This window comes from Rousettus aegyptiacus, unplaced genomic scaffold (assembly GCF_014176215.1).
Source record: "Rousettus aegyptiacus isolate mRouAeg1 unplaced genomic scaffold, mRouAeg1.p scaffold_m13_p_3, whole genome shotgun sequence".
NCBI classification, from domain to species: Eukaryota; Metazoa; Chordata; class Mammalia; order Chiroptera; family Pteropodidae; genus Rousettus; species Rousettus aegyptiacus.
The window spans coordinates 18,904,415-19,192,772 of NW_023416306.1; the positions used below are offsets into that span (position 1 = coordinate 18,904,415).

At 36.7% G+C, this 288,358-nt stretch overlaps 2 protein-coding genes and 2 pseudogenes across 11 annotated transcripts; 1 reads left to right on the forward strand and 3 right to left on the reverse strand.

Annotated features, from left to right (window-relative positions):
* The first annotated feature begins 41,988 nt into the window (after positions 1-41,988).
* On the forward strand, positions 41,989-162,190 carry LPAR1 (lysophosphatidic acid receptor 1). 10 transcript variants are annotated; one of them, XM_016130026.2, is made up of 5 exons: positions 41,989-42,789; positions 65,781-65,924; positions 95,350-95,511; positions 117,269-118,016; positions 161,440-162,190. In XM_016130026.2, the coding sequence occupies exons 3-5, from the start codon at positions 95,467-95,469 to the stop codon at positions 161,739-161,741; spliced, it is 1,095 nt and encodes a 364-aa protein (XP_015985512.1). In that variant the 5' UTR covers positions 41,989-42,789; positions 65,781-65,924; positions 95,350-95,466; the 3' UTR covers positions 161,742-162,190. The 10 variants fall into 10 exon arrangements, with proteins under 10 accessions (XP_015985512.1, XP_015985514.1, XP_015985520.1 ...); XM_016130031.2 differs by lacking the exon at positions 41,989-42,789 and adding an exon at positions 43,576-43,627; XM_016130027.2 differs by lacking the exon at positions 41,989-42,789 and adding an exon at positions 43,651-43,807.
* LOC118600511 lies at positions 139,056-139,169 on the reverse strand (annotated as a pseudogene).
* Positions 162,191-200,139: 37,949 nt separating the features above from the next.
* On the reverse strand, positions 200,140-284,404 carry MUSK (muscle associated receptor tyrosine kinase). Its single transcript, XM_016129973.2, has 14 exons — positions 284,188-284,404; positions 273,618-273,744; positions 273,013-273,164; positions 268,339-268,466; positions 266,975-267,116; positions 241,470-241,594; positions 231,350-231,509; positions 220,339-220,345; positions 214,083-214,346; positions 210,837-211,012; positions 204,718-204,919; positions 204,036-204,227; positions 202,733-202,881; positions 200,140-201,568 (listed from the first exon to the last, which is right to left on the reverse strand). Exons 1-14 carry the CDS (start codon positions 284,264-284,266, stop codon positions 200,886-200,888), a joined length of 2,586 nt encoding a protein of 861 aa, XP_015985459.1. The 5' UTR covers positions 284,267-284,404; the 3' UTR covers positions 200,140-200,885.
* Positions 284,405-284,704: 300 nt separating this feature from the next.
* Positions 284,705-284,822, reverse strand: LOC118601307 (annotated as a pseudogene).
* Positions 284,823-288,358: the final 3,536 nt, after the last annotated feature.

Sequence of the window (288,358 nt, forward strand, 5' to 3'; positions counted from 1 at the left end):
CCTGGTGTTACAGAAGGGGACCTTTGAGTGGACATAGGCCCCGTTGCCCATTATAAATGCCTCTCTCCAAGCCAGCTTCAGCCGAGCCTCTTGGATCACAGGATTGCAGACTTTTAGCTCACAGTGCCCTGTATTGCCCCAAGATCATCCACATGAGCCTCAGCTGATGCAGTGCCGGCCACTATAATACAACTACCATTAAAACAACTCAGAAAGGTCTATCTCAGACTGCCAACAAAGTGCAGATTTGGGAGTATGTCAGAGACCTCTAATTCTTCCTTTTTGGCTGCCAAGGTGGGCACCATATTTCCCAGCATTTCCAGCAGCTGGGCATGGCTGTGTGAGTAAGTGTTGGCCAATAGGATGTTAGCAGGAATGGTGCACGCAACTTCTGGATCGACTTTGTTTAAGAAAGTCACGTTTATTCTACTTTATGCCTCTTCCCATGGGCCTGTCCAGGGAGCTCGCTTCAACCATGCTGACTTGGATCACACTCTAGAGCAAGAAGTCTCGAATTTTTGTTCTTAGGTCCTCTTCAAACTCTTAAAAATTATTGAGGATCCCAACTAGCTTTTGCTTCTATGGATAAATCTACCATATTTAGAAAGTGGAACTAAGAAAATTTTAGTATTTATTAAGTCATTTAAAAATCACTATAATAAGCCTATTACATATTAACATAAATAGTACATTTTTATGAAAACTAGCTCCAATAAAATCTTTAATTTATATATTAATTCATTTAAAATAATTATAATAAACCTCATACATGTTAATACAAGTAACATTTTAATTAAAAAGAACTATATTTTCAACCCCAAAAATTTAGTCAGAAGAGGGGAATTCCTTTACATTTTTGCAAGTCTCCTAATGAATGTTTGGCTTCATAGAAGACAGCTGGAATCTCACATATGCTTTTGCATTCAATTCATTGTGATATATTCTTTTGAAGTATGTGAGGAAAATCTAGCTTCACACAGATAAGTAGCTGGAAAAGGGAGGAGCAGTTTTAGTAGCCATTCAGAAATTTGTATTCTTCTTTGATACTACACTAAATTACAAGTGATAGTTTCTTAAAGGTTAGTTGCAATGTGAAATCTGAAACTATCAAATGCCTTTCATACTCAGTTATGTGAAAGAAAAAATATTGGTCTCTGCACTTTGAATGGATCTTTTACTCATTCACCATGTTATGACACTGGGTCACTGAATTATGTCGATAGTTTAAATGTTGACACATTTTATTATACAACATCAAAACAACCCAACTGTTTACGTTAACACCAGTCTCAGAGAAACAATTTAAGTCACTTAAAAAAACAGAAATGTCTTTGAGTATGGGGAAGCTGTCAAGTTCACGGTACAGGCACAAATTTTCCAAAATTGTAATTTGTGCTTGAAAGCTCAAATTTTATAATTGGCAACAAATTCTGTCAGTTGTTTTTCTGAAGTGACAGGTTTGCTTCTTTAATTTTTAAAAAGATGTCTGTCAAACACCCAAATCTAAATAAGAATGTTTATCTTTCAGCTAATCTTTCAAGTAAAAATCACGTTCCATGAAAAAAAAAAAAGTGGCTAATTCTGCTTGGAGCTCAGAATTACACGAGTATTTTTCTTTGAGACAAACATGTTACTTTTGGTTACCTTGGTATGCATCAAACTTAATGCATGCTGCCAAATTCATCACACAGAATGTTAAAGAGAATCAAGAGTTAATGAGATTACTACTTTTTACTGCTTTATGAAAGACAATTTAAAGCGAAACTGGATTTTCCCCTTGTGAATGTGAATGAGTGGCAATAAAAAAAAAACCAGTGACTCCCAGTCCACTAGGACATTTTGGTGCCGCCGCCTGACTTGTGCCAGCGGTTTTGCCTTCCCTTGTTTTTGTACCAACAGTTTCTATATCAGTGCAGTGGAAAAGTCTTGATATCTTAGTATTATTATGAAAAAAAGAGTTTTGACCTATGGACCTCCTGAAAGGGTCTCAGGGAGTCCAGTGCTGCAGTATTCAGGAAGGTGGAAGGCCTTCACATTCTTGGCAATTTCTCCATTGTCCACGGGAAGTTGCAGCAAGATGTTAAATGCAATGCTGCAACAGTGGCTACCCACGGAGCCTAAACTTATGATCTGCTGTTCCGGTATTCTTTATTCCTAGCTGAGCCAAATTGTTGGCATGCAAAAGTGAACTCCTTAGAGAACGTTTTTTGTTCTGTTTTGTTTTGTTTTGTTCTGTTTTGTTTTGTTGTGTTGTGTTTTGTTTTGTTGTGTTTTGTTGTGTTTTGTTTTGTTTTTCAGGGTCTAGGAGTATGGTATAGGAGCAGTAAGAAGCATGGACTGGTGGTTTGCTAAAGTCCCTGAGGCCACAAGTTTCCTGGGAAGCATAATTGACCCTGTTCCAATGTTTCTGAAAACCTGGATAAAAAGGGATGCCAAGGTTTACTTTGCCTTGGAACTCTTCCACCCAGAACTTTGTAGCTTCTGCAGCTCCATTTGGAAGTTACAAACCCATCCCTCTATCTGTTAATCCTACGAAATAACTCCTCCTTCATCTCACCTCTGCTCAAGGTATCACGGGAGCTACATGCAGGGTGGGCTTCCTGTATCCTTATAGTCAGCTCTGCAGCTACTGCTCCAGACGGCCAGCCGGTTCCTCCCCAGGCTTCTGCTGGCCTCACTTGTAGAACAGCGCTCATAATTGTGAGTGAAGCTTGTTTCAAAGTAAAGGACATACTAGGGAAATGAGAGAGGCTGTGTTCTGAGCCCCTTTGGGGTGTGAATTCTGATGGCATTCTGGGAATTCTGTTTGTGTTGTAGTTCTGATGGTGTCTTGGCTTTCCCTGTTGCTGGTGTAGGAGTCATCGTTCTTGAGTCTGATAAGTTGGTTATCATTCATCTTTCTGCATCTTTATCTTCCAAGAATTTGTTATTATTTTACTCTGAGTCAGCTCTTGGGTGGTGATGGTAGACCTCTTTGTTCTTGGCATCATGATGCCCTATTGGTAATGATTCATACCTTTACAAATTTATCATATTTAATCTCTAAAAGAGGACCCAGGGCCACTTTACGTAATTGTAAAGTTTGTTTGACAAAAGTGCGTGGCCCAGGGAGTAGATGGGGCCTGGCACCCACTCCTGCTCTGCTCACCAAACTATGCTTCCAGAATGGGAATCTTTTTTTATTGTCTCAGCAGAAAGAGTACCATTCTCTAGCTCATACAAAATTGCTTCTACAGAGGCTAGCAAGACCCACCTCGGCCCATCCTGGGTCCTTTAAATAATGTCTTGATGTCTTCCTTCATGGTCTGCCATTTTTTTTTCCTACTTAGAAGGGCTATCTTCAAGGCCTTTCAGATACAAATATAATTGTCTATTTCCTTTTTGTTCAAACTGTCTTTTACGCAGGGTCCTGGACAGGTGGATTTTTCTCCTTCTGTCAACTAAGTCACAAACAACTAAATTCTACCAACTAATCCTCTTCCTGTATCCATATGTAACACATGCCCTCCTTCCCCAGCAAAAAGAAGGCCTTCGTTCTGTGAGAATATAGGAAGGGGTATCCTATAAGGCAGAGACCAATATACGGTCAGCAATCACCAAGAGCCCACTGGGGAGATTACATAAGTGAGGACACAGTGTGGTTTTGTTCTCATCACACCCAGAAGGCCCTCCCTGGCTGCGACAATATCAGGCACAGTCGTAGCAATCTACTCCTGCTGTTGCCACAGTGCCTGTCAGGCAACCCTTTGTTCAGAGCTGCAGCATGACACCAGGATCTGATACAGATGTTTCTTTCCTCTTCCCTGCCTCTTCACATCAGAGGGTGCTATTGGCTCTCTGCACTTGCTGATCTTGAGGTGCCTCCAAATCCTTGGGTTCCTTTCATCATGGCCCACGTAACTAGTTCTCTTATTAAGGTTTTTAAAAATTGCATCTGAGAGTATGGTCAGTTTTCCTACCCCTAGCTGATACTCATGTCATCATGATATTACGGAACCTGGGGACAAGGAAAAAATCCTATAAGCTTGGAGGTAGAGGTGGATGGTTGGGGGAAGGTGATGGCCGAGAACGATTTGGGATTTTTCAACAGCAACAGAGGAAGTTAGAAATCAATAGAACAATTTCTTATAAATTCTGAATGAAAATTATTTTCAAACTAGAGTCAATTCCCAGTCAGAATATCAGTTAAGTATGGGACTGCAGATATTTTCAGACATTCAGGGTCTCTAGGAATTTACCAACCAAACAGCTTTTCTCGGGAAGCTACTGGAGGTGATGCTCCACCACAATGCGAGAGCAAACGAATAACAAGGAAGACTTGGGAAACAAGAGATCCGTGGGAGACAGAGGAGAAAGGGGATCTTCAAGGCGAGGGCTGAGGGGCACCCCAGGATGGCAGTCGTGTAGCAGGCATAGGGAGCAACTGAACCAGCGAGAACAGGTCAGCTAGCTCTACACCCAGGGCTCCCCAAAAGAGACATTAATTGAAAGGTGTTGAGACAACGGAGAAGAATTTTAAAATGCATTAGTGATAAATATATAGAAAACAAAACAAAAAATGACATACTTCCTGACTCAGCTATGGATAATGTAAACACTGACTTTTGGATCTAACTAAAGTTAATAAACACATTGAGAGTACAAGAGGGTAGGAGGTGTGTGATTGTGTGTGTGTGTGTGTGTGTGTGTGTGTGTGTGTGAGGTGTGCGTGTATGTATGTGGTAATGGTGGTGGTGATGGTGGCAGTCGGGAACAGATGAAGAGCAGCCTAGGCACAGGTGACAGCCAACTAATAATACCTGAAACTGGCGAATCAAGAAATATTACCAAAAGCATGGTATTGAGATATAGGAAAGTAAATACTTAAAAAATCAGCTGAACGATTTGAAAGTGCTTGTCTGTGGGTAGCAGGAAATGGGAGAGAACTATGGTGCAAAGGATTGTTTTTGTTTTTTTCATTTTTTGTGACTTTTTTTTTTTTTGGTAGCAAACCTTATATAAACTTTAAGTTATGTGCAAGTTTAACTTTGAATCGCCCATTAAAAAACCAAACTAAAACCTAAATAGGGGAGAAAAAGATGTGAGGATGATGGGATTTATGTGATTTTTTTTCTCTTTTCTCTAATTTACCTTATTAATACATAATCTTTCATGGGACAAAAACAACAACCACTAACAAATGGGTCTAAAACGAGAGAGCTGAGCAGAAAACATTGTTCCCCTGCTATCCCGGACTGGCACAAGGACTCTCTCTTGTCAGATGGCTGAACTGCAAATATAAATCCCATTTCCTTCCTGAACGTGATCGGAGCTCTCTGTGTTCCAATCTCTCCTCACCGCGTGACCTCCCTCGCTCCTGACAGTTGTAGCAGGTTGAACCGTGTCTCCAAAAAAAAGACATGCCCAAGTCTTAATCCTAGTTACTTGCGAATGTGACTTTATTTGGAAGTAGGGACTTTGCAGATATTATTAAGTTAAGATGAGGTCATCCTGGTTTTCAAGTGGGTCCTAAGTTCAATGACTGGTATCATAAGAGGAAAAAGAGGGAAATTTGGTACACATAGACACAGGAGAGACACAGGGAAGAAGGCCACGTGAAGACGGAGGTTGAGACTGGAGTCACGCAGCCACCAGCCAAGGAACACCAGGAGCCACCAGAAGTGGGAAGAGGCAGGAAGGATTTTCCCCTAGAGCTTTTACAGGGAGTATGGCTCTGTGAAAGAATGGATTTTTATTGTTTTAAGCCTCAAAATTTGTAGTAATTTGCATGGCAGCCTTAGGAAACTAATACAACATGCTAATGCTGATGGAGGAGAAGGAGCCAGTGTGTGTTTTTTATGCACTTTTGTTATTAAACATACATGTGCTGAGCACCTGCTAATCGTGAGGCCATGTGCTGGCCCTCATGCTGGAGATGAGAATATGGAGGTAGAGGCAGCTTGCAGAAGGCACTATGGGCCGTGAGAAAGCATTTGGGCTTCCTCTCCTGAACTAGAATAGGCACTGAAGTATTATAAAGATGAATTCGAAATTAGTATTAGAATTAGTATTATAAAGATGCTTTAGAAAAAGAACCTAGGAGCATGGGGTACTAGAGAGAATGAATTATAACAAGGTCTTGAGAAATGTCAGCTAGGATCAGGATTTTGAAATGGAGAGCAATGGCCCCTTCACTGAGGAGACTTGGGCACGAAAAGCCTGTGATGTTTGAAACAGAAAATTCAACAAGTCTGTTGTTTTCCTAATATAAATTACAAGAAATCTAAGCTTGAGAAACTCTTGGCTCATGGAATTATGGAAGAGAGCATGACACACCATGGTAGGGTGATGGATTTTAAAAGGTCAATGATGGTACACCTCATATTTTCTGAGTACTTCACGATGTACTATGCCAAATACTTTTTACTTATTTCAGTTCTCCAACAACTCTTTCAGGAGAGTACTGCTATTACCTCTATTTTAATCATGAAAATTCAAGGCTTAGATTTGGGCGAGACCGTGCAATTATTAAGTGGCACAGCCGAAACTCTAGCTCAAATGACTGTGCTCCCTAACCATGGCACACTATTGCATTCCTTTTGAAAGGTCTACTTAGACGTGTAGTAGCATGGGCCAGAAATTACGAGGGTTTGCATGAAAGCAGTGGTATTCAGTTTAGGTGGAGAGGGGCGGGGAACAGATTTGAGTGCCGATTCCAAAGACTAGACGACTAATCGAATGGGGAAAGGAAGCAGGGAGGGTATCCACAATTTTTTCTTTCTGCTTTTGAAATATCATGTTATGTTATTTAGAATTTCGTGTTTCAAGTATTAAGAGTTTTGCAGAATCAACTCAATACAATCTGCTTAAAGTAGTTCACTTATATCTTAAGGTACAAAAGACAAGGGCCAAATCCCATCTGAGCCACAGAATGTATGTAATTCCATGAAACCATATTCACCAGTGAATTATGTAGCAAAGATGTAGTAACCACCTACTAGCTTCCCTTCTGGATGGTTAAACTTCTATAGAATTTATTAATAGATTAACACATTTTACACAGTACAATTGTGCATCACCAATACCCTTAATTACAAAACAAGTCTGCTTTTTTTTTTTTTTCCCATTTAACTTCATCTTGTCAAATCCCTGGCACATATTTTATGCCGCATTTAATAACTTCCTATATTGGTTTCTTAGGGCTGCATAATGAAGTACCATTGACTAGGTGGCTTAAACAACAGAAATTTATTTTTTCACAGTTCTAGAGGCTGGAAATCCAAGCCCAAGGTATTGGCAGGTTTGGTTTCTTCTTAGGCCTCTCTCCTTGGCTTGGAGATGAACACCTTCCTGCTCTGTCCTTATACAGTCTTATGTGTGCCCAAATCTCCTGTTTTTATAAGGGACTCCAGTTCCATTGGATTACGGCCTGCCCTGAAGACCTCATTTTAACTTAATTTCCTCCTTAAAGACCCTATCTCTAAATATGATACATTCTGAGATACTGGAGGCTAGGACTTCAACATATGGATGGGGGGTGAGAGTGGGGGACAGCAATTTAGCCCATCACATGGCCCACAGTCACAAAGTTAAGAACCATAGTCACACTGTAGTAAGCCGTTTCTTACAACATGAGATGATGAGGTCCAGTCGCCTAAGCCATTTGTATAATCAGAGCAGAGCCAAAAGTGATTTCACCAGTGGACACTTAGGGAAGTTACCTCCCTCTTCCTTATTATGTGGCCTGTTTCCCAGTGCTAAATAGATTTTAGTCATGCCTTGGCTTTTTTGCCATGGGGATAGCTACATCTTGTATTTGAAAAGGATGAGAAAATGGGTGGGTGGAAGTTGAAACTATTTGTTTAGATACAAGTACATGGAGAGGCTGAATGAAGTGATGTGATTTCAAAAAGTCTATTGGAGCTGGCAGGAAACTTGGAAGGTCAGTGCTGGGCTTCAAGGCTATGCCCATTTTTCTTTGGTACGGCTCAGCCTATGAAAGATCACCACACATTCATCAATTTGACATCATGGAAGAAAATTACATCTAATTTTGTTTTTCCATATATATGATTTAAAGTCCATTTATGAGAGGAAAATACTGTGAAGTTTTACATGTGGTTCCTAAAAATGACAGAGTGATGGGGAAAATTTTTTGCTACATTTTGATTGATTAAAACACATATTTCCAACTAATTCTTTTTCTAATAAAACACAGTAAAACTTTCCATTGTTTAAAAAGTCTTCCTCCTCTCCTCAGTGGAAGTATTCTTCTCTCTTCAATGAGTGGCGGACTCTTCTTCCTCCTCCTCCCCTCCTCCTCCTCCCCTCCTCCTCCTCCTTCTCCTTCTTCTCCTTTTTCTCCTTCTTCTGCTGCTGCTTCTCCTGCTTCTCCTGCTGCTGCTGCTGCTGCTGCTGCTGCTGCTGCTGCTGCTGCTGCTGCTGCTGCTGCTGCTGCTGCTGCTGCTTCTTCTTCTTCTTCTTCTTCTTCTTCTTCTTCTTCTTCTTCTTCTTCTTCTTCTTCTTCTTCTTCCTTCTTCTTCCCCTTCCCCTTCCCCTCCTCCTTCCTTTTTTTTTTTAACCTCACTTATGGGCTCACACTAAAGTGCCTCAAATCTGTAACTACTGCCTAGAATTTTCTCCTGACCTTCAGGAAACTAGTGCCAGTTCTCTCTGGGTCTTGCCACTTGACTGCTCTATAGGACCCTTACACTCAGTATGTACAAAACTGCATTCCTTTGTGTTTCTCAGAAACTTGCTCATCCTTCATCCTCTACATGCCCTGTCTTGGTTCCTGAAACTTCATCGCTCAGTTCCTCAAAGAACTTAGAGTTACAGGTACTTTCTTCTCACGCCCCATCACCCACATCTAGGCCTAAATTTTACTAATTCTATGTCTTAAATACATCCCCTGGCTATGCTTTCCTCCTCATTATCTTAAATTGAGATCCCAACCATCTTCCACCAAACCTATTTCATTTGCTTCCCCAGGTGTCTCCCAGTCTCCCATCTTACCTCCTTTTCCTTTCATTGTCACCCTAAATCTATAGGTAAAATTTAACTTCCTTAGCCCAACATTCCAGGCACCCATCCTGAGCCCAGCCACTATTCAATATCCTATGCTGAAACCATCCTTTGCTACATATTTACAACTTGTGTTGCTTTCACGTAGTCCGATGTTCCCTGACTCAAGGTCAGGAGTTCATCCGCAGTTTGTCCTGGCAAACCTCACTTCTCTTGCAAGAGTCATATCCTTGGGATGCCTTCTTAGGTTCCGGCAGCCTGGACTGGGTGCTCTTTCCTGTGGGTCATGGCATATTGCACACATCCTTCATTTCAACGATCAGCTGACTTGGATCCATTTCCTTGTTGATCTTATACATTAGATTTCTAGTTCCTTATACCAAGGACAGTTTTATTCACTTTTGTACCTCTAGCCAGTGCATGCCACGTGGTAGTCCCTTTAAGTATGTTGAATGAATAAATGTGAAAATGCTTCAAAAAGTTTTAAATTTGATGGACGTATAAGGAATTTTTTTTAATTACACCTGTTACCCCTTAAATATCTATAATGAGCTATTGTTTTATTGTAAGAAGAGCACTGGAATCAGAGTTAGAAGCTTCAAATGCCAGTCTGTGTAGATCTGTAGTGACTTCCTTGACTGTAAAATACTTTCTAACCCAGTTATTTTGAGAATCAACTGTAGTAATATGGGCAAAACATATTTATAAAGTATAAACACCGTTCTGTGAAAACATGAGTTAACATCAACTATGCTCACAGCTTTCCGAAACAGAATATGCATATATTCAGTTTTTGAAAGATGTATAGATATACACATATTTGTATCATTGTATATATGTATATATATGTACACATATGATTTTTTTTGTACTTTATCTTGCTTGACTATTTAAAATAGCTCTCCCCTCTGTGTAATATTCCCGTGAGCAGTGAGACAGTGATTTCCTCATTTTCAAAAGAGAGTGGTGTTTTGTGTAAGATTAAGTTTCGATGACCTGCTCATCATATATTAATACAATTAAATATAGAATTACCTTTCAAAATTCTACCTATTCTCAAAAAAAAAAACACAGGGAAGAAACTGCATAGTATTTGGCTAGAGAGAATTGTTCCAAGCCAGAAAAAAATCAGCGGTTGAATGACTGGAGCATATATTTTTATTTTACTTGGAAGAACCAATAGATTTTACCAAAACCTTTTGGTATTTTGAGAGCATGTGAGAGTTAGCACTGTTTTTGGATATAAGAATGAAGAACAGCTCCTCTACCCTACCCCATAGATATTTTCTGTTTTTATACAAGGTATATAAAAAGTACTTAATCATAATTGGGGGGGGGCATACCTCCTATTTTGTTCAGAATAGTTCTAGTGTGTTCTTTTGGCTTGGTAGAATTAATAAAGTACCCTTTCATTTTCTAAACTATCCCTGTTTGGATGATAAATTGTATGTTATTCCCAACCCCAGTACATGTTGAATGACTAACAAGAGGAAATCAAGATAAATGTTTCAATGTAATATTAATTCTGCATAACATGTTTTAACGGGAAGCATAATTCAGCCATAGAAATAAAGATTCAGGTTTCCTACTCTAGAAGAAGTAAAACGATTCCTTTCCTGTCCCCAATTCTCTTCTCCTTTCTCTTCATTTTCCTCATTTTCTTTTTTAAAAAATTAACAAAGTGATCATGTCTGACAGACCGTGGAGCCATCAAGGTTAAGGAGAGGCTATTGTGATAGAAACAGAGACCCTGCAGATCACCAGATTTCAGTGTTATTTTCGTAGCATGTGTGATTTTAACTTGAACCTGGTGATACTCTTTATAACACTTATCTGTAGAATTAACATTTGCTCTCTTTGATCAGTAATGAGTTGCCTTAATCTGAGTTTCAAAACTGGGATTAACTTTACAGTTATGGGTTTATTCTGTTTGTCTTTTGACTTCTCCCTTTTAGAACACCTAGAGATCATGGGAAAACAAGTCCTTTAACGTGTATAAAATAAACACTTGTTGACCCCTCAAGAGACTTGCTGGGGATAAACACACATTTATAGAAGTTCTTTGAGCAGGATCTGTAGGACTCCCTTGGCACAAGCTCTAGGCAGGTAGAGCAGGGCTGTTGAAATCCTCCTCCAGACAGAAGTGTGACACAAGCACTCCAATTAACATTAGCAGAAGCCGGCCGTACAGGGGGCCTGCTGTGGACTGCAAAAAGCCCTCTAAAGCTACGGGCAATTGCTCCCAGGTATTTACTTAACACCCCTGAGCCAGGACAAAGGAAAGTTTATGGGATAGGATCCCGCTAAGGGAACAAATGCCTAAGGGAATGGAGGAAGTTAATTAAGGAGGAAAATCAGAATCCTGCTGGGATTTCATTTCCTTAAGTGCTCTACACAATCAAAGGCTGGTTTCCTTGGCTCTGATGACGTCATCTCATGCTCCTACTCTAGGTACCGCGCAGCCCCCCTCCCCTACTAAGATCAGTTCCTGGCACTTGAGAACACTAACTGGGGCAGCTAGCATAGTGGGGACTTTAACCTGAGACTTGGGACTGCAGAAATAGGGTACCACGACTAAGCATGAAGGGGGGTTGGGGGACTGTGATCCCACTTACATGTGGAATCTAAAATGTCAGCTCATGCAACCAGAGACTAGAACGGTGGTCGCCAGGGGTTAGGGGGTGGTGGTGGAAATGAGGGGAAGCCGGTCAAAGGGTACAAACTTCAGCAGTAAAGATGAAGCTTTGCAAACCTAATGCACGGCATGGTGATTGTAGTTAATAACACTGTATTCTATAGTTGAAATTTGCTGAGAGACTAGATTTAGGAGTTCTCCTCACACACACACAAAATGGTAACTATGAGGCGATGAACGTGTTAATTAGCGTGACTGTGGTGATCATTTTGTAATGCCTACGTATATCTAATCATCACATTGTGGTTTGTGCCCTTCATAGAGGAAGCAGTGGGACAAGGTCCTTGGACCTTGTCCTGCAGTCACACAGCGCTGAGGGCGGAGGAAGGCAGAGTTCAAGTGCGAGTTCCAGCTGGTAGGACTGGCCCAGACTCTTAATGGAGGCCTCCAGTGGGCGACTGCCTTCCAGCTCTGCCTGACATCCCAAATCATAAGAATGTTACTTTATACACAAAGTTAAATCAGGCTCTGGTGAATTGAGAGGTCTCCTGAGTTCCTGAATGAATAGCAGTATCCACTGGTCTTGTTTGGAACCTGTCTTTTAAGAGAAAGAGCTTAACATTCTGTGATTGCAGATTGCTTCAAGCCGTCGAGATCTCATTTTAGCATGGCCGAGTGTCACCTTACAAAGGATTTATTTGTCTTTGCTTGTTTTGATGGTGTGCCAAAGTGAACATTTGCTGGGATAATAGTTACTGAGGAAGGGGGATGTAGAGTGGTTACAACCTGGCAAGGGATACAGACAGACCCAAATTTTTGTTGCTTTGCCACTTTCTGGACCTTTTCCCATCAATAAAGTGGAACTAATGACAATTGAGAATTAAATGGGATTTCAACCTGCGTTTTTAAGTAGTAAGCCCTCATTGAATGAAATCAAATGGTTTATGAATGGATTAGTTAGGGAAAAAAGAATCACTGCTGGATGCTGGGGTCTGGATTTCTCTGTTCTCATCACTCTGACCTTCTCTAGAAAATCATCTTCTGGTCAGTCATTGACAGATTGTAGCTGATGATGTCCTCCTCTTCAAGCTCTTGTATAACAGACATAAATCTCACTAAAGCTCCTAAGACTGGTTATGACCCCTGAGGTGGAAAGGTATAGATGGGACTTCTGAGGTATAGGTTACATAAATTCCATCATTACAGTAAAAATACTATCTAATATTTTTCAAATATTCCAACATACTAGGGACCGTTCTGATGTTTTAAATGCATTTTCTCATTTAATCCAAGAATGACTCTACTGAACTGTGATATTAAATGTTAAGTAATGTTCTTCATTAATAAAATCAGGTATATAGAAATTACCAGGAGATTCTTTTAAACTGCAAGCCCTTTCCCCTGCTGTAGTGATTTCCCCCTTTGCTGAGGCATAATCAGCAAATGTAAATTGTATATATTTAAGGCACAAGCTAATTAACACATTCATCATCTCACATAGTTTTCAGTTTTTTCTTGTGGTGAGAATACTTAGGATCTAGGGTCTTAGCAAACTGCAGCTGTATAATACGGAAGCTTATCCCCTCTGACCAACATCTCCCCACTTCCCCCACTCCTCAGCCCTTGGCAACCACCATTCTAGTCTCTGCTTCTATGAGTTCTATTTTTTTTAGATTCCACATGTAAGTGAGATCATATAGTCCTTGTATTTCTGTGTCTGGTTTATTTCAATTAGTATACTATCTCCCAGGTTCATCCATGTTGTCGTGAATGGCAGGATTTCCTTTCCTTTTTTTTTTTTTTTTTTTTTTTTTTATATGGTTGGATAAAAGCCTAAATGGTCCCCTTCCCTCGGGACTTTCAAGACAGCACTCACTGAGGTTAGGCATGCTGCCTTTCCTTGGGCAACTTGGGAGTTGATTGGGCAGGAAGTAGCCTGGTACAAGCACAGCTTGATTGTCACTGCTTTTTACTGAGAATTGTGCCATACAGTTTCATCTTTCTTTTAGTGATCTTTACAGCTCTACTTTTTGCTTTGTCTACATCACTTCTTGCTTCTCCCTCACCCGGTAGTCTGGGCTCTTACATGCTCTGCTTTCTCTCCCATCCTCAATTAAAGTCTCTCAGATTCTTCTCTTATAAGCAGAGGTTTTCAAAATGTGATACAAGGACCATGTACATCAAAATTCCAAATGGGGCTTGCGAAAATGCAGATTCTTGGCCCCATCTCAGATCAATCAAAGGGAACTAACTCTGTGAAGGTGAGATACTGAGAATCTGCTTATTTTTGATAAGCAAATCTGCCGTTGCCTTTGGAAATTAACGGTTTGGTAACGAATGCAGAAAAATAGACTCAATCGTTATCTCTCCCACAGAACCTACATTTTTTAACAGAGATTGTCAGTTTATTCCAAAGGCTATTAAATTAAAAGAAGAAAAATATCTTTTTATAGCAGTGGCTCTTAGTCCTGAGTTTTATTAAAATCTCCTGGGGAGCTTTAAAAAAAAAAAAAAGAAAAACAAACAAACAAACAAAAAACAATTACATGCCTGGGCCACACTCCATCAGAATTTCTGGAGTGAGAAGCCAGACATCAGTAGGTTTGAAAGGTTCTCCAGATGATTCTAATGTATAGCCAGGGTGAGAACTACTGTTCCGCAGAATGGAAACAGATACGGGAAAGTAGAGCAAAGCTTCTCAAACTGAATATGCTTATGTGTCACCCGAGAGTTTTATTAAAGTGGAGATTCTGATTCTGAGGATCTGGATGTTTCCTGAGATTTGCAGTCCTAACAAGCTACCAGGTTCTCAGACTGCACTTTGAGTTAAGAAAGCATTGGAGACCTCGTTCACAAGCTTTGCTGCATGTTAGAATCAGCACGGGAACTTCACAATACTTTGATGCCCAGGCTACCCTCTAGACCAATTAAGTCAGAATTTCTGGGAATGGCGACCCAGCATGAGTAATTTTTTAAAGCTTCTCTGGTGATTCTGAAGTACAGCGAGGGCTGAGAAGCAGTGCAGGAGATGGTAGTAAATTCATCTGAATCCCAGAGAAGACAGGAAGATTTAACCATGTTGAAGCTCCAAAGAGCAGAATCGATGATGTCAAAATCTAGCAACACTGAATTTTTAAATCTTAATTTTTTTCTCTTGGTTGATGAGAAAATTATCCTTTCTTAGGATTGCCCCTCTGCACGCACCTTCCCTGTTGCACCCTCGTGGTCGGTACTTATGTACTTCTGGAATTTCCTGGTCCTGAGCATGACTAAGGTGAATTTCATACCCAGGTATTCTGTCGTATCATGTTCCTTTCTCAAACATGGGCTGTGCTGACCTTCTAAATAAGGCATGTAGTCCAAAAATTTTAAAAAAACATGTGAAGTCATAGGAAATCTTTTAAAAACAAATAGTTTGGTACTCATGGAAACAAGAAGCTAATGACATTGTCGAAGAAAGTTGCCTGGAAGGACTTCCCACAGCCTCAAATGGCTCTTGGTTATGAGTTGTTGGGAGCATCCCAACTGGCTAGAGGCACATCAGTGTGATGACATGTTAGATGGAGAATCTTAGAATTTCACTCCATGTTTAACTCCATAGGGACAGATATTTCACTTTTTTTCTCAGTGATCTAATATAGAATTTTGATTTGCAAACAATAAATTATAAAAATAAATTCATATTCCCTCTTTTTTGGTTTAACCTGTGGTTTTTCCCAGTGAGGACTGGGATAGGTCTCATCTTAGTTCTTTACGTGAACCCCATTACTTTTCTCCTGAGATTATTCCAGCGTAGGACATCACCAGGCAAGTCTTACCTAGTCATTTTCGTACATCCTGTAGGATGTGACACAGAAGATTTTTCTGCCTTCTTTTCCTCTTTCAGTCATCAGGGTTCTGTCTTGGGATAATATCTCACCACTATATTTATATTTAAGTTTTATAGTTGTTTTCTGCAGAGGGGAGGGATCATTCAATAGAGACTTAGTCTGTTGCAAACAAAAGAATCCCACCAATTATCTTTTAAAGAGATTTAAAAAATCCGAAAAGCTCTTTTACATTTCCTGCCACATTTGCTATTTCTCTGTGGTGTTTACCATGTTTACTTTTACTGCCCTTTACACTGTGTTGTTTTTTTGTATTTACTGACAAATTTATCTCATTAAATGCTTCAGGAATCATTATGTTCTCAGCCAGAACCACCAGCTAATGTGCTCTTGAACTTTAGATTCTTGGAAAATATGAAATAATAAATGCTATTTACTCTGCTAAATTTTGGGTTAATTTGTTACACAGCAATATATAACTAATCAAATATTTTAACATAGTTATAATCTTTATTCTAAAGTCTTTATCTGCTTATCCCATCATTTCTTTCATTCCTGAGTCTGTTTCTATTGTCTGGTTTTTCTCCTTGTCTTATAACAAAAATTTCAAACATGGAAAATAAAACGACAGGAATTTTCCTACTTCGTGACACATATAATAATAATTTTTAAAATTATGGTAAAATATTTGTAACATGAAATTTACCATTTTAACCATTTTATAATATACAGTTCAATAGCATTAAGTATAGTCACAAAAAATGGGGAGAACATATTTTTCACCCCAAAAGAGAACCCATACCCATTAAGTAGTCATTCCTGATTCCCTCTTTCTCTCACCCCCTGGCCATCATTAATTTTTTTTCCATTTCTATGGTTTGGCTTTTTCTGAATATTTTACATAAATGGAATCACGTAATATGTGATCTTTTCTGCCTGACTTCTTATATTTGGCATAGTGTTTTCAAGTTTTCATGTTGTAGCATGTATCAGTACTTTATTTCTTTTTATGGCTAAGTAATATTCCATTGTATGGACATATATTTAATTTGTTTATTCATTCATCAGTTAATGGATGTTTGGGTTGCTTCTACTTTTTGGCTATTACGAATAGTGTTGCTATGAACATTCATGTAGAAATTTTTGTTTGAACACATGTTTCCAATTCTTTTGTGTATATACCCAGGAGTGGAATTGCTGTTTCATACAGTCATTCTGTGTTTAACTTATTGAAAAACCACCAAACTTTTTCATAGTGTCTGTACCATTTTACATTCCCATCAGCAGTGTGGGAATTTCTCCATATCCTTGCCAGTCGTTGTCACTTTTCATATTTTTTATTGTGATTATTCTAGTGAATGTGAAGTGATAGTTCACTGCTGTTTTGGTTTGCATTTACCTAAGACTAAACTAATAACATCAAGCATGTATAATAATTTTTGTTGGATGCTGGACATGGTGATGATGACTTTGTTGAGCGTCTGGATTTTATTGCCTTTCTTTAATCAGTGTTGGATTTTATTCTGGAAATCAATTAATTTACTTCTAGAGCTTTCAATCCTTTCGAAGAATTTTTAAAGCTCTCAACCCTATTTCTAAAGTGCAGCCTTCTGTAGATTCTAATGAATGCCCTGAGTGTTCATTGAGGTTACTTTAATGGTTGGTCAGAAAAGAAATGTTTCTTAACATTTCTGGTAGTAGTTCAACTTACAGCTTCACATTAGTTTTCTTTCCTTAGCAATTGCTCTTGTATACTCTAACCAACTTTGAAGGTGATCCCCATGCAGATTTACGGAACGAGGTATCTATGTACCTTATTTTTTTCTGGTACTCCATATAAATTCTGGCCACTTTGGCCTCCCTGAACTCTGCTGTGTATATCTTCAGTTTATTAAGACTGCTGTGCTCTGCTTGGATTCTTCTTCTTTATGTCAATGTCTGGTAAGTGCCTTCATGCAGAAAGCTGGGGTAATCGCTGGACTCAGCTCATTTGTTTCCCTTCATTCAGGGGTCAAAATGCTGTACTGACAATTGTATTATGTCTAGAAATAGTTGTTTTATAAATTTTGTACGGTCTTCTAGTTGTTTACAGCTAAAACATTAGTTTGAGATTAGTTATTCCATCATGACCAGAAGCAGAAATATAAAAATATTTTTAGGCACTATCTCATAAGAGCTAGAAAGCTTCTTTCTCAAAGCTTCAGTTCATCTGCAAACCCAAAATGTCTTTCATTGGTCAGAGTTAGGTAATAAATTTTATTATTTCTCAGCCAATCTCTTTGATTATCGGATTATGTTAATTATAGATCAATCACTATAGCAAGGTAGATTGTAGTCCCTGATTTGCTTAGTCCAATTAAGACTCACCCTTGAAACTGAAAGGTGGAGTCAGGTCACCTAAAGTATGGTAGATTCCTGAGTAAAAATTGTGGATAATGTTAGGATGACAGAAAGGATGATTTGATTCTGGGGTAGTAATTAACAAATATTTACTACATTCATTTTATAAATGATGCGCGGAAAGACAGAGAGGTTAGTTGACCTGATCGACATCTCAGGTATAATTAGTGACTGAGTTAGGACTAAACTCTGATCCATTTGACTCCAAAGGCAATGGTAATGATGGACCAATATATTTAAATAGACCTTATAAATTATAAAATATTATTTTATACCTTCTCTTATTTTAATTTTTCCAGCAGTTCAGTGGGTTAAAAAAGGCAGACATTGGCTCCATTTACAGTTGAGGAAACTATCTCAGGGAAATAAAGTGGTTCAAGAATACATGGCTCATACAGAGAGTAGAACTCAAACCCTTGTGTTCTTTCCATGGAACACAATCGTTCCTTTAGTTATTTTTCCCAGGTTTTTTCCCCTCCTTTCTCTTACCTGTTAAAGAGAATAGATTTCAGAACTTCATTGTGAACCATTTGGTTTTCGTTTCTTAATTTTACAGCTGAGTTCCTTTCACTAGGAATTGTAAACCACATAACAAAGATAAAATAATGTGTTTGTTTTATTCCTTTTCTTGGTGAAAGGTCTTGGCGCATAGGATAAGTTAGCTTTGTTTGGCAACTTGAGATCATCAGAAATTGATTACTTGAATCATTTAAATCTCTTTATCATTTTAATCTTTCACGAAGAATTATAGATGGTCATAGGTCAAAGACTATAAGCAAAAAGGCTGCAATACATACTTTTTCTAAAAGTGAAAAAAAAAATTTAGAAGACTGTATCTTGGAAAGTATAAGGGCTCAGAGTCTGCGACCTGAATCAAATCCCACCTCAGTTATTAAGTCACTCAACTATTTCAAGGTTAGTTTTTTTCAGTTATATAATACGGGTGAAAATAAATACTTAGAAGGGTCATTCTAAGAATTAAATTAAATAATAAAGAAGGTTCCTAGTGTAGCAACATCACATAGTAGATGCTCATAGCAGCTATTATTATAGTAATAATATAGGGAACTCTGGTGCTCTGAGAGCAGTGTTCTAACATTTTTCTCTCTGTCAGATACTTTCTCTCGGGCTCATTAAAATGCACAGGGAAGAGAATCGGGGTCCAAAATCTTAGAAAAGCTTGTTAGGCTGAGGTGGTTACTTTCCTTTAGCCTGAAAACCATAGTAGCTTTGAACCCTTGTGGGTAGAGCAGTGGCTAAGCAGACCGGCACTGGTGCCAAAATGTGAATTACTCCCTGGTCATGTGACCTTGAACATCTAAACTTCATTTCAGCATTTATAAAATGAGGGTGGTGATAACAAATGTATATGCTCACAGAATTATTTAAAAACGAAAAAATATAATCTATGTAAAGTACTCAGTGACTAACAATTAGTAAGAACTCAAAAAGTGTCATTTGGCTAGTGGTAGCCCAAAGGGATGCCAAGTGGGAAACAGAAGAGCCACAAAAGGGTCTACCACACACATATCTCAGAAGGAAACGTCATTCATTTAGCAGCTTTTATAGTCCGGTTAGTGTCACATGTATGTCACCTCACTTAATCCTCACAGGGACACTGTGGGTCAGGTACTATTATCAAATCAATTTTATATAAATGTTCCATAACTTTTCCACAGTCACATGACTAGTCACAGTTAGAACCAGCCATCTTAAATGATTCAGTTTAACATAGTTATCTTGCCTTCTGAAACCTGTAAAATAATTTCAGTGGAAATGGCAACAAACTTACATAATCACAAATTAGGTATATGTATTATTACTGAATACCACATCACTAAGAGACTAAATGCAGCTGACAAAGAGAAATGGAGAAAGTAAATTTGGTATAATGAGAGCGATTATTGATAAGCTAGGAATCATATGCACTGTAAATGTCAACTTGGAAACAATCTAAAATTGTTTGACTGTTTGAGGATTGCATGCACTAAAATAGTTTTTAATATAAAGTTTATCCTTTTCCTCTCTGTACTTCTAAACTATATCTGGATTCTTGGGAATCTAGACTTAAGGAAATTTTTCAAGAACACTTAAGGAGACCACTGGTTCATAGAGCACATCCCAGAATTTCCCAAGAGTTCTTGCTGATCACACATGGTGGCCTCTACGAGCTTAATTTCTTCTCTTCCTTTGCATCAAGAGAAGGCCAATGGTATTTACCAGTTTTAAAAATCCATCCAGATATTTAGCTTGCCTTGGAATCAACTCCTGCCTCAACTAATCCAGCCAGGGAGAGAGATATGGCCTTGGCATTCAGGTTGCCTGCTTCCATATGCTCTACCAAGTTGGAAGGGGGATCCCTTGCCCTTAAACAGGCTCATTCGCTGAATAACTGCCGGTCTGACAGAATGACCTCAGAATTGGCCTGAAGCCAGCAGATTATCCTCCTAAGAGCAGGATTCAGCCCTCTATACCATCACTCTCTGAAAAGAGGCTGCACACATCCATCTGAGGGTCCCTGGAGAACCTTGAGGTTGGGATTTTTAATCTGATCTCACAAAAGTCCTTATTAACAAGGTCAACTTTGCCTTTTTACCTTCTTGGAAGCCTCAGAGAATGTGCTGTCAGCTCTCTTTTGAAAACTACCCTGCCCCTACAACCAAATTCATATTTTTCATTTCTATAGCATCTGCCCTTTGCCTGGATAGGTTTCCCCAGCCATTCTCTAATTAAATTAGATGTTTCGTTAGCTTCTCCATGCCCCTCCATAAATGCTTAAACCAATAGGTAACTAACTGCTCTCTCCAAATTTCCCTCTGAGATGAGTTTCACAGTCACACCATTTATGTCAGGGTAGACAACATTTTTATCAGTTATCCCTTTCTATAAGCCATCTCCAAATAGGGTTTTCCTGTTATTTACAGCACTGAACATTCTCTGTAGTTCTTTCCACTTCTTCCTTCTTCCTTGGACAAGGCTATTATCACAATATGCCAGGGTGTTAGTGCAAGGGGAAGTGTAGAGAAAGGCTTCAGTTTCCTCTCAGTGGGATATTATTGGTCATGTTCTTCAATAACTTTTTCTTGGATACCTAATTCATCTGAAGTTGGAAAATTTCTAGAGTTATCAGCCACCTCACCAAAGTCTCCTACCAGTAGGATTTTGATGTGTCCTGATTTTCCACTTAAGCAAAGAACAGTCTTTAATACTCTCCTGTGGTCAGCAACTAAGAGGATAGAGTTGGGGATGAGAATGTTGGGATCTTATTCCCTGCAGCAAAAGAGCTTTGCGGAGACATGTCGAGGGTATATTTAGGACTAGTTTCATTTTCTTGTATGACTTAGCAATTTTTTTCCCCCAGAAAATAGGATGCCTTTAGATTAAGAAGAGTGTGTGGCTTATATAACCAGCCCTAAAAATTTAATGACTCTAGTATTGAGATTGTGAGTGTGCACTGCTGAGGCGGTTTCTTTCAGTCAGTGACGGGTCCCTCTGGACATGGTTTGGATTACGATCTCTAGTGAGCAAGACGAGGAAGTGAGTAAGAGAAAAAGCTGATGAGGAGAGAAAAATAGTGACAGGTTCCAGATTTCCTTTGTTGTTCTTTTCTTCCCTTTCTTCAGCTCAGGGTGGGAGGGAAATAATAATATTAATTTTAAAATTATACAAGTGTTATTACCTTAGGGCAATAGAGAGGGAATCTTTAAAAATATGTAACAGTAACTTAAAGTAGGCACCTTTTGGGTAATTTCAGTCCATGGGAAGAACAGAGATAATTGTAAGATTTCTTTTCCTTCCTACCCAAAGTACTCTTTTATTGCCTTTTCCTGCCCCTGATAATTCCTTTAACCCACATTCTTTTAAGTGGTAAACTTCAAAGTAAAATTGTTCAAATACGAAAACAAAAATAGCGTATCAGTTTAGCTAAGGTCAAATTTGAGACAGTTACCTTTCTCACGTATTCTATGGGTTTTGAAAAATAGGAATATAAAATTATGGAGAAATAGGTGTCTTGGTGTCAGAATAAATTTAACAGACAAAAAAAGGTCACAACTTCTGGGATTTGCTGCCTAAGGAGAAGGAAGTCATCTGCTGTCTTCATCTCAGAGTCTGGCCAACTGCTTGGCTAAACTTATTTCTCGCTAAATCTCTGAGGGAAGGGGATCCCACAGTTTTGAAGCTTGATTCCTAACTGAAACATTGTCAGTTCAAAGCATTCAGCAGTTATGTTCGTGTGTGTGTGTGTGTGTGTGGGGGGGTGTGTGTGTGTGTGTGTGTGTGTGTGTGTGTGTGTGTGTGTGGTGGGGGGAACGCTATGGGAAGACCACCACAAATACCTTATTTTTTGGACTGGAGAGGAGGGAGATCATGTGGTTTCTAGGAACTAAAGTCCTCTGCTATTCCTATAAAAAGTTGACTTCATCGTGGGCAGAGGTGGATCTTTACAGATTTTATTTCCTTTAGGAAAATGCTCCTTTTCTGAATATGACTTAGACTACATTGTTATTAAAAAGTAGCATTCATTTTTATGAAGAGTGTGCATGTATGTTTTCACAGTTATCTACAGGCTATATATACATAATATAATACATATTTTAAATATTATTTTACATATGGTATATGTTATAGACATTATTATATATAGTATATATTATATATACACAGGTATAGGAATATAATTTGTTTAGTGAAAATCAGTTGTCAACTAGGCCATTGAGGGGTCAGGGAATTACTATGCTTATTTTGTTTCTCAAAAGATCTCTAATGAAGGCTGAAATTTCAAGAAGTCTTAGCATATAAAAAAGGGTCAGAACTTGGAAAATGGTATTGAAGGATAGGACATAACCTGGGAGATGTCAAAGATAGGAATGTAGGAACATTGATCAAAAAGAGTAGCAAGAAATTTAGCTCGAAAGAAATGAAAGTGTTATAAGAGAGGGTAGAGTAGCCTGGCGAGAATTAAAGTGGGAAATTCCGCAGATAGTGCTAGACTGTATGTGTGCAGTGAGCTATGTGATTTGCATAAATGAATAGGTTTGAAGCTTAGAATTTATAATAAAATCTGTATTTTAAAGCTAGAAAGAATTTTGGAAGGGAAAAGAGCATTTATCAAGCACTAACTGTGTGCCAAGCATAATGCTTTCCTACATGTGTTTCAGGGGAGGAACAGCCCTGAAGCTAGTCAGACATAGGTTCAAATCTTGGCTCTGCCACTTTTTGCTTTGTGACCCTGAGCAAATTAATGAATCTTTCTGAGCTCTGGTTTTCTCTTGTATAACATGGGTAGAGAAAGTCTTCCTTTGCAAGGGTAATGTGTGAATAAAAAAAAAGTTCTCTGAAGTGCATGGAATATTGTAACTACTCTGTGAATGTGAATTTTCTGCTATCCCTTTAACGGTTTAGAACATTGAGGTTTAGAGATCAGGTGCCATCTTTGATAACGAGATTTGGCCAAATTTAGGTTTCTTTTTCCCTGATCCGATCCCCTTCCCCATTATAGTGTGTCACCACCCAAGTTCGATTGGACGTTACTAAGCAATCTGGAGACATCAGTGATGCCAGGTCACTAGGCAGTTTGTAGGAAGGCAACTACACCTTTCTGTTTCTTAGAAAAGCACAAAAAGTAGCACTGCTGTGGAGACAGCAAGGCAGACGGCCAATCAACTGTCCCTGAAGGTACATAATTTAACCCAGTGGTTGAGTTAGAAAAGCATCGTGAGATATCATACAGTAGTAAATGGCAATTACTCAGCAGATCCGAGTGGAACAGTGTAAGCATTTATTAAGGAAAAAGTGTTTCTTGATGAGCCACGGGGATGATAAAGCTAAGCTTTTGGGTTATAGTGGATATAAGATGAAAGCTATGTTTCAGCTTTGAGATAATATTTCCTCTGTCATTTCCTGGCATAATTATCTGGACATTAACAAGACACATGACTACACTTTGAACTCACTGATTGGGATTCACAGGGAGCAGAAGCTCCAAAAAGTCTGTGAGGTCAGTACATGCTCTTACCTAAGCATTCTGAGGCTCCACTGCTGTCTGGATAGATTTAAAAGAGCTTTGGCCCAAACTCCTCTTTCCTCATTGGTTTTCTATGGCGAAATGTACAAGGATGATCATGTCTTCGTATTGTACAAGTCATGAGCCATGTGACTCACGGTTTTCTGAACTTAACTGGTAGCTCTTTCCAATGTGTAATATCCACCCTGCTCCTAGGAATACACCCAGGAGCAGATATGTAGATTTGTCGATGTGCCGACATGAGACATAGTGCCCTCCTGGGGCTGTGGTCCTGGTGGGCAGATGGAAAACAGACACCCGGAGGGGTGTGGTCTCAGACAGTAACTGGAAAGATTGATGTCATTTTACAGTCCATATTTCACAATAAGGCGCTAAGCCTAGCTCTCTATCCTCTCAGAACTGAACCATGTGCCCAAGCCTAAAAAAGGAAAACTAAAAGCAGAACATGAAGAATATGTTCCATTATAAGCTCAGGAGGGAGGTGAAAAGTTTAAGCAAATGAAAAACAGAATCATAGTCGATGATTGGATATCGTAGTTTGACATACAAATGCACGCAGCCATTAACCAACTGCCAACTGTCTTTTGGGGGCAAAAGAAAACACTACATAATATAAGATAGATATTTAGCTGTTTTTCCTTAGCATGGCAAAAATGCAGGCATTCAATCTTTTACCAAGTCTTATGTGCTATGGAGAAAGAGTTTCAATAGGGAGTGAAATAACAGACCCCTGCCACAGGGACACGAAGCTGGTATAATCAGAGGAGGGGAAAGACCTTGTTATTTAGGATAAACAAGAAGGGGAGAGCAACTTAATTGGTTCCTGATGTTCCGCATAACACAAGCCAGAGCTCTTAAAACTTAGTGGCTTATTTTTATTTGTGAACAGATTTGATTTTTTAAAAATGGGTTTTCCATCTGTGTTGGTGGAATTCCAGCCAAGGAACTTCGATCCTGACTGCTTTGATCTTGTGCTCACCTTTCAAAGCCGTAAAAAGGTCTTCTTTTTCCTTTATGTAAAAGTACTTCCAGCCAATATTTTATATGAAAGAGATGTTTATCAGACTTGGGATGGGCATATTGAAGCTATTCAGGAGTAGGCGTTTTCTTCCCCTGTCTCTTCTTTTTCTCATACACACTTTTTTTTTTTCCTTTCCTTCTGGCCTTGGTCCTTTAACTATATTTCCTGTTGGTGCATTTGTACAGCTGAAGGAGGTATAGATGGCATTAATAAAGTTATTATAAGAGTGAGAAGAATAAGAATTAAAGGGGGATTTCTGTGTAAGGGAGAAATGGGCATTAATTCAATTGCAAAACCTCTGACCGACGGCTCTGACTCTTTCAGAGAGCTGACAATTTCATTGCTGTTTGCCAGATCTTGATGTGAAGTCCAGACTTAGAGGCGGTATTTGGAAGATAATTCTCTGTGGGTGCTGCTGTTAGTTTCCCCCCCTTCCTATGTCTAAGAAAGCTATCTGTCTATAAATTATTTAAATTTGGCAATCAAATAGGTCTCTTTGTGCACGTTTGCAAATAAAATGGAATTTGTTATTTTAAAAACCAACCAGTGATGATAAAATAGATCTTTTTTTTTTTTCAAATGAATGAAGTTATCTAGTTCGTAGACACAAAGGCTAGTCATCTGAGACAATTTTAGAGCATTTTTAGAACATTTTTTTTCAGTCCGCTTTCTACATTTTTTAAATAAACTGAGATACACAACAGTTAACTTACATATAATTAGCATAGTTTCTTATGCAAGGTAAACATGGTTATAGAATTTGTGTTTCTCCCAACAGTTAAAGCGAAATACTCCTTGAGACACCATGCCTCCACTTTAAGGAAAATGGATTTTTGATCAACCTTAATTTGCAAAGTGTAACACAGTAAGGTGAATATTTGCACATCAAAAAGAATTTATTATTTGACCAAAAAATACTACATTTCTTTAAATTACAGACTCTAGTAATATCGTTTAAAGATGCGTTTATTAACCATAATTTATTTAATATGCAACTTTTCAGTAACATCAACTTCAATAAAAAACATTACAATCTAAACAGTTTTCTTTTAGCTTTTTGTTTTTAATAAAACAACAACCACAGACTTTGGCTGCATTACACACTTCTGCAGGTTTTGAAGAGATTTCTTTATATTCTACGAACACAGAACTCTAAAACCACATGGAAGATTTAAGCCTTTTTATATAAGGGCTATAGGATGGAAGCTTTCTTGAAAAATAATTAGTGAAATTGTGGTGAAGGGTAAAGGAGGCAGGACAATGTCAGCTTTTAAATAACCCTTTATCACACATTCTTGATGATGGAAAAGAAATGCTGGAGCAATAGGTCAGCTGTTTTAATGTTTCTTTCTGAATCAGAGAGGGAGGGGACTTTATGGATCCCAGCTGTGCTTACTTTTGGGTTTCCTGGCCCTTTACTCTTCTGTAGTTTGTAGTCTACGTGTTCATAACTCAAGGGAGATTTCAGTCCAGCAGCTCTTGCCCAAGTTAGTTTTCTTTTCTTTTCTTTCCTTTTCTTTCCTTTTCTTTCCTTTTCTTTTTTTCTTTCCTTTCCTTTCCTTTTCTTTTCTTTTCTTTTCTTTTCTTTTCTTTTCTTTTCTTTTCTTTTCTCTTCTTTCTTTCTCTCCCTCTGTCTCTTTCCCTCCCTCTCTCTCTCTCTCTTGTTTTTTTCTTTTTGAAATTTTATAAAGAGTATCAGACACTTGCAATACTCTGCATATTGTCATGATGCACCTAAATGACAGGCCAAGACAGGAGGAGAGAGAGATTGAGAAAGAAGGGATGGAGAAAGAATGGAAGAGAGGAAGAAAGGCTAGATAGAAACCAGAAAGTTAGCCTAGAGCATTCCATTAAGTTCCAAAGAAGGAAAAAAGGGAGTAAGGAAGGAACTGAAGAATCAAGAATTAAGAACTGAAGGTTTTATCTTTTTTACTACGTTTTAGTGTGCATCATAATCACTTGGAAAGATTGTAAAATAAAGAATCCCAACACATGCTGACAGTTTTTTTTTATTGGTTCAAGGCCTAGGGATCTTTATTTTAACAAGAAACACTAGTTATAATAAAGTCGAAGGACAAACAGGTCCTCACAGGTATTGGGCCTGTAAAAGTTGCCCGAAAATGGGCTCTATGCATATAATGAAGTCTCATAGCAGAAAGAAGAATGAACATTTCAGAGGCAACTAGAGGAACATGGTCAGGGAAATGCATAATGAGCAAAACAAAAGGGACGCTCATGAGAAGTGAGGAAAAAGAGAGTGAAAAGAGAAAGTGAATAGCTACAGAGATTCTTTTTAGCTTGTAACATCCAGATTTGCCATCGAGATGATGTAGAAGACAGGAAAAGGAGAAGAATCAGAGGATGACTAAGTTGCTATTAAAGCATTAATTAAATTAGCCAAAACCTGTGGCTAAATTCTTTGATCACTTGGCCAGTCATGTACGCCAACATTTCTCTTCGAAATACTTATTACACAATAGGGGAATCAAAAGAAAGTACTATCAGATATAAATGACTAATTGAATTCATTACTCTTATTCCCAGAAGTTCTACTGAGGTGCCTACCTTTTGTTAGAAAGGAAGATGTAACTTTAAAGTGGCTGAAAGAAAACTGGATACAGAAGAGGCCAGATCTAAAATTGTCAATAGAAAGATGGAAGCCTTTATTCCCAGCTTCAGAAAAGAAAACTTCTAAGTTCAAGTGCATGTTTTACGAGTTTAGAGTTCAGAATGGTATCTGGTTAGCCACTGATGATTATAAAATTTCTATGTATGAGGGACTTGGAGGCAGCAATGGGATTGGAAGGAAGCTCGAGGTTGGGTTTGCTTAGCACTTTACTTAAGTTTGAGGAAGTAACTGTTCATCTGAAAGAGTAAGGGTATTGGAGATTATTGGTGGCAGGATAAGGGTGCCTGAAGCCATCCCAGTCCCTTTTTTGATGAGCCAACAGTTTACTCCCTGAAGCAGACTCACATAAGGTCTCACTAAAATATCTATAAAACCACAAGAGAAAATGGAAACATGAGTCTTAAAGAGACTGACAAACTATTGCCTCCATCCTGGAAGGGACTCAGCTGACTGCAAAGACCTCGAAATAACTTATGTACTTTCTACCACCTGAAATGAAGCTAGGTAGGAAGTCTTCACCATTGCAGCCTCTTTGTTTCAACAGTAGACACTCACTGGTCTGTCAATCCACTCAGTGCCCTTGGGTCATCCACATGAAGGCACTTGGGAATGTCTGGTTCCCCTGCATGCCACACGTGGGTATGGGAAGCCATCTTCCCAGCTACCTCTCCCTGCCAATCTTGCAATTTATCTCTCACATATTGTTGAACATCGCATTGAACATGTATAGATAGGGCTTCCTTAGACCTTGGGAAGGGGCCTGCTAGCTCCAGGGTCCTCAGTTTCTCTGACACCTTTTCTGGAAGTTTCATATTGATCTCTATACCAAGAAGAGGAAAGTGAGATGCCTGGGATCTGACTTCATCCTATCTGTTCTTTCTCTCCAAACTCCTATAGAAAAAGAAAGGACGGACTTTCGTTCCTTCAGGAGTGGCAGGGCCTATGCTTACTGAGTTCTCTCTTCTTTATACTTATAGATAGGAATTCTATGAGCAGGATAGCAATTATGTTAAGTGTGAGCTGAAAGCATTTAGAATGTCCTTTTCTCTCTGGGCAAAGCCATTTGACAGTCAGAAGTTGAACATTGTGCGCTTTCTTTCTCTTGCATTCCTTGTGCTACCGATTTTAATTACCCTGGCCATCATCCAAATTAGATGGATGCTCGAAAAAAGGAAAACCAGATTAAAATATTTCAAAAAATATTATTTATATTACACAAATATTCTCCAGTTTCTTATTTCAAAAGTGTTGCTTGTTTTTATAGGCATTTCGAGTTATGTAATTCCTCACTGAATAAGGGGAGCAAAGTGCCATCTCAGGTCTTATACTCACTCACCTTCCTTTCTACATGGAATCCTCATCCTCGCCCCTTTACAACCCCTCATCTGCTTTCCTCAGATCTCTGTTCAAATGCCATCTTTACAAAAGGTCTTTCCTGATCATTCTATCTAAAGTAAATGCTCCCCTAAAAACTCTGCATTCACTTTAACCTCCTGCATTGCACTTATTGCTACCTGACGTATTATTTGCTTATTGGTTGATTTTTCTGTCTCCTCCCATTGGAATGGCAGCTCCTTGAAGAAGAGTACATTTAGTTAAATATTATATCCCTAAGTCCAAATGGGACTTTTCTTCATTTATTAAGCTGTTTTTTTTTTTTTAAGTCTCATTTTGGGATGACTTATGAATGAAATTACAAGTCACTTTTGAAGTAATTTTATGTAGTTATTTTGAAATCTTATAATATTGCCATTTGTTCTATAATATTGCTTTTGGAATATTTTCATCTATATTTATAAGTCAAATTGATTTGTACTTTCTTTTACTGTATTAAAATCTCCTTGCATTTTAAATAATTTTTGTTTAGTTAATGCAACATTGTTTTATACACCATGTTTTTTACTTCATTTAAAATTTCTCTTGAGTATTAGTTATTCTGATCTTAATAACGCCATCCATGCATTTTTAAACTAGCATATTCCTAGTATTTTCCCATTCTGCTTATTTTCAAAGTTCTACTTTCTTTTTGTTTTAGGTATGCTTCTTTGAAAGAGATCATTGTTATTTTATTCAAAGACTCAACCTTTAAAAACCTTCAAATGTTTTTCATCAGTACTTTTACCCACATGTATCCTCTGATTATTTAGAAACAATTCTCAGACATAATATTATTTTTTATTTAAATATTTAAATGTACATCTCAAAAAAAGAACTCTTTTAAAATATAACCACAATTCTATCATCACACCTAAAAATTAATAAGTTCCTTAATATCAAATATCTGGTCACAATTCGAATTTTTCACTTGTCTTATTTTTTTAAACATAATTTATTTGTTTGAATCAGGATCTAACTAATATCTATACATTGCAATTGATTGACATATCTGTTAAATTCCATTTAATCTGAAGTTCCACCTCTAGCTCTGTGTTTTTTCTTACTCCTCTACCCTTTCGTCAAACCCCTCACCTAAAACCGCCCCAACTTGAGTTGTCAAGAGAGGGCCTTTGGAGCTGACAATGAATGATATTCTTCTCTGGTACCCACCCTCACACTTATTTTACATTTCTCAGGTTTCATCAATATGCTGGATTGAGTCAGGTGCAACAGGTTACCAGCCATCCCTGTTGCTTTGGCTATGTCCATAACTTAGTGTGGTTTCACTAGACGACATGTATAATCAGTGAGAATCACTTGCTGTCATTTATGTAAACTCCCTGAAAGTCTTCGCCTTCCTGCTTTCTCTTGTTACGTGCTGGGGTTAAGGGAAAGGGTGCCGTCGATGGCTAGGGGCTTGTGTGGTCTCTTATTATACCATGTAAGTCCATCTCCACTTGTCAGTGTCTCTCTTTAGAAAATGTGCACTTGGAATCTGTGTTTTCAGCCACCAACCTTAGTTACCCATTTTTGTTAATGTGGAAAAGTTTTACTCAACACCCATTAGATACATAGGGAATTTGATATCTCGCATCTCTCCTCCACCTTTATCTTCTCTATTAAAAATATCTACTTCTTTGCTTTTTGCTTGGTATTAATAGTAATAGTTAACACTTAAGTGTTTTATGTGTCAGATATTTAGATTTTGTATAAATTACCTCATTTAATCCTCATGGCAATCCAATAAAGATATATTATTAGTAGCTCAATGTTATAGATGAGGACTCAGCACCTAGAATTGATACCTCTGGCATATTCTCTAAGGCTTAGAATAGCCATGACATTTGCCAGAATAATGGCAAGATCCTCTTCACATTAATGAGGTCTAAACAGAGAGCAGAGAATCTAGTTTTATCATTGTTCTCTTGGAGTAAGCTGGATTATTTGGGACTTAAACAACATATTGTGGGGTAGGGTGGTTAAGAACACAAACTCTGAAACATTTTTTCCCTGCGTTTAAATATACTTCCAACACTCACTGCTTATTTGATCTTAGCGAAGTCACTGGACTTCACTATTCCTTAGTTTCTTCATCTATAAAGTGGAAATAATAATAGTATTGACTTCACAGAGTTGATACGATGCTTTTGTGAATCAATATGTATAAAATCTTTAAAATAGTTTAAGAACTATGAAAGTAATGTAAGAGCCGTATAAGTATATAGTAAGAACTTTGTTAGTTAGCTATTATTTTGTTTTTCATAAATATTCATATATAAATATTCAATGAACAAAGTGAGAGAAGTGTTATTCAGTAGCAAGTTTCTTGAAGAAAACAACCAAAGCACAAAACCCATATTTTCTTTTTATGAATCCTGCCTAAATTATCCACATCTGAGTAAGAAAGTGGGAATGACATACTGATGGAAAAACAGGCTAATAAGCCTACCCTAGTTTCACATTCAAGGGGTGGAATAATTTATGGGAAAGCTCTTAAGGCTTCTAAATGCTGCAATCAAGTCACTGTATGGAGAAAGTTACAAAATCAAATTCCAAACAATGAAAACATCAGTTTCTTAATGGAACAGTTCCAACCATCTGGCATTCATATGTTGTTTGCAGGGGCGGTTATTGTACAGACATAATGACCCAATCCCACCTCTAGGCAAGAAGCTTCATGAAGGAAGTTTACCCTGGCCATTTGTAGCTGGTTAATATTACCACAAGAGTTTTATTCAAGAGAACACAAAAAGAAAGGAGCTTCAAATATATTTGTAGAGTGCAAGAGAGTGGGCAGATTTCAACATCTGAGAAATAAATTTTTTCTTCAAGGCAATTTTAAAAAAAGAAGTGCCCTCTTACATCAGCTGGATATAATTTTGATGATAATCAGTTATCTCTTCTAAACAGATTTAAATTAAATATTGGATAATTCTCTTATTATACCTTAAAAACTGATTTTGAATGCCATTCAGAACACAGGAAGTAATATTTCATTTTTTTGAGTGAACTGGCAATTTTTGTTAGCATATTATCTTTTCCCTTTACTATGGGACTTGACCTATAATCAAAGGTTCATTCATTCACTTAAAATTAATATATCCAACAAATATTTACTAAACCTTTACTGAGTGCTATATACAGACTTAGGCATACCTATTTAACAGAGTGTAAAAAGACAAGCTTTTAAGAAATGGGAACAGGTGTGTTATAAAAAGGGCATTTTGATCTAAAATGTTAACGGCATGAGAGAAAAGAAGATAATTGGATAGGATGAAAAAGAAGATGGAAGATGAGGAGATGTGCAAAAAAATTTAATTCAATGTAAATAAAATCTACATTGTCATTAAAAAGAAAAATTCTATGGATAAAAAGAAAAATTCTCCTAGGATTCAGAGGGAAAAGGCAAAGAGATAAAAATGACAAGAGAGTTATCGAATGGAGAACAGAGAACAACGAGCCAATATATGTCTAAAGCTCTTCCTAAAGGAAACAAACAAATAAAACAAAGGCAACAACTATTTAGTATAAGAAAACTTTTCTGAACCTATTTTATAAAGGTTTATAAACCTATTTATAAGCCTATTATATAAAGACTTAGTTTTGTAAATATGAAGAGATTTCTAAGTTACAATATATTTTTCTTTTTTTGAAGAGAACAGAAAATATTCAAAGCTATGCAAAGCCTGAAGTTTATACCATTCACAAAGCCTTGTTGAGAAATGTACATATTAGTCCAAGTGATTGAATTGTATACCTAGTCGAGAGCATTTAAAAGTTATTATTAAAAAAAGAAAAAAATAAATTAATTAAGCACTGAGCACTAGAAACTAAGGCGAATTATATAATAAACCCAAGAAAATCAGTAGGAAGAACTTGACTATAAACAAAACAATTGACGAGATACACAGCAGAAAATGAATTACATTGATAAATACATCCTAGATCTGTTTTTTGTAAAGAGTAAAAAAAAGACCTTAGTAAAGCAATTCATTAAAAAAATAAAATATTAATCTACAGTCATAGGATAAATAAAGGAGTACATATAACAATATTATAACAATTCTAGTTCAAACAATTTGAAAACCTGAATGAAATGACTATTACATGATAATTATTTAAAAGTAAATAGTAAGATGACTTAAATAGGTTGGTAACTGTAGAAGATACTTTTTACAGGTTGGGTTCTCTGGGAAGTAGATGCTGAGGCTGAGTTAAGAGAGCAAAGGATTTATTGGGGAGTAACATGTATCAAATGAAAAGGTGAAGAAGCAAGATAGGGCAGAGGAAGTCATCAGACCATTAGACAGACTCAATAAAGTAGTTGCTAGCCCCATGAGGATCTTGGGGGCAGAGATGGTCGATTAAAGAAGTTTCTCACTGGACAGAAATGGCTAGGCCCCAGTACCACCCTCTTGCTCAGTTGCTGGCTAGGATCCCCCATGAGGAGAGTGTGATCTTGGCTATCACTTTGCTCATTCATTGGCTAAAAGGATGCCCTGAAAAAATGTGGTCTTATCTTAAGCTACAAAGGCCCCTGAAAGTGCTAAAAGCCATTAGACTCTCTGCTAACCGCACTCTTTACAGCTGATCAGTGAGTTCTCTCTTGAAATAGATCCGATTGGCACATCTCCATCTCTGCCCTAGTCCACTCCTTGTGCCATGTAGATCCATTTCTCTAGACTTGTTGAGGTAGCAGCCTTCCAGGTATCTGGTGGGCCTCCAGTTCAAAATCTAGGAAAAGGGAAGTTCCTTCATCACCGCAGTCAGTCTCAAGGCCACAACTGGTACTCACCTTTTTCTTTCATTCCTCCCCCCGCCCCATTACATATTCCAAATTCCCCCCGCCCCCCACCCTCAGCTAATAGCTCCACCAGTCTTGGTAATTTATATCATGGTGTGACCCAAATTCATTCTTCAGGATTCTGTGTCCTTGGTAACTATACTCTTTAGGTGCTATATTTGTCCATTCACAGTCACAATTGGACAAGGGAGTACCAAGAGGCACCCACTTGGGCCATTTGAGTTCCACACATATTCCTCCATGCCCCCATTTAATAACAGTAGTCCTATCTCCTCCTATTCATTATTATGGCGAATTATCTCCAAAAGGATGGTAACCATATTTATTGTCTGTTGGTCTGTAGACACGAGGACCCCCAAACTTCCCTGGTAGCGATCACAGCTTGTAGTTTAATGGGACTTTTCCTGTAAGACCTTTGACCCTAGTAAGAGTGCAGAGCCTCTATATTGCAGATCCCAGAATTGTGTGGAGAGAAGCAGAAAGTTCCACAATTGGTCTTTGAGAGTGATGATAAGGTCATCTCTGCTTCCATGCTCTAATTTTATGGACCCATGTATTTTTCCTATTGGTGACAAAGCACCACATAAATATTTCTCTGATCCAATACATATACTGCATTGCAAAAGATAGTTCACCCTTGCAGGGTACTCTTCTAATGTGCTTCTAATGTGTCTTCAGCAGGACATTTCATCCCTTTGCAGGAAGCTTCTGGATAGGGCAGTATGTGATAAGACTGCGTGATTTATTATCACACCTTCTTTACTGTAAATTAAATGCCTTAGTTGGATGTTGTATGGGATTCCATACCTGTGGATTAGGCATTCCATAGTGATGCTAGTTCAGGCCCTGAGGGCATGAAAGGTAATACCATCCATATCCAGAACAGGTGTCTATTCCTGTGGAGGCACAAGCCCTTCTAGGATGGAAGACACCCAGTTTAGTAAACTTGCCACCAAATTGCCAATTGGTCTCCTCAAGAAATAGTCCATACCAGGGGCTCAGAGTTGGTCTGTGCTTATGTCCATACTTTTGGCTTTGAATTGTTTTCTGTTGCTTGGAGTTTGGACATTCAGAAAGAACATTTGGGGGATCAGCTTTGGTAAGTGGGAGTCTATACTATTCGGCCCATGCACAGGCTCCCTCTCTGCAGCGGTGGCCACTTCACTCATGTGTCCATCGTGCCGCTTACAGAGGCTGCCTCAGCTTTCCTGCTTGTGGAGATGAACAAGAATCCTCTCTCTTCCCTCTCTGTTACCAGTGGGAAGAATTATGGAAGGGGAAGGATCCTGTTCGTTCAAGTTCATCTTGGAATAGATTATGATACTCAAGGTAATTTACACTTGCCAAAACCTATATTTCATGGGTCAGATCCGTGCTCTCTAAGTCTAAATTTCTACAAGTCAGTGCAGATCTCTCTCTGGGAAAAAGTCCACTTTTTGTTATTGCTATTCATCTTTCAGAAACTTAAAGTCCCAGACATGGGTTTTAAGGATAACTTTTCACAGATATTTTCTTAGTAATTGGAGATAAGTTAACCTCATCAGCAAATTCTGTCAAGGCTCAATTCTCTGATCATACTGCATCTTCTTAGGGGTTTTAAAGTGTCCTGTGTTTATGTTTCAAACTTCTTATGGTCCATCTGTACTCTGCAAATTAGCAGTGACTTCTGTGAGGTCACCTCTTGTCTGCATAGTAATCCTCCCAAGGTTGTGGCCATAATATTCCAAATTCATTCCTATCTAGGATTTGTAACTTTTCCATGGTGCAGACAAGAGGCAGCCAAATGTTCTTAGCAATCATGGATGAGAACTTCACACTTATTGGGCGCTATGAGCAAGATTATGTCTCCCCAAAATCTGTATGTCAAAGTACTAATCCCCAGGCCCTATCCCCAGTGACTGTATTTGGAGATAGGGCCTTTAAAGAGGTAATTAAGGTAAAATGAGTATTGTTTTTCCTTCCGGTGTATACATGCTGCTCTATACCTGTAAATCCCCTTCTTTTAAGAGCTTACGCTTTCTATAAAGATTTTTGACTCTTCTGTTTGCGATTTTGCCACATAATTTCCTAAGCAATGAGCACAGAACATATGACTATTCCATAATGAGAGAGAAGAAAGCGGAAACACAGGGAGAAGAGAACGTGAAATAAAAATCTTAAAATATAGTCCTGTCATATAATTATTATATTCCACTAAGGACAGAAGAAACTATAAACTTTTGATGATAGAAATATGGTTTATGGTTATAAAGAATTGGGATACTAGCTGTGGGATATCACAGGCTTTATACATAGGAATAAAGTATTGACTTGTTTATTATAAAGTTAATTTTTCTTAGGACATGTTTATAGTATGTCTTGGTTTTACATGGGAGTACATTTTCTGCTCTTAGATATTGTAGTGTTCATATGTGTTTAATCACAATAGTAGCCCCCAAAGGATGTATGTGATGGCCGAACATTATTCCATAATAGTTTGTTTTAGAGATATTATTGTATGGATCCAAATAATTTCACTTGCACTTAAAATATATGATTTAGTTGTAAATTACAAACTATAAGTTGTACCCATCTTAAATGTTCACTTCAATGAGTGTGAACAATTACATACACCCATGTTACCACCACACAGACCAAGATATAGGACATTTTCCTCACCCCAGGAAATTTCCTCGCATGCCTTTATTGTTGGTTCTCACTCCTTAGGCAATCATTCTTTCTCAAACATCAAAGATTAATTTTGCCTGTTCTAGAATGCCATAGAAATGAAATCATATAGTATGCACTGTTTTGTGTCTGTCTTATTTTTTCAGCATGTTTTTGTGATTCATCCATACTGAGTATATCAGGAGTTTGTTCCTGATATTGCTGACTAGTCTTCTGCTTATGTCCATTTTTAAAAAAACTTTTAGAATTTACTGTGCCTCTGCTTCTGGCAGAGTATATGTTGGCAGAGAAATGGGGGGGGGGGGTGAGGGAGCATTCAGTTAAAAGTAATCAGTGCTTAATCAGGCAGAGTTTGTGCAAAGGGATTAACAGCTCTAGCTTGCTCATTTTTGACAAGTGCCCGCTCCCAAGGGAAGTACATCAGAATCTCTCTTTTTCTTAAATCAATCCACAGCTAGGTTACAGAGTGTCATTGAACCCCTGAGATTACAGTCAAAATGTGTATCTATATATGTATATATACACACACATATATATATTCACATACATATATGAATATATATTCATATATATACACATACATATACATATGTATTCATTTAAATTATGTATATAGTTTAACTGATAGACTCCCAAAATTTAGTGACTCAAAGACAAGGAATTTTCTTTTCATATAGAAATTGAAAGTGGATGTTCACATCAGTGGGGAGGCTCTCCTTCACATGGACACTTGGGAGTCAGGATTAATGGCTGCCTGTCATCTTTAACCCATGACTTCCAAGGCTGGTATATACACATTATCATCACAGTCAACCAGAAGAGGTGAAAAGTATGAGGAAACACACATGAGGGAATTTTGTAGGTAGTCCTAGAATTGGCAGAAGTCACTTATGCTCAGATTCTGCTGGAGAGAACTCAGTTTCGTGGCTTCAACTAGCTGCAAGAGAGGCTGGGAAATCTAGGTCGCTCGTGCCCAAGAAGGCAAGAATGGATACTGGAGTTAGAAACCTCTAATACAACTTATATGCTCTATCTTTAAAGCAGTTTCATAGCTTTAATTAGGTTCTGAAAGGGGTCTACATACAAAAATATTTCAGAGCCTTCTGTTAAGGGACTGATAATAGTGCTGCTTCTACCTTGCTTTAGAAAGTATAACAGGCTATCAAGTCAATACAACAGAAATGACATAAAATATACATGACTTAGGAAAACCTTCTGCCCCATTTTTGTCTGGATTGGCACAATACTGTTGATATTCCTTGGAATAGTCATTGCGGGTCTTGTGGCAGATATCACGTAACTGCTAGAACTCAAAAGAATCCAGCATATTAGAATCAACTATATATTTTTTGAAAGGAGCAGACTTTTATGGTTTGTGCTTTTTATATCTTGTATAAGAAATTTTTCTTTGCCCTGAAACAATGAAGGTATTTGAAAATCTGGAAGTTTTACTTTGCACATTTAGGTCTTTACATCGTTAAGAACTGATTTTTTGTTTACAGTGTGAAGTAGGGATCCCATGTTGTTTTCTTTAAATATAATATATACTATATTAATATAATAAGTATAATATATATATAGAGAGAGCACTAATTGTTTCAGTCTTATTTACTAAGTGAACATCTTTGATGCCCTAATTTACACTGACTCATCTGTCATTTATATATGGTTCGATTTCTGAACCTGCTATTCTCTTTCATTAGGTTATTTACTAATCACAGCATCAATACCACATTATTTTAATTGGTAAAGCTTTAGGATATTTTGGTATCTGGAGGGGAAATTTTCCCTTCTTATCCTTCAATGGAATTGTCTTTGTTATTGTTGGCTTCTTCCATTTCCACATGAATTTTAGAATTACTTTGTCAAGGTTTATGAAAACCCCTAATACAATTTGCAGTAGACTGCATTGTGTTTATGGAGACTTCTTATCCATGGACATGATGTATCTATCTATTTAGGCCTTTTTATGTATTTTGAGAAAGTTTTATAGTTTTCTTCTTGTAGATATTATACCTTACTATTAGTTTTTATCTGTTATAATAAAGATTTGTTTTATTAGTGAGACCTCTAAAAACTTAATATCTCTAATGGGCTGTGGCTTCCTTGCATATTGATCTTTTATTCAACAATGTTGTTAAACTCTCTTATTTGCTCTAATACTTTCATAGATTTGCTTGGATTTACTAGCAGGCAACCAAATCACCTATAAATCATAATTTTTCTTTTTTCTAACTGTATTATTCTAATTTCTGTGTGTGTGTGTGTGTGTGTGTGAGAGAGAGAGAGAGAGAGAGAGAGAGAGAGAGAGAGAGAGAGAGATTGATTGATTTTGGCAAGGGGCTTCAGTACAATGTTGAGTAGAAATGAAAAAGCTATCTTTGTTTTGTTCCCAACCCTTAAAGAAAAATGTTTAATGAATTGACTTTAGGATAATGCTTCTAGAATTAGGTTGTTCAGGAAATTCCTTTATTTTCTAATTTGCTAAGATTAAAAAAATATATATATATATAATGAGTGGCAAATTTATATTTTCTAATATTAAACCATTCTTACATTATGATATCAATCCAATGTACTTATTATGTATTTTTTAAAAGCACATTGCTGGCCTTGGTTTGATAATATTGTATGTACACAATTTTTAGCCCTTTTGAGATTGGCCTGTAATTTTCTTTAATAAGTTTCTGTCTGAATTTGGTATCAAGTTTTATTAGCTCATAAAATAATTGGGGTGCTTTCTTCTATTCTTTGAAACTTTGAATAGAGTTTATCTGTCTATGAAGATTTGATAAGTCCTTGCCACCCAACCATTGACTCCCTTTTAAAGTAGATTGAGAAATACAAATTCAGTTTATTTAGTGGTTATAAATATATTCATGTTTTAAATTTTTTGAATCAATAATTTCATAATTTACATCTTACTAAAAGGTATCTAATTTAGCTGTTTTAAATTTAATACACTATTCTTAGTATTAAAAATACTCTACTGAAATTATGAAATCTAAGTCTTGTTTCTTTTCTATTTTTCCCCCATTTTGTCTTACTAGAAAATTACCTATTTTATTATCATTTTATAGAACTAGCTTTTTGCTTTGTGACCCTTTCTATGATTTCTTTGTATCTAGGTCTACTTTTAGCTCTAAAATTATATATATTTATATACATAAAATGCACATATATTTTTGTTCTTCATTTTCTTTTTTCCTCCCTCCCTTTGTTTTAGAGTGAAGCCTTTTTATTTGGGTGAAGGGAGACTGCAGGATTTGCTTGTCCTTGATCTACCTCAGACATTACGCAGATTATTCATGCAGAAACATGCTGTCAGAAAAGGTGAGCACAGAGTCACTCTCTTTACGGGTTTCATTTCGTTGCAGTCTAGTCCTCATTCAAGGCTGCTGCACACAATCCCCACAACACCTATTCCTGGAGTCTCTTTACTCCACTTCTACCCTGAAGAGTATCATTGTTTTTTTTGTTTTTTTGTTTTTTTAACTAAACTGGGCAGCTTCTCTCACCTCTGCCACTGGCCTTTTAAAATAGTAAGGTTTCCTAAGAAGAACGTTTTCTTTCTAGCTAAGAGAGGCACAAATATTCCATATTGAAAAGGAAGACACCTATGCCTGGGGACATCTGAAAAACTTTCCTTAGCAGGCTGAATTCTCTCAGGGTATTGTTTCACAAGAATAATTCTTTGAATCAGTCTCTACATAATTAGACTGGAGGGAAAGTTTCCAACAGATCCTTTTGCTGATAGTTTTGATTACTCTCTAGAAGAAAATTTCAAAGGCTTTTTTGCCAGATGGAAGGGAGCATGGGGAAGAAGGGAGAACTGGCATGACCTGCAAACCTTTCTGAACGAACAGAGCCAAAAGTAGTGACAACCAATTTTTCAATCCTAAATGCTTCACAAATTATAGTCCTTGGATTACTAGGTAACGCCAATAATCTGACAAGGTCTACGTTATCCTTAAATTATTAATGCAAACTCATCTTGAAATATCCCTCATTAAAATTCTCTTCATTTTGCTGAAAATATTTTTTCTCACATATGACACCAGCCGTCTGAATATTTGGTGCTGCTGAAGTCATCTGAAGAAACAATGTAGAGAGACATTGCTTGGCAGAGGATAAGGGAGGACAGTAGGACAGATAGTATTAGAGTGACTATCCAAGAAAGGGAATAACTGAATGGCCAGAGGGTCACAGACAGATAAAAGCATAAAAGAAAGTATATCGAGGTATCCCTTCCTCATCTCTGTTGAAACAACATCCACTTTAGTGTTTTAAGAAGGCTGCTCAAATATCTTACTTTGATAAAGACAAATTGGAACCCAATAAAATAGACCGTACTTGTATTGTTATGCCATTTCACAGATGACAGAACTGGCTCATTTGGAACACAGTACTAGTTTTGATGGGTTAATCTATGTGCTGAACAGGATTTGATTTTAAAGTTACTGACCTAAAAGCTGGCTGTAGAGCACTTGCATCCAGACAGGTCTGCACTTGTCTGGAAGACAGGTCTGTCCAGGCTGACCTTGTTTGTTGTTCTCTATTCCATTTTAGGCCATGGTAGACCAAATAAAGAGGACATAAAATATTTTACAGCAAGTAACTTAGAACTCCTTAATACCCACCCATGTCTTATGTGGATAGAACTCCTTATTTGATGTTAGAAAAGACCACAGAGTAGTTAAGGCAGTTAATAATATTCAAAGCAGAAGCTGCCATATTTCTTAAGACAGTAAGAGATAAAATCAATATATTGAAAAATATCCAAGCTGTTAGGCAAAAAACTCATTTTCACTTTTCCTTTGATTTATGTGGAAGAACTAAACTTTGAAATAGTTAATTATTAGATTAAATAATTATTTAATAATATTGATATAATTGATATAATTTAAAATAAAAATTTTAAATATTCTTTTCACTAGATGTAGAAGTTTTGGTATTTAGAAACTTAACAGTAAATAAAAAGTGTGTAGTAAGGAGACACGAAAATCAGCTGAGAGATTTTTCTGAGTAGAGCTATTGTTGAAACAAAAGTCTCTTTCAGTATCTTCTTTTCTTACCAATGTGTAGTTTTTATTATACTTAGATTTTATAGTGTACCTTTTTCTTTGTCCCAATATAATATTTTTTAGAGTTTAAGATCAACTCTCATTATTTGTGAGATAAGAGTATTTATGTGCGTTTCTGCATGTTGTATATGAATATATTAGTAGTGAATATATTAAAATTTCTATTTTTTCACATTTTAAGTGGGTTATTGTAAAATACATCATAAATTGGTAGGAAAAGAGAGAAAGCAGAGTCATTTAAAGTTGATTTTTTTAAAAGGAAAATTGATAGATCGTTTTAAAAAGGAAACACCTTTAGATAGTAATTGACCAGGAGCCAGGGCGCAGCCTTGAGCATCCTGTGAAAACCACAAGGCGAACCAGTCAAGGGTTCTCAGCAGTCACTGGCAGGAGGTGGTCATGTTCCTCTCGAAGCATACTCCCCGGAAGCCTGGATTTTCCACCTCCTCCAAGATTTCCCGTCCCGCCCACTGTGGTTTATAGTGACCTTTCTAAGAAGACCAAGGTTACCGAGTGACCACCACCACTGCAGCCCTTCCTCGCTGTGCTGCATTTCTTTCTTAGATGTAGTCGTAGCAGTTCTGGCCAGTCCTCTGCCATACGGCTGTCGTGGCCTCCTAGATGACATTTCAGACAAGAGTTCACCAAGCCTTTTTATTCTCAAGCAGCTATTTTTGATGTGTGGCGGTTTTAGCAGTGGAACGAGAGGCAGAGAATTTGCCAACCCTCCGGAAATCCTGGGAAGCCAGAGGTGGGAGGTGGGTGGCACGGCTGGAGAGCCCCCGATTGACTGGACGTTGTGACGAGATCTGGTGGAATCTCTGTGGCTGCACTTTCTGGAGAACGATCCCAGGCCTGAGTCCCGCGCTGCTCCCGCCCACACCTCCAGGTGCGCATTCCCCGCCCTTAATTACTCTTCTAAACTTGATAGTTTGCACTTGCGACGTTTCACTGGGAAAGCGGAAGAGAAATTTACAATTATGGATATGGAGAACTAAGGGAGCACACACAGTCACACTTGCTTTGGTCTGCAGACCCAGTGAGTCGAAAACTCCTAAATAGGAACTTGTGCACCCTTCTAGAAGCGAAGTCAATTCTTCCTGCTTTGCAACCTCCACTTAAACGCAGCACTGAGAAAAACTTTGTGCCTTCTGGAAAGTTTAGAAACTGAACTACGAGAGGCCATATACTTCAGGGGTTTTGCGGGCCCCGCGATGTTTTCCAGAGCTTTTCAAGTGGGAAGAGAGGAGCCACAAAAAGAAAATGCAACGTGTGGGGAACCCACCCGAACCCCGTCGCCAGCTGTCGGACGCTTAGGTGAGCACTGGAGGGAGGGGGTGGAGATTCCGAGCAGGCAGCCGCGGGGCTCCCGCCTCGGGCGTGTCTGATCAGGGGCGGTGGGTGGGGGGGTGGGTGGGTAGGGTTGGTAAGATAATGAATGGGAGGCTTAGGCAGCCGGGGCGGGAAGTTCGGCAAATGAATGGGGGAGGGGAAGCGCAAAGGGTAGGAATTCTAGGGGTGTCACACCAGGTAAGAGAATGAGCAGGGGGGTGGGAGTCGGGGGATGCGGGAGTTGCTGACTTGTGCTACGTGGAGCAAGCAGGAAAAAAAGAAGGCGGAGGAAGAAGGAGGCTGGCGTCCGCGTTGCTACTTGGCCCTCCCTCGGCGCCCCCCGTCCTGACGCCCCTGCCGGCGCGCCAAAGCTGGAGCATTTGGGGCCGAGCCGCAGTTGACGCTCTCAGAGCCGAGTCCCGCTGTCTCCCTGCAGAGCGCTGCCTAGATCTTGGGCGGCCTGGGCCCCGCCGCCGCAGAGCCCTCCCCGGTCTCCTGGTCGCGCGCGGGATTCCGGCAGGGTGGGCACAGGGGGCAGCCCCGCTCGGGGCTCCGGCTAAGGGGCGGGCGAAGAGCCGGGGTCAGCCGACCGCCGGGCGGAGGCCGCAGAGGACTGACCGCCTAGCCAGAGGCCAGCCCCGGGGCGGCGGGAGCCGGGCTCGAGGCGGCTGCGGCGGGCAGGTAAAGGGGCGGGTAGGCGGGGCCGGGTGACGGCGCCCCCTGGGCGCGGAGTCTGTGGCCGCACTGTGGCCTCCGTAGCTAAGCGGCGCGTTGGGGTCGCACTGTCCCGCGCCAGACGGGCTTTGTGGCTGTGCGAGTGTGGGTGAGTGTGGGTGCGCGCGCGCGCGCTCGCTGCTGTCGGGTGTGGGTGGGTGTGCGTGCATGCGAGCCGGCCTGCAGGAGGCGAGGCTGCCCTGGCCTCCCTAACCAACCAGTTGACCGAGCCCCGGGAGGGAAGTTGCCGCAGCCGCCGGGGCCACCGGCCCTCCTCTCCCCCAGCCAGGTCAGTGCGTCCCGGGGCCCGCCCAAGTGACACGTAGGTGGCCTCGGGTTACCTGGGACTGGGTGGGAGCACGGAAAGGCTTGCCGGGGGCGCTCAAAATTCCCCCGAAGCCGCGTCGGGGTGGATGTGGACCGCTGGGGGTCCCTGGCCGCGCAGCGCGGAGCTCCGGCACCAGTTGCTTCTCACTGACGACTTAGTAGTTTCTCCCGGTCTCAGGACTTTAAACTTGTTTCTGTCCAGACGCTTAACAAACACGCTTAGCAAGTAACTGGAAAATCTAAGGCAAGGGAGGGACCAGGCTTTGAGTTGGTGGTTTTGAAATCAACGGGCTTGTTTGGTTTGTGTAGGATTAGTTTGTGTTGAATGGATTTAAAATTTATTCTCTCTCCCCCCCACTCCCCTGCCTTTTGGCTTTTGATGTGTAAGAATGACGGCATCCTGGACTTGTTGCCTTCGATCTGGGGCCCGAGATTGTTGCTCTTCGCTGCTACCTCTGCTCTTCTTTCTTTCATGTTTTGTTGTTGTTGTTGTTGTTGTTGTTGTTGAAATCTATGGAGTCTTCGTAAATGTGGGTTTCCCCCGAGTGCTCACTTGTCGAAGTTTCACTATGAATGCGTTGTTTCCCATTGAAATAGATACATATTTGCAAACGTAATGTTGAAAACATGTAACTGCAGTTATTAGAACAAAATCCTCTATTCCTTCAGGCTCTAACAGTGTTTTTCACCAATTTGCATAAGTGTCGTTCGCCAGGCTTAAGTATAACTGTGAAGTGAGAAGTCTGTGAATCAAACCCTGCAATTCTGGTTAAAGAGAGACTTTGCACTGGGAAACTGCTAAATTCTCGGCAGGAAATATTTTCCCTTGTCAAATAGAAGAGTAAGCCCCAAGGAAGAAGGGTGTGTACTGAAGTTCTGGCTGTTTGGAACGAACTAAATTGCATTACACACACACACACACACACACACACACACACACACACACACACACACACGCGTCCAGTTGTTTCAGCCCGTAATTCTCCAAATTGGGGTAGGAGTGAATATAACAATGCAAAGTTGTTAATAGCAACTAGCATAAATATGTTAAGGCTGCATTTTTCTTGATAACTTTTTACTTTGAAGATAAAGAAGCAGAGAGGCAGGAGAAAGTAATGTGTAGCTGGAAGGCACGGGCCGAGGGGCCATGCAGGAAGACTGGGTTGTCACAATCCGAGCCCGAACGCGCGCCGCGTCCCCTAGCGGTATGACCTTAGCCAGTCAGGTCAGCTCGTTAGTTTCCGTCTCTTCCTCATCTGGAAAATGGAGGGATTTGATGATCTTTGCAGTTCCTTCCACTCCCCAAGTAACTGGAAACTGGTGGGTGGGTATCCCATGTTAAAACAGTAGGAAGAGGTTTAAGGGAAGTGTGAAGGGTTAGTCCAGAAGGGAAGTGAGAGGACAAGAGGGCCAAGAAGGTGAAAAAACCAGCTGTAGGAGATGCCTGGAGGGGGAAGAGCCTTGAGCTGAGAGTCGATTTTTCTTTCTTTCTGCACCAGGGTATCAGTAATATTCCCCACACCCCCGGGGTCCATCTCCCATTACCTTTATTATTTAAAATGTGTAAACCTAATTAGCTGTAAAATTGAAGGAGTTAAGGCGTCCTCTACAGCTGCCCTGTGCTCCTTCCATATTTGCATCCTGTCTTTCGGAGTCAGCAGCTGCCCTGTGCTGTGGGCCCTCAGCCTGGATCTCAGCATCCCTGTGAGTGATTGGAGAAATAACAGAGGCGAGAAGTGGGAGCCCTTTTGACAACTTGCATTTTTAAAACTTCTCTTTTAATTTGAAGTTAAGTTTTTCCAAAGGGTAATTTGATTTAAAAAATTATACCATAATTTTCAAAGTTTTACAGACTCTGTTCTGTTAAGACCTACTGGAAAATTGAAAGAAAGTAAAACCCTTACTTGCTAAGTCTTTTTAATATATGATATTCAGTGTGATAGTAAATTTTAGGGCCATAAATCTTATTTCAAATAGCAAGGAAAGTTGCGATCTGGGCAGAATACATTCCATTTTCACTGGGAAGCTCCAAGTGTTCAGTAAATAAGACTTTTGAAATTTAGTTTGAGGTCAAGATTTTAACGTCTGTGCTGGATGTGCAACCTGTCTTTCTTTTCTCTATTTTTTCTGGTACCCATATACATACTTGAGGAACATGATTTATTTTAAAAGTGAAGTGTGTTATAAATAAAAACTTGAACATACGTTCTCTGTCTAAAGCCTGAAAGTCTGCATTGGCCCCGTTAACTCAGCATCGTACTTCTGTTTGGTCTCTTATTTTTGCACGTCGCGTTGCCCCACAAGTCTCTATCATGTAATTAGTTCACTCTTTAATGGAGAGCTATTATGGATGTCTTAGAGTTGAGAGAAAAGGAGGAAATTTTAATGCAATAAGCAATTCCTGAATTCCTTCTGCAGTGGCAGATATAAAGATGATGAAAAGGAGGCTCTGGAAAGAGAGCCAGTAAGGGGGGAAACACGCAGCTAACAGCAGAATGTAGCAGCTGGATTGGATAACTGAGCAGCAGCCTGGCATGAAGAACCTTGGCGTGCCGAGGAATGGAAAATTAAATTCTCATTTAGGGGAAGACTTCACAGAAGGGATAGAAGGATGAAAATGATGCGTCTCGTAAAAGGTGATTATTGGGGGCTGAACATGTGATTGGAGTCCGGAGTAATGAAGGCAGGTAGTAAATTATGGGGGGACTTGGATGTGCTCCATAGGGATGGGGCGGGGGAAAGTATTAGTTAATCCCAAGGTATAAGAAGACACTGCGTAACATTTTGGGTCATAGTAAGGGGCAAAATGATTGAGAGGTGACTGGACTTTTATACTGTTAAATTCCATTGTAACTCATGGCTAATGAGTTAGGGCATTGCTGCCAGTTAATCCAGATTATATAAAGTTGCAGAATAAGTGAACATGTGGTTTCTCTTCCCACATTTCCCCCAACTCGATGGTGCTCTTTGTCTTTTTCAGACATTTAACTTAGTAAAAATTAATGATGCTATTGTGTTATGTCTAGACCTTCTGAGGCCTTTTGAGCATGTGGGTTAAAATCACTCTCCAGGCACAGAGCTGAGCAAGAAAGCATTTCGTTTTGTTTTGTTTAGGGAAGGGCCTGCTGGGTAATGCTAATTTAAACATGACTCCAATGACCACCAGCATTCTTGACCATGTTTATGCTGTACATAGTATTTAACCACAGTGGTTGAATATTTATACAAGAGATACAAGAGAAAGAATTATTATTAGTTTGGAAGTGGAGTCAGTGCCCTGGTAAAGGTTAGGGGGCATGGCCGTAGAGATGGGGAGAGATCGGTATCCTGAGTACTGCACTGAGGGCTGACGCGACCCTGAAAATTCTTCACCTCCAGTAGAAGTAGCTTGCTCAATTCTGTAGACTAATACATCTTGAAGGATCTTCTTTCTGGTCATCTGCTCCTCCTGCTGTCTCCCCCATTTCACCCCAGTCTCTAGAGCTAAGGTGTCTAGCCAATTAATTATCCGTCAGACTCTGGTGGGATCCATTTGGGAGAGGCACTCAGCAGCTCCCGGTTTCCTCTCACCAGCAATACCTCTGTCACAGGTGGGACTGTGTAGCTTATCAGCTGCGTGTAGAGGGTGGAGCTGATTTGGGTAAGTGTTGTAATTGCACTTGAATCTGAAGATGCTGGGATACAAGGAGACATAATTCAAGGAGATTAGAGCAGCTGCTTTTTACTATCTTCTGAATAGAGTTTGAATGAATGATCCAGCAGTTTGTTTAATTTTCAGCAAGAGAACTTGAGTTTGGCATGTTTAATCAATTAATTAAATTAATTAAGTGTAAGGAGCCCAAGGTTAATATAGTTTATTTCTTAGAAGGATACATTTTTGTTTTTGATAGGGGGCGGGGGCGGATGGGGTAAAGGGAGGCGTGGTGGTGGTGGTGCTGGTGATTTTATCTAAATTCCCTGGCATTTGTATCAGGAGATTAGTGTGATTTCAAAGTAGCATTGTTGTTGTTAATTATTAATGAGTTATGGGGATGGGGTAAAGAAAATTGAATATTTCATATTCAGTAGGTATTTGTTGCAGCTACCATGTCCTGGGGAACAGTAGAAGACAAGGCATGTAAAGCCCCTTCTCTCAATGAGCTCACATTCCATTATATTATGTTGACAACAGAAGTTCTTTTGAAATCCCTTCAAATGCAGAGCGTGTTTGTTGAGCTCTTCTTCAACTTTAGGAATGTTTTCTTCAAACTCCTCTCAGCATTTCCAGGTCTCTTAGCTTTTTCTGCTTAAACAAGTGAAGAAGAAGGAGACTGCTTGGTAGTCTCATCTTTTTTTGTTTGTTTGTTTTTTAATTTGAAATGTTTTACACAGATTTATCTGTTGTCAGGTCTAGAGACAGACGTATCTACTGTCTTATCTCTAATGCCGGCTTGCTTCCATCTCATTTTGGATAGTTTTAATTTTGACACAACTTATGTTTGAATTTCTATAGTCATCGTATGACTTGCTTCCTGAAATAATTCAAATCTAGTGTTCATGGGAAGTCAGACTTACTTTGAAGTCACCCTATCACACACAGTGCTTTGCTTCATTAATGCATTTTACTTAATTTGCTTAAGTCACTCAGGGATGTGAACACAGTAGGAAGTGTTCTAACCAGAAGAAGGTAGCTGCATTCATTTATGAAAAAGTATGGTTTTCTAATGATTCAAAAATATAGATGTATGTAAAATAAATGCGATAATCACCCTCTGCTACTTCATCCTTACCCATCTAATGTAACCCCTTTGTCATTAATTTGTTACATAGCTTCCATACTTGTCCCTTTGCTTATAAAACCTACAAAAATGTTAGTGTTTATTTGTATTTATATGAGCGTGGGATATGTGTGTGTGTGTCTGTTTAAATACGTCCATATTTATATTTATCTTTGCGTGCATGTATGTCTGTGTGCATCTTTGTACGTGTCTGTGTGTGCACGCACTCCCTCCTGCCTCTGTTCTCTTTGGTTTCAGAGAGGCTGTTACTGAGGCCGCCACTGTGGGTCAGAGTTTCAAGTCCAAAGATCCTACATGGCTCTTCTTGAATCGGTGCAGCATGATATTACTCAATTAAGAGTTCTTGTCAGAGAGATATGAATGTCTGGCTGTTATGAACAGGGAACAAGAAAACTACTTCCAGCTGTGTGACTGCCAGGACAACAAATATCATTGCAGAGAATGTTATTTCCACAGGGACTCTGCTTCATCTGGATCTTGGGTGAAGGGAGGAGGGGCATTTTGGAGCACGTATTTGGCATCTGCAAACCTTTTGTTGCCAGGCCTTCCATGAATGCCTCTTTTCCACCTATCAACCATTTCTGGAGCAGAGAAGGTAGCTGGAGTTACTCATTATAGGCAGTTTTCATTGCGGGGATATTAAACAAGGATTCCCTTAGGAGTCAGCAGGCAGCAGAAGATAGGGTTGGGGAGTGTTCTTATTAAGGGCGTAGGTAATGCAGCTGAAACAGAGTTGCCTTTTGTTAAGGGGTTACTTTGCCATCTTGGATTATAGTTTGTTGGGAAAGGAATTATTGTCATGTCAAGAAAATGAGGTGTTCATTCTATACCCAGTATTTATTGTAGTTCTGCAAAACTTTCCTTACTTTCTTTGTAGACACAGAGACCTACATTTTCAAAGGCTGGGGCAGGATGACTGACTTTTTCAAACTCACTGGTGACTTTATACGACACTCTGTCAATACAGTTTGATGCGACTGAAATCTTTGAGCACTGCAGTGGTTTAGGCCTTATGCTTGACTAAGGACAATAAAATAATAGATTTAAAAAAGAAAAACCACCACCAAGAAAGTATGGTCCTTGCTCTCAAGCAACTCAGACATGGAGAGCCATGCATACAAATGCCTAAGATCAGGCAGACAGTGATGAATGTTGTAAACTGGGGTTTAAACAAGGTACCATCTGAATATCTGAGGGTAGAGAGAGTAACTCTGCTTTGGAGTAGAGGAAAGGTTGGCAGTAGGATTCCTTCCTCAATGGACACATTGTCCGAGAAGCTCATTCCATGCAGAAGAGTAATAATTAAGGAAGGCCCAAGTGCTGCACGTGAGGGACAGGTGACAGTCTGCGGCAGAGTGGTGGTCATGCTTTGAGTCAGTCTTGAAAGGCCAGTCGGAGGGTGCTGGAAGCTGTTGGGAGGGAAAAAAAAGGGCACGTCGATGTCATTAACAGGAGAAGGGACATGAGGGTAGGATTGTTGTAGCAAGGTATGTAGGCAGAGATTGTCAGCTGGTAGCTGGAAATTTGAGTTTGAAGTGTAGCTGAGAAGTCAGGGCTTGGCTGTACTCAGGGTTAATTGTCATATGTCAAAGTTATACAGTCATGTGCCACCTAACAATGGGGATATGTTCTGATAAATGCGTCATTAGGCAATTTCGTCATTGTGCGAACGTTGTAGGGTGCACTTACACGGGCCTACCTGCTACAGCCTACTACACAACTAGGCTATAAGGTAAAGCCTACCGCTCCTAGAATAGCATGTTACTGTACTGAATACTGTAGGCAGTTGTAACACAATGGCATTTGTGCTTCTAAACATAGAAAACATATAATAAAAAAAATAGGTATAAAAGGTAAAAAAATGGCACACCTGTATAGGGCACTTATAAATGGGGCTTGCAGGACTGGAAGCTGCTCTGGCCAAGTCAGTGAGTGAGTGGTGAGTGAACGTGAAAGAAATTAATGTACCCTGCTGCAGACTTTATAAATGCTGTACACTTAGGCTATACTAAATTTATAAAACAACGTTAGATTAAATCAAGCAGAAGAGTAAGCATGAGATGTATGAATGAGGCTGCTGCCAGCGTTAACACGCACACTGTTTTACAGCACACTTTTTTATGAGTAGAAAGTATACTCTAAAAAATATAGTGTAGTAAATACATGAACCCATAATATAGTCATTTTTTAGCACTGTCAAGTATTACATGCTGTACATAGTTGTATGTGCTATGCTTTTATATGACCGGCAGTGCAGAAGGATTGTTATCAGCATCACCATAAACATGAGAGTTAAAGCGTTGTGCTATGATGTTATGTCAGCTACGATGTCCCTAGGCAATAGGAATTTTTCAGCTTCATTATAACCTAATGGGACTGTCGTTATGTGTTCAGTCTGTTGTTGACTGAAATGTCATTTATGTGAGGCATGACTGTACTAGTGAAATTTATGTGATAAGCTGAAGAGTGGATAGAGTGGTATAGATGTGATTTTCTTAAAAAAATTATTTTTGTTACACCTCCCCAATAATTTGTCGATTATTGTTTATAATCGACAAATAAGTTGCAAGATATTTAAAATGTACAACATGATGATTTGATATATGTATACGCTGTGAAAGGATTCTGTCCATTGATAAACTTGGTGTTTTAACATGGACAAGATGCATTTTGCTTCTTTACATTACTTTTCTTTCTAGCAGGTGATTAAGATAGTTTTATAGGTTATCAAACATTCATCGAACATCCACTATGGCTTTTCTTGATGAGGTGGTTCTGAATGGTAAAAAGGACATGGAGTTTCAGCTTGATGTTTCCCCGGAGTGAATAAAAATCCCTAAAACAATCCATTCCAGCAAAGGCAAAACAAACAAACAAACAAACAAACAAAAACAAACAAATGAACAGAAAAAACTGAAAATAATTGGAAGACTGATGGTGATTTGGGGGCTGAGAGGAATTGCAATTGCAAATATAGTTTTAATTATTGCACGACTAATGGCAGTTAGTGTCCTAGTACTGTCATTTCTACTGTTAAAGACAAGCTGAAAAACTCAGAAAAATTTTGAAAACCCCAGTAGCTTAAAGATCAGATTTTGAGAAACTCCAACAGATTTGTTATAGATTTTATTAAATCTAGTCAAGTAAATTTAAGTTTTAATTGCCTAATTAAGGTAAAAATAGGATATAGTATAACTGCTCTTTGCCTGGTTAAAAAAATACCTTTGCCAATTAAAAATGTATTTACTCTTCTTGAGTGTAAGATAAAACAAAAATAAATCTGTTCTTAGTCTTTTTTCTTCCAGGCCATTACGATTCTTTAAAATTATGCTAATTTCCGTTTGATAGTAAAAGCAGTACGTGTTCATTTTAGAATTTAGAATTAGTACAGGAGACTCATCCATAGTTCTACCACTGAAGAATACTTCCTTATTTCATGAGGGGATAATGTCTTGCAATTGTAAAAATATTTGATTTTACTGAACATTTAATAGCATTCTGCTGTGTATCATAAACACACATGCCATTAAAATCTATTTCATTTTAAATTTCCAATGACTACTTAAGAGTCACAATATTCAATATTATCATATTAATCACTCCCTATCTCCGTCGTCTTCTTTCTGCCTCAGTAAAAGATTTTTGTTTCTCTGTCCATCTTTAGGTGCTGATGTTCCCAGAGTCCTATCCTTACTCTAAGCGATCTCCACGAACTTACCTACACCGTAGACTGGTCTCTAGGACTTTGCCATCAGCTTTCGCTTCTCCCTGGGGTTATCTATTCCCAAGTATCCATGTACTTGCTCTAAGCATTTTCATGTCTTCATTCAAGTGTCACCGTCTAGTGAGGCCTTCTCTAATTACTATATTTTGAATTGTGTCACCCTTTCCATTGCCCGATATTTTCTTCATCATATTTATTTTCTTTTGACTTCTTAGATTAGGGAAAGTATTAATTTTTTTTAAGTTCTTGTTTTATTTACTGCCGTTTACCCAATGCTTAGTATAATACCTTGCACACAGTAGAACTCCAATATAGTTACCATCTACTGAGCTTATTATAGTAAATAATATGTCTTGACCGCATGAGCTATATGATCTGGTGAAAGAGACAGCCTCTCATCAAGTAACTACAAGTGTGGCTGGAATTAGGGAGACAAGCAGGGTATCCTGGAAGAGTATAACAGGGAGACTAACTTTGGGAGGAGTGAGGAAGATTTCTCTGAGAAAATAGCATTTATACTGAGGCTTGAAAGATGAATTAGTTAGTGAAATTGGGGGTAAGAATGGAGGAGGAAGGTGACTTTGGTCTATTTTTCACTTCTTGAGTTGAAATTGGATCATTTGTTTTAAATGATGAAATTATGTAAGGGTAAAAGTTGACCAACTTAGTTGGCATTTTTGGTGTGTAGTAGTCCATTTTCAATAACTAAAATAATCATCAGTAAATACTCAGCAGGGGTGAGGAATTTTCATATAAAAGTAGCAATATTTTAAAAATGGAACTAGCTTAAATTCTGTTTTGCGCTAATATAAACCACTGTAAAAATTTAAAACAGTGCAGGGAAAGTAAACATTCTTGTTAATATCTGATTTCGTTGGGAATACTAGTGGTTCAGTATGATTTGGCTGAATATTGCCTTATTGTATACACATAAACTTTTGCATAAATTATTGGTTTTATTTATTAGGGTAACTAAGTGAGGTTTATACAGTTTCTGTTTCTTGTTGGTTAAGGATTTCTGTGTCCTGATGCTTAAAAAGAGTGTGATTTTCTCTAGGTGACAAGTATAGATACATTTATTTATTAATTCAGCTACTAGAATAATATTCATATCCTGTATGTCCTGATTCTGTACTTGAGCTGACATAGACTGATAATGATCCTTTAGTCTCTCTCTACAAGTGAGTTTTTTGTCAGTTTCTTTATAGCAATTTTTATGTGTTAACATAATATTAAATACATAAAGGTTCCTGTTAGGCCTTTACTATGTATTAATATAAAATAGCCCTCTATGCATTTGGGACTATAGTCTACTTTTTTCCTGTTTTTAATGTTGCCAGTCCTCTTTTTTTTTTTTTTTTCATTTTTCTTGTTTTGGTCGTTGTCCGAAATGGCTTCACTCATCCTTCTGATTTTAAACTTTTGGTGTCATTTTATTTAATATATTTTTGCCTGTAAACAACATTTAATTGATTTAACATACTTCTGATAGGGAAACTTATTTCTTTTACATTTATTGTCATAACTAGTAGGTTTGATCTTTATTCTTACCCTTGAGTTTTCTTTGTTACAAAAGGTACTATAGTCTTGTGTAGAAAAACACTGGATTGCTTTTCCCACCAGTATTTAGCCTTAAATAAATTACATGTCTCTAAGCCTGCAATTCTCTTTTGTAAAAACACGATACACACATACTCAAATCTTCCATTAATGCTTTAAAAATACTTGGCACACTGAATGTGTTAGCTGCCATTTTTATCATTATTGATAGGTTGAAACATATGATATTGTTGGTATTTGGGTACTTTTGACCCATAAAGATGGCATTTTCATATGGTTCAGTCTAATATTTTTTTTTTTCCTGGGCTTTTCTTTATTTCCTGTCTTTCTATGTATTGTTTGTTTCAGACATCCATAGTATTTTGAAATGGCCAAGTCTAGTTTTCAGTTTTATTAGTGATTGCCTTTATGTTTCAAATACATTTATAAACCTATGTTTTTCTGGTTCCCAAAGTCAAAGAATAAATAACTTTTGATCTCCTCTGCACAATAACAAATTTAATATGCCTTTATTTTTCTTGCCATCTTATCTCTTCCTAACTTTCATATATATAAAACATTTTTATATATTTCACCTCATAACTTAAATTTGAAGTATGAACTTTACATTTTGTATTCTGTTTTGTAATAAAATCTGCAGCGATATTTTGTGTGTATCTATAATCAATTTTGACCTCCATTAGCACTCGGGGCCATTTAGGCCTCTTACTTTGGCTGGCTTGACAGGTGCTTCCTGTGTAGTTGGGGGATGTCCTCATTTTTATCTGGTCAATTCTATCTTCTGCATTTCTAAGTTAGATTCAGGATTTTTCATACACTTATCAGAGCATCTGTCTTATTAGAGTTCTAAGGGCGTAATATGCATCTTTCAGATTCATGTGGTCCAAGAATGTGTTCTTACCCATCCTTCATGGGGTGTAGTTAATGGAAATAATGCCTCGATTTTGGATTTTCCCCCTCTCTCTTTCTAGTACTGTTGCCAGTTTTTGCCATTTTGTGTACCTTCTTAAGCATTTTAATGGGAAGTTGGAATAATTATATTGGAACATAAGTTCTGTGGCTTTCAAACTTTTTTAAACTATGACTCATAGTTAGAAATAGTTGAGCTTACATGAATAAAACTAGAGTTTCAGAGCACTTACTATTTTTTCCCCTTATTTTTTCTATTATACCCAATACATTTTTATTAAAAAGAAGTGCTGATCATAATTCAGAAGTTTTGAATGCTGACCTGGTCATGAACTATAGTTTGAAAAACATTGATCTACTCTGTTGCAATTTTATGTAGAATTAGGGTCATTTATTATTCAGTATGTCCTTGTTATGTACAGTACCAATTCCTGTGCCGTTATCTGGGAATAGAGTGGTAAATAAAGCAATCATCATTAGTGTAGGTGTGAAGCATGGACTGTAGTGGGAAGGAAGATAGTGACCAGATAATCGCCGAAGCACATACATACAAAATGTGATAAATGCTCCAAGAGAAGAGAATAGGGAGTTTCAGAAGAGATTAAATGGGGAACCTCATCTGACGTTGGGACCATTCAGGATTTCCTAGGGAAATGACATTCGTTTAGGTCTGCAGATTGAGAAGGGATTAACTCTGCAAAGGAACATGGTAGAGTGTGCATAGGATTGTAGAGTCTTGGGAGAGAATTGAGTAATGGGAGCAAGAGTACTGGAAGAGAATAAATGACAGATGGAAGATTGTCCTTTTTGTTTGATGATCTGGCATTTTTTGTGATACTTTAATGGGACTTCCTGTTTGTGGCTCTTTAAATTTTTCACTCGACAACAGTCCAATAGGAGTAAAAAGTATATTTTTGGGAGGTGACCGTAAGTATGTTTTGAAACAGTTTTTTAGTAAGCAATTTTGTGTATTGCTAGATAGTAATAGCAACCATTTATTGAAGATTTACTCTGCATTAGGAACCATACAAAACTCTGCATAGATAGATAGAAGTAGTTTTTGTTGGATTAATAAATATTCTTATATAATGTGGTTACTGATTTGGTAATTATGTATAATTTGTAAAATGTAGAATGCAGAAGTTTGGGTATGTGAAGACCAGATGATTGGGTATTTCATAGCTTTCTGGTGATTTCTTTAAATATAATGGTTTGTAATTATTGCCGTTAGGATTTTTTACTTTTTATTTACTTATTTTTGCTATGGTAGAGTTTTAGGATGCATTCTTTCTCTTACTCTTTTAAAGCTATGTATGTAAGAGTTTTAAAAAATATTTTAAGTTGGATATTCATAAAGTCATTTGAGGCTAAATGAGACATGAGACTAATGTTTGAGACTAATGAGGCCGTGATTCAAGTGCCAGTTTACCCCCTGCTGTCCGTAGGGCCTCTGACAGTACCCAACCTTCCCAGGCCTTCAGGTCTTTGTCCTAAAATAGAGGACATGGAATCAATTTGCACAAATCATTCTCTCCATTTATTATTCAATGACTCTATGTTAATTATTTTCGACTTTGCTCTGGCTGTTTAATCTTCAAAGAAATGATGATCCCATGCCATTGAACCAATTTAGTCTGATTAGCTTACACTAAACATGGGAGAACTCTAGCTATTGGCCTCCTCGTGTATATTGTAAGGTAAAGCTCAGGTGGCACAAACACCTTCATATGGTAAAACACCACTAATGCTTCTCCTGGAAACATGGCAGAGTGGGCAAAGATTAGGACTCTCCTGAGCACATACTTAAGACATGAACATTGTAGTTTGTAGTTTGCCCACAACTGACATTAACTTTTTTTTAACCTTTCACATTCAGCGAAGATGAAAAAATCATTATCTTAGGTTTATATGCTGGATGCTTGCTTTGGGGAAAATATGCAGTGTCTAAATTGTATATAATCCACATTTTCTAAAAACCCATTGAACAATGAGTGATGTTATTTCAAAGAGATTTAAAGGGCTGAGGAATTATATGGAGGATGACTTCAATTTCAATGGCTATTTCAAGTTTAAGGAATATTTGTTAGAAATGAGTTTTATGTGGAAGGGAGTAAAGGATACTTGGCAAATTCACTTTTCTTACAAGGGAATTAAATCATTTGATCTAATTCATTATTATTTTTTTTTTTTGTAATTTTAAAACACTTATAATTTGAGCACTTTATTCTACTTGTTCTTATTTCTGAGGAGAATATAGTTGAGGAAAAAAGATAAGACAAATGCTTTTGCTATTTGAGCTCTACCTAATTCTTCATTCATAGTAAATATTTATTCAGGAAGTCCAAGTAATTGGGGTATTTTACTTATTTTGCTTACTGTGTATTGGTGTCGACTTATCAAATTATATTCCTTTATTTGCTGTTGAATATCTTTCTTTTTGAAGCTAACACTGTTTGGAAACCTGGCCAGGACCTCAGGCTCCTGATCTGTGACAAGGCAGGGGCAGGTCTCAGTATTTGGGGTCATAGGCTGGTAATAGGCACAGGTGTTGTTCAAGGATAGTACTAGAAATAGGTCAGGTCAGAAGGGGTGGGGGTCATGGGATTAGGTCAGGTTCAAGCCAGACAAAGCCAGGAAGAGTTACAGAGTGTTCCGATGAGCTAAGGAAAGGCGTTCTGGAGAAGATGTGTGGATAAAACTTGAAAGCTCCCTAAAGGAATTTTATTTTCAGAGTTGGGAGCATCAGTTGAATTCCTCTGCTTGTTCAAGGGAACCTCAACACTCATGCAGGGCTTCGTCACCATGACCTTGGGAAACAGAGTCCCAGCAACTCTTCAAGCATTTGGCCACTTCAAAGTAGAGGACCAGGAATTACAAATTCTTATCTGATTGAAGTATGAAGGACCGTGTTGAAGACCTTCTCTGGGAGCAAGAACTAGTCTGGATTTCATGTCTATATTCTGTAAGAGATTTATTGTAAAACATATTTAACATTCCATTCATTTGGGGAAAAAAGTATTATCTCTGGCCAGTAGCTATTATGACTGAAGTTAGTGGACAGTCGGGCTTGTTCTAATACTGGGAGAATGCACAAAGTTATTCACATACTGAAGTCTCTTCCTTTTCCCTTCTTCATCCCATTTTGATGATAGAATAATGTAGCAGGTAAAAATTATTCAGTAAACACATTTTACAGTATTTAAAACTACTCAGGTCATTTAAAATATTTATGTAACAAACTGCTTATAATCTTAAAAATGTTTTCAAAATTATTTTTTAAAGCACGTTATGGCAGTATTTAAGTAAACAAACACTCATATTTGCAGTTCCCTGATGTAATATATTTCTCATTTAATTATATTAGTTTTTGGCCTCTTTTCTTTATGGTCTATTTTATGTACTACTTATGCTTAGAGGCAACAGATATGTTTTTGTTCTACTGACCATTTTCTATCTACTGTTATATGCGGCAGTATAATCTGAATTATTATATTTTTAACAAACTAATAGTAATCCATTAAGTTGTTAAACTGTTGTTCATCCAACCATTGTCCTGTTTTGGGGCATTTAGTTTTATTTCTTATTTATTTGCTATTTTAAAAAACACTGCACCCAGCAGCTTTTTGTGTAATTTTCTGAGACTAAGAGTAGGATTACTAATTTGAGAGTAATATCATTTGGTTTCTAAGTATATTTAAAAGGTTATTAAAAACTTTTTAAATTACAAAAGTAATATGTGTTCATTGTAGAAAACAAAGAAACATAAAGAAGAAAAGAAAGTAGCTATAATCTCCACCTGTAGCTCGCCATTGTCAGCATCATGGGGTATTTCCTTTTAATATTTCCTCCATACATTTTATATGATTGAAAACCTACTGGGTACCACAAGTATCCGGTTCTTTGTCTTGATAGCATGTCATAATTAGATGAGACCTCAGGACCTTAATTCCATTCAGTAGCTCTGCCTCCTTCCAGTGAGCACCTCTGGTGCGAGGCTTTTTCTGCATTGCAGATGATTTCTTTAGGGTAGATTTCCCAGTTACAGAATTTACGTCTCGAAGGTGAGGGATGATTTTTATGACCAGTGGTGAGAAGTGATTAAATCCATTTCCAAAACAGTGATAACACTTCATACTCTGAGCAGCAGAGTTTGGGAAAATGTAAAGATATAATTTTGTATGAATGATGTGTGGATTTTTGGAACTTGGAAAATGATTGGAATAACAGGAAGCTTTAGTAATAATGACACCGAGTGGAACTGACCCAGCCTCCCTAGTGGATGTGCTTCTCCCCACTGCAGTGATACCCTCCTCTCATCTATGGTTTTGTATTTTGACAGAGAATATCTTCTCAAGCCTTCCTTTGGTCCTCCTGTCCCCTTTGAGGGTGAAGATTTGAACATGCTACAAACTATTTGAGTTTTAACTATATTCACTGTGTTAACCGATTGCGGAAATTTCTGGTTAATGTAGTTCTGAAAAAGAACTACTAGAAAAGAGAACAAATACTCTAAAAATGGATAGCAAGGAAGTAAGAACTAAGTAGTATATATATATGTGTACTTGTTTAGTATGTATTTTCTTCCAGATGCTGGTATCGAGGTCAGAGACCACTTTTGCTCTTTGGGGGAAATTAAGTTAGCTTCCTTAAGAAGTCATTTACCATTCCATCCATAACTGGAAGTGATCACATGGGATACAGTTTTCCATCTGATGTTCAGTTAATGATCATTCATTAGATTTGAGATACAAAGGTAAGAGGAAGACCTTCTCTTCAAAAAACTCACAAATAGTAGAGATGCGATAAGTGCAATGCTGTAAGTTAGTTGTTTGTGTATTTCCCTACTGAAGATAAAGAAAAGGACTTTAGGAAGCACAGGAAGGAAGTGAAGATAAAGTGGGGGTGGGAGTTTAAGCAGAGGCCAACGCAGAGGATCCACCTCGGTGCCCTATCCATGTATTGGAAAAGGAAAACACATTTCACTGTTCTTACTAGTTGTTGACATGAAGAGAGGACACATTCAACTGTATGATCCAGAGGGTCTATGAGGATGACGACTAAACAAGGAGCACGACTGCTCATGGTACTGGGAGGTGGCAGGATTTTATCTGTGGTTCTTTAAACAGTAAATATGTTAATGTAATGAGCAGTGCCTTCAAGCACAGTCTTTGCAGTGAATATAACAATGGAGTTTTAAAAAAATGTCCAATATAGGTCAATGGCATAATGCCAAAGCTTATCTCAGTAAAACAATTCTGTAGGAGCCAAAACAAGACAGTTCAGACAAGTAGCTCTTTGCTGGTGTGGCTCTATCCAAGAGTGGACATTCCACATTCCTCGTGAGATGATGGGCTGGATTTCTTTCAGGATATTGCTTATGAATATTATTTCTTGCAAAAGAATATTTTGGTAAGTACTGAGTAGCAGTGAGTTCAGGGTTATACAACTCAACACGGTCCTTTTCTCATAGTTAAGTGGGGATCTGTATGCTTTAAGTGTCAGCCCCACTGACATGCAGGAGTAGCAGGGACGAGGATCAGCCATGACCACAGGTATTTGGGCTATGGGAGTACCCACAGGCATGTTCTGTGGTCTTTTTACTTCAAGGAGTTGAAGGGAGAAAAATGAAGTCTCTGACATTTCATGCCTTTGGCTAGAGTTTGCAAAACTGGCAGTCTGTGTGCTAAATGAATTTGGCCCCATATGGCTTAATACAAGCTTTTAAAAGGTGACACAGACAAGTAGGCATCACGATTGGTTCTAGTGTAAGCATAGTTTCAGTATCATGCGAATTTAAGATTGTTTTCGCTAGCTACTTTATTTATGCTACCCGGTTGGTCCCTATGGGTATTTGTGTTTGTGACACCTGCCAAATTATGGTCACAGTATAATATGAAGAATGTATGAGTTTCGGAGGCAGCATAGAACAAGTGGTGCTTAATGTGGATGGGGAGGAAGGTCAGAGGAGGTTTCATTGAGAGGTGATTCTGAGGCTGGGACTGAAAGGACAAAGTACGTATATACCAGGCATAGAGTTTGGACAAGCGAGGATATCCCAGAAAGAGCAAATTGCATGTGCAAAGACAATTGCGTGGATCAGCATTATGTGTTAGGGGAATTCTGAGTAGATTTAAAATGTGGGAATTTAATGAGCAAGTTAGGTCATAGCTGAAGTGGGAAGTAGCTGGAGGACTCAGTATCCTGTACTTGGGGAGGTTGGACTTAAGGCGGTGGGGAACCATGGCAAGGTTTAAAACAGCATTAGTATGCTAGATGGGTTTCCGGAAGATTATTCTTCACACAGCCATATGAAATGGTGTTCGGTGGAGATGACTGGAATATCCTAGGGGAGATAATGAAGACCCAAATTAAACCAGTGATAATGGGTTTGGAGAGAAAGAGGAGGCAGATGAGAAAGATATTTAGGAGGAAGAATTGACAACACTTAGTAATTTAGATATGGTAGGTGAGGGAGAGAGAGAAGGAATGGTGAATGGATGGTGATTCCATTGACTAAGATGGCAAAGCAAGAGAGTGAGGGCATTGGAAGTGTATGAGTTTGCTAGGTGGCTTACACAATGGAAATTCTCACAGCTGTGGATGTCGGAAGTCTAAGATCAGGGTGTCGGCTGGGTTGGTTTCTTCTGAGGCTTCTCTTCTTGGCTTTTTAGATGGTCATCTCCCTGTGTCTTCACATGATCTTTCCTCTGTCTGTGTGCATGTCTGTGTCCAAATTTCCTCTTCTCGAAGGATACAACTCATATTGAATTGGGGCCCACCTTAACGACCTCATTTGAACTTAATTAACTCTTTAAAGGCCATATGTCCAAAAAGATCAGACAGATATTGAGGTACTTGGGTTTAGGACTTCAACATGCGACTCTTTGGGGGACACAAATTAGCCCATAACTGGAAGAATGAGGAATGTACTTTGGTACCTGTTGAGTTTGAGATGCCTATGAATATGCAGAGAGGGGCCATGGCGGTTTTAAAATGCATTTAGGTATGTGAGAATGCAGCTCAGAAAAGAGCTCCAGATTTGGTAGCTAAAATCATGGACGCGGATGAAGTTGTCTTGGCCGGTGGTACCCAAACTTGGCTTATTTTAAGACTCTCTGGGAGAGCTTTTCAAATAAACTACGTGCAGAGGTACCACTTCAGACCATTTGTCCCAGAATTGGGGAGAGACACTAGGGCAGCCACCTGGTGATTCTAATGTGCATGTAAGTTTGAGAGAAGTGGTTAAGGGTGAGTGTGGTAGGTGAGCCAGAGAACATGTGTGAAATGATGTCCCAGATCATTCAAGTGATGGAAGGTAGGGGAGAAATAGAGGGGAAGGGCAGACCTCAAAGAGGCTTTTAAAGTTCCGATTTTCTCCATGATGGATATGCAAAGGCTTAGCAGAGACACCATGAGAAATGGAAGAGAGCAGAGAAAAATGGCAGCATTAAAGGCTCCTACTGTGGCTCTGCTGAGATTAGGATACACTGATCAGTAGTGACATCTTCATCTTGTCTTCGAGTTTTCTCCATGTGGCCTCTGGAGGCTGTGAATGGGAGCAGAACAGGAAGTTGGCATGTAATCAAAACTGGGGTATTGAAGAGCAGAAAGAAGTGTGGTTGGTAGCAGGATGGTGTGAGGGGAGTTTCTAGGGTGGAGCATGACATTTAGGCCGGAGCTGGTGAGCACTGAGGCTGGACAGGGCCGACGAACAGGGGAAATGCAGGAAGCTAGATGATTTGACATCCAAAGGCAGATGTAGTGTATGTGAGTGCGGACGTCTGCACGGATGTGCAGTTCCAGTTAGGGGATTTTCGCAGTGTCACAGGGCAGTTTTGGGTAATGAAGGGCTAAGCAGAGAGGTCACACTTTTGGATGTGTTGAAATTACCCTTGACAATAACTTGCTCGATGACTGAATTGTTTGGGGAAGGAAATGGAGGGTAGGGGAGTTTTATTAGATAACCATTAAGGTCCCTTCCAGCCTCATGATTTAACAAAATGTCAGTTTTTGAGTCACTGCTGCCTTTTTGTTGTTTCAGAATCAGAACGGAGCAATCTGGAAAGTAACCATTTGACAGTTCCATTTTTATTGATCCCCTTGTAATTGTAAATGTTTGACAGATTATGGCCTCTTTAAATACCTTTGGAATCCATTAGTGCATGTTTCATAGAGTTCATATAGGGTGAAAGTAGTATATTGGTCAGAAAATGCTTTTCTGTATATCACTGATCTGTCTCCATGGAACAGCTTGGCTTCTGAGGCCTACACTGGGCAATTATGACAGGAAGGAGAGGAGTTACTGCAGTTCTTTTTAAGGTAACATTAATTGGATTCATCTTTTACCACATGGTGAGGGTCATCGTTATTACATTTACCATTTTGGGTTTGGAGTTCAGCCTCTTTGTTGCGGATTTGTTGGTCTTGGGCATTTTTGGATTTAGTTTGTGGTAGGATGTTTTGTCTGCACTTTGCATCTGTATTTGGAACTAGAATGAAGTGTAGTTTTTAAAACTAGGACCCAAAACAACAGAAAGAATTGTATAGACACATTTTGTGTTCATTTCTTCTTGATATTGGAGGACATAAACTTGACCCTCATCCCAGTATCTTAAGAATGACTCTTGAATTTTTGTTGTTATTCTTGTTGCCGCCAGTACAGACATCAGCTACTTCGATTTTGTGTTTGCTTACTTGGGGAAGAACATTTTCTAAAAATTAGTATTAAATAAGAAAACCTAAAAGTTAAAATTGTGAATGAAACTCCAGAACTTTCACAAAGCTACAGTCTGAATCCAACTGATGTGTTCTGTACAGTCATAAGAATTCCCCTTATTACTTGGGGTTTCTCTTCCTTCTTTCTTTCCTCTCACTCCTTGCCTTCCTTGTACTCATCTCTTTTGGCAAGTTCCTCCAAATCATACCTTTTCTCAGCTTTTTATCACTTACCTCTATGGATCAAGTGCGAGTGGGTAATTGTTTTAGGCCATTTCCCCAAACCCAGTCCCATCTCATGGTCTGCCCCTCTCCTGCATCCCGGATGCTGTTCTTCTCTTTAGGGGTATGGATGGACTGGAATTAAAAGAAGGGATTACCAAGCCCTAGTTCTAATCCAGGTTTAACCATCAATTGAAATCGACCCAAATTGTACTGGTCATTTAACTTCTGCCTTTTTAGGCTGCCAGGAGATAGAGGTAGAGATAGAATGAATGAATAAATTTGTATGTGGTAAAGCAGTAACAGTCGGGCATCATAGGTTAGGTCATTGGTTCTTACCTTTTATTTTTCATCAGAATCACCAGAGAGTATTTTTAAAATGCAAACGCCTCAGTCCTCTCCCAGAGATTGATTCAGACAATCTGGGAAGGATCCAGGACTCTGTGTTAGTAACAGCTCTACTGGTGGACCACAGTGGATTTGGGGACTCTAATTTTTATAATTCTGAGTTTCATAATAATAGCATTTTCAAAGCTGGACCCATTTGAAATGGCCATTATCTCATGCTATAGATTTTATTTCATTATAGTATGTTCTCTAAACATCTGACCATTCAAGTGAGAGCATGTGAAATGTTAGTTTCACCATGTTCCGGGGTGGTCAGAACCACCAGGAAGGGTCTTGTATTGTGATTTAGGTGACACCCTTTAAGAATATTGTGGTCACAGTGGAGAATGGAAGGGAATTGTAAAGAATCCGTGAAATAGGAATTCTGAGAAAAAGGAAACAGGTGACCTGATCTTTATCTTCATCTGCCTAAAGGGTTTGAAGGATGAGATTCAACTTGGTTACAGAATAACAGCTGGTCCCACAGGTGGGCTTTTTAGTTAGGATGATTTGCTCTATGCCGAAGAGAACGTCTAGTGAACAGCCTGTCCAAGGACTTCATGGCTGGCCTTGAAAGGTAGAATGACTTCCTGTCATTGGAAATGTTCCAGCAGGTACTGAAGAATGTAGAAGAGATTAAAGCACTGGATAAGAGGTAGAACTACATGACCTCAGAAGTTTCCTTCCAACTGTGAGGTGCTATAAATTTTATGAACAGCACACTTAAAAGTTTTAGGGTGCTATGTAAGAATCAAGGCTAAAGTAAGACTAGGTGAAACATAGTTGGTCGATTGATTTTACAAATACACACACACACACACACACACACTCACACACTCTTACATACACACATGATAAATGCCAGGCTAGTTTTGGGTTGTCTTTGAAGTTTATTATTTGCAGGTGTAGAAACTCTTAGTTTTAGCTTGTAATGTTTCTAGAAGCAAAGTGCTCTCTTGAACTGTCTTTGATGATTTGATGTTTATACATCAGGTCTGCTGTGAATTTGGAAAGCACTGCAGAATCACTCCTTTAAAGATCAGAGGAAGGCTGGATAGAATAAATTAAAGTTTTCTCCGGATATTTTGTATTCTTGTTCTTTGGTGAGAGATCCGCCTTCAGAGATCTCATGGAAAGAGGGAGAGTCATGACATTTCATGTGAACTCAGCTCGGCAATGTGCGGTTTCCTATCATTAGCTAATAATATGTATTTAAAGTCACATGAAAGTATGTTGCCTACGGTCTGAATTTTTATTCCTGAATAAATTAGAGATTAAAATCTGTGGTTTCTAGTTCAAGGGTATTATACACAAACACCCAAATCATATATCTGATGTGGATTTTGATGTTATTAAGGAGAAGTGGCAGCAGCCAAGCATTATTAGCTTTGCCCCCTTTTTCTTGGTTGCATTGGTCTGTTCCCTGTATGTTGAAAGGCCATAGTAAATGTTGACTTTCCCCCTCTAAATGCCAGTGATTGTAAATTTTAATGTGTTTTAAGATACGTGGTTTTAACCCCTGTCTTATTTTCTCGGTTCTCTTGCTTCCACTGCCCTGGTTCCCAGGACTCAAAATTGAGGCCAGATGTGTGTCAACATTGAGAGAACCTGACTGGCCCCCTTGTTCTCTCCCTCCCCAGATATTAATGCAAGAAGAAGACAGCAGCACTGAGGACGGCCACTGTTAACATTCTCGTGTTACGTCTGCCCGTCATTCCCCTGCAGGTTCTTTATGAGATCTGCACATGTTTTTGTTCTGTGCTTTAAAGTTTTCACATGTAAAGGTAACACTTTCTTATAATGTTATAAGTCTCTAAAAAAAACATTATACATAAATATATGGACATGCTGCATGTTTGATTACACATTTGATTATTTTAAAATGGAGTTTTCTTGCACAAAGTTTTACCCAGAACTCTAAGACAAACTGACCTACCTATGTATTCGTATTCATATGTTAAAATTTTTTAAATTGTGAAATAACAAAGGAGATGTGTAAAATGTAAACAATATGAACAAAATAAGCAAAGAAAATTTATAAAATATAAAAATTATAAATCACAAAGCTTAGCATCCATAATAAAACCACTAGTGATGCTTTTAAATATCAGTTCTTTTTTTCTTTTATATTTATACATGTAATTTGGTCATTGATTAGAAACTATAGGTAAAAATCATCCAGATTTTTATAAATTAGAAATATTAGCTGTTAACATTTTTGGTATATGTTTCTTCAGATACTAAATACGTAGATATGGCTAGTATTTTTAATTTTTAGTAACTTCTCTTTTTGTAAAAGTGATATATATATATACAACTCAGGATCCCTGGAAAAGATAAAAAGCAGAAATCAAAAATTGATAGAAACCTTTCTACTTAAAAACAAATAGTCATTAAAAAACCCAATTGTTCCAAGTGCCTACACACGTCTGTAAACCCACACTTTTTAAAAAATAAAAATGACCGTAGGGTATATACTGCTTTGTGGGGTTTTTTTTTTTTTATACCTTAGGAATGTGTCAGACAGATTTGCATCAAAATATGCTCCATTAAATTTGTTTTTGGTGTAGATTTTTTTGTTTATTGATCTTGCTGTTTTTGGAGGACATCTACTACCAATTCTAGGGCATTTTTGTTTATTATTTCTTTGAATAACACTTTACTTCTGTTTTGCCAGTTCCTGGTTCTGAATCTCCATTTTAAGGTCTTCGAGACTTTTTTCACCATCATTCCTGCCTCTGAACCTCACTTTCAGATTTTCATCTCTGTGCATCTGTCCTCCATTCTGTGGAGTTTCTTTGTAGCAATGGTCCCGTTTACTAATTTTCTCATCAGTTGCGCTTAATCAGCCATGTAACTCCTTCTTGGAGTTTCTAATTTGAAATACTATGTTTTCTTTCATAGAAACTCTGAATCTTTTTCAAAGTTGTGTTGTCATTTTTAATGTATCATACTTTTAATATATCTTATTTTTAAACATGTTAAACATTTTTATTTTATAGTTTGCATCTGATAATTCCATCATCTCTATACTTTGTCAGTCTGATTCTGCTATTTCTTGTTTTTGATGGCTTTTGTATATGTTGCCTTGCTTCTTTGTGTGTTCTGTGATTTTTTTTTTTTTTTTTTTTTAATGTGAGCTCATATTTCTTCTCCTCTGGGAATTCTTAAGGTGCATCAGTTCAGGAAGAACTTGTATTTGCTTCTGCTGGATGCCTCAAGGGCACGATCAAATCATGTTCACATCAGTTTAAATATTAAGCTTTATGGGTGGCCATGCCAATTATATGAGGGCAAGTGTTTGGATACAAGTTCTCAGAGGTGACTCTTTCCCATCTAGATCCAAGTCTGAGAGAGTCACATTTCTTTACCCTCTTTATGTGTTGGGGGTTAGTGTTTTTCCCCTAGTTCACCTGTTGAGGGTGGGATGCCCCAGGTTTTTGCAGAGGGCTTTGATCTGCCTTTCACTTTCCTCTTGATTTCTGCCTATAAAAGTCAAAAACAAGAAGATACCTGGGATTGGGATATAACTGGTTGCTAGGTTCAGTGTTCTTTTATCTCGCTTGATTCCTTGACATATTTTGGCTTCTCAGGAGGTTCATTACTTTTTTGGCCAGGCTGGCTATGCATTTACAAAGGTTGTGTGTGTGTGTGTGTGTGCGCGCGCGCACACACACATGTGTGTACCTGTGTGTGTTTGCATGTGTATATGTTTACATGCACCCAGCAGTTTTAGATGTTTTTTTTTATTGGGAGGGTTTCAGGGTACTTTGTCCTCAGTATTCCTGGAAGGAAAGTCTACAGTGTAATTCTTTAATAGTGGGTCATATTTCATCTTTCGAAAAAAAATTTGTTTAAATAATCCCTTTCCTTGGAACCTTAAGGTTGCTTTCAATTTCTCTGTTATAAAAGATGGCCTTATAGACATCTTAGTATAACTCACTGATTATTTCTTCAGGATAAATATCTTAAAGCAAAATTTCTAGATCAAAGGGTGTGCTTGTTTGATTTTTGATAGATATTGCTAGAGACATCCTGAAGGACCAGGATGATTGTTCCATACTGAAACTCCTGAAAGTGCTATACTTAACTAACACCAAGTGTTATAAATTTCAACAAATCAATACACTGGGGGAAATGACATTTGAGTTTTAAAATTCAGATTTCTTTGATCATTCAAGAGGTTAAGCATAACTTTTTCTTATACTCATTAACCATATGTATGTCTCTTATAAATTTCCCATTTGTATTTGTCACTCATTCTATTAGGATGCTCATTTGTAGATTTATTTTTGTTTAAACTGTATATTTAATATATATAATTTGCTTTTTAAAACTAACAGTGTTGCTGGCATTTCTTATGATCTAAAACATTTTTCCAATGTGCATTTCATATATATATTTATATAAATAATTTATATAAAGAAGCTTTAAATGGTTAGGTAGTCATTTTTATCACTCTTTTCTTTTATAGTTTTGCTTTGGCATTATGCAAAAATAGCCACCCCTCACTCTAGGATAATGTAAATGCCCTATTATGTTTTCTTTTAGGTCTCTTGAGACTCCCCCCCCCAAAATAAAAAAACCTATTTGTTTACGTGATATGAAGATGTGTCTTTCATCTTATATCAATATGAATTTATTATTCGAGTTAGTTTGCCTGTGTACTTGTTTGGAGGTATGATTTGGGTAAAGCCAGATCATTTGAGAATTTTTTGTGTGTGTGTTTAGGCTATAACTTTTGAAAATGGAATTGGCATGGTATGGAATTGTGATGTAGATGTTTGTACAGGCAATGGCGAACTCTAAATTCATGATTAAGAAGCAGGCGAGTGTGTTAAGGACAATGGAGTGAGTTAAGGGATGTTGTTAAAGAAGAAAGTTAACCATCATAGGGTCATCCTCCCACCAATTTGTGTGTGTGTACATGTGTGTGTGTACGCATGTAATACACACGTGTGTATGTGTTTGTTTTCTTAGTGGCCATTGGGAATAATATATGTGATTTACCAGGAAGACTTTTGAATTGTCAGGGTTTGTAGTGATTTTGAAAGCCAGGAAGACTTTATATTACCAGCACTTTGTTTCTCATGTGGTACAGCCTTTTGTGTGCAGTGGATACTCAATAATACTTGTTGCATGAAGGAGTGAATAAAGGAGATTCCTAAAGTTTAGGAAATAGAGTTAAGTTGTATTTAAATTCTTTGTACTTTTTGGTAAACCATTTTTTAATTTCATTTGTTTTTACTTCTAGTGGCCATACAGCCACATTAGTTTTTCCTTTTGTTATTCAACAAGCCTTTATTGAGGACAGGCTATATGCCAGGTATCCTGAGCGTTAGGATAAAAAGATAATCATGGTGCTGCCTTTGTCCTCAAGGAGCTCAAAGTCCAGTAGTTGCCTTATAAGAGAATAGAGAGTTAGTGTGTTGAATGTTATCTATGTGCAAGGTGCAGATATGATGCTGTATAAGAGGGCACAACCAACTCCCTGCTGATGGTGGTGTGTGTGTGGGTGACTAAGAAGGAGATTTCTGAGACTCGATAATAAAGAACTGAAAGATAAAGGGGAATAGGCAGCAGAAGAGGGCATTATGTTCGATGAAAATCGGACATGAAAAGGCATGAAATGACATGTTTTCTAGGAACTCCAAGTAGGTTGGTTGGTAAATAATAGAAGAGTTGCTCATGCGTGAGACGGAGGCCAGGTCATGGGAAGTATTTTGGAGTGTGCAAAGAAATCTGAAGTTTGCCTCCTCCCTTCCAATTCTTAAAAATTGAAAGGCTTTTCACAGTTTTGGCAGTTAGATCATTATGGGCAGTTAAATTGGAAAGGGACAGAGAAGTGAAATTAGATTAGAAATAGAGACCCTTGCAATTGCCCTGGGGAGATGACTTGAAGTGACAGTGGGGACTGGAGGAGAGAGAATGGATTTGAATCTGTTGGAAAGTGTGTAGTCAACAAGATTTAGTGACGTTCTTAGTGTAGGAAAATAAGAAGTTAGATTTTGCATAAATTTGAATTTGAGCTTGTTAAATGATATACAAGTTAATTGGAGTGTGAGAGAATGTTCTGGAATAGGGATACATATTTAAGAATCACCAGCCTGCAAATGTTTATGAGATCCATTAGATAAGATGACCTGGGGAGAGTGAGCAGAAGTAGAATAGGAAAGGGCTAAGCAAAGAATTCAGGGGTGTGCCAGCATTTCTAGATCCTCAAAGGAGGAGGATCCCACAAAGATGTCTGAGAAAGAACCATCAAAAAGTTGGATAAGAATCAAGGGAGCATGGTGTCATGAGTAGGGCAAGTTTAGAAAGACAGTGATTAACAATGTAAAATGCCACTAAAGGGTCAAGTAAAAAAATAAGGACAGATAAAGATCTTTATTTAGAGGAAAATGATCTTTTCTCAAATTTTTGAATAACGAGGGCAGAAACCATGTGCATCATATAAGGATGGTAAAGCAGTGAGCACGGACTGTTCCTTCAATATTCTTGGCCTTGAAAAGAGAAAAAGTTGGGGGGTGGTGACTAGGAAAGGGAGAAGAAGTAGTAGTTGGGGTCAAGGTCGTACTTTTTTGTTTTCTTTTTTAAATAGAATTTATAGCATGCTTTTATCCTTACCACTGGGAACTGAGGGGAGAACAAAGCTGAAGGTACAGAAGAGAGAATGATTAATTGAATGAAGCAAGCTTGAGTTCAAAACTAGACATGACCAGTTGAGGACTAAGATGGGAGAAATGTCTTGCAAAGTCATCATTGGCCCAAAGTGGTGACTGTTACTATCGCTGTTACTATCAATTTCACAATTGTTTATGGCATAAAGAACTGTGGCAGCTGTCTACTGGGTATTATGATAGAGCCTCGATTATGTCCTCATGTAACAATTAGTTGGGTGTTGTCCCCGAAGTCTGAATTGTTGGGATAAACTATATAGAAATAATGAATATGACTTTGACATTACGAACAGTACAAGAATGTTACATATCGGGTTGGAACAATGGTCAAAGACTATGTAAATAAATTTAGTACCTTTTGGGTTATTACTGTTTAGGCTAGTTCTGATTTCCCTTATATTCTTGTTTCTGTAAGTAGTAAGAACCTGAAGAGCAATCAAAAGTTCTGGGGCATAGTTACTGGGGTATGGGGCTCCAGCATCTCGTCTTCACTTCTATGAAGGCTGGTGTCATTTTCATGCTCTAACTGTGTGGGATGGTGCTCCTGGGAAGGAAGGAAAGTCCTGACCCTATTGTGTTACTTTGGCATCTGGGTGACTCTGCGCATTCATTCTGTGATTGCTGCCACCACTTTTTATTCCTTGCACCCCAAATAATAGTTCACTCTACTCCATCTCCCAAACAGAAGGAAATTTTCCTTTCATATAGAAAAAAATCTTTAAGGCATCGCCAGAGATATCTACATGCTTATGAAAATAGCCTTTCTCTTTTAATGTGTGGTCCCTTCTGTTAAGCAAATGACATTAGTTATCCCACAGGATAGGCTCTAGGGTGATTTGAGTTCCACCCTGCTGTTCTCACTCTTGCCAGCTTTTATCTGAACAGGTACTTGAAATGTAGGTGTGTAGCTGTTCTTTCTTTTCTACCTTGGAGTGTTCTGGCTTGCCTGCTAACTCTAGGGATTAGGGCAGCGGTAGCCTTCTTTCTCTGTTTAAGGATGAATCACTATGGTTTAAGTACTTTCCTATTGATTCCATAGAACTTAGGGATTTCCATTCTAAATGGCCTCCTGGATTCCCAGAGTTCCTGGTCTGGGTATGCAAATTAGGCTTCCTGTAACCAACACTTCCATATATTAAAAAGAAGTCACATACCACTAGTGCTTTAGACTTCGGGTGGACACAGCTTTCTAGAGCCTGACTCTTATGTTTCTCTTTTACTGACAATTTTAATTGCTTTGTTCTATTAGCCTTGGCAGGAAAAATCCTAAGTGTATTTATGGGTTTAGATCCTCTTGTTTATTCAACTTTGATTAGGGATAAGAGAAGGCCTAGCTATCCAGCTCTCAGAAGGCAAAGGATATTGCTTTACATTCATCCTCACTGTTTCATTGTGCCATTGTTAGTTTACATTGTGTGATACTGTCCTCCATTTTTAAAGATAAGTTCTTTCTGAAATACATTCTCACTTGCTTTTGGTTTTGTGTAATTAATTTTGACACACAATATTGTCTGGTAAGATCAAATACATTTATTTTGCATTAAGATAACTACAACACACATATGTATTATGGTGATTTACTTTTTAGTGGATAACTTGAGGTGGCTTAGAAGTATAAAAATTGATTTCTCAAGGGAATTTTACAAGGAAGTAAATAGATGAATATGTAATTAGAATTCTGTCCCTTTTTAAGGAATATTATTTAGGTCAGCCCAATATTTCCATATGTTTGATTCTAATGTATTAAAAATGAACAAAAAGTTATTTATTAGCTTATTATGACTGTCTTAATGTATGCATTGTCCTAGTTAGACTTTCATTCTCACTTCAAAATGGCAGAATTCTCTGCATTTTACAAAAGAGGATAATACTACTTCACTTTTAATTGAAAAGTAACAAAGCTTTTTCCACTTCGCATTTTTTGTGAACAGTGTGCCAGCCCTGTCCAATAGAAGTTTTTGCAATGAAGGGAATGTTTTATTTTTGCATTGTCTACATATGGCACATGGCTGTCATATGGGACAGTGCAGGCCTAGACCTTGTAGTTAAAACCACCCCCCATTTACTGACTGCTATCTCCTAACTGATTTCAGGCTATTCCTTTGGGCAGGCATGCTCCACACTAGACACACAGCTGGGCAAGTAGTGCAGCGTTTGCTAGAGTCCAGCCCTGCCTCTCCCAGTAACCAGGTGTCCTTCTGCATGAGCACCTGACACTGTCAGCAAGGACCATCCCTCTGAATACCTCTGAGGTTGTATACCTTGGCTGCTGAAAAGGTAAAACCTTTCCCCACTCCCCAAAGAAGTCTCCCCTGTCAAAGTGGGGCCCATTCTTTCCCACGTTACAAGTCAATACTGAGAAACTTGGCTAGTGACAAGGAAATTCTTTGTGTTAGAATTCTTCCTGTACCCAGATCTTTTAAAACTGAACTTCTGTTCTCCCTTATTCAGGGGGCCATGAATCAGCCAGTGGATTATTTATTGTGCTTACTGATTTATGTAAAAAACTTCTTTGCACAGAACTTTTGAAAGTGATGGGAGGCAGGGAGAATAGTGGGTCACTGTCTGGTTGTTTCAGAAAGCAGAGCCGCACAGTACAGGGCTGCTCCCTGATGCTCTCATTGGTCCCCACTCTTTATTCTGGAAAATGAGGCAGAGTGGTAGAAGTTTGAACTTTCTGACTGACTTCTAGCTGTTTCAGCAAGCAAAGCATTCGCTGGACACCGCTTTTAATTGTTTCATCTTTGCTGCATTTAGTAGACGTTATTCTCAGGTTCTTAACACATGGTTGGCCGTTATTCTTGGTTTCAGAGCCTTTTTTGGATTTTCATCTTTTTGTTTGTCTTTGTGTGTATTTAACTGGAAATTGGGTGGGGACAGATCAAGGAATTTGGGGCTGATGTCATCTTTATTCAGAAGTCAGTCTATGACCATTTGCAAGATTTACTGATTTAACTACAGCTTGGATTCTAATGAAGTGTCTCTGGATTTAAACCGACTGATCTCAAAGATTTTAGGCTTTCACGTTTCTTTCAGACTTTTGTGTTTTTAGAGAAGATTGATACAGCCTCATGGAGAATGATGTAGTTAAATGAATTATCTTTTGACAAATTTCATTTCCAAGTGATATAAAGCCTATCTGTGTCCATGTCCTTCTACCTTCTTTAAAATTTATAATTGAATAATTTAAAATCTTTGTATGAATAAGGTCTTGCCTTTCCAGTAGAAACATGGTACGATCTTACTCTCATGAACAGGAAATGAATTTAAGAAGCCTCAGACCTACAGCCACTCCCTTTCTTGCTATAGACATTGTCAAAACTAAAGCTGTTGGCTTTGGCAGACTCCCTCCATGGTTCAGATGGGCAGCATTAAACAGCTTTGTTCCACAGATCAATTCATTTAATGATGTGGGGGGTACGTTTTGCAGCTCTCTTATTCTTGTGGACACACACTGGGATGGAATCCTGTTAAAAAATAACATGTTCTTCGTAACTTCACTATGTTTTTTAACATCCAAGATTTATAAACTAACGCCTGCCCTCTCACTTTTTCTTCACTGGTCCATGGAGGTTCAGTTAGTCTTTTTTTTTTTTTTTTTAAATTGAGATATAATTGACATCTAACTTTACATTAGTTTTAGGTGTACAACATTATTTGATATTTGCACATATTGCGAAATGATTACTAAGTCTGGTTAACACCCATCACCACAAATAGTCACATTTTTTTTTTTCTTGTAATGAGAACAGTCTAGCAAGTGGTTCTCAAAGTGTGGTCCCCAGACCAGCAGCACTTGGATCACTTGAGAACAAGTACACGTTCTCAGGCCCATCCCAGACCTACTGAAACAGGAACTCAGTGGGGCAGGGCCCAGCCATCTGTGTTCGTACAAGCCCTCCAGTGAATTCTGGATGCCGCATGCTACATATTGAGAACCACTGGTCTGATGCAGTAGTTAACACATCTGGCTTTCAACCTGGTCTCACTTGGGGCACTTGTTAAAATACAGGTCCTTGGTTCCCACTCATAAAGAGTCTGATTGAATAGTCTGATTCAGTAGGGCGCAGGAGTCAGTGGCCCTGCTGTTATCTGATCGATGTTATCTGTGGATTTGTCACATATGGCTCTTATTACGTTGAGGTGCGTTCCTTCTGTTTCTAATTTGTTGATAGTTTTTATCGTGAAAAAATGTTGAATTTTGTCAAATGCTTTTTCTGCATCTATTGAGAAGATAATATGATTTTTATCCTCTGTTAATGTGGTGTATCATGCTTATGATTTGCATATGTTGAACCTTCCTTGCACCCCAGAGATAAATCCCCCTTGATCATGGTATGTGATCTTTTTAATGTGCTGTTGAATTTGGTGTGCTAGAATTTTGTTGAGAATTTTCGTGTCTGTATCGATGAGGGATATGGGCCTGTAGTTAGTTTTCTTTTCTCACAGCGTCCTTATCTGCCTTTGGTATCAGGGTAATGCTGACCTTGTCAAATGACTGTGGGGGTCTTCCCTACTCCAGTTTTTTTTTTTTTTGAAGAGTTTGAAAAAGATCGGCATTAATTCTTTAAATGTTTGGTAGAATTCACCAGTGAAACTATCTGGACCCAGTCTTTTTTTATATTCGGAGGTTTTTGATTACTTTTTCAATCTTGTTATTTGTTCAAATTTTCTGTATCTTCCTGATTCAGCCTTGGTAGGTTGTATGTTTAGTAATTTATTCCTTTCTTCTAGGTTATTCAGTTTGTTGGCATATAATTGACCGTAGCTGTGACTCATGCATGGTCTTTTATAACTTTCTATAACCTGGTTGAAACTTGTTTGGAAATGGATGGGGTCCATTTCTAATTAAATGATGGAATATCTGCCCTTGTCTTGGAAACAAGCTTCTCGTTTGGAGAACCTTTCCCAGCTTTGGGTCGGTATCTCCTTATGTCTTCCTCCATGTGATAGATACATTACGACCGTCAGTGGTCTGGCTTTGAAAGAGTTAATGTTTCCCATTACCAGGCACTGACATAGGCAGAAGGGGAAATCTAGTTCATTTTGTTTCAAAATACACCATACCTCAAATAAGTACAAACAGCTGCAATGCAGGATTGGAGCCAAGAGAAATCAGTGGTGCTATGAACTCCAACTGAGAGGAGTTCGCGTAACATGGGTCTGAGATCAGGCTCCAAAAAACGAAACCATGAGGCCCCACACCGGAGAAGGGCCCTTGCTTGTCACCCCAGGCACCTCCACAGCCACCACCCCAAGAACCTGGGGTGGTTCCCTAGAGAGGTGGCCTTTTCCTTTTTCCTTCAGTGTCACTCCTCTGCGGTGCATTGAGCACACCACATTCGGTTTCTTGGAGCCCGGAACTACAGTAGCGTAAAACGGAGAATTCTTGGAATATAACGGATTTATAGATATCCTGCCTGCTTATTTTATCTCCATGACTTGGCTTAAAACAGCAATCACACTAAGCCCAGCCCTACAACACACTCCTTCCCTTTCAGGCCTCAGGAAATTCTTGGTAGAAACTGCATCCGCACAGTCTTGTGTAGCTGTTTCTTCTCCCTGATTTTTAAGGTAATACCAGTTTACCCAAACTTTTTTTCCTCTTCTGGTTCCTTTTGTACCAGAATTGCCTTTCTAATGGTATAATGTCTTATCCTCTCTTTGGCGGGGCCATGCAATCTCTCTTCATACTAGTTAGAAGTTTTCTCTGTGGCAGTCTTCAGTCTCCTCGTTTGGATTCCCACCTGGGCTTTTCTGGACAGGTAGGACAGCGTCTTTCAGGCTAATGGTTAGATGGTTAGAAGTCTTTCAAGTGGTGCCTCACAGCTGTTTTTAGGTCTCCAGATGGTTTTTAGTTCGTGCCTCGGGCATGGAGGCTTTGTGGCCACTTCGTGGTTTTATTCTTTCTTCACAGTTTATAAAGAGGCTTCTTTTCCTTTCCATTTTCTGCTGCTTTTGTGATAAACTGCTTCAACAATAATTTTAAAAGATATCCACTGTTACATTTAAAATATTTTTGTAACAGGAAAGCAGGAATTAGAATACATTTCACGCAAGTTAGGGAGGGGCCCCTTTTTGTTTTCATAGTTAACAAATCATTGTGAACTGAGAACAGTCATTTAATTCCCTTTGCTTCACAGTCCTAATTTCATGAACAGAGGTGATAATGTTTGAATGTTACTCATAGAATGTTACATGAATGAGTGAGGCCAGCCTTCTCTTACTGACCTCTCGAGTTAGCAAAAGCACATTTGTGAAGTCTCAGGAAACTGTGGTACTTACATATCCGCAGCCCATCTGGGAATAATTGCTCCCTTAGCACAACACTAGTTTTCTTTAGATTTTTCTCTTACTTACTGTTTTAAAGAAGTCTGTTTTAAAGAGATATTGCCATGAGGGACTTCACGGAGGAGAAGTGGTGTACATTGGGAGCCGGAAAGGAAATGAAGTTAAGTGCCTCATTATTTTTCCCTTGGCAAAGTAGATACTAGGATTGTATTCAACAGGTATTCTTTTTCCCCCCTCTAAACTCTGGGCAGGATGTATCAGTCTAGACTTAGGATGTTCACTGAATTTCTTTTTTTTTTTAAGCTAACTTAGCTCCAGTTTAATTAGAGATTGATGAAGGAAGCCACGTTTCCTATTTGACTCTTGAATTTTGAAAATAAACAAAACTTTCATAATTTTGCATAGCACGTTGTGGGCCAAACAACATATGGAAGAGATTGTTGTCACTGTAGGCAGGAGAAATTTCATAACCCACTGTCTTCAAAGGACATTTTCACATTTTCCTTATATCCTGGAAAGAGAAGCAACAGATGACCGGGGCTTCTGCCTTTTTGTAAATGTATCTAATACTATAATTTGAAAATACAGCAAACTTGGTGGTACGACGCTTCCTGCACTGTTTACTGTGGTGTAGGCCTCTCTCTTTTCAAAAGATCTATTTGACTTTTGGCAAATGCCTCTTATACTTTGCGATTTGTCCGGACGTCTTTTCTGTCTTCTCTGAAATCAGGCACATGTGTGTCTGGGATAGTCATGTAATTTGTAACAGCAACTTCTAAATAGATTAAAACATTTTTTAAAATTAAATTTATTCTTGGTCATGTCTGTTTTTACAGTTAGTGGTGACACATGAATACATTTTCCTAATTAAACACACTTTATTTTATTTTAGGTGACGGGTCTTCTCTTGCCCAAGCTCCCTCTCTCTCCCACCCCCTGAACTTACTGAACAGTTACAAGTACTATACGAGTGTACGGACCTTTCATCTAACCAAGTTGATTAAGAATGAATTGCTGACATGATGCCCTAACACCCTCAAATAACTTTGTTTCCTACAAACAAGGATGTTTTTCCACATTAGTCACAAAGCCACCACCAAAATTAGAAAGTTACCATTTTTGTCTTACTATCAGCTAATTTTCAAATCCCATTCAAGTTTTCCTTAATTGTCTCAATAATATTCTTTATAGCAAAGGATCCAGTCCAGTGTCTTGCATTGTATCTGTCATGTCCCTTGTCTCCTTAATTAAATTATGAAAGAATTTCTCATTTTTCTTTTTCTTTTATGACCTTGATGTTTTGAAGACTATAGGACAGTTATTTTGTAGAATGTCCCTCATTTTGGGTTTGACTGATGTTTGCTTTTGATTAAACTCAGATTTTGAAACTTTGGCAGGACTATCACAGAAGTGATGCTGTGTTCTTCTCTATATATCCTATCAGGTGGTGCACAATGTTGATGTGTCCCAATTTCCAGGGATGTTTACTTTGATCACTTGCTAAAGGTGGTGTCTTCCAGACTTCTCCATTGTAAAGTTACTGTTTTTCTTTTATAATTAATAAGTATCATGTAGGGAAGTATTTGAGTCTATGTAAATATATTTTCTTGTCAAACTTTTATTAGTTTATTTACATTAAAATGAACTCATGGATTCCTGTTTTATTCAAGGGTTATACATCTGTTTGTCATTTATTTTTATTCTCAAAAATTTCCATTTAGGCTGAGGAGGGGTATACTCTTCAAGTTAATTTTCTTGCCCTTTGAAAAATGTCTCCTTAATTCTTTCAATGCTGTCTTGCTTTGTAGTATAAGATGTTCAGAGTCATCATGTACTTCTTTTGCTCCAGCTCTGGAATTAGACATTTCTTCAAATAGCCTGGTTTTCCTAGTGGAGAATGGTATTTAGAGACCAAGATCTAAGTGCTAGGGTACTTGTAGTTATGGGAGTATCACCACTCCCAGGCTTCTCATTGTGTGAGTGTGTGTGCATTCTCTCACATTCTCTCTCTCTCTCTCGTTTTTATTTCTATAGCTATTGAAAACTGTGAGTCCATACCTCTTTCTCTCTACTGGATGCCCCCTCACTTTTCAGGCTCTGACAAGTGTTCTGGACTACCTTCCCAAGGGGACATCCTCCTTACCTCATTAAATCTCTAACACTCTGCATTGGGCTGTCCTTGTATTGCTACAAACCTGTGATTACACACACACACACACACACACACACACACACACACACACACCCATACACACACCCATACACATATACATACATATATACATACATACATATGTACATATGTATGTCTCTCTCTATATATAAAATAATTAATGGTCATATTGTCTTATAAGCCAGTATTTTCCATTCAAGGACAATGTTCTTTAAATATTGTATTTAAATAAATCTATAATATAGTGTTTTTCTTTATTATGAGATTTATACTTTGTTTTAATTTCTTTTTATTGAAGATATACCTAAACTGCACATATTTAAGGTATACAATTTTATTTCTTTTGAATAAACATTTGAAATCATCACCACAATCAAGATAGCAAACACATCGATCAGATTTTTTCCTGTCTTTTGAAGTTCTTCCCTTTTGTTGCTGTGGCCTCCTCTTCTATTCTTGAGCTGCCACTGATCTGCTTTTGGTTACAGAAGATTAGTTTGTATTCTCCATAGTTTCATATAAATGAGATCATACAGTAAATGCTTTTTTTTTTTTTTAATCTGGCTTCTTTCACTCAGTGTAGTTAATTTGAGACCGATAAATGCTTTGTGCATATGAATAGTTCATTTCTTTTTATTGCTAAGTAGTATTCCATTATATGGTATATAACAATTCGTTTATTCATTTGTGAGTTGATATTTGAGCTGTTTCCAGTTTTTGGCTTTTAGAGATAAAGCTACTATAAACATTTGTGCCCAAGTCTGTGTGTTGACGTATCTTCTTTTCTCTTGGGTAAATATCTAGGAGTGAATTGGCTGAGTTGGATGGTAAGTGTATGTTTAACTTTTAAATAAACTGACAAATTATTTTCTAAACCAGTTCTGTCTTCCTGTCCTCACCAATATGTGGGATAGTCAGTATTTTAAGCTATTTTAATTGATATATAGTGGTATTTCTTTGTGACTTTAATTCATTTTCTTAAGTGCTCTTCTGTGCTTATTTGCCATTTGTGTATTCTCTTTGGTGAAGTGCCCAAATCTTTTGCCTATTTTTAAAACAGGTTTGGTTTCTTACTGAATTTTGACATTAAAGAAATATACTTTGGATACAAGTCCATATTAGATATGTTTTCAAAGTGTTTTTATCCCAGTTTGTGGCTTGTTTTTTCATTTATTTAACAGTGTTTTTGAAGAGCAAAAGAAATTTTGATGAAGTCCAGTTTTTCAATTTGTTCTTCAGTGGATTATACTTTTAATATCTAAGAAAACTTTGCCTAACTCTAGTTCATGAAGATTTTCTTCTGTGTTTTTGTCTAGAAATTTTGTATTTCTAGGTTTTACATTTAGGTCTGTGAGCCATTTAAGTTAATTTTTGTATGCGGTGTGAGATATGTTTTTTTTTTTTTTTTTTTTTTTGCACATCTATATCCAATAGTTCCAGCACAATTTGTTGAAAAGGCTATTCTTTCTCCACTACATGGCGTATTTACCTTTGTCAAAAACTAGTTGTTTTAAATGTAGGTCTACTTCTGAATTTTCTGTTATGTACCATTAATCTATTTGTCTTTCTTTATGCCCACCCTATACTCTTTATCATTTATCATCCTTTTGATGCCTATGGGGTCAGTAGTGACCACCCCTCTCTTTGATTTTTGTTGTCAGTAATTTGGGCCTCTTCTTTTTTTCTAACCACTCTGGCTATAGGGTTGGCAATTGTATAGATGTTTCTTAAAGAAACAGCTTTTGGGTTTATTTTCTACTTTCTATTTCATTGTGATCTATTTCCTTTATATCTGCTTACTTTGGATTTAATTAGATCATATTTTTCTAGTTTCTGATGGTGAAAGATGTGATCACTTATTTGAGACTTCTTTTCTAATATAAATATTTATTGCTATAATTTTCCTCTCAGGAACTGCTTCAATGGCATCCCACAAATATTGTTGTTTTGTTTTCATCTTCATTCATTTCAAAATACTCAAAATATTCATTTAATTTAAAATACTTTCTCATTTCCTCCTTCAGTTAACTTCTCGACCCATAAGGCATTTAGAGATATGTTAATTTTCCAGCATTTGGTGATCTTCCAGAGATCTTTTTGTTATTGATTTTTAATTTAATTCAGTTTTGTCAGAGACTATACTTTGTATGACTTGAATCCTTTTGAATTTATTGGAACTTGTTTTATAGCGAGAACATGCTCTATTTTTGTACAAGTTCCTTTTGCACTTGAGAAGAATGTTTTCTGCTGGTGATGCCTTGAGTGTTCTCAAAATGTCAGTTAGATTAAATTGGTTGATTGTGTTGTTCAAGTCCTTTATACACTTAACTAATTTTCTGTTCTATCAATTAATGACAGAGGTCTCTGGTTGTAATTGTGGATTTGTCTATTGTTCCTGTCATGAGTTTTTACTTTGTTTATTTTGAAGTTCCCTTTTTAGATGCCTAAGCTTTTAGGATTGTTATATCATTTTGCTGAATTAACACTTTTACCATGAAATGACCTTCTTTATCCCTGGTAATATATTTTGCTCTAAAATATACCCTGTCAGATACTAATATAGGCATTCTAGCTTTACCTTGTTTAACGTTGGCTTGGCATATCTCTTTGCATCCTTTTACTTTTAAGCTATTTGTGTCTTCATTTTTAATGTATGGCTATTGTAAGTGAGCATATATAGTTGGGTCTTGCTTTTTAAAAATATCCAATCTGACAACCTCTGCTTTTTATTTGGGTTGTTTAGACCACTTGTATTTAACATGTGTGTTTTGATATGCTTATATTTAAGTCTGTTATCTTGCTGTTTATTTGTCCCATCTATTCCTTATTTCTCTTCCTTTTTTGTGTTTTGTACATTTTATGATTTTATTTTATATCCTTCTGGAATATTAGCTATAATTTTTTTTTTTTGTTTTTAGTGGTTGATTCAGCACCTACAGTAGGCTTTAATTTATTGTAGGTTATTTTTAAGTGATATTATACCTCTATGTATAGCATGCCTTACGACAGTATACTTACATTTTCTCCTTTTTTTTTTGACTTTTACCTTTGTAACAAACCCCATCATTATTTGTGTCAATTCTTTTTAACAGTTTTATTGAGATATAGTCACATATAATTCAGCCATTTAAGGAGTACGATTCAGTGCTTTTTAAAAAATATATTCAGAGTTATACAACTATCACCACAATTAATTTTAGAAAATTTTCATCTTTCACATAGGAAATCATGTAACTTATTACCAGCCATTCCCCCTTCGTCCTCCCCCTAATCCCTGGCAAAAGCTAATCTACTTTTTTGTCTCATAGATTTACATATCCTAGACATCTTATATAAATGGAATCATACAATAATATTTGGCCTTTTGTGACTGCTTCTTTCACTTAAAGTAATGTTTTCCAGGTTCACGCATGCTTGTAGCATTTATCATTATTCCTTTTTATTGACCAATCATATTCCATTGTTTGGAAATACCACATTTAATTTTTATCCATTTATCAGTTCATGGACATTTGGATTGTTTCCAGTTTTTGACTTTTTTCGATAATGCTTCTATGAACATTCTTGTACGAGTTTTTGCGTAGACATGTAATTTTATTTTTCTTGGGTATATATACTTAAGAGTGGAATCAATGGGTCATATGGAAATTTTCTTTAGTATTTTGAGGGACTACAAGGCTGCCTTTCACAGTGACCGTACTATTTTACATACCACAGCAATGTTTAAGGGTTCCAGTTGCTTCATATCTTCACCGACACTGTTGTTATCTATCTTTTTGATTATAGCCATTCTAGTGGGTGTGAAATGGAATCTCATTGTGGATTTGGTTTTTGTTTCCCTAATCACCAACGATGTGCAATATTTTTTATATGTGTATTATTGGTCATTTGTATAATTTTATTTGCAGAATGTCTATTCAGATATTTTCTCACTCTAAAATTGGTTTATTTGTGTCCACTATTTAATTGTAAAAATTATTTTATAATCTGTATGCAAGTTTCTTATCAGATATGTGATTTACAGATATTTTCTTCCATTCTGAGTTGTTGATTATAAATTAAAGAGACATATAAGAAAACCGTTTTTTGTAATTACCTATTTAATTACTATTTTTGGTGTTCTCCATTTCTTTGTGAATATTTATATTTTCGCCTGATACTATTTTTTTTGTGACTGATGGACTTTTTATTATTTCTTGCATTTCAAGGTCTGTTTATTTCAGTTTTTTTCAAAAGCTGATTTATTTCAGCTTTTTTATGTTAAAATATTTTTTCGTTTTACTTTCATTTTCAAAAAACATTTTCTGTGGGTGTAGAATTTTAGTTTGATAGGGCACTTTTTTGCCCCCATTATATTAAAGATGTTTATCTCTGTCTTTTTTCTTGCATTGTTTCTTACGAAAATCTGCTGTCATCCATATCCTTGTTCCTCTCTGTGCCACAATTTTTAAAATTTAAATCTTGCAACTTTAAAGATTTTTTTTTGTTATTGTTTTGATAAATTTGATTATGATGTGCCTTTGTGCATTTTTCTTTGTTTCTTGTGCTCATGGTTCATTAGGCTTGTTAATCTTTATAGTATTTATTAAATTTTGAATTTTTTGTTTTTTATATTTCAAATATTTTTTTCTGTCCTCTTTCCATTGGGGATTCCAATTATATGTATAATAGTCCATTTGAAATTTTCCCACATTTCACTGATGTTCTTTTAATTTTTCTTATTTTTTTTTTCTATCAATGTTTTGTTTGGGGTAGTTTCTATTTCTGTTACTTCACTCATCTTTTCTTCTGCAATGTCAAATTTTTCTCTTAATCCCATTCAGTGTGTTTCTTATTTTATACATTATATTTTTCTTCTCTAGAAATTTGATTTGGATCTTTTAAAATATCTTTATGTCTCTACTTTTTAAACATTTAGAATATAACTTAATAACTATTTTAATGTACTTGTCTGTTAATTCTAACATCCATCAGTTTAGTTTCAATTGAGTGATTTTTTTTCTTGTCCTCATTATGGGTTGTATTTTCCTGCTTCTTTGCTTGGCTGGTAATTTTTGACTGGATACCAGGCTGTGACTTTTACCTTGTTGGATACTGGATATTTTTGCGTTCCTATAAATATTCTCAAGCTTTGATTTGAGTCACAGTTAATTACTTGGAAACAATTTAATCTTTTGAGGTCTTGCTTATAAAATTTGTTCGGTTGGATCGTCTTAGTGTTTAGTCTAGGGCTGATTATTTCCCGCTACTGAAGTAAGATGCTTCTGAGTGCTCTTCCCAGTGTCCTGTAGATTATGAGGTTTTCCACTTTTGCTGGTGGGAAACGAAACTATTCAAATGGATATTACTCCATCCTCTTGAAAGTTTCCTCATGTGCCATCTCTGATCAGTTTTCTGTTGAAAACCCAAGGGAAGTACTGCAGATCTCTGGGTTTTCTGTATTTCCAGTTCCCCTCTGTGATATTCTGAACTCTTAAGTGCCTTGAACTTCTTGGGATCTCAGATTTGCTTCTTCCACTCACTAAGTTCTCCAGGATCCACTGGAATTTCTCCTGTACTGAAGCCTGGAGGCTCTTGAGGCAGGAAGTAGGGCAATCGTAAGGCTGCCATGTTGTTTTCCCATTTCTTGGGGATCATTGTTCTTTGTTGCCTGATATCCAATATTTTGTATATTTTAATCTTTTTTTTTTTTTTTTTTTGGGTTGTTTGAGATAGGCAGTTATATCTGGTCCCTGTTACTCCGTTTTAGTCCCGTACATTCTCTTTTCTGTAGAAAAATTGAGAAGGCCGTAGCACTTCAGGGCATAATGCATGTATGTATATTGTCTTTCTGGGTCTGTATGTTCTCCCCAATGGCGAAGATATGTAAATACATAATTTCAAAACAATTTAAGTTTTATTGGCTATATAAACTTGAGTTGCATGTAAACATAGTTTTAATAACTCAGTTGGCAAGTATTTTATTATTGGATGTTTAGATTGCTTCTAAAATTTCCAGTTACATATGATATTGCTTTAAGCATTCTTGTAGCAAAATCTTTGCCTTTAATATTAATTCTTTACACAGTATAAATTCCTAGTTGTGGAATGACATGCCCTCTGATTCAGCATATATTTTAGGATCTTGGTGCAAAACACACACACACACACACACACACACACACACACACACACAAAATTCCAGAAAGATATAACAGTTGCATCTGTACCAGAAATGAGTTTGAGTCCCTATTTTCCTACATTGTGGCAGATACATCTGAAAATTTTCTTTCAAGCATAATTATTTTATGTCGGGATACATTTTTAAATCACTGTTCTTCAATTCAAACATTCATAATTGATTTTGACTTATACTTTCAAAGGTATTTGCAGTTTAAGCTACTCAAAACTATAAATAGTAGACAATGCCTTTGTCAGCAGAACCCTTTGCTCTTACAACCTTTTTCTGTGCCGAATCTCTTTTCTTATTGCAGCTGTAGACTTCTATATTCTGGCCAGGTATTTTGACACTTTGCCCCACTCTCATTTGCTCTCTCCTCTCTTTCCCTTCACGTCCACCAATACAAATATATATATTCATATTTCTTCTATTCCGGGCCATTTTGGAATTACTTCTGATTTTAGAAACACGGACTTGCTCTCAGAAGGAAATATTTCCCATTACTCCTCCATTGACTTTGGAAAAGCCTAGCTTGGCCTGAGGCTTGGTTATAAGGGTTGTAATTTTCCTTATTCTTAACTTGTGGATTTTAAATGCTAGGCTTGGCTCAGAGGCTTCCTCCTCAAACATTTCTCTCTAAAAAGGTATCCACCCTATGCTTCAGGTACTTCTTTCCCTAGGCAGATCTCTTAATTTCCACTTCTCTGGGTCCCTATGTAAAAGGTAGAGGGTCATGGCTGTAGATGCTCAGATAATTCAAAAAGAGTTTAGACATTGTGGGCGCTGGGCAATAGAAACAGGGCAATAATAAATCTGTCTCTTTCCTAAAGGATAATTCCTCTAATTGTCCTACCTCTTTTTATTTGACTTTTCTTCCTTAATTCCTGTCCCTTCTTTCCTTGTTCTCTCCCTTCACGATTGAGCACACTCACCTGAGTACATTTTTCTCTAATTCAGAAACCTGTAATTCTAGCTCATTCCTGACCCACTATTCATAAACTATAGATTTTCCTCATTTTCTTTCCAATATAACACAAAGTAGCTTAAGCTTGAGACTGTAAAGAGTATTGCTAATATATTGTTTGCCCTAGTAGTGACAACCGTTCTGAGATTTTGCTGCATATTGTGTTTTACGATTTCTAGTTATTTCGACAAGTTTTAGAGTATCATCTTTCCTCATCAGGAACATATTCAAAAGTGAAAACTGCCTGTCAATACAGTCTTTTGAAATCAGGACAATGAGCTTATTTAAATAATTTTTGGCCAGTTTCTTCCATCTGTAGAATACTGGACTCTGAACTGATAAAATACACGTAAAATAGTGGGATTGTGGTGCTTGAGTTTCTCCGTCTGCAGCCAGCCAGTGTGACCAGGATGGGCTAGCTGAATTCCTTCCTTTGAATGTATCAGCTCAGTGCCACATGGAGAGAATGATAGACTTTGAGAACAAATGTAGAATAAAAGGTCTGATTGAAAAAGCTGGAGAAGTAAATGGAAAAAAACCGATCCTATGTGTGGAAAAGGAGAGATATAAGAACATGAAATATATTGTCTTCTGTGAGTATATTAAAGCAAGATCTTGGGACTGATAACCTTGAAGAAGAGAGCGAAGTTTTTTGCCGCCACAGGTAGAGATAGTATTTAAAAACAAAAACATGAGGAAATTGTTTGGTTTCCCCTGAAGTGCTTTTCTGATTTCTTTGTTTCAACTGCATCTGAAAGTGATCACAGCTTTTTTCATCCCAGCTGGACCATTTGTCTCACTGGTCTTATGGGAGGCAGTGCCGAGGATAGGAAGCTCAGATAAAAAATGTAGCTTGGCCATTTATTTGTCAGCCTTTTTCCTCCTTTATTTTTATTATTATTATTATTTTTTTAGTTTTGTTTTTAAGCCTGAAATATTAATTTAATAACTTTAGAAATAAAACTGCATTGTCTCTTTCAAAAGTTGAAGACTTTTTTCCTTACGATTTCTTTGAGCTTTTATTGTAGTTCATTACAATTTATATATGTATTTCAATCAGATAGCTACTTAAAATAACTGTATTTTTTGGTCACCATTATTATGACAGGTATTCTGTGTTTACCTGGATTGACAGATTGCTTGTGCTGAGGGTCTCCTGGGCATGTTATTGTGATGTGTTGAAATACATCCTGATTATTTTATATTTAAGAATGCCTTGTTCTTGCTGCTGCAAATAAGCGCTAGCTTGGCCAAATGTATAATTACCGAGTCATTCCTTATTTCTGACAAAATCTTCCAAGTTGCTCCTTTGTCATATCTGTTGTGGCCAGAGTGATGGCTGTGTCTAGCTCAGTTTTTTCCCTTTTTGATTTGATTTTTCCCCACTTAATTTTTTATGGGAATTATTTTAACTCTTAAAGTTGAATAACAAACCCAGTTGTAGATCATGCACTTTCTATTTTTTCCGGGAATGTGGTGAGGTCTTTTTTAAATTATGGTGTCATACATTATACCATAAAATTAACTGTCTAAACCATCTTCAAGTTTAGTAATGTTACGTATACTCACATTGTTGTGAAGTGGATTTCCAAGGCTCTTTTCATCTTGTAAAACTGAAACTTTATACCCACTGAAAAACAACCCCCCATTATCACCTGCCCCCAGCCCCTGGAAACCACCATTCTACTTTCTGTCTCCGTGAATTTGACTATTCTAGGTACCACACGAATGGAATCATAACATTTGTTTTTCTGTGGCTGGCTTATTTTACTTAGTATAAAGTCCTCATGGTTCATCCATGTTGTAATGTGTCAGAATTTCCTTCCTTTTAATGCTGAATAATATTGCATTGTATATATATTCCACAGATTATTCATCTATTCATCATCCATGGACACTTGGGTTGCTTCTACCTTTTGGCTGTTGTGAATAGTGCTGTTATGAACATGGGTGTGGAGATATCTCTTTGAGACTCTACTTTTAATTCTTTTGGGTATGTATCTGGAAGTTTTCTGGATTATATGATAATTCTATTTTTAATTATTTGAGGAACCATCATCCTGTTTTCTATAGCAGCTGAACCATATTATATTCCCACTAGCAGTAAATAAAGGATCCAATTTCTCCACATCCTTGAACACTTCTTTTCTGTTTTCTTGTTTGTTTGTTTGTCTATTTTTTGAGTTACCAGCCATTCTAATGCTTGGAGATATTAACTATCTTGTCGTGTGCTTTTTGGCCATTTGTATATCTTCTTTGTAGAAATGTCTATTGAAGTCTTTTGACCATTTTTTAAATCGAGTTGTTTATTTTTGTTGTTATTGTTGAGTTGTAGGAGTATTTAAAATATATTCTGGATATCAACTTTTTTCAGATACATAATCTGCAAATATTTTCTCCTATACCATGGGTTGGTTGCCTGTTCACTCTTGATTGTGTCCTTTGATACACAAATGTTTTTAATTTTGTTTTAGTACATTTTATCTATTTTTTTTCATTATCTGTGCTGTGGTGAGTTCTTTAAACCTGTAAATTTAACATCTTTTAAGAAAAGTTTACTTTTATAGTTAAAGAACTTCTGTTCCATTGTTCTTCTCAAGTATACCGATTATTCTTATATTGAGTTTCTATTGTCTGTAGGGCCATAATTTCTAATCATTTTAGTGACTTCTGTTGTTATAAGCATGTGTGATTTTTATCAAGCCAGTCTTCTATGGCATCAGTTTGGTTTTCTGCAGTGGAACTTCTGCCTGTTGTAACTTTAAATTTTTGTTTCAGCAGTGATATTATTTAAAAATTTTTTCCTGTTTTGCTTTTATTTCTTTATCAACGTTATGTTTGTTACTTAAGGTGTCAAATAGCTGTATGAGGGTTGATAAGAAAAGGAGTCTCTGCCTCCTCTGTACCATTTTATCTTCACCATAGCTATCATTTTCTGTTGTTTTAGCTGTTTAATTTGGTATTTGCATTGCATTTCTAAGATTTTTATCTGTAGTTTTTTGATATATCAGTTTTAAATATTTGGAGACTTTTCATGTGGAAGATGTGTCATACATATACTGTCATTTTCTTTACTTTATTGTCCTAATATAGTTAGTTCATGATTTAGATTAGGCCTTTACAGTGTTAATGTTATTATGATCTTATTAATGATGTTCAGAGTTGAGCCATCTAGAAGTCTATGAATCCTTTTCCTCTTCTGCAGATTCTTTATTCTCCTTTAAATTAATCATTCTTTTTATGTTTGGTTAATTTTTTATGTGCTTATTACTCATTCAATCCCAGATACTCTTGTCAGTTCTAGAAATCTGCACTTAATATATCCAAAGGACAGTTATTCATTCTGTCAAGGCTACTTTGTGAGTCTTCTTACCTGTCATTCATAGGTCTCCTTTCACAATTATGCCAGGAATTTCCTTTGTTTTTGTCCTGTATTATATTCCTAGCCCTGTATCACATGCCTTCCTTTTTCTTAGTTTCCTCCCTGTTTTGCTGAAGAACATCCTCCAATAGAATCGAGGTCGTAAATCACTTTTCTTGTTGCTCCATTGTCTTCTAGTTTCCAGGTGCGGTTTAGAAGTCCAGAGACTGATTCCTGATCCTTTGTTTCTGAGCTCCTCCACACACACACTTTCTGATAGTTTATAAGATTTTTTTTGCTCTCTAGTGTGGGGGGGTGGGGGGAAACCACCAAAAACAACAATGTGCTTAATGTGAGTAGATTAAAATCATTGAGGTAGGCTGGTAGTAACTTAGTGGGCCCTTATAGTTAACAAACTTAAGACTTACCCATCTTAGAAAATGTTTCGAGTTAGTTATTTCATTTCCCCTCCTTTCATTTCCTTTGTTCTTTTTTTCTGGAATTGCTTTTATTTGGCCATTAGATCTCCTGGACTAGTCCCCTAACCTTTTCACTTTGTTTTTCGTTCCACATTTTGGATATTTACTTTCGGAACTTCACTTTCCAATCCTTCTACTGAATTTCAAATGATCAATTTTGAAGCATTTTGTTTTTGTTTCAGTGGGTCAATGTCATCTTCCTGATGTTACTATTTTTAAGTCTTTTCATCTGTTCAAATTCCAGAGAGAAGAATCTTCCAGTCTTAGGCCTTAGATGATATAAGGTTGGCTTCAGATGCTGTTTATCTCTGGCAGGGAGAATAGATATTAAGGAAGCTAAGCTATAAGTTTGGCCTTGCTACATCTTGTCATTTTTTTGAACCCGTCTGGGTTTGGGAGTCAGAGTTTTTTCCCCTTGGTTTCTGCCAGACTGTAGAGCTCTCTGCAGCAAGATACACAAATTTCAGATCTGAATTTTTTTCCTATTTGATTTAAATGGTCCTGTATATGTGAAACACCTTTCTAAAATTTTGAGGATGGATTTATCCTTTCCTAGTTTCATCACTGATCGCTTCTTCTTTCCTTATTTAAATATTTTTTCTTGATCAGTTCTGTTTTTGGTATCGAAGCTTTAAAATATTTTTCCATGTAGCTCCTTCAAGCTATGGTTTAATCTTCTGCTTCACTAATACCATTTTCTGCTTTATTTTTCATTCTCTTTTCTGCTTAATCTACTGCCTTCATTTAAGTTAATAATTCAGATTTTTTTTTCTTGTTTTTCTTTTTGGTTAATGCAGGTTCATTACTCACCTCATATATATTTTTTTAAGTTGTCCTTTATGTAATACACCTATTTCTTAAGTAAATATTTGCTCTGATTGTACAGTCTTTCCTTCTCTTGAACCATAGTAGTTTTCATTTGCTTGGTGTGTGTATTTGGACTTTTCTCTGTGCTTATCCTTAGGAAAGTCTGTGCATATTCAGTATTGGGTATCGCCCTGTGTTTTTTCAAGAGACTGAAATGAGTCACTCTTTGACTCAAATCCAGCTGAAGTAAAAAGGTTAGATTTATAGTAGATTAATTTGTAAATTAGAAATTCATCTTCCTGTGAGGCCTAGGGAAGGAGCCAGCATTAGCTGCATAAGTAATCAAAATGAAGTTTGCCTCAGAACCAGAGATTTTCTTTCAAGTATTTGGTGTGGCACTCGGTAATTAGCAAGGTTATTGTCACTTGGCATGGCTGTCCATATCAGAAGCCAGCTGGTAGTGTTTTATTCCCCACATGTTTTCTGGGGCAATCATCATGGCCACATGCAAATTAGAAGTAAATACAGTCAGAGATTACTTGCTTAGTTGGAGCCAGGAATCCCATTTAAGGAGCGAATGTATTTTCAATGTATTCCAACTCCCCATGGCTCAGATTCCTCAAGCCTGTCCTGCTGAACTAGGAGTATCATTATGAGTCCATTGGGGTATCGTTTGCTGATTTTCTGGCCATGCAGTTGCAACTTCACATTAAGGTGATGTTGTGTCTTAGCCCTTCTGTCAGCCTCCCTTGTCGATTTTTTCTAGTGTGTATTTTTAGAGGTTTAAGCAATAGTTGGGACTTATCTGTGGCTTCTAGGGCTGATTCAGGATATTTCCAGTTTTTACACTTAATTGGTTATTTCTCTTGTAATCTGGCACAGAAGAATGAGCTTATATAGTTTTCTTATTTGCAAATTGTATTTTATATATATGTTTTTGAACCGTAGAGAGGGATATTGAGGTAATTCATATTCAGTGACAATAGGGGAATGAACGAATGGTCAAGTAAATAAATGACAAAGCTCATTTTTTGCAAGTGAGAGGCCTTAGAGGTGGCTTTGTGGTTTTGCAAAGAATGATATAGATTAGAAGAGATACCTAGAATGTAAATGGAGACAACTAGAGAAGAAGAGAATGGGCAACAGTAATAACCTAAGGATAACTGGAGTCAGTGGGGCCAACCCATACTGCTTTGTGGTTTCCTGTAGTTGGAGCAGTTTTGGAGCTTAAGCAAAGGAAATGGAATGTTAAGTTGATAACAGATGGGAAGAACTGCAGGACAGTTATCCAGGTACTTGGAAGAGTTCAAGAGCGATATATTTTTTTAAAAATTCTGTGCAAATCTGTAGTTGACAGTCTGGGAATCTGGGAAAGCAAGAGATGGTATATCACAATGAGCCAGCTTACTTAGTTAGAGACTGAACAGCAGTATGACTTAGAATATTGTCTTTTTTGTCATTGTATCTAGTTCCCCCATGATTTTTCCAGTTTTGTAAATAAATTGGGAAGTAAGTAGATTTCATAAATGTAATTGTAAGACATCACTCCCAGGAGAGAGCTGATTTGTATGTACCCTTTGAGGTAGTATTGCTTAGTCTTTTATATTTTCAGAGTCAAGTAACCATACACCATTTTATAAAGAGCTCTTGTATTGTTCAACAAAAGCCTCTAAACTCTATATGTCTTAAATGGTTTAGGGGAAGACAGTTAATTTTCTGACTTATTTTCTTTCTGAAGATACCAGACTAACAATCTATACTACCTATTATTGCATCTCAAGGATATTTAACATAAAACTAGGGACACGTCATTAAATTTTTATGTAGATGAGAGCACAGGCTTCTCTGTTTCAGGGTTTGGAGAAAATAGTTACCCTGCAGGACATCTGACTTTCATCCTGCTTTCTTCAGGACTTTCTGAAATTTTTTAAAAAGAGACCCCAGGCACTTTCTGTCTCTTCTTAATTTTTGTTCCTTTCGAGGGTTAGTCTATGGAAAGAGCCTGGGCCCTGGCATGGGCCCTGGTCAGGTCTCAGCTCCCTCATTTCTGGTCGTTGTGACTCTGGTTACATTGCACAACCTTCCAGAGTCTTAGGTTTCTAATCTTTGAAATGAGTTAACAATATCCGCCTCACACTGTATGTGAAATGGCCGCGCTAGTCCTCAGCGTCTAGTAGGCTTTCATTAAACCCCAGTCTCCCCCCTTTCCCCCTTTTCTTGTCCGTAATGATGCCATGTGGTATATTTGTCACATCACTTTCTATATCCTTTTCCTTACTCCAGGATGGGTGCCCAGGATTCACCTTTTGGGCCGCTCTCTGTACTCTGAATATTGAAAGTGTATTAAGGTTATAGTGCTTAATGACTTAGCTGGGCAGGAATGATATTGGACCTGAGCACACAGTCTGAGTCTTTAAGAATGGACTCTCACTTGCCCGCTTGTTTTGTTTTTTGGTTATCAAGCTATTTATATATTCATCTGTTTATCCTACATATGATAGAGCAAGATCATGTGAATTATAATAAATACATGAGAAGGAAAGAGGAAAAGTAAAGAAGTAGGAGTGGGCACAAAATGATGCCGGGAATAAGTTCAGTACAAAACAGCACCCCACGTATAATTTTCTCAGAGTCGACTCTGCATTCTAGCAGCCATCATGAAAGAGAAGGCACTGCGATAAACATGTTCCTTTCTCCTGGGCTGTTCATTTAAATTCACAGTGCGATGAACAACAAGTCTTCCCTCCAACCCACCCCCAAAACTGAGACTACGGAGTGTTGTCTCAGGGCACCTATGGACTCTGTGTTGAATGTCGTACCAGAACAGCTCCACGGCTTTGTTTCTTTTTTTGTTAATAACAGAGGGAAGCAAATAGGAACATGCCACCATTCTAAACAATTAGAACCTAAAGCCGCTGAAACTATAGTATGAAGGATAATACACAAAGTTCATAGAAGGTACTTCCAAACCTAGATTACTTTTTAGGAAATGGTCCTTCTGAGGGTATGGGACTTACTCAGCATCATTCAGCTAACGTAGAGCAGTACCAGAAGATTTGGGGTCGAAGGACTGAGATAAAGTGTCCAACTTCACTGTTAACTCTTGCTCAAGACTTTGGATCTTACGATCCTGCTCCATTACTTTCACTATTGTTAATAGTACCATTTTCTCATAGTTCAAAAACATTCAGGTATCATCTTGAATTCTGGTGAACCTAGAAAGTATATTTACAGACAAAAGCTTTCTGAAGGCAGGGGTGCCTAAATACTCAATAAATACCTTTCGAATAAAAAAATTTGTTAGTCGACATGAAAACAATCTATAAATGAAAAATTTTCTTAAAATGCAAGAATTTTCTTAAATTCTTAAAATGAAAAAAAAAAGTTTCCTCTGCACTAAATTGCAACATGGAAACCAATCACTTCATTCTTTTGACAGAAATTGGGCCATGTTTTACTGCAGGGAATGTAGTGCTTTTTTAGTTTTCTTAATAAACATGGTAATAATGGAAGTGGGCACAAAATGATGCCGGGAATAAGTTCTTATCTAGCATGCCCTCCTTGAGGATGTGAAAGGATTTTGAAGTGCATGCTTCCTTCTACATGTGGAGGTCTGACTTCTGAAGCCCCCACCACCCATCTGAGTACTTGACTCATTCCTATGACTGATTCCTATAACTTTGGGGTGTCTTGCCTTCTCTTTAGTCTTAAAAGTTGTGTCTGAGTTCCCTGAGGAAATATAAATATGGGACACGTTTACTTTCTTATGTTTCGTGTTAGACTGGGAGTTGGTTGTTTTAGTGCTAGTTCTGCCATTAACAAAATATATGACTCTGGTGTCTTCTCCACCCCTCAGTGTATTGCTCTGCCGATGGGCAGGGTTGAACTGGGTGGTCTCAAAGACACGTGACGGTATTATTCTCTCTGCCCTTTGTATATAATAAACTCTCAGCTCTCAATTGTGGGTCGCTCAACTTCCTTTATTGTTTAATGACAGAATGGCGTCTCCCCCGGCCCATTCTCCCCATCTTCACAACTTGACACTACCTCCCCAAAACTTGTAGCTAGCATGTGGAGTTGGATTCAGACTTAGGAAAATACATTGACTTCACATGACTTGGGGGACTAGTGCAGAAATCCTGGTGTTGAGATGTGAGATGCTCCTTCCTGGCTTCCTGTTTTCATTAAGCAAGTAGTCGGCATTGTATAAGGGATTTTTGCTTCTTCAGGCCCATGGTACTTCACTCGCATGTGGTGGTGGTAGGCTAATGTGGGTTGTCCTGACCTTTTCCAGGTGCACAGTTTCTCGTAGCATGACTGCGATCTGATCAGCAACCACAAGAATTTGACTCCTGTGTGTCTGGCGCTGTAGTGCTGGGGCCCGATCACTGCCCGCAACTACTGAGCTGCCATGGCCGCTGCCTCCACTTCCACCCCTGTAATTTCACAGCCCCAGGTAAGTGATTACAGCTGGCATAGGTTTAAGCTAATCACAGTTTTGCAGAATATTTAAATTGAGCTTCAAAAAGTGTGTTTGGCTCGCGATCATGTGTATCCTTCTAATTATCATTTGGTGAGTATTCAGAAAATAGTGCTTTTGTGAGGCCAGTGCTGTTTAGTTCAAAAAGCAGCTGGAACAATGAGCAAGTGATTTTAGTGAACTGGCTTCCGTTCACGGGGGCTTTGGTTTTCAGTGCTTAAGATGTTTGGCTATTACTCTAGGCATCAAATTGCAAATCGAGACAGTCAGATGTGAATTTACTGCTTTTCCTCTCTTGTCTTTTTAGGGTTTATGGACATATATCTAATGAGAACAGATCTAATCTTACAGGTTTTCTGAATGCTGTCTCATTGTCCTCTGATAATTTTTAGTATTTTGCCTTGACTTAGTCTAGCAACTCCAAAAAAAAAAAAAAAGGCAATTCTAGGAACTTCTGGACGACAGCAATATGAGCTATATTTTCTGAACACTAATACAGCAGGAACATTGCTCAGATTATTTTACAACCTGATCTATTCATGTAGTAACTGGACTCTCAGTTTCAGCCAGCAGTGTGGCACACTGGGGAAGGAGACTTTGGAGTCATTAGGCCTGATTTCACATTCCGATCGCTGGATAAGGAGCCTGAGTCATGCTAACCTCACTTAGCTTCAATTTCTTCTGTAATCATACTTCACGGGATGGTTCTGTGGATTAAACGACAGAATATACATTTTCTATTTGTTCTTCTTTCATCTTCTCCTAAAGTGTGCCCTCCCATCTCATTCATGACAATCATTTTTAGGCCGAGGTTAAAGAAGAAAGTATATCTTTAAGAAAGAACCATATTCGTCGAAATTTGAATCTTGATACAAAATGTTGTTTCACACTTTTTTTCCTGTATTATTTTGCAAGCTACTAAATGTAGTTTGTATTTCAAATAGGGGAGTATATATATCTGAGGGAGGGAAAGGAAAGAGAGGGAGAAGGGGCCATTTTTACTTTATTTACTATAGACACCTTTTTTATTTTTTCCTCTAAAAGACCTTGGTATTTTACCATATGGATAAAGTCCTTGCTGTTCTTTAACACTTTAAAGCTTTTAGTATTCGTTTCTATGATGTGTGTGTTACTGCCATTATGTGTGTTTCTCTTTCTGGTAAATGAGACATCGACTCCACAGTGTTTCATTTACTTTAGGTATTTAGTGTCCATTCCCCTCAATAGCGTTTTTGGTGCCTTGGTGAATGGCTGAAAAGATTCAGTGCCTTGTTGCCTGAGGTCACCATTTCAGAGACCACTGCAGCTGTTCCTGTGCGTTGCCTATTCTTAGCCGTTGGTGAAGTTAGGCCCTCGCGCAGGTCTTCTGGGCGGGGCGTTTCGGCATCCCAGCGCTGCTGCTGTCATTGGTCAGCATTTCCAGCAGCATCGTATTATCTACACACCTTCCCTCTTACACAAGCTGCTATCCGCTGGTGGGCAAAATACAAATATTTTTAAACGACTTATTTAATTAAAATGTTTAACACCGCCCAAGGTAGAAACAGGTCATAGTTAATATAAACACTTGGGGAAATGTGTATACTCTGACGAATTCTCTGTGGGAATGAAAATTGGTACAGTCATTCTGGAGGGTAATTTGACAGTACCTGTTGAAATTTGCAAATACCCCGTTCCTACCTTGGTCTCGACATTAGAAAAACACTCACACACGAGTCCAAGGAGATGTGCATGTAGATATTCATTAAAGCCTCAGTCGAAGGCCAAAAAATACAAGATTTTCTGAATATACAACAGTGGAAAGACTTAATACATTCAGGAATGTTGATATGATTTAAATATCATGCAGCAATAAAAAAATCATAAATATATATATCTCAACACAGCTATATCTCTCCAGGATATCTGATGGAGGGAAAAGAAAGCAAGATGCAGAGTAATACTTGTAGGAAGATGTCATTAAAACTGTTAAACAAGACCATATGCTTTTAGGGATTAACATATGGTACATGAATGTAAAAGCACAGTGAAAAGTCTAGAACATACATCATCAGAGGGAGTGATATTGCCCCTAAGAGGGCAAAAATTGGACCTTAGGCGATGGGCAGTCCCTCTGAAGATTAAATTTACCTGAAGAAATCTTATTCTTTGATAATTAATTTCTCTCATTAGGGAGAATTTAAATTTAATGAAAACGTTCTCCTCAAAAGTCACCAATGGGGAACAGAAGTCAAGAAACCCTGGTCTAGAAGGATGCACAAGGCTCTCCATTTGTGCTGCGTGGGTTCAAACCCTGGCTCCAGCATTTACTAACTGAGCACATGAGAGTGGGATGGGGGGTGGGGGTTGGGGAGAGGTTTCCTCTTTTAGTGCCTGTATTTCCTCATCTGCAAAGGAGCATAAGAATAATAAAGCCAACTTCATAGTGTTGTTTTAATAATGAAATTAGATTATATATGTAAAACTTAGAGCAGTATCTGGCACATACCGCTCAATACATCTAGGTCAGTATTGTTCAGCAAGCACTGTGGCAGGCCTGGGAATATAGGAATAAATAAGATAAGCAAGGCTTTTGTCCTACCAGAGTTTAGAAATTTAGTGGGAAATATACAGAAAAATAAAAAACTTCAATGCTGTGTTACAAATGCTGTGATACAGGAAGTAGATAAGAGGGTATGGGTGGGTACTCTAGGAGTTAAGTGAAGCACCTAGGAAAGACTTCGAGGATTGGAGAAGGCTTCTTAAAGGAAGATCGCCTGCTTGGAAGCTTATGAATGAGTATGAGTTATTCTGGTAAAGAAGAGTAGATAGGCTCTGTGAATGTCAAATGTCCCAAGGTGAGAGAGAGCACAGCATTTGGATGTTAGTTCAGGATAGCTGCAGTATAGCAGGGCACAGGGTTGTAAGAAATAATGTGCTAGAGCCAGCTCTGCCGGCTTACAATATCTGATTGTTAAATTTTCAGGAATTTAGCGAGCCCATTGACTTCATGCTTGTAGCTTGAAATCAGGCGGGGTGGAGTATTTACATCATGGAAATTGGCAAGCTCATCCCTGCACTCCTAAGAGCTTATTGTTGACTATTTATCAGCATACTTCTGGTTATAGAAGAGGCAGATGGGTTAGGTTACCAGGTGGAGAAGATTTTGCAGGGCCTTGCAAGCCCTGTTAAGGAATGTAACATTAATCTCAAAAGAAGGCTGTATAGTTTTCAAGTCTTAGACCTGGGTTCAAACCCTGACTTTTGACAATTATGTTGAACAAATTCATTCATCTCAACCAGGGTAGCAAGCCCCATTATTCTTACTGTATGTTAGGAACAGTCGTGGCCACTGATAGTGCTGGGGAAACTCAAGCCCACTAGGAAGGAGTCAGCTGTAAACGGGAGTGTTAGGTCGCAGGGGAGAGGCAGCGTTACTCTGCTGGAGTCACTTGGTTCCCAGGATCCTCTGGTCAATCATGGGCCTCCTGATTTTGTGTCGGTTCTTCACATGTAATTTGTGCAGTCAACTTTAGCCCAAGACTGACTTGCCCTTGCCTGTATTGATTTCTTCTCTCCTATTATCAAGTTTTCCGCAGGTTCAGAGAAGGTAAAAGTAATTTAAATACAGCATCTCCTCAGGCAAGGCATAATAAGCAGCCCCCTGATCAGCTTAGCCTGGTATTGTCTGGCACGTCAACTTGCATTCTTTTAGAGTGAATTCAGGGGCTTGTGAAGAGATAAACCCATATTCAAGTGTGAAAGGCCTGACAATCTTTTTTCTACTGCGAAAATCCTTTTCTAGACAAAAACAAGAATTTTTTTTTTTTTAAAGCTTTTGGCTTTGTTTGTTACTCTATTTACTTGGTAACAAAGAGCACTTTTCTTAAAAAAAGGCTGCCTAATACTAGATATAAACTAATTAATATGAACAAATAGCCTGTGATTGTTTCAAACAATAATAGGGAAGAAAGCTTTCATTGTCACTCCTGCTGAGATTGCTGTTTAGTTAGTGAAAGATATGCCCCGTGCTTTGAAGTGGGGCAAGTTTGTATTCCCTGCTTTACTCCTGCCTAGACTGTAAGATGAATTTTTGTTTTCTCATGCCGAGAGAGCACCTTGTTCTTGGCTAAGCAGGATGAATATTGAGACAAAACTGGACTAGCAGCCACAGGAAGACTCTGTGTTTGTAGCTGATTTATAGTCCTGCTAGTCCAGACACTGATAAAGAGCTTCCTTACCCAAAGGAAGCTCCAGGGATGTGTTTGCAGATGGGAACATGCTCATAATTTGGTTAAATTAACATGCTCATGCCCTGTGGATGTGGTGGGGGATGGAGGTGGGATAGAAAACCCAAAAGCATGCCACTCTTAATGACTATTTTCTGTTTCTAGAACTCTGTTTAGCATTACTTTAATTGTGGTTCATCTAGTTACTGTGGGTAGAGTATGGATTAAAAGTTTTATTTTCCTTTTGAATGGAAAGGTCAATAGTTCAATACATGAATGAGTGGGTTGGCCTCTTTCAAATCCAGGACGGGTATTAGAGACCAGAATGATGGTTTGAAAACTTCAAAGGTATTCAGATCTCACACCTGTGATTCCAGTAAGGAAGGATTCTTTTCCATCAGTATTTTACAAGGTATTTTATTGTTTGTCATTTACTAAATGGCTATCTTGGTTTTAATCCAAGGAAACAAAGACATTTTGATTTCTCTAAGTTCCTACGAGATTTCCTGTGGCTTTCATTAATGATGTAAATTTGAGTATATTCTCAATGTCTTAAACAACAGATTTGTTCCTTTAGTTCTTAATTCAGTTTCTGATGTAACATAAGTAGATCTCTACTTACTGTTTGTTAGAAGAAAGGTGTTTTTGAACATTATTGCCAATAGGTCATCTTAACAAAGTCCATCATATTTCCTAAATCTATGTTTTAGGGGTTTTATTTCTGATATTAGAGACTGATACTTATGGATTAAAGTAATTGAATGCCATATTAAATGGGTTACATATTTTGAGATCGAAAGGCTTTTTTCTAAGAACCTTGAATTATGGCAGTTTTCAAACAGTAACAAAAATAAAAAGAATAATATAATAAATCCCAGTATAGCCATCACCTAGATTCAACAATTATTGACATTTTGCTATACTTAATTTTTCTTCCATTTAGGGTAAGTAAAATATTTTAAATCAGATTCTTGACATTGTGTCATCTCATTTCAACCTTTATACATCAATGTGTGTCTCTAAAAAATAATTCACTTACATAACCATTCAATACCATTATTACACTTAACAAAATTTTAAAAACTCAAATCATCTTATATTCACTTATATTAAGATTTCTCCAATTTTTTTCCTATAATGTGTTTTTGTACTTGGGTGTTAAGTGTTATCTTTTAAAAATATTGGTTAGGTTAGTTTACCGTTTTGCTTAAAACTATGCAAGATTTTTTTAAGGTTTAAATAGTTTACTCCCCTTCATTCTCTAAGTGAGGAAATAGATTGAAATATTAATGATAATATTTCACCACGGAAGAATAAAAAAATGAGACATACACTGACGCCTCCAAAGTAAGGGAATGGTTGCAATTATTATCAATCTCTAAGGGCTCACAGATATCTTGATAGTACTTTCTTTTAGACTAAAATGTGAACAATTAATTGAAGTATGATGTATATTTCCAGTTCTACACAATGAAGACATAGTGTGGTCTGATTTTACCTCATGGAATTAAGAAAAGAGAATGCATGGTCTTAGATCTAGGTGAGTTTGTGTTCAAATCCAGGTTCAAATACCATAGGAAGGGGATCTTTTAATACTGGTATCTCTTTCAGCTTAATTTTTTTCAATCTCTAAAATTTAAATAATCCACAGTGTACTCACCAGTTTAAATGGCAAAATATCTGGTAAATGCTTTGTATAGTATCAGCCCCTTAATAAATACCTGACATGTGTTAGTTCCTTCCTTTTTCGCCATAATTATTCTGGGAGTTCTTTACAGGGAGAAAGTGGTTACCTCTACATATGGTCTGTGTATATATGTTGCTTATGGAGTCGGCCAGAAGATCCATCAAAGAAAGCCAACTTAGATAAACACTCGACAGAAAACTTCAGTGTATTGCCAGGAATAAATGCATGTGGAGATAAACATTGAGATTGCTGACTTACTCCATCTTGAACCATGTTTCCATTAGAAGTTAAATTTGTTCTCATATTGCAATTTAAATTCATTTATGCTGCCTTCTGTGTTTATAAAGTCAGATAAAGTTTGAGAGGATATCATATTTTGAAATCTGAGGGCACATTTTGAGTTTTCTATTCATAAGACAAAATTATACCAAGATACCTTGGGTGAACCACAATGAGATCTTTCACATTTGTTTTTTTTTCTTTCCAATTCATCTTCTCTAATTGGTTTAGTCTTTAATGATTAATGGAGCTACCTGTTTATCCTTCAAAGGGATGTGGCTTTCTCCCTCTTACTGCCCATTATAGCGCTGTTTGTTTTCCTTTCCCGGCTCCTAGCTTCTCTGGCTATTTTTCTTTGAACTTCTGTTCCAGTTTTTCCATGAATAAACACTAAGGTGGGACAATGCCCTGCTGTTTTTACTAGCCGAGAAGATCATAATCATAGGGTCCAGGGGATTTACGTCTTTTGAGAACTGTACCTTGCTGCAATAAGACTGTCATTTAAAAACATCACCCTTCATTTGCTGTGTGATGAGACTGCATTTTGTAATTGCATAGCATCACTTTAAGAACTGCCCTTAGGTTAAACTTATCCCATTTCAAAAAATGATTATCCTGGACAGGCTCCGGCTGGGAGAGAAGTGACAATGGTTGATACCTGCTCTTCAGCACCAGATGGAATGTTTAGACAAGGGCCGTGGGGGCAGATTAGTTCTCCGAAGGCTAGGTTGTGTCCACATAGGAAACCTTCAAACCCGTAGAGAATTTTAATGAGTTTATTTGTGCCAAACTGACGACAGTTGCCAGGAAGCTAACTCTCAATGGATTGAGAAAATGCTCCAGAGAATGGCAGTTTGCAGCTTATACATTAAAATCAAAGGAGATGTAAGGAGGATTACGCGAAATTCATTGGTGGTGGATTAAGGGAGGGGAAGGGCGAAGTGGGGAAGTCTCTGGGATTGGAAAACAGGTAAAATGGAGGGACACATACTGTCACACTTCTTTCACGTTGGTGGTTATTAGAGAGTTGATAATTAACATTTACAGCACATGGAGATGGTATGTGTGGGACAAGATAACCGTGAGGAGTTCTGTGGTCTGTGCTCTGGTGCAGTGGGTTGTGCCCTGAGGAATCAGGGAAAAAAGGGGATTGCTCTGACATTCCAAGGGTAAGTTATCTTAGATGCACAAAGACAATAGATAGGTTCACAAGGTAAAGATTGACCTTTGTCGAGGAAACTTCAGGATGTGACTACCCGCCACTGACTTGCTTTTAGTTAGGAATTTTTATGTTCAGACCATCCTATGCAGTTAATTTTGGTCTCTGAGTTTGTAGGACCTGTCATGTAGGCTGCCCCTGAGCTTGTCAGGTTTAGTACATGGCCCTTTTTTTGGTCCACAGTTGTCGATAAAGCAACTTTCAAAGATTCAGACAAATTTTGGGAGCAAGAACTCTAGTCCCACAGGAAGAGGGATTAGGGTATGATTGTTGGTGAATTAGGAAGCTACTTGATATCAAAATATTTGCAGTTAAATGAATGTCCACCAGCCAGTTTAGGGAGTTTGGAACCTTAGTTCAGGCATGGAAGGAAGAGACGTTCATTGGATTTAAGTTTGGTTGGACTCTGAGGGCTTTGCATATCTGGAACTCTGTGTAGCATTAACTTAATTGTGGCTGATCAGGTTACTGAAGTAACCTGGCAAAAGCAATGGAGTGGGAAGATGGGGGCGGGAGGACCCAGAAAGAATCCCAGCCATAAGCCCTGTGGTCAGGGCTCACCTCTGAAATGATGTATTATTATGTGCGGATGGCCAGTGAGAACTCAGGACTCAGCAGTCATGGTCAGGCATAGATCTCACTTCTGTGAGACATGTTAATATGGAGCCTCAGCTGTGGATCAGTCCACTGTCTTATTCAAGATGAGCTTGGGAAAATAGGGCAACAATGAATCTGCAGATGGAAATTCAACTCTGTGACAGTGGAGAAAGAAAAGATACAAGAAATAGGTGACAAATGAGAGGGGGTCTGTGAGGATTATAGTCTTAGTTATACCATGATGTTTAATTCAGAGTGTGTATCAGGAGTATACATTTATTTGTATGAGAATTTTTTGCATGAGTTTTTCCTTAATATTATTAAAAATAAGTTGCTTTCAATATTTAAAAAATTAAATGCTACCTCTTTTTGCTTGTATATTTTATTGCTTTCCTCTAGGCTAGTTATGGAAAAACAAAGCATAGACAAGCTGTTTGTAAGACTAAAGAGTACAATAAGTATAGGTAGTAACAAACAAAAAAGATAAATGGGTATGCATACTAGTTTTTAAAAAATTGAACACCAAAAATGAATACAATGTTATATGCCAATTACATTTCAATAACAAACAACCGTTAGATGAGAAAACTACCCAACAAAGCTATACATAAGTGCATTAAAATCATCGATACTTTAGAATAACTAATAATAAAATAGGTGTAAGAACTCTTTGAAATTATTTATAAAACTTTATTAATAGACATTAAAATAGACACTGTGTCAATGGATACCGTGTTGATGGATTGTAAGATTATTGGTTCAATGTCATTTCTCTGCAAATTCATCTATAGGTTGAATGTAGTCACAATAAAAATTCCCCCCCAAAAATGAAACCTCATAAGCTGATTCTAGCATTTATATAAAAATGCAAAAGGTCAAAAATAGCCAGTATAATCTTGAAGAAGAACTAAGCAGGAAAAACTGCCGTTTTAGGGATCAATAATGTATTATAAAGTCATAATAAATAAGACAGTACAATATTTTTGTAGGGATACATGATCCATTGGAAGAAAGAGAGCCTGGGCTCCAACTTCACACACATGTCATTGTAAAAAAAAAAAAAAAGAATTGGATCAAAATAATAAGGAAACATATTCTGCTATTAGCCTATGAAAAAAATGGGCTAATGGAAAAGTAATGTTTTTATTTTTTTGATAGGATGGCTTAATTTTATTTTGATCTATGAGTTCAAGAAGGCTACATTTTAAAGATGATGTTTGGTTTATTGAAGTCATATTAGTAAACTACATGAGTGGAATTTAAAAACCCAGGTATTGTCAGTTCCAAGGCCTAAGCTTTCAGCCAGTGTAAATCTACGATGTTATCTTCTATACCTTTTTGTCGTCTCTCAAGAAATAGAAATCTTAAGCGACGCCTCTCCGCGTATTTCAGTTTTTATCCATTAATCGTTCTTTGGGCCCGGCGAAGCCTAGCACCGCTGCTTGCTGCTGCGCTTCTGCATTCCTTCTGCCTCCTTCCTCTTGTGGACAACTTCTGTTTTCTGCAACTCTGAAAAATTAGGTGTTTTTTAAAAAAATATGTCAAGTGTACAGAAAAGTAGAGAGTGCTATAATAGTATCTCTATTATCTAGCTTTGTAAAATTTTAACATTTTGATATAATTGCTTCTACATCTTTCGGGCTTTAATAAATTAAACAAATGAACAGTTATAAAGTTAGAGTCCCCTGTACTTCCCAGTTTTATTAATCTCACTCTTAGCTCAGATCATAAATTAATACTTACCATTCCCCTACATGTGTTTGTGGATATATACATAAAGTATGAAGAGTATAAACAATAAATAGTGTGTTTCTGCAAGTTTTTAACATCCCTACATAATGTTTATATTTGTAAACATTGCATACAAGTACTGTGTGCATACTTGTGCAAATTGCTATATTCACCAGCATACATAAAACTTTACTTTGTTCATTTTAACTGCTTTATAGTATGCCTTTCTGTTTATATTGTTATTTATTCATCCTCCAATTGACAAAATACTTCTCATATTCTGACATTATAAGAGTGGCAATGAAAATTGTTACACATGTCTCCTTTGGCACACAAGTGAGATTTTCTGGGGTCGGAATCTTTCAATCATGTGTATGAACATGTCCAACTTTAGTGGTTTTTGCTAAACTGTTTTTCAAAGTAGTTGTACTAAATTTTATTCTCGTTAGCCCTGTATGGCAGTCCTCACCAATTCTTGATATTTTTAGCCTTGTTAATTTTTACCAACCTGATGGAAAGAGGAATTGGATCTGACTGCAGTTTATAGTTAACTTTCTCGAATTCCCTGGATAATTTTTTCTTGTGATTATTGGTCATTAAGCTTTCTTCTTTGAATTGCCCATTCCCATCTTCCCCTATTTTACTATTGGATTGTTTGGCTTTTTCTTTTTGATTTGTAGGCAGTCTTTACATTTCACTGTAAACTAAGCCTTTTTTATGCACATTGCCAAACCTTCTGCTAGTCTTCAGCTTTTCTTTTCACTGATTTATAAAGCCTTTTGTAGCACAGAACTCTTGAATTTTTTGTTCGTCAAATTGTGACAGTGTTTTGGTTTTGTTTAGAATAATCCCCATATTGAGTTATAAATTCTTTATTTTCATTTTACATTTATCTTTACATCACCTGAAATTGATTTCTGTGTATAATGTGGCATAGATATTCAATTTTTTTTTCATATAAATAAACAGTTATGCCATTTTCCCTGTTGATGGGTAAGAGCATGTTTCATATCAAGTTACCATGTCAGTGTATGTTTCTGGCTCTATTTTATTTCATTGGCTACTCATGTATTTCTGAGCCAGTTTGACAATGTCTTTACTGCTATCACTTTAAAATTACATGTGCTTTTCCATAGGGCACCTAGTTCTTTGTCATCCAAGTTATCTTGGATACTCTGATCTTTTAGTGGTTTCATATCAATGTCCAGGGAGCTTGTCAAGCTTCATGAACTTGGGATTTTCATTTTATCTCATCGAATTCATGTTTCTGGAAAATTCACATCTTAACTTCTTTCTCTGCCCCTGAAATATTTTCTGTCTTCATTTATTTAGGTTTTCTTTTAAGATTTTTGGAATATTTAGACTTATTCCTAGATATGTTAGAGCTTTTGTTATTGTAAATGTGTTGCTCTTGAAGTAATTAAAAAAATTTTTTTTCTTATGTTTCTCTAAGAATACAGTTGATTAATGTGGCTTGATATTTAATCCAGCAAATTTGCTAAATTCTCTTAATACAGTTGGTTAGTTGGTTTATAGAGTATCTTGTATTTTATATGTAACTGATTATATCATTTGTGAAAAACAGTAAGTTTTTTTTTTCTTTTCTGATGCTTCCCTTTTTGTTTTGTTGTTCTTACTGTTTTGGCCATGATCACCAGTCTGTGCTAAAAGCTATTGGTGATCGAGTCAACTTTGTTTTGTTTGTTTTAAACGGGAGCACTTACATCAAATATGACAATTGCCGTACACTTTTTCTCAAGTTAAGGAAGTTCTCTCCTAATCCTAGATTGCCAGAAATCTAGAAAGGATATTAAAATTTACCAAATGCATTTTCATGTCTATTGAGATGAACATTGGACTTTTTCTTTCCTTGAGTCTGTACATGTGGTGAATTATAGTACCAGATTTTTAAATGTTTGCATTCATCTTTATATTCTGGAATAATCACTATTTAGTCATTATTATATATATATGTGTGTGCGTGCGCGCACACACACACACACTATTTATATATACTATTTATATGATGTAATATATAATTATATGTTTTATAATTCTGTAATATAAATATGAAATATTTTATTTAGGAACTTTTCATTTATGTTCTTAAATAATATTGGCTAATAATTTATTTTACTCTTATAACAATGTTGTGCTGGCTTCATATAAAGATAACTAAATAAACTTTGAAAATGTAAAATCAAAACAGTAATACTTTAGGTAGGTTTCAAAACAAATGGAAATAAAGTGATAAACCACAGTAACACTTAAGATGGGAACAGAGGCATCAGAATAAAAGCTTAACAAGGAAAAAGGAAGACCTTTAGATTTCAAGTAGGTATACATGTTAAAATATTAAGAATAAGCATTAAAGAATAGCAGTGTAACTCCAGAACCATTTGAAGTGGAAAAGGGAGAACACAAAAACTCAATTAGTTCAGTTTTGTCTTAAATCTGATGGGTATATAAATATTCCTGGATCTGATCCTGGTGTGGGCTGTTCTGCCATTTCTCACACATGGGTTCCCTCCTGTGTATTATTCTTTTGGATGCTAAGTTCATCTTCACTGATGCTGATCCGAGAGAATCCTCCGTGGCTGCACTGAGGTCTGCCCCTCCAGAGATGCTTGCTGGTGCCAGGCACATGGAGGGGGAGGGTGATGGGTATATCACAAGCTCAGGACCATGGTCTGTGTTAATTTCTCCTATTGTAGGTTCTCAGACTTGACAGATAGTCTAACTTCAAATCCCAACCATGTGTGATCTATATGTGTAGTCTATATGTGGGATCATGATTTCTGAAGGGAGTCTTTTTATTTATTTCCCAAGCTGAAAGAAACTCCCTTGTTTTCCTCAGTGCAACTGCAGGTTTTTTGTTTTTTTGTTTTTTTTTTTTTGTTTTTTTCTGGTCTATTCTTTTGCTGATATGGATATCTTCAAGACTCTAAACTTAATGATTGAATCTCAGTTCTAACTCATTGCTTCGGTCAAGGCCAAAGGCTCATCCTTTCCCAGTAATAGTTAATGCCCTCTATCCATAATCTGGGAATCTGCTGCCCGGGCATCCTATAACCTTGGTTTATAGTTGCCTTTTAGCTCAGCAGTGTATCTAAAAGACTACGTATATTTCTTCAGCATGTCTTAGTGTTTGTAGTGAATTTTTCCATTTCTTCCTTTTAGGACCAACTCAGAATTCTCTCTCTCTAGAAATTTGACAAGGAGGATGTTGCCCATTTTATCTCAGCCTGTTACAAGGGGGTGTAAAAAATAAACAGTGTTTTCATTGATTTATAATTCGTTATCTATAGTTACTTTTTATACATATGTACATCATATCCTTATACATTGTTAGTTTATAAGAAGTAGCATTTTATGTACTTTTTCTGATAAATCTTAAAAATCTAGTGGTTGCATATTCTTCAACTATTTTAAGGATTCTAGCTCTAAAATATTTTTTGTTTGTATCAGCATTGTTTTGTGGCCTGTTTCTAGTTCTAATGGCAGATTTTCCACTTTTTTTTCTATTGTTTCTAATTTGAGGCTATAAAAAGTATGGGAACTATTTTTCTTGTTAATAGAGACTTAATGACCTTTAATTCCATACTGTCTCTTTTGTAACCTTTTGTGGGTGAGGAGCTGTGTGGAAGGTCTGATTACTTTAGATTTAAGAACTAGAATTGAAGAAGCCTTAGAGGTAATTCATATCTTCCTTTCCAAATGAGAAAATTGACACTCAGAGAATTTATGAGACTTATCGAAGACCAAAGTAGCTGGTGAGCGTCAGAATCAGGAGGAAGGCCTCACCCGCTTCATTGTTGTGTTTTAACAGAAGTGGGAAACCGAGTCAGCTTGATTTATGTCTTGTTACTGGTCCCTTATCCATCACCCATTAAAATCTCTCTTTTAAAATGACAGTAGAACACATATTTACATTCTTCTCAAAGTACCTACTTAATCACATAGGTTTAATTACCAGCGTGTAAGCTGCGCCAAGTGTTCCCTTTTATACTTGGCTAATGAATATGCAATAATCTTTCTGGAGATTAAAAAACACATGGGATGGACTGCGAGCGGATACAGCAGGCACTCAGATGTACCATTTTGGCACCCCTCGAAGGCCGAGTGTTGTGTAGTACAGTGCCATGCCCATACCTGGCATTCCATGAATGTCTGTGAATGTGCAAACGAATAAATGAAGTGCACGGTGAAGATGAACACCATATGTGTGCCTCTTTAGAGTTTAGGCTTGGCAGATTTGTTATGACTTCTTTTGAGATCACATGATAGGGTGAGGTAAATTTCTGAGATTTGAAACATCTGTTCTGTAGAGCAGCCAACGAGACCTCCTCCCTCTGCTCCATCCTCCTGAGATGTAATTGATAAATGTGAAAAGGGCATGAATGTGGATTTCTCTTTTTAGCTTAGAGGACAGTTTATTTGGGGGTTAATCCTATTTTATTTATGTCTTTGTTTCTTAGGCGGAACAGATGAGTTGTAACTTAATTACAGAGAAATTTCTAATTATAGTGATTTAGATTTTAGAATAATAAACTTAAAAATAATTATTGAGTTTTGTCCAATCATATATTTGTTTTTCCCTAAATTTCTTACAATAAATATTAATTTTCTAAAGAAGTAAAGAAAATCATCTATAGTCTTACTTATATACGTTTCACAAAATTGTCATTCTATATATTATCTTTCCCCCCTATATTCACTCTTTTTCTCCAGTAATATGAAAAGTAGTCGTCCTACTTTAGTAGTTTAATTACGCAGTTTGGTGGTTTTCGAATCATCATATTTAAACTAAGTTTTGAAAATTATTATAATTTAAATAGTATGCTTTGATTTTTTTACCTGAGTAATAAATAATAAAATTGACAGATATTTACACACTCTGTTCCCTTGTTCTTAAAGTCTTATTGATACGGTGATTTTAATCCAGATTGTTGTTAAATTATCATTTTTATAATTATACTTCCGCAAATTATTTTTGATAGTCGTTTTAAGTTTTATAACCATGCGAAGGGCAATTCCTTAGACTCTCATCATGTGGGTTTTTGGTGCCTGCTGCCGGTGTTTGTTTTTCTTTTTCACTTTTCTCATGGCTTACTTGCCTTTGTGTTTTCTTTAGGAAGGAAATGTAGGTGATGTGCTCTCTGAGCTCCCGTATCTCTGGGACTGTTCTTTATTGTTGCCCACATGAGAACATCAGTATACAGTACTCAGCTGTCGAATTTATGGCTCTCAGATATTTTCTCCATAAAATGGAGATTTCGATCGCCTGTCTTCTGTCCTTTGGAATTCTGCAGCAGAGGCTTCGTGACATTCTGTTCTCTCTCCCTAGATATTTGATTTGTTTACTTTTTGTTTGTTTATTTTTGGGGTGCTTTTTAGAATTTTTAACTTTACCCTTGAGATTCTAAAATCTAACCAAGTTATATACAAATTTTAGTTGCTTTTAATTAACTCTTTCATAATTTATACAAACTTAAATGGTAATCTGATGTCTTTCTTCTTAAGCAGTAACTTTTCTTATGTTTCAAGCTATATTACTTCCAGCTTTGACCTAGTCTTTCTTGGATTCCTAGTGTACCCAGATTTTTTCCTCTATGTGCTTCCTTTTATTCTTGTCATCTCTGACCTTCTCTGAGTGGTGGGCGGATTTATTAAGTATGTCTTCTAGTTGCCATTTCAGTTTCCTGGAATTTTTATACTTTATTTCATTGACTGAATTGCTGTTTTTTAATTTAGAATTTATTTTCATCTCTTTGGTGGGCACAGGCTTTCCGAAGATGTTTATTCCTTAATCTCTGGAACCAGTGATTATGCTTGCTGCCTTACATGGCAAAAGGGACTTTTCAGATGTGATTAAGGATTTTGAGATGGGGAGATTATACTAGGTTATCTGGGTGGGCTCAATGTAATCAAAAGGGTCTTTAAATGTGGAAGAGGGAGGAAGAAGCGTCAGCATTAGAATGATGCAATATGAGAAGGACTTGACTAGCCATTGCTGGCTTTGAAGAGGGAGGAAGCATGAGCCAAGGAATGTGGACAGTCTCTAGAAGCTGGAAAAGATGAGAAAACCTTCTTCTAGAGCCCCTGGAAAGAGACACGGCTCTGCCAACCCTTTGTCATTTTAGCCCAGTGAGGTTTTAACCTAATGAGACTCATTTTGGACTTCTGACCTCTAGGACTATTAGATAATAAATGTGCTTTTTTTTTTTTTTTTTTCTGTTTGCTATGTCATGACAGCTATGACTACCTTAGTGACTTATAGTGCAATCATAGTTCAGGTGGATTCTCCCAGAGCTTGATGTGGGTTTCTGCCTAAATCCATCGGGTCCTGAAAAAATAAGAAAGCCTGTTCATACTGCCCTTCTAACTACTTCTGGAGGTTCTGCCAGGGTCTCCTTCACTTATTCTCCAGATCTGCTGCTTTTTGCAGGTAATAGGAGAGATTTAAATCTTCTTTCAATTGAGTCGTGTTGTACTAAATCTAGCTGAAACTCCTCTTTTTCTCAGCTGTATTCCACCCTTACTATTTTCAATTTCTGGTATATTTTCTACTGCTTTAATATTTAGCTGGCACTTTTTATAAAATATAGAATTCTTACCCAGAATTCCTAGTATAGAATTTTAAATCTGAAACAGACCTTATGTATATTTAGTTTTACAAAACTGATTTTACAAAACTGATGCTCAAAAAAGTCATATGTAATGTCGTTAAATGTGGCATAGTTTTTATGATACCACTGCTCAATTTTTGAGAGCTAAGAGATTAAGAGATGGCATAGGAATAGGGTACGTGCCTTTTGCCGAGTAAACGTATGGGATACCATTAAACAAAATCTATTAATTTTATTCATCTTGGTGTATTATGACTTAAAAAGACAACTTATATTTTATTTTGTCTTCCTTAACCGTATAGTTTTTGTTTGTTTGTTTTTTACAGTAGAGCAAAGAAACTGCACATGTCACCGCGTGGCATTGTTGGCAGTTGGTGTTCAGGAGTTGGAGTTTTGTGAAATACTACATGCTTCGTGTTTGATTTAAAAACTTCTTTTGTCCAAAGAAAGTAAATGGTTAGAAAGGCTAAAGGAAAGAACAGAGTTTTGCATTTACCTTTATAATTTTTTTTCGTATATCCTTTGCAGAAAAGAAACTTGTAAAGTGTAAACATTTTTGGAATTATCTTTAATTTGTTAATGCAGTCAATATGTATTTAGCATCTAAAACGTCTATCACTCAGATGTTACATAGCAATAAACAAGAAAGCTAGAATCTCTGCTGTCAGTGTTTATAGCCTAGTATGGGGAGTTGCCAATAGCTAATTAACCAATTATTATACAGTGGAGTAGGAGTTGTTATAGGAATAATGCCGAGAACTGTAGTAGGAAACACCGTGCCCAGATGTGGGAAGGTCTAGGGAAAATGACTAGAAAGAATAACATTTAAACTGATGCATGAAGGGGTATAGGCGAAACTGGGGAAGGTCATTCTAGGTCAGTGGTCTTCAAAGTGTAGTCCCTGGACCAGCACCATCAGCATCACCTGGGGCCCCACCTCAGATCTACTAATTCAGAAATTCTGAGAACATGTTCAGAAATTTGTGTTTTACAAACCCTTTGGGTGATTCTGATGCAGAAAACCACTGTTCTCACTGATGCCGAGAACCAGATGTGTGAGAGAACACAGCATGTTGCATATAACTGAAGCAGAGAGTTCGAAGTCATTAATAGCTTGAGTTGAGGCTGGAAAGGCAAGGAAGGCCTGATAAGGTAGTCAGAGAGTTTTGATTTTTATTTTACATTCTCCAGTAAGCCACTGAAGCATTTCCAGTAGGGGAGCAGCGCAGCACAGCCAACTTTGTCTTTTAGGAAGATCGCTGGAGAAGAGACTGGCTCTGGGTAGCAAGAACACTTAGGAAGCCAGTGTAGTAATATGCTGGTGGACGTGAGAATGGAGTGGTAGACAGGCCAAGCAGGAAGGAGAATCTACAGGATTTGGTTATTGATTAAAGGGTAAGGATGAGGGGAGAAGCAGGCATTTCCAGGTTTAGCTCTCAGGCCACTGGGGAGATAGTGCTTCTCCAGTCTCTGGAATAGAGAGCACAGTTCGTTAGGGATCATGAGGGAAGAGTATGTGTTTGAGTTTGGTTTTGAACATGGAGATGGAACTGCTAATGGGGTATCTCAGAGATAACAGTAGACAATTTGATATTTGCCTAGAGCTCGGGAAAGAAGTATGGGTTAAATAGATACGGGAGTATTTGGGATACATAAGATACTCAAGATTTTGGAGAACATATTAGAAAGCTCAATGAAAGTGTGTTGAATGAGAACATAAAAAGTATAGAAACACTAATATTGTTCATAATATGGGGAACCCTCAAAAATGACTGAGAAAGACCAGCAAGAGAGGGATCAAGACCCAGGAGAGTGTGCTGTCATGAAAGCCAAAGATATATTTCTAAGGAGAGCCTCTCAGTCATGTATTCAATGCTCTGAGGGGGTCAGTAAGGTGAGGGCTGAGTAGTTTCACTGGAATAGCCACGAGATTGGTGCGACTTTGGGAACTTACATGGACTTGAAGAATTTGACTAGAGTGGATTTGATGGAGGGGCAGGGTAGAGGCCATCCTATAGTTAGTTGAGAAATTAGTGTAAGAGAGACGCTAGAGAGCAATTGGCCACGAAGGAGAAAAATAATCCAAGCTGGAAGATGAAGAAGAGGTCGTGTAGGATTTCCTTTTTTTTCCTTTTTCTTTTCCTCCCTCTCCACTTCTCCCTCTCTCCTTGTCTCCCTCCCTTTCTTTCTTTTTCAAGGTGGTAGAGACAGAACTCGAATGTGGATAGGAAAGATTCAGAGGAGAAGAGAGAAGGAGTGGAGGGGCCAGAACTGAAGACATAAGGAGGAGAAAGGAAGCAGTTTATAGAACAACTTTCTTGAAATAGTAGGAATGGATGGGATTCATAACACTTGGATGGCAAAGGATACAACTTTTCCATTGAAATAGAAGAGGAAGAAAGGAAGGATACTTGAATAAGTAATTTTGTCTTTGATGGGAGAAGGGTAAAGGAGTTCTAATCTGATGATTTCTCTTCCCTTTTTGGCCTCTGCTGATGGAGATAGAGAAGATGGGGCTCAAAAGAGAACAATATATCTTGAGATAATCATGCTAAGCGAAATAAGCCAGAAAGAAGAAGTTGAAAACCACATGATACCACTTATAGGTGGAATATAAACCTAAAAGCAACAAACGAATTGGACAGAGACTCAGGGGCATGGACAATAAACTAGTGGTTATCAGAGGATAGTGGGGAGGTAGATGGGATTAAAGGGGTCAAATATGTGGTGACAGAAAGAAATGTAACTATGGATGGTGAACACACAATACAATATGTATATATACACACACGTGTGTGTGTGTGTGTGTGTGTGTGTGTGTGTGTATGCCCCTTACAGTTGAATTCTACACCTAAAACTTACTGGATTTCATTAACCAATGTCACCATAAATTAAAATAAAATAAAATAATAAATAAATAGATAGATAGATACATAAATAAATAAGAGAACAATAGACAAGTTTAAAATAGTCACTGTGGAGAAGATATAAAATAATAATTAGGGGAAAAATCAGATTTTTTGTGACATTAAATCTCTCTTAAGTTTACATCATGAATTTATACCAGAATTAAGCTGCCAGATATATTAACTTTCTCTGACTCTTCTCAGAAGTTTTGGTGTAAGTATGGAAGTAGCAACCAATTGCATTTATCCAAGACTGGTGTTATTCTAAGAAAATGTTGCAGAAATACAATGGGGCAAGTAAATTTAAAGATAAAGGTCTCTGCTTCCTTATCTGAAAATTTTTTCATAACTCGTTTAGTGACGAAACTTGCTCTGAATGAATTGATGTGAGGCTGTTCATAATCTTACCAAATTTAGTGTGTACCTCTTTGCTTTAGTAATTACTGTGTATGATTAAGGAGTGCTGTCCCAAATTTTGATAGGGATGTTACATCATATATTGTTTATGTACTGTATAACTCGTCTTAAAACCAGAAAAAAATTGAATTCTAAAGGACATCTGACCTCAAAGTCTTCAAGAAGATGATGTGTTCCCGTGTTAGCAATAAAGTTGTGAGAATAATAAACTATGGAATCTAAATGGGATAAGGAAAAGGGAAGACAGAGAGGGCAATTCATTGGGAAAAATAGGGTACTTAAGGAAATAGAGGGCTTCAGAGAACTGATGTATCGAGGATGTAATGAGAAATTTGGAAAAATGGAAATTGTGCTATTTAGAAGATAGAAATTATTTCCAAAGGGCAACAGTGCTGAGTGGTTACAGAGTCCAGGGTGTGACCATGGAAGTGGATAGCTGTGTTGTAATAAAATAGAAAGTCATCAGAGATGAGGTCAAGATACTGAAAGGCAAGAAAATTAGCTGAATTACCCAGAGCAGCGGCAAGATTTGGGGTGGAATGGAACACTACAAGCCAGAATCTCAGCTTTCAAATGAATGCAGCTCTATGGAAAGTACATAAAATACCAGTAGGTAAGGCAAGGGCTTCACTCCTCCCCTGGATGATGATCTCTTTAAGAAACAGACAATAGACTGCATAGTAAGTGTAATGATAGAAGCATAATCTAAAAGCTAGAATGTCTAAATGAGGAAAGAGACTCTAGATATCTGGACCAGTAAAAGACTAACCATTTAATAAGCGTTTCACACTGTTTTGGAACTTTCAGTGTTTGGTAAACATTTATGCACAACTTGTAGATATTCAGCAGAATATTTGGTCAAAAATAGTAGTTAACTAGGTTATATACCTGAAATTAATATAATATTAGAATGTTAACTGTAATCGAAAAATAAAAAAAAAATTTAAAAATAGCGGCTAGAACTCACATTTGCTAAATAAACCACAGTGCAAAATAAAAAGGAAAAGGTAGGATGTGAGTTGTCTTCAAGAAATTATTTTGTAATTCTAGGAGTCACAGACAAACTTCGGCCTTCAGGAAAGTGATTTATTCTGTTCGATGTGTAATTTTCTAGTTTCTCTGTGTTACTTTTATTTTCCAATGTTGTTTTAATAGTTTAATGACAACCTGTATTATTCCGTGGTAAACTTCCTCAATCCTTTTGGGATTCAAATGAAGTATAAATAATTAATTAGCAAATTTATTCTAGTTGAAAGATAGGAAAACATAATAATATTTATCACTCTACATTTTAAAAGATATACTTTAAGTATACTTCGCTTTTTGTAGAGCAGGGTCAAAGTGTCAACCCCTCTTTGGAGGTTACATTAGGTAATACATTTCTTAAGTCCTCTAAAAAGAAAAAAAGTTCTCAAACATCATAGATTGGTTGACGAATGCTATTCTGGGGATAGGAGTTGTGGGGATAGACAGAGCTGACCGCAGGAATGTAGAGCGGTGAATGCTGGCTTTGGGCAAAGACGCTGTGATGCATAGTGACTTCTTTGAAATGTTGGTACTGATGGTCCTTGTGGGGACTTGCATTAAAAATGTCTGTCACAGATCAAACATTCTATGTGAGAACAGAAATGCAGAATAATAGGGCAATAATACCCTATCTATAAACCAGCTATGTTTACAGAGCCCCTAAATAACAGGTCAAAGTAGATTTCACTATGGTAAATATTCCAATTGCAATGCTCTGCATAATTCTCATCCGTCTCATGTATTTTAAGCAAGATTTCTGGGCCATGTGGCTTTTCTAGTAGACTTCAATGATGTGCAACCACCAAGCACAGACCTTGTCATTTATTTAACTCCAACTGTCTTTAATCTTGAGGACAGTAATACAATGAGAAACCTTGGGGTTTCAACATAATCATAGAACAGTATACAGGATCTTTGCTTTTTTTTTTTCTTGCCACATTCACCACGAAGTCTTATGTGATCTATACATCTTTAAAATTGGAACTGTGGTTTCTTTTTCTTTCTTTTTTTTCATCTTTCTTCCTTTCTTTTAGTTCACAGCCATGAATGAACCACAGTGCTTCTACAACGAGTCCATCGCCTTCTTTTATAACCGGAGTGGAAAGTATCTTGCGACAGAATGGAACACAGTCAGCAAACTGGTGATGGGACTGGGAATCACCGTGTGCATCTTCATCATGTTGGCCAACCTCCTGGTCATGGTGGCAATCTACGTCAACCGCCGCTTCCATTTTCCTATTTATTACTTAATGGCTAATCTGGCCGCTGCAGACTTCTTTGCTGGGTTGGCCTACTTCTACCTAATGTTCAACACAGGACCTAATACTCGGAGACTGACTGTTAGCACGTGGCTCCTTCGTCAGGGCCTCATAGATACCAGCCTGACGGCATCTGTGGCGAATTTACTGGCTATTGCAATTGAGAGGCACATTACGGTTTTCCGCATGCAGCTCCACACACGGATGAGCAACCGGAGGGTGGTGGTGGTGATCGTGGTCATCTGGACTATGGCCATTGTTATGGGTGCTATCCCCAGCGTGGGCTGGAATTGCATCTGTGATATTGAAAATTGTTCCAACATGGCACCCCTCTACAGTGACTCTTATTTAGTCTTCTGGGCCATTTTCAACTTGGTGACCTTTGTCGTCATGGTGGTTCTCTATGCTCACATTTTTGGTTATGTTCGCCAGAGGACTATGAGAATGTCTCGACATAGTTCTGGACCCCGGCGGAATCGTGATACCATGATGAGTCTTCTGAAGACTGTGGTCATTGTGCTTGGTAAGTATTTTTTTGGCTGTAAATTTATAGATTCTCAATGTCTTAATATAAACTGCATTAGTTTATGAGCAAAGTAAACAACAATATGAATATTCACCAGGTATATATGCAGGAATTATAAGGGGATGAGATACTTTATATCAAATCCCTATGGCTAGGTCAGCAGACCAGTCTTTCTACAATTACAGAGCCGACATTAGGGAAATGCATGTCTCAGTGGTTTGGTATACATGGTGATGTGAAAGATGTCATTGATATTTAACTGTTGAATATTGAAAATTCCAGCATTTGACAGGTTTTCTTACATCCAATTGTGGAACTTTTGCCTTCCGGTCTCTTTATTACAGATTTTCAGGTAGTGTTTTTATATGTAGTTATTTTTATGAGTCTATTTCTTATTATCTTTCACATTGTGATTGTTACTACATACATGTAGGTGAGTATATCAAGGATTTGTATAGATTTATTGCACAAAAGGGATTTGAGTTAATGGCATTCTGTGACAGTCATCTTTATGAAAATTTGTTTTTTTCTGTTCATTTTCTGTTCGCAATAATAGAAGATATTCGTATTTTAAGGTGAAGAGCAAGATTTTATTCCTTTATGTATACTTAAATAACTTTTGCCTTTAAATAACTATCCTGGATGAAAAATTTGTGATAGTGATCAAGAGGAACATATTTATATTTTTTTATATATGTAAAAATAAATGTACCCACGAAAAGGTCACACACAGAACATTTATTTCTTTTGGAGCTCAGAGTGCCTCTTCTAAAAGTTTACCCAGTGAGAATTTGTTTAAATAATTACCCCCATTGAATTAAATTTTCTCCATAGACTATATTCAAGATAATATTTTTATTTAAAATATTTCAAATCTTTAAGAAAAATCTGTCAACATTCCAGTTTTCCCCATGGAAATTCAGTGGAAAGTTCCTCTAATGCTCTTTGCTCCAATTTGTAAAGTAATGTTGAATGACTGTAACCTGGGATTGTGTAGCTCCCCTGAAACCCTGGGAGTTACATTAATTTAGTCATTGGAAAGAGAGAAAGACATAATTATCACTAAATCAGCATTCCAGTTGAGGTAGTGGTCCCATCTATTTTGATTAGAACAAATGCATCATGGAGATCGTATCTGGGTATCCTGATTGTGACCTATAAAGATGAGGGCGCAACCTCGGAGTTGACGACACAACTAAAGCCCTGCCTGATACCAACCGGCACACTTAGATAACGTTCCCACCGGGGGCCTCGTCCCCTCTGATGTGAGAGTATTCTATTCTAGCCAACAAAACTTGATGGTACACAAGTGGTTTCCCTATATGTTTAATTATCAGCAAAGACCTTGGGGTACCTGTGCCACAAGCACATGTTTTCCATGATGTGAATGAAACACGTCTCAGTTTCCCATGGATGCTACTTTTGTATGCAGTTAAACAACGTAATATATTTCACTTCTGTATTGACTCAAATATTTGTTTCTTTACTGATGATCTGAACCTTGGTCGAAACTTTCCAGATGGGGACCCTTTTTCTATTGTATCTCAAGTGCTGCTTATAGTCCATAGACGACCAGCAGAAAGTGACTATTGAACTTGGAGTTTGAACCTGCCAAGTTCTTGCTTTAATTTTGACTTTTTTATAATGCCTAACATATATTGGCGTGCAGTATGCTTATTGACTCATGTAGAATTAACTTTTGGGGCTCATTGGGTTGCTTTGCAGGTTAAATTAGAATTATTTTGAGGGTTTATGGGGCAACAATTTCAATGGCTAGCTGCCCTAAATGCCCCTTCTACCAGCCTACCCACCCAAATTTGAAAATAACAGAAATAATGTTGCTCTCTGAGATTTCAACTAGTAGACTCTACAAAGATTGACTATAGGTAACAGGTAACCTCTGGAATAAATAGTATTATTTCTATAGGTATGTGATGGAAGAAGTTTAAAACATGGAAAACTGCTGTCAGGATGATAGGTGAAGAAATTTGGTGAGGCAAGATATGTATGTGATAGGTTTATAGGAAGAAGAAATTAAATAAATGCACAGTAGCATTGTTGAAAAAAGCAGCAAGAATGGGAGAGTGGGTGAGGCGAGGGGGTGGGTGGTTAGAAGGTGTAGAGTAGGGAATTCACAGACCTAAACAGATGCTGATCATGGTGATGCCTAATACCATTCATACATTGCACTCTGTTGCTTGAATTCTGTGTTGCTTGATTGCATGGAAGGGATGGGTTCGTTTTGTAGGAACAAGAATTATCATCTACTTGAAGCTCTTCTCATTGTAAATTAGTTTATAAACAATTGTTTTGTTTTTGTTTTTGTTCTTTTTGGCATGTTTGTTTTTTCATATTTGTCTTCTTTGCCACATTATCAGCTTTGTGATGACAGGCAGGGATTATAATAACGTGTTTTCTCATTTCATCCACATTACCTTCCAATCAAAATACAACAGCTTGGAAAGTGACTTATCACGTGGATACTCAATAAATAATGTTTATCTTTCATTTATTCTGGGGGTGATTACAGTTTGATTCACTGTAGAGAAAACCTTCAGTTTCCATTTCACCACATCAAAATGACCTCTGGATTTTAAAGCTGTTCAGTCCTCATGATCAAAAAAAGGATTTGTGGGTCAACAAGGCAAATTCCTAGGAGTCAACATAAAATAAAGGCGCCTTTGAGATTTATGATGTCAATACCAGTAGTAGTTTTTAGGTACAAGATTGTGTATAAGCTGCTTTTGAGTGAGTACTGGATTTTAATATTTTTATTTGTCAAACACTTACGTACCATTAATTGTTTGCCCGGTACTATTATTCTGTGTTAGAAATTAGTATTTGTAAATAGCAACCCTACGGAGTATAGGTGCCATTATCTATTTGTTATCCTCCTCTTCCAGAGGTGAACACCAAGGTGCAGAGAGGTTAGGTAACTTGTACAGGGTCACACAGCTAGTGAAGTACAGGAGCTGGAGTTCATTCAGGCACTCTGTGTTTTTCACTGCCATGCTATCCTGTCTGTCCATAATCAAAAAACGATCATCAGCATATGTTGTGTTTTGGTTAAACCGCGCTATGCTATTAAGTTGACCCTATTTGTTTCTGTCGATAACTACCTAGCTGCCTGTGCTTTGTTTCCTGCCTAGAAGAAAGCTTTAAGGGAGCATTCCTCTTTTGTTTCCAATGATGACTCTCTTGACTCTCATTTTATCAGCCCTTTTCACTGTTCGCTGTCGGAGCGCCAGTAACTGACTGCTTCTGATTGAGTGAGGGAATGTTTGCTTCCAGGTATAGTTGTTAACTTGTGGTTTTATTATCTCAGCATGAAGTCATGTAGTCCTTCCCCAAACGTGAATTCTCCTTACTTGACCTTTTTCCAAGAATTGCTTTTGAGTCTCATTTTACGGTAGAATCAGAGTGACAGTCAAGACATTCTTCCTTATTTGACCACAGTCTGTCTTGAGATAAGTCCTTGCCTTACCTGTTCTAGTCCTTTTATGACACTTCTGTTGGGGATAATTTGGAAAAAGAAAAACCAGGATGTGGCAAGAGGAAATAATGGTTATGGTAAGGAGATTTTGCCTCCGAGCCCTGGGATAGAGTGAGGGACAGAAAATGTAAATCAAGGTGGAACTTTTCCTTTCGGGGAAGAGAAACATTCTTTTTCTTGTTTGATCTGTTCTGGCTGGAAATGACAACCACTGAAACTAAATAATCCCTTCTTACCTATGTTCTCTGTGCCAAGGTTAATACTTGGTACTACTTTCCATGTACTATTTATAACTTTACACCAAGGAAAGTTCTATTTCCCCCATTTTACATGGAAGGAACTGAGTTAAGATAGGCTAAGTAACTTGTCCCAGGTCACTTCTGGAAGCAGCAGGTCTGGAATTCAGCTGCAGGATTGTCGTAGACCATGACCTTCCATCATAGGACACTGATGAGGCATACTGTACAAGAGACTGTCACTGGGGGTGATAACTGCAGTGGTGGGGCCAGGTGGGTTTAAGTCCATTGTTTTCTTGTTCACTCTGATGAAGAATAATTTGGCCAGCATCGTGTTAGCAGATCTTTATACTTCTCTATTTAATTAATCAAACCTGTCATTGAGCGCTAATCGTGTGCCAAGGAATAAAAAGATGAGTAAGGTAAACTCCATTATTTTACAGAGCTTATAGTGTAGTAGAGGAGACTAAGGGCTGCAAAAACAGTCGGGTCCAGGCGCTAATAGAGGTAATGGGCTGAGTGATCCAGGGTGGAGGGAAGGGAGGACCTCCCAGGGGAGGCAGTATTGAACTAAATCTTGGTGAATGTGGAGATGCTTGCCATCCCGTTGGATGGTGGTGTGGAGAAGCTAAGAGATAGCAGGAGCAGTGGTCCTCCCCTTTGAGGAACTGAAAATAGTCAAGTGTGATTAGCAGATAGTGGGGCATTCAGACTGGAGAGGTCAGAGCCTTCATAACATACTAAGGAGTTTGGGCTTCTGCCTATGGGCTTCTGCCTATGGGCTTCTGCTGAAGGATTCCCCAAGGTAAAGAACACCAATTCCTTATAGGGGTGACCATATGGTTTGTTATCCAAACTGAGACACTTTTGTTAGAGGAAATGGAGACCGAGTGGTTGGGACACTGGGATAAGAGGCATTAACCAAGACTGGTCTGGTCAACCTCAGGATGTATGTCACCTTCCTCTAGGCTCTGCTTTCTGCTGGTTTGTTTATGAATACTCTTGCTACATTTTCTTTTGGCTTTTTAAATGTAGAGCTCAACCAACATTGGACTTGTTCCACTGTGTAAAGATGGTAAAGAACTTTCTTTCTCTTTTGAAGTGAGGATTGGTCCAGATTTAGAATTTTAGAGCTGCAAGGGAACTTAAAAATCACACCATCCAACTCACTCATCTTTCAAAGAGACTGAAGTTCTCAAGTTAACTTAGAAATTTAGACCCAAACCAAGATCCAGGTTTGCTGACCTGCAGTAAGGTGCTATTCTCACTGCCTGTGCTGTCACCTTGTTCAGTCCTAGCCACACTTCATCATTTTCTTCCTTGTGAACATAGACGTGTGTTTATGCGGCTCGCCAGGATTAGGTGCAAACACTGGGTATAAAGGTACCTGGCACCCATGGACAGAGTGCCTTTGAATTTAGCCTCATTATAACCAACTGGTTATAATGGTAATCTGTAATGAAGCTTTGATAGAAGTCACCGGAAACTGAATTACTTGCACATTATGTAATATTTTTAAAAAATGAATTTATTTAAATTAGTTTTAAGTATACAGTACATTGGTTAGACATCTATAATGTTCATAAAATGACCCTTCCCCCCAATTACTCCCTCTCTCCCCTGGCCCTCCACTTAGCCATCATATTAAGGCTAACTACATTCCCTCTTCCATGTTCCCCGTGCCCAACTATCAACTTCTAATTTGTACTTCTTCAACTCTTTACCCCATTCTCCCAGCCTTTCAACCTCCCTCCCCTCTGTCCATCAGCAAATGCACATTATGTAGCTTTTAAACATTTTAGCATCCTGATAGCTTTCCTAATACCAGCATTATAATAGTTTGTTATTTATCTTGGGCTTTTTATTAAGTTTCTGTTTTACCCAGTGTGCGTATGTTTTCCCACTGATATTCATCGAGGCAGGATGGCTCTGGGATCTCCTCCTGACTCTGCCATTAACTGGGTGGTTCTGCGCAAGTTACTTTCTCTATGCATTAATTTTTCTACACCTTCATCTGTAAGATGAAGTTGGCCAATTCAGTTTCCAAGATTAGAGTTCTGTTTATTACTTTACATAAAATGATAAGAGCATAACCACAGTGGGTCAGCCATGTAGAGTTTTCTAGTGGAAAACATAAATGGAATTGGAATAAAAACCAGGGACTGTGAGTTCTCTCCACATCAGCTTCTTCAATAGTGTTAGATGTACTATTCCCCATTAAAGAGAGTGGCACATACCTTTATAGAAGATAGTCTCAAAGAAATGATTTTATTTTATTTTTTTGCTTTACTCTCCAGTAGAGAGTCACATGACAGGAAGGGAAGGTTTCCCAGTTGGTCCTGTTGCTAGGGGTAAGGAGTAGACACAAGAGTCTCTCATTCCCTGGCCACAGGTGACCCACAGCACATCCTGTTGCTCTGAAGAGGAACCAAAGCTCCCCCGAGTCTCCTCAGGTCCCTGTGGCATCTCACTGAAAGCCTCTTTGAGGAAGAACTCAAGAGAATATTCATGAGAGCCTCGATTGTTTGTCCAGCGCCAGCTTGCCACCCCGGGTGTGGTCAGGAGCGACACTCTGCAGAAGCCTCACAGTGTTCCCCAGACCCCAAATCCTGGGCCCTGGTCAAGAGAGAAAACAAGTTTCAAATACCTGCTCTTTATACCCTTTTGTTGTCCAACTCCATTCAAATATTTTTACTCAGAAGAAACTTTTAAACAGAAACAAAAAACAAAAACACCACATTAACCTAACAGAGTTCCTTTTGAGGTGTGGACAGAGCAGCCAGACTATGAAGCTTTCTGATTTTAGGTCTGATTCAGACCTTGTCTACCTGAGAGATTCTGGTCAGTCTCACAGTAAACGTTGCACAGTCATTAAAGGTCGTAATTGCTGCAAATGTTCCTTGAACGAATTGTGGTGACCACTGGGAATGACTGTTGCTAAGGACTCGAGAGCTTAGATTTAGGATAAAATAGGCTGTAGTTTAGAAATCATATCCTAGCTCCTCACCTAATTAGTTTCATAACCACGAGTAAATGACTTAGCCTCTCCATCGAACCTCAGTTTCAGAAATAATAAGGACAGTAGGACCTTTCTCATTAAGTGATTGTGAGCATTAGTTGAGCTGATGCCTGTAAGGCACACTTAGCACAGCATCTGGCTACTATAAAACACTAAATGGTAGCAAGTATTATCATTAACTGTTAGGTCTTGTCTGCATGAACATTCCCTCCCCACTTTTTTCTTTCTCTTTCTGACACACCCACGTTTACCCACACACCAGCATGCATACAACAGTGAATTTGATGGTTGAGATGTTGCTTCATTTCTATGGCATGGTATAGAAGTACTATTGTGTTTTAGCACCTATTAGCTCTAATACCAGGCTGTAAATTTTATTCTGAGTGACTTTTGCTTTTCCAAAGATACATCTGTGCCGCAGCATTGCTGACATCTTACTCATTGAGTCTCACTCAGCCCTAGGTATGGAAATTCCTATTAGCACCACAAGAAATGGCATTTTTGGCCTGGTAACTCTCTGAGGACAGTTAAATGGTATTGACCATTAAAATGAATTTTGAAATTCAACAGGCTATTTTGTCAGTATCTGTTAGAAAGGGTCGTCCGTTCCTTCAGATGCACTTGCAAGGCTTAGGGCCCAGCCGTCATTTAGGGCACCATTCTGATTCCTTCTGATCCACAGTAAAGGACCGTGTCGGGCATAAATGGAAGAAATGGCAAATGGATGGGGTCACGAGACCTTACTGCTGTTCTCTAGCTGGTCCCAGCTTTACAGTGTGACCACCTGTGGTTCCTTTATTTTGGGCCTCATCTCTGTCCACCTAGGAGGAAAAAGATATTTAACAGCTTCTCTCTTACTGCTACATCACGAACCTCTTTGGAGTCTCATTATGAGCATGACGACACAACAGGGCTTTATCTTACTTCCCAGCACCTAGAACAGGGCTCTGCACTTAGCAAACTATAGATATTTTTTGAATGAATAGATAACACATACCTTTTATTCTGGGTGGAGTTTTACAGGTTCCCTAATGACAATAGAAATATACCTGTGTAGCCTGAAATTTAATGTGACTTACTAGTGAGTGCCATTCAACAGAATTTTTGTTATAAGGTAGTTATAAGGCAGTTCCACTGAAGGTGACAGTGGAATTCCGCCTTAGATATGTAAAAGTTTGTCATGTGGACCCAGACAAAGAAATTATTTCTATTAGATACTCTTTGCACTATGAATTGAATTCAGTATTCAGTCACTTCCTTATATGGCAATTAACATGTCACTTAAATCCTCTTAGGCCTGTGAATCTCATGTAACTTGCTGGAGGTGGGAGGGGAGGCTTGCATTTGAAGGCAATATCATGCTTATAATATTTTCACCGGCATTTTGCACTGGCGTAATATGTTCATTTTTTTTTTTTGAATTGACCATAGTTAGCAGATTCATGTCATCAAATCCGTTATAAAGTAAATAAATTTGAATGGTTACTGACCTATAAGGAAAGTGATGAATTTCTACATGTGCAAATTAACATGCTGTGGAAAGTAAGAAGGGCCCTATAGTGACATGCCTTTCATTTAAATATCATTGCTAGGAAGCATTGACACACCTACGCTTACTATAAACACACACATGTGAATCGCCAAATTTAGCAAATAAAAATAATTGCATGGGACATCTTTAAACTAACAAAAGCATTCGTCTTTTTTTTTTTAATCTGAAAATCAAATTTAACTGGGCATCGTGTATTTTATCTGGCAACCCCAACACACAGCATTGGAGGGCAGTTAAGCATTTTAGATGACAGTCAACTCTCTAGACGTAGATTTTTCTTTTTGTCTTATAGTTCCACTTATTTAATATCTCTGGTTTTTATTTTGAATTGTCTGGAAAGAAATAAAGAGGCATTATCTGTTTTTATAGAATCTTATGTTTGTTTCTCAGGGATTATGTATGCTTATAAACAGGTAATGTTGCATACCTCCAGTTCAAAACCGAATTACCTCCTTTTACATATTCTTTGTCATGCTCTTTGAAAACATTTTAATGACATTTTTTTTTCTGTGTAAACAAAGGATTTTTTCCTTGTATTTCTGTGTGTGTGTGTGTGTGTGTGTGTGTGTGTGTGTGTGTGTGTGTTTCCTTTAAGGTCTAAACTACAGCGTATGCCTCTGAGAAGCTACTTTTTTTTTTTTTTGAGGTGTTTTAGTGAAGATGATAGTGTCTAGACTGAGTGTGGTCATGGCTTTACTTAAACCCTGGCAGGTCTCCTCCGCCAATAGAGGAGTTATTATAATGATCCAAAGCAAATACGAAGTCCTAGCAGGGTGACACAGCAACAACAGGGTCTTTTTGAAGACGTGGGGCATAATCTGGCATCAGGAGACTGGAAATTCATGGCTTCCCTTATTTATCCTGCCCCGATTGACTTTTGTTGACACACAGAGCGCTGCATTTTAAGTAGAGTTTTCCATGAGTTCATTCTAAACAGGTACTTCTGCACTTCAGAAAGCCTCTCTTCATGTGGCAGGCATGAATTCATTTGCTTGAGCCGTTTTCCTTTCTTTGGGGAGATAGAAGGCAGCCCTTAGGAGCCCAGCCTTACGGGACCTGTACAGGAGACTGATGAAGTGAAAAGTTGACAAGCTTTTGCTGGAGCCAGCAAATGATTCACCGTGTCATGCTGGAGGGATTTGCTTTACTAACCTTGCTGAGCATGTGGTGCCTGGGATGCTTCTTCGTATATTGCTCCAGCCCCAAAGGAAAAGCCAAGCTATAAACCGAGGAGCTGGAATCAGTGGGTTTCTGAACGAAAACAAGAGAGGCTGTACTTGGACAGCCTACAAAGTTCATATATAGTAATCAAATAAACAACAGTTGTAGGGATTAGAGCACTAGCTCTATTTAATTTGGCAAATTATATGTCTTGGAGAGGAAAAGAGTGAAGATGTTTTCCTTAAAAAACACTTCTAAGGCACGAGACACATACAGCGTATTTACAATTACCAATACTTAAGAACAACTTATTTGGAATGGAAGAGAATGCTATAGAAACCAAATATGAATACTATGTTTAACAGTAGTATAGATTATTACATTGCTGTGCTAATAAGATATAATTCTATAATGAAATTTCTTAATGTTTTTAGTTTAATCTGAATAGATTCTTGCCACTTTTAAAGCAAGAAATCTGTCACTAAAACATACATAAATTTAAAAGGCATTAACAGCAGAAACAGAAAAAATTAGGAAAAATTAGAAAATTGATCTGATTATATACTTAACATGATAAATGGTTTACTGCCATTATATGCTTAGTGTGTTGTCCTTCAGCATTTATTGACTTAAAACATTTATTTGTTTATGTTTAATTTATTTATTTTTTATGGTGACATTGGTTAACAGAATCCAGTAAGTTTCAGCTGTATATTTTTTAAAACTTTAATAGCAACATTGCATGTAGCTTTATTACTATGTAGCTTATTTTGGTTATGGGATATTTTGACCTATTGTTTTGATTAGACTTTAAGGACATTATTGCACTGTTTTTATAGAGTTAAGTCATAATTAAAGAAACATTCAATATTTGTTGAGAAGGTATTTTCTGGAGTGTACTATTATTCTACTTTAATTCCTTCGACAACTTAAAACATTTCTAGGCTGCTACATTTTTTTTTTCAGATTTAATTTAACTAAAATTTTCATGAGAATCAAATGTTTTTGTATAGATTATAAAATAAAGATTTAATTTATTGATTAGTTTTTTTTGAACATATCAGTTGTAACGAAGTGTTTACCATTGTTTTTATTTTTTTCTCTCACATTTTTCTTGGCCTTATTCTGCAGGTAAGTTTTATCAAAAATATTTGATTTGGGAGCCTTTTAATATGTAATAAGTTTTACTGTGTACAGTTTGACCACTGATTCTATTTTTAATTAATTTTATCTACCAATTTTAACTTTTCCTGGGAGGATATTTATGGTTACATGAGTTTCTAAAAATAGAAAGAAGATAATAATGTTAACATTTGAGCGCTTATTAGTCCTCGGGACTCATTAAGTCCTACTACTCTGCCACAAATGTATATAAAATTGTAAGTAAGAATCTTAATCTCTCTGAATTTGTTTCATCATCCACCAAATACAGATAACGCAGTTTTGTGAAGATCGTATATGATGATCGTGAATGCTTTTTATAGAAAGTATCATGTAAATGTAAGCTATGAATGTTTTTGCAGCTGCTGCTTATAGAGTAATAACCAAACAAAGGGAGAAAGGTTGGAATGCTAAGCAAGAAATGTGACATGGTATGGTCGAAAAGGCATTAACTGTAAACTTTAACTTTCGATTTGCCACGTACTGGTTGGAGTGACTTTGGGCAACCCACTTAACCTTTATGACAGTTTCCTCATCTGTACCTAAAAGGGCTTCACTACTTCAGTGTTTCTCCAGGTGTGGTCCAAGAACCACCTGCATCTAAATCACCTGGGATGCTCAATACACAGGCTGATCACTGGGCCCCAGCCCAGACCCATTGAAGCAGAATCTTTGTGTTGGCATCCAGGCATCTGTACTTCAGCTACACATAACCTTGAGAATGACAGAGATAGGTGTCTCTGGCATCGTTTTAAATTATATGCCGTTTAACCTGTCCTTGCTCATTTTTAATGTCTATTTTTCACCTTTTTCGAAATGGACATATTGGTACTCCCCACACATGTGTTTGTACACCTACTTTGCAAGGGAGAAGGTGAGGAGAGAAGGGGAGGGGAAGATGAGGTTAGAGAGAAAACGCAATGCACCTCATCCAAATGATGGAGTGTTATATAATCACTGGGCATTTAGTGTCTGTCTGTCTGTCTCTTTGCTATTACAAGTAACATTGAGATAAATAGTATCTAATATGAATCTTTACTTTCTTCACGGAGAGTTTATGAATCGATTTACTCATTGTTTAATATTCACCAGAAAGTTTTTACCAATTTACACTCTTACCACAAGGGAATGAGAATGTTTTGTTACATTCATGCCAATAGTGGATAGCTTTTTTTCCTCTTAATAATGCCATGTTGTAACCATTTTTATTATATTTATTCATGAAGATAGACATTATCAAACCTAGAAAAGCTGTGGAAAATGTTCTGGAATTTAGATAATTAAGAATAAACAAAACCAGAAGTGCATTTAGTGCCGTTTAAATATATGTTCTACTTTGAAGTACTTTATTTCATGGAAAGATCTAATGTGTGTTTATTTCTTTAGAACCCTAAAGGCCTAACAGCTGAACCGTATAGCACAGAATTTAGCATTGTTACTTGCCTCTGAAGTGCCAACTGCCTGGATGCTAATCCTGGCCTTACTGCACACCTGCAGAGTCAGCTTGGGCAGAATGTATTCAGTTGCTCCAAGCTTCCGTTTCCTTGTCTGTATGTCGAGAGACAAGGAAGAAACAGTAAAACCTCCAAAGATTAAGATACTAGATACCAGGCATGTAAGTACATGGTGGACACTGTTACAAAATACATAACTTGATGTTTTCATCGAATGACTGTATTGCTATGTTGAAACTAAAGTCCCTGGATTAGTCCTCATCATGTTAGATCTTCATTGCATTGTGAGAAGAAGGGCAGGCCAGAAGGATCAGGACCCACCAAGTTTCCCAAACTCAGTGGGACAGATTTTCCTGGGACTGGATGGTGCTTCCATGTCGGGGATCCTGAAAGACTCTAGAAACAGATACACAGAACTCACTTTTGAGATCCCCCACTTTCCTATCTTCCTTAGACAACTAAAATTCCCATAATTTCTCAGTGCAGTTATTCACTCATTTTTTTTCACAGTGCCTTTAGGCCAAAAGAAATAGCTAACAGTTTCATTTATTCAACAGTTGAATATATAGGTCCTAATATATTAGTAGGCATTTCATAAAACAAAACCATAACTACTTCTTAATAGCAGTTATTAAGGAAAGAGTTCGCCTGTTGGGCACTGCACAACTCCTCAAAATTTGGACTCAAATTAGACACTATCTTCATTTCCTGTTCCATATTGAGTTGTGTGCAATACTTTTATCATGGACGTAGTGTGAAGACATGACGTCATCAAAAGGAATGTAATGCCATCTAATGTTGAAACTGTGAACTACCTCATAGAGTCTGACGTGTTTAGTGTCACTGTTTCCCCTAAATTTAAAAGATCTGTTGAATTGTATACCTGTAACTTACTGGATTTCGTTAACCAGTGTCACCATAATAAAAATAAATTTAAACAAACAAACAAACAAACAAATAAAAGATCTAGTGACTTTGAATTCACTTTGAAACCTAAGGTGCTTCAGGGCCCAGTTTGGGGACCAGGGGGCCCTTCTGTATTTCTGATTTCTGGCTTTACTTCAATTTGTTTTGTTTTGTTCTGGCCAGTTGACCCTTCTTGTTTGCTGGTTCCTGTTTTTATTTATTTCTTGGTTCTAGCTGTCTAGTTTCCTTCCCCTTTGCCCAGGGCCATTCTCATTTTCATCTCCATCAAGCAGCAGCAGTGTCTGTCTCTGCTCCTGGGCCTTCGAAGACCTAGCTGCAGCCCCCAAGGCCCTGAGATGCTTTGGTAGCTGGCCGTACAATGTACAGGACTTCTTCAGTTCACAGCCCCGGAGGCCCTGAGATGCTTTGGTAGCTGGCTGTACATTGTACAGGACTTCTTCAGTTCACAGGTCCATGGAGCATCCTTTCCACCATAGATGGCCTAAAGGGTATGCCAGTGATGTGCCTTATCTTTAGGCGTGGCAGTCTCCCTGGGGTGTGGATGAGCATGACTTCCACACCAGACCTCCTAACTCACAAGGGGCACTCTTTGCCTTATAGCAACAAAGACTTGTTCAGACCACATCTCATTGCTGCTGTCCTTGGCCTGTCAACCCAGAAAATATATCCGAAGCAGCTGAGTGGTTAATTGTGGGCTCTGGACTAGACTGTGTGCTTTTATATTTTAGGTTTACCACTTATTGCTTAATTTCCTGAAACTTCAGATTCCTCATCTGCAAAATGGAGATAATAATAGGTCTTACTTTGCATGAGAATCAGATGAGAAAATAAAGTGAAATAAAATAAAATATGGCGCCCCTTAGCACAATGCATGTCATTAATAAACGTTATTAAAGCACTTAATAAATGTTAACTGTTACTATTTTTGTTTATTCTGACAGCAACTATGAAATTTACTTTCAAACATTTTAATTTTTATTAGGAATAAAGTAACAGACTACTTATTTTTAAATTTAGTATGTCTGTCAGTTTATATAAGAAAACATCAAACAAAAAAATGAAAAAGCACCTAGCTTTCCTGCAACATTTGGTTTTATGGTATTTCCATAGACACGTATGATCTCTTAAAATTTGCATTACATTATAGTTGTATATTGTATCGGTATGACAGTGTAGATATTTTCCCCATTTTAGAGATGATAAAACTGAGGCTCAAGATTATGTGGATTGTTGAAGATAACTTAGTATTTGCTGGAGCCCACACCATAACACAGGATCTGTAATTTCAGTATACTGCTTCCTACTTGCTGTGTTGCTACCTTTTAATAGTTCTAAAGTTAAAATTAAAGAGGAAGATGGGAAGGAAGGTAGTTAGAAAAAAAAGATAATTGGTATTCTCTTTGCTCCTTATTTGCTCTGTTGCTGCCCTTAGTATTTCAAAAGTTAAAAATGGAAGAAGGAAGAAAGGAAAGGAAAGATGATTGCTAGTCTCTAATGTTTTGTAAGTAATAAAATTTGCTAATTTTGCCTGCATCTAGTACATTTAAGTGTCACAATAGTTCTAATTAGTATGTAGAAATCATAACACTTTGAAAAAAAATTGCCAATCCTTTGTTAAAAATAATTTCAAAAGAAAATTCTTGGTGGCCTTTTAACTATGTGTCAAAAACATTGTATTAATCACTCAAAAATTATAATACAAGAATTTTTAAGTTCAATTTCTAAACAACAGAAAAAATGCCTCACTAAACAGATAACTTTCTCTTCCTCCTATTCTCCTGTTCCCCAAATGTTCCCATGTCTAACCCTTTCACTCATACCAGGGCCATTGCTGCCTGACCACTTTCTGGGCACAGCGGCATGGAAATACATCATCAGGGTATAATTGTGCACACAGCAGAGAGCACATGCTATTATGGAACCGAGTCTCAGCCAGATAGCCTGGCCTTGGATTATGTTTGACTTCAGTGTTGAAATGGAAATGAAACCTTGGCTCTTCTTTCAGATCTGTAGGAAGTTTGCTGGTCCCATGCTTTGGTGGTTTTCATGCCCAAATGGGAAGTGATGGGAGAACAAATGGCCTTGTAGCTTCGGAATCGAAGGCATTGGCTTGAGTGTGCTGAGTCACTGTAACAGTCTAAGATTGTTATCTTGGTTCTCTGTTAGCTGACTAGAAAATTGTGAAAGTCCCAGGCCAGCCAGGGTGATCATTTCCTGGCCTACAGGAGGCAAGTTTCTTTGGGCAAGCAAGTTGCTGAATCCTCGCAAGGACACCGTGGGGTGGTCCTCCAGTCCAGCATCATGGACATGGTGGCAGTCGCTTTAATTTAATAAATCTGAAACATTTGATGTGGGAGAGCTTTGCTAATTATGATGTAAGCTGTTATGAGACTGATGTCAGCCATACCTCAGTAAAGTGGTTTGAAAAATAAACATTAAGGCTAAATACAGGAAAAAAGAGAATGTAAATGATAGAAACTCCTAAAAAAGGAGTCTGAACTTTCCATTCCATTTTTTTTCTGATTGGCTAATATTATAAGGCAATTCCTATGCGATTTTACTGTCTTTAGATATTGTATTCATTTTTTTATGCTGCATAATAGATTACCATAAACTTAGTGGTAAAATATCCACTAAGTTTATGGTAAAATATCCACTAAGTTTATGGTACTATCACAGTTTCTGTAGGTCAGAATTCCAGTCACTCTTTAGAGGGTCCTCTGTTCAGGACCTCACCATGCTGAATGAAATCAGTGTGGTGAGTGGGCTGCATTCCCATGTGGAGGCTAGACTAGAGAAGAATCTGCTGCTAAGATCCTTCAGGTGGTTAGCAGAATTTATTTCCTTGCGGTAGGATTCATGGCACCTTGATTCTTCAAAGTCAGCAGTGGAAAGAGAGTCTAGTCTCTGGCCTCTAGATTCTTTTTAAAAGAACTCACTTGATTAAGTCTGACTGAACCAGGATAATCTTTCTGAACAGTTTAAAGTCAGTTTAATTACATCTTCAGAATCCCTTCATCTTTACCATTTAACAGAACCTAATCAAGGGAATACCCTATAACCATTGCCATATTCTATTTGTGAGAAGCAAGTTACAGGTTCTTCTTACACACAAGGGACTATACAAGGATGCAAGTCATTGTGGTCACCTTAGGGCATGTCCATTAGATGTACCATGTGTTTTGAGTACAGTTGTAAAAAAAAAAAAAAAAAAAGTAGCTTTTGAAAAGCACCATTTTAGAATGAATTGATGATATAAAATGGCACGCTAAAGGATGAAGTATTATTTATTTAAATCTGCATTTCTTTAATGTTGTTGCAGAAATATTTGTCTTAAAGAATGTATCGCTTAACACTTTTTCTTGAGTTTTTCTCTCCCTTTGGCTGCTGAGACATTACTCTTTCCTACAATTCTCCTGTCTCTTGACTTATTCCTTCACTTGCACTTTCTTCCATCCACTCTGTTTTTTGAAATGTCACATCTCTAACCCAACAGTCCCTTTGGTTAGGATAGCTAGAAGGCTTACACCCCAAACACTTACTTCCCGAGCACAGTGGCATGGAAACAATCATCAGGATGTAATTGTGATCCTGTAGATAAGCCAGCAGCCCTGTTGGGACCGTCAGGTTGTAATCTGAGTGTCTACTGAATGGCTTGTGGCTGACAGACCTTAGACTGTTTGGATCTCACTGTTAAAATAAGAATGAAAATTTATTTTCTCCTTTTCGGTCCATAGGAGACATGCTGGTTCCTTTCACATTGGGTGGTTTTTATGTCCAAATAGCAATATTAGATAAGTAATTTTATAGACATGTATGGAGTATATGCCCGTGTTTGTTTATTCTTCACCTTGTATTAAAAAAAAAAAAAAAAGGATTTAAGGGGGAAAAAGGGGAAAGGGAGAAATTGAGAAAGTGAAATGGAGTCAGGCAAAGATATATTTTCTAGCAGTTAATGTGGACGTAAATACAGTTAGATTCATGATTTGGTGGCCAAAAGGTACCATCAGGAGAAACAGCGCCTCTCAGTACTAGCCCAAAGAACCATTTCTTCTATGGGTCTTCCTCTGCGATGGTCACATCAGCCAAGGTGTGGTGTATTGAAAAACTCACGACATTCAGCACATGGACGATTATGTCCCCTAAGGTCATTTAACATTCCTCCATGAAGGCTGGAGGCCCGCTGCCATAGTGCAGTTCAGGGAGAGCATTTCCGTGGGCCTTGCCTTTCTAACATATTGGTTGACTCAGTCTAGAATGAAGTTTTGCATAGTATTTTAGTATTTTTAAAACTTACTGCCCTGCCTCCCCAAAAGTTAAATTTTAAAAATCTTATTTTCCATCCCTTGGATTATGTTTCAAAAAGTTAATTTTATCTTCCAACTACAAAAAGTTGTTATAGTATTAAAAATGAATATACACAGAACTAAGAATTCTGCTATATCGTCTCCCAATAGCCTTTAAGAATCTTTTTTTTTAACTTAGAAGAATGAATTCTGCAGTCTGCCATGCATTTTATAGTTCTTTTTTCCAGGTCCTTCTTTTCAGATTATATTTTCAGATAACATCTGAATACTGTTATTTTAAAATTTCTGGTTTAGTATAGAATGTTTGAAGTTAGTATTTTTGTTTATTTGGCGAGGTGGAAGGTGGGGGTGGTAATTAGCATTCTCTAGAGAAGACCTGAGGAGCTTAAAATGACATCTACCTCATTAGGAGACTGTTCCATCTCAGCTGCAAAGAAAGGAAAAGGAGAACCCCGTGGACAAGCAGAGGGTCCCCTCATTATAATAATGGTTGTCCTGCAGAGCAAGGTTTCTAGGCCTCATGGCTCTGAGTCACAAGGTTGCGTGTGATATTTATCAACTGTTCACTGATTTATTCCTGGTTATCAAAGTAAATCACATCTAATGTGAATGTTTTATAATATTCAGAAACATTTAAATAAGAATACAAGTCATCTGTATTTGACCACCATAAATCTGATATATTTTTATCCATTGCTTTTTTTATTGTCCCTATGGCAGTATGGCCTTATGGCTCAGAACGAAGGCTCTGGATGCATTCTGTTCTGGATTCAGATCCCAGCATTACCATTTATTATCTGTATTGCCCAAAACAGCTTCTTGAGCTCTCCGAACCTTAATTTCCTCATTTGTAAAATAGAAGTAGTAGGAGTGCCTATCTTATATGGTTATTGCAAGACAGGAATTACATGATAAAGTATATCTGATGACCTTTGCACGGTGTAAGCCATATAGCAAAGCCTCAATAGAAGCTATACATGTGTGTATACATGCATATGAGTATATATAGTCATGTTATAAAATTGAGATTATACTCAATAGTACCTCCTTTATCCTTAACATTGAAAATCTGCCTAATATTTTACCACAGGATTATATCATTTTATATTTATATATTTGCTTTATTTGGGTCATTGTTGTTGTTTAAAAATGGTTACAAATGGATAATGTGATAATTAATTAAATTATTATATCAACAAACACCCAAAAGTAAGCAAGGAGAGGTAAAAGAAGGCAAACTTATTCAATTTCTCTTCTTAGGGACATCAGTTAATGTTCCATTATTAATAATAATAAGTATAGAAAAATAAGTTAAAATATACATCTAAAGACTTTATTCATATCCTTTTATGTCTTTGTACTTCTTGGAATTCTGAGGGAAAAAAATGTGTCCAGAGATAAATGTGTATTTGGTTGTGTGTATACGTGTGCATTTATAAATACGTATGAGATGTTCACAGTCTCAATTTCACAGGAGGAATTAGAAATTTTGTTGTATATTTTATTTTTCAAATGCTCTACACTGCTTATTAGTCATGATCATAAAAGAGCAACAAAGATTAATTTATTTAAATGAAAGAAGATAAAGAAAAACTAAAAATCCTAAACACAGTAGATGAGGAGTACCGTTATACGGAGTTTAAAAACAATTCAAAGTATTCTGAGGACAATGTGTCTTAAACATAGGACCTAACAGTGTATGCACATCGTGTAGTTTGCGCAGAGACCACCCCTGGTCATTCCAATCACTGAATTCAGACTTTTATTTTTGACTTGTGAGATCTGTTTCCCTCAAGTTCCTTTGCAAGCCAGGTGATTAAAAATAAGAACAGACTCCATTTTTGAGGATGGGATTAGCACTTAAATTAGTCTGAAAAGGTAGAACATTCATTTTTAAGGAGAAGGAGAAGTGAAACACAGAAGCAGTATCTCAGTGGGAAAAAAAAAAAACACTACTCTTCTGAGTCTATAATGAGGATAATGAGGAAAAGAAGTGGGAAGAGAGAGAGGGAAGTCTGTATTAGGTATCTTCCTTTTAAGTATGAGAGTTCTGCCTCCTTGGGCCTGTCTGGAAAAGAAGAAAACCATGAGTTATTCTCTCAGCCAGCATTGTTCTAGATGTTTGGTAGAAACACATTAAAGACATTTGTATACTCAATGATAAGACAGTTAAAAGTTAGACAACTACATAAGAAGACGAAGAGACTTAGGTATGATTAGAATTGAGCTCGGGCTGGGAGTTTGTAAGTTCGTGAGTGTAGAGTTTGCTTTCCCCTGGGCAGAGGTCCCATTTGAGATGATGGCATCCTTTGTGGGCAAGAACCAAAGGGAAAAAAGCAATGGGGAACTCCTCCTTTTTGTCCATCTCAACAATAAAGGGCAGTGATACTTGTCAAGCTTGGACATGTCTCTTTAATACAATCTAATAACAACCAGCCTCCTATGGAGGAATAAAGCAGGTACTCAGCTGAACTTCTTAGCCATTCTCTCTACTTTCTGCACCTCACTCTCCTTCTGTGTTCTGCGAAATAGTCACTTTGGCCTTTGCAATCAATTCAAATGGATCCCCGCTGCCTAAGGACAGCTGACATTTCTTACTCTGATATTCTCATCCTTTCAAAATCATATTACAACCTGTTCTTCAGACTTATTTCACATAATTCCCCTTCACTTACTTCGTTCCATCCAAAAGGGGCCCATTATGCACCTATCTGCTGGTCTAGTCTAGTTATTATATACCTAAAGCTAAATATGGATTTACTTATTTAAAATGTGTGTGTGTGTGTGTGTGTGTCATGTTTCATTGCTACATTTGCAAAACTTGGACTTAGAGACTTAGAATCAAGTGTGTGTATGTGTGTGTGCATGTGCGTGTGTATGGCAACTTGGTGCTGATTTTCATTTCTTTTACAAACATTTCTGATTTGGCTCTAAGAGCAACTTATGATAGTGGTAAACACTACCTTTGCAAACCTGCAGTTAAAGTAATGGCTGCTCTGAAAGTCTATATTTTCCAAGTGGCATGGTCTGGTGGAAAAATGCTTTGAGTCAGATAGTTCAAGACTTTAAAATAAAGACAGACATCTATTATATGCCAGATGAATTTCTAGGTTCGAGAATACAGTGGAATATGTAGATTTGAACAGACTTCATTTTGAATGGTAGCTTGACAAATCAATTGAATTCAACTTTAGGCTCCTCATCTGGGAAATTGGACAACTGATCCTACGTAATACACTGTGTTGAAGAGTAAATGCAAAACGTCTACCATGGATCCTTGTCCAGTGCCTATTAACCTCCTTGCCTTGTTCCTGTGCAGACCTTCCCGAGGATAACTCAGTCCAGTTGAGGTCCGTCCTTTCACTCAGAGGGGCAATCCCAAGAGAGGCAAGATTAGCGTCCTATGCACTGAAGGGTGAGGAAGGAAGGACACAGTGTCCTGGTAACATTTAGAGTGGATGCTCTAGTCCTTTTCTCTGAACAGCTTCTGAATAATGAAAAAAAACTGATGTTGACATATTGTCTTCAGCAAGAGACATAAGCCTTGTATTTTAATAGTTGATTCAGATTTAGACTCAGACAGTTTCTATAGTTGATAAAATCCTGAATATTTATTTCATTATTTATTTTTATTTTTTATTTTTTTTTAGGCGAGGCAATCCTTGGTCGACCTCACAGATTGCAAGGATCTTGTCAGTTTACAATTCTTTATTTTTTTATTGTTTACGCCTACAGCACCTTCCCAGGTGGTCTCCCATCCAAGTACTAAGTAGGCCTGACCCTGCTTAGCTTCTGAGATCAGATGGGATCAGGCTTGTGCAGGGTGGCATGGCCATAGACAAAAGCCTGAATAAACACTAGCTCCATTAGGAAAATTTCAGTGCTCTCAGAATGCTGAATGTCTGAAATTGGGTTTTGTATAAAAGAAGTTCATTCAGTCTCTCATCTTCTTTCATATTTCATCTTCTTTCTTTGCTTTTAGAAGTAAAAACAGTTAAATAAGAACTCTGCATTCAGAAAAGCATCTTTGACCTCTATTCTATTTTTTTTTTTTTTTTTTTTGCAAACCGTCATTAAAAGACAAGAGTTTTCCTTTTTCGAAGTGTTATATTTTATCTCTGGTTCTGGGATTAGACATTTGCATCTATAAAGAAGTCAGAATTGCCTTTGAGGGAGGGAGATTCTTGGCACTTAACCGGGTTTCCCAGTTCCAAGGTTCTGTGGCATGTTCTGGTCACCTTCATGTGGGAGAGGTCACGGAGAAGGGGCCTCGCCTTATGGGTGGTCAGAAGTGGTGTGTGTGTGGAAAGACGTTGTGTTTTTCTTTCCGTTTTCTATTCAGAATTTAAAAGCTGTGATTTAACAGTTTTGTTTCTGCATTGCTTTTGTGCTTTGCTTTTTCCATCCATAACCCTCACCGACCCAAACTGCTTCTCATCTGTCCACTTCCTATCTCACTCTGGGTTTTCTGCCTCTGAGGTTTTCTTTAGACCAGGATAGTGTCTCCCCAGCCTTTTCTGCTCTCTCGTTGTCCCTTATACAAGGACCTAGACCTTTTGTATATTATCAAGGGTTTAATTTCAAATCCCAACTGAGAAACAGAAGGTAATGGGAATATGGGGAAGGTACAAAAAGAGATCAGGATCATACAAATCTTTACCACTCTGGTGTCTGCTCTGTAGTCCTCCTGTCCCTTCTAAAATGCAAACCAGAAGTCCCTTTGAACTTTTCCTGTGCATGGAGCACTCCCATTCTCCTGAAGGGACACTGGGCCCACCCGCCCTTTCCTTCAACAAGATTCTTCCCAGTACCCTAGGTTTCCCAGCACCCTGAGGAGCTATCTCTGAATTTACGAGGCACTCTGGGAAGTTGTACCCATGCGGCAGAGTTTCTAGTCCACAGAGGAAAAGGCATTCTTTTTCATTGTCCAGCTAACCTCATTACCTAATGAGTCTCTCTCCGAAAGGCTAGAATGTTCTATTCAATGTGTTTACTAAATATGTAGCCACTTAGATTGTATTCTACTTTATAGTTCCCTTTGGATTTCTTTCAAAGGTATTATGTGATAAGACATTGATTTATATAGGTATATCCTATTTTAAAACTTTAATAATTAAAAGTAAATTACCATAATTAAGATATTTCGATGGTAAAAATAGCCATCTAAATAGTTTATCAATATTTTATTAAGTTAATAAATCATTGTTAAATTATTTAAAATATCTTGAAATATTTTAAAATAATAAAAATATTCTAAAATAGCTTACTAAATTTTTCAAATTAATAATACTTTAATTCCTACTTTAAGTGGAAAATATTCTTAAAATATGCTTAAGAGAAAAACGAAAATGAGAAAAACACATCACTTACTTTCCAAGAACAAATAAACAAGGAGCAATTGATAGGAAGCTGAATTAATTGCATTGGACAAGAGCTTAGCCTTTATTGTAGTGTAATTTTCTTATGAACCCATTTTAGCTCTTTTATGAGACCAGAAAAGATGTGTGTGTGTGTGTGTGTGTGTGTGTGTGTGTGTGTGTGTGTGTGTAAGAAAATGGTAAGTCTTTTTTTGGTATGAAAACATTAGAACAACTGAATTGACATAAATCAGAAATCTCGTATATTCCTGGAATAGTTTTCAGAGCACAGTTTTCAGAGCACTTTTAGAGACATTTGAATCATAAGGAATAACATAGGATGGGGAGGAAGAATGCAGATCCATAATAATTTCTAGAATAATCAAATTTAAGCACCGTAAATGGACCAGGTTGTCTTACAGCCACTTCTATTTTAAAGATGTGAAAACCGAGGCCTAGTAGGTTTTGGTGATCTACAGCCCCAGTTACTGTCAGATCACGCTCTAGTTTAGATCCATCCCGGAGTAAGGTAGCTCCTACTCTAGCACTTTTCCCTAAATTACTTTATGCTTTTCTGTACATTTAGCCATCTAATATGCAGAATTCCCAAGTAAATATTTGGGGCTTTTAGGATTGCATCTTGATTTATTTACAGTGTTTTTGAGTATATCTCTTTGCGTTGTTTTCTCATTGGTTGTTCTGTGTTTTACAGTACACCTTTGTTGATTTATTACACTCCATTGATACCGGCATTTTACCACTTCGAAGTGTGGAAGCCTTACTTCCATTTAGGTCTCTTTACTTTCCCCACTTTTAAATCTCATTGTCTTGACTATCAGAAGGTGTTATGGTATCTGTTTCAATTATGTAATGTGTTCTATAAAAGTCATGAGAAAGATCATCTATTGTCAGTAGCCATATTTCTGTTTCTTTTGTTGCTCTTCCTTTTCTGATGCTCCAAGATTCTTTCTTTTATAATTTCCTTTCTGTTTGAAAAGCTTTTTAGTCAGTCATTAAAGTTAACTCTGCTAACAGCAAATTCTGTTAGTTTTCCTACATTTGAGGATATCTTTATTTTCTCTTAATTCCTGGATGATCGTTTTGCTGGATATGGAATTCGAAGATGACAGCCCTTTTTTTTCAGCACTTGGAAAATGTGCCACTTTCTTCTCCATGATTTTGGATGGGAACTTTGCTTTTATGTGAATGTCTCTTATTGGTAATGGGTAACTTCTTTCTGGATGTTGTCAAGATATTTCGTCTTTTTTGCTTCAGTTCTCAAAACTTAATTACGAAATGTCTTGCTGTGGATTTCTTTGGGTTTATCCTTTTTGAGTTATACAGTTTTTTGAATCTGTAGGTATATATACATATATATATATACACACACACATACATACACACACACATATATACATACACACATACATACACACATACATACATACATACATATAATTTGCCAGCTTTGGGAATTTGAAACAATTATTTCTTCTAACATTTTTTAAAACTTACTCTCTTTGTTTTCTTATTCTGGTACTCTGATGATATGTGATGAATGTTGGTCCTTTTGTTACTGTCTCACTGTCTCCGATGCTCTGTTTTTTCTTTTTTTTAAGTCTATTTCTCTCTGTTGTTCAGAATGAATAGATTCTATTGATTTATCTTCAGGCTCATTAATATCTGTCCTGTTGATATTGAACTCGCTATTTCTTTTTGCATATTTTTATAATTTTCACTTGATTATTTTTCATAACTTCTTTGCTGCTATGTTTCTGATTTTCATTTGTTCTAAAGAATTTGCAGTTGTATGTTAAAGCATTTTTATGGTTGTTGCTTTAAAATCATCATAAGTAATTCTAACATGATCCACCTTAGTGTTAGCATCAGTTCATTCTTTTTACTCAAATAGTAATTGTCTAGTTTTTGATATAATGGGTGAATTTTCATTGTATCCTAGACATTTTGGCCATTATATTAGGAGACTCAGGGTCTTATTTAAATGTTTCCTTTTAGCAGGTAGTTGTCCCATTTAAGTTTAGCACACAGATTCTATTCTAATTTTGTAGGCTGTGCTTCCAATAACACAGTTTCAGGGACTTTGTAGTGTTATTTTGGTCTGCCTGGTTTATCTGGGGCTGCTAGGGATCCCACTGGTCCCTGCTAGTGCTGCCTGAGGGGATGGATTAGTTTCCCTGGTACAGCTCTCTAGTGCCTTTGGTGAGGATGGGGGCAGGAATTCATTGGCCTGTGAGACCAGATAGGCTTTCTGGCACTCGTGCCATGATCCTCATTTCCTCCCACTTCCACCAGACTGCAGAGAAGGAGAACACTTCCCAGTGAGGCCATTTTTGAGTGTGTCAGGATCTCTTTTGTTGGTGCTGCCAGTTCCCTGTTACCTCTCACGGGAGGAAGGGAGTCTTAGGCCCGATGAGTAAGGAGAATGCTTTCCCTAGCCACTTACTGTCAGTGGAGTTCCCATCCATTCCCCTTGCCAGTGGAGCTGGCTAGCTTGATGTGTTGGTGGGACTCCCATTTGATCTGAGGAGGGAGTGAGCCTACCTGAGCTGCCTTCTATTGCAAGATTTGGAGTCTGGAAAATCTAGGCTTAGCTGCCTTCTTCTCTTAGGTTGTAGATTGCAGGACCAGTCAGTCCTGGGGTTTCTAACCAGTTCACCTTCCTCTTTCTGCATTTCAGAGTTCTCTTTGGTTTCCTCTTGTATCTTTTCTAGGGTTTGTATTTGTTCTTAGCTGGGAGGAGCAGGAGAAAGCAGTCTATATACTATCTTGTATGAGCCAGAAGTCTTGTTCAGGAGCTTTTAGGAGAGGAGAGTGAAAACCCTTAAAACTACCCATAATTGAAAAAATGAATTTGGTCAGTGGCTTTTTTTTTTTTTTAAACCAGAACACAATCTACCCTCTCTCTCTTCCCCCTCTTCTTCCTCTACCTTTATAAACATGCTGTCAGCATAGGCTTCTATGAATGGAAGTCCTATCCTTGAGAATGCAGAAGAGTTAAATTAAAGCCTCAGATTCGGTTTGCCACTTTTGTGGGAAAGTGAGTCAAGAAATACTCTATCCTTACGCCACTACTTCTCTCTCTACCTTCCTCCTAATTGCCTCCTGTCAACCTCACCAAGCTTAACTTCCAAAGACTGGGGAATGGGCTTTTAAAGACAATCAAATCTTGAACATAAAATTCAAAAGGGGAAGGAAAACTTAAGTGTAAATACTATATGGCTTTATTTACTCATCATCTCTTTCAGATACAGTTGAGCAGATGCAGGCTTTTACTCTAAAGAGCAGTTTATAGGGTCAGACTGAAGAAAAGAGTTTAAAAATTTTTTTTAAATGATAATTGGGTTTAATTAACTTGTCACTAATTGTTCTGTAACTGAAGATGCCCCAGTCCTTGGCACACATGAACAGAAATCTTAAAAAAAAAAAAAAAAAAAGGTACAGAGGAGTTACTGGTGAAGGTTTCAGATGAGGGTTCAAATAACCAAATACTCCTTTCGCTTTTAAGGGAAATGACAACAACAACAAAAATTAAAGGAAATATAAAGAAGTTGTAAATAGAACCACTGTAGTCTGAATGTGTTCCACCCAAATTCATATGCTGAAACTTAACCTCTGAGGTGATAGTATTAGGAGGTGTGACCTTGGGAGAGGTACTTAGATCATGAAGATGAAGCTCTCGTGAATGGCATTAGTGTCCTTATAAAAGAGACTAGAGTTCCCTAGCTCCTTCTGTCGTGAAAAGATACAACCAGAAGTTGTCAATCTGCACCCCAGAAGATGTCCTTCACTAAAACCTTATCATACCAGCACCCCGATCTTGGACTTCCAGTCTCTAGAACTATGAAACATAAATTGTTGTTTATAAGCCACCCATTCTGTGATATTTTGTTATAGCAACCCAAAAAGAACTATGACAATAACTGGAAACATTTACAAATGAAATTCTCAAATTCTAAGAAAAATCCAAAGATTAAGAAGTGAACAAATTTCCTCATTTGTTGGGTGTTAAAAATGTAAGTTTATACTAGTGATCTCAACAGGGTCGGGAGGCATGGGGTGAGTCATGAAAACTATAACATTAAAAGTCAAAAAACTTGATTCTGCCTTAGATAAATTTATGTGTAAATGGAAATGCTATAAAATGTTCTCAGGAAAATACTTGTAGCATAGAATAAAATCACGATTTTCTAGGGCTGGCAGGGGCGGGGGGCATCTATCTTAAATCATTTTAGGTGTGAATTATTTGTCACTTTAAATTTTTATTTTTTTACTGGAGTAGTGAGAAAATGGCCCACCGAGGAAATCCATTTCCTTCTCCCTGGAACATGTGAATATATCACCTTACATGGCAATAGGGACTTTGCAGATGTGATAAGTCAAGGACCTTGAGATGGGGAGATTTTGCTGAATTGTTGGCTTTAGAGGTGGAGGAAGGATCCATGGGCCAAGGAACACAGATGGCCTCTAAAAGTTGGAAAAATCATGGAAACGAGTTCTCCCCTAGAGCATCCAGAATGAAATACAGCTTTGTCAACTCTTCTGACTCTTAGAATTATAATAAATTTGTTATATTTTGAGCCACTAAATTTGTGACAATCTGTTTTGACAGCAATAGAAAACTAATACAAATACCTAGGTTATTTTTAAGGATGTTGCTGTTCACGTCATTTTCCTTTCTATATAAAAGTGTTATCTAGACCACTGATTCCCCTTGCCCCAACCCCCGAGGACATTTGGCAATGTCTGGAGACATTTTTGATTTTCATGATTAGGAGTACTACTGGCACCTGGCAGGTAAAGGGCAGGGATGCTGTTAAGCATCTAGGATGGAAATGCCATCCCACCCTCCCCCGCCCCACCTCCCACCACAAGAAAGCATCATCCTATCTAAAATGTCTTAGTGCCCAGGTTGAGAAATCCTAAACTAGGTTGATTTACATTTTTATTTTAATTTGTTTCAAGATAGTTTTTGGTTTTCTGTTTGATTTCCTATTTGATCCATTGCCTGTTTAGAAGCATGTTGTTTAATGTCCACAAATTTGTATTTTTCCATTTTTGCCCCTATAATTAATTGATTTCTGGTTTCATTCTATTGTGGTCAGAAAACATGCTTGATATATTTTCAATCTTGAATTTATCGAGGCTTGTTTCATGGCCTTCTTTGTGATCCGTCCTGGAAAATGTTTCATGTGCACATGAGAAAAAGTGTTAAACCAGCAGTTTGGGGATGAAATATCTGTAAATGTCTGTCAAGCCAAACTGGTCTTCACTGCTGTTATGTCCTTATTAATTTTCTGTCTGGATGATCTATCCATTGACATAAGTAGTATAGTAAAGTCTCCAACTATTATAGTATACTGTTAATTTCTGCCTTTATGTTCATTAACATTTGTTTTACATGTTTAAGTGGTCCTATGTTGGATGTGTAGATATTTACAATTGTTATATCCTCCTCTTGGATATGACCTTTAAAGTTATGTAATATCCTTCTTTGTCTCCTTTTACATTCTGTTTTGAAGTCTGCTTTGTCCAATATCAGAGTACTGCTACCCCAGCTTTCTTTTTATTCCTATTTTCATGGAATATCATTCTTTATCCCTTTGCTTTCAGTCCATGTGTGTCTTTTGATCTGAAGTGACTCTCTTGTAAGCAGCATATTGATGAGTTGTTTTTTAACCATATGGTTTCACTTATTTGTGGAATCTAAAAACAAAACAAAACAAAACAGACTCATAGAAACAGTGACCAGAGGGATGATTACCAGTGGAGAGGAGAGTGGGGGATGGGTGAAAAGGGGAAGAGGAATGTAGTAAATAGCATTGTGATACATTTGCACGGTGACAGATGATCACTAGAATCAGGGACGATCACATTGTAAGGTATAAAAATGTCGAATCACTATATTGTATATCTGAAACTAATACAACCAATGTAAGATTACATACTATACTTAAATTAAAAATGATTTTTAAGAAGTGCCAAATTGCATTAATTCTCCAACATCATAGTTCTGCAATTCTGCAGCTACTAGGCAAAGTCAAACAGACGGTTTTTCTTTTTTAATTCCTGAAAGCACAAGTAGAACTGGAAAAAAAGAATTTGGTCCAGAAATTTTGGTGTAGATTGCCTAGAAATGTAAGCAAAATGTTGTTTTAGGACATTTTTTCTCCTCTGAGGATAGAGCTATGGTTTTCATTGGACTCTCAAAGGGGTAAAATTCACAAAAATGATTAAGAACTCCCAGATTTTTTAACTTCTGAAATATATATCTGAAGGCCAGTGAGAATAGGACTTGCCTAAGACTATGAGTTTAAGTAAGATTTCTTGAATCCTATGTTTCCTCATGAAATGTTTTCTTCTTCCAAAAATGCCATGATTTAGAATTTTATGTAACCCCTATGAAATAATCCCAAAGTGATAAAAATTCAACATCAGTGGTGTAGAGATGATATCATTGACAAGAATAGTGTGGATATCTTCTTAGTTAAAAAACAAAAAACCGAAGAGCTCATTTTAGTCCATATCCAGTTCTTTTTCTTTCTGCTTGTCCTCAGTGTTCTCCCCATCTTTCCAGAATTAATTCTCTGGTATTCTTTTTTGTTCTCCCTTGTGTCTTCTTATCCTCAAAGAAAGTGTGGTGGGAATGTTCTTATTTGAGGAACACAGGTAAAAAAAAAAAAGAAAGAAAAGCTAAGTGATATTCCCTTATCAGATAAACCAATGGCACACATGCACAGCTTTCTCCCTGTACGATCTGTTTATAGTTTTTCTAAGTACCAAAGCATGTTGTATTTTTTATTAAAGACATTTATTATAATTGACTCATTTGAATTAAAGTTGAAAGAGCTACAGTGAGGCCTGTCGTCTACCTTGTTTTTGCTTCTGATCACAGTACTTTTTTGAACCAGGTATCTATTTCAGAGGACACACATTATTCCCTTTTCTGTACCCATTTCCCTCATTATTTATTTTATTTTATTTTTATTATTTCTGTGCCCCCACCTCCCTCCCCTTTGGCAACCATCGGATTATGTTCTATTTCTATGGGTCTGTTTCTGTTTTGTTTTGGTTTCTTTAGATTCCACATATGAGTTAAATCATGCGGTATTTATCTTTCACTGTCTGACTTACTTCACTTAGTGTAATACTCTCTAGGTCCTCTGTTGATCTATAGGAGCTTTGTCAATATGCTAAGAGGGTTGGGAGATGGGAAGGCAGGATGCAGAAAAACAAATTTCCTACCTAAACATATTCATATATGTTACTGATCCTCACCCCCAACTTTTAAGCTATAAGTATATTGTATATTCGTTAAATGTTCATGCGCTACTTGATTTTTTCAGAAGTCTTCGATCTAGCAACCTCACTGTTATTATCCTATTATCATAATAGTTCTGTCTTATTGGAAGTTTTCAGTTGTATACTATTCCATCTTATACTATCCATGTTATTATACTATTCTTGGTGATTCTTCACCTTTTTTTTTTTTTTTTAAGCTACTTAGGTATAGATTACTTTCCACATTGGACCATGGAAAACAATGGGGAATAAAAGAAATCGAATACTAAAGAACAAACTACAGAATTAGTTGTCACTTAGTAATTAGACTAAGGAACTAAATTTCACATTCTGAGATGCCTTGTAAATGTTTCAAGTGTGGGTTGCCCCTGATAAATTCAACGAGGCATTATAAAAGATAATGTAAAGATGCATTTAAAAGATATAATTGTACCTTAAAACTTAACATAGTTAAAATAAAAAGACCACAGAAGACTGGAAGAAATAGCACATGTCTGAAAAATAAAAGTTTATTAAGTTTAGTATTTTTGAAAAATGAGAGCCCTAGAAAGTATCAGCAGAGCTTAAAATGTTAAGTAGTATTAAGACTAAATTACAAATTAGACTTGAAACTCTTCATTCACATCATATCCCTGGATTAAATTGAGAAATTCCATTTCTCTCTCCACTCTAAACTGGAAGCAGACATTGAGCTTGGAGCTGAAGGTAGGCAAATGAATCCACACAGCTTGTATCTTCCTTAACAAACAGTTTTCTGTCTGTAAGCTTGATCTGATTAAGACCTTTGATTAAGAACTCTGCACGAAACGGGCAGTTGCATAAATGTGGCAAGAGAAGCAATAGAAATGTCCAGCACAATCCTAAAGTTCCCTTCCCATTCCTTACAAAGAATATGTGGAGCCACTCTTAACTTTGTTTGGTTCTGTGTTGTTGCTCCTCTGTTTCTTAGGAAAATTATTTTTTCGTTTTATCTCTCTGTGTGTGTGTGTGTGTGTGTGTGTGTGTGTGTGTGTGTGTGTGTTTTCCTCTTTAGCCAAAACTAGGCTGTGATGGAATTTTCTCAGCACTGGCTCTTTCCCAGCGGCCCGTTTTCAAGAGGGTGGGGCCCAGGCCCAGTCCCACAGAGGTGGCTGGAATGCATCCAGTGCCGATCACCCCCACTCGATCACCCCACCGTGGTGCTTACGCTACCTGATGAGTCCCCGCCGTCCCCACCTAAGCTGTAACCTGTGAAAACCAGAAATGCAAGGCCTGCGTCCACTCCCTGAAGAAGTTTCCTGGCTGCCTTATCTGTTGTCCTCAGACATCTCAGCTGGGTCAGTCCCTGTCATTAAAAACAAGTCAGTCTCATCCAGTTTCTTCACTCTGGAGATCTGGTCTCTGCCTTAGGTCCTGGCCGGGGCAACTCAGTCTTGATTGTGGGGCACACCCTGCCAAGTGGCCAGGCCTCGCATCTGTGCTAGAGAAACTTCCAGCAAGCTGCCCAGAAACTCCACCGACTCTGCCCGGGCTGTGGGCAGCTGCCCCTGCACCGCAGCTCCGAGCATGCTCACAGTACAGCATCACCACTCCGCTGTGGCCCGGCTCTCCAAAGCCAGAAGGCTTTCATCCTTTTTCAGAATGCCAGAGCAGCATGTAACAGGCCGAAGTAGTCCGTCACTCTTTAAAAAGCATTTCCCCACCGCCTGAAGCATAGTAAAATCAAGGATTATTTAAACTTTTATTAATTTCTCTGTTACCTCAAATCTTTTTTAAAGATGAGATAGGGTCTAAAAGTAAGAAACTAAAAGAAAACGCTGTTTTTTACTCAAAGCAGAAAGGAGGCGGACCCTGAAATTGGAGAGCTCATCGAGAAATGCTGGTGGATACCTTCAGGAGTTTCTCACGCTGAAGGATGGCCTGGCCTGGTGGGCACTCTGAGGCGAGGGCAATGGCAAGAAGTACAGCATCCCAGTTTGCCATCTCTCTGTTGGGAGACCCCATAACAGTTCACCCCAAATATCCACATTTCTTTTTAGATTTATTCCTTGGGCTTTTCCTGAAGGAGGACAGAGGCAAAAACATAGGGAGCCTATGAGGTGACCCTATGCTCATTCAGTCCTTACAATAGTGCTAAAAATAGATTATATCCCCATTTGACAGAAAAGAAGATCGAGGCTCAACAAAATTGAATAACTTGTCCAATGTCAGTCAACTAGAATGGGAAAGAAACAGTATGTGTCCTACCTCAGGTCTATCTCTTTTCTCCTATAAAATATGAATATGTAGCCTTAAAGTCCTCCAGATCATAAAGCCTGGATGATTAAAACAAGTGTTATCTTCCAGGAACCTCGGTCGGTCTTTCTCCCCACCAGCTAGCCTTTTGAGTGGTCATGAGAGTAATACCTGAATATTGTCATATATGTCTTCATTTTTTTTAAGTGAAACATGCTCTTTATTTAAAAACTGAAAATTAAAACAATGTTTACATTAAAATTTAAAGTCTACACACCTAGTCCCGTCCTGGTAACACCCGGTGTATGTCCTTCTAGATTTTTTGTAATGCATGTAAAATATATACACATGTAAGTACCTATAGCGATTTTATAACCAATGGGGAATTATGCCTGCTGTAACTTTACAGAGTTAATGTAATTTGCTTATCTTCCCATGTGGGTAAATATAGTAATGTCAGTCTGTGTGATGGCTGCTTTACTACTCCACTTCTTTATAATATTGATGGACGTTTAAATATACAGTTTTCCACCATTACAAATACTGCTTTATCGAACATTCTGTGTTTATAATTTTATTTGCTGCTTTAAGGATTTCTGAATGATACATTTCTAAAGGTGGAATTGTTAAAAGAGGACTTTTAAATTTAGATGTCGTCAAATTGCTTCCAAAAAGATTGTCAAACGACTCTTCTAGCAGCAGTATATGGGTGTGTCCATTGATTTATTACTCATTCTTTCATTAATAGGATTTGAAATCTTCCCCGATCTGCTAGCTATTCTTTTTAAGATACGGATATCATATCTAGTACGGACAAACTTTAGTTCTAAAGCCAGAAGGGCTTGCCAACATTTCATTCCTGGATCAAAATTCTGAACTATCCAGCCACAGACATTGCTAGACACCCAGAGGCCTCCCCAGCACACAGCCTGCACCACTAAGCATGCTGCTTGGTTTTGAGCAGGCCAGACGCTCGCTTCCTACCAATAGATGGGAAGAAGACATTGAAGGTGATTGGTGCTAGTCTTGATGAGTCTCTTCTCAATCTCCATCTCTCTCCCTCTCCCTCTCCCTCTCCCCCTCCCTCTTGCCCTCTCCCTCTCTCTTTCCCTCTCCCTCCCTCCCCCCTCCCTTTCACCTTTCTCCTCTTCCCCTCTTGTTGAAGTATAATTGACAAATAACAAACTGCACATATTTAAGGTGTACAATTCACATATAATTGGCGATAATCAGTTTCCGATGTAGCATTCTAAAAATATTCTCTCTGTATATGAGCATATATGTATGTGGGGGTTATATACGTACACATACGGTATAGACCTTAACTTTCTTCTTAACCAACTTGATTGTTAATGAAAGCTTCGCAAAACATAGTAGTTCATACCTGTGGCCACTTTTCTCTTAATCCCTTCACAGCAAACTGCCTAAAAGTGTTGTGTATACTTGCAGAATCCAATTTCTCTCCTGTTTACTCTTGAATCTACCCAGTGAGGCTTCCGTTCCCAAGACCCAGTGAACTGTCATCAGTGACCTCCTTGTCCTTTATTTCAGTTGCTTACAGGTTTCCTTGATTCCTCTCTCTCCCCAGCATCCAGTCTAGTAGCAAATCATATCAGCTTTACTATCCACATATATCTGTGATCACCACCTTCCCATCTTCAAGGCCACCATTATCTCTTCTCTGGATTACTTTATGAGCCCCTTACTTCTCCTTACAGCCGCACTTGCTCTCCCACAGTCCCCAAATACTTTGCTTTCTAAAAGATATTGTACTTGTTTATTGTGTTAGTTGTCTTTCATACCCCTCTGGAACTTGAACTCATAAGGGGAGAGATTTTCTCCTGTTTGATTCACTGTGGTATCTCCAAGACCCAGAATAGCACCTGGCATATAGTGCACACTCATGTATTTAGACAGAAAAAAAAAAAAAGTTAGTAGACTATAAGGACAATAATTCAGCTCCTGACAGTTGCTAAGAATTTGTCATTTTTGCTTTTAAAAGCTGTGTATGCCTGATTATTATGATAATGATACAACTAGTTAAATATTACATTATCTAATAAAAATGAGTGCAACAAGAAAATAATTTGGGGAGAAATCTAAGGTGTGAATGTTTTGTTAAATATTCAATGAAGGCAAGTTACCAAAAAAAAAAAAAAAAAGCTTTAAATTTGCTGTAAGAACAACTGTAAATTTGGAGAACACCACACACACACACACACACACACACACACACACACGTGAGCAAGGTATTTGTACTCACATTGCATTACGAGAATTTTAAGTTTCAACTCTACCTTCTGGGAGCTAGTTTGGAAGTCCTGTGTGTGGCTTTGCTTGGAAGATCTTGCAGAAGTCCAGTTAGCAGACCCATATTCAAATGTAAATAAAGCCTTAGCTCGGTATTAAAGGATTGGCAAATGAAAACAAATTGGTATTTTAAATTCAAATAAAGTATTTGGGGTATCATTTTTCTAATTTCACTTTCTAAATATTTTTAAAGTTAATTGATTATTAGCTCTAGTTAGGGCTTATTATAGTACATCTGCATTTGTTTCTGTTTGTAGCTCTTTTTACTTGACAGTATATCTTGGAGATCATTTTGTATCGGTAAGGATAGAATATCTTAATAACTTTAAAAAGTTGAATAGGATTTCGCTTTATGAATCCAATGTAATTTACTTCTGTACTTATGGTTATGTAGATTATTTACAATTTTTAAAAATAAAATACCATAAAGAAAAATATGCTGGCTGTGTTTGAATATATCTATAGGATAAATCCCCAGAAATGATATTATTGCAGTTTATTTCAATGGCTTTAGAGCTGATTGACTTTGTTCAGGATTTATGTGTTAGAATTTGATTTGTAATATTTGGTCTTAGTTTTGTTAGTTTTGAGCAACTAATATTTTAATCTGAACTTATAGTTAAAAGTTGAAATTCATGTAGAAAAATATGTTTGTGATTTTGAATCTGGAACTCTTTAGCCTAAATACCTACTTCCCAATTGAATAATTGTTTTTATGACTTTATTTAAAAACTTTTTTATAGAAGTTTTTAATCACACAGCTATCATATTATAGCAGAACAGGCTCTACCTCTCTCCTGCTCTGCCAAGAATCTATGCTTCATAAATATCAATCCAGAACATCTGGCAACTGTGGGAGGAATCGCCTCAAAAAGAATGTCATATTTACAATTTCTGCCATTCTCCTTTTCATCTTTCAGCCCTTTAAAATAGATATAATTTTTATAAACATTTTAAGTTGCAGGAGTATTTCACAAATTTTTCTGAATTTGCTTTTGGATTAAATTAAATTTTTTTTCTCAATTATTTCTAGTAAGAAAATATAAATGAAATTTCCATTATGTTTCTTTGTCCTTGAAGTTCGCCTCCTGAGTAATATGTATCTTGTTGCTCCAGGCCGGTCGTTCATGAACTGCAAAGAATGAAATCCACAGGGTTCTGTCATCGGTTACGTTCTGTGAGCATTTTCAGCTGGACTGAGTGCTCATTTAAGTTTATATCATTGTGGGATAGTCTTAATTTATAGTGGAAAAATTAAATATGTTGCAAAACCCCTTATAAATTCCCTGTTTATATTGAATTTTTGCTAGGGAAAAATTCTGGGGGTGGGAGATTTTATTTATCCTTTTAAAGGGATAAATATTATTCAAATCACCTTGGTAACAGCTGGACCACAGTCATGCAATAAGTTTAGTATCACTTTCTGAATTAGTTGGTGTTGGTATGAAGTTGACAACATTGATTTTCTGTGAGATTTAATTAAGAGTTATCATTTTTAAAATAAGGAGGAAAATTTGCATTTTAGAAAAGTTGTAATCTATCACTAGGTTTAGGAAGCAAACAGATTTGACTGTTCTGAGAATGGTGAATTATTTTCTATGTGAATAATATATAAATAGCATTATCCTTTTGGTTTGGATCTTATAGTCTACTGCATGTGAAAGAAAAATCTCATTGTCTTTTTTTTAAGACACTAAAATGCAGTGACTTCTGAATGTGTGGGTGAGTATGATAAATATGTTTATATACATATATGTTATATATACATTTATATAGCGTATATACATGTGTATATGTGTGCATATATATGTATACAGATTTATTTTTCATAAGTTTAAAATACATCTTTTTGAAAATGGTAAGGGCTTATAAGAAAATGCTCTAGTACACATTTCAAGTAGCCCTGTTTTTTAGTTCACTCAAAGACAGAACTGGGTAGAAATCATAAAATATGTTTAGGGAGGAAGAGTAGAGGCAGTGACCCATCTTAACATGGCTTAATATGTTTTGATTTTGTTGAAAGTAAATTTCAAGCATTTCCTGTTTTGTATGCTCACAGAGACCTCAGGGGTCATATACTACCACAGGAGAACATTAGCCACTATTGAAATATGTGTGTGCGCGCGTGCGTGTGTGTGTGTGTGTGTGTGTGTAAGGACATGTGTTTGAAAGGACATACAACTCAGTGCATCTTTAGTTTGCTAGCTGTCTCTTGATTTCTTAGAATTTGGAGCTAATGAGATGGCCATGCTACGTCTATATTATTTGAGCATTATTACAACTTCACTTTCTCTGTTCATAGATAAGAACTTTTCAGAGGAACGCTCCTCTCCTTGTGTGACTGTCTAATATAACATTTTGTCTACTCATTAGAGGATATCTGTGGATGTTTTAGGGATAGGAAGAAGCTGGCTTTGGTGGCAGTTCACTGTCCTGTCTTCTCTGGGAGTCTCCTCTTCAAGAAAGTCTCCTGCAAAATGGGCAGACGTTCTCAGAAACATGGCACCCCACCCATGCATTTGTATGAAATGTAGCATCTTATGTGGAAATAGAGGTGTCATGTAGGCAACACAAACAGCTTTAAGTAAATGATAACTAATATCCTTACAGATTTACGAGGATATTATGTTGATTAAATTAGGATACATTGCTATATAAAAACACCAATCAGAATAAAAATGGTTTCCTAAAAAGAAAAAATCTGATTACCTAATCCTTTTACCCATCACTAGTATACAATCTGTGTTAATTTATATGTAATCAGAAAAAAGACACAAATTTAGAATTAAAAAAGCAACATTTAAAAAGTGCAAAATCAGATACTAAAATGTCTCTGGACTACAGAAGTATAAGTGACTTTTTAAATTTACTGTTTACATTTTTTATATTTTCCAAACTTTCTATAGGAAAAACGGCATAATAATTCAAGGACTTAGTTTTGTACCATAATTTAGATATCAATCACTGAAAATAACTGATAGATACCGTTGCAGGAGGAAAAATTAAATTAATGAGAATTATTCTTTTCATTCTCTCATAAATTATCAATGTTCCTTTTAAATAAACTATTACAAATTACTAGAACATAAATATATGAAAACAGTGCATCAATTTGAGTCCCTACAAAAAATACAGGAATGACATTGGGGAAAAAATCTATGAATATTCAAACTTAATATTATATGTAGCTACTGATTATGCTGATAAATTATTAGAACTGTACTTTATGTTTTAAAAAATGATAAGAGATTATATGCTGGTTTGTAGGCTATATTCTGTCTCCCCACTCTGATAACTAGAGCGTGGATATGAGACTTAAACATAGTCAAATGCTCCTGCATGAAACTTTGAATCTTGAGGTATTAACACAAAGATCTATTGGGTCAATTAGTGATTTTTTCTAGGCAGCTACTGATTAAGGCAATATTATGGGTCTGAAACTTACATACACCCAGGAATGTTAAAAAGAGAATATAATGAATGTACCACTGTGCTTTGGAGATCTGTGTATTGCTAATGCCCTTCTCTAAAAGATAAATGTTGCTGTCGGGAGTGGGTAATAGAAATACTAGAGTACATCACACAATGAATGAAATCATGAAACTTTAAATGTATGAAACATTTACTATGACCATGAAATAGTGGAAGTGTTGGGTACTAAACTAAATGAGGTAAAATTCGTACTTTAAGATATAAATAATTTATTATGGCACTGTCTCAGTTGCATTAATTTTATACTCTCAATGTTCTAGAAAATACTTTATTATTAGGTTACTCTTTTAGAGTAACCATTTCAGCGACCCCTTAACTGCTTAACTAGGAATAAGCTTTTTATCCGTAGTTTATTATCTAACATCGCCTCTTTTAAGATATATAATTTAGGATTTCCTAGGTAGTCAAGTCTTATATGTGTGGTTTAATAGCAAAAATCACAATATAACTACAGAAATGAACTAAAATTAGGTTAGATTCTTGGACACCAAGATGTAGCCTTGAAGGAATACACAATTTACAAAAGTAGTTTATGTATTTGAAAGCTTATTTTCCCCCTTTGATCTCTACTCCAAGACTCTAAGATAGGGAAGACTGTTTCTGCGATTTCATTTAAGAAACAAAAACAGTGAGGCCCAAGGAGTGATTAACTTGGACACAGCTGTGGTGTAGAATTGATTTACCTTAACTTGTTTTAGATCTGTGGGATGTCTGATTTTTTTTTTTCTTTTTTCTTTTTTGTAAAAACACAAATTTGCCAGCCAGACTGGAAATGCTTTCTGTTTTTTTCATCAGAAATCTTGGGCTCTCTCCCTAGAGGTCTTCTCTGTCAAAGTCACTTTTTCTCTTTAACTTTGATTCTTATGTTCCATATGTAAGCAAAATATAACTAGTTAGGAAAAAAAAGTCACTCTAGAAAAAAAGACTCTAATTGTGAGAACAGATGGTAAGCATTGTTCAGCTGATGGGGTTGTGTAGATGTGAGGGAAGGTGTGGTAATATGATCTGGTTCTGCAGCTGTGACCTGTTTTTCCAAAACAGCCTCCTTCCTCCCTGCTTTTTGCATCTACATTCCAGCACCTCTCCTTCCATCTTTGTGGGCATTGGGGCTCTCACAGATGGATTTGACAGATGTATAAGAAAGGAATGAAGCTTGCTCTAGAAAGAGCAACTTCTGCTACTTATTGCAACCCACGGATATTTTTTGAGTGTCCTCCCCAGATGACCTGTAATGTTGGCAAATCATGCAGAATGTAACCACTCTTGTTTAGCACAGTAAGACAGTCTCCCAAGATTCAAATTGCCGTCAGCCCATCATGATATCTCTAAGACATCTCCATCTGAAGTCTTGTGGGCACCTCAAGCTAAAGATATATGAAATCGAGGTCATCATCTCTGTTCTCACCTCCCCTCAGAAAACACCAGGCTACCCGCTCTCCTGTTTTCTCCTTCAGTGAAATATAGCACCTTCCTTCCTTCACCCAAATAGAAAATCCAGGAGTCATTGTAGACTCTTTTTTTTTGTTTATCTATTTCATGCAATTCATCTAAATACTTTCCTAATTCTTCAGTACTTCTCTTTCCTCATTATCACTGCCCCAGATGAGGCTCTCATTATTTCTCCTCTGGAATTTGGAAACATCTGATGTTTTCGCCTTTATTTTTATCCAGATCATTTTGTTCTACCACAGTTACAGTGTTGTATATTAAATGAGATCAACCAACGAGGCCAATGAAACTAAAATCTCAGGAGGGGAGGGGTAGATGAAAATCATCATTTCTTTTAAGCTGTGCAAACTATTGTAGTATGTGACAAGGATTGAGAATCAATGCTGGACTAGAAAAATTTCAAATGTCTTAGCCAGACCGTCTACAAGGTTTTCATGACCATGGACATCGTGTCTGCTGCCATATCTGCTTCTGAATTTACCATAAGTAACTATAAACTACTTGTGCTTTCCTTACTTTCATGCTGTTGCATTCTGTTCCTTGTTTTTTTTGCCTTGGGTCACGGGGATTCATTCATTGGAAATGTTTTGGAGATAACAAGCTACCTAAAGCATTGTCACTACAGAGTACCATATTATTTTATTCATCATCTTGGTAGGTATTGAGTTCACCAATGAGAACCTCTAAAGTGATTGGGGCTTCCGTGCCTCCCTGTGTTTCTTCTCTTTTTCTTATTGTTATCCTCCTCACATCCAACTGCAAGTCCTAGGAATCTCATCATTAGGATGATATCATCTCAGAGCTTTTTGAAATTCCAGGTCTTTGAGGTTCAAAATGCGCTCCTGTGTTCATCCCTGGAGGAAATCTGCCCTGGTAACTGTGCTACTGTCTGCACAGATTACACTGCCCACCACCCACACTAGGCAGTGTGGTCACGTAGGTGTGCAGTGTGTAGAGGGCTTTTACATGTTGTATCTCAGTTTGAGCCTTACCATACCCTATGGAGTAGGCAGGGCGTTATTACTTTTTCCATTTTGCAAACGTGATGATGGAGGTTCTTTTTACTATTATCAATATGACTTATAGGTATAGGTATGCACTTGAGTCTGTATAGATTGTGTTGATGGGGTCCGCTATGTACATCTTAAATTCTATGGTTAGCTATTTACCACTGAAGGGGCTTAGGTGTAGTTTTTCTTTTTTGGAGCTTGTTGGTTAATCCATAACTTGAACAAACTAATTTCATAATATTCGCTCACTGTTGTGTAGAAGCCTAATTACCTTGGAATTTTCCAGGCCCCATTTTCTACTTATGTAGTCCATCATCTTTTGGTCATTTTGGTCCATGGCACTACTATTAGAGAGAAGGGAAGGAAGAAGGGAAAACTGTATGATTGGTTTTAGATATTAATTTTTGAGGCCTGTATTGTGAGTTCCTTAAATTATTCCATCAAGCCTTGAAGATCCAAATGCAGTTTTGAGACTGTGTGGTATAGCCTGATCATAGTACTAAAAACAGTTCTTTTGGTGAAGAAAGGAAGAAGGCTTTGAGTTCCTCAATGAAGTGTCCTCGTACAGTAGCCGTGGTGTTCCTACTTCCTGTCTCTAATGTCATAAGGCCCCTTGCATTTTTTGGTCTTTTAAAAGTTAGGCTCATTGGACTAGCTTCTGAGCCTCTGACTTTTACTGAAAAAATTTTGTTCTTTTTTCAATTTAAAAATTGGAAGAAATTATAAACAACAAATGACTTTTTTTTTTTTCTGTCACTTTTGAATAGTCATGCAGCTTGTACAAGTCCATGAGAATAAGAATGCTCCCTTCTGCTGCCTGGAAGGGGCAAAAGATCATTTTATTTAAAATAAATCTGTTGAGATGCATGTTGCTGGTATCTAATCAAGTTCTGAATTTGGGTTCAATTAGAGCTTTGATAAAAGGAAAGGGAAAGGAAACTTGGAAGAATGCTCTGCCATTCATGAAGGGCCTGCATGTTTTTAGTTTCCAAGCAAATGGAATAATGGGACCATGCATTTTCCATCCAAGCATTTTCCACCCTGAGAATAATTCCCTTCCTGGCTTCTCAATGAATAATGTATTATTTCTGAAACTCAAGAGACATTCCTTTGATTTTCCTTTATGTTTAGCTTTCTGAGTGATTTTCAAGCAAGGAAATTCAAGGACATGGAATAAGAGCTTTATTAACATTTTTACTTGAAGTTCAAATAGCTTCTTGACTATTATCTCTTGATATTTGAAATGTTTTTTTTTCCTCTATAAAAAAAATCTAAGGTATTGTGTTTATTAGAAAATGAAGCACCTTGGATAGTCTTCAAAGTGAACAGCAGTTTAAAACCAATACACATTTGTGTTTCAGAACAAGGAGCTTTATGGGGGTATTTTTCTCCTTTCTTTATTTTTATTTTCCTGCTGAAAAGGTTCAAAAAAAGAAAAAGAAAAAAGAAAGAAAGAAGGAAGGAAAGAAAGAAAGCTCACATTCAAAACTGGGCTGTTTGGAGACTGAATCTTGTTTGTTTACATTTTGCGAAACTCATTCCGAGGCTAGCTAGTCCAGATCCACCACCTTAGTCCAAGCCTGTGTCTTCCTAGGCTAGTGTCAGTTAATCTAAAGATTCAAATGCTCTTCTGGGATCATGTCTATTCACTGTCCGCTTATTGTATAGCCTAATTATACGTACGAGGTGAGATGTAATGGGACATGATGGTGCCCACCAGTTCTATTGGCTCATGCTCTCTTAGCCAGAAATCCCATATCATCCTGTGGTAACATGGTGGTAGCTTTTAATGTTATTTCACAACATTCATTTACTCTGGGAGACAAGCGAGTGATTTTAGGAACTAAATAAACTAGATTAAAAATATATTTCCATTCCTTTTATAGTTACAGCATAATCTTAGTAGTTGGGGAAGAAGAACAAAATTCATCTAAATTAGTAAAACATCTAAAGCATCAACTTTGGTTTAAAATATTTAATTATTTCAAGAAGTGGGAGTATAACACAGTATTTTCTGGCACATGGACTCTGGAGCCAAGCCTCTAAGAGCAGAAACTCTGGCGTTTACCTCCTGTCTGCCACTTTCCAGTAACATGGCCTTGGGCAAGTTATTTAACTTTTCTGGGCCTCAGAGTTTCTTCAACTGCATGATGGGATAATAGTTTCTATCTCATATAGCTATTAAATGAGTTAATATTTGTAAAGCAAAAAGAAAAAGACCATTTAAAGAATGTTGAATAAAAACAAAAGTAAACATACATCTTATTGTTGGGAATTGCTATTTCCAAAGAGGCCCATGCTATTGAGCAGATAATAATATTATTGTTATTACTGTTAAGATATACTGAGTGATTGATTTTTTTCTTGGCACTTATTTAATCCTTTTTAACAAACCTAATGAGGTAAATATAATCATTTCTGTTTTTCAGATGAGAAAACTGAGGCACAAAAGTAATTTGCCAAAGTTCACCCATTTTATTAAACGATAGAGCAAGGATTTGAGCCCAGTCAACCTGAATCCAGAAATGGTGCCTCCACTAAACATTAAAGGGCCTTTGTTACAGTGATTATCTTTTTTGCCTGAAAACGATCTTATGCTATTAAAAACTCTATCTTTATTACCATCAAGCTATGTACCCTGAATGCAGTTTTTCATATCTCAATTGCTTAGTATACTCTGTTTTGCTCAAAGTAATCGTCATTAGTGTCTCATAAGTGCTCAATTTTAGTAGGATCTGAATTGAGATTTTATTAATTATTTTATCATCATTAAAACTGTCTCTGATTATTTCAGAAAATGAACATTTTGTTTCAAATGGTGATCTGGTGGCTTCGAATCTCAGTATTTTTATTTTGAACTGAAATCATTTCACTTTATGGTTACTTGCTTCATGCTTCATAATTATATATATTTTTTTGTTCTTTAAATCCTCCTCACCCCTATCCCTGGCCTTGTAGGTGCCTTTATCATCTGCTGGACCCCTGGACTGGTCTTACTACTTCTGGACGTGTGCTGTCCACAGTGCGATGTTCTGGCCTATGAGAAATTCTTCCTTCTGCTCGCTGAGTTCAACTCTGCCATGAATCCCATCATCTACTCCTACCGGGACAAGGAGATGAGCGCCACCTTCAGACAGATCCTCTGCTGCCAGCGCAGTGAGAACACCAGCGGCCCCACCGAAGGCTCAGACCGTTCAGCTTCTTCCCTCAACCACACCATCTTGGCGGGAGTTCACAGCAATGACCACTCCGTGGTTTAGAAAGCAAAAGAAGATGAGAAACGGGCCGTCATCTTATTGAGGGATGAAGCGCCCCCCGGCTACCCAAATGCTAGGGCGAGGTGTGGGGTGCGAGAGACAGAGGACAAGCAGACTCATGTACTTCAACACTAACCGATGGCAGTATTTGTTCCTAAACCCAGCAAGACTTGATACATGTTGAAAATTAGCTTATGTGACAGCCCTCGTCTGGATCCCCATTCCTTTTGAAAGTAGAACGTGGCGATCTTGTAACAGAATTCGTAAACAGACTCTGGAGTGTCCATTTAGATAAACTACACTAACCAGACTTCAAAAGATTTTGTGTGGTTTGGTGCAAGTCAGAATAAATTCTGACTAATTGAATCCACAACATCATTTACATACAGGCTTCCCTTTTTTTCTTTTTAAAGGATACATTTCATTTAATAAACACGTTTATGCCTATCAGCGTGCTTGTGATGGGTAAGAGTATAGACTGTTTTTAAACCACCATAACTTCATTTTTTTCCTTATGTAGGAAAACTGTAAATTAGAATTATTTTTTTAGAAAGCATGCATGTAACGTATGTATGCAATATGCCTTACTTAAAAAGATAAAAGGGTATTAATTTTAAATCTTCTAGGAAATAGAGGAACCTAGATGTCAAAGCTGGTATTTGTTTAGGTTATGAAACAAGTAATACTCTAATTACAATATTTTCTTTTTATTAAAGTGTTATGTAAAACAAAAAGGGGATGTAAGTTTATTACCAAAATAATATGTACTCTAAAAAATTCATAGAAGATGAAGCACAGTAATATTGTTCCCACATATTTATAATACCCAAGTACATTCTAATTATCAGTACATCAGACGGATTTTTAATAGCCTATGCTTTCTGTATTATAAAATAATACATAGTCATTGTAGAAAACTTGAAAAATGCAGATATGTATGAAACAAAAAATAATTACTGATATCACAACTCAGAAGTAACTGCCGTTAACAGCTTTTCCCCCTGTTTATGCCTATATGTATTTTATATACCTTTTTTTATAATTGGGAGAATACTGTAAAAATTTCATAACCAGTTATTTTTTCCCACTGCAGAATTGCCACATTTTCCTATGGCATTAAAAATTTTACAAAAACATAATTTTAATGGCTATACAATATTCCATTTAATGGATTCAACTCAGTTTATTTAACCATTTCTGTATTGTTGACTACTTAAGTCATTTCTAATTTTCACTATTATAAACAATGTTGCAAAAATTTTGTGTATATAAAACTTTTGTCCATATAATTGATTATTTACTTAGGACATGTTCCCATGAAGGATTTTTTTTTTTTTAATGTGAAATGTCTTTTTATGCTTGTACCTTTTATAAAAATGGATTTCCTGTTTTGCACCTCATGGATGGCAATTGTGAGGAAAGCCAGTGAAATTACTTTTTTACAAAGGAAATGCAATGGTTAGTTTAGAGTACTTTTTTATATAACAAGATGAACTACAAATAGTCAACTGTCATAAATAACCAAGACACCCTAATTAATATCTAGCAATTCCAAATTTTGTTTGAGGGACCAATTATTCAGCTCTTGGTAGCCACAACTGTAATGTAGAACTCAAGAAAATGCAGAGATCAAACATGCTAAGTAAATAAAAAGTCTTCATATTTAATAGTTAGGGACATTTCTATAGCAAATTGGTTGAGTGTCAGTATCTGACTGGATACTGTGATTCCCTTAGAATCACCCCAGGTAGACTGCTGGCATATCAGGTGATATCTGTTTCATTCATTGTCTAGGTAAACCAGTTATCGTACCAGTTTGTTGTAATAAGTATAACCAGTAAAGTCACGGTCAGGAAGCAGGTATGGGAAAGTCAGGAGTATGTTTAAGAGAAAGATGTCCAGAAGAAGAATGGTTGTTTAGGAACGAGGAAGTCAATACATGGTCACCATTTGAGCAGAGGGCAGACTTCTGAAGTGCCCAAAGTAAAAAGAATATGGAGAACCAGTTGACAAAAAGATGCTTGCACATACTTTATACAAAATACAGAACGTTTTATATTGGAAGTAAAAGAAATGAACTTGGACTTTTACTCATGCGCATGTATTCTGAAGGAGATATGGACTATTTGAAATTAAAAACATACTAATTGGACCTTAATAAATCATTTTCAATCAGTGGTAAAGTGTGGTTCTGGTCAGCGCTATTTCTCTTGTTCGTCTTCCGGTTTATGTAGCATGGTGCCTTTCTTGTGACCTCCTTTATTTCCCTGTCACAGGGTCATCTGGACTCACGTGAAACCACCACCATATGCTTCCCCAGCTCAGAGCTGTCCTTTTCAACCTGAGTAATAAGTCTTGTGTCCAAGAGATGGTGGTTTGATGTTGCATGAAAGGGGACATAGCATCTTAGGACGATACTTTAAATTACTTCAACAGTATAACTTTTAGAGTAAGTTTCTTTTGGAAAAACTCTGATTTTTAAAACCTTTATGATGGCTTATAAAAAACTGAGTTTATAAAATCACAGTGGTCTTTATGCTAATAGATTTAATAATTACCAAGATAAAAATGATAGGTTTCTTCCAGTTATATGCCAATTATACTCTTTTCAATATATTGCCAAGATGTTGGAAAAAACATAAAATGTTTATTCAAATGAATGTCTCAGTGAATATTTAAAAGAGAATTTTGTATCTTTAGGTGGATGTAAGATTTTTAGAAATCAAATGTCTTAGAATTCTTCTTCACAAATTAGCTGCCACTCACATATAGCGGTCCCTCCTTATCCACTGTTTCCCCATGGCCAATCATAGTCTGAAAATATTAAATGAAAAATTCCAGAAACAATTCACAAGTTTTAAATTGCGTATTGTTCTAAATAGTGTGATGAAATCTTATGTGACCTGCTCTGTTCCACCAGGGATGTGAATCACTCCTTTGTTCTGGAGCTTCCACACCAAATATGCTCTGTTCCTGGCCCGTTTGTCACTTGGTAGCCATCTTGGGTATTGGATGGACTGTTGCGGTATCGCAGTGCTTGCATTCACATCACCTTTACTTTGCTTAGTAATGGTCCCAAAGCACAAGAGTAGTGATGCTGGCAGTTTGGATATGCTAAAGAGAAACTGTGAAGTACTTTCTTTAAGTGAAAAGGTGAAAGCTTTTGACTTAATAAGGAAAGAAAAAGTCATATGCTAGGTTGCTAGGATCTATGGTAAGAACGAATCTTCTGTGAAATAAGGTATTTTGAGAGAGACCATATTCACATAACTTTTACAGTATGTTGTTATAACTGTTCTGTTTTATTAGTTGATATTCATCTCTTACTCTGCCTAACTTATAAATTAAACTTTATCATAGATATGTATAGGAAAAAACATAGTGTATATAGTGTTTAGTACTATCCATGCTTTTAGGCATCCAGTCGAGGTCTTGGAATATATCCCCCCCAGGATAAGAGGGGACTACTGTATTACCTGTTTTTGTTTAGTAAGACAGTGTTTTTTTAGATTCAACTAACATTATATAATTAGTGAGCTTTATCAGTTTTTTTCATTCTCTTTCCCAAGTAACTATTGTTTTAGGTTCCACTCTTCATCTTTCTAATTTATCCCATTAGTCAATCAACTTCTGAAATGTAATCATGCAATATTATTTCTAGCCCTTCTTCTTAAACCCAGAGTGTGACTCATGCTAGATAAAAACTGTAGAAACAATTACCAGCTCCCTTTATTATACCAAGGTAAGGAGAACATTTTCAAGTCAAAACCTTTGGGAACAAATTGCTTATTTTTTAACACCAAGTGAGCATCACCAGATCCCAAACCCTCGGTAGGGTGGGGGCTTCATTTGTGTGCTGGCATGGGCTTGGATATAGGCACCATCTGACTGAAGAAATGTGTAGAACTAGGAGCCAGAATGGGTCATCAGATTTAAAAAGCAAGAACCATTGATTCTGTAACATTCACCTGTCCTTGTATAGTCTATGCATAGAACTCTAATTCTTCTCTTAAATGTATAATGCTCATACAGATTATTTGCTAATAATCCATTCAATGATGTGGCATGTAAAGACCATTTTAAAATCTAAAGCAGAAGTTTACAAACTGAGACCCATTGGCCAAATCTACCCATTTTTTATAACCTATGAGCTAAGGATGGGTTTAACATTTTTAAGTTGGGAAAGAATATTTTGTGATATATGAAAATTATATGAAATTGAAATTTTAGTGTCCATTAATAGTTTTATTGGAACACAGCCACACTAGGTTATGTATTGTTTATGACTGTTTTTGTACTGCAACAGCAGAATTGAATTGTTGCAACAGTCTGTCCCCCAAATCTAAAATATTTACTATCTGACCCTTTACACAAAGAGTATGTCAACCCTTGATTTAGAGAACTCCATTTCAATCATGCTATCCTCATTTGATTACATGTTTATTGCAAGAGGAAGGAGAAATTTGGCACACTATGAACTCTTGAGCTCTAGACTGCAGAGAAAGTGATCACAATTACATTTTTCATAATAAACAATTTTTATTTTTAAACAAACTTACAGAAAAGTTTGCTGAATTTACAGAACATTTTTCCTGAACCATTTGTAAGTTGCCAAAGTGATGCCTCATCCTTGAATACTGTGTAATTCTTACAAACAAGGACGTACATTGTCTTTTGCCACCTCAATGCAATTATCAAAATCATGAAATTAACATTAATACATAAACTACCACTTAATTCACTGATCTCATTTAAGTTTAAGAGACAAACATTTCTCATGAACATAGATGCACAAATCCTCAACAAAATATTAGCAAATCGAATTTAACCATGTGTGAAAACAGTTATATTCCACAATCAAGTAGAATTTATCTCAGATACATAAGGCTTGTTAAATATTTTTTTAAAAAATACGATATCCATTATGTCAATAAGCAAAAAATAAACTCCCCACACGATCATATCAATAGATGCAGAAAAAGCATTTGACAGAATCCAGAATCCATTCATGGTAAATAATTCCAAGTAAACTAAAAATAGAGGGAATTTTTTCAACTTAAAGAATATCTACAGAAAAAAAGCTACAACTAACATTACACTTAATGGTGAGAAACTCGCCAAAGTTTTCCCACTAAGGGTACAAGACAAGATGTCCCCTTTCACCACCCCTTGTTAACAACATCCTGGAAGTGCTGGCTAATGCACTAAGACAAGAAAAGGAAATAAAAAGTGTACAGATTAGGAAGGAAGAAAGAAAACTGCAGGTGGCACAATTGTGTAGAAAATCTGAAAAATCAACAACAACAAAAAATAAACTAATAAGTGATTGTAGCAAGGTTGTAATATGCACGATAGTCTTTTCAAAAACTGGTGCTGAAACAACTGGATATCAACCTGCAAAAACGTGAATCTAGACACATACCTTACAGAGATCACAAGAATTAACTCCAAATGGATCAAATATCTAAATGTAAATGCAAAAATATAAAGCTGCTAGAAGTTAACATAGAAAATCTAGATGACCTTGGGTTTGGCAATGACTTTTGAGCTACAGCACCAAGGGCGTGATCAGTAAAAGAAATTATTGATAAACTAGATTTTATCAAAATTTAAAACAACTGCTCTGTGAAAGACATTTAGAGCGAATGAGAAGACAAATCACAGACTGGGAGAAAATATTTGCAAAAGACATATCTGATAAAGAACTGTTATTCAAAATATACAAAGAACTCTTAAAACTCAACAATAAATAAATAATGCGATAAAAAAAAAATGGGCAAAAAACCTGAACTGGTGTCTCACCAAAGAAGATATATAGATGGCAAATAAACACATGAAAAGATATTCAAGATCATATACCCATAAGAAATTACAAATTAAGAGAACAATGAGGTACCACTACACACCTATTAGAATGGCAAAAATTCTAATGTTTTGTGGAACAATATGGAACAATAGGAACTCATTCATTGCTGGTGGCAGTACAAAACATATAGCAGTTTTGGAAGACAGCATGGTGGTTTTTTACAAAACCTATAAACATACTCTTACCATACGATAAAGCCATTGTGCTCCTTGGTATTTTACTCAGACATTTAAAACTTATGTCCACACAAAAACCCACACACGGTTGTTTATTGCAGGGATAACACTTTTTAATTTTTAGGAAGCGCCTGTTGTTTGGATGGTTGTTGGAGGCAGCAACTTGGATCTTTCTGAAATCTGAAGAAAATATTTTACAGTCAAAATCTTAGCTTCATCTTCAGAGCATGTTTTCCTGACAGTGCCCTCAATTTGTTCTTTGCCCAAATTCATTTTTTACTTAGGATCATTTGCCATTTTTAGACATTGACAACTTTCAAACCAAACAATTCCTGGATCCTTTATATTTAACAGTCTTTTCTTGAGCTCATGTCTCTCCTGTTGCATTTTACTATAAATGGCAAAAAGAAGAGAGGCAAAACCTCCAATAGTATACCTGGAAATATCCTCAGTTAAACCACCCAATTCAATAGGTACATTTTCTACTTTCCATGTTACAGTAGGTGTCAGTGTTACTAAATTTTCTGCCACTCTTTTAAAAAAGATCTGCTTTCTTGCAGTTTCCAACACCATTTTTATCACTTTTTTTTTTTTTAATTTTCACCAAAGCAGAAGACTTAAAGGCCACATTTATGACTCTAGCTTTGGAAATTTCTCATTGTCACTTCTTTGGTGTTATTAAAATATATTATTGAATAATTTCTCCCTCTAGGGCCCCCAAAGTTCAATGCCATGCTCGTTCTGTTTTTACCTTTTCTTACTAGATGCTTTTGTCTAGTTCCATCATTTAAAAAACATATCTAAGCTGACAACTCTTAAGTTTTTATCTGCTGCAGAGGCCCTTGACTCCCTACACTAAAGGTTCCTTACGACGGAGGAAAAGTAAAACCCCTAATTCATTTCTCAGGTTTCTGTTAATCACAACTGAATGCATTTCTATTTAAATATTGAGTATATCATATTATATATCTCTACTTATGTTTTCTATTTAGGATCATACCTTACCCTTTTAAAACTTTTAAATATTTTTGTAGTTCCTAGTGAGACACTTATTAAGCATATGTTGTGTTTAACATTATGCCACATATTTGAGCAAGAATGGCAAACAAGAAAGATATGGTACCTATTCTCACAAAGCTCATTGTCTGGAAAGGAGGACGTCCATTGGAAAAGACATTATTACCAGTGAAATGAATATTATAGGGGACTTAACCTTGTCTGAGAAGGGAGAATGAGACAGCAAACACTAGAGTAATGGAAATAATGAGGTAGTCAGATGTTTGCACTATCTATGTTGAATGAGTATAGATTTAGGAGAAAATATTATTTATCCAAATATAGTAAATCCCACCAGTAATATAATCAGGGAAGTCCAACAGATTTAATTACATTAAATACAGGATCACATTGTTTAAAGGTCAATGAAATGAGCAAAGCAAACTGCAAGATTTGCTGGGATTTCCTGGGGTTGGCTGTGTAGGCCCAATCTCTTCCCTACTGTAGTTTGGAGCCTCCTGGTGGCAGTTGCCCTGCTGGAGCTTAATATTGATGGGGAAAAATCCAGACCCTATCCTTTCCATTCATTCTCCTTGAACTGGACCATAACATCTTACATCTCTCATTAGTTAATGAGCTAAATAAAATGTGTGCCATGTATTCGCTTAATTTTTGTGTAAGAGTTATGATTTTATCTCTTTAAAACATAACTACTTGGTACTATCATCCCCTCCAAAAAGCTTGCCATATTGCACAAATGCTGAGACCTTGTGGGTGGCAAGAGGCTGAGGGTCTGTGACTGGAAGGTAGAATACTCAGGAATTCATGGCCCGAGGACATGGCAGGAACCACAGATAACAATGGTGCATGTTGCACACACACCAAAGCAAAGCAGGACCTGCTGCACCTGGGCAGAAGCCAGTGTCCATTCCTTAGACACCAGATGGGACAAGCCTGAAATCCTTGGGAGTCTCAGAGATAGCCCATACCTCTTCTTTCCAACACCATGATATCCATGAGTTTCTTCCTGTACCCAGATGACTCAAGCAAGAAGGAGAAAATGGGAAGAGAACAGTTTCCCAGAGAAAATTGAGTTAAGCATCAATAAAATAAGTTTTAAAATAATTTTCAGAGTTACCTTGCATGAGTGAACATTTTTTTTTCTACTACTGACTAAAAAATAAAACCTCAGAAGTTTGAATTCAGTTATAAAGAAATAAAGTTACTTTTTTTTTTTTTTTTTTATCTCCTAGGCATAATTATCAGTTTTAACCGCATCAAGCAAAAATTGGATCATGGCTTATGTATTGCATCGTAATCTTTTTCTCCCTGTATTTTGGACCACTTTCACGCATTTGCATACACGTGTATCTCAACTTTTAAGTTGCTGCATGGTATTCTATTGTGTGTATGTATTGTAATTAAAATATTTAATTACAATATTTAATTACAATATTTAAAATATTTAAATATTGGTGAATATTTAAAGTTTTGTACTTTTTCCTTCATAAAAATACTGGATTCAGAATCTTTTATATCTTTGTGCACTTGCCTGATTACTTTCCTAAAATAAATTTCTAGAACTAAAATTGCTGATATAACAATTGAATATGTCTATTCAGTTTTTGATACTACTTACAGGATATCCTTGAAGATTTCTAGTTACTACAGAGCTCATTTCCCAGTGCCTTTTCCAATGCTGGTCCTGAGCAATCTTTCAATTCTGAGCCAAGTTGGTTTTAACTGTTTCTCACTTTTATTTTGATTTGTTTATTGGTGAGATTGAGGTTTTTTTCATAAATTTACTATTTTTCTTTGAATATCATTTTTCTACTTTTATGAGTTATTGGTCATTTTAATTTGTAATTTTTTTGTTATACTAAGTCTTTATCTGTTCTCTATAAAGTGAATATTTTTCTAAGTTTTGAGTGTGTCTGTGGTTACATAAGTTTTTAATTTTCCCTTAATAAATTCTGTATTATTTTCTTTTATGGTCTCTGATTTTTGTGACAAGATTAGAAATCCTTTGTCCTCTTCCATTTTATAAATGTATTTGACTATCTTTTATTCCATTTATTTTGTGCTTCTGTTATTTTTAGTGGTTAAGTGTTCAATCGCACTGCAATTTATTTAAGGGTATGGTAAGAAGTGGAGATGCACCTTTATTTTTTTCAAGAAGCAAGCCAATTTTTCTAACACCAGTTATAGAATTGTTCATAGATATATATATATATATATATATATATACATGTGTTATAAATGTATGTGCATATAGGGAAAGAAAAATGATAAGAAAGAGAAAAGGTAGTCTATTGATTTCAAGTCTTTTAGTTTAATAATTTATATATTATAATTTGATATTTTAATAATTTAATATTTATATTAATTATTACAATGTTAAATGTTTTAATAAATGACACGGAAACTAACCCATACCATTCCTTTATGTCAACATTTTTATAGGTATTCTTATACATTTGTTCAATTTAAAATTTAGAATTAATGTGTCAAATCCTCAAAAAGAACCTGTAAAGTATATGAGTTCTTTCCTAGATACACAGATCTGTTTTTTTTTCTAATAATGTTTGTGACTGGTATATTTAATTTAATATCTCATAATTAATTTTATTCCTCTTTCGATATCAAATTAAGATAGTTTTACCATAGTCTCCCATTGTGATTTTGGCCAAATTCAATGCTTATGGCTTAGACAGACATTATTGAACATTTTTAAATTCACTTTATAAGATAAATTTTTTTATCTGTTTGAATTTAGACTTCTACAAACATTATTTTTAAGCCTGCTGTTTTCATTTTTATTCATTTTCCAACTCTATTTTGTTTGGGACATGTAGCTTATAAACAGCAAATGCTTGGTCTTATTTACTATACATTCCATGAGGCTTTGTGTAATAGGATTACCTAGCTGATTCTCTTTAATCTACTGTATTATGCTTTACATATACTTATTTTCCTTTGTTATAATTTGCCATCTTGAAATTACTTTTCTAGTTTTTCTGAAGTTATATATTTAAAAATGTTTTTCAACATTTTAACCTCTATCAATCCAAAGGACATGTAAGCATTTTCCTTTTTCAAATTCAGAAATTTGCCAGTTTTACTTCCTTCCTAACCTTTTCTCAAAAATTCCTCATGTATTAAAAAAATCTGCATATTTATTTTCAGATCCTTTTTTTTTTTTTTCATAATGCAATTTCTCCTGGAAGGATCTTTACAAACATGTGCCAACAAGTCCTTAGATAACTCTACTTTGCTGGTTATCTAGCTCGTTAGTTTTTTTAACACCACATCTTCCTCTTTCTTTACCTCTTTATGCTGAATCATTTTTATTTTGGGCTTTCACGAATGACTTTTTATTCCAGAAAGCATACTTTGTGACTGCTTGTATAAGTGAAAAAATGTTTCGTTTTTCCTCTCACGTGAACATTTTCTTGGCCAAGTTTATAGTTCTTGGGTAATAATCTTTTTCTTAAGAAATTTTAGAACATTGCTTGATTGTCTCTAGCAGTGAGTGCTGCAGGAATGATAAACGATGTCAGTTTGGTCCATTATCATAGCATAGGAATTCATCTTTGTTTTGGAATTCAGGAGTCTCTATCTTAGTATCTATTTTCTTCTAAATGTCTCTTGAAGACTTGAGAAGAACTAATATTCCCTAATGGTTGAGTGAAAAATTCTGTGTGTTTTCATTAGCTAGAACATCTTCATTATGATTTAAAATCTTTACTTTGTTGTCGTTTTCTGCTTTCCTGTCAACAATTGAGAAAGACAAGTTGAGACCTACTTTGATGGTGCATTTGTCATTTTTTCCTTGGAAAGTCCATGAATTTCTACCTCATGTATTCTGAGGCCATTTTATTTGGAGTAATCATGTTTAAAAAGATCTTCTATCATTATATAGTAGTTCTTGTTATCTTTGATAATGCTTTATACCTTAAATGTTTTAAAATGTAATAGTAACATAATCGAATGCTACTTTACCAAGTCTCCTCAGGACTTAGTGAGTCTTTTTGATGTAAACCTCAATCAGCTCAGAGAATTTGTCTTTTATTATTTCTTTTATGTGTCCTTTAGTCTTCTTTCTTCTTTCCTCCCTTCCTCCCTCTCTCTCTCTCCCCACCCCCCCCCCCCGCCTCTCTTTCTTTCTTCTTTTTGCTGTCATTATTCCTTTTGCAATACTTATTGAGACTACTTTCAGATGGAAAATAAGTCACTTGTCCAAAGTCACCCAGAATAAAGAAGCACAGACTGGATTTGAACCCAAGTCTTGCTGAACACAACATTCCTGCTCCTAGCCACTGGGGCACCTGGCCTGCCCTGCTGGGGAAACCTTAGACTGCAGTCCACGTGGTAGCAAGAGCATGGAGTGAAACTGCCAGGGCGGGAGATGAGGGCTTCTTTCCTGCTGCCCCAAAAAGTCCTGGCAGAAGCATGGGAAGGGAGGTTGGACTGACTTGAGATGTTCCTAGTTTCCTTCTAAAAGACCTGATTTTATAGATATTGGATCATCCTCATCTATCATTCGCATCAGTAACCATTTCTCTTCTCGTTTACACCAATCTCTTTTTATGCTCTAAGTTCTGTGGTAATTCCCACTAGAATGAAAGTTCCATGGGAGCAGGGATTAATTTGCTTCTTGGATCCCCGGTGTCTGGATATGAGCCTGAAGGAAGGACAGAGGAAGTACTTAAATAACATTTATTGAATAGACGCATGAATTCCTGGTGTTCTTGCTCTAATCTGTTTTCAGCAAACTAGTATTCATTCTACTATTTCTGGCCTCTATTATTTATTTTTTAATTACATAAATCATCTCTTCCTCACATAGAAACTCATTCCTGTTCTCTACTCCTTTTCCCATAGTATCCTACATTAGTTTTATGTGTCCCTATAGTCTATTAAATTCCACTGAAAATACACAATGTGATATTTACAAAAGTTGTTTCCTGTTTTGTTTTAACTTCTTCTCTGAGAGGAACTGCTTAGGCACTAAGCTAGTGATCCTCTTTACTGTAATAAAGGATAAACTTGATCAGTATTGGAGCTGATCTGAGTTCTTTCAGCAATTGAATGTGTCACTTTTTGGTGTCGTTAGTATGGCTCAAGCCGACCAGCTACTGAATGGAGGAGTCTGAGAATGAGCTGTTCTCCTGATGTGGTTAATGGATGGAGATTCTAGAATTCATGCAGTGTTGATTTACAATCAGGGATTAGTAATAGTGTTAAACTTCTCTGCTACCTTGAAGACTCCTGAAGGCTCACTACTGGTGAAGAATAGAGTTAAGAAGAAAAAGAAGTCAACATTTAAAGCTTTGGGGGCACAGGATTTCTTTTTCTTTTTTAATTTTCTTTCTTTCTTTTTCTTTTCTTTTTTTTTTTTTTTAGGTGAGGCAACCCTTGGTTGACCTCACAGATTACAAGAAACTTGTCAGTTTACAATCCCTTTTTAAAAAGTTTTTGTACGCCTACACCCTCTGGTCTTCCTAGGTGGTCTCCCACCCAAGTAGTAACCAGGCCTGACCCTGCTTAGTACGGGATCGGGCTTGTTCAGGGTGGCATAGCCGTAGAGAAGGATTTCTTAATGAAATCGAGAACTTATTGCTGGGGATAGAGTTCACAGGCACAACTCCATTTTCTAAAGGCAGAGAACCCGAAAGAGAGATGGCAGTGGGACTCTCCCAGGCAGCCACCTTCTGACCCCAATTTGCATTTCTCCTTCTTCACTGAGAGGCTCTGTCCGCACAGATATTCTTTCATTCTTCTGGTCACAGACCCCAGGGTGGGGTGGAGTCTCATTCTCTTCTTTAGGTTGAAGGGAAGAGGGCCAGCAAGTGGTAGTCTGCAACCAGGAGGACTGTTACCAGGGCTATAATGTCAGTGCTGAAAACTGGGGACAGAGCTTCCGGATTAAATATTGAGTCGACTGTGTTTACTTTTCAGAAATTTGCCTGTTAGAGACATTCAGTTTAGTAAGAGCTGAGAGCGGCTGTGGCCATCCACCTGGAAGACATCCAGAAGCACATTATAAGGGCAATTCAGATGCGCCAGAAGAAAAGACAGAAAAGGCTAGACCAAATAAAAATAGCTTCTGGGGTTCCTACTTAACATAAGAAGTTTCTTGTGTGCTTATGTATGCATGTGTGTATGTTGGGGGGCTGGGTGAGGGGGAGGCTGTAATTTTGCCCAGAGGGGAAGGGAGACATAGTTAAAACTACTAATCTCTGTAGATCATTCCAGCATCCCACCTTCCCCAAGAAAAAGCTCTTTTCCCACCATGGCGGTTCCCCACTCACTGCTCCCAGAGGAGCACTTTCGTCTGCCTCACCAGCTCCTGGAAATAGTGAAAGGGCACAGAAAGCCCTGATTAGAGGTGGGGGCGTGAACTGAGAAAAAAAAATGCTCAGGGGGAGAGATATGAAGATGATCTCCGTAGTAAGTGATGGCAAGATAAGGGTTTTGAATTGGGTACCGCTCACTGTTTTGTGTTTGTATCTGAGTCGCATGTTTAAGATTGAAAAAAAAATTAATTACTATTAATAATTATGATTTTAAAATTGTTATTGTGATTCTCTGAATGTGGTATCACCCAAGAACCAGGTCCACTTGTATCCAAGATTCATAATGGTCACAGCTTCCATCCTTGCTGACATTTTTCCATTGCTACTTATCTCTAACCACGTCCAGAATTCTGGCTCTTTCCTGAAAGGTCTCTCCAAACCTCAGCTCACGAACATCTGACTCTGACCTCTCTGTTTCTTCCTAGGAAGAACCTGACCCTTCACTCCCCATTTCATCCACTTGGGCCATCTCCAAACTCCTCTTGACAAATCCAGTCCCTGGTCCTCTCTTCTGACATTCTACTCTCAGTGCTCCTGTCCAAACAGTTCTGACATTTTTGCAGAGCAAGAGGTACATCCCTGTTCTAGTGTTTTGTAAAGCTTTATATTCCCTTGCATTAGTCCTCAAACAGAATCTTTTCTAAATAGCATTCCTGCCATGAGATTATTTCTATATGAATCACATACTAATTTCGTTCATATTACAAACTGGTTAGGTTGTTCCAGTAACAGATTATTTTTACTCTGTTATTTAGCACAGATTTCTGTTAGCACACGGAGTATAGTTACTGCATACCACCATGCGTATTTGTGATAGCCTATAAAACAAATTGATTTTGATAAAGATATCCTTTCTTGCTCACTCTCCCTAACCCACCATACAATCTGCTTTACAGTTCAGGCAATGCTGGGGATATTTGGACCAATATAGAGCATTTTTTAAAAGACATCTTCAATTTAACACTAATGAGGAGATGTTTATAGATACCCAGAAAAAAAATCACTTCTTTCCTGAAAAAACAAAACATCAGAGGTATGGCCAAACAGAGCAGGTGAGTTCATTGGAATTACTGAAGCTGTTCATTAAGACAAACAGTTTTGACTGTTGACATCAAGTGTGTGAAGGGTTACTATGAACAGAATTGGGACCAGCTGCTTTTATTCACGCTTGTTAGAAGCCGGAACAGGCAGTAGATAGAGCACGGGGCTATAGCTTTAGCTATAGCTGTAGCTTTGCGGATGAGGTGCGAAAATCCATCCTCTGAAAATGAAATGAAAATGAGCCTTCTATGCATGTAAACACTTAACAACAACAAACGTGGAGTAGTTTCGCTGATGAAACATTTCAAAGCCTTCTGCAAAAGAGCAAGGTCAAAAGAGCAAGGTATGGCCCATGTTTAATCTAGAAAACCTGTCATGAATGTATAACTAGCATATAATTGAAGTAAACAGCAATCGTCTCAATTGTACTGTGTTGGGAGGACCGTAGTCTGTGTGGAGTCTAGAAACCCAGAGCCAACGGGTGAGTCACGTGTCGCCAACCCAGTTTGGAGAAGGGGCAATGTGGCCCAAAAGAGTAGTGGAGCCCTGGGGACTTGTCTCTGCGGCGAGATGCCAGGGCTTTGTTCTGGCTCAGCGCTCACTGAGAAACCTCCCTTTTCCATTTTTCAGTTTTCATGTGTAGGTACCATTTTATGTGAAACATTTATTATCTTCATCATAATGTTATATACTTTCACATTGAAACTTTTTAAAATATAGAAACATTTCCAAAAAAATCACTCTTAATCTCACTTAGCTAAGAAGCATTTTTTTTTGCTTGTATTTTATTCCAGTCTGTTTTCTAGGATTATGTCTTATAATAACGGTATGCAAGCAATTTTTTTTTCTTTTAACATTCCATCAGAGGAACGTCTCATACAGCTAAATCATAGTCATAATCATCCTTTTTAATATCTCTGCACGAGTATCACAAGGCTTGCCTGTATATACAGCACAAAAGAATTGAGTACACAATTTCTGTGCTGACGCGCGAAAAGTATTACAATAGAGGCTGTCCATGCTGGCATGACCCTCACCTGTGCCTGAGGCTGCATGCCTCCTTGAACAAATGTAGTGGTACCTTTTCACGAGTGTAAGAATTGGGCATCCAAGTTGCCTATCTCTTGGTTTAGTGATGAGTTTGGATCGTGGGCCAGGTGACTTCCAGCTTTCTGCTCTCACTGAGAGATCTCTGACCTACCATCACCCTTGCAAGGCATAGGCTTTTGGAAATAATGGATCTCAATGCCCAACACTTTACCTTGTGGCAAACAAAAGCTCAGGCAAAAATACTGAGAAAATAAAAGTATTTTTACTTGAAAAGTATTTCAAGTTATTCCACACTTCAAGAGAGCTAGGCTCCACCAAGTAACCAAGGATAAAGTTAGTTTATCCATGGCAGAAGAACGCGTTTCTTTCCATGATCGTCACCTATAAATAAAGGTTTGCATGTATGCGTAGCCATCGACCTTGTAAAAGTCAAAGGTAACATTGTTTTTATTAGAGAATTATTAACTTAAAGGAAAGAACTCGAGGCTTCATTTATTTGGGTGCAATAGTGCAAAGCAGAGTGTTCTTGCCTTTTTAAAAAACCATATCAAAATGAAAAGAGGAATTTTTTCCTTCTGGCTAAAGTCTGTGATGTGCTTAATAGTAATGGCAACAGGGCAACATGCCAGCTTGCTTTCTCATTTGTCTTGGAGATAAACCGCATAAAAGCAGGCAAAGATGCTATGGGAAGATGGAGAATGGACAAACAAACCACCTTGGCTGTATCAGTTAGTCTATTGCTATAATATACTGCCTATCAGGAGCATGTAATTAACATTAATCTCACATGTCCGTGGGGCTTCCAAGGGTCAGCTGATGAAAACTGGACTCGGTTATGGCAGCTCACAGAGAAGTTCTGCTCCATGAGTTTCTCATGCTTTTGACAGGTTCAGGCATGTTCTTATAGCGATGTCAGAAGTTTGTTTAAAGGGACTCGGAACTGGAGCTGTAATCTCTGCTTCTGTGATATTGGTCACATCAAGGCACAAAGCCAACCTTGAAGCTAAAGCATGGAGAAAGGTATTTGTGTGTGAGGAATCATGGCAAAGAATATAAATGGAGAGGATGGCAAAGGATTGTGGCCACTAAGGCAAGCTCTCACGCTTGGGGGGAAGGGAAGGCTTCTGGTGAAACGAACAAATGAACTGATCCTGGGGGGATGGGAGAGAATAAGCTTGAGGGTTTGGAATGACATTCCAACAGAAGGAAGGGAGGGTATGAAGGCAAGTGTGTGTGGAACAGCATGATGTGTTTGGGGAAGAAAGAAATAATTAGTTGAGATGCAAGGAATGTGGGAAGGTGATTGAAGATGAAGGTCTAGTGAGTGATAGGATGAGGCCAGACCATGAAGGGCCTTGTGTACAAAATAAAGAAGCTAAAACAAGTTTAGAGCCATGAAAAGCCATTTAAGAGTCTCAGATTTGCCTTTGGTAGAGGTTGTTGTGAGAGAAGTATGTAGGAAAAATTGACAGAAGGGTGTCAGAGAGATCATTAGGACAAGTAGAGAGGCTACTGAAGGAGATGTCATTAGATCTTGAATAAAGGCAGTGGAGGTGGGATGATGATGAGGGAAAGGACATCGACAAGGTAGAATTCCCAAATCTTAACCATCTATTTGGGGTTATGAAAAAGAGCCTTGTTTCTTAAACTTTGCTACTCAAAGAGGCATCCACAGACTTGTAGCATCAACATCATATGAAGAGTTCATTTTCTGATTTGGACAGTGTGAGAGGCATAGCGGTAAACTTTTAGTTCCGTTTGGGGCCTGTCATGTTTAGGTCTCCATGGTCTGTTGCAGGGGAGATGTCCAGTCCCTAGTTCTGGGTCTCAGGATAAAGGTCTGAAACTTGAATCTGTGGATTTGAATGAGACTACATGGGGAAAGTGATTTAAACTCAAATAACTAAAGTGCCAAATAATGGAGTATGGAAGTCAGATTCTAGATGTGAGGAGAGAGTTAAACAAGAAGAATCATCTGACAGGTAGGAGGAAAAGCAGAAAGGTAATATTATGAAAGCCTAAGGAGGAACGGTGGTCAGCAGGGTCCAAAGCCACAGAGAGGTTAAGTGAGATTTTAATAAACAGGTCTACTGGAGCTGGGGACTAGCAGGTTAAAGGTGCCCTTGGTGAGGCTTACTTTAGATGAATGATGGGTTAAGTGGCTCAGCCAAGATCACACATAATATTCTAACGGTTATTTGGGATCCAGAGCAGAGTTTTGACTTCATGTCAATTTTCATTTGGCACCTCTCAGTCCTAATTTATTTCTAAAGATAAAAGAATATATTGACTTCTAGCCACCAGAGGCTTTGTGGGAGGAAGGAGGGTCAAGATGCATAAACGAGTGGTTTATCAAAAAGTATCTGGTAGGTTCATTAGGTGAAAGCTCTTGGACATCCTTATAGTCCCTAGATGAGCAATTGCCTTTGGGCTCCTGGGTGTGCAAAGCTGAAGATTCCCTTCTTCCAGATCCCTGGTGACTACAGCAATCTGCAAGACGCTCCCTCTCATCATCCCTCTAATTTCCTTGCAGCCTCATAGACATCAAAGGACTCAGAAGCCCATTGTTTTTACTCCGCACAACTAGTGCTTTTGACTAGTAGATCCAGGAAGAAGAGAATACACAATGCTGGTCCTTAAATTTTCCGCTCTCGCATTGCAAAAGTTCTTTCCTTTTCCATGTGGTCAATAAATCTTACAACTAATAAAATGTGAAATCACTGTAACTTAAAGATCCAGGAAAAATCCTCTTCTCTTCCAGTTAAAATACTGACACACAAAAATAAACTATCCCTCCACCATTGTGGTTTCAAGTATTTTTCCAGGAAAAATAGGCGAGGGAAAAGAATGTAAAGAATCTTAACTGGTATGCATTCTTGGGAGGCTAAGCAGGACTTCATAACTTCCTATTTCTGGGGACTGTGTTGCCTGAAAGACAGATTAGAACTCTACTCCCTACTCTCTCGGCCGCTCCCACTCACATTTATCTTGTTGTTTTATTTTCCACCGCCCTCCGTTCAGTTTCTTAGAGTACTGAAATGTCATATTACTGAAAACAATTTTGAAGTTGATTTTCTAATATTTTTCTATTTGTGTCATCTATTACATGGAAATAATTATTTTGTTCCGCCCCCCCCTCCCCCCCGCCAAGAGAAACCCATATTTTTCCTTTTTACTGACTTATTGCATTGGTTGAAACTACTAGAATAAATTTAGGTCAGGATAATGAACATGTTTTATTCTTTATTATTTAGGTGTGCCTTCTCTGAGTCACTATTTAGGTATGGAAAATATTCGAGATATGTCTGTAAATATACTTTATTCTTGTTTAGGGTTATTTTCTTCTTTTTTCGTTTTTCCCTAGAAGTATATATTGAATGTTATCAAATACTTTTTGGCATATGGTTTTAAAATTGCATTTGTTGATATATCTAGTTACTAGGTTTATGCAAATCAAACCACTCATATTCATGGAATAATTTCTACTTTTTCAATGGTTTCAATAGTTTCAGTTTCTATAACAGAATATGGTGACGGCGGCATAACATAGCAGTTAAATGAGGCGTTATGAAAGCAGACTGCCTAAATTTAAGTCACAGTTCCACTGCTGGTCAGTTGTGTGAACTTGGGCAAGTTTCTTAACTTCTCTATTCTTCCATTTCCTTATCTGTATAGAAGAGCTATTATTAGCCCCTACCATATCGGGCTGTTGCAAGAATACAATAGATTGTGTAAGTCACACACTGGTAATGGCTAGGGTGACTGGTGGGGGTGGGTGGTGACAGCTAAAGAGTACAGATTTGGGGGGTGGGGGGTGGAGGTAATGAAAATGTTCCAAAATTAACTGCGGTAATGGATGCACACCTCTGTGAATATACAAAAAGCTGTTGAATTACATCTCTTAAATGGATTAACTGTATTGTGTGTTGGTGCCCAGGACATGCCAGCTAACAATATCAGTATTGATAACACCATTCAGCGCTGTAATTGAGAGTTTGGGGTCTTTAAGAGGATTGCCTCGCCAGGCTCAACCGATTTCTGGTTGTGCCACCTCAGGCAAGTTACTTAACCTTTTATGCCTGTCAGGTTCCCTCAGTACAAAGACTAAATGTATCAATACGTTTAAAGCACTAGAAACAGTGTCTGTCAAAAGGTACGTTCCCAGTAAAAGTTACTTTTTATTAAAAATGTTTGTTAGCTAGTATTTTACTTAGGATTTAAAAATCTTTATTCTAAATTATGTTGGTTCATTTTTTTTTTGAAAAAACACAAACTTCTCTCACAAAAAAAAGAAGCTATGTATAGTACTATGTTATTATATACCCATTTAAGAAATTATAAGCAAGAAAAAAGATATAAAACAAACCCACAAATCCATGGTTCTGAGAGAGTTATTGTTACCACTCAGCAATATACCCTTTTCATGCTCATTCTCTCTCTCCCTAGATAAAATACGTGTGTATATGCATTTTGTTATATATTATAAATTAAATATGTTTATTACACATAATATATCTATTAATGCATACGACAGTTTACAGGGATAATTCACAAAATGAGATTATACTCCTCATATTATTTTATTACCTAATTTTAAAATTCAGTGATTTATTATGAACATCTTTTCATATTATTAAATATTTTCAAATTAATAGGTGCATGACAGTCCATATAAGGTACCATAATTTACTTAAGCAATTTTAAACTGATAATTTTAGGATGTTCAATTTATAGTGAACTAACATGCTGTAATGTATAGTATATTAATACTCAGACTATTAAAAATTAGTTTAATTGCTTAAAATTAATATATCTATATTTTGTTCTACTCTATAGTTTGGTTCTTTATATGTAAATTATCTGAGGATCATTTTGTTTCTTGTGAATTGGTCTAATACACCTCCTTGCATTACACATACTAGAAAGCTAAAACCTGAAGTTCTTACTCAGGTTTGTGCAAATAGTGTTTCTGATGTAATTTAGGTGTTGTGAATCAAATGTATTTGTGTGAGACTTGACTTTACAAGTGAGTTGCATGGGGAGAAAGGGGGTATATATGACACTCGTTTCAATGATACAGAAACTGGCAAAGGCAATATCCTTTCAGAGCCCACAACTGTAGAAGCAACTTAGCAATTCGGCACCCATTCTCTTAGCCCAGACCTGCTATGTGGCTTTGGGAGTCATTCCTAGAATTATAGCCTGTGGTCTATTCTTTTTTCAGTCTTCTTAATGATTCTGTAAGCCATTTAGTACCATGTAATAAATTTCTTTCTGCTTAAACTAGTTAAGAGTAGACACTGGGTTTTTGCATTTGAATGTGATAGATATATAATGGCTCTAACTTTAATTTTTCTCAAATATAATTCATTAACTAATCCATTCTCTTCCCACTGATTTGAAATCTAATCTTTATCATATATCAAATACTTACATATATTTTTGGTCTGTTCTTCCTGCCCTCTCCCCCTACCAGTTTCCCTCCTTTATTGATCTCTGGTTATAGCAGGGTTCTGGGAGACGCAGAGCAGGGACGAGTCACATGCATCTCTGCCCCACATTGTTATTTTTATTTAACTGAAAACATTTTTTGTTTATTCTACTGCCAATACCACACTTTTTTGATTACTTTATGGTAATTTTTAATATGTGTTTGGATAACTGTCCCCTATTAGCTCAATGCTTTATAAACCTCATGGACTTTTCTTCCAGATGAATATTTTTGTCAAGTTCTAAGTACAGCTTCATTGAATTTTAATTAAATTCAGGAGATAACTTAAATCTTATAATAGTAAATAGTCCCATCTCAAAATGTGTGTCTCAGTTGAAGCAGTCTTTATTTGTACGCATATAACTTAGTTTTTTGTTGTTGCTGCTGTTTGTATCGATCTTAGAGATTTATTTTCATGCAAGTTCCCAGATATTTTATATTCTTTGTGGTGGAGAGTGCAATAATTTGTATTGTGTATTTTAATCAGTTTTATCTAGGACATGTTAATTTGTGCATATTTATTTTTAACTATTGACCTCCCTAAAATCTTGCATAAATTCTTATAATTTTCAGTTACTCACAGGCTATCAGAGTAGTCAGTCTGATTTGTAAAATGACTGTGTTTCCTCCTTTCTAATACACCTCATCTTGTTAGAATGAATTTAGTGTAGTGGATTAGGAATCCTTTTGATGGATCATCTTTGGACATCAGTGGGATCATGAGAAGAGGAAATCCTTATGGGCTGGACAGTTTCCTTGAGACTCAAGACTTATCTGGTGTGCTCCACCCCTCCTAGGCTATGATGCAGCACACACTCACCCACCACTGTGTCCAGTCCTTCCAAGATTCCCTCGCTTAGCATGATCTTACTATCCCATATTTAGCCACGAATGATCTCATCATTTTCCCAATGGAAGATAACACACATTTTTGTATCAATAAGAACACTTGTTCGCTGAGTTCCGCATCTGTTCCCGATATCCATTCCTCCTGTGGCAAAGCCATAGCGTGCAAAAGCTGTTTGTCCGAATGCCAGCCATTAGAATGTAAAAGAGAAGTTGTAAAGATTTGAAAGAATGTAAATATCCAGAGTTAATAAGAATGGAGAAAAACAGGACCCTGTCGTATGGGTAAATGAATCTCTATGAACTTTCTGAAGAGCAACTTGGCAATATACTTCGAGATTTTTCTAATGTGCCTGTGCAATGTTAATTAAAATTCTTTGGTTGCAAGTAAATGGAAGCAACTTGAATCGACTTAAAGAAAAGGGGCTGGGAGATTTATTACAAGGGTACAGAAGTATCACAGGCAATTAAAGGGCAGAGTTGCAATTGGGACTTAAAACAGTGTCAGAACAAGGACGTGAGAGGTAAGAACTCAGAGTCTCATGTCTCCTTGATCTGTGCATCTGTTTCTTGTTTCGATATTTGTTATTCGTGTTTGTTCTTGCTATGGAGTTTGGTCCTCAGAGGTACTATGCATGGCTTCTGACCTAGAGTCCTCCAACTTCTGTGTCCTTGAACTTGAATGTGCCTCTTTGTGGTATTTAGGCTTCCCTATATGGCCATTTGGTATTCTGAATGAGTGCTTAATTTTTTACTTCCGTCTGTCCTCAGCTTTTGCTCAACATTTATAGTTTGTCATTCTACCTTCTCTCAGTTTGTCTGACATTGTTTTCAAGCTTTGTTCCAACAAGCTTAGTAATAAGCTATATCTAACTTTTTGTCTATTTCAATGTAGAGACAAGTGAGATTTCTTCAAACTCCTCCCTCTCTCTCCTCCATTACTCTGGTTCTTTTTGGTCTCTTTTTGTTGTCTTTGAAATGTTAGGATGCTGGGATTCTATCTGTCGTATAATGTTAATGGTTCTGGAAAAACAATTCTTGAAGCTACCTTCAGAGAGAGTTTAGAGACTTCTCTGGCTTTATCTTTCAAGTTGGATGTTTCCTGAACGGCTTGCCCCATTAATCAGAAAGCCTTTCTTCTATGTTTGATTCTTATTTACAAATATTTAACAGCCCCTTGGCAGCAGGAGGTAGGGTTTAGAGCTGCGTACTTGTAGCCTTTCCAGGGTAATGCTGCTGTTTTTCTAAAAATGGAAAAATTCATAAATTAACATCCAAACTATTTATGGTTTTACTCATTGTATCTTTGTGTGGGCTGATGTCTCAAATGTTAACACATGTGAAGGAAGATATTTGTAAGAAACAAAAGGGGATACTTAATACAGCAATAAGAATTTATTTTATACATCTAGGAGCAAGTGGACATCACAATTTGAAGTCATTCATTCTTGATAGGCTTTCCAAAGGACTATTAGTTGTTAGCCTTTGTTCGTTCACTAAGAGGGCATTTAGAAAAATAAACCATCCCTCTCTTTTAAAATTGGCTCTAATTACCAGGCTTCTTTTTTTAACCAAACAAGTCAAGCTTTAATAATGTCAATTATTTTGGTTCATAGCTAACTTGCCATTTGCAGTTAACAGACATTTCGTATGGAAAATTAATTGCTTTATTCTTTCAACTAGCGTTCTTCTCCATAGCCTGAACATTTTTATTTTTTAATTTTTGGTTTTGGAGAACTATTCAGTGCACATTCTCTCCTAATCTTCTCATAATGTGTGTCAGCTGCTGGTTCCTATCCAAATGTGGAATTCATTTAACAAAGCACTGCCAGGGCCTTTTCTGTGGGATTCCCCCCTCCTTCCCATTTCTGGAGACTTCTATTCCTCCTGAATGCCACTGTCTGGGAAAGATTATCTTGGCAAAGAAAGGGGCATTGGGAAATAAGAGAGGGCAGCTCTTCGTTGCCAAGCAGAAGTGGTGCCTCACTTACTTCAGAGAAATGTGAGTGGGAGAAGCGGGAAACTCAGAGAGTCCCGTAGTTTTTAAGAAGTGTAAGTGATCTCATTCTTTTTCTTAAATGACTTCAATCCAGTAAACCAAGAGGGGCGCCTGGGAGCTTGGCGTTCGAGCTCATCAGTCTTCATTTTACATAGCCATGGAAACCCTGATATGGGATCCAACGATAGCAATATATGCTTTGGGGCACAGAGATGATACTACAGAGCACTCAAAAACGAGTCATTTGCTGTATTCGTCCAATTTATGAGGCTTCATTACTATTGCACATCACATGGCTGTCCTAACCAACAGGGTGGTCTTCAGATGGTATACAATGGAAACCAACCTAGTGTTTAAAATATTGAGATACTTCAGGGATCCTTTGGATCTTCCCTAGATCCTTTAACAAAAGTATTATTCATCTGCAGGAGAGGGCATCCAGGCTTCCTATCGATAGCGACCTTCCTCATCTGTGAGTGCCTGGGTCATATCACCTGGTAACTATTTTGATGATCACTCCTAATAACCAATCTTCTTACCAGTGATTCAAGTGGAGAGAACAATAAATATGCACACAAAGATACAAGGGAGACTATTTCAATAGTGATGGGTGCTATGAGGTGGAATCAAGGTAATGAGATAATTGCCAAGGAGGTGTTTGCTGGGTGGAGAGGCCCGGGGATGCCTCCCTGAGGGGCAGTGTTGGCTGAAACTTGAATGGGTGGTTCTTCCCAGTTTCTGTAAGACTTGACAGCTGCCTGCTGGAGCTCTGCTTGTATAGAACTCGATGTGTTCAGAAGCCTAGCTCAGGCATAATGGCAGAAGTGGAAGGGAGGAAACACATTTTTCCAGGTTCTGCCTGTATCACATTTGCTAGCATCATTGGCTAAAGGAAGTCACGTGGACAAACCCAGCGACAAATAGGGAGGGTACCACAGCATTAAATAGTAAGGGATGTGGATAAAGGGGTGAAAAAATGGGATCATTAATGCAATCAAATTGACTTTACTCTTTTAATGAAAATATTAAAAATTTAACAACTTTATTGTTTTTTTCTCCTTTTCTATAGCAACTTGTTCTTATAGTTCTGGATGTCATGATTCCATCCATATTGAGATATAGCTATTTTAGAAAATAGTCTCTAGTTTTTGTTGGGGGTTAAATGCTGGTGCTACCCATCACTCTGCATGGTCATGGGCCTGGGAAAGGAGTGAATGGCTGAGAGGAGCAGCCGTTCCATTGGCAGAAAAAGATTTCTCTGTTTTTTTTCTCCTTCCACTCTCTATACCTGCCTCTGCATAGCCAAGAGCCCCTCAAAGAGTTAGCCAAGAAGGATGGCTTCTACCTTCACTGAACTATTCTCCTATTTCCTGTGCTCTGTTACTTGTCACCATATCCCCATCTGCTTTCTATCATCCAGAAATTTATCAAATCTGTAGTACACTGAAGCCCCAGATGGTGAGACAAACCCATGTGTTTCATCTTCTATCTGGAACTGTAAACTCATTTAAACGTTTAAAACCCCCATGATAAACCCCTCACAAATTAAGATTACCAAACATTAAATCTTCAAATTAAGGAGTATTAGTAAATTTATTTATAGTAACATTGTTCATTTTATATAGCTTATAGCAGCTTTTCATTCAGTATTTCCTTTGTAAAAAAAAAAAAAGGGGGGGATATTAATTTTTAAAGGATTCCTTTCAAAGGGCACACATCCATAAAATCCACTCCTGGTTGCCTTTAATGCTACTTATTCCGGGAGCAAATTGCCCATAGCAATTACAGTTTTAAGCTAACTTTAACTAAACAGTTTTTCCCTTAAAATTGTTGGAATAGCTCTTAGATACTTCTTTACCCTATCTTGGAAAGAGACATTTAGACACAAATGAGGATTGTTTTGAAATCTCTCTGCTGAAGAAAAAAAAAAAAACACTCAAATAAAGTAGACTTCTCTGTCACCCCTACCCCCGACCTGCCCCCAGCAGAGACATTTCCTGGAGACAAACTTTTCTCAAGCCAAGGAATCTGCCCAAGAGATTCCAGGCTCACAAGTGCTTCAGGCAAGTTGCCCACTCTGCACCTCTGGTCAGCAGCCAGGGGTTGTCCAACAGCACAAAGCACTGGCTTAGTTGACCCCGTCTTTGAGGTTTAAGAATTAGGGAGGGTGAACAGAGTTTTCATCCCTTTGCTTTGAAGTTTCAGTAGAAGGCTTCTCCCTTTGGCTTGGCTTGGAGAAATAAAATCTTGACTCCCTATATGTAATGTCATTGAGAATGGTTCTAAACACGTTCACAATAGCATGCCCTCTTTTCGGAACACTGGAAAACTTATCTCTGGCTGGAATTTTGTGTGACCACTGACTCATGAAAGGCATATAATTATAATTCCTAAATCTTTAGCAGAAAACGTCTTGGCTTGTTTTGGAATAAGAAAGAAAAGAACATACATTAAACCAATTAGGCTTTTATATGCACATTGTACTTGCAACATTGTTATGATTATACCGTAAATATCTCTCAACATTTGAACTATTTCCAATTAAATTATTTATTCATTCGTTCATTTATTTATTTATTTTTGGTCTACAATAGGTCTGAAGTAGAAACTTTGGGATGGGGCCAAATGACTTGGACCATGGTCTCTGGTTGTACCCCCCAGTATGTAACCAGTCAGGCATGCCTTGATGGGCATCAGTCTAGGAGGAACAAAGCTTATCTTTGTATCTGTAGTGAGCAGCCAGGATCCAAGAACACAGCATAAAATCCTGGACCTTCTTTTCTTGCTTTCATGAGGTCAGGTACTCCTTTTGCCACTTGCCCAGATCCCATCCTGAAGAAGGACAGAGGATGGGTAAATCCATCTGAAAGCTGTCAAATTTTATATGAGGTGACTTGAGTTCTTAAGGAACTGTTTACATAAAGTTATTGGGCCAAGTTTACTGGGGTAAATGAAACAGTAGTTTTCCTTTCTATGCAGCAGATGGGAACACTTGGGAAAGCAATAAAGAAGCTATGTTTTCTATATTTTCAATCTGCCCTGTGCTGTGAGTAAATCTGTGACTCTGATAATATGTGTATTCCATTTCTCCAGCTTGGGATACCATGCATTCATATTTCTTCCTTTTTCAGTTATTAACGCGAACACCCACTAATTCACTCTCTTGAGTTCTTTCTTCTTATGTCCTCAATTTTCCATGGACCCCAACCAAAGGGGAACAGCTCTGCCTAACATTTTGAAGGAGGCAGGGAACTGGCAGGCTCAATCAGCCTGCTGGTTTTGCTTCCACCACTGCTGCTGTTGGAAATCTGTCCCATTTGGCCTCTGGTACAGTGTGATGTTTCTGCTAGTCCAAATCTACCCTTGTGCTTTGGCAAGTGTCTAGACTAGCAAAACCAGCACAGGAATTCCTAGGATAGTCTAGATTAGTCCCTGGGCCCCTCATGGGTTATCACTTGTTTCTGCTATTCGAAATTTGTCCCCAGAATATAGGCACTCATACAATGATTCTTTGGTAGTGTTATTTAAAATGATGCAAAGTGCGTGCCAATTCAAATTTCCTATGTGATTGTTTGTTGACATATTACTTTGTATTTTCTTTTTGTTCCTGGAAAACTTATTTGAGATACTATTTGAAATTATCTTGTTTATATATTCCTTTTCATGATTTTTTTTAATTCTCCACTAGAATGGAAACCACCACAGCCAAGAGCCTGTCCGTCTTGTTTCCCCACCACCTATAACAGTGCCTCGCATTTACTAGTTAATCAGTGACTTGTGGTTAAATAAATGCATAAAAGATTAATGAATGGTTTGGAGGAAAAAAATAACAAAAAATATTTGTTATTAGGTGTGATAGTCAAAATATTTACTGACACGGCTCAGGCACTGACAGCAGAAAGATCATCATCCATAGGGCCTGAGTGCCCCCTTTTACCAGGTGATGACACTTTAGTTAGTAGATATAGGAAAATAGTCTCTATTTAGCCTTTTGAGGATATTGCCAAAAACAATGGTTTCTACCTCTGCTGAATCATTCTTTTATTTCCTATGTTTTGTCAGCACGATTCCCTCTACTTTCTGTCTTCCAAAAATGTATCAAAATCTGTAGTCCGCTGAGACCCCAGGTGATCAGGCGAACACAAGCAATCTCTTCCGTGTTGAACTCGAAGCCTATCTAAACAGTTAAAATTCCACAATAAGTATAGTTAAGGTAATTATTAATTTGTTAGGGTTTAAGTCTGCCATTTTATTAGTTGCTTTCTGTTCTGTTTTTTATTATTCTGTTTACTTTTTCCTGCCTTCCTGTGGGTTACTTTAACATTCTTTAGAATTCTGTTTTAGAATTCTATTCAATACTTTTTAAGTATACCTCTTTGTATAGTTTTGTTATGTTTGCTTTCTTTCTGCGTGTGTGTGTATACACACACCCACACAAACACACACACACAATCACACACACATATATTTATGGTCTATTGATGTCAAAATTTTACAAGTTCAAATGAAATATAGAAACGGCTTCCCTTTTCATCTCTTTAGCCTCCCCTATGTATAATATAATTGCCTTAATTCTTCTACACACATTTAGAACCCAGCAAAAATGAAAGTCCTAGCTCCTGACCCAACTTAGACTTTTCTGATACCACTTGTGAAGGAGTCCAAGCACCTCTTTATAAACAGGGGAAGGTGGAAGTCTAGGCCTCCATCTGGCCTTTGCTGGCCTGGGTTGGGGGTGAGGTCAATTTTTTCTGTGTCGCTGGGCTGGAGTAGAGCAATTACTGTCTAAACGTTTTCTGTCTTGCTAAGCTGCCTTTTTCTTTGTCTTTTGGCTAAAGAGAGTGGGCTTTCGTTAGAGATTTGGGGAGGTATAGGTCCAGTGGTGTTTCTGGGTTGCCAGCTTCTTCAGCTCCAAGTCTGAGATATTAGAAGCAAAAGGAAAATGCAGGAAACTCACCACTGTGTCATTCTTTGAATCTGTCTTCCTCGCTGACCCCCTTTCTTCTCTCCACGTTTCATAATCTCCTTATATTGCTTTTATATACGATGTTCAGGGGTTTTGGCTATATTTAGTAGGAAGAATATGGAAAAGTATATCTACTGCATCTTCGTGGAAGTAGACATCTGATGAGTAGATTCATATAATCTTATTACCTATTAAAATAATTAAATGAAAATTAAAATAATTAAATAAAAAATAAAAAAATTAAAATGCAATTGAAATAGTAAAAAGTGGATTGGATCCTTTAGATAAGAAATGTAATATATTAGAATATAAGATTAAGACATTTATTATATCTCAGGGAAAAATGATAAGAAGTTAATACAATGAAAGTAACATGAAGAGCAGTCTAGCTTCAAAAGATTAGAACTGAACAAATGAAGGGCATTTCAGTGGTAAAGCAACAGCACATACCTGATAATTCACAAAAAGACAAAAAAAAAGTTGATAAAAATGTGTGGAAAAAAATCTACAGTGTCTCCAGGAATAAAAATAAATCAAATTAAAGCTAGGAGATAAAGTTTTCCCATTATTAAACTGGCTAAAAATTAAAATTTGATGGCATTCTAAGCTAACCAGAGTATGAGAAACAAGTACTTTTATAAATTGCTATTGGTTGTATCAATTGTTGCAAGAGTTCTAGAGGGTAATTTTGCAACATGCATTAAAAGTCCTAAAAATGTCTATTGAAGTCTGGCCCAATAACTTCAGTTCTATTACTATATTCTTGCACATATCTTTTTACTGTTTCCTCAGGCTATAGTAATACAGATGGCAGCTTTCTATATAATAGCAAAAATTAGACACAATTATATTAATGAAACCCTTGGTAGTATTTATAATGTATCAGGCATTTTCTTAAACATTGTCCACATATTACCCCATTTAATACTTCCAACAACCTATAAACTAGGATTTATTATTATCATTTTATAAATGAGAAAAATTGAGGCACAGAGGGATTATTAAGTAAATTGCCGAGACTTGAGTTAGCACCTGAGTCCACGCCTTTCACCACTCAGCCTGCTGTATGTCTGGATGATACCTATGCAATATATCATGGGTTATTATTCAACCATCATCATAATGTAAATGTTCATATTGAAAACATATTCCAAATTTATTGTTACTGGAAAACTAACCTATTAACTAGTTACTAAATAATACAAGGCAATTTTGAGGGGAAAATCTAAGTGTAGATTTCCGAAGTGTAGAATCTAGGTGTAAATTCTAGGCATAATTTTTCCTTTAGAGCTGTGTTGTCTTGGAGTCATCTTGTTGATCATGCTGTGGACATAATGATCTATCTAATAATGGTGAATTCCGGGCAAGCATCAGATAAATTCTCATTTACTGCAATAAGAAAAGAGGAAAACTGCATTTTCTCCAAATTTCTCCAAAACTGGTTCAGTAGATACATACTTCTTTCCATAATTCTTAAGTGTTTAAAAAATTTTTAATTTAGTTTTCATAAAAGCTTTGCAAAACTGATCTCATAATTAGAAACTGGGTTTGTCAGCCATATAAACTGAGATAAATATGTTTTCTTGAAATTAATAAGAAGCTTACTATTAAAAATTATCTTTAAAATTGTGACTCCTCAGGCATTTCCTGGTCGTCTTTGCTGCCTTCTTTGAAATTAAATTTGCTTGTGTTTTTTTTGCTCTTCCAATGTAACTACTCTGTAGGTCTCTTTCTTTTCTTCGTTCTATTCCTCATTGCCTGTCACTTCTGAGAATACTCTGGGGAATGGACTGGAATCAGGATGGTTCTTTCTTTAGGTGACCATAAACAAAGTGACCTGAGCAGAATGATTATGAGTCTCCTGAGTGGAAAGGTGACTTACATAAATGAAGATACAATGACTAAGTGACACTCAATGGACTTTCCTTAAATCCTTAAGTATAATACATCCTAATAATTAAAATAAAGGAGAGAGAGATAAAATGGAGTTGACAGTCAATCGTATGTTTAGTCCATAGTCAAATACAGTATCAGTTGAAACACGGAGCATAATACTAACCACCCTGGTGTGACCATTGCTTAAAAAGAAAGTCAGAAAGCAGCGTCACACCAACACTTCTAATTTTAATCACAGCTCTAAATAGTTAAGAGCACACCCAGAAAATGATGGCGTATATCTAAGCCTGGTGGCTTTTGTGGTTAACATCTCTTGGACATAACCTCAGTGCAGGTGGTTTCTCCTCTTATGGGCAAAATTCTAAATATGGCGTATACTTTCCAGAGTCTGTGGTTTGAAAGAGGAGTCATGATGGCTACTTGTGTAATTACAGGTATGATGACGAAGCTTATAAGAAAAAACAACCCTTTGGAATCTCTTAAAAGCTTTTAATTAAGAGGGGTCCAGCAAGGAAGTCATGTAAAGGTTTAGAAGTCATGTAATTTTTTCCCTTTCTCTTTATATAATTAAAGCTGGACTGGCAAAGACTTTTGTTTTTTAATCAGACCCTCACGCTTCTGAGTCTTGCTGGCTGATGTAGTTTCTGACCCTTCGACACATGTAACGACTCGCAGCACTGAAAGTTACTCCATGAGAGGTGCCATTGTTTCAATGGTGATTTGTACCAAAGCAAAGACTTACTATCTTGGTGACCGTGATACTTAAAAAGACCTGAAAAAAAGTAAGAGGATGGTGACCTAAAATAGGTTTGTCGAAAAGATCTAAATCTGCAGGACAAGGTAACATCTTCCCCACAATAAGGAAGACCTTGGTTAAACTGGAGGAATGAACAACACAGCATCAAGTTCTCCCCTCCCAATGAGTGGGCACTCATATTGGAGAGGCTCTGAAACTCCTCCTTGGCATGAAAGGCAACACCGACCTGTGAAGCAGTTTTCAGCTTTGCTCCTGGATCATGCACAGAAATAGAGCAGAGAGCCTCGTTTGGGGGAGGAGATTTTGAAGTTTCATCTATAATAAGTAGAAATAGGAGTATGAAGCTGGGAAGAAAGGTTTTAGCTGAAGATAAAAGTTTCAGCACACAGGTGATATTTATAGCTCTACAGCTGGATGTGATCACTCGAGGAGAGTATAGATGGTGCTGCCCAAGGATTGAACTGTGTGTGGCATGTTCCAATATTAAAAGGCTGGGAGAAAGGAGGAGAAAAGGAAGAACCAACCAAGATGAAGGATGAGCGAGCAGATAATTCCTAAGCTATTTCAGCTATTCCAGAGAGGCTTCTTGACCAAAATTCCTTTCCTCCCAGGATTTCACTGATGCGACAGTAAATGTATATGAATAGAAATAAATCTATATACATGCTGAAAACAGCCTAAGTGCCATGACTCTGACAAATATTAGGAAAGCAGAAATTATCTTAATGTGCTTATTCATGAATAATGCAGGACAGAGGAAATATAAACTGCTGCCTGCAGTACACATGAGCTAGCTTTCAGGGAAGATGGGAAGTGATTTCACATGATTGAAGACCCTAGGCTCTGAACCAGCAGACAGCAGGAATGTGCTGTGTGTTGTCAGTCAGGGTGGTCAGTGAGAGGCTTGTATATAGAACAGGTGGACCAAAAGGTTTTGCCACCAGCTGTGGCTCCACAAAATGTTCTTTGGATAGATTGGAAGATTCTCCTGGGCAAGGCCCTTGCTGTGAGTGTTACATCTAAGTAGCGAGGCAGGGTAGAATAGGGGGAGAATGTTAGACTCTCACAGGAGCTGGAAAGGGTGAAGAAATAACAGCTCTCTCCAGGAATGAAATATACCAAAGTATTATATCCTGAGTAGAGTTTTCATCACTTTGGCAATTTTAGGTGTTTTAACTTAACCTGTATATACCTTCCCCTCAAGCCACACATGCGAAGCTCACAGGATGCTATCCCATTGAAGAGAGGCCCTGATGCATAAATATTGCAACAGAATTGCAAAAGAACCCCACTCCAATAAGAATCAATATGAATCAAATATGAATATACTAATATGAATCAAAACAACTCTTCATTTGTAATTACCGATGGCAAATCAAAGATCACAGGACATTAATGGAAAACAAAAACATGAAAGAGGAGAAGCAGAAGACGAAGAAAAAAATAACATAAAAAACAGGAGAGCATAAAAATTCTATGATAGTTTGAATGATATTTCATTCATAAAATAGAGAAAATAAAAAATTAATAGAGATTAAAATACATTAATTAAAATAATTGGATACCATTATTTATTTGGCAATGCACACCTATTTACATAATCACATGATTGTAGACATTTTGTCTCCTTTCATAATTAGAGTCAACCTATAATCAATACCTAAATCTTAAATTTTGCAAAAAATGCAAATATAGATCCTGACAGCGTAGACACAAGTGTGGAGCTGACTGATGTAGAGTGCAGGCGGAAGGGCAAACGTTATAAAAGGAAATGTCAGAGCTTTAATTGTATTTTACCTGGCCCAGAACCAATGAGTAACCTTTGTTTAAGTATATATTTTTAAAGTTATAATGATAAACAATATAACTGATAGTAATAACTAACATATCTCAGGAGATGGAAAGGGGATCAGAGTGAAAGTGTTCCGAACTGCCTTTTATGAAGGAAGATATTACATACCTTTTTAAACTGATCACTTCGGAAAGAGATGTAAGCGTGTTTTTTAGAAGTGAAATGGTAATCACCAGAAGAACTGAAACTAAAAATAAGTACAGTGATTTGCCCTTAGGCTGAGACTAGAGATGAATAGGAAGAGGGGAACTTTTATTTTTTATTTGTACCCTTCTTAGGAGTTTTTTTTTTTTTTAAACCCATGTGTGTGTACTGCTTTTTATACAAATAAATAACAATCATTTAAAAAGAAACTAATCAAGATCACAGAGAAACTTAGAAGTTTTTGAAACTATCATAATGCTGACACCAAACTCTAACAAAGAAGAAATGATAAACCTGTATTTATCCTTATAAATTCATGAGTTTACAAATATTGATGCAAATGTTAATAAAAACAGATTTGGTAGTAATTAAAATATTGATGTGATACACCTGAGGAGGGATCATTTCCAGAACATAAAGCTATTTCAACATTAGAAAATCAATTCATACATTTCTGTATATTAACAGATTGATTAAAGCAAAAGCTACAGTCATCTCAATAAACTGAAAATTCAGCATTTTTTCCTGATTAATAAAATCTTATAGTAAAAGACAAATAGAATGGTACATTTTTAACATGATGAAAGTAGGTAAAACATGTATGACAAAATTTCACTCCTTATATATAAAGCGCTTTTATAAGAGAACAACAACAACAAAAAGACACAATCAATAGTAAAATAGCAGTAGGAGGCAAATCACAGAGTAAATCAATTGTCCTCGAAATGCTGAAAAATGTTCAACCTTCTCTTATTTAAAGAAATGTAAGCATAAGCTACAAAATAAAAAATTTAAGCTATTATATTGACAATGATTAAAATGCTACTGCTCAATATTGGTGAGGTTGAAAGAACTGACTCATTTGAATTAAAGATGTATACATTGATAAAAAAATTCGGGGAGGTAATTTCTCAATATATTAAAAAGCACTAAAAGTGTAAATACCCTTCAATCTAGAAATTCCATTTCTAGGAGTTATATCTAAAGAACTCACCACTTAAGATAGATGCTCACAAAATTTAGCAACAAGAGAAATCACCAAAACATTATCTTTTATAATGAAAAATAGAAATAACCCAAATGTCCAAAAATGGAATAATAGTTAAGTAAATTGAAAAGCCCATATAATAAAATACTATTCAGCCATCAAAAGTGATATGTATGAATATTTGATATGAAGGATGTTTATGAGACATTCAGTGATAAAAGCAAAGCTTGAAACAATATAACAGTATGATCTTGTTTTTAAAATTATCTATCATCTATATCTATCTGTCATCAATCTATCATCTATCTATCTATCCATCTATCTATCATCTATATCTGAAAAAGGCTGAAAGAATATACTGACATTAATGTTAGATACCACTGATTGGTGTTTTTTCATTTTCTTTATTATACCATGTATATATTATTGTATATTATTACTTATTAGTTTTCCTTTTCAAAAAATAAACAAGTATTGCTTTTGCAATAAAAAAGTACAATTGACCCTTGAACAATGTGTGGTTAGGAGTGCCAACCCCCACGCATCCCCACACACAGTTAAAAATTCACATGTAACTTTTGATTTCCCAAAGACTTAAGTTGTTCCTCAATATCCAAGGTGAGATTGCTTCCAGGACCCCCTGTGGATGCCAAACTCCGCTGATGCTCAAACCCATGTACAAAATGGTGTAGATCAACGCATACGGTCCACACTCTGCATCTGCAGACTCCCAATCACTGATTGAAAACAGTATAGGTATTTCTTGAAAAACATCCATGTATAAGTGGACCCATGCAGTTCAAACCCATATTGTTCAAGGGTCAATTGTAAATGTTAATTTAAAGTAAAAGTATGTATATAATTTCTCCTTCATGTAAAGCATGACAAAAGTTTGATATCCTTTTGTAAAATGAGTCTTATAATAAACTAGAAAAAGAACAACACAATAGAAAAATAGGCTGTAGGTGATTACCAAAATAAAAGCTGTAAATGACCTAGGTACAAGAAAAATTTAACCTCACTAGTAATTTAAAAAATAAAATGAAAATGAGATAATCTTTTTCTATGACCAGATAGACAAAAGGTGTCTTAGAAAAAGAGAATCAATTCTCTATAAGCAAATGATTAGGGCTATGAGGTCTCCTGTACATGTGGAAATGAGAACACTATTTCTAGGGAACATGGCAATGTACAACAAAAGCCTTAATGTCGTACATTGCATTTGGCCCAGACATTCTATTTCTCAGAATTTCCATAAATAAATAATTATGAGTAAGTGGAAATAAGGGTGATCATTATAGTATCCTTTATAATAGTGAAAATTAGAAATAAAACTCAAATGTTAAAAAAATAAGAGATTAACTAAGTTATTGTATAGCCATAAAATGGAATATCATTCAGAAATCAAATTGACTTTTTGAAGACTATTTTGTGACATGAAGAGGTTCATAATAGACTGCAGAGTGAAGGCAACTGTTCTTTTTCTACTTCATCGCGATACCAGGGAATGGGTTTTTTTAGCTGCTCTGCGCTATACTCTGGTATCCTTGCCAAGCTTGATATTCTACCACTTAAGATGACTTGTTGTTGTCTCACTGTTGTCTGTCCTGACAATTGTTAACAGAGGCACTGTGAGCGTCTCTCTCTTGTCTCTCTTTTCAAATGTATACAATGACTTTACAATAAAAAAAAAAAATCTTTATTTAAAAAAGAATACAATACCCGTCAAAAATGGGTCCATGTTTCTGAACATGGAGCCTTGGGTTGAGCACTAAGGAAATAAGATAGTGATCTTAACATAAATAGAAAATGCATTTAGAGCTAATGAAAGAAAGAAACATGCATTCTATTTGACTTTCGGATTATACTGACAATGCTACAATATACTTGTTTGCTATTCAATAAAAAGACTTGGATAGGAAACGCATAGTATAAGGGGTATAGTGTGTGCTCTGAAACTATATGCAAATTACAAGTCACCTCCACACAGGCATGGAGGTTCAGTTTTTCCCTCTCTAATGAACTGGAGCACCACAAGATGATGGTCGAGAGCTCAGCCTCTTTTGGTTTATTGCTCTGTGTGCTTGGGCCAGTCACACAATCTCTCTGTGCCTGTTTGCTCACCTAAAACGTGGGCATAATGTTAGTACCGATGACACAAAGATCTTGTGTGGTATAAGTTATTATATCTGAAGTCTTTAGAATATATATGGTAAGCATTCAATAAATGCTATCTGATGGTATTATTTATATTACAACTATCACTATAATGAGAGTTCTACTTGTTATGTTAGTTGTCAGTTACTTTAAATGTTTAATAAGGTCGAATGGTTACATAATATTTACTTGTTTTACTCACTCACTGTATTTATCTATATTTTTTGGATTTTTTTTTGCTTTGGGATCTTGAATACCAGAGCCTAAAACACACAGAGCAAAAATCCGTGAGGCTGTGGGAGCCACGAGGAAGAAACAGGAAAGGCAGGGCAGTGATTCAGCAGTGGGGGGCAGGGACGCAGGGACTAGCTCCAAGTGGCAGATGATAGAACTGGGGGGCGGGGTGGGCAATGCAATACCTGTAGCACAAGCCACGTGGTAGATACCTGAGTAACTGTTCCGACCTGCTTTTCCACGGGTTAGCTTTTTGGATTAGCCTGATTTCCATGTCCTTCTCTCATAATAAAACTCTATTAGCTGAGGAAACCTGAAGACATCTCTGAGGTTTGCAGAGCATATGTGAAAAACATATATGAACCATTTATAATATGCCATGGACACCTCCCTGGAAGTTCTAGACTTGCTGGTGGCCCTCTCCAATTTCTCTGCTTTGCTGTCCTTACAGCCTTCTGTTTTGGGCTTATGCTGCAAGCTTATTCTTCGTTTACTACTTTGGATGACTTTCTCAGTTTGGATTTAGGTCTCTATCCTAACTTCCTAATTCTCTCTTTATGAATCAGAACTGCGAAAAAGCACGTCCTTACATTGTCCTAGCCTGTGGAATATGCTCTGGCCTGAAAAGGGAAAAAGATTAGATGACAGATAGGTAAATATTAATTAAGCTTGAGTAATGGGCAGGCAGGTTTAAGCGAGGGGATATGAGCAGGAGGATTTTAGAAAGTAAATCGATAATCAGGGGTGACGGAGAGGACAAAGCCTTGGGTAATTTCTGTTTTTGTCTTGGTTGCCTGGAGTGACTATGAATGAGAAATAAAAGGTTTTCCAGAGAAGATGACAAGTCATTGCATGAAGGTAGATTTGAAGATTTCAGGTGGAGCCTTCTGGCAGACAGTGGAAAATTTCCTCTCAAGCAGTCAGATGATTTCTCCATTGCCTAACTACCAATCAGTTTGAATTAAAGTAAACAGGTAGACTGCTGTTTTCTTTCCCCTGTTTATTTGCTTCCCAGAAGAATTTGCATTCATATTCATATAAGTCATATTGTCCTTAGATAAACAACATGTGTACCAGGAATCTGAGTTCTCAAGGATTTTTTTTTTAAATCATAAAATACAAAAAGATAGATTGTAATATAGAAAGCAGGTAAGCAACAGTATATTAATTCTACTGCCTCGCGAATTGGTTTCTAAAAGGAAAAAAAATGTCAGATGGCACAAAAATATCAGGTTTGAAATAACTCAAAGCCGCAAGAGCATTTTGTGAAATCTCATATTATAAACTATAGTTGAAGAGATTTAATGGACTGTGGCAATAAAATTAGTGAATGACAAACTTGAAATGTGTCAAAAAGCAAATACAGAAGAAAATGATAATACTTGCAAAAGGTATATACATTTCAGTCCACAGTATTCTTCAGAATGTTATTTCAGCTAGAGTGCTTTTCATATATATGAGTAAAAGGAAAAAATAGCTACATAATGGAAAAAAGAAAGTTCTCATAAGAAGAAGGAATAAAGATTACAGCAAAGAAAAATATCCAAAAAAAATTTCAAAGAAAAAATAAAATCTAGGGCACAAAAACGTTTCTCAGAAAAACTGTAAAAATAAAATAAACAGATTAAATTCATGACAAGTGCATACAAAAGAAAACCTTCTGAAGGAGAAGCACAAAGACGAAGAAGGGAACTAAAAATTACAGTAAGAACAGAGCCTTGCTGACTTGTCATTTTATTCCTTACAAACCCCCTATCAACAAAGTAAACCACAACTCTGTAGATTATAGATAAATACAAAAGTATGCATTCAATGCAAGAAAGAAAGACAAGACAAAATGAACACCTATCTTTGGGTGCGTAGACAATAAATGGTTTTTCTTTTTAGTTCTCTGTGCATTACTTAAAGGTCTTACATGAAGCTACGGTACTTTCATAATGAACAAGAATTAACTCTTAAAAATGAAGCTCTGTATCACATTTCATATTAAAATTTAATACAGCAGACTCTTACTCTGCTGTCAGCTAATTCAGGAACTAAACAGATGACATTCTTTCCTGTACAATATGTAATACAAACTTTCCCCCTGAGGAAGAGTCATTATCTCTGGTTATCTGACATATTTCCTAGCTTGCATTTCCAATGATCAACTTTCAGCAGGTCAGTCTACTCTATGAGTTTTTGTTTTTCCCAAGAAACAAACAGCACACTCTTCAGTGCCTACTATTATTCTTTTCTATTTGGGTCTTGTTGGGCCTCTGGCCTTGGCTTCCTCGGGCTCACAGAGCCTGAGAGGAGGTGGCAGTGTCTGATTTGCACATCCTCGAACTCAGACACTCACAGTTCCCTCTGCCCTCTCGCACATGCGTTCCAGAATTCGGTGAATGCTGGCAAAGCTGGGTCTGTCCGCAGGCAGCTGGCTCCAACAGAGCCGCATCAGATTGTACAGCTCTAGGGGGCAATTCTCAGGGCAGGAGAGGATGTTGCCATCTCGCACGTAGTAAATGACCTCTTCATGGGCCATCCCATAGTAGGGCTGCAGGCCGTAGGAGAAGATCTCCCACAGGAGCACGCCGTAGGCCCACACGTCGGACTCTGTGGTGTAGCGGTTATAGAAAATGGACTCGGGAGGCATCCAGCGAATAGGAATAGCATCATTTTCATTAGCTTTGTAGTAGTCCGCTGAGTAGATGTTCCTGGAGAGGCCAAAGTCGGCAATTTTCACCACCATGTCCTCACCTACCAGGCAGTTCCTGGTGGCTAAATCCCGGTGGACAAACTTGCGCTCTGAGAGGTAAGCCATGCCAGCTGCTACCTGCCTGGCGATGCAGAGCTGCTCAGCACAGGAGAGGGGTGGGGGTCCAGGGCTGGACACCTGAACCCTCGTGGACAAGTCGCTGTGGCTGAGGCTGCACACAGTGTGAGGAGACATGCTGCGAAGGAACTCGTTGAGGTCGCCATAGGCCATGTACTCAAAGAGCAGGCACATTGGTTTCCCCACAGCACACACCCCTGGAACCAAAACGACATTCTCGGTTAGGATGGGTTTCTAAAGTGACATACTGGAAAGAGCGCTCTAAAAGCAGATGACCAGATCAGAAAATATGGAGTCCTGGTTGTTTTGTTGGTTAGCATGCTAGTTGAATGCAGACTCCATCTCCTTGTGTAAACATTTTCTATTTTCCTTTTAAGATGCAGCTTATTTATCACTCCTTCTAAAGTACCTTAGTTCCCAACCCTTCCAGTATCAGATTTTCCTTCCCTCATCCTTTGACATAGCACCTGCTATCTATCCCATGTTATAATCATCCATTTATTTGAAGTCCCCCTCTGCCGCACATTTTAGTACTTTAAAGGTAGAGATAATGTTTTCTTCTTCTTGAAATTCTGCAAACCTATCAAGTTTCTGACAAGCAAGTGCTCAGTGTTTACTGAGTGAATTCATGAATAGATGTTTGTTTTGAGCATATAGCATAATTCCTCTGTGTTTCTGCTACTTCTCAGAAGTAGGTTAATAAGGAAGGCGTCATATGAAATTTGGAAAGAATAACAAAAGTAATACAAGATCTTAGATGACGTTTTCAGGTTGCTGCAATAAAACATTCTGATATTTAGGTTTTACAATGTTCATTCTAAAAAGGAAAAACATATTAATATAAATAGAGTTTTAAGTTTCGTGTCAGGAGGACATTTGCAAATCTTAAATGTTGCTACATTTGAGAGGAAAAATGGGCAACTTGTAATATTAGATCGTTTGGGCACAATTTTACATCACCATAAAAATAGATTATTAGATCTATTATTTTTTTCAGGCAATAATTACAAGTCTCTGTTCAAAAGGGAAGAGAAATAAGGAACACTGTTATCTTGGCTTATTTATTTTAGGGTTAGTTTTTAATTCTGGGGACTTTAACAATCAGTATATTTACATGTACTAGAGAGAATATTAAAGAAAGGACAGCATATTCCTCTGAGAAATTTTCAAAACACCAACTCTTTTGAACTGAGGTGATTTAACAAAATGTTCCACTCCTTGATACAGAAAATATTATATGAAAAGGAACAGAGACATCTATCTCTCTGAGGAAGGATTGAAGGAAAAAAGCATAAAGTATGAAAACCTAGGAAAGCCTCCATTTGCTGATATGATAAATTTCTTCACTTATATTTTCATACCTAAGAGTTTCACAATGTTAGGATTATCAAATTCTGCCATGAGGGCTGCCTCTCTCTGAAAGTCTGCTTGCATGTCTGCTGAAGCTTCTTCTTTGAGCATCTTCACTGCCACCATAGTGAAAGGTTCAGAGGGAAGTAAGCCTGGAGCCCTGAAAGAAACATTTAGAAAGAAATGTGAGCTCAGGAATATTATACATAGTCACGGTATATCTACCCACATTCATATACATCCTACCCACCCCCGTCCCCCACATTTATGCAGCCTTTCCCAGAGTCACAGAATCAAAAAAAGATGCCAGCAGTAGACAGTATTTAAAATTCCTTGACTCCAATTAATAAAAATAACTGGTGCTATTTTCCGTAAACTAATGCATCATTTATAAATTACAGGAATTTGAAAGTGCACAGACCCAGAGGGATTATCATTACTATCCTAACCCCTTAATCTCTGGTCAGAATCTAAATTCTTGGAAGGCAGGGACCATGACTTATTCATCTTTATATCCCCAAAGCACCTAAAATGATACCTTGTTTTTTTTTTTTTTTTTTTTTGGTTTTTAGTAAGTATGTGTGTGAAATTTTCATTAATCATGTAAACATACCAGGGCCATAAAAGTTGACATAAAGTTGTGTCCAGATCCAGAGCCCCAGGCCACAGTGGGACTTGGGTGCATGTTCTGTGGCCCTGCTGTGTGTGGAGCTACGTCCATGCAGAGAGGGTATTTTATTCCAATTGACACAAAGGGCTAGCATTAGCCCTAATACATACTTGTTTCTTGAGCTCATTGTTTTTTGACATTTTTGCATAATTTTTTGCATAATTTTTTCCTCTTCCATTTGCCATTCTATGGACACTTGTTTAATATCTACGCACATCTGGCTCTGAATCCTTATACTGAAACACTAGTTCAAAGTAAACTTTAAATGAAGTAGAAAATATAGCTATAGGAAATGGAAGAGAAGTAAATTTGAGAATTACTTACTAAGAACAATGCAAGAAAGTATGATTAAAAATGTATAAGTTCTTTTCTGAAAAGGAAAGATGATTAAACTTTGCTAAGAGCTTGTAGTTTGAATACTATACAAAGATTCTCTCCATATACGCAACCCTATTTTTCAGCAGAGAGGGAAATTAATTAGGTTCAAAGTATAATACTTAATATGAATAAGTTTAATGACATGAAGAATTAACTAACTTGATAATAGCTAATATACATATTATATCAACATCAAGGTAATGGTCTGGTAACTTTTCAGACACAATGTATTTCAGTGGAGAGAATTTTCACAAGGGTGACTTTACCTTGCTTGAAAGACCCTTCCGAATGCTCCTTCTCCAATATCTCTCACATATTCAATGTTATTCCTTGGATACTCCAGGCTGAGCAATTTGGGGTTCAGAAGGAGTGGCATCCTCTGGTACATGGGGTTGGGATGAAGTCTGTCTAGCAAGAGCTCAGAAGGAAGAGTAGTGAGGGTTACTGCTGCTGATTCTCTGCAGGTTAAGACAGGTAAGATCAGGAATGAGGTCAGTATCAGATAAGATCTTTGTGATCAGACTGAGGTTCCAAAGAGATATTGTGTTTGGAAGGAAACAAAATAAATTATCCTAAGCCACCAAAGAACCTTCAGTTTTAGAGCAATGAAGTATTTTTGTTGTTTTGTTCTGGAAGCAAAAGTGACATTTTCTCAGGAATTTTGTTACTATCCAATCTAGCAGTGGTAGTGGAGATGAGGGGCAAGTTGGGAAGTAGGAATAGCTGTATTCTTGCAAGTTACCGTTGTGCTTCTATCTGTTGTGAAAAATTAACCTTAGGACGCGTGATCCTCTGCAAAAAGTATTGATGTTTTTAAAGATCATGAGGGGAGTGTTCAATTTTAAAGCAATGTGGTGGGTGTCATAAAGAGACTAGCAGTGTTATATGTATTCCTCCTCCCATGTTTTAGAACATTACTACATGTGATGAGCTTAACTAGAATCTTACCTTTTCTTATTTTTCCATTGTTTCCGTCTTCGGCAGCAATAAAGAGTAGTTATGGTAAGAAGCACAAATACTGCAAAGCTGGACATGATGGAGATTATCACAGTCATGGAGTATGTAGGTGAGACAGAGAAGGAGGAGGAGGAGGAGGAAGGCAAATTTGGAATGTCCACACTTGGCTTTGAGGACATCACTGGTGGGAATGCTGAAAGTAAACAATAATTCTTTTCATTTATTCTTAAACTTTTAAGATGCAATTTTTTTGTATTCTAGCAACCAGTGAACTAAATTTAATTTTAAGAGTATGTTTTAATGTATTGGATTCTCCTCGGTTATACATCTATAAAGTCCAATTGTAAGAATCCAGTGAGGTCCAATTGTGAGTAAACCCTGCTTATAGAAATAGTAGAAAAAATTTTTTTTTCCTGCAACACATGCAGATCTTGGGCTACTGCTCATTATACTGCATGGTATTGCTTATGACTTGACAACAATCATGGAAATTAAGTTATTAAATAATGTATTTTTATGAAATTAAATAGCAAAGTCAAGATTGTCTCAAGGTGAATTTTATACACAGTCGGTGTTGATTTACAAACAGAATCAAATTAATGGAGAAAATGAAAAATGAAAATGTTGGGACACAAATGAGCAGAAGTTAGTTCATCTCAATAATGGACTTCTGTCAAACTCCTATTAAAAGGTCAATGCAATATAAAAACAAGGTAAAATCTGCATTACTGCTGGAAACCAAAAGATGCCATACTCGTATCACTCTGTAGAGTGCAAAGTCTGTTGTGTATCTATTAAAACAACCTTATTAATTACTTTTAAATCCTTTTAATTGATTGAGTAAAGAAAAAAACATGGATACAGAATATTTTAATAACATAATCAACAAGAATGTTTTAATAGTAAAGAATGAACTTTGTACCCTAAAAAGAGAAAGTAAACCTTATTTTCAAATATTTGTGGAATACTGACAGACATGACTTTTTGTCAGGCCACATAGGTAAATCTCTATAAAATTAAAAAGCAGAAATTATGCAGATCTATTCTTTGACTCAAATGCAATTAACAATAGATTATATGAAATCCAACAAGATTAAAAAAATTCAGTATCTTTTCAAAGAGTAAAAAGTAGCCATAGTTACAGATTAGAAAATAACTTCCTCATAGTGTGTATGACATTTAGACAAAGCTGTGCTGAATGATAAACTCATAGTGTTATCTCTTTCCAGTTGATTTAAAAAAAATGAAGGTACTGAACATTTGATTCAAGACTCTGGAAAGGAAACAAAAACTACAGAAAACAAAGGAAAATAGATGATAAAACAACAGTCATGGACAAGTGGAAATTAATAAGTTAGAAAACACATACCACAAATAATAGAATTAAAAAATAAGTCAACAGTTGTTCTTATAAATATTATAAAGTGGTCTAGTCAGAGGAATTTTAATTTTCAAAACATAGGAAAGGCACAAACATAAATTAGGAATGATGTAATTATGACAATAAATTCAAATGTCAATAAAAAGAAAATAATATATAATTATGCAATTACATTTTAAAATCTTAAGAAAAATGATATTATCAAATTTAAAGAATTAGAAAATCTGAATTTAGCTACAACTAGGAAATTTAAAGGTTTTTATAGAATTATGGATATAGTCTTTCTGTCTTGGAAGAGATAATATTTTCATATTTTCTAATGTTCCAGTAGGAGACAAATCTTTCAAATTATTTTAGAAAGTTATTATACTAGTATCACAACCAAACAATGTTAGCACAATAGAAAAGCACATTCATAGATTATTGAACATAGATTTAAAGGATCCTAAATGAAACATTAGCCATGGGCAATATTAGCAATATGGTAAGAGAATAATAATTTAATATAAGGAAATATATTAATATAAAACATTACAAAGTCGAAAGAAAACTTTTACTGCAATAGGTGCCTAAAGTCATCTGAAACAGGACACTGTAAAAACAGGAATTACTAGGGGTGTCTTCGTATGACTGCTTAGCCTGGGAGTGGACGCAGTGATTATATCCTGAGCACCCACAGTTAAGCAAGTCCTTTTGAAGCCCATGGAGACCAAGTCTGGCCATCGCTGTGACTCAGACAGGCACCTGGAACTGGAAGAACGTCAGCACAGCAGTAAAACATCCGTGCAGTACCAACGACAGCACTTCCGGTCCAGCATTGCAGAAATGGTGGACTTAACAGACTTCCAAGGTTCATCTATGACTGATTTGAAAGCCGATCCGATTGTCTTTGGACTGAGTCATCGAAAGTTTTTAAAATCAATCTAAGGTGGGTGAGAAGAGGGGCTTAAGTTGGACAGTGAAATCCGCTACTAATAATAAAGTAGGGGCAATCATGGAAAGAGAGGAAGAAGTGACTATTTTATATCTGGATTTTACAGAGTAGTTCATATCATTTAACATGTAATTAATTCATAAATGGTACTATAATCTTATTTGTAAGTATAAGGGTAATTTTTCTGAAATATATTAGAAAATAGAATTCAATGGCATAGTAAAAAAATAATCTACGATGATTTAGTAAGATTTATTTTCGAAATGCAAGAATTGGCATAAGTTTGAACAATAGTTTTGCTCCATGGATTTAATTACTTCTTCCTATCAGGAGAGTTTTGTTTTTCCTCGATTATAGTTTCTGATCTATTTGCTCTGGTATTCTTTAGAGTGATATTAATTATATCTTTGCATTCAGTTTGGATCTCAAGTTTCTTTCCTTTTAAACTTTTTCTTCTCATCAATTTTACCTCTTTATCCTTCTCCTCTGAACATCAGGGGAATTTCGTTAACTCATTCAGCCATACTTTAATGTATTCATTAAATTAATATTGATTATTAGGTATTAAGAATCCTGTGGTGGACATGACAAGCATTTGTGTTGAAGTATTTAACTGGGGAACAATTGGTAAACAGATAAATACAGTAAAATGTAAAAAGTGTTATAAGAATGGTAAGAACAGGATGCTTGTGAGCATCCAGGGGCAGCCCAGCTTCAGGTCTAGGCATACTGGATAAGTTTTCTAAAGTAACTAATTTAAATATACAGGTGAGTAGGCAATAACCAGTTGAAGGTGTATGTGTGTGTGTGGAGAGGGGGAAGGTTGGGTGGAGTCTGGGCAGGAAGATAGTATTCTATAAAGAAGGAATAGCATGAACCAGGGCCCTAGCCAAGAAGTTGTTATGCCTTTCTAAAAGTGCATGTAAAAGTTTTATTGTCGAGTTGGGGAGTGTCTACAGGTAAGGCTGCAGATGTTGGGTCTTGGTCATAAAAGGCCTTGCATACCAAGTTAAGCTTAATCTGGCCTTTGCCCTGCAGTCAATGGAGAGAATTACTGGTGGGGGTTGAGTAGTAGAGCAGCATGACCAACTTTTGGCTTAGAAGGATCACCCAGCTGCAACCTGACTTGAATGGTATAAATATTTCCATCATGGCTGATGTCAAGCTATCAATATGAAGTCCTGAATATGGAGTTGGAAAGAGATGTTCAGTAACACACCATTATATAGGATTTCCACCTTATAGATAATAAGGAGAAAGAAAATTTATGTTTCTATGTAGATAGAAATAACAAATTACTTAAATGAAAAAGTAACCAGATTCAGACAATTCATTTTCAAAACTAGAAGCTAGAAAAGAATGGAATCATATATCTAGACTACTGAGAGATAAGAAATGTCACTCAATAATTCTATATCTGGCTAATATAGCTTTCAACTATCCATGTAAAAGAAAGATATCCTGAAAATACGCAAGAATTCAAAGGCTCTAATCACCCATATCTGAGGAAATACATAAACTATGTGCAGCCCCAGAGAATTCAGGAATGGTGAAATGCCTGCTAAGTAGACAAATAATGAAAATAGTGCAAAGGCGTTGCATGCTTAAAAAGATATTTCATTTCTGCCAAAGAAGTTATAAAATAAAAACTCCTAAAATTCTAGTCTGTGTGTTCAAGCAAGAAGGAAATAGTACAAAAGATAAACTAATGATTTTTACAAAAATCTTCCACCACCCTTCAAAGTGAACTAGTAAGATCCTTTTGAGTCTACTCAAAAATCAAGAAACTCTTCAAAAAATGTTTGAGGGTTTCACACACTCCCATAGAATATGGGACATTACCTAATATAGATTACCTATCTGAAGAGATAAAGCCAATTTCTTTAATAATAATTGCATTTAACTTGGGGAGAACACTTTTAAACATAATATGTTCAGATGAAATGATCATTTGGAGTTCATGTTCTTACATATACAAAATATTTCAGAAAACTGCTTTTTAAGAATAGGAAATTAGTTTATTGTAGCTAATGTATATTTCTATCCTTATAATAGGTGTAAAAGGTAGAAATATGGATGCTTTTGAGTGTTGGTTGATCCTGTCTAATCTAGGATTAAAGGTCAGCTCCTTCTACACAGTAAACCTTCAATGGACACTTGAATGGATGAATGAGTAAATCGAAAGATAACAAAGACCACAATCATCAATTAAATGTCCAATCAAAGTAAACTTTGGCTGCTTGTATGACAAAGAACAATAGAGATTTTTTGTTTGTTTTGCATAACTGTGCTTGTTTACTAACGCTGAGCCATGATTCATTTGTGATCAGTAGCATTCTTTCTTTTAAAGCTTTAAATCTTAGTTTTTTAAGTACATTGGTAAAATCAAGTCCTGACACTTAGCCAAGTGCAGAGGCTATTAGGCTGGACTACGTATCACAGGAAGCAAGTATGATTTAAGCCTTCGAACAGTCAAGTCTAGGGAAGTAAACCGACATGAAAAACTTTTCTAATATTCTGAGGATTACTGCATTCTGCTAGGTTAAAGCACTCTCTGATACAAGTTAGTTTCTGGGACATTCTTTTTCAAGCAAATTTCTTGAATTCTTTCTTAGGAATTTTGAGACTACACATTTAAAACTATTTGATTGTCCCTGTAAACTTTATGTTGGAAATTAGCTGTTTTTTAAAAAAACTCCTATCTTCCAAAAGAAGGATCTGCTGTCACAAATGAAGATTGTGAAATGGCTCAATGAAGAAAGAGATAATTTGTTTTCATTCTATAGATGATATAAAAAATCATGAATGCAATATCGAGAGGTGACATTTTCAATTTGGCTTATTTTATAGCTATATAAGGAATCAAGTAAGCTAATAACCTTGAGGAAGGACATATTGTTTGTATTATTCATTGATTCATGGCCTAATTAGAAGCTATAAAATGAGATTCCTGATGATTACGCTTCATGTTCTACTCTGGGTGATGATGGCAGCAAGCCTTTGAGAGGAGTTGAATATTCTGTTCTGAACATTATCAAGTATGAGTATAAATATGCATGCATGAATCATTTACATACACATAAGGTTTCAAGGTCACAAACAAAATTACTTACTTGTTAGGTTTTCTTTTTTATAATCTGAGGGGGAAAGGATAAAAATTTGTTTTAAATGAGCATCCAGATATCTCATATATTCTGTGAGAGAGTGCTAAGAACTGTAACTTCTCTTTCGGCTCTTCAATATGCAACTGGAAAACATTCTTTGCATTCGAATGTGAAAAGATTGCATCTTTGAAATTAAACCAGCTGTTAGAGTTCCTTACAAACAAAGTTCATTAAAGCAACATGCAGCTATTCAGCTTTGTTTTGTGAGGTCAGCGTTTTCAAACATGTAGCTAATTTTCGCATGCTTAAAAATCTGCTTCATTGGCTAAGAAAAATTTATTCCTTTACTCCATTCCTCTGACAAAGTATGAGAAGTTTCTTAGCCATCCTCTGAACATTCCAGAAAATGTTGCAAGCTCTCATAAGATCCCCTTATGAACTAAGGTAACATCTCAAGCAGCAGTTAAAAGTGTTCTATAATTTCTTTAGAACAAATGAAGGAAATCCTTATGCTCACCTGTGCAATTCGGATAGCACTAGGATTCTGTATTAGGTATCCGAGGGAGGCAAAACTCAAAAAAATATTAGAAATACCTTGAAATATTAGGAGACTTAAGTTCACTCACACCTTAGTTTGTTCAAAAATGATAAATTTCTCTTAATCTCCAAAGTGTTCAGAGAACTTTGTTACCTAAATATGGCAGTCTGGAACAGGCCAGGGGGTCCCAGTGCATGCTGGGGAGCTTGCTGCATTCTAGCACGGTGGGCAGATGTGTCCCAGATCTGTGGGGTCTTCTGTGGCTTTTTTCTTCCATTGCCAGCCACTCTTTTGCACAGAAGAGTTCCTTTACTGCCAGGCAATACTCTCTAAAATATTTTATGGAGAAAAAAACGTGATGATGAATCATGGCATGTTAAAGCCGAATTTGTGGCAGAAACTGAATTCTTTATTTTCAAAACATCATCATAGTACATCGTTCTTGCGAAAGGGCTTTTGAAAGGACTGTTTTATTGTAAATAATGTGAAATATCCTATGTTATTCTGTGAGACAAAATGCCACCTTGTTTTGTTTTGAAAAGACAATCGATGCTACTTTTAAAAAATAAAATTATGTGTAAAGTATTTCTTTCTTGGGGAAAAAAAGAACTTTTAAATTCAAATGGTATTAAATTAGGAATCTCTAATCTATTTTACTCCAACCTTATATTGAAATAACTACAAAGTTGCAGAAACGAGGTACACAGTTTTAAAAACATACATACTTAAAGTCACAGATCATTGGCAATCAATTTCCAGCCTGGGAGATGTTTCTATAATCATGGGGATAATAGGCAGGGCCTGAGAAACAGTCCTAATCACAGCATGCAGTGTCTTCCAAAACAGAACAACAGCCTTACCTTCCTGGCAGGTTCTAGGAGGGCATGCGGGTCCTTACCTAGCCCTGGCTTTGGAGAATCTGAATCCTGCCCCACTGCTGTTTGTGCTTCCGTGTGAGAAAGCCACAGTAACGTTTATTTGAATGTGAATCTGTCATGTTCATCCCCTACCCTTGGCGTTTCTGACCTTCCTTACCCTGGTGTTCATTTTTTCTTTTTATTTATCACATTTTATAACTTCTTTTCTTTTTATTTATCACATTTTATAACTTCTAACGTAATAATAGAAGTTATTAATATATTATTTCTCTCGCTCATTGTCTTCTGCTAGAATGTAAACCCCATGGACAAATACCCTAGAGTAGCGCTTGGAGCCCAGTAGAAGCTCCATTAATTATTTGTTGAGTAAGTGAAACTTCTTGTCATTCATGGAAAGAGGCACAAATTATATAGAATGACTGTTTATAATTAGAAAACCATGAGCAATAGTACACTTTAAAAAATTTCTAGGAAGACCAGGTGCTGTGGGCATAAAAAATAAGGGATTGTAAACTGACAAGGTCCTTGCAATCTGTGAGGTCAGCTAAGGGTTGCCTCACCTAAAAAATAAAAATAAAATAAAAAATAAAAAATAAAAAAATAAAAAATTTCAAAAAAAAAACTAGAAGTAGGATGTAAAATGGCTGAAGTCTTTGGAGCCACTTTGAGGAATAAAGGCAAACAAAACTTAAAGACATAAAAAAGTAAGGAAGCATAAAATATGAAGAATAACCTTACTAGTTATTAACAATAAGCTCAATTTTAGTTCAAATGTCATGGGTGCAGAAAGCTAACGTTGCCAGGATTGTAAGAAAACATTCTTAGCAAAAATGATTGTTGTGAAAATGTTCACTATTGAACTATTGAATCAAATAGACAAAACTTAAGAGCAGAAAGGATTGGACAATTTAATTATTAATACTAATATATACATAATATATATTTTGTACCTCAAAAGCAGAGATTCTTTTTTCAAATGTCTAAATTTTTTTAACAATTATTAATTATATATCAGAGAAAAGAAAAAATAAAATATAAAAATGTGAAAATTTTGAGACTGTATTTTCTGACCCCAATTTGAATAAAATGTTTAACTATAAAGATTTTCAAAAGTAGAGACAATGTTCAGATAAAAAATACTTATCTAAATAACAATTGTAATTAGGAAAAAATTTTTAAAGTATACTTTACAGGACTTGCATATTAAGAAGATAATTAACTATGATATAAATTTGAAAGCTCAGTGAAAGGGATTTTTTCTAAAAACACAAAAACAGTAAATTACTTTCAATTTTAAAAAGAACATCTATGGCCCATGCATGTGAACTGATCTAAGACATAAATAGTGGAAAGTTACACAATTTATTTTGTGCTAGCATACAATAATACAATTTAATTTTAACTCTAATTGTTTCTTGAGAGATATTAGATGTCAATGCTTGATGAAAATACAATCTTAAGTGAAGAAATAAAAAATTATGTTACTCTTACAATGTCTCCAAACCCTCAGAACCTACGGTAAGTAGAGGCGCAGAGTACTCTATTTTAATGACCTCGCTGTAGTCCTCTATGCTAAATAGAGTGCCCTAAAATGATTTCAGCATTTAAATAGTTCCAGGATCATCAAAACAGAGGTGGAAATGTACTGTGTTGGTGTTTTTCATGTGTTTTCCTCAAAAGAAAACAGTATCTATCCTGTTTCTGATATAAACCATGAATGCAATTTATCCTTTAATCCTCTCAATTCTGTTTTGCAAGTGAGGAAAGTGAAGATTAGCCAAGAGCACATACATCTACAAAGCGGTAAAAAAAGTATTTGAATTTTGTTCTATTTGGCTCAAGAGCTAGATTGATTCCTGTCTTTTCTACATAAGAAGTAAATAGAGGCAAAGATAATTCTATGGAATATGTATTTATGAATTTCAGTTTAAAGAGTATGGTGGGTTTCAAAGAAGTAGCTATTTATAACCTACCTCTCTCCCCTTCCTCTCATATGAGACAAGAGTGGCTGTACTTAAATTAGAATATTAGGTCGAATGTATTTTAAAGTTTTATACACACACACACATACACACATATAATATAAAATAATATTCTGAAATGTTCACTATAATCTCATATTTCTTGGCAAATAATGCTGAAACACTTGAAATGTAGTTTTATTTTTTCTTTATTGTCTTGGCTTACTAATGGGGTCCAAAATTTTAAAAGTTTGAAAAAAAATTTTTTAAATTTTTCATAGAAAGCAGGGATATTTATGAATATGAAAATATGAACAATAATAAGGACAATAGAATAGTACATCTTTTATGATGTTTTCTATAAGGTCATAGTCCTTGTATTATATGATATCATCAGTGATTTGCAAGGTAGGAATTTTGTCCAATAATTACCTTCTATTTGATCAAAAGCTAGGTTTTGTCGTTATTATTGCACATGACAACTTCCTCTTTTAAAAACTCTTCTTGTTTGCAGACAGAAAATCAATTTTCCCAATTATTTATTTTATTTTTAATTTTACCTGCAAATGGGTATAGGAGTAGGCACTACTCCAGGGTTGCATTCTTGGAAGACGTGGTTACAGAGCAAAGCCTCAGCGGCCGGCCGGCAGAGTGGGCTCGCTGCTTTCAGTTCATTCCAGGCGGTGTAGACCAGTAGTTCTTGGGCCTCCTCAGGGTCTACGTAGGAGTTGTTGAAGAAAACAAGAGCATCTTTTGCCAGGACAGCATTGCACACCTCCCCTCTGTACTGGCTACAGTAGCCTTTGCTATCTTTCTGTGGTTTGCTGAAAGAGGCAATGAAAAATGTTCCCAGTCACATGCTATTTCTTAGCATTCAGTCTGCTTTTTTTTTTTTTAGTTTCCACATGCATCTTACAGAAATAGGAGAAAATTCACAAGCAAATTGGTTGAAATGCTCCATCTGAATAGTGTCTTCATTTCTACCTGTACTTAAAACATCTCCAGCTACCCCAGAGCTATTGCAAGGGCCGCATGTGATAATGGATGGGCAAAGCTTTGCAAACTATGCGTTTCCATTATTCTTTACATTATAAATAGAATTTGACTGCTCTTAGTTAAGCAGCCTGTATACTTCTTACAAATAAGCTGATGTAGGCAAATAAATACATCAAAAAATATATTTATCATAATGATTAACAAATGATTGAGCATAATAATTGCTCTGATCCCCAAATCTTGTAGCTTTACAATAAAAGTTTGTATTAGGATAGTTAAGTACCTGAATTTTGTAGCATACACACATCTCTGTGATACCTTCTGTATACAAATTCTCTCGCTCGTACATCTTCAGAGCATTCCATTAAAGAACAAAAAGAAAGCCCCGTAGTGGGTGAAAGCATAGGATACTGCTCTCAGAGGAGCTAAGCAGGACCTTTAGCTTTGCTACTTTCTCATCACATGCCTTGGAAAAAAGCCATATGGTCACTCAAAGCTCCAATGCCCTAATCTGTAAAGTGATGTAAGTATTCTGAACTCAGATTATTGTGTGTTAAGGGATAATATATGTAAAGAAAAACTGTAAAATCTATAATGCTAGCACAAAAAAAATAAAATTAAAGACTTATCCACTATAATAATTAAATAGGACAATAGGGAAATGAAAAACACTGCTGGTACTTTTTTCACATATCCAATGTTTCCTTAAGGGAATGCTGGGAATTATAATAATTCCTATACTCACCTGACAAATATTTACTGAGCACTTATTATGTGTAAGCACTGTGATGGTATCAATATATTTTGATGCCTCCCATCAGATCTCATTAATAATAACAGAAACTCTTGTTGTGTTCTTATTTAATTTGTACAACTACTAGGGTTTAGCATTTTATTATATAAAGGATTTTAAGGTAAGAAAATTAAACAAATTGAAATTTGTGAAAAATTTTAAATTATTAAGAAATCTCATTTGAATTTGAAAAATAGATACTTAGAAACCGTTACTGGCTAGTCTTTAAAGCAAATCTATTAAATGAGGTACAATTCAGATTAAACAATGAACTTCCAAGAAACAATATACTTTAAGATAATGTTTTGTAACAGAAATTTCCTGTAATTCATATTTGGCTTTGACTAATAAGCCAACATGAATTTGATTGCATTTTGTAGTTAGTTGGGGATTTTTAAAAAGAAGACCTTAAATAAGGTAACATAAAACTCATGAAAACCTTGGCCAGATAAGGTTGGGAAAACACCTAGAAAAATAGCTATGACCAAACCTCTTAGGAAACCCACTCTATGATAACACTAAGGAAGTTCTAGAGCGGCAAGAATGCTCTGCTTTAAGAAATTAAATAATAATATTTAATAACCAAAAGTATCTCAAACTAGTTTATAAAATAGTTTCACATATTAATATAATATCTTGGTAAAAAGACAGATATGACTCTTTTCACTTAACAGAAAAAAAATGTATCATGTATAAGTTAAATATTTCCCCCAGTGTCTCAGAGCTGAGAATATTCATCCAGGTTCTGCTATTATGTATTAACTATTGAATGACTCTACTCTATTTTTCTGCAGTTTTAAAATTAAAAACATTTATAATTTTTTCTTTCTTTACACAAACAAATACCATTTTTTAAAGAAAACATTAGAAACTAAGAAGAAGCACATAAAAGCAAAATTAATAAAACTAGCCTCAGAAATAGGGATTATGAATAATCAATTAATAATCAGTCTCTCTCTCTCTGGATTTCTGCTGCTTCTCTTAATAAAAGCTCAAACAAAATCTTTGAAGAATCTTAGTCTGCTTAAGAATATTGAGTCCTCATTTATTTTTGAGCATTAGCTATGTAATACAAAAAATAAATAGAAATCAAAAGAGAAAAGGAGAATAGATTTTGAATAGAAATTAGATCTTGGTTGTAGTTTTGATTTTCCTACCAGTTTGATGACGACTGACCAGTGAAAGCCCTTTCCATGCTGGGAAAAATCATAAAATACAAAGTATATGGTTCTTATTAACTTTCTAAGTCTTCATAATGTTTCCGGGAGCTTTAAAGACTTAGCTTTGGTACCATATCTATACTAGGATTAGCTCTACAAGGTAAGAAATATATAGGACAAAATATATAATGTATTATATATACATATATTATACGTATACATTATATGTGTATATATGTGTGTATATATACATATATGTATGTGTGTATGTGTGTGTATATACATACACATATACATATACATATGTGTATGTGTGTGTATGTGTATATATATATATATAATATATATATATATATATATATAGAGAGAGAGAGAGAGAGAGAGAGAGAGAGAGAGACTACTCCATCATAGTTTCAGAGTTGAAACTACTTCCTTTTCCTTTTTCTCTCTTCTTTTGCAGACTTATAAACCTCAAGATTTATGCAGCGATCGAATTTTAGAGGCGAAACATGGAGGCAAATTGAGCCATTTTTTCCCTCAACCTCCTAACCATATCACTTAAATAAAATTTCAAAAAAGCTCACAGCAAAAACTGAGGAGTGAGATAAATGCAAAGAATTTCCAATGGTGTCTTCTGCTGTCTTTTGCCAAGTGAGGAGACCCCTCCTGGTCCAACTGAAGTCATGTTTCTCTGCAGGCAGTTTTGGGGACTGCCAATAGAGCAATACCAGAAGCAGCTGGTTTGTTGTTCACTGGCCTGTTGAGCGGTGGGGCAGAGGTCACAGGGATCCGTTCACAGAATGCTGGTTATTTTGGAATGATCTGCCGGACTATCTCCAAAAACGTTAGTAATTGCACATGCAGCCAGTCCCTCTCTCTTCTCCTGACAAACTAAACCTGATCTTCCTTTCTGTGAAGTTTCTCTTTTTTAGAGGCAGCAATGGATATTTGATCTCAAGTCCTTGTTTTAATTTGCTTTATAACAGACAAGTCTCCTTGGTTAAATGGATATTTAAAAGATTCTCACTATACCCTTTATTTCTCTTTGCTTTGACATGCATAATCCCGTTTTTAAACGCGGTCTTGCAGTTTCTATGAGGGAAAACTGCTCCCTTGGAACACATACGTTTTGTCCGAAGGTCATATGTAGATGACCAGCTGTGGTTTGTTTGAGTGAAGGTGACGCCATCACCCCAGTGGAAATGCCACACCTTCCCTGCCCTCCCAAGGGGTGGCACACCTGTACCTCTCCTCTGGTGTAGACAAATCTTTCCTTGTACACCAACTGGCTAGTCTCCCACTATAGTTCCCCAACCAAAAAGTGTGATGACCAGGGTTCAATGCCACTTCCAATCTCCAAAGCAAACTGGAATTGTTTTCATTCTTTCACTCCTTGTATCATTTAATATGATTCATTCTTTAAGGCAGGATTCGCAAATACAACCCACAGGTCAAATTCAGCCAGCCGCCTCTTTTTATACTATTTGTGAGCCAAGAATGATGTTTAAATTTTTAAATGGTTGAAAGAAATCAAAAGAAGTGAAAATTATATGAATTTCAAATTTCGGTGTCTATATGTAAAGTTTTATTGGAGCAAAGCCATGTTCACCCATTTATGAATTGTCTATGCTGTTTTTGTCCTGCAACAGCAGAGTTGAGCAGTGGTGACAGAGACCGTATGGCCCACAAAGCCAAATATATTTAATATCTGGCCCTTTACAGAAAAAGTTTGCCAACCTCTTCTCTAAGACATGGATCAAATGTCATTTTTCTGAAATGTCAAACCCAAACCCAATGTCCTCAAGTGGAGGGACATGGCTTTCTCTGAAAAACAGCTCTTATGTTTCTTCTGACTAAAATTACTACCTAGTTATTGTGTAAAATGAAGTGATATAAAGACAATTTGAAATTTAAACATTTTTGAAAATTTATTATATTAGTCAAATATACAAACTTTATATATTTTATATGTTTATACATATATCAGATATAAGCAGTATATATATAAGTACAATAGATAATTATATATACTACATGTAGTATATATACATAGTACATAATTATATTTATAGAATATAAATATACAGAATAAAAATATATAGAACATAAATACATTTACAGAATAATCCTAAATACATTTACAGAATAATTAGGATTATTCTGTAAATCTATTTTTGTATCTCATTTTTACTTAGGATGATATTATAAACATTTTCCTACGCTACTATATTTTTCAAGAACATTGTCCTAAAATCACATATTTACCTTAATGGTAAATATTGACATTGCTCATATATTTCACTTATAAATGTAGGGTTGTTTTGAATTTTGTTGTTCATACACTAATTATTTACTTAACATAGATTACTAAATGTGGATTTATCCAATTAATAGATGCAATCATATTAAGGTTCTTAATAAAAATTACCAAATGCTCTCTACAAAGGTTACAGCAATTTTGTCTCTACCAGCAGTCTGAGAGTGCTTGTGTTATCACAAGTAAAAAATAGGATGGAATTTTTATTTAATTAGCATTTATTTGAATACTAATGAATTTAAACGTTTTCATTTGCATTTATGTGAACCATCTAGTTCTATCCTTGCCTCGTTGGAATTTATATACACTTCTATTATTCTGTTGTCTTGTAATTAATCTTTGTGTGTGTGTGTGTGTGTGTGTGTGTGCATGCCTGTGTCAACTAGTAAAATGTAAATTCCTTGGGGGGAGGGAATATATAAAATTTGTTTTTTTTTCCTCTGTTGTATGATACAGTGCCAGGAATAGAGAGAGTAGTTTAAAAATGTACAGAGAGGACAGGTGTGCTGAATGGTGTGTGAATGAAAGATAGCATCTCTTCTGTCGGTGGCCTGCATTTTAATTTAACTTTTACTACATTTGTACTGTATATCACTTCGGAAGATACTCAGCTGTCCTGTAGAGCCCTTAAGGATCAGGACTCTGTCACTTAGAACTGTGACAAGTAAATGAATGCATCAAAGCTATATGAATTGGGACAAGATCAAGAACTAACAAAATTTTTGTATGCAATGAGTCATTTTATTCCATAGAACTAGAAGTGATGGCTGGGATTTTAGGTCCTGCTCAGTTACTATGCTGTCTGGGTTAGTGGTTACCAATCTAAGTTCTTGAATCTGTCTACCTAAGCTCACGTTGAGACTTCACATTTTTCTATGTGGTTGGTGTATCAGCTTCCTCATATTAAAATATAGAAATAATAATAGTTCTTGCCCCATAAAGTCACTGAAATGTTAATATGAGAGAAGTAGTAATCATATGTATCCCAAAACTTAACTACTTTTATCATTATTACTATTATAAATTAATCATTCTGAATCTCGGTTTCATCATTTGTAAAATCAGATAAAAATAGTTATCGTTTCATAAAGTTTATACGAAAGTCAATTTTACTGCAAATAAAACACTGTAAGTTGCCAAGTGTTACAAGAAGACACTTCCTTATCTACAGGACAAAGCAATGAAGGAGAGTTTGGGAGGCGGTTCTGGGTTTCACTTCTGAACCTATAATTTACTAGCTGTGTAAGTTCAAAGAAACTCTCTTAGTTTCTCTTCTGTGTGATAGGAATAACAACAGAACCTATTTCATAGGGACTTCCTGAGGATAACTTTAAATAATACATGTAAAACCCTTAAAACAGTACCTCATACGTCCTAAGTATTCAATAGGTGTTACTTATCTTCATCATCATCTTGTAATAGTAGTAAAAAGAAGAGGAATTAGAAAGTTTCTGAAAGACTGCAGTGCTCAGCACATAGACAATAAATGGCATGTCAAACAAAAAATAAACACAACACAACAAAACATTGATATAAGAACAATATCTTACCTCCATTCTATTGACAGGAAAGGAAGTTCCCACGAAATCAAATTAAAGAGGAAAAGAAACAAAGGTTAGTACATTTTCATCTTATGGTTTGTAAGAGACAGCTTTGATATCTCCAAGCTTCTGAGAAGTTTTCGACTTTTGCCAGAAGGCCAGATACCTCCTTACCAGGCAGATTTGGAGAAGGAGATTAAGAAAATATTGAGTGTCTCCAGGACCTGAATTCTTTTCAAGTCGAAGCAACCATAGGTACCATGGACCCAAGCAGTTTCATAGCTCTGAATTTCCCTCTGTGAGCCACCCAGGGACCTTGCACTAAAAAAGCAGGATGTGGAGGTTAAGGGGAAAGAGGTAAGAGGGGAGGGATGGAAAAGAGATGAGAGAGCTGTCATTGCCTCAGACCCGCTGGCTTCGTGGCCTTATGACCTGTGCAGCCACACGGGGCCCTGTGTTAGAAGGGCCACATGCTTAGCTTAATGCACTGTTGTCACCGTCCTGAAGTACTTGATTTTTTTAACAAGGGACTTTGCATTTTCATCTTGTACTGGGCTCCATAAATTATGCCCACAGAGTGAGAGCTCAGGGCACTGAGGAAACTACCATCCCCTTGGGTCAGTTATGGAGCTCCCAGCATGAATGACCCCAACTCGGATCTTACAAGGCATGAGGACCCTTGCAAGAAGTTCTGTGACCAGAATTTCTGAGCGATTCCATCTCTTTTTGCATAGGAAGTGTAAAACTTCATACTCTTTACCCAGCACTTTGTGATTTACTCCCTCCAGTCCCCCAACTCCCATTATAAAAATAGTAATAAAATATATGCTTTGTCTAAAACCAATTTGCTTTCATAGAATTTCTCCTAATGTCCAGGTCTAACTCTTTTTGAAGATTTTAGGTCCTTTTGGGTGTTTTTTCTTTTGCCATTTTTAAGGACTCTAAAGTGAATTCTTCTGAGAAGTCAATCTTCTTGAAAAACCTCTTAAATTCAGAGTTTATATTTCTAATCTCAGAAATCATTCCTTTATGCATTTGCGAGGATTGGAGACTATGAGGTTTCTGTAATCTTGAGTCTGGGATTCTTGTCTTTATGGACTTTTTATTAAATAAGTCTGATGGTAAGGCTCAGAAACCAACCTTTATGAGTCACCTACAGGACCCAAATCTCAGGACAATTCTGGTACTGTGCGGCTAGAACATTTGGATGGAGATATCCATAAATGCTTTCAGAGAAAATGGTACATAATTTGGAGAGGTAAAGGCGGATTCTAAGAGAAGCTGAGAAGGGAAACCTGTTGAAACACAAGGATATGTATGTCAAAATGCTCTCATTTAAGATAAAAGTATTTAGTACCATAGAGACATGCCAATGCAGAAGAGAATCCAGGCATAGTATTCGTGAGGAGATAATAAGCTTACATAGGCTTCTTCAAAGACAAGGAAGAAAAGAAAAATTGAAATTAATTTAAGGGCACTTGGTTGTCTCATGAATATTAAGAAAATCAGATGATGCTCTCATTCGTTGGGATTTATAAGTTCCTTATAGTAAGTTCTCCAGTCACTTTTTTTTTTTTTTTTTTTTTTTGGAGTAGGCAAGGAGCAGGGAAGGGGTCCAAGAATCCCGCAATCATAGGTAAGTGCTTTTATCTCAAAACTAGATTTTTAAAAACTCCGGAAATTTTCAACGGTCATAGGTATTTGTAGTAGCTTTTAAATTATCTGGAAAAGTCAGTAAATGTTTGGCTCTTTTCTAAAACATACAGTGACTCTAACATAAGAAAGCTGTCTAATTGTAAAACGAATGCTGAACTCTTATGCCTAACTGCAGAACAGCTGGTAGCAATTTAGAGTGGCTACTGGCTGTTACTCATTTATTCTTTTCTTTTTTATTAAAAACAAAAACAAAATACCTTTAATCAATATGAAGCCAGATAAAGGCGCCATGAAGTGCCAGGGGAGGGTGTCTGTTTTGTTGACAGGGACACTCTCTACCTATCATGGCTAAAACAGAGAGTGGTAAAGGGGGATCATGTGCTCCTGCTACATCACCACATGTCTCATAATTGAGGAGAATATTGGGGTTACAAGAGAGTGTGACTATCAGACGTGAGAGACAGAGCATGTAACACGGTAGCACATTCGATCAGCTATATCGATGATAAAATATCACTCAAAGTTCTATTTATTTGCTATAATAGTGTGAAACATCAACTCCCTTAAAATATGGAAAATAAAACTACACTAGTCCCCCTTTGTCCACAGTTCCACTTTCTGTGGTTTCAGTTACCTGCAGTCAACTGTGATCTGAAAACATTAAATGGAAAATTCCAGAAATAAACAATTCACGAGTTTTAAATTATGTGCCATTCAAAGTGGTGTGATAAAATCTCATGACATTCAGCTCCATGGGGCCCGGGACATAAATCACCTCTTTGTTCAGTGTCTCCATGCTGTAAATGTTTCCTGCTCATTAGTTGCTGAGAAGCCGACTGGGTTATCAGACTGACCGTAGTGGTATCATAGTGCTTTTGTTCAAGTCACTCTTATTTTATTTAATAATGGCCCAAAAGCACAAGAGTGGCGATCTGAAGAGATACCAAAGAGAAATCTTAAAGTGCTTCCTTTAAGTAAAAAGGTGAAAGTTCTTGACTTAATTAGGAAAGAAAAAAAATTGTATGCTGAGGTTGTCAATAGTAGCTTAATGCTACGCCACAATGCTTATGTCATTCACCTCACTTCTTATCATTGCATAAGAATTGTATCACCTCACATCACCACAAGGAGGGTGAGTACAGTCCAGTGAGATATTTTGTGACCATATTCACATGACATTTATTACAGTAAATTGTTATAATTGTTGTATTTTATTATTAGTTATTGTTAATTTCTTACTGTGCCTAATTTATAAATTAAATTTTATTATAGGCATATATGTCTAGGAAAAAATGTAGTATGTATAGGGTTAGGTGTTATCTATGGGTTAAGGCATCCACTGGGAGTCTTGGAACATATTCCCCATGGATAAAGAGGAACCACTGTATGTGGTCCATTTGGGGAGCTGGGGACTCCAATAGTACCACATCATATACTTCTCCCTACTGCCCGTTTTTGGTTATGCTACATATAGTCATTTGAGTTTTAAATTTAGTGACCAGAAGCTCCAGACCCTGAGTTCAGTTCAAAGAAGCATTGAAGAAGGTGGGAGTGTTGTTGGTAGAGTGGGAAATGGCTCATGTTAGAAGAGGGATGTGACATACTCATTCCTGTGCCCTGAGACTGTATAAGCCCGGAACTTTGGACATCACTCTCTCATGAAGGCCCTATTGATGCCGTGAATGGGAAATACAAATCTGTATTTTCCTCTACTGAATCCCTGTCTATTTCCTCCCAGTTTTATTGAGATATAATTGACATAACATTGTATAAGTTTAAGGTGTACACTTCATTGATTTGGTACTTAATGTTGCAAAATATTTATCAGCATAGCATTAGCTAACACCTCCATCACATTACATAATTACCATTTCTTTCTTTTTCTTTTTTTTTTGGTGAGAAATTTAAGATCTTAGCTACTTTCAAGTATATAAAACAATATTATTAACTATAATCACATCGGTCTACATTAGGCTCCTGAAACTTACTCATCTTATAACTGGAATTTTATATCCTTTGATCAGCATTTTTAATCTAAAGATCCCATTTCCTCCACACCCCTCCCCCCCAGTACCTAGTAACCACTACTGTATTCTATGTTTCTATGAGTTAGGCTTTTTTAGATTCCTCATATAAATAAGATCAAACAGTATTTATCATTCTCTGACTTATTTCACTTAGCATAGTTTCATCCATATATTGTCATGAATGGCAAGATATCATTCTTTCCATGGCTGACTAATATATCACATCTTCTTTATCCATTTCTCCATTGTCAGACACTTAGGTTATTTCCACATCCTGGCTTTTATGAATAATGCTGCAATGCATGTAAGAGTGTAGATATCTCTTCAATATCTTGTTTTCATTTCCTTTGGGTATAAATCCAGATGGAATTGCTGGATCATTTGGTAATTTATTTTTAATTCCTTGAGGAACCTCTATTCTGTTTTCCACAGTGGCTGAACAAATTTGCATTTCCACAGTGGATCTCAAGGAGTCCTTTTTCTCCACATTCTTGCCAACACTTGTTAATTCTGTCTTTTTGATGATGATCATTCTAAAAGGTATGAGGTGATATCTCATTGTGGTTTCGATTTGCATTTCCCTGGTGATTGATGATGTTGAGCACTTTTTTCTGTACCTCTTAGCCATTTGTATATCTTCTTTGGAAAAAAAAATGTCTTTTCAGATCCTCTGCCCATTTTTTAATTGTGTTTTTGCTGTTGACTTATATGAGCTTTTAAATATATTTTTGGATAGTAATTCCTTACTAGATATATGATTTGCAAATATTCCTCCCATTCCATAGGTTGTCTTTCCATTTTGCTGATCTTTGCTGTGTAAAAGCTTTTTAGTTTGATGTCACACTTTTTTTTTTTTTTTTTTTTTTTGCTTTTGTTGCTTGTGCTTTTTTGGTGTTATATCCCCCTCGCCCTCCAAAAAAAAAAAAAAAAAAATCACTGCCAAAACCAATGTCAAGAAGCTTGCCACTTACGTTTTCTTCTAGGAGTTTTATGGTTTCAGGTCTTATGTGTAAGTCTTTACTCCATATCAAGTTAATTTTTGTGAGTGGTGTAAGATTAGGGTTCGTTCTGCGTGTGGTTCTTCAGTTTTCCCAGCACCATTTATTGATGAGACTGTCCTTTCCCCATTGTATATTCTTGGTTCCTTTGTCATAAACTAATTGACCATAAATGTATGGGTTTATTTCTGGGCTCTCTATTTAATTCCATTTAGTCCATGTGTCTGTTTTTATGCCAATTCTGTACTGTTTTGATTAGATAGTTTGCTTTGTCATATAGTTTGAAATCATGAAGTGTGACATTTCTAGAGTTGTTCTTCTCTCTCGATTGCTTTGGCTATTTAGAATCTTTGTGCTTCCATACATATTTTAGGATTTTTTTTTTCTATTTCTGTGAGATATGCCATTGGAATTTTGCTAGATATTGCACTGAATCTGTAGGTTATTTTAAGTAGAATGGACATTTTAAAAATGTTAATTTTTCTGACCATGAACACAGAATATCTTTCTATTTATTTGTGTCTTCAACTTTTTTTCATCAACATCTTAGAATTTTCAATGTATAGGTCTTTCACCTCCTTGGTTAAATCGATTCCTACTTTAATGTTTTGTTGTTATCCTAAATGTGATAATGTTCTTTATTTCTTTTTCAAATATTTTGTTTTTAATGTATAGAAACACAACTGATTTCTGTAGGTTGATTTTGTGTGCTGCAGATTTACTGAATTTGTTTATTAGTTCTAACAGTTTTTTTGGTGGAATGATTAGGATTTTTATATATAAGATAATCTGCAAACAAAGAGTTTTATTTCTTCTTTTTCTATCTGAATGCCTTTTATTTCTTTTTATTACCTGATCACTCTGGCTAGGGCTGCCAGTTCTATGTTAAATAGGAGTGGTGAGAGTGGTACTCTTGTCTTGTTCCTGATCTTAGAGTAAAATATTTCACTGTTGAGTATGATGTTGCTTTGGGGTTTCTCATATATGACCCATACTTTGTTGAGGTATGTTCCTTCTATACCCAATTTGTTGAGCATTTTTATCATGAGAGGATATTGTATTTTGTCAAATGCTTTTTCTGCATTTATTGATATATTCATATAATTTTTATCTTTCATGCTATTAATTGATTTATTGATTTGCATATGTTGAACCATCTTTGCATCTTTGGGATAAATTATACTCAGTTATGGCGTATACACCTTTTAATGTGCTATTAAATTTGGTTTACTAATATTTTACTCAGAATTTTTGCATCTGTATTCATCAGGACTAGTGGTCTGTAGTTTTTTTTTTTTTTTTTTTTTTTTTTTCTTGTAGTGTCCTTATCTGACTTTGTTTTCAGGATAATGATGGCCATAGTAACATAAATTTGGGAATGTTCCCTCTTGTTCAATTTTTTGGAAGGGTTTGAGAAAGACTGGTGTTAGTTCTTCTATAAATGTTTGGTAGAATTAATATTTGTATCTATTTTGATGGCCTCTGGCTCTTGTAGGGCTGTGTTTATTAGAGAGATCATGGCCCGGTCTCTGGTGTCTTGCTGGTCTCTACCACAGGGCTGAGGATTCTGATGACAAAGAGACAGAAACTTGCCAACTATCTGGTGTCCTGGCGAGTTTAAATTGCAACTTGAATCTTTTGGGGTTGTTACTGAAGGGGAATGTAACTTCCTGGTTCATAGGGAGAGGTTCCAAAAGTTTTTCTGACTCCATTTGATAACTAGCAGCAAATGTAAATGAGTCAGAAAGAAATATATCACATTTCTCAAACAATGCATAAAGATTTGGGCATACACATGGAAGAGTTTTGGGAAAATAAAGGCTGAGCTTTATTTTTCCCTGCCTTAAACACTAGAAGTATCATTAGACTTAATCCTAAGCACTAGACCAGATTTTTCCATTTCTAGGTTTCCCTGCTGGGATGAATAAATAAACAGATGGAGTAAAAGCTTCAAAGTGAGACAGGAAGAATGTGACAAAGGGGACTCTTCACTACAGAAAACTAGGGAAGAATGGAGTTGACTGAAATGGGAGAAAGGAGAGTTTGGGGTAAGGAAGCATTGCCAGAATGTTGAAGGGAGGCATCATATCTGACTCAAAGCTCTGGATCTCTGGCCAGCCCCATCAGAGACCAAAGGAGAGAGGGGCCAAAAACAGAAATAGAGAAAGCAGATGCCACACCAAGGCTATGGAAGATTTGGGGAGAACAAGACCATGCTTTTTGAAATTAGAGTGGCTCAATTAGAGTGACTCAATAGATTCCTTTTTCACCAGAGTGACCTCATTTCTCTAGAATACTGGTCCAGGGAGCACTCCAGAGTTAGAAGGTAGTTTCCTCAGTGATGGCAGAGGGACATTCATAAGGCATTTAGCAGGTTTAATTGAAAATTGAAAAGAACAGGTCAAAGAGCTGAAGAGATGTCACTTGGAGTGCAGAGGTCTTATTCCATTACATCCACAAGACACTCTCTTTAGATCTATCTGGGGAAATTTGGGGAAAAGTAGGGGAGCTTCAAGTCTTTTTATAGTCAGTGATACCCAGCCAGAAAACCAGGTCAGAGGCTAAACAAAAGGTCTTGTAGCTTTTTATGAATTAGCAACTTGAGGGAGTTCCTCTTTACTCATCTTAGTAACATTTTTTCCCCCCATGCACAGAAAGATTCACATTTATTAGTTCAACTACAGTACCTAACCCTTGCTAAACATGTAATTCCAGGCCCAGTGACTAAAGTCAGGTTATTGCTGGTTCCAATCTACATGATTATTAGCCCGATAAGGTTACCACTTCTCATCTGCATTCAATCAGCTCCTACAGCCAATTTCAAGCTTTCTCTGCTTCTCCGTACTAATCCATGCATTCCCTTTCCCCATGCAAATTCTGCTGCTATTTCCCTTGGCCGCCATTGCTGATTCCCCCCCCTTCTTCTCTCTGGTCTGTTCTCAACATCAATCACTCTGCCCTGAACTCTGAGACATTGCCTTTCTAAGTTGCCTGTCCACACCTGAAGGCTCTTTCTACCATCAGAAAATACCATTACTTGAAGGGAGGGAGTGGTTTACGGTTTCCTCTGTTGGTATATTACACTTATCAACAGAGCTGAATCAGTTCTCATTTGGGCTAGGACAGGAATGAAGGGGTGATGTTGCTGTAAATGATATGGTGACAATCATGCTTTATAGTCCTTCCACCACCAGGAAATTGTGTCCATGTGTTGAATCTGCCTTTGTAGGGTAAGTGTATCCATTTTATTAGGTTCTCCTCCTTATTGGTCATACCACTGTCTTCTTTGTACTTATGATGGGTAGGCCCTGAGGTTATGACACTAAAGGGGTGTTCCTGACTAGTCCCTCTAGCTTCCTATGTTGTGGAAAGGAAGAAGGTAAGAGAATTAATAATTCAATACACATTTTATAGATTCTTTTCCCTGGACCAAAATCCTAGAAAAGAGGTATATTAATAATTCTTTTAAAAAGCCAAAAGCATACGGAATTTTTCCTACTTTTTTTTTTTTTTAGGACTCTAGAAGAAGAAAATCTTATATGGATCTCTTATTCTGATAAGGGATGACCACGTTAGTGTAAAAATGGTGGCATGACATGGTTGGGTAGTCAGCAGAGCTGAGTGGGTAGGTCTGAATTGCTCTTGGATTTTATATAACTTATAAGTGATTCAGAAGTTGCTTTAGGCCCCATGAGGGACAAGAGGGGTTGAGTTGGAATTCATCGGGCCTTCCATAATGGGGAGAGACAGGGTGACCTAGCTTCAGAGCCTCTAGAGAGGGGCTTGACGAAGGATTTGACTGAAACGCAAGAGTCTCAAAGGGGCTGAGCCAGCCAGGGAGTTCCTCTGGGTTCTAACTAATAAGGGCTGCAGCTATAGATTTCACTAGAGAAAGGGAGTTCCAGAGGATACCACTGCATAAATTCAGGTTCCCTTCTACCCTGCCATCTAGGAAACGGGTGGAAGGAGGAAGGGCAGCAAGAGCCCTGGCAGGAATTGATCTCTGAATGACTAATAATTACCTTAAATGAGACTCTCTTAAGATTAGCAATATTATTTTTTCTTCTTTTGTACAGAGGAGGTATAAATTAAACTAGATTAGATAAGTGTATCTTCTTGGCTTTGAATATTCACATGTAAATGTTTTTCTCTCTGTCTCTCTCTCCACACACACAAATAGATAGATTATATATACACATATGTATGTATGTTATACACACACACACATACATAGATATAATTTATATATATTAATTTTAACATTGTGTTTTGATCAAATATCAAATAAAACACAAGATAATGAAACTAGAATAATTCCAAGTAATTAAAAGGCATCAACATTTAATTATTTTATCCCCTGAACTTTCTTATGTTCTTATGTTTTATTTTGTTTTCTCTATTATTGTCTGTCCTAGACACCTTCCTCAAAATCTCAGGCACACCTTAACTCATTCTCCTGCTGTACTGTCACATTCAAGCTCTTTCAGATATTATCATTTCTATCCTGATAGGTCTTGTGCATCCGTTCTAGTCTCTACACTAATTGCTGCTATTGTTTTCAGACCTTGATGACTTTTCTAGACTCCTGGAATTGCCTCCTAACTTCTTGCCATGTCTCTTAAGTTTTTGACATCCAACATCTATTAATTTGATAAAGGATGCATCTGACCATAAACTCCTCTAAAATAATTAAGCGACTTCCCATTGATTGAAGAATATATTCAACCCGCTTAGGCTCTTCATTAACCTGGTAAGAGCCCACATTTCAAACTTTTCTTTTCACTCTCTACCTCACTCCCAGTCTCCATCATGCTCTAGTCTTGCCAATTGACTTGCTGTTTTCCGAACATACTTCAACCTTTCCATCTCATTCTCATGTCTCCCGCTCCATTCCCTTAAACTCTTCCCCTTTTGTTTTCCTGTTTACTTTGCTTATGCTTCTGCCATAGAACATAGTCTGTGTCATAATGTATATTGCTGACTGACTTCTTTTCTAGATTGAAAATCCCTGCAAGGCAGGGACTACACAGTTAATTATCCCGATTGTTAACTAAGTTTGCATCCTTTACTCTACCTAACACAATATCCTGAATCCTGTGTATAAATGCGTGTAAGAGTACTTTATAAACCACAAAGTGTTACGTAACTAGGAATCATTTTGCTGTTGTGTAACTAGGAATCACTTTTAGGGTTCTCACTCATATTCTCTGGGGAAAATGCTTTCCCATCAGTGGAAATTCTAGAATAACTGATATAATATCTCAAGACCATATAGGCAGATATAGCCCTGGAGAAGGCAGAAGGAGCCTTGGTTTTGGAATCTTCTCTTTCCTTCACAGGTGTGCCTCAGAAAGCCAGCCTTGTCCAATGCTTCCTGTATATCTCTCTGTGGTCTCTATTCACCTCATATCAAAAATCACAAACATTACTAGAAATTTCCCTATCATGGAAAATCAAAGAAATGGCAGTTTAATAAGAAATCACAGGCTCTGGGAAGCTGGTCTTGGGCACAGGTTCTACCGGTGCTTGACCTACGACCTACATGTGAGAACAAGCATCTCTCTGCTTACCTTTGGGCAGTAGGCATGCTGTGAATATAACATGCCAGGCATTTCCTGCTACAGGGATTATTTTCATCTCTAGGAATTCCACAAATGTTTTCAGAAGCCTTTGGAACATTTAAATTTTAAAAATAAACCTTTATGACTCAACACAAATATCCTAGAAATCCATGTGTCAGCTCTTTTTCTTGAAAACACCTGTAAGTCCTGCTATCACTTACACAAAACAGGAAAATGAAAAACCGCAAGGGAGAGCACGTCTTCCTCAGTAAAAATGCCCTCAAGAAATAGCCATAAAAACATTGGCACAACCAGGTTAAATATTTACCAGCTTACTCTGGAGAGCTTGGGAAGTGCGGTTAACCCAGAGAAAGAAGAAGAGAGGAAAAAGAGGAAAAATTAAGAGAGAAGATGAGAAGGAGAGAAAGAGAAAGAAAAGAGGGAACAAAGGAAAAGAGGAAAGAAGGGGAAAAGGGAGGATAAAAGGAAGAAGAAAGGGAGGAAAATAAGAGAAAGAAGAAGAGATAAAAATGGGCTCCTGGAAGCTGTTACCTATCACTTGAGCAGGTATTTGAGAAGTTAGTTTTTTGAGGAAACAAATTAGCAAAATTAATTATCTGGTCAACTTCTGGAGTGTCCCCATGGAGGAAGAAATAGCCCAAAGGGGACAGGAATAAGAGAGAAAAGAAAAAATGATTTCCCCCAGTATGAGATGTTTTGTAATAGTGCCAACTCTTCTCCTCTCCTGGAGCAATGAAATTATGAAAATCCATCCTACCTGCTATACTGATAGTGGCTGCGGCCTTTGCAGTACTGAATTTCTCTCCATGCTTATTAGTAGCTATGCACGTGTAGAGTCCTGGCTTGGTGATAAACAGCTGCAGTCTTGAGTCAATCACTCGGTCTTTCACACTTTCTTGAATGGACCCAGAAGAAACCTGGTGGAATAGAGCAGGGTGGGGAATGGGGGGAGGATAGATTAGGTCAAAAATTTTATAATTTTCTGTATGAGTAGACTTGAAAGAAAAAGGATTAGGATGATAATCAAAAAACATGTGGTAGATTGCAAAATAGCCAAAAACTTCCCTCTGTATGCCCATGACCTTGACCTTGCAATGTCACTTTGCAGCTCTTTCCTCAGGGAGTAGCATCTTTCTCAACACTCTGAATCTAGATTGGCTTTGTGATATTATTTAGAAAGACACAGAGACTTGTAAAGTTCTTGCATACTGCAGCTTGCTTTCTCGTTGCTCTTGGAACCTGTGACCTTCTGTGAACAAGCCAGAGCTAGCCTACTAGACTATGAGGCATAAATGGCCCAGTTGACCCACAGATTAGTGAGCATTTATGAACGGTGATTGTTTTAAGCCACCAACCTTTGGGATGGTTGTAATACAGCAATAGATGACTAACACAATATAGAATAGGTATACTATGTGGATCCTCCAAGATGTATTCTCTACATTTTGAAGATAGAGATAGTAAAGAATGAGAGGTTGTATACTTTAGAACTTAGTATTCATAACTCCTGTTCAGTTTCTTGCAAATGCACATCAGATAGACAGATGGTTATCAAGAAAAATGCCTGTGAAGCCAACTCTGTTTCTGAGGCATAGCATACACCATGCCATACTGCTGAAATCAGAAAATCCAATGTCCTTGAGGTTATCAATGCAATATTAGCACACAATTAGAAGATTAATATATGTAAGTTCTTATTTATTAGTCTTCATTCCAACTCTGTGGGAGAGACAGCTGCCAAGCACATTCTGTCATATTGCAGTTAGAATTTGTACCCGTTTGTCTGATCCCAAAGTCTGTGCTTTTAATCATCGTTATAGTGCCTTCTAGTCCTACGAATGAGAATCAATGAAGAGCCGTTAGAAAACAGGAACAGTAACAACAACCTCAACAAATCAGCCAACCAGGAACAAAACGAATGTCTGTCTTCAGTGTCATTGTTATGGTGGTGGCATTTTAAAAATGGCGATTTGCTCTTTTAGTCAGTACTATGCCATCTTTTTAATAATTATTCTTTAATTATGATTGCTTATATGAGGGGGAAATGCCAGTTTGAGGACAATTTGAATGAAATGACAACTAAGGAATCAGCCTTTGGTTTGCCTTACATTATCTCAGAGTAGCGGAATGGGTTCAGTGGTGGCCTGGACTGTCCAGCCAAAGGGAATGAGGCTGGGAATGAGAAATTTAGAGTTAGTTATTTTACTATCTTGCCTGAAGGAGAATTTTCACAGTTAGACTAGCAAGAGGGAGGGAGGCCCTGGGGTGAGATCAGTTTTCTTCCTTCTGCTGCTGTGTGGCTGAAGGCTGTGGAACCAAGCACTCTCTATAACAGTCAGTCAGTGAAACTGTCCAATTAGTTTCTTTGTCTCTTTAGTCTCTACCTGCTTTACTAATGTCCATCCTTGTGATAAAAACTAGCTTACGCGAACATCAATTTTACCTTCACTGGGCAAACTTCCCAGGTCAGATCAAGTATCGTGGCATTTTCCCTAAATAAGCAGCCTGAATTCTATGAGAAATTGGTGAGGCAGAGAGAAAAATATCTTTAAGAGACACATACTCAACTCAGTTGAGAATTCAAAACAAATTCATTACTATCATATTTATACAAAGTGCAACTTCTTATGAATTTGAGTGTCCAAGTTAGATCAAAAGGAAGGAACAATTTGGAATACAATTTTGGACTCCTCCTGAATTTTAATACAAATCAACACTGAGGGAAAAAAAGCTAAGAACCTCAAACTTCTATGTTCAGTTGCCATTCTGTATACCATAAAGATATTTTGTTTACAAATATCCCTTCCTAGTTTGTAGAAATGCAATCTATACAACAGTTACCTTCCTACTTTGCAAAATTAGTTCTCTCCCTCAAGAAGTATGCCTTGGAATTGACTCAGAAACAAGTAATCCCCCAGCGCTGAGCTAAACTCCCACTATTTTCATGTTTACACCTAAGAAACTCATTCCTAAACACCTCCCCAAGGTCACTGAAAACATTCTTGGTAGAAAAAGAGAAGTGATTTCTAAACTGCCTGACCTTTCTCCTCCTGGACTTCACCCAGGGGTTGAAATAGTTCAGGGACTAGACCAACAAGTTACGAGGCTCATTGCTTGATTATGATGTGGCTCCTAAATGCTTTTCCTCCTGTTTCCAGAGGCCTTGCTCCATCTACTTTGTGACTCATGCACAGCAGGCCTTGTTAGTCATAGTTTGAATTTGTTTTTCTTTCTTCATGGATCATCCTGACCCAACAGTTTAGTATTTTTGATGACCTAAAAATAAAAACAACCTTTTGCCCTCCATTTTGATCGTTTTGTCCTTCAGGTTTAAATGATCAAAGGGATGAGTTCAGATTATTACTGTGAGCTTTGACCAAGGTATGCATAGACAAAACCCTATACTTAATTGGGGTGACTATATCTGGTATTTATAGTACCTACGTTATTTTCTTCAAGTCCCCAGGCATACTGACCTAAAGGAGCTGGATAAGCAGCTCACCGCTCTATGTGTGGTGTTCTTTTTCTGAGATAGTGACCTCACAAAAAAGGCAAACAGGAAGGTCTATTAAATAGGTGTAATATTTCATATCTGAGATAACATGTGAAAACTTTTTGAAGGTGGCAAAGCGGTATAGACCTGTGGGATTTTTTTAAATTTATCATTAATACATTAACAATGTTGTTTTGAGACAGTCCACCCTGATGTATGGATAATCTTGTAACTTCAGCACGATTTAACCTTAGCATAGGAAGATCTTTGAAAGGTATTTGGGCCTCAATGGCCTTGTCTTGCAAATAGTTCTGGCAGGCTGGGCATACATCATAGAACTGTTAAAGTATGGCCCAGTAGGGTCCATATTCAGGGAGTAGTAATATTGTCTGTCTATGCATCATAGAAAAAGGGATACTAGACTGAGAAAATTTTCCATATTGTTTCTGATCAGCATAACCATAAATTTGGCCTCTTTTGATCTGGCCACTAAAATATTCTACGTAAAAATTGATATTCATAATTATTTTGCTTTACGCAACTAGTTAGATGAGACGACTGCAAAGCTTCTATACTTTAAACCTAAAATACTGCCTCTTAAAATTATGTGTAAAATATAGGTGAGCCTCCCTTTATGGAAATTCAAAAATACAATTCAACAAAAATGATTTGGCTATTTATTTTATAAAATTCTTCTAAAGAATTAAGTGATTCAACTTATAAAATATTTTAGGAACTTTAGTTGTTGAACAAAGTATGACAGCATGCAATTTTTCTACATTTTTAATTGAATGCCACAATAATAGAGATATTATAGATATAACTCTAAATAAATCTAGTTAACAAAATACAAAGATATTTTCTTGTGGAAAAGCAAGCTCTGCTCTCTCCACATCAAATGATTATTCCCAATGTTGTAAAACAAGAATAATATTACTGCTCACTCTAATATTCATCTAAGACTACAAATTTTCATGAAAAAGAAATAAAATTTCCACAGGGAGAAAGCAAAACAATTTTTGATCTCTCTGGGACACATTGCTTGCCCTTCTCTCGTTCTTTGGCTCTGTTTAGGGTTTAGTTTATTGGTGTGTTCACAGAGGGGAAGAACAGGAGTGTTCATATCATTTAGAGCAGCAGTCCCTGAAGCTTTTGGCACCAGGGACCGTGCTCAGGGACCAGTGCTCCTATGAGAATCTAATGCCCGATGATCTGAGGTGGAGCTGAGGCGGTGATGCTAGCGCTGGGGAGCGGCTGCAAATACAAAGGAAGCTTCGCTGGCTCACTGCTCACTTCCTGCTGTGCTCCCTGGTTCCTGACAGGCCACAGACAGGTATCTGTCTGTGGTCCAGCAGTTGGGAACCCCTGTTTTAGAGTGCCTGTTTTACTTGGTGTGTTAGTGAAGTTAGTTCATTGACTTGTAGTTAGTGAGGAACCACAGTTCAAACTCTGTTTTATTCTGTGCCAAAGAGCATCCAGGTCGGTCCACATTTATCTTTGTCCAGGCCACCCAAAATGATATCAGGGCTGTGGGCTCTTTTCCATCCCCTTAAGAGACTTCCTAGTTTGCCACTTGTACACCATGAAATGCCTGAAATTGTCTCCATTTCCTGAGATTTGCATGCATCAGCATGGGCAAAGTAATCTTAATTTTCTTTTGGGATTGGAGAGTATCACCAATGCCAACACTTGGCTGTAAGAGCAACACGCTCTCTCTGACCCTAAGAATGACAGAAGTACTTTTGCTTTCACTATTATTGTGTTGTATTCCTGTTTAGAATCTGAGGCAATAGATCTATTTTGCCATCTGCTTTTTCTGAGCCACATCTGGAATAATTGAGTTGGGGTATCAATAAGACCAAAACTAACTCAAACCATCTGACTTTTTTTATGACTACTCCTCAAATCTGACAAAGAATAATCATCCATTGTCCAGTTCTAATCTCAAAGAGCCTTTGGAAAACACTGAATTCTTTGACAAGCATATATCTTTTCTATATTACTGTTTTCACAGAGTAAGACAAATTAGTAAAGTCATATCATCAGTCCCCCAACTTTCTTAGGGCATAACTTTACACTATCTTGAAAGGCTTAGAACAACTGCAACAGCTTCCATGGAAGAGCCACAAAACCATATTGCCCAATAAGACTCAAATTTCAAATGACGCTTAAGATTTAATTAAAGAGCCGAAGAAGAACAGGAACTATGAGTTACTTTTTGTAACTCACCAAAATTAGAAAACTTCAGTTCTGATGTCATTTTGGAGGTCATCTTCTCCAGCAACCTGACATGTCTGTCATTGGAAATAAGGAAAAGTCGATGTCCAAGAGGTAAACGGACTCCCTTAAAATTACAATTGCTCAAGAAGGGCATTTATTATTTAAGTCTTCTAGCTTCCCACCTCATTCTTATTCCACCATACTTGAAGTTACAAGCTCATAAAGTGACATTAATTAATTTATTTATTTCGAAGAGATGGATGGTAGACAATTAGATAAGATGAATCAATTTTAATAACAAATGACAAGAAAAGTAGTGTTTCAAATATCAGAAAAGAAAAAAAGAAACCCTTCAGCAAAAACAATAGAGAGCTATTGCAAGATGACATTCTTCATTAGATGGGGCGGCCTTAAAATTTGGCATCTTCCTCCTGGTTTACAGCATCCATTCAAATTTCACAGCCCAACACATTGTGTTTTACACGCCCTTCTCTCCCTCCCCCTTCTCCTATGTCTAGCGTCCTAGTTCTTTTTCCCTTTCCTCTCCTTTTTCTCTCTTTCTTTTTTCCCCTTATTTGGAACACTCCTTTGACTTTAAAAGTGTCATTATTACTGTATTGTAATATGGACACTACAGCCAAGATACCAGAAAGTTGCAGAGAGGCTATGCTGAAAAATGTGAAAAATAAAAATATCTAACTAACCAAGGATGGAGTTATTTAGCTATTTTGAGAGCCACCCTCACTCCACACAAAGGACTGGTTTGAACATGTACTCCATCTCCTTAAGGCATGAAATAGGATGACCTAGAGAGTTGATAGATGTCCTCTTTTGTGTAATTAAGGGTTCACTCAGTGGGCTTCAGATGCTCAAACCCTGCACATTCGAAAGAGAGAACTGGCCTTTGGCCCCTGAGAGATAATCTCTTAATCTTTAGCATATCCTCCCTAATAAGAATATCTCTGTATACCTCAGACCTTGGGCTATTGCAGATAGCTTATATTAACAATGTAAATTGTGATGAATATCTTTTTTGTTCACCAGGAACCCTAAGCCATGCTGTATCAGTTTGACCTTTGGCGGGCTGGAGACTAGCTAAAGTCAGGTGAGTCTCAATGCCTATGTAATTGACCTCAGTAAAAATTCTGGACACCAAGGCTTGGGTGAGCTTCCCTGGTAGAATACTTTGTACCTATTGTCATACATCTGTTAAGGGGAGGAAATTTTCAAATGACCAACTTCTGCTTGCTTGTTTAATGTTTAACCAGGGTGTAGTTCTAGAAGATATTCTGTGCAAAAATATGCTAATGTTAAGGGTGTAGTTATCCTGTGCAAAGATATGGTAATGGCTAACTTCTGCTTCCATAAACCTGCTTGCTTGGTTGATGTAGTTTTAGGCTTTATAAGCTGCCTCCTCTGGAAGCTCGGGGCTGATTCTCTAGTGAGGAGAATCAGTCACCAGCCGGCTAATAAAGGCTCATAATTAATCTCAGTTGGCTCCGTGGGTCTTAGATTTGAACGCTCCACAACATATCGTTGCTGGGAAAATTAAGTGCTCTCCATGCATCTCCAATGGGAGAGGACAACTGATTACCCATTACTGATTTTAGTCTGTACCTTTCATTGTAATGAACTATAATGACAAATATAACAGCTTTTCTGAGTTCTGTAGGTTTTTCTAGTAAATCATCAAACTTGAGGGTGATCTTGTGGATCCTGACACTCCTACAATTTTTTTGAGACAGAAGACAAGTAATTCCCACCTGTAAAATCTAAGAGGCAGAGTCAGGTTACTTAGCAGCTTGAAAGGAAGGAGCAAAAAAGGAGTGGCTCTGTTCAGTGGTCTGGATCCAAGAATTTGTAGATATAAAGGTTTTATAGATGATCTAAATTGGAGTCATCTTCTGTCCTTCCAAAAGGACCTTCGGAAAGACTTCCCATCGATTAACAAACTGGGAGCTAAGAGGGAAATGGCTATCCTGATGAATATGCATCATTGTGTCATCTTAAATGTTTCCTGATTTCTGAAGCATTATGAATGTGTCCATGATCAAAAGAGGCAGTTTTAAATACTTGTCAGGCACAGAGTTGTAATGCCAACTTATAGGAGTATCAGTTAAATTAGAACTTTTCCACTCTAATTATTGCTCCTCCCTTCTTCCTACCCCAAACCTGTAGGAGTCATAAGTAGCAGTTAGGAAGTGAGGGTAAGAATGAATGAGTATGCGCTAAGGGTACAATCACAGAACTTTTATGGAAGGGCGGGTAGCGCACCTGCAAGAATTCTGGGAGTGGGAGAAAAGGAAAGGTCTCATCTGTGAATGCAGTTGGAGGCTTTGGGTATTACTTAGGATTAAATGCTTGAAATGACTAAATTGGGACAGTGTTAGTGGTTTTAAATCATCTAAAAGTAACCAGAAAAATCACAAAGCCTGTTTGAGGCAGCCTTCAATGGTGGAAAAAGAATTTACCCTGCTGAATAAACTTAAAAGGGCAAAGAAAGTATTAAATAAGGTTGTATTATATGAAAATCATGCTTATTCAACATCCGAGTTAGAATAATAATCTTAGTCTACATGTTAAACTCCCCTTTTTCTATCTGAAATCCTAAAAGAGAAAATCTAAAAGTATATATAATAAATCTGTAGAAAGATGGAAAGGAAACATAAAGGGCTAGAAAATTTCAGCAACTTTTGGAAGATACAAAGAGATGGTATTGATAGAGAAATGAATATCAACTAAGTAGCTAAAATCTAACACAGAATAAGAGGTTTACTGAGAGGAGAATGGATAAATTTTCCTTACAGTCATGGAAAATTTCAAAGTTCAGATCACAGGGCTGTAAGTAGGAGTAGACTTTGAGAGATTCAGTAGAGTTGTTGGAGGATTTGGGAGCAATTATGTATGCATATAGTATGAGGCTGAGGCATCTGTCCATGGGCTCAAGCTTTTGTGGGTTCCTGTGGTGGGCATTGGAGCTTGAGAAAAAGTCAACAGATTAAGTAGGGTTCCCTCTATTTCTCCACACAAATATGCAGAGCATAACAGTCAGATATTGTAATTTTAAAATGAATTCATTTAATAGAAATAAGTAGAGAGAATGTAGAAAGGAGAGAAGCAATAATTAAAGATACAGTAGACAAAAATGTCCTGTGTTTAAGAGACATTTGATCTCAAGTTCTTTACTTACAGTTCTGTATCAAAGGAAAATATGTACTAAAGGAATAGACCATTATTGAAAATAGATGCTATAATCCTAAATAAAACCACAGCAAGAAACAACACAAACTTAAAAAGCAATGTATTCTAGAATGACAGAATGGCTTAACATTAGGGAAATTTTGCAATTTAAAGTGAAAAACTACATTTTCATCAAAAAATTTAAATCATTGATGACAGGGTATTTAATTGACTTTAAAACATACTTATATTAAAAACATATATTAAATTATGATTAAAAATAAATACTCTTGACCTCATAAAGAGTATCAGAAACTAGGAACTGAGTACAAGCCAAACATAAATAGACAAGTAGTTAAAGTCTATAAAATAACATTGTAATAATAATTCATTATAGGTTTCTATTTCAGAATTTGGTAACCTATTATTCAGACCAACTCTCACACCAAAAAAAAAAAAAAAAAATTAAAGTTCTGGGAAAACATTTTTAACAGATGTAACAAAGTTAGAAGTTTTTATGTCTCCTTAGACAATTTTTCAACCCCAGAAAGTATTAACTTTTTTTCGATGGCTACAAAAAGCAGGAGGATAGAAATCAAAAGTTGGGTTCTATAAAGGTGAGGAGTCTAATAAAAGATACAATAAACTGATATCTCAAAGAACTAGATATGAGGGAGATATCAGTGTGAACTACAAATGAAATAGCCCTCCTAATAAATTGCAGACTGTGTTAAAATTATCTGGGATGTCCAAGAGGTTTCAAACCTTAAAATTGTTTGAGATTGTCTGAGATTAGTAGTAGCTGCTGATCTCTAGCAGAAACAAACAAAAATCCTCTCTGGAGAGAAGTTACCTTCACATAGACCTCAAATTAATCCCTGGCTTTTTTTTTTTTTTTTTTTTTGGTACTAAACAATAAACAGCAGATAGTCAAAGAGAACTAGGCACACAAGGAAAGACAACACAACGAGCAAGAGTCAGCAGGAAAACAGATAACAGAAGCAGACCTACAACGGCATCCCATCTCACTCAAATAAAAGCTAAAGTCGTTTCAATGACCTATGCAAGCCTATATGATCTGCAACTCCTAAACATGCCAGATACCTCTTTCCTCTTTGCTCACTCATCTCTAGCCACACTGACCTACTTGCTGTTCTTCTCATATACCATGTGCATGCTTATTTCAGAGACTTTCCCTGGCTATCTCTCTCCAACTTATCTATATACCTCCTCCTTCAGCTCCTTTAGATCTTAGCTCATATGTCCTCATCTTAATGAGGCTTCCCTGACTAATCTATTGAAAATGAAATCTTTCTCCTAAGGTTGCCCTTTTTGGCTCATTTTCCTGCTTTATTTTCCTCCATAGCATTGATGACATCCACATAGACTATATATTGTTTTCTTTGTTTTATTTTAGAGTTTGTTTTTCTCTATTATAATGTAAGCTCTTTGAGGGCAGGAAACTTTACCTGTTTGGTTTGCTCCTGTATCTACAATGCCTAGAATAGTGTCTGATGCCCAGGAGATGCTCAAAATAGATTTGTAGAATGATTAAATGAATGCTTATATGTAAAGTGCTTAGGACAGGGTGTGACTTATAGTAGTCACTTAATAAATAGTATAAAAAATGAAGGATAGAATGTTTAATTGACAGATATGGGTTCTAATTCTGGATGACTTTCTGTCAAAATAGATTCTAGCAGTGAACTAATTCATAAACTAATGAGTTCTGTGAAAATTATTTTACTTGTAAGGGAAGGGATTGCTAACACTTACCTTTTCCACAAAGGCATAAAGAATTTGATTTTCTACCACTCCCCATGATAGAAGGAAAAGGGTTCAATTTCTATGGCAGTGACTTGTAGGGTGAAAATACTGTGGGACCAATGACAGAGATCAATATAACTCTACAAAATGTGGTCTGTTCTAAAATTCACAATCCATGGGTTTTCCCCAGACAAGTCCCCATACAGATGGCACTCACAGCATTTCCATTTTCAATCCAGGTGATGGTGGGGACAGGGATGCCTGTTGCTGTACAGCGCAGAGTCACAAAGGAGCCAAAGGTGACATTGTGGGATTCAGGAGCCCGCAGGATTCTGGCAAAAACTGTTAGGAGAGCAGAAGTAGTGAGTGATGCTCATATAGGAAATGTTCTGCATAAAATCCCTCCTTCTTCTCATTGTCATAAAGTTAATACCAAATGCCATGTCCTGACTTCTAAGCCATTTATGCTATGATCATACATTTCCCGCCATTCTGGAACATGCCAAGCTTACTCTCAGCTTAGGAGCTTGTCCATGCTGTCCACTGGCCTAGAGTACTCATCTCCTAGGTGTTCATGTGGCAGGTTCCTTGTATCATCCAAGTCTCCTTTAAGCAACATTGTCTCAGAAAGTCCCTCTTTGACCACGTGATGTAATGTGTCATCCTCTCCCCTTTCACCTTTCATCATCCCGTTTTATTGTCTTTACAGACCTTACCACTATCTGAAATTATTTATTTTTTGTCTATTGTCTGTCTCCCTCTAATAGATTATGAGTTCAAAGCAACCAGAAACCTTGCCTGTTTGATTCAGTACCTGGAAGAATACCTGACCAAAAGTAATAATGTTTAAAAGAATTAATGAAATAATTAATGCTTTATACCTTCAACTGTATTGTGGTGTGAGGAAAGACAAAATCTACCAAATTTTTCAGAATATGAGATGAGCATACTAGGCCAAAAAAGAAAAAAAAAATGAAAAAGAAAGAAGAAAAGGAGTATTTTAGGCAAAGTGTGAACAGGCAAGTAAATAATTTATATATAATTTTTTCCTGAGGCTGAATCCCCACTGATTAAATATAAGTAAGTTCTTTCGACGTGAGAAGAATCTTACTGTAATTAAAGAGTGGAGATGAGGCTCAGTGTGTACAATATATTGAAGATTACTTAGAATCATAGAATCACTAACCTTAGAAAAGGCTTCAGAGATAAACTAGATACCTGCTCTTATTTAATAGATGTAGAAACTAAATCCACGTTAATTTAAGATAGTTTCCAAAAATGATATAACTGATAGATGAGAAACCTGAACTTAAGTCTTCTAACTTCAAACCCATTTTCTTTAAACTATTGTGGATTTTTTAAATTGCCCATTACACTATAAATATAATATTTTGTCCACTTGCCTTTTTTCTCCCAGGACTTAAGTACAGAACAGAATAATAGACTAGGAAACCCCAGTTCACACAATGCTTTTAAGCTTAGTTCTCCTAGTTAATTGAAATTTATGGAGTCTGGATTCCAAAAGAAAGTACAAGGGAGATAGTATATACTAGACAGAAGATGTACAGGACAAGGATAGATGAAGTTCAGAGCTGTGTTAGAAGTTGGTCTGATTTTTGAATGCCTCTTAAAAATAATTTAATTTAATTTAATTTAATTCAAGAAATAAAGGATGATATGATTTGTTTGACAACTGGATGCTTTTTGCAGATTCTAGTTTCAGATTTGCAGGTTCAGATTAATTCAACTTTCTATCTTTTGACATTGAGGATTCTAAGAGATGGAATCTAGAAGAGCATGCTAGGAATATAAATGCTGGGCCCAAAAGCCAGGAGAAAGGAGAAGCATGGAAGATGCCAACTTCAAGGCAACAAGTGGTTTAAAAGAAAAAAAAGATCAAATGTTTAAAATACAGCTAAATAATACTCCTCCCCTCCAAAAAAAAAAAAAAAAATTGACCCTGATTTTAAGTAAGTCCTGGGGTCTAATTACCAACCTACAAAAATTAAAGGGTTGAGAAACATGTTAAACAGCACTGTTGGGACACAATTCAATCAAATCCAGAACATAGATAATTCAGCAGAGCAAATTATTTAGTTTCCCCAACAGATAAATGGCGTCAGGGGAGAAAAAGGAAGAGGGGGCAATTACAGATTGAAAAAGACTTAAGAGGCATAACCCCAAATATAATATGTGGATCTTGTTTGGATTCTTTTTAACAATTCAGATGTAAGCAAACATTTTTTAGACAATAAGATGAAAAAGTACACAGTCCTGGCAATAAATGGTATTAAGAAATTCGTGCTATTGGGGCTGGGTGGGGTAATGAGAATGGTAATGTAATTATGTTTTTTTTAAAAAATGTCCTTATACTACATGTGGATTGATTAAATTAGTGTATTGGGATTTACTTTAAAATAAAGCAGGAGCTAAAAACAGTAGTGGGGTAGAGGAAACTAAAAGGGTAGACTGTTGATCATTGTCGCTGTTGGGTAATCAGAAAATGGAGAATTTACTATATTTATTTTATCTGCTTTTTTGTAAGATCGAGAATTTCATAACATTAAAATTTTAAAAAATTGCAATGGAGCTCACACCATACCTCCAGAAAAACACATGATGGGATGCATATTTCTGCCTTTGAAATAGCATAAGTTCTAGAAAACTTAATACCTGAAGAAAGGTATGTTTCTGAGGAGAATCATTTAGCAGAGGTATCAGGCCTGAGCGTTCAGAAATACCCATGACAGTTTGAGATCGAACTGATTCTAAATTGAAATAAAATATGGGAATGAGGGAAAATTTTCCATAGCAGACGATATTTGCAGCATGACAAATTCCATGGCAAGAAGAGTGGCAGTTGCTGTTGTGGTTGGTATGGTTGGCTCCCAGAGCAAGTGACCTGTGTAGTCCCACAGGGTATTGTGCTTAGGGGATCCCACGCTTCGTTTAATTTTCTGCTGTCCATGTTCTGAAATGATTAGTGATTTTTGAACTAGGGACCCTGTATTGTCATTTGTACCTGATTCACAAATTATGGAGCAAGTCCCAGTCATCAAGGCTGAAAAAAAGGCTCAAAGGTGAAGTGGTAAATGAAAAATTATAAATATGTTGCTTGGGTGTGAAGGAAGAATCAATCAACATTAGGTGACGGAGGCTATCCCTATTGGATATTCTAAATTTCTCAAGAAGAAAAGCCAGCTAGGAGGCAGTGTACACTTCTTCCAGAGTGACAAACACGTCGTCCCATCTGATCTCCTGATAGGAGATTCCCTGCCGCCCCCCCCCCTCCCAGTTTAATCTAAATTCACAGGCTGTGACCCCTTGACAACAAACACAGACTGTCTGGCATCCTAACAAGGGTGAATCCAGGTAATCTCATCTTTTCTCATGTTTTCTGGCAACAATAGTGGAGACCTAGATTGCACAACATATTTGAATCCACGTTCAATATTTGGTTGGAATAACTCTTCTAGGAGTTGAGGTTATACGTGTGTGTCCTACATATTTCGAGGGTGAGACTACTGCAGTAATCATCTTATGGGTTCCACTGACTCTGAGAACCTGAAAAAAGCAGGATCCTTGAGAGCCTGGGCGTGAGATATTTCAATCCCATGGGTGCTGTAAAAGTATAGACAGCAGCTGCTGAAGGTAGCACCGATTGTCCCCTTAAAGCTGAATGAGAGCCTGCTGGCAGAAGATGAGAAGAATAAATTGGGGAAGAATAAAATCTAGATTTTTTTTTTCCTGATTGAATTTATAAAGGCAAGAGTTTTTGTTTGGGACTTTAAATTCTTCCTGGAAATTTGGTAATAAGGGAGGGTTTATTTTGTTGCAATTTATAGCTTTTTGTTTGTTTGTTTTCCTTTTGGCTGGAGTATCATTTCGGCTCATTGCAAAACCCCTGACGATCCATACATATTGCACAACATAGCTAAGCATAATGTGAGGTGGTAAATAAAAAAAGTCAATTATCATTTTGGAGTTCAATGCGGCCTAAAAATTAATTTAATACGCTGCTCTGTCCCATATCAGAACCTTCTGGGAGGTTCATTGGGGGAACAGAAAGGTACCTAATAGAACACTGTTGGAATTCCAGTTGGCTTCTTGAATGTGAGACTGTGCTGACAAACTGCTTGCCTCCTCGTCCAAGAGGGAAGGTACACCCTTGGCTGACCATGGGTTTCATCGTTAAGTCCAATGAGGTAAGAGGAAAAATACCTCAGGAATTAAAGGAAAGCTGGTCTCTCTTGCACTCCCAAATTCATGCCAAAGGATAAAGAATAGATACTTGCCCCCTTTTTTTCAGTACTGAAAGACAGCCTCTATCCTTCCTGCTAGTTTGCCTCCCTCAAAGAAGATTGCAAATGTCTTTTGTGTTTCAACTCAAGTGTTTTCTCATCACAATGCTTTCTGGCCCCATCTACCTACCCTTGTTTATGTTTCATCATAGCATTTGTCATCATGTCTTAACTATTGATGTTTGTTTGTTTTTTGGATGTCTCTCCCCCTGGAATGTAATCATCACAAGGGAAGAAGCTTGCTTTGTTTATTAACATAGGCCGATTGATAGATAGATAGATGAGAGAGAGAGAGAGAGAGAGAGAGAGAGAGAGAGAGAGAGAGAGAGAGAGAGAGAGAGATCCAGAATCCTCCATGGCAAGCATTCATAAATATTTGTTGAATGAATGAATAACTCCTCTGGTACGAGTAGGAAAAAAAACCTGTACATGTCAGGAGTGTCTCAGCTCGCTCTAGGCCATCATTCTCCCAGCTACCCTACAAACAAGAGGTTAATGTGTTATAGTTAAGTTCCCCAGGCCGGAGCTTCTCCATTCTACAACTAGGGAAGAGTAGGGGTGGGGGGCTAAGCAGAATAAGGAAACAGAAATTGTGTTAGTCTAATTTTGGGATGAAGGAATAGAAAGTTTTATTTTTCTATCCAGTTTTATCAACAATGAAGCTGATATTTTTATATCCATCTGTATTTGTTATCAGTGTTTGGACATTAAAGGTGAAGAGGTAATGAAAGAAATTCTACCACATTTATCAAACATTAAAAACAATAAAGCCAGTTGCAACTAAAATTAAATGCCAGACTAACCTCCATGAATAATAACGCACCTGAAATAATAAACTTAGACATAGTTCAGTAATAAATTCCCATTATTTTAGTGGTAGCCACAAGCTAAATATATACTCTAGGTCATCAATTTTAAAAGTAATATGATATGTTTCATATCAAATAAAACTTCCATTAAATATCTTTATTTGCATTTTATTGGCATGAAAGATGATATAGAAGTGTTCATTTTTTTTTTAAGAAGTGTTTTTGTTACATAAATAATCTGCTTAATAGAAGGGGCATTAGTAATCTGGAAAATGTTTATAACTGTTTTGATATGGATTTTTAAAGAAAAAAATTATCCAATTCTTTCAGTAGATGGTCTTATCCATCATTCTCCAAATCACTGTGAGCTCTTTCCAACTTGCTTTCCTATTGTTCATCTACAACGTCGAAAACAGACACGGGCCATGTATTTAGCCCTGGGTTTTCTCTCACAGTATTTATGAGTTTTGGCTTTTAATTTATCTTGGATAAGTTTACAGTGCTAACTGCAGGTTGAAAATCTTGTATTCAAAATTGGGCTTAAACAGCCAGTGATTCCAAAGTCCTTTATAGTATAATCGTGTTATATTTCTCCCCCCCCCCTTCTCTCTCTCTCTCGCTCTCTCTCCATTTTTTCAAAGCTCTATCAAAGACATAAAACATTTTATTATTAATTATCATTTTAAGAGGTAATCTGAATTTGTAATGAGAGGATAGAACCATTATTCACACCGAAATGATACTGGTGGTGCAATGAATGGAAAGCTTAATGGGCAGGGGATCCAAATTAAGTCCTAAAATTAATGAGCAGTTTGGCTTGAGATGAATAACCTCTCTTCTCTTAGTAAAGGAATATGACGATAGGAACACTTAAAGTCTCTTGTAAATTCTGTTTCTGAGCAACAATTTCAAAGGACATGATGAGCTCACATGGATTTTATTTTCTCTTGTTCTTTTCTTTCTTGTTTTCTAGTTTCCCTTAAAGAGATTTTAAAGCTTACTTGATTTAAACCAACAATGACTGAGAGAAATAAATTGAAAACAAACACAAACAAAATCTAAACTAAAAAAAAGAAAATCACACAGGAGCAAGTAAAATGATTTTATCTAAATTTAGCTGTAAGCAGCCTGATGTTTAGAAATAGGGAAACATCTGAAATACCTTATTTGAGTTCCTAAGATAAAGAGGTGCTGTTTCAATAATAGCCTAAGGTTTATTCCTAGAGCCAAACTACATTATATAAGAATTTGCGAATTTCATCCCAAAATGTAAAAATTTAAGTTAGAATAGCCCAAAGTTCGAGTCTTAATTGGGATGAGGGTGCTTTCTTGGAAGAAAAACTCTTGTTCTATAGTAGGATTTTTTCCCCCAAACAAACTCGATTTCTAGCCACTATATATATGTGTGTGTGTACAGTTAAAATTAAAGTGTGATTGATTTGGTCTGGTTTGAAGCAAGTGCATAATACTTGTCCTCTTGAAGTAATAACAATAGAAACCTAATCTGACACCTTGACATTTTTATATTCCTCTAAATATTGTAATACCCTTCTCCGCGGGGGGAAAAAAAAAAAAAAGGAAAAGGAAAAGGAAAAGAAAAAGAGAGGCTTTTAGTTAAATGGTAACTTTCTTTTCCAGTCTGGGTGAGATTTATATTCTCGTGCCGATTTATGTCATTTCACTTTGCTTGCATTTTCAGAATTTGGCATACCAAATTTAAACATTTCTGTCAACTCAATCTTTTCTTAATAAAAGTAAATGGTTAATAAATATATTATATAACAAAGCAGCCCATCTGATAACACTGTTAAATGCTGACTGAATATCCCCCATATATCATTTGTTATTTCCAAACAAAATAATGGCCATTAGAATTGTTTATAAGGTCAATAGAAATAATTGAATAGAAACATACATTTAAAAAGAAGCAGTGCAGAAAGAAAAAAAAAATACCTTTGTTATCTTGTTCAGGTTCACTTTCTTCTATTAATAAAAACAAGACCAAACAAATATGATAGACACACAAACAAAAACAACACATCATGAAAAGGGAAATCTTGAACCACAGAAATATCAGTTGTGCAACAGGATTAATTAGAATCTGCTTGTTTCTTATTAAAAAAAAAAAACCAAAAACAAAAACAAAAAGACAAATGCAATCAAGGGAAACTACAGACCTTTTAAAAGCACGCTATTAAATGACATAAAATTTCAAATTATTACTTTGAGTCAGACTGTAAGTATTATACAGAAAAATAAACTATAGCATACCCAACAACATAGCTTATTTATGCGATTTTGTTTTAATGTTGACAATTGCCCTTTCTTTCAAGGTAACAGACTGCCTAGCAGTCTTATAAATTGTGTTTCGTCTTGTACGCTTGGCTTCTCCTCTTACAAGGCCCTGCTGTGAAGTCAGTGATGTTGAATCTGGGATCTCAGCTATCATTTCTATGGCAATAGACTCATGTTGTGGTAACAGAGGATTAGGGGTTTTCTGCAGAACAGAGCCTATCACCAACAGAGAGTCTCTCCTCTGTTTCAACTTCTAAAGGCTGCTTGGGAACAGAGAGAAACAAACTGTCATCTTCTAGGAAACTACCAGTGAAGCAAGTTACAAAGAAAAATGTAAAAACGTCTAAGTTGGGTATACAGAATTGAGAATTTATAAATTTTTTAAAAAATCATAGAAGAGACATAAAATTTCAAATTATTATTTTGAGTCAGACCGTAAGTATTATACAGAAAAATAAACTATAGCATACCCAACAACATAGCTTATTTATGCGATTTTGTTAATTGTTCCAAAGTGTTTAATATAAGTATGTCAGATGTAGGTCCCACATGGAGCTCTATTTTTTGGGGGGGGAGGGGATCAGGGAGGGGGAAGGTTTATTTGTTCTCATCAATTTAGACTTTTCTTCAAATTAGTGGTAAGCTAACTGTTACGTGTTTATAAGTATAAAATAGCAATGCTATTGTTAACTACATTTAATGATAAGGAGGCATTTGCATAGTTCTTCACAGATTATGGATATTTTTCACACATCGTACATTATCTCATTTACCCCTGACCATATCCCTGTGATTGAATATAATTGATATTATTCAGCCCATTTTCCAGACCAGGAATCTGAGACTTACAGATTTGTTGCAGGTACAGAGCATCATAGTGAGAAGGCCGCCTTTTTACACTTAACATCCAATCCTCTTAAATTTAAACGGATTTATGATTTCCCATTTAGACTTCATTCTCTCTGAACTTTTCCTACCTCCACCAGCCAAGTCAGTGGCACATTTTTAATTTAAGTATCAAGGTCAAAGACCACTTAAAACTTCTGTGAACAAAAAAGGGGCTATGTAATAAACCTGACACTCTCGGAGAGGCCACATGACAAGCCTGACAAGCTCAGCGACCGAAAGTAACCACACAGGATGGTCTGATCATAAATTCCTAACTGGGCAGGCTGTGGCAGGTGGTCACGTCTCAGGCCTACAGCTTCCTTAGCAAAGGTCAGCCTTTACCTTAAGCGAGCCCTATCCACAGTTCTTATGCATCTAGGATAACACATCTTTGAAATGTCAGAGTAATTTTCTTTCTAGACCCCTCAAATGCAGGCCCCAGAAAACAAGACCACCAGAGCATGAGACTATAGAACCCCTCGTTGTTATCTTATTCCCCGAATACTATCTCTGTGCGCTGTAAATGTTCATTTTTAACTGCCCTGTACCTACTAATGTAAAAGAAGTATGTAGTTCTTCATTTTGCTTTTTTCCAGTCCTAGAGACTTCCCCACTTTGCTTTCTCTTATCTCCTTAATCCACCACCGATGGATTTCATGTATCTTCCTTAACATCATCCCCTTCGATTCTAAATGCATGAAAAGAAATGAAAAACTGCCATTCTCCAGAGCGTTTTCCCAATCCATTGAGATCTTGCTTCTGGGCACGTCCTCAAAAATTTGGCTCCAACAAACTTATAAGACTTTCCTATAGGTTTAGAGTTCTTTCATTGATACTCCTAAATGGAGTATATTTATGATTAAAAGCCGATGAAGAGGTTATCTGTCAAATGTAGCTCTAAACAAAGCAGTTGTTTTTTACAACAGCCCTAACAGAGTCTGGTAAAGCATTAGTGTGAGAAATATAAGTTTTTTTCCATAGTTATAACTGATCATCCGGACCCTTAAAAACTGCAGAGATTCTCTGTAACACAGACCTTAATCAAAAGAAATGAACCAAAGTCCATGGTTGAACGAGATTAGGCCTGAAAAATTGCTTTGAATGTCTTTGAGTTGGGCATATCATTCTGGTTCGTCAGCACAATTGTGCTTATTTCCCAACTTGAAGAAAATCTGTATTTTTTTTCAACAGCAAAGTTCCTATTTCAAGTGGCTGAGATGGGCATAGGACTCCTACAGGAAGTGTCTTATTCTCTGGCTGCTATATCTCAAAAGTTTTATTCTCTTGAAATTGAAGGGCCTCAGTAAATTTTGAGAATCATATCACTCATCATTTTCTGCTCTTATAGTACTCTTTTTAGGATACTGGAGCAAGTGCAGGTAGATTCTGAGTTTTCAATTTTGCTTCAGGAATCTTTATTTTACTGGGCTGTACTCCAAGTATACTCTGAGGACAATGCTGATTTTCCTTCACTATTTTTCACTTTGTTGTTATTGTTGTAACTATTATTCATTTTGCTCGATTTGTTTGGAATTCAAAGAAGTGCGAAGTTTTGAAAGAAGGCATCCATTTCCTCCACTGCAGATATATAGGACCAATTCAAGAGCTGAAAGAATGTCTAAGATTTGCCATTTTCCTAGGATGAGTCTTAGAAATCTTACCAGAAATCCATATAGACTCTCAAAATTACTTTCCATGCATAAATGCAAATACACATCTCTATACATACATGTTTATATATGCTTATGTATTAATATACACACACAAGTACACACATTCACACACAATTGTGGTTACTTTAAGTTAGCGAGAATAATGCAAGCATAATCTGTAAAATCTATTTAAGCTTGAGTACCCCCGTTCAGTGTATGGGATCGTCATTTTGAGGTCAAACGTAGCTCTGGTTTTTCCATATATCCTTCTTTCCTGGACTACTATGATCCCTCTTGACATCTGAACTTACTGTTATATCACTTATCAATTTTTAAATTTTTCGCTTCATGGTCTTTATTATCACTTGATTGCTAAATTCTCATCTAACCGCTTTATGTGTAATGGATTTGTGGTCTTGTCTCCCAAACTGATTTGTAATCTCCTTTGGCAAGTGGGGGAGAGGCAGCACCCCACACTTTACTTCTGTTGTGTTTTTTTTCACCCCCTTAATTCATTCAGCACAATCTCTTAGGAAAAAAAAAAATTAGATTAGTGATGCATTTTCCCTCTCTGCTTTCTTGAGATTGTTCAGTAGAACATTTAGCAGAAGAAATCAGAGACTTCTCTTTTTGGAATAATCTGAGTTATAATCAACATCCAAATTAAATAATATATTCATCATTTTCTTGAACATTTTGATTTATGGGGAACTTAGTACTATTTTTTTTTAAAGAATATGCTCTAAAGAAAAATGAAACTAGTCTTCTTATAATTAATTACTACCCATAAGACTTAGTATCCACTGGACAATAAAAAATTTATCAAATATTTTTCCAAGCTTGCTAGCCTCAATTCACCATCCTGATTGCCTACTTATGAATCTCTTATCTTACACTCTTATTTGAACTTATCTGGAACTGAAAGTAAAATACATACAGAGTCTCATAGATTTAAAAAATGCAAGACTCTCAATTCTCTACTTCTATGAATATAAATTTGCATAAGTTTTTATTCGCAGTCATAAAATAATACAGTTGGGTCACTGCAAATTATGGATTTCATGATTTTATACATACTCTTATCTCCCCAATTTTGAACATGAGTGAATAAGAAAGAGAGAGTATGATTTGATTCTAAGAAAGATAAAATAAGTTTTTTTCTACTCAATTCACTGTATTAGTTGATTGGAGAAGGAATTTAGTGGGAAAATGTATACAGGAGGAGGAAAAGCCATCAAGGTTTTCTGGAAGAAATACAAAGAATACATTTAATAAAATTATACTGGTCATGTAGACCTTGTGGAGAGAAAGAAAGAAAACTAAAGCGGAAAATAGGCAGAACTGTGGGACAGTTTGCATTCTGTTGACTGTAGAAGTGAGGAGTGCCAAGAAGATAATAGGAATTTAGCTACCTCAAGTTGAAGTCTCATGGAGGCTGAAATAGCACATTTCTTGCTCTTTATAGGATGACATTGTTTATAATTTTCTTGATAGTCTATATCTTAAAGACATCCGTGACCACCTGGTACTCTAAGAATACCATTCTAGGGTTTTTTTTCTAAGGGCATATTCAGAAATTGAGAACTCAAAATAAATAAGATCACTTCCTTACAGTTATACACAATACCCTTGCAATAGTCTAGGCAAGCAGATCTGGATTTGAATCCCCATTCTACTGCTTACTAGCTATTTGATCTGGGTTACTGCTTAATTTCTCTGAACTTCAGTTTCTTCATGCAGAAAATGTAGATATCAGCTCTCTCATAGAATTATGGAGAAGATGAAATGAAACAATTTGTATAAAGCAGTTAATATGGCAACTAATACACATCTAGAAAGTATTTAAAGCTAATTTTGAAACCAGGCCTTCTAGCACATTCTCTCTCTCTCTCTCTTTCTCTCTCCCCCTCCCTTCCTCACTCTCTCCTTCCTTCCTTCCTTCCTTCCTTCCTTCCTTCCTTCCTTCCTTCCTTCCTTCCTTCCTTCCTTCCTTCCTTCCCTTCCCTCCCTCCCTCCCTCCCTCCCTCCCTCCTTCCTTCCTTCCTTCCTTCCTTCCTTCCTTCCTTCCTTCCTCCCTCCCTTCCTTCCTTTTCTTTCTATCTATTTCTATCTCTAGATTATCTTCGTAACTCATGAAAGCTATTCCTCCAACTGACTTTAAAGAAAAGGGTTTTTAAACTTTTATTTTCTTTTTTAATTTCAATCTGCATTAGCTAGCTACATTTCAGATATTGATCATGTCGAATACCCTTTTTGTAGGTGTTAAAAGCATGTGCTTCAATCAATTCCTTAATTATCTGAGAAGAGAGGAATCACTCTGTAGAAAAAGAAATCGATTTTTCAGATCCTGTTACTAAAACATAGATGTTAATTAATACTATATTATCTGACTCTTGTTTGTAAATGGGCTACATTTGTCTTATCTAGCATCCTATTTTAGGAATTGTTGAATTAGAGATGCCTGATAGAAGACAAGCATCACAAAGTACAGAAAGAGTCATTTTAACTGTTTTTATTTTTTACTTAAAAAAAAAAAAGGCCGAGGGGTGATTGAAAAGTAATCACATTGTGGTTCTGCGGTATTTGGTTTATGAACTGATTCTTTTTTGTTTGTTTGTTTTCCAATTATTAAAGAAAAACCTGATATTTATAATGACTGACCTAAGTCAATACCTGGTTTTTCTTTCTTGACTTCTTGGTAGCTAAAGCAAACAAACCTGATCCTGGTATGCTGCCCCATAGCCGTTTACATTTCTGTCCCCTTTGAAGCCGATTGATACTCAAGGAGGTTTATCCCCTGTGGCTCCCTCTCTGAGGGAGTCAGAATGCAAGCTCCCTTAGAAAACATCCACGACACCCTCACAGCCACGCTCAAAGTAAGGTTTGCCTGTCTCTGTGACCTCATGATTCTCCCAAGTGACTTGGGTTGGGAACATTTCTGTGACCTTTGGGAGAATAATATTTTTCTAGCTTGTAAATATGGGTGCTGAATAATGACTACAAGCATGAAGTGTTTACCAACTAATTCAGACAAGAGTCACCCTGGGTTAACTTGTTTTTATTTTGGTCTCAGATTTAGATAGAGCAACTATTTAAGCATAGTTTTGTTAAAATCATTCTGAAAATAGATTAGGAGTTTAACCATAAACCAAAAAAAAAAAAAAAAAAAAGTTAGCCTTCAGTTCTGATTCACATTTTTCATTCATTCATTCATTCTTTTTTTTTTTTTAAGTCATTTTCTGGTTTTAATGGAGAGAGATGGCTAACCTGCTTAATTACCAGAACAGAAGACTTTCTTAGTTTACCTTTTTAAAAGGTTTTTATTCTGAAATAATCTGAGATTTACAGATGAGTTACAAGATAGTATAGAGAGTTTCCATGTATCCTTCATTCAACTTCCTCTATTATTAACATTTTATATAATCATAGAACTTTTATCAAAATCTTACTTTACTTCCAAATAATATTGTTTACTCACTCTCATGAAAAGGAAGATACCTGAGCTCTGACATCTGTCGAAGAAGTTGAAGTTTATTAAAAACCAGAATTTTAAAATTTTAATTATTTTTATTTTATATATATATTTTTTATTTATTTATCTGGGAAAAGAAACAGCAGTCATAACTTTAATCTTAAGCGACACCATAGTACCCTGCTTGTTCAAAGTAGCTTGGATAGGGAACATTTCTGTGGCCTTTGAGGAGGGATTCCAGATGCCCAAATAGGGCCATAGGACTCCAAACTGCATATTCCCATGCTGAGGAGAGGGTAGATACATACCCTCCTTGGACATCCTTTTTAAATAAGAAAGGATGCCACAGAGTATAATCTCAGTGTTAGCCATTGAGTCAAATCTCAGCTCCTTCTGGTTTTTATGATACCACTAATAGAAACTGTCCCAAACTCTCCAGTCCTTTTACTCCCTGGTTATGAATGAGTGTCAGCCTGCGCTTGTATGATCCATCTGCATTTTCCCCTCCCACGGTGTGTTATGATCTGTACCATGAGCTGGTTGCTATTCATCAATCAAAGCCCTCTTGGACCTCACCTCTCTGAAGCTTTCCCTGACCTCTCACTATCTCCCCTGTCCTGGGTATGTATCCTGCACAGACTTCTATCATTACAAATATATTGGACTTTAATTATTGTAATTATTTGCTTGCATGTCTATATTCCTCACTAAGCTTGAAAACTTTTCAAGAAATAAACCATATCTTATTTATCTTTGTATCCTTAGGTGTTAGCATAATACATGAAATATAGTAGGCACTAAACAAATGAATAAATTTAAAGCTATCCTTACATTTACCCTACTAATTGTGGATAAGCTAACTTTTTCTTAAAATTTTAAGCTTTAACTGGAATAAAGACATTGCAAGTAGAAATCCTTAAGTCAATGTTTCTCAAAGTGTGATTCATAGACTACCTGCATGAGGATTATTTGGGAAATTGTTAAAAGGCCTTAACACAGACCTATTAGTTCTGAATTTCTGGAAAATGCATCTTGGTGCTCTGCCTTTAAATAAGATCTGAATTGATGTTTGAGAACTACTACCTTGAAGGAAAAGTTCCATTAATCTATCAACTTTGTTATTTCCATTTCTTTCCATGGAAGTTTTGAAGTAGGTATAATCAATGATGTGACAATAAATTAAATGAAATAACATATTAGTGTCACGGAAAAGGACAGTTTGGGTTGGTTTAGAGTAACAGATACTATGACTAAGCTTCAAATTAGATTCTGAGATACATGCCAGGTAGCACAGAAAATGAGGTAAAAGAAAATAAATAGTTCTCATTATAAAAAGGAAAACAACATGCCAGTTTCTCAGAAGAGACTGTTCCCCAGGCCCTGGCACTAAATTTTTAAAGCAATTTCTCATTGGAGATTTACTTCAGAGCAGTGAGTGATGGAATGACCAATATTTTCAATAAGATGTTTGCCAAATAGTTGTTTTCTTAGTGAGTAAAGTATGATGTAAGCTTGGGAGACACACTAAGGTTGCTGTGACTTTCATGTTGTTATACTATTTTTTTTTGGACAGGTTGACTTTCAATAGCTCCCTTCTAGCTTTTCAGTAAAGGCACATCTTCACACAGCTTCTTAGATAAGCTGCCTTAGATCACTCGTCACAGTGGGGCCAAAGCAAAGTTGTAATCTCTAACAAGCACCAAGAATTCAGGTGCAAAGCATTGCTGATCGAGGGTAGATTTATGTTCTTTGGAAACGAGAGGAGCAGTTGGTAAGGTTGACATTCTATTTATGAAATTTGAGAAGCCCGACCAGTAATAATCTCTGGGAAGAAGTCACCCAGCTCTATAACAATGTAAACAACAGACAACAATACCAACAACAGCCATTTGTCAAAGAGCTACCATGTGGACATTAGATACATGTAATCTAAGTCCATTTTAAGAACTCTATGCTCTTACTGCCCCCATTTCACAAATGAGGAAATACACCTTTAGAGGTTAAGTAAATTATCCAACCTCACATAACTAGTAAGTGGCAGAGTCAGGATTAACACCCAGGTTTATCTGATGCTAAAGCATGTGAATGCTCCAGAGTGCTGATTACACAGCATAAATATAGAGAAAGGAAAGACTCAAGAATGGGGTAATGGAAGGTGTCTTGGTCTTGGAATCATAACAGCCAAGCTCCTTGCTAACTTGAGTAAAGTAATATTTCTGGTCTCAAGTTTCCTTTTCTGCAAAGTAAGGGATTGAGCTATGTGACTTATAGGGCCCCTCCAATTTAAAGTCTACGATTCCTCTTCTGACAGGATGAAAGTTAATAAAAATCAACTCGATTTTAAGTAAAAATGTAGTTTGAACTTTGTGTTGCTTCTACCACAAAGATAAAAATGACATATGGAATAAAGAGCTATAATTGTCTTCACAAGCATTTAATCGCTTTTGTTGCACAGAAGTTACATTACTCTTAGAACGAACATTGATTATTGTTATTTGAGTGATTTCTCTGTGTCAAGCACTCTTGTAAGAGCCTTCAGGATATTACCTGTTTATCCTCCTACAATTTATGAGGTAGAACATATTGTTAACCTCATTTTACAGGTGGAGAAAGTGAGGCACAAGTTACACAAGTGGTAAATGGTGGAGGCAGGATTTGAACTCACGTAGTTTGCTCTTGACTCTGGAGCCCAGATAATTTTCTTGATTCTAGAGTCCATGTTATTAGCCAGAGTGTTAAGTTCCCTCCAAAGCTCATGCCTGTATATTCACAAAACCATATTTATTCATGGAAATAAATATACTAATTAGAAATTGAAAGTCATATATTTGATTTCTGAAGGAGTAACTGAATGTAATAGTATTGAAATTCCAAACTCCTATAGAGTTCTAATGGCTTTCCATGATATTTATGCATGATTCAAAATGGTTACATTTTGAAAATAGGCCTTGTGATGGCATGGCCTTCTTTCTCTTGCGCAGTACCTGTAAATCACTCGATGAATCTTTGTTGGATGAATTAATGCATTAAAAAGAAAACACTATTTTTTTCCTTTTTGGTGTATGTATGTTTGTACTTGTGCATCTCATTTTAATAACTAAAAAGTGAAAATAAAATCTTACCCCAATTAGAGTAGGCATATTTCATGTCATAACATCTTATTTTAAATAATATCAACATTACATTAAACAATTCAATTATCTTAAATGGTTTAAGACAAATCTTTGAAGCACATTTTCTTCAAATCTGCCTAACTGATCCTTAATTTGAACTATTATCTATTCAGTGCTATTGTCTTTATAAAACTTTTTTTCCCTTAGAGACCTTTACTGATAACTCTTCAACCAAAGGACCACTTTACCATTGTTTCTCAAAAGCACTACAGAAGTTTTAGATGAGAATGCAAAATAATCCCTTTCAGTCAGAACAATGGGTCAAACTCTTCTTTCAGAGCATGCACCCTAATAATTTGGCAGGCTTAATTTCCCCTTGATAGCCCCCACGGGTATCAAAGGTTTATGCCTTTTTTGTTTGTTTGTTTGTTTGGCTTTTAAATACAAAATGTACTCATGACAGCAAATCAAACCTGTTAGTGGCATCAAAAAGTAGAATCGATGCCGGGAACGGGACCACTGCAAATTTTATTAAAATTGCAATCACTGAGAGCACAACACACATTGGGGTTTTAAATACCTCTCTCTGTGGCATTTGTCATATTAAGAGCTGTAGCATAAACAAAGGAAAAAAACAAATCAAATGTTATGTAAACATGACGTGATCACTTCCGCTATTCTAGATTCAGTAAGGAAATCCAATCACTAGGAAAGAAGACAGCCAGACATCTAATATTTTTGAAACCAGTCCCCATCTCTTATAGTTATATCTATTGATGTTTGCCTATATTTAGTGATTTGTTTTGGTCTTTTGGAATTCTACTCATTGTTTTGTATACTGCATATGTCTGCAAAAATTCTTGAAAAATGCCTCTGATAGACCTGGTCAGTCCTAAAGGTATGTAGTGAAGCCTTTTAGACTGCCAAGCTGACAATGATGGAGACTGAGGTACTGTGGCCACTTAAATTTGCCAAATGGCTCACTTTTCATTCTCCCAAGTATTGACACAGGGTTCTGCTTTAGAGGTTCCTAGCAAATGGGAAGTTGTTTAAACCTTGGGGAAACCTACGATAACACCCTACCTGGAAGGGCTCTGTTCTGGTTCTTCTCTGCTCCTAGGACTTTGACTGGCAGCTTTGTATTGGTTTTGATCCACTACTTCCCACTGGTATTGCTGATTGAGACCCTCCCTTGATTCCACTTCACTTTTGCCCAGTCTTTTCCTTAATGGCTTAAAACTCCAAGGTTAAATGAGGTAATAGAAAATGCAATCAACAGGGAGCCCCGTACATTGCAACATCCATCTCTTTTAATTTGGGTCTCAACCAGTTTCTATACCCAAAGTAGGATTCTGAATGTACTAAGATCCATACTCAGCTCCAAACAAATAAATCATTTCAAAATAAGTAAATCAAAGAACATAAAGAAAATATAAGGAACATATGTAAGAGTATAAAGGAAATATTAAAAAAAAAATGAGATATTTATACATTTTTAAGTGGATCTTTTCCAATGATTAAAAAACTCCTAACAATGACTTCTCCAGGTATAAAACAAGAAGAATTAACACTATCACAGTACAAGCATTTAATTTCTGTGATGTAGTGTTTATTGAACACTTTTTAAAAAGGGACAATGTCCCCCTAATCAAAAACAAAAAGGAAAATCAGAATCTTGCATGTGAGAGATCATCTAAAGCCGCCATGATGGCAGCCTCTCCTTGAAAACTCCAGCCCTACTACTGAAATCATCTCATTCTATTGTCTTGACACTCTGCTACTGAGTGTCTATCTTTCTGGCCTTTAGAATACTCAGGAGAAAACTGTTTCAGTAAAGACACATAAGAGAAACAATATGGATCTTTCTTTGGATACATACCATACTTAATAGAACATGAAGCAGATTGGAGTAAGAGACAAGACTCTCAGAAGAGAATTCCTTCTATAGGGCACTGAAGAGTCATTTTGTCTCTGTTTTCAATCTAACAAAATTAATATGGAGCAAATCTAAATGTTTGGGGGGGTGGCTACATGGAATCATGTTACTGAACATGATGCTTTTATTTCTAATTAAAAGAAATGATCTCAAACTGAAGGAATATTTCTAGTTAAATATAAGGAAATCTTTATGAGCCGACATGATTGATTTACCTTTGTTTTATCATTGTATTCATTTTCATATTTGGAGACAGCTAGGGAAGGATCTTAGCTAGAGGCAGAAGCCACAAACTAGTGTGACTGCTTTTTAAGATCAACAAGACAAATCTCAGTTTCAGAGATATTAAAATGTACAACAAAGAAACAAAAAATTAATCAATCATGATTAGAAACCAATGATTCTGAGATGCAACCCATTTTAATATTTAATATTTTAAAATATTAAAAATGAGACTCTTAGAATCAATGAAATATGACATATAGATTTCTCTGGTACTCATCACATCCTGCCACGAAACCATTCCTAAAGGCCATTGTCTCAGAGGTACCTGAGACAGAGGTTAACTTTTCAAGAGGTTAACAAGCCTCCGCAGCTGTGAGACCCATGACTCTTTTCTGTCTTCCTGGTGATTATGGAATTTGGGAAACCACAGACACTCCCCTGCCAAGGTCAGATCAGTATACTTTATCATTCTCACTTAGTAGTGCTTCATTTTCATCGGGAACTTACTTTTATTTTGCTTTATGAGTCAATAACACCCAACCAAGTATAGACAATGTTCATTGAGAAATCAGAATCCAAACTGAATTTTAGTGTTGGATCCTCCGAGCCACTATAGAATCATAAATTCCAGGTTTCTGCTCATAAGTAAGATAGGAGAGTCTAATGGGGAGAGAATCCACCAGCAGCTTCAAATCTCTGAACCCTTTCACTTCCCACTCCATCGTGGTGCCTCCCTTACTTCCTCTTGCAGGCCTCACGTTTGCTGTCCTAATGGATTGATTCCTTCCCTAAGGAAATGGCACGTTCCATGTTCTGTTCACCAGGTCCTTGCCCTCCACCTCAATTCTTCAGCTAACAGCCAAGTGTTGTGAATATCTTAATCAACATAGGGATCAATTGCCTTTGACAAACTTTTACCATCCCTTTGTTTGTTCTAGGGCAAAATGGAGCAACAGAGCTGCAAAAATAATATTTCGAAACAATGAATAGGAAAGTTAATGTCATTTTTTTCAAAATAGTATGTTTGGGAGATATAATTTTTTCTGAAGCATAAATACATGTATCAATTCTTCCTAATTATAAAGTCTCTTTAAAAAGTTTAAAAAGGTATAAAGCTATATAAAGCGTATGGTAGAAGTTAACCCCTTATATAATTCCATATGCAGAGATAATAACTATTAACAATTTGCTATATATACTTGAATATATAATAGTATAACACTGTTTTTTACTTTTTTACTTATAAACATGTGACTATTTCCAATGAGTTAATATTTCTAAAGAAATAGAACACTGCTTATATAGCCTATGGTAAGTACTATATATGTACTTATTAAATAAATCATAATAAACAGCAAATACTTATATCGTGTTTACAGTGTGACTATATTAATTCACATAATCATTGCAGCAACCTAAGAGGTAGGTGCTGTTTTTACCCCTATTTTAGAGGTGAGGAAACAGAGGCTCAGAGTTGGGAAACAGATCCAAGTCACATACATAGTAGATAGTTTTAACTTTAGAAGTCAATATGTGCAGAGCGATCTCATTCTTTTTAATGGCCTCATGGAATTTCATCACATATTTTGCCAGTCTCCTGTTGATGCGAATTTAGATTAAAAAAAATTTTTTTACTATTATAAATAACTTTCTGATAATCTTGACCATACACTTGTATAAACAATTCGTTTAGATAAATTATCAGAAGTTAAATTATTGAGAAAAATCTATACATAATTTAAAGTGTGATTTTATTAAAAACTGACAACAACAATAGCAACAAAAAACAAAAAAAGACCTTCACTAGCTCTACCTAATTATAGGAATAGTTGAAAGTATCAGCTCCCTCACTCCTATTTATTGCTGTCATTCTAATTGCTGTCTTTTAAAAGTAATCTGTTCTTTCTTTAATAATTTAAGATCACCTCTTTTTCTTTGGTATTCATTATGATATGTCTGGGTGTGAAATTATTTATATATCTGCTCTTTATTTTTACTGATTGGAAGTTGGTGTGCTTTTCGTACTTGAAGACAGTTTTTCATCAATTTTGGCAAGTTTCTAATCATTATTCTTTTGAGTATAGCTTATTGTATTTTCTATATTCTCTCTTTCTATAATTTATATCCTTAATTATTTCCTAAATTCAATTTCATCTTTACCATCTCTCTGCACTGAAGTCTAAATTCTGAAGAAGTGACTTCTAATGTATGAATTATCTCTTTATCTCCAATATGTCATTACTTAATCATTGAATTTTAATTGTAATCATTTTTTATTTAAAATTATATTTATCTGAACTGCTTTCCTTCTTAATTATTTTTATTTTTCTTTTTGCTCTTTCTTTTGTGTCTTTTAAATTAGTTTAAACATATTTATTTTATAATCTCTATTTTATTGTGGTGTTAACTGAATTTCCTGGGGTTTCAGTGCCTTGTATATTGTATCAGCTAACTCTCACTCTGGAAAGATTGTTTTCTGTGGATGCTATAATGTTGCATTGTGAGCTCATCCTTAGTGTGGCTTTTTTAAATAAAAATCCTATCTAACCTGGGCAAGATATTTCTCTTTAGAGTTTTTATGCTGTTGTTAAATTTTTGGCCTGGTATCAATTTTCATGTTAATTTCTCCAGCTGGCAATTCCCAGACTGTACTGGCAGTATAAATACTAAGCTTATGTGATATATAGTCTTGAGTGTTGAATATCCCATTCATAAGAAGACTTATTTTTTCCTCTCTTACACCTAGAATTCATATAGAGACAGACAAACCTCTGTTGTCTTTCTTTGCCTGTGGATAGAATTCTTCTGGTCCTTTCATGCCTGTGATTCTCAGGTTTCTGCAAGGGTCTCAGTGCTTACCTCCACTTCGCAGCAGCTCAGAACCTTTCTTCCTGTTCTTAACATCCTTCAAACCAGTGTTCTAGATTATAGAGGTGGGCACAACTCTCCTTCCCTCTAGGATAATGCAGGATCAGTTCATAAACTTACTGCTCTGTTATTTAAATTCCTATTAATTCCTGGCCTCTGGAGATTTGCATCTTATTCATGTGTGTTATACAACTAACTCAGCATTTCTGGATGTTATAGTTGGAAGCTTTTCATATTATTTCATCTGTCAAAATGCTGGAGCTGCGTGTCTAATCCTAAATTTGCATGTTCAGTATATAAAGATTCTATGATTCATCACTTCGACCGTTCTCTTGTAATGTTCTCAAATCCTTTGCCCTAGTGCTTGCATCTTCAGCCTTTGGATTTGGCTTTTTCTAAATGTATACGTGTACTGTTGAGCAATGCTGGGGGCAGAAAAACCCTGCAAGTAGGCAAATGGACGCCGCTCTATATTAACGACCCGTTCTCTACTTAATGTTGCTCAGGAATCCTGGTTTCCCTCATGAGTCATCTCTCCCATTCCCCACAGCTATTTTAAAACCTACTCTCCTCATCCCTCTGCCCCCCTTTACAGAAATATTTTCGGAAGATAACCTTACTTTCTGCTTCCTAGAAGAAATAGAGACCATCAGAACAGAGCATTCTCAAATGCCATCATTAAACTTATTTACTTGTTTATATTTATATGGGAATACACCCCTTTCTCCATTCTTCCTATTACAAGGAAGGAAGTTCTCTTTTCCTTCCTAAGTACAGCGGTCATATAATAATTTATCATCAAAGCCTGGATACTTTTGAAAGTAAAAGAGGGACTCTATTAATAATTATTCCAGGACAACAGGTGTAAGCCAGAATGTCCTGGGAAAACTGGGACATGTGGTCACTCTCTGTATAAAGTTCATCGCATCACTTGTCCCCTGAACATACACCCCTTGGCCTTGTCAAGCACCACCAATAGTCCCTTGAATTTTCGCCCCCTCTCATATGTTCAAATTTTCCTTCTCCCTGGGCTCCCTCTCATTAATATTTTAACATTTTCAATCTTTTAAAAAGATAAATCTTGCAAAACAACACTACCTATCTGCCATTTATACCTTCAACTAGTGCTCACTTTTTTTGACTCCACTTTTTTCCCTGACAAATTTATTGAGAAATGTATCTATACCTGACTGATTCTTCTTCTCCTTTTTTTTTTTTTTAGCTCCTATTCTTCGTTATTTATATAATTCTGGCTTCTTTCATAATCCCCATTCTGACACTATTCTCGACGATGTCACACATGATTATCTTGTTCTTTAATAGAACAAAGAGTATTCAACATTACTGAATCTCTTAGACACATTGATCTGTACAGCCTTGAGTTGGTTATCATCACTATTCCTCACTTTCCTAAAATGGCACAATAAGGATTAAATAAAATAATCCATATAAGCCATTTAGCATTTAAAAATGTTAGACATCCCATTGCTTATCCTTTTAGAAAAACATCCATGGTTGACCATGCTTGAGTTAGATGGTTCCATCAATAATTTTTATGTCACTGTCTGAACCCTGTTAGATAAGACAGAAAGGTAGAATATCTTTGCATTGCCATTGTAGAAGTGCAGCAGCCTGAGGATGGCAATCTAGAAAGAGGGGTTTACTTCTGTGTTGAAGGATGTTTCTTTCATGTTTGTCATGGCATCTAAGATATAGTGAACACACTATACCAAATCTATAGTCTGGTGTGCTTATCCTCATTAGAAGCTAGCAATGGTAGACGAAGCACTATCTTTTCCTAACATAACCATTTGCAATAAGTGTAGCTCAGCATCAAATGGCATTTATAGCATTCTCATTTTAATTTGCTCAAATTAATTTGCAGAGTTACTGACACAATATACAACAAATGCCCATCTGCCCTGACGGACCATGGCCCAGATTGATCTTTGGCCCTCACCATTGCCAACCTAGCAGGCATTTGCAGGCACTTTTAGGATCCTTTCAGTTGCTTCTCTGTTGCTTTTTCACCTGTTCTGAGTTGATGGTTGAATCGACCCTTCCTTAAAAAAGGTCATGTCTGCATAGGTATATCTTGTGGAAATGCCTCAACTATTTCTTTAAGTAGAAGCCAACCATTCAGAGCTACAACCAAAACAGATTTGCTGTAATTTTTATGTTCTAATAGTAATAATTATAGTTGATTCCATTTATTAAATTCATATTATATACCAGCAATTGTGTTAATCATGTCACAAATTTTCATGTATATTGACAATTTAAATAGGGACTAGGATAAAGTAGAAATAGACATGTGTGCTAAAATCATCATCTTATCTACTGTTAGAGTAACTTTAAATGACAATATTATGAGCTCTCAATACTAGCAAGTTTAATAAAACCACTAGCAGTTATTAACTGTTAAAGCAATGAGCATGAGCATGACAATTTAAATGTTAGGAAGAAAGAAGAAAGTATTCAGTTTTACTAATAAGCATGATACAAAATTAAATGGCAAGACAAAACTGTGTAAGTGGACTCCAACTAATTGAAATTTTTGATAATTTTCTCTAGGCCAAAGCTCAAGCAAATGATTTCAATATCTATGAAGACAATAGCCTAAAAAAAAATCAGTATTACATATTATAATATACAAGCTCATATATTGAGGAGAAAAATCTTTATGATATTGTATATAAACGAGTAGCATTTTATATCATTCCACATATAGTTCAAGGAAACACTGAATCCAGGCAGATATTCAACATGTCTAAGTGTGTAACTGAGTGTGTTTGTATGTTTATTTTTCACTGAATAATTAACATCAATTGGTTGTTGTATACTGAGCTTTATATATCATTGATAATTTAGGAGATATTAAATTATAGCAACTATGCTGAAAATATATCTATATTATATCTGACAGGCTCTACTCCCACCAACCACATTCTTTTCCATGAAGAATTAATGGAAATTATAGGAGCAGTTGATGCAATGGCATGATAAACATGTTAGCTCAAGTGGAAGTGAACGTAGGAAATGAGATCATTAAAGCTTTGAGAGGAATAATAGGAAATAAAAATAATCTTAAAGGAGCTAATAGAAAACCATAAGGTTAAGAAGGAAGAGATGTAGGGAAGAATAAATTTTGGCTTAAGAGTAAGATGAAATCAAAATATGCTGCGACGAACCCTAGAAATCTTTCTCAATTAAAAGAGAATATAATTGTGCCATATGGAATAGTCCAATCACTCTACCAATCAGAAAAAAGCAGAAAAATAGGTGGTGATTATTATAGTCAAGACTTATCGAGTGTTTAAAAAGGGCCAGATATGCTGCTAAATACTATCAATATCTTAGTTCATGGAGTACTCAAAACAGACCCCACTGAACGGTTGAAAAAACTTGGAACCAGATAGGTTAAGTCTATGGCTTGTAACAGGAAGAGCTGGGAAGAGTTTTGTACTCAGTTGACTCACCTAGCACAGCTGAGCTGGTAGTTTCCATTTTCAAGCAAAATGGGATGTAACTTTAGGTCAAGAAGGATCCCACAACCAAATGGACAGGATAGCTAGCCCTATCTGGATTCTGATTTCTCAGTGAAGACTTTTCATAAGCATTTGTTGAATTAGTTGACTACAAAAGAACATTTTGAAAAATGAAAAATATTTTGACAATGTAACTCATAGAGCTAGGACTATTTTTCATTATAAATTTGAGTCAGCATTTTATTTTTCTCAACCCTTTGTGACAGAATGCAGTTTGAAAAATGTTACTCTTTTTCTTTTCATACCTTTTTAAAAGTCATGTCTACATACTGCAAAAAATCAAATGAGTGTCTTCCAATTTAGAAACAAGGGAGAATTGTCCAAGCCAGGCAGAAATTCTAAAGTGGTATCTTATTGTTTTAGTATCACAGAGAAATTAATATGTTACTATTAGTGATTATAGATAGTAGATAGAATATGACCTGTTACAATAGTGAAAATTTCTTTCTCTTTTCAGTTATTCTTTTCATGGTCTTGACCTTGTAGTCTAATAACTAGAACAGTTGAGGGAACTGGATTACTTACGTCTCTGCTTTTGCAAGCTGAAGTACAGCCTTCATGGTAGAATGTGAGGCCTGTGGTAACACTACAAGGGGAAGGAATGCAGCTGCTTACCCTCAACTTCCAGCTTCACCAATTTGGAATAGGCTGTTCCAAGGCTGTTTTTTGCCACACATCGATAATGTCCTGCATCTTCCTTTTGCACATTATGAATCCTTAAACTCCCAGATTCAAGAACTGCGATGCGGGAATTTTCCTGCCAGGGGTAGGGACATGAATTTTAAAATGTCTGTGGCTCTATCAAGGACACATTTGCAACATTTCATCAAGTTATTGTCATTACTGTCATCATCAAAAATATCATTTCAACATTTATTTGGCACTTATCATGTATAACATATAATCTTAAATGAGATAGTACAAGATTACCTTAATTAATTTTAATAAAAATCCCATAAGATATAGTTTATTTTTATTTTCTTTCATCACATGATGGCACTAAGGCTTATTTGATTTCCTAAAATTCATATCTAAGTCTGTTTGATAAAAAGCATTACTTTTCATTACCATATTTACTGCATACCCTGTATAGTATCCTTAAAAGAATAGATGTCCTTTGAAAAAATGGAAAATTCTACAAATAATACAAAAATTTATTTTTGAAGTTAAAATATTACATTTATGTTTTCTTCTGGTGCTCTAAGTTCAGTAACATACATAGAGCCACCCTTGGAAGGACATTGATATTTAGAACAGAAAAAGAGCCAGAGAATTATATAGACTACCATAAGTAATTCACACATTTTATTTTAAATAAAACAAAGCTAATTGATTGTATACTTTATTTCAATTATTCAACACATATCAATACCTATGTATTTCCCATGGAATATTCTATTATGTAGGCATTAGATACAGAAGTGGTACAAAATAAGCATGTGAATGATACATTTTTAATTTGACTACTCTTTGTAACTGAGGTATTCATCAAAATGTTTGTTCGTTCAGCAGTCTTGACTCTTCACACTCTATTTTCACTCCAGGATATTCTCATCTCTTTTACACCTCACTTCTCTCTCTCTTCCCAGAAACTGACAGGTCTAAAGCCTGAATTTTAGTTCCATCTTTTTTATTTCCTGAGTCTCCAAGATTCAATGTTAAAAAATAAATGTTCAACCAACCAATCAACCAATCATCCAAGCAACCAGCAAAAAAGGCTCTAGCTTTGCTTTTGCTTTGCCTCTGTTTTCATCCTTAACACTGCTCGTTCCCCATCTTGTTTTTCCTCTAGTGAGCCCCAACCAGAATGTCTTATGATTTGCATATATGGAAATAGAAAGATTTAAATTTGGTTAAAATGTTATACATGGAAAAAATCTTATAAGTGAAGTTTAAAAGTGTGTAACAGAGTTTGCGATAGATTGTTTTATTTGAAAATATGTTGTATATACTTTTTTAAAAACATAATAATCACTTACCCTGAGAGTGCTATCTCCCTTAATCCACGACACAGATGGTTTGGGATTGCCCATTGTAGTACATGGTAGAACTGCTTTTAATCCTTCTATTATTTTTACATTTATGGGAGGACGAGTTATTTTAGGCTCTAAAGTGAAATAAAAGTTCAAAATTAAAAAGAGAATATGGCTTTATTAAACTTAGAGTTTCTAACTTTTCATTTAATTCTAAATATCCATTTTAAGAATAATTTTAGACATGTTATATTACAAATTCACCAAGTACTAAGACAGGTTTATAGTGGATATAAAACATGAGTCATTTTTTAAAGTTTAGGTTATCTCTGTTTTATTACTATCTTGAAAAACACATATCTGTGAAACAAATTAGGAGTTTAAAGTTATTGTTATTCTTCACTTTAAAAGATAGTTCATAAAAAGTTGATAAAATAAGCTGTCACCATAACAATTCAACATTACTTAATTCACAGAAACAGATATGAAAACATTTGGAAAAATGTTTTAAGCTTATATTTTTCATATATTTCTGAGTTCTAACATACTTTCCCTTTAAGTTCCATTTTAATTTGACTATTAAATCTGATGACTAAAAATTAAACACATTTATCCTCTAGCAAGGAAACCAGATGTTATTATAGTAGTAATTAGAGAAATTCTGTCATACAATTTATGGTAACTCTACAAAGCAAACTTGGGTAATTTACTATTCTATGAAACGCTCTTCAATTAATTCTTTCAGTAGAAATAGTTTATGTCATGTAATTTTTATTCTCCAATATTAAGCTTTCAGAGGAAGAAGTTATTAAATCTAATATATAGATGAATTGACAAGTTCCGGACACCAGTTATTTTACTTCTTGAAACATTCATAAAATAATAAACTAAATTTATGTCCTTAGTAATCTTATGTTACAGATACAAAGCAGGGGACCGTCTTTGCAGGAGAGACTACTGAGAAAGAGATGTATTTTATTTCTTTCAGGTCATGTGCCATAATCAATTTGTTATTTTGACAGAGGAGAGTATAAAATGATTTTTTTCCTTCTGCTTGAATTGCGTGTTTGTGTATGTGTGTTGGGGGTTGATTTGGTGGTGGCTCTGATGCTCACAAACAGTGCATGTTCCATTTTTTTAATCTAGATACTTATTGCCTTTTAGAGGTGGTTTGGTCCTGCATTGTGGCAAAAATACAAGACAGGCTTTAGAATATGTGATGAGAAAATGTCAGTTTGGTCACTTTGCCTGCTATCTAAAGCGTGACAGTTCTGATCATCAGCAATGAATACCTACCTATAGATAATGTCCAGGCACCTTAATTGTGAGTTGGGTGGTCCTATAACTGCTAGCAAAAGCTTAGCTTAGGAGTTGATTTTCCTACAGTCTAGTCAAAGAGAGTGTTATCTATTCCTTCCGTTGGTTTCTCAGAACTGATCCCTATGGCAAACCTGAGTCACAAATGTCTTAGGCATGGAATCTTTGTTAAAAGTAAATAACTCCTATTCTTCTCAGTGAAATAGATCTGTTGGGTGAGTAGTGAGAAGAAACCTTATGGGAAATTGACTATAAAGTCAACTGAGAATAAATTGAGTATGTATTGTTGTGGAAGCATGGATTCCCCACTCTAAGGGAACATAATTTGGATGGAGGCACGAACACTGATGAATCAGAAGTGGTCATCATATTGAAAGAGGATGCTGCAAGGGTCCTTCTATGCCATCAGCGAGCCCTTAGTTGACTGATCATAAAGAATTTAGAGCTTCTGGGCAAGGTCTTAGAGTAGTTAGAGTAGTGATGGGTGCAGAGAACTTGGGGGTCTCAGGAAGTAGCTCTTTATCAAGCGGTGTGGAAGCATTCCAAAATTTGAACAATTTGGGATGGTCACACCAGTGTATACCCTCACAAGTGAATGAGCTTTCCGAAGGAGAAGGTGGAGAAAAGAAGAGAAGAAAAGAGGATTTAGGGTAGAACCAAAATAACGTTTTGTGCCAGAGAGATTAGGAGAAATATTCAGAGGAAAGGTAGCAGCACAAATTAGTAAAATACTTAAATGTGCTCTGTCTCCAGAAATAAGCCTTCATTATTTAACAGATGAGAGCATCCTAACTTCCTTACTTGATTTTTCTCACTGCCCCACATGCTGAAAGACTGCTTGTAGATACATCTCTACCCACTTACTCACAGAATCCCTGAATCGGCTATCCCATAATGTTCCACTAGCCCCACTAGGACCTATTTTAATTAATCTAGGACTTTATTTATAAGTATGATCAAACATAAAAGATTAATAAGCATTTGAGAAAAATCATGAACACAAAAGAACCAAAATAAAATAAAAAACTTATGCTGAAGAAAGCAGAAAATAAAGCAGGAGAAAGAAGAAAATAAAAAAGAAATGCATTAGTAATATTTTCCAGAGACTTGAGTGAATATGAATCAAAAAAATATGCAGAGTTTGCTACCAAAAAATAAGGAGCAATCAGAAAAGAAGTAATTCTTAGAAATCAAAAATATGGGTTTTTAAGATCAAAGTAATCAATATAAGGGCAGAATAGCAGAATGGTCATATTGAAGACCAAATTCATGCTATAAAGGAAAAGTTAAATAAATCTGTAAGAAGGTGAAATATCAGGATAGATATGTAGAAAATGTCAAAAAAATGGAATCATGAAAAATTGAAAAAGGAGATCTAATATCTATTATTTAAGAGTTTAAGAATGAGAGAGAGAGAAGGAGGAGAAAGAAAAAAATGTACTTCATTTTGAAAAAAAATCTCACTTTTGATCGTTAGGTCAAAAAGACCCACCTAAAACTAAGTAGGAATAATAAATATAATACACATCTAACATATTCTTGTGAATGTGAGAAATTCTAAAAATAAAGAGAAAAATCCTAAAATTTTTAAGAAAGATAAACATCAGATTTACTTGAAAAAAAATAAAAGATTTCTCATCTGCCAGAATGTCATATAATAATGAATAATTGTCTGCAAAAAGGTAAGGAGAAAGCCTTTTTAAACTCTCATTCTGTACCCAAATTATCATCCAAAAGTGAAGGCAAAGTAAAGACTTTTCAGATATGCAAAGATTCAGAACACATATCTCACACGCTCAGACTCTGAGAAGAAGCAGCTAATGACTTCCTCCAGCAAAACAATTACAACAAAATAAAAAGATACAAGGTGAAGAAATAGTGATGAAGACCAACAACAATAACAAAAAGGGGTCTGGCAGAACTGGATTCCTTTAGTTTGCATGGTGCCAGTATTCATGTTTATGTGATTTTTTTCCAATCAGTGGTGTGCTATCTTAGAGGAGAAAATAAAAGTTAGATTAATACAAGGATGACAGTTGGTAAGTGGCAGCTACTTCCAGTGTAGGAGGTCCTGAGATTTGAGGATTCCGGTAAGGGAGTGCTTGATGATAGAACACCATGTTGGAGAGAGAACTAAGTAAGGGAGGAATGAAGTTCCATCTGGGGGTCAGCGGGAGGGGGTCAGCGATAGTATGTAGTGGGAATAAGGGAGTAAAGAGAGGTCGACTCTGTGTTGAGCCAAAAAGAAGACAGATGGAGTTTGTGCCTTTTTTTTTTTTTTTTGGATGCAAATCGTAAGTGTGGGAAACTGCTTCCTACATCAAAAAGAGATGGAAATAGACATGTCCTTGTTTAGAGTGTGAACTACTGGAGTCTAAGATTTTAAATACAGTTTATTTCCTGGGGATGACCCATCATTGATTGAGTAGGCTGATAAAGAGCTAAAGTGAACATCACTGGATTTGGGACATCAAGAAATTATAAGGATGAAGTGGCTAGTGGTTCTGTTTCATGACAGGTAAAATCCCCTAGGATGACAGCAGGAGTAGGGGTGGATAGAAAGATAATAAGCTTGGAATCAAAGTCTTTGATAAATATAAGGGAGAATCTGGAATTGAGAAGATGATTTGATGAGTAGAGTTTGAGGAGAGAATGGTCAGATGGCATAAGTCATTATGAGAGAAAGATTTTCACAGGAATACACAGCATAATGGCTTAAATGCAGTAACAAGGGCTAGGTGAGCTGTGAATACTTGCTAAGACTTGTGGACGTGAAGTGGGGGAAAAATAACTTCAATTTAAGCATAAAAGTCACTCAAGTGTGAAAAGACTCTCAAGAAAAATTAAGCTCGAAATAAAGCAAAAGGGTAGATGAAATATTTGTTAAGAGTTTAGAGATAAAAAAAAAAAGTCAGGTTGTATAATTGTAAAGTAACTGTTCTAAAGGCACAGGTGGGAGGTTTAAGAGGGAGGTGCCTCAGTGAAGGCAGTCAGGTGGGACAAATAAAGAGCTAAGTAAAGGCAAGAAAATGGAGAGGACAGAGAACTAAGAGGCTTGCCTTTAGGGTGGTGATTGATGGCAAGAATATGAGGTGTGGAATTAACTGCCTCAAGGTTGTTTTGAACTGAGACTTGTCTAGCTGCTGAAACAGTAAACATAGAATTACTATATAACCCAGTAATTCAACTTCTGGGGATATACCTTAAAGAATTGAGAGCAGGGACTCAAATACATATTTGTACACCATTTTAAAGCAGCATTATATATAATAGAGCAGGTCTGTGAAAGGCTCTATTTACTGCCTGCTTCAAAGTATACCAAGTCAACTTTAAAATCAATAGATGATTCTCTTTCTCACTCACTCATCTTCACTTGCAGAGCCCCACAACTCTCAGCAGCTCCTCCTACACCATTGTTGGCTATGCAGCAGTAAATGCCATCGTCGCTGTCCTCCACACTCAGGATGGTGAGGAGCTGCCCATTCTCCCGAATGCTGTACCGGGTATCAAAGAGCCTGTAGGTCACCGAGAAAAATGGCAGGTTAGGGCCTCATGTGTGATTTTTCAGCTATGACTAATCGAACAAATGGATGACTTGTCAACGGAGAAAGTAGAGTCGAGGTAAAAGGAAACAAGTGAATTCTGAATAATAGAATAACCTTATTTAGTTCTATAAAGCCAACATTATATCCTAATCTTTGCTAGGCATCAATAATCAAAGCACCATTGAGTCCTTCAAAAATGTTTTCAAAAGGTGATGCCTACTGATAAGAACAAATGCTTTTACTTTGGGCAATTCTCTTAACCTCACCAAAGTTCAGATTTTACATGTATAAAATGAGAAAATTCTCATTTCATGTTCTAGAAGGTGAACTTTAGTACTGCTGAGAGCCGTGATTGCATTTATGTCAAAGATAAATCACAAGGCAGCAGTGGGCATTCTTACCAGAAAAAGGTAGAATACTTACTTAATGAGAATTTTATTTCTAGTCCAGGAAATTTCAGGCTGGGGATAGGATTCCACTGCACACATGAAAGTAGCCACTTCTTCAACTAAGGCATCCACTGTTTCAAGAGGAGTGGTGATGACAGGAGCTAACAGGAGAGAAGAAATAGAATGAGATCATTCTAGGATGCCATTTACAACCCTCTGTAAGGAGTCAGAGGCCACTACATACCTGAATGAGAACTGTATTTCCCTGTAGCAGAAATTTGGCAAAAGGAAGGAACATTTTATGTAAGGAATTTGGTTTCTACTCTCAAACTAAGCATTTGAGAATCAAAAAAAAAAAAGGAGAAAGCTTTCAGCAGAATAGGACTTAGAATTTATTATATATGAGTAGGGGCAGATCCAGGCTTTGTGAAGCCCAAAGTTATATAATTTGAGTGCCCTCTTTAAGAAAAAATATGTAAAATTGTAAATACAAAATGTCTGTGGCTACTCCAACACCAATCAGCTTGAAGGGAAGTGTGACTGAAGGGAAATCAGAGTAGAAAGAGACAGCAAACTTAATAATTATTTAAAAATATTTTTGCCACATTTTATAAAAATATATGATCATATGAACAAATTGCTAGGTCCACTGAGGGTCCGAGAGTGGACTCTTAAAAATCAGATACTTTGAAGTTTAAGCTTCATCAGATTTATAGAGAATTCACATCTACATATGAGTAGATTATAAAGACTCCATAATCAAAAGACAAATAACCCAAATAAAAAACGAGCAAAGGATCTGAATATACATTTTTCCAATGAATGTATACCAATGGCCAATAAGAACATGAAAAGATGCTCAAAATCATTAGCCATTATGTAAATCAAAACCACAATAAGATGTCACCTCACACACACTAGAACGGCTATAATCAAAAAGAAAGATAATAACAAATGTTGGTGAGAATGTGGAGAAATTAGAACCTTTATGTGTTGCTGGTGAGAATATAAAATTATGCAGCTACTGTGAGAAACAGTATGGTCATTCCTTAAAACGTAAACATAGAATGACTATATAACCCAGTAATCCAACTTCTGGGGATATACCTTAAAGAATTGAGAGCAGGGACTCAAATACATATTTGTACACCATTTTAAAGCAGCATTATTCACAATAACCAAAAGATGGAAGCAATTGAAGTGTTTTCCAACAAATTAACAGGTAAACAAATGTGTTTTATCCATAGAATGGAATATCACTTGGCAATAAAAAGAAATGAGGTACTGATATGTGCTACAACATGTTTGAATCTTGGAAACAATAAGCTAAGTGCAAGAAACCAGTCACAGGGACAACACATTGTACAATTCCATCTCAATGAAATGTCCAGAATAGGCAAATCTAATAGAGAAAGAAAATACATTAGCGATTACCTGGGATTGGGGAAGAGGATGAAAAGATTAGGGAATGATGACTAGAAGCAAAAGATGTGTGAAACACATCTCTGCCTTTAAGGGGCCACAATCTAGATGACAAGATAGGGTAGATACATAAGATGAGCAGCTGTAATAATCAGTTATGACTGCTATTCTGGTGTAATTATTAATAGTGCCCCGTTTGCTTCAAAAATGCCTGCATTTTGGGCAATAACTTATATGTTTATTTCATATGCAAGGTGCATATGAAAGCCACGTAAGCAGTGTGAACGATATGTTAGATATGGGGTAGGTAATGACGACCTCATGAAACACCTAGGACAAACTGACACATTGGCCATAAAAGATACATCCATCATCAAATGAACCTAATTTTTTCAGTGAACTCAAAGGCACACTGATCGGCCAAAAGTGAAGGAAAATGGTGGTTGGGAGTGTTTCACTTAGCCTATATCTCCCTTAGTAATGTTATTATTTTCTTAAAATCCAATTAAAGCATCATCTCTCAATTTCTCTGACTTATAAGATGGAGCCAAATGCCCTTTTCTTTAAACTTATTTCATGCTGTATATGTCACTTGTATAGTACTTGTCACACTGACACTACTAACATAATCCGTTTATACCTTTGTGCCATGCTCAATTATAAAAACCTTGAGCTAAATTTAAGTCAGAGTCCATGTCTTAGATCTCTTTCTATCTCCAGGGTTAGCACCTTGACTGACGCATTGTTTAAATAAACCAGACTGTATTTCTGAGGCCTTTATAAAAGGCATAATATTTAAAAAGATTGAAAGAGATAGCTGAAGTAAGAGAAAAGAATTTTTAGGTAAAATAATGTCTTATGTATAAGATACTGTTTTCCAACTTTCCACTGAAAATAATCAGTAAAATATACAGAATGTAGTAAAAAGAAAAAGGAAAGGTATTAAAGAATAGTTAAAAGACATAAAATATAGATTGACAGGCACTTCTAATGAAAGTTTCAGAAAAATAAAACAGAGGGAATGGCCTAGAAGCAATATATAAAGGAATACGTAGACGATCATTTTTAAAAATTGAAAAAAAAACCCCCATGGATATTCAAATTGAAAGTTTCCACTAAGTGCCAAGCCAAAGAAAGAAAAATAAATTCATCCTTAGATATGTTGGATGGAAAATTAAAGCAGAAATCTTAAATCCTACTAGGAAAAAAAGGGCATTTGGCTTAATAGGAATGACAATTAGTCTGATATAAGATTACTCAGATTATTCAGCAACATTTAATACCAATAGGCAATGGACTAATATCTATAAAGTTCCAAGATAAAATATTAGCCTGGAGTTCTATAGTCGGTTTAGGTAATAATTTTAAAATTAGACAATAAAGACATAAACACATACAGAAAGTGTTTGCCGCTCATAGACCTTCTCTGAAACAGTTACTGAAGTATATAAACTTGGCAAAAAATAACTTGTACCCAAAAGAAAGGGATGAGAGATAAGAAACAATAGTAAGCATAGATGGTGGTAAAATATAATTGCAATTTTAACACACTGTGGAGGATTAAAAAAAAAAAACCACTGATTTCTGTGTTTAAAAAAGAATGGAACTAAAATTCTAGATAAATAATTATAAGGTGAAAGCTCAGGCAAGAAGTTCAGTTGGTATTAAAGCATGCTAAGCTCTTTACTACAAATAGGAAGATGACAAGTACTGAAGAACTACAAATATAGGAAGAAAAACACATTTGATCATACACATTAACCGCGCATGTTAAAACTTTATTAATGTTTTGTTTGTTCGCTTGATTTCACTTATATGTGAAGTCTGAAAACAAAATGAATGAACAAACGAAACAGAAACAAACTCATACAGAGAACAGACTAATGGAAGCCAAGTGGAAGTGGGTTGGGGGGATGGGTGGAAAGGTGAAAAGGATGAAGTGCAGATTGCCAGTTATGAAAATCGGCACAGGGGTGTAAAGCACAGGGAATACAAGGACTATAATACAAAAGAAATTACTAAGAACAGATTAAATAATAGAGATTAAGACTATAGAATAAGAATAAAGCATAGATTAAAACCCAAAACTTTCAAAGCAGTGGGAGAGAACAAGAGACTGTAACTGTATCAATCGAAAGAACTGGAGAAGAAGGAAGAAGGAAGAAGGAGAAAAGGATGATAAGAAAAAGCATGGTTAAACAGAAGACACAAAATAATATGGAAGAAATGTGCCCAAATATAGCAAAAATCACAGTAAATGCCAGTGGTATAAACTGACCTATGAAAAGAGAGACACTATCATACAGGATTTAAAAAACACAAAAGACACACATAAATAAATTAAAATAGAAATGTTGGTAACAAAGTGAAGGGAAAATAATATACAAAGTAAATACTACTTAAAGTGATAAAGTAATAAAGCAGGACTAATATAAGAATAAATAGAATATAAGGTGATATGCAGAGGTCATTTACAGAATGAAGAGAAATACTACTTAATGATAAAAGGTATAATTCATCAGAAAGATTAAACAATCACGAATCTCAATTATTTAAAAATATAGACTTAAAATAAATAAAGCCAAATGTTACAATGAAGTAATAGGCTAAATTTTTAAAGAAAATTATACACACACATGCACACTCACACACAAACACACACACGTACACACGCAAGAATAAATGAATATCAAAATGTTAAAAGCATTTTCCTCTAAGTGTGAACATTATGTATAATTTTATATTTTTCTTTTGCTCTACCTCAAAGTATTAAAAAATTAATACACATTATCTTTGTAAGAAAAAATATATCAAATAAATCAGAAATGTTCATTTTCCAGTGCAATGGAAGAAAACTTTATTTGGTAACAGTTTGAGAAAGTCACTCTCTTAAGAAAAAACTATGTATTTTCTTAATAACTAATGAATAAAATAAACAACCAATTGTACAGTCACATCGAGATTAAGAGATAAAAACAAAAAATATTAAGTTTGTGGGATGCAGGTAGTGATGGACCCAAAGGTTAATGGATAATATGAATGATTTCATTGTTTAAAAAGAAAGATTATTGAGCAAATAGGCATTGAGAGGCACTCCAGCATAGGACTTGAATACAAATCTCTGCTTCATCACTTCTCTGTTTCACCAAGTCACTTAACTAGTACTTCATCTTTAGCTGCAGATGGAGATGATAACAAAACCATCACATGGGCTAGTCGTGAGGATTAAATAAATGAATATACATAAAGCGCTTAAAATTTTCTTGGCCTTTACAGACCCGTGTATGTCATTTGATTCTGTAATTTAGAAACCGAAACCTGAACTGTTCAATTGTTCTCCTAGTCTCTGGATTACATGCAAATTTACCATTACAATTTACTTCTGGGAATCTATTCCAAGGAAGTAATCTCAAAATGGAAAGGCATATAGATGACTTTCACTGCACAAAACAGATTGATTGTACTAAATTATGCTTCCTGTACAAAAGTGAAAGAAGAGTTAGGCACACATTTTTGTCTCCTAACAAAACTGCTGGGCTCGTTTGTACTGGCTTGTGAGAGCCAAGGGTTATTTTTCAGGAATTTTGCAAGACAACCGTTAAATACAGCTATTATTAAAAAGTAAGTTATATAAATTTATAATTGAATTACATTAAAAACAAAGTAAATAATACTCAAAATTTATCACTTCCTGATTATTTTATTACATTTTACTATATCTCTGTTCTTGAGATTATTTACATTTAATGTATCTCTATGGTAAAAATAGTATATAAAAACATGCTATCACATATCTCTTCCCAGTTCAGTGTTGGTAGCTTGAAATTGGCTGTGGTTGGAGTATTTACACCATAGAAATCAACAAATGCAACAAATCAGGGCCTTTTTTTTTTTTAAAGAAGCAGATATTAAACATATCTGCAGCTCTTATCTAACCAGGATATTATTTACACAGACACTGCTAATGGTATTTTGAAGAGTATTCATAATAGAGAATGTTGCTCACATTTCAATGTTAAGTAAAAATGACAGGTAGCAAAGTTGTATAAACCATTTTATTAAAAAACTTTTTTTAAGGATATGTAGAAAAAAAATAGAAGCAAATATACCAACATATTAACTGTCCTGTAAGCATAGGTGGCTTTTTCTTTTTTCAACTTTTGTACATTTTGTGATTTCAAAATCATTCTTAATGACCATGTACTATTTCTATAAAAAATACACTTTGTCATTAGTTTCTTCTAACTCAATATATACAGATGCAGAAGTGACAGAGGTAATAGACATGCTATTAATATTGTCTTTCCAACAAGGTGACACAAATTCCGTTGAATAGATCAAAGATAGATCAGTTAAGATTAAAGAAGTAAATGTTAGAATGTCTTGACAAACTTAGACAGGGACAAATACATGAGGTTTTCATAACTAAGGACTTTATTAAGTTGATACCTTCCCATAATGTTCAGCGGTATGACAGTCTTATGTGATTTGACTGTTTTTAATAATTTTAGCATCTAAAATTAGGAAACTACTATAGGCCATGCATTCTATTTTTTATTCACTATCTCATTTATGTATCACAGAAAACATGAAGGCAGATACTATTATTATTCTCATTTGTGAGAAGGAATGGAGGCTAAGCATGGTTAAATAACTTGTCTAAACATAACAAAATATAAACTGATAGAGCTGAACTTCAAGGTTTAAATTAGTTTAAGTTCCTATCTTTTAACTCTAAGCTATTCCATGTCTTCATCATAGTACTAATTACTCACAGACAGGGGAAAATAAGGTTTACATCAATAGCAATTTCTATCAGCAGAATATAGTTGGTTAAGTCCATTTTGCCTATGTTCCAAAATTATCCAAACAAACCTGCTATCAAATTTTTACTGACACAATCTCAAAGTTGTATTTAATGATACTTGTTGATTCAGCAGACCGTCTCATGTTTACTTTCATTCTCCTATCCACCTTTCATCTCAGCCAGAAACTGTTTAAGCTAGAGCACTATTTCTTCTTTCGATCCAAGGACCACATGAATAACAAACACATGAAAATGAACACAACACTTTTCTGGACCTCGAGAGTAACTGAACTTGAATACTAGCCGCTTGATGAGAAGGCATGGTGTTACCCTTTCATCGTCTCCTGTGCATGGTCATTCCCATACCAGGTTGTAACTGAATAGTTGCTGGTTAACATGACCAAATGATTGAGTAAACAAAGAAGTCAGGTGTATTTGCTCCTTTCTATTTTAGTAAAATTAGGGCTCAAACTTGGAACATATTCATGTTTTTCTAGTGTCATGAATACAGTATTGTTTTTCAGTATGAGAAAACACTTTGGTATTGAAAATTTTCCAAATCCCCCAAAGAAAGAGGCTATTCAGTGTTGCTCATCATTTGGCATATCTTAGAAACTGACATGTTTATTCTACTGGAGATGTAATAACATAAAAGTTATTTTTTATCATGGTAGATTTGGAACGTGTACGTTTCATTGAGAACCTCAATGATCACTTACTAATGCTGTTCCATTAATTATTTGTCACAGAACACAGAACACACTCTCGGTCCTTGCCTTCAGTGACACTGGACGCAGACAGGTAAGAGTTCTGGCTCAGCCTTTTAGAATTTCTGCAATAGCCTTTCTTGAGTGCATTTGTTTGGGTTAGACATGATCTCATAGGGGTCCATCTAAAATGTGCATGTACCCAGGAGTGATCACTGCTAATCCTTAGCATAGAACATAACATTACATGTTGAGCACCAGTAAGCACTTCTCCATTTTACGAGGAAACTGAGGCTCACAGAGGCTACATGCTTTCCCCAATGACACAAAAACAGTGGAGACTAGGAAAATAAATTTGATCTTAACAATTCTCTTCTAGGCCTTAAATGTCCTCATTTCACTTTCTTCATTATTCAACCTACACAGTATGGTATGTTGCCACAGACTCTGAACTTGCTTACTCTCTAGTCCTTTAGCTGAACTGACCCTGACAAGCACTAGTCTTGAACTAATCCAATTATCTGTCTTTGGGGCTCCTATGTTCATGCAGTATTGTTGGATAATATGAAACAACTCTGAAGATCAGGGCCACTATGGAGGTACAGTTTCCTGCCCCATATGGGTCCTCAGCGTGGCCCAGGTAGTCCTTCCATATTCTCTGGTCCACTCCTGTTAGCTTCCTGAATGGGACCACTTCCTTTGGGTCCTCTACTCCACCCTTCACTTGTCACGTTCCCCTAATGACTGCAAGTCCTATTTTGCTGCAAAGTTTCCTCGTACATCATCTTTGGAAAAATGGTAGAAATCTTGACATTTCTGTTCTCTGAAGTCGATATTATTTAAAGCAACTGTGTTTCCCCCAAACATGCAATTAGTTACTCTTTCAATGAGCATCAATAAAAAACATTCATCCAGGTCTTGGTGTCCTGGATTTCGATGACAGCTGTGCCTGCTTTGAATTAGTCATATGTCGAGTTTGTGATTCCTATCCCCGTATACATATGATTTAAAGAGGAGGCTGCTCAACTTATATCTAAACATAAATCACTCAGACTCAAAAATGTTTAGGTATGGTAGTAAATTGGGTGGGGTTTGGATAGGAGTTCTTTGTGCGTATTAAACAAATTCAGTGTTGCTTACCTGAACTCTTATACTACAGAACTTAAATTCTGCCACACACTAATACTTCCAGTAAAGCATTAAATATTATTGAAGTACTGTGTAGTTAAGATGAGTATTCAGTGAAATGTTCGCTACTTTCATACATGATGGTTTGTAAAATTCTCCTACTTGTGGGTTATGATATCAAGCTCATCGTTGAAAGTATCACTAGTCAGAATGAATTGGAAAGATACTGACTTTTCTTTTCCCCTTGTCACTGAACATGTGGCATCTCAATTAAACTAAAACTAAAACAATAAACTATTAATTCTACAAAGTCAATTATTTTTATAGAAAAAAATAGCATGTCAACTGTTAGAAAAAAATCCACTGAATACTCTTGCACTATTTTTAATCTATAAATCTATTTTATAATATATTATTGTGCAGATTTCCTGATTCATTCATGATAAAGAGCTTATGGAAAATGTATGCCACCTCAAAAACTCTTTTTAAAATTGCATTTTGCCAAAAATAGAGAAAACAACTATAAGATCGTTTGCATAGAGCATTTTAATTATTTTAAATAGTATTAAGATAACAGCATGTTATTCTATTTTTTTGTACCAATATATTCCATACACTTCAACATTTAAATTTTTAATAACTGTTTTCATGATGATGTTTATTCTCAGAAATAGGGCATGTAGTTAACAGATGTTTTCTTGGCCAGGCGTGGTGTTTTTGGCTAAGGTTGATGTTAAACATATACTGATTTAGATTTTACAGTAAATGCAATAGACTAGGTAAAATATGGTTTTAACTTTACAATATAACTATAGTAGTAAAAGCATTATAAACAAATTAATAAAGTTAGAGAAACAATCTGATCGTGTTACTTAAAAACCAGAATGTTTGACTTTGTTACTTTTCTGCCACTATATTCTGAAGTTTTTAAAATAGAGATAGTGTGCATTTGAATTAATGGCTTTACCTGTAAAGTCTGAAAACTGAAAATCAATTTTTTCTAGAACATAAATTAGGAGTTGTTCAAATAGAGAAGGCTTTTTCTCATGCACCAAATTCTAATTTGAACCATCAAAATCAATTGTCCTGCTCTTTAGAAGACTGAGTTTTAGTAATTTTTAGCATTTAATCATGCCACCTTAATGTAACTTTGTGGTTTAGAGTAAAGCAAATGAGATTTATAACAATCCATGAGTCCAAACATCCAGGTACTGCCTTCCCGGACATCCGTTGTATGATCAGGAAGTACTAAAATAATCTGAAGCCAATGTTAAGTCTTTCTGGCTATTATTAGCTATTTGAAAAGATCTAGATTCTCTTTTATCTGGAGATACCTTAAAGTATTAGTTGGCAATTAAACATTTAAATACATTTGGAGATACCATTCGGTTAATATAAAATGGAAAAAAAAAAGCAACAAAACAATATGTCTGTGAAATCACGGCGTTTGTGAAGAAAGCTGTATGTGAATCTTGACCTTGTGGCTCCGGAAATTTTAGTGAACTAGAAAATCTAAAGCCATTTTTCCCACCTATATACAGATACGTATCTCTACAATACAAATGTGTTCAATGCTTTGATAAAATAATATAAAGGAAAAGTAATTTTTTGAGTGTGTCATAAAACAAAACTCATTTTACTCTACTACAACACATTTTGAAAACTCTTTACTTCGATAACATTTAATCTGCTTTCTTGTATCTTTTTTTTTTTTTAAGAGTTCATTGAAACCTTCAGTCACTTCGCAAATCACGGTTGCCAGTCTTTCTCCCTGATTTGAAATACACTAGTCTCAGTTTCATAATCCACTGGCCAGAAACCATATCACTGTGGACATTCTTGCTGCTGCGACAGGTGTTTGTCAGTTCCTTAAGTTGCTTTCCTCTCCCCTGAGGTGGTGTTATTTCCGGTACATTCCAAAGCTCCGAAAAAAACTTTCACAGTCTCTTGCCAAGCCAAATCATGCCTCGGCCTCAAAGTTATTGAGAACCCATTGTCTTCAGGCTTTTATTAAAGAAGAAAATTGTGTGCATCTTTCTATGATTCTGATTTTTTTAGCAACTAAAATATATATAAAGAGTTTCATAAAAATAAAACTGAAAATAGAAATGGTTTTTGTTCAGAAGCAAACACTCTGGATATCTGGGAATAGGCAATGATTATAGTCCTGGTGAAGCCGAGCAAAAAGATTTTCATCATTTAGATCACCCTGAATTTGACACACACATAAACAAAACTGACCTTGATAACTTGCAGTCTAAAGTTTCTATCTGCTAATGTGTCCTCTACAGGTGAGGGTTCTTCATGTACTGTATAGCTAAACATTTTATTGCACATCTTAAGGTGGCGAGGGATGCCTATAGAAGGCATAGCGTCAAACAGTTGCTTATTTACATAGTTTTCTCCCTCTCCGTACATCGCACCCTTTCTTCATCACGTAAACCCCAAGCCTGCCATAATATGAATGATTCATGATCAGAGCACACACACACTTTAGAACTGTGACAAGGCAACAAGAAGATAAGATTGTTCAAACTAACCTTTTGGAAGTTTCTCAGTCCCGCTGATGGCAACCAAGGTAAGAATGTGAATCAGTGGAATGTTGAAGAGCTCTCTCATGATTAATCCAGGCTCAGGCAGGAGAAAGTTCCTTCTGGACAACTCAAGGAAAATGCCCCCACGGTTTACATTTTAAAGAATGGTTTGTTACAAAAGGGCCATCTGGTAATGACCGTGTGTGTCGGTAGCTCCACTGGCTCTAAGTATAATCAGGAATTCTCAGACTTGGCTGTAATGATGGACACAGCCAGCTGGTGAGTATCTACTTAGGCCAGTAATGCAAGTGCAGGGCTGGAGGAACAAGGGAAAGAAAATCCCATTAGAATCCCTTTTAAGACAGTGGCAGAAGGACAATACCAGATGCCTTTTGCAACCATCACTGTATTCCCTGAGGTATAGGCTTCCAGATCATTTTTTTTTTTTTTTTTAGGCAAGGCAACCCTTGGTTGGCCTCACAGACTACAAGGACCTTGTCAGCTTACAATCCCTTATTTTTCACGCCTACAGCACCTGGTCTTCCTAGGTGGTCTCCATCCAAGTACTAACCAGGCCCAACCCTGCTTAACTTCTGAGATCAGACGGGATTGGGCTCGTTCAGGGTAGCATGGCCGTAGATGATTCCTGATCTTCTAATTCAGCTCACTCACCACCTCTCCCACACTCACAGCGGAGCCCTGGGTGTATCTAAGTGCGATTCTTCTCCCTCTGACTCCATCTCCTACTTCCAACCTATTATCGATACCTACAGATTATATCTACTCAATATTCCTTGAGTTCTTCCTCTCCTTCGATTCCAAGTAGTTTAACACTATCCCAACCTCCTTTTTGGACATTCATCTTCTCTGAACAACAGCGATAGCCTCCTTTCTGTTCTCTCTGCCTTGTGTCTTATCCAACCTCTTTTCAGACAGTCTCTCCTGCTCAATAGACATTGGTGGCTCCTTATCACATAAAAACATATTCGAACCTCCCTCAGGTGATATAGGAGGCCTTGGCTTGACTTTGTCTACCTGTTAGCCTCATGTCTTATAATCCATCTAGACTTCTTATTTTAATATTAGTAACTCATATATATAGCTTTCTTGCCTCCACAAATTGCTTATACTGTTCCAGCCTCTTGGAATCCTTTTCTCTTCCTCTCCACCCAGTTAATATCCATCTCAGCTAATCATCGTCTCTTCCTGGGAGCCATCCCAGACCCCAAATTCCGTGTCTTTTCAAAGTTGTGTTAAGTTTGCCTCCTTTCTATCATTGCACTTACTGCATTGTCTTAAGATTCTTTCCCTCCTGTATCAGTGACACACTCGTTCTTTGGCTTCACGAGTCCACTGAGTTGGCAGTGTGAGCTGTCAGCCAATTGTGTTTCTTGCAGCAGATTCTCCTGAAGGCACACCTCCATTGCTTCCAAATGGGTCTGCTATGTGAATTGCCTTTTCTCACTGAACAATATGTCATGAGACTTTTCTACGTTAATATGTAGAGCACTATGTCATCATTTCTATTGGCTACCTAATCTTCTAAATCATAGGTATAGGATGGTATATTTAACCACTCCCCCAGCAACTTAAGAGAGAACCCATTTCCTCACACTTTTGTCAACACTTACCTTTGAATTCTTACATTTAAATAGAATGAAATTGGTATTTCATTGTTTTAATTTTTATTTATTTCACTGAATGCTATTGGTCATGGGAATATTTTATATTTTTATTGTTATCAATTTTCTTCTGTAGCTTTTGTCTATTTTCCTCAGGTTATTTTTCTTCTTATTATTATTTTATAGAATATTTTAATACTCTCGGTGTAAATAATTTATATAAGTTGTCTGCTGTATATTTTTTCAAATATTTTCTATGTAGAACACCTTGACTACCTAGCCATAGTGGTGGGCTTATGGCTCAAGTTCACTAGTCCAAGGTCTCCCTGGTATTTTACTAGACCTAATGCAAAATGCCTTCACTCTTAGATCACCACCTATGAGGCCCATGTAATCTAGAGCTGTTGGATGCTTTCATGCTCCATTCACAAGCACCAGTGTGCAAAGACAGATCTATCTGTTAGACTTCCTTATATTTAAATTAATATGCCCTCTCTTTTTTGACGTGGCTACTATAAGTGTGACTTCTTAAACCACAATCAAATTAACCCTAATATAATTTTAAGAGAAGACATATAGACTTGGTTAGGCTTCTGCTCCAAGAATATCCTGAGAATGCCATATATTTCATGGAAAATTTAGACATTGGCAGGATGAGCACATTTTTTTATGTGAAATGCAAGAATTGCCAGGATGAACAGTGTGGCTACTTGTCATTCTCCTAAGTAGCACTAGTAAAGCACAGGGTTCTGGAAATTTGGGTGACTATACATTTGTGAGCTAAAGTTCAGCTCAGGATCAGGACCAGCCATCAGTGAAGGGAAGTACCAGGTTTGCTACTCAAGAAGCCTTCCCATTCAAATGTCCAGGAAGAGGATTTGTGAGTGAGCGCTCTCTATACTCTTTTCCTTTTTCCCTAAAACATCAAACAAGAATGGATGGTGCCCATTTTGAATCTAACAGGAACCGTATGTACCCTATAGACCCAGTGACTCCAGGAAATTATCCCGTACTTCAAATTCCAGCACAACCTGAGTCTGAAGGTGACAATAGTACTGCGCAAAGCTAAGGGGCGATAAAACTCTGTTGAGGGAAAAATGAAGCCAGAATTTGAGGGAGAGCGCTGGTTCAAAATGAATCCATCATTGGCTAAAAGAAACCCATGGAGACTGTGGCTTAGGCATGATCCCAAAGTGTGGCAGCTAGAGGCTGTCAGCCAATTATGCTCCTAGCTGCAGTTTCTTGGAACTTGGATACAAAAATGGCCTTTTATCCTACAATATAAGTAAATCTATTTCTTACAACAGCAGACTCATTCAGCCTCAGAGAGTGGAGACTGGATGCCAGCCAGTGATTTGGCTTCTTTCTGGGCATGTGGAGAGTTTATGGGGTTGATGGCAAGTCTTCCCTTTAATAAAAAACAGTCAACCACCAATTAAGCTTGCCTTGCCACCTCTTGCATCTCTGCTTCTTCATCTCAGAAGCTGGCCAGGGCCTCTGCGAGGTAGGCTCAAAGCAAGTAGCACCATTCTGAGTCATATCTTTAACTAGACATCAGAATATAACTGCACAGCAGCTAATGAGACCAGCCCATTCCTGCTGGAGTCAGCACACCGCCAAGCAAGCTCTCCTGGTTTGTGCCACACTTTCATACATCTGGTGAAGCTTGGCTAAGAGCCCCTGCTAATGATCCCAAAGGTCAGTGACCTAATTATCTGCCTCACTAGTCAGCGGACAGTAGGTCAGAAATACCACATGGATGACCCTTTCTGAAAAACTCCTGGAAAAGTAAAAAAGATATTCGGAGTTGCATTTTTAAACATGAATAGAATTTCCCACTAAACATTAGGACAGTGATGAGGGAGATGTCAATATTTTAGAGGCCTACAATTATAAAATTGGGAGGGGCTCTTAAAAGAAAATGTTTGTCCAATGAACGTATAAATTGTACTGAATACTTACTATATGCTGGAGATCCAGGAATAAACAATGGAGCTTAATGTCTTTTTATGGGGCGAATATTATACAATTACATAACTAACTAAATTATAACCTAGAGAGATATACTGTACTGTAAAATTATATAAAATGGAACCTAGCCTAGTCTGAAGGCTGAAGGACTACTTCTATGAGAAAGTGTCATTGAGGCTATATCCTGCAGGATAAATAAAAGTCAGACAGCTAAACTGAGGAGGTGTGGGAGTGGATTGCAACAGGTAGTGGGAGGAAAATGTGGAAATAACCGAGACATGAAGGAGCATGGTGATGTGATGGAAATGAAGGAAGGTCAGGGTATCCGGAGTACAGAAAGGGAGGGTAAATGCTGCAGAGGCAGATCGGGGAGGTCATCCAGGATCCTGTATGTCTCAGTAAGAACTCCATTCTAATAGCAGTGCAAAGCCATGGAGTGTAGATTACAATTAAAGCTATGAAAGTAAATCAGATATGCTAAGGGGAGAGTGTAGAAGGAGAAGAAGCCCTAGAACTGTGAAAACTTCCAAACTTTAAAAGGCAGTAATAGATTAAGACCTAGTAAAAGAGATTGCCAGGAAACG

Excerpts from the sequence above, each read along its gene's own strand:
- MUSK (XM_016129973.2), bottom strand. The coding sequence starts at position 284,266 with ATGAGAGAGCTCTTCAACATTCCACTGATTCACATTCTTACCTTGGTT. Across the intron at positions 273,745-284,187 it reads GACTGAGAAACTTCCAAAAG|CTCCTGTCATCACCACTCCT; the intron begins GTTAGTTTGAAC and ends CTCTCCTGTTAG. Across the intron at positions 267,117-268,338 it reads AGGGAGATAGCACTCTCAGG|GAAAATTCCCGCATCGCAGT; the intron begins GTAAGTGATTAT and ends TACCCCTGGCAG.
- LPAR1 (XM_016130026.2), top strand. The coding sequence starts at position 95,467 with ATGGCCGCTGCCTCCACTTCCACCCCTGTAATTTCACAGCCCCAG. Across the intron at positions 95,512-117,268 it reads CTGTAATTTCACAGCCCCAG|TTCACAGCCATGAATGAACC; the intron begins GTAAGTGATTAC and ends CCTTTCTTTTAG. Across the intron at positions 118,017-161,439 it reads GACTGTGGTCATTGTGCTTG|GTGCCTTTATCATCTGCTGG; the intron begins GTAAGTATTTTT and ends CTGGCCTTGTAG.